The following is a 275,787-nucleotide window of genomic DNA, read 5'->3' on the forward strand; positions in this document are numbered from 1 at the left end:
CTATAAAATAATATCAAAAAAGTTTTTAATTCTGAAATTAAATACCTAAATATTTTATAATGAAAAAACAATAATGTTTAAATAAAATATCATTAAAAGAAATGAAAATTAGAAAACTAAGTGAAATCATTGTTTGTTATTTTAAAACGACCTTAAGTTCGATATCCTCTTTCCCAGTGCATCTTTGAGTGTGTTGCACTATGTTTAAGTGTGTGAGTTTTAAGGCGACACATACTAAAAGCCCGCTTCCGTTATCCCCGCCTGCACTCACACTCATGCACCCTCGCATACATATACACACACGTTATGCAATTATAACTTTTGTCGTTAGCAACTTTAAGCAACTTTAAACGTAAATTGCCGCCGTGAAGTAGCTTTTGGCGCACGCTCTCAAGCGCCGCCATTCACCCATACAGCCGCACTCTTACTAATACACACACGGAAAAGACACCCACACAGACGCAGGGTTATAGTTTGTTGTCGGCTTTGGAGCAAAGTGTGTGAAAGGTGTTTTATTGAATTAAGTGGGTTTAACGGGATTTCTATAATGCCAGCGACAGTCGACAGTCCTGCATATGTATTTATTGTAACTACAGTTGCTAGTTTTCAGCAGAGAACGGAAAATGCCTGTGAGTTTGCTAGTTGCTAGCTGCGGAAACTGTGGCACTTTCGGTTAAACTTTCCCAACGTAATGCATATTTTATTTAATTTTTTTCAAGAGTTGCCAAAACCGAAAAATGTGCAAATGATGATGATGATGAGGAGAGTGTGGGGGCCGAAAGTTGTAAATTGTTTGGCAACAGTCAAGTGGCAGGGAATAATTATGCAAATCAAGTTGGCAGCACAAAAGCCAAGGTGTTGCCAAATTCCGACAATAGATACGAGACTTATTAGCTAATCAGCCCAGTTAGTTGGACTTGGGTTAAGCCAACTTGACCGCAGCTACACTTCCGACCATAAACGTGTGGGCATTGCAGTTATAATTAATGGGAAATGTTTTTCTCGTTTTTTCCTTTCTAGGTTTTTCCTCAAAAGTCGAGCGTGCTGCATGCAAAAGCCATTGCCACTCGAAAGCCTGCTCCACTGCAGTTATTTCTCATGTTTCAGCCGCACTTGATTGCCTTCAACTTTTTTCACGATTTTCCCCGCGACATGCAAAGTCCGATGTTCGCATTAGGGCCAGTTACATTCGTCTGTCGTGTTTCTATTTTGTATTTAATTCGGGTACCGTAGTTCTTTCGTTTTTTTTTAAATATCTTTTAAATATTAATAAGCCATTTAACTGCCACAACACGTTGATGCATGGGGCTCAATTAGGCTGCAAATAGCTCGAAATTGTTTGCTTAATAAACGTCATTCATCAAATCGACACGTAGTTTTTTTCGTAGGGTTCGACAGCCAGCTAACACGCAAAGTTCGTGTCGATTTAACCCCAAGACCTCCGTCCGTTTTAACCCAATGCAGGTCAAGAGAAAAGGGGGCGTGGCCGCGGAGCCTTGACAGCTGGCCGTGTAAGTGAAACACTTTGGGGAAGTGGCAGTTAAGTGAATTAATATTGGTTTATTTCTTGCATAATTTTTATTTTTATTAATTTCTACGGCCATGATCGTGCATCAAAGGCAACCTAATTTGCCACATGCCGCGCATCTCTCGACATTTCCATTCAATATTCTCCTTTGTTTGCAGTGGCACTTAGCATCGCAATTGACGTCCCGTTTGCAGTGCACCCTTGCCGCCTTATATACATATATAAAAAACAATATAAATATTAATGCTATTTGCGTAACAATTCAATTCGGCCGAGAGGGTTCGGGAAACACTTGGCCGCTTCACACGAACTCGAATTCAGACAACGAGCCAACGGGATGTTGCATATTAATCACAGACACTGTTCGAGGTAGGAATGCCTTATATATCAGCCGCCATAAATTCACAGGCTAGGACACTGGGAGAAAATTTCTGTAACTCCAAAGAAACTAACATTGAATTTAATAACATTTAATCAGAAATAAAATAATAATAATAATAAAAAATATTTTAAAAAAAAAGTATAAAAATCCCTTAAAGCCTTCTTAAAAATATTAAATTTCCTATTCCGAATCCCAGTTTTTTCTCAGTGCATCAAGGCAGGAAAAGTGCGTTTGTCGCCCGGGAAGCCCGGAGTGCAGCTCACTGGGCGGCCCAACTGCCGAGGGTTGCACTCGTTTTAGGTTGTAAGCCGTTGGAAATACTTTAATCCACTTCACAGTGACACTGAAATTAAAACATACAATCGGGGCCGTAAACAACCCCGAAATTGCGGGCAAAACGAGAAGGAATCGCTGGCTGAATGGATGGATGGATGGGATGGGGGCCATTCAAATTGGCTGCTATCGCAATTATTCATACGGCGGCGACATTCATAAAATGTCCTCGCGATGCAGGCACAGGCAGTTCCCGTTAAGCCAGGCACACACAGACGCGCTCACCAATACACTGATGTACCGATACAGCTGCAAAAGGACTTCCCTGGACTGACGTCACTTTGACAGTTGAAACACAAATGCAATTATCACTTTATTTTAAACGATTTATGTGCAACACGGCTGAGTCACACACACACACACATACACAGGGGACATGCATCACACACACACTCACACAGGACGCAGGACATGTAGACATGACAACGACGACAGCGACAAACGGAAGCGGAAATGGCAACAAGCGCAGCCACCAAACGAACGGCCCGATGTCCGCCGCCTGGGGAATGCGGTCAGAAAAGGTGAGTGTGAGTGTGGGCACCGCCGTACAAATACCTGGGATAAAAATACAAAATAGTGGAAAATAGCGGACAACACACTGCGATCGATGTTTGGGGCTGGCAAGTTCCCTGCTTCGCGGTTTCTCACTTCAGCGGAATTTTAACTTAAAACTGTCAGTTGAAAAGGGGTTAAATTAAAACAAGAATATTAATTCAAACAACTCGCCAATTTGGAAAAAATTAAGTTAAGAACCTGTTGATTTGCACACAATTTTAGTTTAGCTCTTTGTCACATAATTATTAAAATAAACCAAAAGAAATTTAAGTAAAAAAGCAAGTAAAAAAGAATGTTAATATTTTAAACATTATAAAAGCTTATAAACTATAAGTACTGCTCAAAAAAGAGATTTTATCAATATTCATATAGCATTTTAAAATTATTTTTTGTTTGGAAATTCTATTGCCAGCATAATGGTAGATTTTATCAGAATCAATTCATCTTCAAACAATTCTAAAGAAAAACAAATTGTTTCTTTAGTGCTTATTCATGTGTAAAATCTAGAAATCCTTTTCCAAATAAAAGGAAGAAAATGAAAACTACGTAATATTCAAAGAGATACGAACGAGAGATATGCTTCTGCAATAAATAAAACCAAATTGCTAGATGCCTATTTCCTTGATTTTGGGAAAGGGAAAATCTACGCTCGGCTTGTCTAGAATTTCAACAGCCCATCAAGTGCAGAATTTCGACTTTAAAATTTCCCAGCATTAACAATGTCCATTTATATTCGAGCCATCCCTTGTGGTTTTGGCCAGTGAGTCGAGTCGAGTGTAATTTAGGACATGCATGTCCGACTTGACAAGCTTCTCTCTTCGACTCTTCCACTCTGCACTTGGTCACTTATATTCCTGCTTATCAATATTGTATTAGATCTGGACTGACGTACCGCTCGGCAATTGCAGCAGATTTCCATGAATGGCAGGCTGCTTTTTCGTTTAGTTTTTTTTTTCGATGCTGACTTATTGAAATTGACAGAAGGTTAATGGCGTTGAATGACGCTGAAATTGAGGCAGCAGCTCTGGCAATTTAACACCCGGCTGGGCAGTTGAAAAAGAGGGCGGGTAGCGGTAAGCGCAGGACGAAGGACGTAGGGGGCGGGGCAGGACCTTCGCCACATGACAGCGATTCGCAACAGCCGCTTAGAGTTGTGAGATGTGGGAGATGAGAGCGGGAGATTTGCGATAAAAAATGATTGCACATGCGAGCGTTTTGGCTCGAAATTGCAGCATTTGCGGCATGGAAATATATTTAGAGATATATATAGATAAATTGGAATTCGAGGAGGGGTGAGTTTGGCGGTGAGACAATCGGGCACCCTATGCCCTGGATTTGCACTTGCCGCTCGGCTTTGGATTTGGTTTTGCCTTTGGTTTTGGCGGGTTATCAGTGGCCCCGGCCATAAATCACTGTCAAGTGTCATTCGCCCTCGAAGCAGCAGCAGCAGCCGAGTATCCTTTATCCCAGCCGAGAAGGAAACTTTTCCACACACACCCACACCCACCCGCTATATATAGAAATATATAGAGAGCGGTATCAACTTACCACGAACATGTGCCCGAGGGGCAGGAAGGTGCAGCGCCGGAAGCTGCAGCAGCCACTCAAACGCTACCGAGGACATGGAAAATGCCTGGATATGGAATGGAAAAAAATCGAAAAAGTTGCTAATTAAAGTTTGTGTTTGCAGGGTGGGGCCATGAACTTCGCCCCCATGAACTTCCGGCCCCCAAGCGAAAGTGTTATCCCCCAATGTCATCTGCAATTGCACGAACTCCTTAAAATACACTTGAAAAGTTTTAACAAGGATTGAAGGAATTTTACTAAAATTAAATTAAGGGAATATTACTCAATTTTATTTTATATATTTGGGATTTGTTACTTGAATATAATTTGATTGATTAAATTTTCCATGTCGAATAATTTATTTATTTTATAAATTCTCTTTTTTGTTTAATTCTCTTCATAAATACAATTTATGTTTTTTTTTTAAATTTTTTTGAGAACAACCTCTGCATTTTGTTGACTTTAGAAACTTGATTTTGTGCATAAATTTCAGTTTCTGTGTACTTTTCCCCATTTGTTGGACGCAGCTTGCATTCGTCACGCATTGGTTGGCATTTCGCTGCGCTGTCAGTTGGCGAAAAACCACAGAGTTAGTTGACTTTCCCTACCCTCCGATGCCGATGCCATGGCTAATTTCCGCTATTGTTCATAATTTTTATTGCGCTTGTTGCGAATTAGTTTCGGTTTCGCGCGACGTCAGATCCCGATCCCTTATCAATGTTGCAATTTTTTGCAATTTAAAATTTGTTATAAATCGTCGCTGGTTTCGCACAAGGGTTGATCCTTAATGTTCCCTTTGCTCCCTTTTTGAGAGGCGTTGACAACGGCAACAACATGAAGAGCCTGCGATTACAGGACTGCGAACACGATTGCACTCCTGACTTCCTGAGGGTGGGTTTTTCAGTTGCATCAGGATGTTGTCGAGTGTGGGGGGTAAGTACATTTACCAGGCTCATAGCTATTAAATTGTGGGCAATTGACCGTCTCGAGGGGGCGTGGCCATCGTTTAGGGGCAGGTACCTGGGGCATGAAGATAATTGCGGAAGTTGCGGGCTGATCAGCACAACAAATTATTGGGTTCGATTGGAAGTTTTGTCAGTTGGCCGATTTAGAAACTCAGAAAACAAGAGGCAATTTGGTCTACAATAACAATCTAATACTGACTTACTAAATCATTTTTTCCCAATTAGTTTAGCAGAAATAAAAAAAATATTTAATATTGTGGAATTTATAAGCTTATTATGAATTTATAAACTTATGTAAGGGGAAGATTAATTAAAGGCAGTAAAGTTATGTTTATGATAACTCATAACTTAAAAGTCCACAACGTAGACCAACATCACAGATTCTGTTACCCACAACATTTAAATAAAATATAGCGAGCTCAGAAATTTTGATTCGAACACTTACAAAATGTTATTCGGAAATGTAGTATCTACATTAATATAGCGAATGTTCGAATGTTATTTGTTATGTTATGTTGAAGTCTTCCTGCTGTATTTCGGTCTCTGTAATGTAGATATAAGCTATGTTACGCCAAAGCCAGTTCCCCAATGAATGTTATTTAATTTTAAAAGTCTAGTAGTACTAGACGCTGTCTACATAAATATGGCAGATTTTAGGCTGGAATGTTAGATCTAGAAACTGAAATCTGTTATGCTAAAATCTTTCTGCTGTATTTCTAATGCGGATACACGGAGTCTGTGAGCTTAAAACGTATTTATCATCATTCAGCTGTGATAACAGTATTAGCATTTACAATTATTTTGGATTTTTGAAAGTATATAGAGCTGTTTTTATCGAAGGGCATTAATTAATATGGAACTTTCCAATCAATTAAAATCTGTAATATTTTTGATATTTACTGTAGTGTACTGTTATTTATATCAAACGATTTTTCCGAATGAATTCTTTCAATTCGCTTGTAATAAAAAAGGAATTATTTTAGTATGTTACGAATAAAATGAAATAAAAACCTAACACCAACAGTTAGCAGTTAACAGGTGTTAGAAACCAGACCAAAATAACAGAACAAAATAGAACCAGGACAAAACAAATAACACAGACATTCGAGGATTAAACAGACTTTTACAGCATACATTTACATTCCACCCCTTCTTGAAGACAACAATGTCTACTCACTTTTAACATTCGAATATAGACCAATATTCCGCAGACAGGTGAAAACATTAACAGAACGTCCTGCTCAAAGACGTCACAGGACAGTTTAACAGTTCACAGAAAATAAAATTCGCGAAGGACCTAGGGGTAGTTTCTGCTGTTGGGGTGATTTTCGAATATGTTAAGATTTAATGCGCATTATATTCGAATGTAGACTAATGTTCCCCAGACTGCTGAAAGCATTAACAGGATGTTCTGTTCACAAAGTCACAGAGCTGCTTTAACAGTTCACAGAAACTAACATTCGCAAAAACCCAGGGGTAGTTTCTGCTATTGGGGTGATTTTCGAATATGTTAAAAATTAAGTTGCCATGCCAGAACAGAATGTCTAAAGGGACTTCGAATTAACTCTCCTGCAATTTCTGCTCTGTAAACCTGCTAGTTGGAGGACTGATGTTTTACCAAAACAGGAAGGACCGCTGTTAAACCGTAACAGAACTGACTGCTTATGAATTTACAGAGGTTTCAGGTTTGTACGAAATGTTTTGAAGCCATTACAGCTGTTGGTAGTAAACAGAAATAAGGTCTTGTGTCTGTTGGGCTCATTGAGTTAACATAATTTTGAGTTTACTAACCTTTTGTTTGGAACTATGTTAGGAAGCAGATAACAGTTTAAAGAAAGAATAATTTTGATGATAACATTTTTAAAAATGTTTTTATAAAGTGGTTGTCGGAATTAAAAGGTGTCATCGCAAAATTCCAAACATTTTGATATATTCTTATTAACAAAATCATCGCCATGCGGTTAAGATTCCATAACCTACAATTTGTCACATTTATAAATCAAAGATAATAAAGATTAGTAGTTGAATAAAAAATTTATATTGTATTATTCACTAAAATTTTATAAAAACTTTAAATTCGATTAACGAGATCTAAGCCTTATCCTTAGCATACAGCTGTCTAGCCAGGACTATATTGAAATGCATCTGATTTTCCCCAAACACTTGCTGCCTCCGATCCAATTCAGTTCGTACCGGAACGCTCGTCACCTGAGCGATTTGAGCAGGTCGTGTCCTCGAAAGAGCGCTTCTCTTATCAGTGATAAGCCCGTCGTTATTCGGAGTTGTAGAGTGGTGAGTTTCGTTTCGGAGTTGAAAGTGGAACAGTGGCTCTCTCGCTTTCTCTCTCTCCGGCTGAGAGTGTCCTTTCGCTCTCTCGGCAGGACGAAAGCCGAAGTGTCCACCCGCGCACAAATCTAGGCAACAGAAGTTCGGAACTTCGGGAGACAGTTGCCGTGTGCGTGGTGGAAAGCCGCCTGAGACCCGAAGTCGGCCACGAACCGCCGACCTTATAGAGGGGTTCGTTGGGTGGGGTGGTGCAACGGCGGCGGCCACTGCTTCTGCCTTTCAGCTGGGAATTTATTTGCGCAAAAACGAAGCGGCTCAGTTTCGTGTTTGTTGTGCGCTCGTAAGGATGTGTCCGCTGGCGCTGCCGGACTTCGTGCGTTCGCGTCGCGTGTGTGCGCGTTTATCCTGACGCCTGAAAATATATCTCAGCCAAGGAGGCCAAAAGGGCCACGAAAAAGTGCTTCAAGCCAGGCCAGAAGAAAATATAGCCAGGCTAAAAAATATCTCGAGTGAATGCCAGAATAATCACACAAATGATACAAAAAAAAATCACAAATTACAAAAAATAAAAAATAAAATGAGGCAGTCGGTGTCAAGTTCGGTGTTAAGTTTTTATTTGTGTTCGTGTGCTTGGCGAGTACCAAGATCCCAAATACCAACGATCTCTCGAGGATAAACCAATAACTGCTAGAAGGTCTTGAGCTGCAGAAAATTGAAAATACAGCAAAAGGTGGTTATTCCTCTTGGTTATTTCATGTGTTTTTTTTTCTGCGTTTGACCCACAAGCATAACTAAACGATTTATAATCGAGGCAACACAAGGCAGCTAGGAAATAAAATTACAAACTCATACTGCAGATTATTTTGCATTTTCGGGGGGTTTTTCGGATTTATGCTGACCCACTTTGCAGAGCGTTTTCCCTTTCAATTTGAGTCTTGAAGCGAGTTGGCCAAGACATTCTGGCCAACTTATCCCTCGGCCATCTCAGTTAATTAGTTTAATTAGTGAGTGTCGTGTGCGGTTGGTTAGTCGGTTTGCTTCGGTTTGGTTTGGCTTGGTCTGTCCCAGAAATTGGTTTGGCATTTCGAGGCAAAATTAAGACCCTTTCGGAGCAAAGTTTTATTTTAAACTGCTGACCCAGGATCCGGTCATGCCCTGCCGCTAATAGCCGACATTATTGTTAGGACTTGGAGTTTGGGTTTGGAGGGTTTTTCCGGAGACGACCAAACAAAGGACTCGATCGACTTAGTGTATATGTGCCATTAAACAAACACACACCAAGCTGGAGAACCCTTTTTGCGCCATTTTTCTTAATTCCATGGACTGCCATTTGTTGGGGCAATAAAAGCCAGCCAGCGACTTGAGACATTTCGTCGGCAAAAAAGGAAAAAAAATGTATAAAAAATAAAACAACAATGGCTGGGAAAAACTTAAATAAATTTATTTGCTTTGCCACTAAATTTGCGCTGATTTCGGCAGCAGTGCTTCTACTACACTTTCGCATTATGTTTGCCCCACTCAAAAAATGTTTGTCAACAAAGGCAGCGAAGCGCAAAAATGGTTCTTGGACCTGGGAAACCAGAGAGTGGTGTTTGTGTGTGTGTCCCTAACCTTTTCGAGGAGAAGGAAGGATTTTTGGCTCGAGTGTTTGGCGGCACACGTTCAACTATTTTAGAATTTGCGGCACGTGCCCAAATTGCAAACATCAGCAAATAATAAAATAAATTCAGCCAGCACCCGGGCGTTGGAATCTAAACCGAATTAGTCGAGTGTCCCTTTTTGAGTTTTAGGTTTATAGTAATGCTTACAAGATGATTAGGCGTATGCGGTTGGCATGTGATAAATTCCGCCGAAGGACTCTTCGTGTAATAATTTCATTGTGGCAGCTCTGCGATTTATATTGTGCTTTCAAGGGGCGGCGCAACAATTGCAGTTGCACTTGCAACAAAGGCAACTTGTTGTTGGATGGCTGGCTGGTTTGCTTTCAACTCACCCCCTCCCTTCTTTTTGTAGCAAACACTTGAGCCACGCAGCCACTGCAGTTGCACTTAAGCTGCTGCTGCTGCAGTTGTTATTTCTATTTTTCTCTCTATTTTTCGCACACCCATTGTGAACTGTCTGGCATTATAATCTCCATCTATATGTGCCAGTACAAAAAAAGAAAAATAAATATATATATAGAGACAACTCCACCGCGATATTGTGCTCACTTGACACTTGTTTTTCCTGGGCCTTACCTATTTTTATGGCTTACACATACACTTTAAACTGGATCAATCTATAAGAAAGTGAAGTCCAATGCAAGGACATTCGCAACACCTCTGGCCGTGCTAATTAACCAAGTTCCAGCATTCGCATTCCCATTTAGCTGACTGCCTTGGCTTTTTCCTTTCATGTCAAAGCATTTAATTATATTCCTGCATTTACCCGCTCTAACTTGAGCTCCACTCTTTCACTTTTTTCACTGTTGGACTTTGCCTGATTTATTTATGCATTTACCTTTTGCGAGTTGCCCAGGGAGGAAGCTGCTGTCATGCTGCTGGTTCGTTGTCTTAATTCATTTTTTATTCCAACGTAAATAAGCTGTAAATTACAACTTCTGTTGCTGTTCCAGCTGATGTTGCTGTTGGTGTTTCTTTTGGTGTTGCTGCTGTCCCGTGCATATTTTGTATGATTCTACTCCACCGACAATTCCCGGGCTGCTGCTTGTTGCCCTGCCTCATGCTTTATGCCTCGTGCCTCATGGCAAATGCAGTGCCATATTTTTTCGCTCTTCACTGCCGCACTGTTTTTGCAGATACACAGGAAAAAATCTTCTTCACAGCTCATTACAAAAATGTCCAAAGAAATATTCAACTTTAAAATGTTCTTTAATTCACAATCAAAGTATTCTTAATGAAAATAATTTTTTGAAGCGAGCAAAGTGTAATTTTATTTACAACTTTTATTTATCAAACATTACAAATGGCTTAATATTTGAATATCCGTTCAGTATTTTAGTTAAAAGCAATTCTATGAGAAAATTAATTTCAGGCTGTTCCAAAATTAATTTTAATAAAGTGTGTTTGTAAAGTAAAAATAGTTAAATTTATAAAGTCTATTAAAATTGATACTTGATTAAACAAGTACGTATCATGTTGATAGATTTGTGTTCTACTATATTTTTTCTCTGTGCTGCAAGTCACATCTCCCGCTGCTTTCTGTTGGCAGCTCCTTCCATTTTGCTACTGTTTAATTTAAAGTTTGCCCCCGAATGGGGTGCCACTGCACTTGGAAGTGGTGTTGTCATAACTGCAAATCGGCTACTGACATCCAGCTACTTAACGCTCCTCACTGTTCTCCACTCGCTGTTTGGGGCATTCGGGCATGAAAGCGGCTCGGAACTGTCCACGGACCCAAAGGGGACTAATGGCCAAGAATGGACGCAAAAAGAACTGGCCAAGGAGGAGGAGGCGGGTCGAGTGCGTTTGGAATTATGTGGAAAATTGAGAAAATGTTGCTCAACTACAAACTACAAGTTGCGAGGCACTTTAATTGCCACCGGGCACATTGCGCCACTCTGCAATCCACAACCGGTCATTACGAACTGGATTTTGGGGTGGCAGAACGACCTCCGCCCCTCCTCTACTCGGTTTTTCTATTTTCCGGAGGTTTGGGAGGGTGAAACTTGTTGAGTGACGACCACTGACGGACTGCCACCGGAGATGAAAATGTTTTTCCAGGGGGCAATTGTCGTTAAGGTGCTTAGCGTAAGGCGTTGACTATTTGAGGTCGTCTAGCCGCGACTATTAATGGGCTTCTCGGGCCCATGTCTTCATTACGGGTCTAGTTTTTCGAGGAATTACACCGGCCTCACCGTTCCATGAGAACTAATAATAGCGATTAAGTGTGTATCAAGAACAGCAATACCATTCGAATTACATATTTGTTGAGGTAGTTGAACTTTTCTACTGACTTCAGAAATGTTTGTATTTATTCAGACTACTTTTACTTTGTTTTAGGATGAATAATAAAATATTTTTTTTACAAACACTGTTCCTTAAAAAAATTATATTTCTACTCTATTTTTAAAATTTAAATTGTGCTTATAGCTGTCCAAATATAAATATCATAAAATTGAATAAAATTGTAACAAATAAATGTGGAAAATAAAGAAGTGAATGTTTTAAAATAATTAAATTTATTACACAATTTTTGGAAAATATATTAAAAGCTATACCGCTTCAATCTTAACATCTCCTCTTTAATATTATAAATTTCCACTGAGGGCCCTGCATAAACTGAATTATTTTTTTAAACGCCTGATTCTTAAGCAAAGCCAATATTTATATTCAGAAAATATACAATTTTATAATATTGTTTTTCAAGGGAACTCAAACAAACTTACGTTAATGTTGTTTCCTGGCCACGGCCAAAACCAAACAACAACACCAACAACGCTGTTATGAAAAAGCTTATTTACACGAACCGAGTTTTTATGCACGAATATTCATACCGGCACACATTGTGTGGTGTCTGTGAAAAAGTCAACGTGTTTTTTCGCCCACGCGGAAAACCAAGGGTGTGTAATATGGAAAATAACTTCAATTACCAGCTGCGGCAGGTATAATATTTTGCCAGCACTCCTTTGATTTTTTCTGTGAATCAGTATATTGTTCAAAAAAAAAGGAAGGGAAATATTATCGGAAAAGAGCTCAAACCAGAGGTGTGTTGCAATGTGCGTTAAAAAATTAAAAAGTGCTTGTGTACTTGTTAAAGCAGAGAAATATACAGCAAAATGAGTATAACGCCTGAGGTTCAAAACGATTTGCCGTCTGCACTTCGCTCTGTTTTCATTGAAACTTGCCGTAAAAGTTACAAATTTGAACTTTAAATTTTAACGTCAACATGTAGGGGTCTCCAGAGGGGAGAGGGGGGTTTACAAAAAATAAACTTGCAGCCTGCAGCAAACACATTAAAACAAAGTTTTTAAAAGCAACCACAACATTTACGTCATGTGCAATGTGCGGCGGGTTGCGTTGTTCGTTGTCAGTGTTTGTTGTTGTTGTTGCTGTTGTTGTTGCACGAGCTGCTGCTGCCAAAGTTGAAAAGGGGCGCAAGTACGGGTAGAAGGGAGGGGGGCGTGGCAGCTTTAAGGCCAACTCTCTCGCAGTTTTTATAGTCGAAAGCCAAGTTGTTTGGGCCAACAGCAATCGCCATTTGCTGCCACATGTTGTAACTGTTGCCGCATTAAATGTGCAGCCCGCCTCCGGCGCATTTCACTTTTACTATGGAGCACCCCTCCCGATTTTACAGCCCACCCACCGAGTGTTGCACCACGCTCTACCCTTTTTGGCCACATTAGTTGACTGCACACCACCAGCAGAGATTTCACTCCATTTTATGCTGTCAGACTTCCGAGAGCGCCGCTGTTCTCGCTTGTTGTAAAAATGCCAAATTCATTTTCAGCATATAAACTTTAGCACACACACATAGCAGCACTAGCGGGCTTTATATTCCCCGCTGTTCGGGACTGACATCTTTAGTTAATTCCGCAGCCGCAGAAACTAAAACGAAAGGGATAGTGTCTGCGGAGATTTTAGGAGACCGTAAAAGTCGCTTAAATTGAAAATTGAAAAAACGCTGCTGCCATATGTACGCACACAATCTGATAGGAACCATAAGAAAACGCAGTTAAATCACTAGAAAAGTTTTAAATTTAAAAATCCAAAAGAAAAAAATATTATCTCTTTAGACTCCCTTAGAAATCAGGTCACTTAATACCCTTGGTATATAAAAAATATTAGTTTTTTAAAACGCCCTTAAAAATCAGGTCAAATTTCTAAAAAAAACCTTTGCAAATATAACCAAACTGATTGAAAGCAAAAATCAATCGCAGCCAAAGCAAATGTGATCCTACTTGCACAAAAAATTTAATTTTCATTTTTTCCCTCTCTTTCGTATTTGCAGTTCGTTCAAAATGATCACCTAAAGCCAAAATCGGTGCAAGCAAAAAAACTAAACTAAACCGAATCAAACTAGAATAACTAAAAAACGCATCGGCTCATAACGCAAACATAGTTTAATTGGCACTGGAAATAAACAAAAAATAAATGTAAATTGATTTCGGAAAGCCCAAGGGCAGAAAACTAAAAACCAAAACAAAACCTAACCAAACTCAACAAAATATAAAAAACGTAACGCAAACCACCGCAAAAATTGCTTTAGTAAAAAAAAAGAGTAAAGAAACCGGAAAAACATAAACGTATAAAAACCAACTCCCAAATCGCATCAAACAAAATGACGCTGCGCATATCGGCCGAATACGGAAATCATCGAGGGCTCATCATTCCTGGCTTTGTGCTGCTCCTGATTTTGGCCACCTTGCCTGCCTCGCGGGCAGGACGAATCTTCGGTAAGTCCTGGTTACAAAAATATGTACTTTATACTTTAAAGGGGATGCGAAGGATGCGATCAAAATTTCTATCAGTTGTTCTTGTTTGCGGCACTAATTAACGCGGGCAGTTTGCAGCTAATGGAATTTTTAATGCCGCAAAAGACGCAATTCTGGGGAGGAGGTCGTCCTGTTGGCATTACTTAACCCTCACCGCTACTTTCTTGGTTTCCTGTATTATTGGTTTCGGGTCAACGCAGCTCCATTGACACGGCAAATTGGGGGGAGGAGAAAAAGAGCTCATGTTCTTTTCGTATTAATTATAATTACAGAAGGTCGCCTTTTTATGCCAGCAGTCGACGTCGTTTACATTAATGAGGGACGTCAATGTCAAAAATAAACAAAGGCCTCTCACTCTGGCTTTTTGTATTGGAAATGCCAGCGACATTGTTGTCTTTTCCTTGGGTGTACATTTTTATTGCACGAGTGTGTGTGTGGTATGTGTGCGGTGTGTGTATGTTTGTCTGCATTGTTGATGTAATGAAAATAATTACATTTCTTGTACGTGGTTTGTAATACCCGGTTGGCAGAACGGGAAAAGTCACCAGATTTTTGGGACACATTCCGAACTAATTAACTGGCAAATAAATAAGTAAACATGGCAACAGTTTTGTACACATGGTGATAATTTACATTTAATTATGGCCGCATAACTAGTTCCCCGCAGAACTGACAAAATACAAGGAAAAAAGGAAAGGGTTGCTCTGCAACTTCCACTGGGCTCTCTAATTGCAGGCAGGTTTTGTCTGTCGTCTGTCCGACTTTTCCGGCTTTCCCTCCAGTGTGCCATTAGATTCGGTCACAGAATAGCAATAGTGGCAACAGCAAAAACAACAGCGAAAACAACGGCACTGGAGAGCAGTGAAAGCGGACACAATTCGCAGCTGCAGCAACTGGAAAACCAAAACTTTTGTTGACACACATTTTTTCACGGCCCCAAAAAGTGCGCTTCGGAAAATGTGCACGCAAATGAGCGCAGTTCGCTCGTCATCAAGAGCTGCAATAAAAAACGTTGGGAAAAACAGGCGCTAACATAAAAAGCCACCGCATAAACAAGTGATGGCGGTGGGTTGTGTTTTTTGGAAAATATTCCTGTATTTGGATCATCCTGTATTTTAAAAGGGTTAAAAGTTCTAACCAAAAAAAAATGTATTTAAAAGGATTTATGTCTTTTTATCAAAAACCTTTGCGAAGTGTATTTAACGTTTTTATGTTTCAAATAAAAAATATAGATATTCAAAGGCTGTTCGCATAATGAGGACAACAAAATATATTTTTCACAAAAAAAAAAAATAATAAAATATATTGTACCAATAAAATATGATATAAAGGCATTATTCATTAGAAAAATAAAAGAACATGTAATTACTCGAACCGTCATTGACTTTTGAAGCAAGAAATTATTAACACAATTTTTTTTTGTGTAAAAAATAGTTGTCTAAAATTTAAAAATATTTAAAATTATTTTTAAGCATCACTGGCTAACGAACACATAGCCAAAAATCAAGCCATCCCGATTACAGATTTCAGAGTGTGTGCGTGTGTGTGCATGGCATTAGGTTGCCAGTTGGCGGCGCTTTTTGTCAGGCATTTTAATGTCTGCCTTCAGCCGCAGCCGCAACAGAACAGCAATAAAACTGCAGGACACACGCACACACACATAGACACTGCCGGCAACCGCACACAATCACACATTCATATATAGATATATCCGTCCATGAAAGCGAAAAGTTTACGCGCTTGTTTGCTATAATTTCGATTGTTTTCACTGCAGCAGCAGTAGTGGCAGCAGAAGCAAAAGCAATAGCAACAACGATTGCACCAACCTGCCACACCCCTTTGGCCGCCCACCCACACACACACACACGCGTAGAGATTCCAACGCCTTTCAGTTTCCCAGGACAATTGTGCACCATTCTGCAGCAATTTTCGTTTTATTGATGTGCATTGCCGCCATTGCAGCGAAGTTTGATGCTGCAACTGCAACTGCAACGGCACACTGAAAATAAGCTGCATAAGTAGCACACACTTTTACTTTACTTTTGTTTGCGTTATGTACTTTCGGTTAAGTGCGAGAAATTTATGAAAAACTTTTGAAAATGTTTTCGCAATTAAAGTCCCCGCGACACAAAAACAAAGGCGGGCTTCGAACAAAACGGAGTGTACTTGGTCTACTTTTCCTCTACCATCTACCATCCACCATCTAACGCTTTTCCATAGAACTGGCTTAAGTGGGCGTGTAACTGCAGCTGCATGCAGCTAATTGTTGGCATAAACGATGCCACCCAGATTGTTTCAGATGCAAAAAGAAACAAAGGGGCCTTCCTGCTGAATGCTATCCTGTGCAGGGGAAAAATCACCCAAATTGCCCATCATCTGGGAAGTTTTTATCTCGCAACAGACAGACGACTTTGAAGTAACTAAAACATCAAACTTTAGAAAATTTACATTTTTATAAAAAATGACTTGATTTTAGGATGATATTAAAATAAAAATTGAAAGAAGTGCTTGAATTTCTTTATTGCCTCAACTTTTTAACAAATGGTCCGATTTGAAGCATTTCTTCAACATTTTAATAGGTTTTAAATAATACAACAAAATTGCATTTATAATTTCTTGTTATTGGAAATAAACTCAATAATAAAATAAAAAATTTAAAATTTATTTATAAAAACGTAAGTACTGGTAGTGAAGGAAATTTAATACTTATCTTCTTGATGTTTTTTCCCTTTAATATATAAAAATAAATAATTTTTTCTACAAGTGCTTGCCAAAGAGATCCACTCTCCCCATGAAGCATATGTGAAAAACTGTCGCTTGAATACAACATAAAGTTAATGGGTAACCAATAAAAACAATGGTGGCAGAACAGATCCCATGAATAAGTCAGACAACTGTTCCGCCATCTCGAGCATACGAATAGGTTGAATCGGCAATTTTTGCCATCAGGACTTATTTATTGGTTCTGCAAGGGAGACACGTGTGCTTGAGTTTTACCTGGCTTTTCCCCCTGGGGACCAGACACATTGTCTTTTGGCCATTTAGGAATAGTCAGGCATTAAGCGCAAATTGGTGAATTGAATGCTTGAATGGCGGCTGCCTTTTGTTTGCGGCTATTAGCCCGCCTAGAATGTCCTTTCTGCCGCCCCGGATCCTTTTCACACATCTGCAATTACATCGGCAAAGTGTATTGGGCGCACGTCGCAAATCGTTTCGCCTTTGTTTTTAAATTATTCATGTTATGGCTAAGAGCAAACAGCGATTTAGGACTCCCCCGATTCGAGGCACGCACTTTATATTCAGCTCATTACAACGACGCCAAAACCGTTGGCGACATTGTGGGGGAAAAATGCCGAGATTTTATTTAGTGTGGGCCTCGTCCTTGGCGGCTATCCTGTCTGGAGTAATTTCTTTATTAGATTCATTCGGGCCCTCTAGGAAATTCTCACTTGCCCGAGGCGAAAGCAAAAGCAAAGGCAAAAGCCAAGGGAAGCGGACGAGCAACAGAGGCTAAAAACAATTTTCTAAATTAGTTTTTGCTATCCCAGCTATCCTAGGCGAACGAAACTGCAAAATAGCAGAGGATATTATTTAAGAATTACATAGCGTAGCCGGGGGATAAAAGTTAGTTTTGCACATCCTTTAATACCTTTTAAAGCTTAAATTCAGGCTTTTACCCACCCCCTCGTATTTTTCAGTTGCACATAAATCAACAAAACCCACCCAAAACCGATGCCTTACGGTTATGAAATATTCAATAAAAAAATAAATAAAAACAGACGAAAATGTATGGCGATTGGGCATTTTTTTTTAATCTTTGGGAGGATTGGCGGGCGCGGCTTTATGACAACAAATTTTAATCATTATAAAATATACAGGAGCGTGGAAATTCACTGCTTGCCCAAAAAACACGTTCAATCAAAAAATGCATCGAATTTTCACCCGCTTCCATTATGCAATACAAACAGCCGCCAATGCCTGAACATATATATTTTTATTCTCCCATAGTATTTTATACACATTTTAATTAGTGTATAATTAAGTAAGGAAAAATGATCACGAAGCGTGTAATTCCAAAAATTGCTTTACGAATAAATAAAGTAACCACAGTAGTGACCCGATTTTAAATGCTGTCTCTTAAGTGTTGAAGTTTAAAGCTGGTTTAAAATTATTTACAAGGGGAGAGGGACTTTTAAGCTAGTGTAAAAAACCCTTGTTATATTTATTTTACGATGCAGAGCACATGATTTTTAGTAATTAAATTAAAGTTTATTTGACAATTTCATCAGCACTTCGCCTTTGGCAACCTTTCTTTTTTATTTACTACTTTTCAACTGGCAGCTCTCTATAAGTGTGCTAAAATAACTTACAGTTTGCTTTGCACATCGGCAAGCAAACAGAAATGGCAAATCCATTCGCATTGACAAACTAAAAGTGCAAACAAGAACTGCTTTGACATTTGTTTGGTTTGCCACAGCAACGAGTACATGGTAAATAATGCGGGATATTTGACTTTTCAAAAAAAAAAAAAAGGAAAAAGGGGGAAAAGGGGAAACCGAAAATAGAAAATAGTTCCCCGGACACGGACATGCCATGCATGTCATCAAAATATGCCAGATTCGGGGGCCTTTTCATAATTTATGCGGACAGGGCGCCCACAAAATAATACAATGCCCCGTATAGAGGATCCTTTGGATTTGGGAGGACAATGGCTGCTTTGTTGCCCGGTCGCCTGGCCATTGGCATTTTCAATTAATGGAAAAATGTCAGCGGGGCTTCCATGTGGCCCACAGCGAAAAATAATGGACAAAATTGCAGCGGAGCCTATGGAAAACGACACATGCATATCAATTAGCAGGTTGCTGGGCGAAGAGCCAGGTTCTACGAATCAAATTTGATTATTTGCCACGATTCATTGCAGGCGAAAAATCAGAATCAAAATCAGAAGAGAACCAATCAAGCGATCAGCGTACTTGAAATTCGATATTACGTATACGCCGAGTGGACTCGATTTCTGCTTGTTTGCCTCGCCATTTACTGAATCTACGGCTGGCCGGTCAACTATGCCAGGAAATTCAATTAAAATCAAAATGGCAAAGTCAGAATATGCAACTGAATATGCAAAAATCTATATATATGTATGTTTGAATGATTTGTAGCTAAAAAAAAAGAGAAGAAATTTGAATGAGAAATATATTGGCAAATAATAATGCAGTAAAAACCAATGAAAACTATTTCAGCAATGTGAAAATTAAAAAATCTCCTTTGCAAAAAATAAACCAAATCGTTGTCAGCTAGGCGAGGGAAACAAACTGCTTTGTTTTGCTTTATTCGTATAGTTTCACAGGCGAAAATTGCAAATAATATTTTACGCTTTTTACACAAATTTTCTACCACGCTGCCTTTTGTCGGTGTTGTTGCAGCCTTTATTTTGTCGGACTTTCTGTTCTCGGCAGTGTCGTCATCGTGACCAGCTTTGCATATCGAAATAATTCAGTTACAAGTTTAATTAAATTTTAGAAGCAGTGGCCAAAACACTATGTTTCAGCTGGTAAGGGATATTTTACGAGTAAAAGAATATTGTTATTAACAGCAAAAGGAAAAGCATTTTAAATATAAACACACACAATCTAAATATGACAGATTGCATCAGTCTAAGCCAGTTAAAAAAAAGAATTCTATTATTGGGCTGGACAAACGGAAATTAAATTTTCATTACAATTGTCCTGGGCAAAGAGACAATTAAGCCATTGGGAAATTATGAAATTTATGCAGGTCGTAAATCTTTAACAAAGTTTCGGGACATTTGCCGCTCGAAAAAGCAAATATAATTCCCTCAATGTGGGTCATTAAGCAATTTAATTGCATTTAATGTTTATTTAGGCAACATTTCCAATCGAACGGCAATGAGTTGTGTAAACAACAATAATTGATTAGACAATCAAAATTACATTTGTAAATATTGATGATTAAAAATGCAGTCAACCGGGCGAGGCATAGAAAAATGATAGAAAACTACCATTTATATTTAATTTACTTCTGGCTTTATTTCCATGCGACTTTAAGAGCAAAAAGCAAAGCTAACTAACAAAAGGGGCTACGATCTCCCTTTGTTATTCCTTGGGCCACCGTGCGCCCATTATAATCCCGGCTAAGCTGCAGCGATTATTGTCTAAAAAATTCATGTATTTCATTATTAGCCCGGTTGCCAACGGCCCAGCATTTCCGGCCAGCTCGTCCGTCCCACCTGCGGCTGTTCATTTGCTGTCATAATTTAATTTTTGCCACCAGTCCGGACTCTGCTCTCTGGACCAAAACTCACCGACAGAAGCCGAGAGACAGAAGGCAAGGGGACGGACGGGGCCGGGGCGGGGCGCACATCCTGTGATGATGTTGGGCTCGTCCTTTGGCTCCGGCTCCTCCTGCAGCATTGTCTGCAGAAAGTCAGCATAATCCACAGAGTCCCAGTCTCCGAAAATCCCAATGTGGTCGCCGCTGTGGCTCATTAATCCATGCAGCCGAATGGTGGCCCTCCCACATGCCTTGTTTTGGTTTTTGTCCTACTCCTGCTCACTCATACAACTACTAAATGCACTTGAAAAAATATATAATAAATGAAAAGTTTAGTTTTTCCACTATTTAACTTCAAGAAAAATAAAGACACAACGTTTTCTGGCTTGAAATACTAACAACTATTTTATTTGCTCGCCCAAAAATATTTATAAAAATTCTTTACTATTTTTTTAAAGTGTTTTTTACTCTACCATCTGCGTCACCCATAAATCAGCTGCCTGCGGGCAGTTCATCATCATCATCATTATCGTGGTCGCCGCCAAATGAGCGATTCCCCATCTGGACTCTGAAATTAGTTGCGTTGCGCGCATGAATGTCACCATTTCTGTCGCTCAATTTGCTACACAAATTATAAACACCAAATGGAAATTGTAATAAAAATGTGACAGAATCACGGACCGCGGTCGTATCCTGTCCAAGGATCCTTGCAATCGCCGCGGGGTCGCAAAAAAAAAATAGAAAGGGATGGGCGGGCAGCTTAAACTTTGCCGAAATTGAAATGCCGCTGGCTTATTTAAGCATTTATTTCGGCGACGGACGTCGAGGCGGAAAGTCAATAATGAATAAACTTCCCCCAAGCAGGCGAGGGCACAGCTTTAAGAGTCAGCGACTAACTGTAATGAAATTCGCATAAAAATCATTTCGCCACAGCCGGAAAAAAAACGTTGACCGACTTCAAGCTGGGAAAACAGGACAATGCACTCAAAAAAAAATTTTAGAAAATCGCCTATGGATTTGCTTTACTGGCGATTTTTTTCTATATTTCTGGAATATTTCTTGAATTTAATGAATTTTGATTAATTGGAAGAAAATTTTCTTTACCAGTAGAAAATTTTTTTATTTTAAAGAAAAAAATCGCCAGTGAAGCAAATCCATAGGCGATTTTCTAAAATTCAGGGCGATTCATTTTCTGAGTGTGGCAGCGAAATATATGTATATCAAAAATGAAGAAGTTTTGGTCCACTTAAAGTGGGCTTTAGAACGGAAAACATTTCACAAAACAATCGTAATGCATTAATTTAAAATAAAAGAATTTAAATTAACAAATTTTAATTCAAAAAAATAATTTTAGTTGATCAAAATAAGTATTCTGCATGCTTCTTTGGGCAATAAAAATATATAAATTTCCTGCCTTCACGACAAGCTTTATTATCCATTTTCCGATGAAAAAATCGTGTGTAATTTTTTCTCAGTGCAATCGTAAATCACGAGTAAATTGCACCAAATTCCAGTCGCTTTCCTTCCTGTGCAGCAGGCCAACTTTGGTGGCACCCAATTGCCATTGCAGCTGGTTGGCAAGTGGCCCAGACCTTGCGTTTTTGCAGACGGCTAACGGCTAAAGCTGCCTTGGCCAAGAGCAAGAGCAAGAGCAGTTCGTGATGTCGCGCCTATCACAACCAATTTACTAACGAAGCAGATAAATCCAATTTCTGGCCGACAGCAGCTTAGCTTTCTCGCTGCAGAAGCAGAGGCAGCAGCAGCAACAGCAATAACGGTCTTGAAAATACGGCAAATAATAAATAAAAAAGCACTTCCTTTTGCTGGGGACAATTTCCGCTTCCGGTTGACCGGCGTCTCGGAATATTAAGGGGGTGCTGTTTGGCTTATTAGGCTCATCGCCCGAGTTTATTAGGCTATTAAAGCGTTTAGCACTAGTCTTTGATTTTATTTTTTTGACGTAGCGGTGGCGGCGATGGCGGTTTCCTTTGAGGCGCCTTTGAGTTCGACTTTAAATTAATTAAATGAAAGTAATTACAAAGTGCGAGAAATGCCAAGGCAAAGGAAGCACTCTGGCAGATTGAAGTGCGGTTGCTGAGATGAATCAAACTCGACTTGAAAACACCTTTGGCAGGAAACTGCAGTCCGCAGCCAACAAAGAGAGCTGAGCAGAGCAGAGAAGTTGCATTTTTCACTCATAGAAATTTTTACCCTAAAGCGCCCTAAAAAACTGACTTTTCGCCCGTGGATTTAGAAAATCGCCCATAAATCGTATCCGCTGGCGATTCGCCCGTGTATTTAGAAAAATTTTCTAAAAAATCCCGATGGAAATTTGGTTTAATTTAGGGTGATTTTTCTTGAAATAAGAAATATTTTCCTTTTTTTAGGGTGATTTGCCCTAATTTTAAGGTGTATTTTTCTAAAATTAAGGGCGAATTTTCTGTTTTTAAAGGCAAATGCCCTAAAAAATTAGACAAATTAAAAAAATTCGAGTTTGAGCATGCTTAACTGAATTTGGGAAGCATGTATTTTTTAATCGTGTATATTCTGGGAACTGGGACTGCTTTAATTACACAAAACCGGCGGAGGACACCGTTTCATATTGTTGTATTGGTGTGTAGCTTATATGGGAGCTGCGCTAAGAGGGGGGCCCGATCTATACAGAACAGCCGTTAGAACTGAAAAATCATGTTTGTAAACGAATTAGGGAAATAAATATGAGGAGAAAAAACAACTTACTTTTTTTGGTCATTGCGAGAATCGAACCCACGACCTCTCGGTTTAGAGTCTAACGTCCTAACGCTGCACCACAGACCCATCGCGCAAGACGACGAACAAACTCTGCACATATCTTATTTTCTTGAGGTCTACGTTATAATATGACTAAAGGCAACTAAACCGTATAAAGTATGCTTTTAACTCAGAACTCCCATACGTTTTTAAGGTTTAAAGACTACTTTAATTTAAAATTCGGACGAAAAAATGTCCTCAGTATTATAATGTTTACAAAAAAAAAAACATAAAAATCAAGTTGAATCACACAGGGTTCGAACCCACAACCTTAGTCCTCATATAGCAAAGTTGAAAGCGCAAGTGATTAGACCGCTGGGCTACCGAATTTCACACTTTTGGAGTGATTTTTAAGGCAAATCGCCCTTGTATTTAGAAAAATTTTAGAAAAAAAATTAGGGCAATTCGCCGTTGGATTTAGAAAAGGTCAAAACGAAGCAAATCGAAAAAAACCGCCCTAAATATTAGAAAAATAGAAAAATTAACCCTAAAAATATTTTTTTATGGTCACCTGCCTTAAATTTATGGCAAATTTGTCGTGAAAATAGAAAATTTTTCTCAGTTCAAAGGCGAAAAATTTTTTAGGGCGATTTTCTAAAATGTAGAAAAATATTTTTATGAGTGTTTCATCAGCCACAGCCGCAGGGGGCTGGAAAATGCCAGGATAGGATCCAAGGAATCCGTTCTATTTGCAGTTCATTGCCGAGAATTTTAATCAATTGCAGCCGGCAGCTAGAAAGCTAGAAAGGCCAGCTCCTTGACCGGAGATCTCTCTCTTCTTCCCTCTAAAGACATTTTAATTTCTGCTACAGTCATTCATTATTGTTTGCCTTTGGATGGCCAGTGAGTTATTATGCAAGTTGCAAAACAATTTGATACTAAGTAAAAACAAAAAGGGCAGGCAGGAGTGCAAAAGGAGCAACACATGGCCTGGACATGGCACATTTATTTTTGGGCCGAGGATGGAAAGTTTTAGATTAAATTTCATCTAGAACTGAGGACTGTGCGTGCGAAGGCCAAGATGCACCAGCTGCAGTCTGACCCAAATTCCAGGCCAACTTCTCTTCTGCTTTTTACTCCCAGACCTTTTTCAAGCCGCACTCGATGGATAGATATAGATAGATGTGGAGTTTTTGAAAGCTTGCCAAGTGCATGGTTTTTATTTCACCGCTTTTAACCCAAGAAATTCTCAAGGGATATTTAAATTTTTCGTTACTTTTTATGTAAAGAATTTTTGGGAGTTCTTTTTTTCTAAAGGGATATTTACATTTTTCGTTATTTTTTATATAAAGAATTTTTGGGAGTTCTTTTATAATAAAATTAATGTTTTACAAAATATTTCTATCTAATTACCTTTTTTAAACTCTTTTTTTAATTTATTTGAATTTTTAAGTTTAATTTTTTAGTAAACTCTTAAATTTTCTTATTCGACTAAGCCACGAGTTCAGTGACCGCTTTTTAAGTTTTCCATCGGCTTGAAAATGAAACCGGCATCGAAATCGCCTCTGGGCACTGGCCTCGGCTTCCACTTCCATAATAATACAATTTTTATAATTTAATCAAGCTGAGAGCTGCATGGCATCATCGCCCGATGTGCAAATAAAAATAAGTGCGACAATAAAACAAAAGCCAAACAGAAGCGATGCCGTGAGTGGAGATTAACAATGGAGGCGTCGCAGTTTTTACGACCGCCGAGAATGAGGATGCGAATGCCAGGCATCATGGCATCGTGGCATCCAGGGCACGCATTTGTCATACACTTTTCGGGGCAATAAAAGGATCCCGGCGAAGGGTTCCCCGGCGGCGGAGAATTTTGCTTTTGTTTCCCGCTTTTACGGCCGTCGCCTGTCAAAGGGAATCCCTCGGATGCAGGATACAAATGTAGATACGCCCCGTGCGATGGGCTGTCTGTCAGGCGTTTTTAAAGCGCTCTTTTGAGCTTTGGCGGGTCATAAATCTATTAATTTTCATTTCGCAATTACCAGCGAACTGTCAGAAGGTCAGCTTGTGTGTGTGTGCTAATTACACGACAGCTCCCTCGATCAATCAAATTCCCGGGTATGTGTAGTAATATAACTGGGCCATGCGTATCCTGGTGATTAATTGCCCATGGATATGTACGAATTTATCATATAAATATTAAAGTAGAACTCACGATTTTTCAGGGAATACAAGGATACGTGGGCTCACGCAAACACAAAACCAATTCGACAGTTAGTCGGCTTAAATCCCCCCTTTATACATATATGTATGTGTATTTGTTTGTATCAAACATTTGATACCCATGAATATTTTAAAAGCATTTCGAAAATTGCTAACAAAACAGAAGCACAACACGAGCGGATATAAATGCAATACATTTGAATAAACAGGCTTACAAATACTTAAACAAATGCACATGTTACAATACGGATGGTTGGTTATCTCTAGTGTGTGCGTGTGTGTGTGGGCCTTGTCAACCACTTGTTATTTCCAGGATGAGAAGGATGTTCGTTGCTGTGCGTACAATTTATATCCGATTTTAATATTGAATTTCTGCTAAGTCAAAGCCAAATGAACTTTGTTGTTTGGCCGAGAGGAATTGGCAAAAGGGATTTTGCCAAAATAGGTTGCCAGGCAACTGCAACAAGGATTATCTGCCAGTGTAAGCTCGCAGTTAATGCACTTGGAGAAAATATCACAATCGTCCTTATAAAAATTTAAATGTATTTTTCAGGATTTATGATTTAATATAAGATTTAAAAATCGTATTAGCTTTCATTTTATTTAATTTATTCATTTTTCTCGGTGTTTCGCTGTTCCTGCCCTTGTCATCGCTGGGAAATCGCAATCGGATATGATTTATAAAACATTTATTCACATGCACGACAAAGGCCTAACAAGCTCAATCATTGTGCCTATTTACCAGCGATATATCTAAATCGGGCCGATAATGTTCACATGGGCGGGCCAGTCGCCAGTCGCGTTGCCAACGAAATTTGACTAATTAAAGCGGCATATGAATGGCAATGGGCGAATCGGATCGCAGTAGTGTGCCTTTCAAAGGAACGACTTGCTCACGTAATTGCCGGGGAAATCTAATCAGACTTTCTGATGTTCTTGCCATTAGAGGAGCACGTGTGTGTGTGGGTGTGTGTGTCGGGAAAACCCCTATCCTTTTCCCGGGAAAACTTCTCGCATGTTGTTCGGGGCCCACGCATGGCCCACAAATGGAAATGCATAAATCAAATTGTTAGAGATTGGTAACCAAGCACAGATAAACGCGTATTATTATGCCGTCAGTTGGTTCGAGGGACTGGGAAGTTCGAGGAACATTTCTGGCCTTAGCCGCTGATTCATGTTTCTTATCATCCATCAATCAATCGGCAGGGCGAGGATATTGTGCCATTATTAATAGTCCCAGCCTATAGATGGGATGTATTTAAGCAGCCCGACGAGCTGCCTGGCTTTTCCTGCTGCTGCTCCTCCTCGAAACTTGCGAAACAATTTATCGAGCGGAACACAAACACACAAATAAGTGGGTAAAATACACGTACTATATGCACAAGTGCATGTGCAGTAGGGTGATCGATAAAATATAATTTTTAAGCCTTACATGACAATTAAAGTATTAGTTAAATTGATACAAAATAAAAATTTATTAAGATTAAAAATCTGATTAATAAAAACAATACGTATTAAATCATAACATCAATAAAATATTATGATTTAAAAAGAATACAATATTTTTGAAATCAATATTTTTCTTAGGATTCCTTTTAATTATTCATTCATTTAATTAATTTTAATTAAAATATTTTCAAAGAATGGATTAAAGTAGACCTCAAGTCACCTGGTCACCCTATTAACTCTCGGCTGCATCATTTAAAATTTCGCAAACATCAGAGACCCACCCTAATGTACACAGATGCAAATTGATGTCGACAGGCAGCCCAAAAGGCGTTGTGTTGGCACAACTGGAAAAACTTTTCCCGGGCATCAGAATGCCGAGTGCCAGGCCCAGATTCTTTGGGATCGAGAGAGAGGGAATACAGAGAAGCGGAAAATGGGGAAACGGGTTGGAAACCTCACAGACAGGCCAACCAGCCAGCCAGCCAACCGGCCGACCAAGACCAAGTATTGTCCTCGTGGCCCGGCCACTTGGCGCATTCCAGACAAGTGAAAACTTGATAAACTGGGTCACTCCAAAAGGGGTGGCATGGGTGGTTTAGTGGGCCCCTGCTTATGCATGAAAATCAATCTAAATGCAGGCCACAAAGCTGTGCCAGCTTGGATTCCAATTAATGCATTAAGAGCTTACCGAAACGGCTGAGAAATGGAGTACCTAACCATTGGCTGGCCGTTAAATTGCGGATTAGGTGTGACTTGGGAATTTGAGTCGTGGGTGCCGGCGAATTTGACTGGAATCGGTCAACCGATTTCGCAGCCGCAGTCATTTGATATCACCCACAGAAGTCATTCAAGCATTCGGCACTTAAAAGGTTAATTGCTCTGGAAGTTGGCTTTAATAAAAATAGATTTTATTGGAATAGCTGCCATAAAAATTAAGAAATTCTTTAAAAAATAGCAATTAATATTTGTAATTATTACAGATTATACAACATTTTAAATGCAAACTGTTATGGCTCATTCATACATTTTTGTATGCTGAATATTTATACTTTTTCTGACATAAAAAATGATAAAAATTAATTTAAGTACGTTTCCTTCCTTGGTAAATATGAAAGTTATTAATTTTGTAAATATTAAAACCCCTACCTTTTTCCAAGTGCATCCTTGTTGGGGGTCATGCAAATGAACCTGTGCGAAACGTAGACCGAAATATAATACAGTTGGCACGTTGACCGCAATGCGTGGTCCCTACCCCCTCTCTTCATTATCCCCCCTTTCCCTTCCACCTACCGATATTCCTCATTTCCGGGTGGGCGTTTTGGCCAAGTCAAAGGCAGCTGGTGGCCCGCAGTAAACGTTGACCGCATGATTTGTATCTCAAATGGGCCACAAATGGCCACAGCACACACACACACACACAATCACATAGTGCTCATGGAATGGCCAGTGCAAACATTTATTGCTAATTGCCGAAAGGACATTTGCATAAACTTAACAAAACCCAAAGTTTTCCATGTAGGCAAACAAACAAACGACAACTTGACCACACACAAATGCACTGGCCACCAGGCATCTTTGAGAAAATGGGCGGTGTGTCGCCATGGGCGTGGCACGTGCAATTGGCCAGCCAATCGAGCCGACCACCTACTAACCAACCAACCACCCACCCAACCAACCAACCACCCACAACTATAAACATGATTCAATTTGCGAACAGCACAAACTTTAGCTGGGTCCCTCAATTACCAGTTTATAATTGATTTCCCCCAGCAGTTTTGCGAGCGAACGAACGCTTTTAAAACGTTTAAAATGGCCAAAATACTTTCGTTTACCGTTGTCGATCATTCGAAAGCCATTTGCCGTCAAATAAATGTTAGAGAATGTGAAGCATTTGGCTGCCGAATTGGTGAATTTAGTGAATTGGAAATAGCCTTTTGGATCCCCCACCCCTCCCCCTTTAGTAGCTCAGTCATTGCGTAATTATAGCCGAGTGCAGCGGCACTTGTGCATTTTATTGGCTTTAATTGCCGGCGTCACACGCGGCGTATGAGTAATGGCAATTTAGAGGCGCCTCGCACGAGCGTTTGCAATACACACTCCAACTATTTGTTATGCAATGAACGCTTGGCCTAAAAAGGTGATGAAGAGGAGTTGAATGATACTGCAGGAAGAAAAATAAATACCAATAGATATTTATAACATTTTTTTGAACTGAAAAAATAATATTCCCAATTTAAAGCAGCCATTTGTGTTATTAATAAATCGAAGTATTTAATATCTCATGTATATGACAAACTAAAACAAATTATTTTGACTTCAACTTACGTATATTTTTCTCAGTGTTTGGTTATAGGAGAAACTCCATCCAATGAATGTCCATTTGTCCTTTTATCGCACACGCACATAAATTGACCAAATTAATGCGAAAACTGAACACGCGCCGAGAATGGAATGGAATGGTATGAGATGGTTTATATGGAATGGATCGGAAGAGGCAAAGGTTCGCCCAGGCATGTGTTTTAATGAAGAGCTCGGCTCGCAGGCCCCTTATTCAGACTTTGACTTTGACTCTCTCTCGCCTAACGATGACATCAATGGAGGCTTTCTCCTGACAAAAGATTTGGCTAAGTGCCCTTATCAAAGTGACAACAGGCGCAACATCGTTTTTCCTTTCTGTCTTTCTTTTATTAAGCCCCACAGTGAGGATACAGTGGAAATGGGTGACGGGCGAAAGAGAATAGATTCTCATTTATGCAATTTAAAAATAGCTTTTATGTAAGAAATTGTATTATCTACCGAAAATAAAAAATAATTATTGCAAATAAATTTTCTATATTTCTAGAATTAGTTTTATTTTTTCTTTTCTTTTGAGGAACAAACCACTGTATCGTTTAATCGCATTTCCCATTGCTTTGTTCCCGTCTTTTCTGCCCGAAACCATGCAATTTCAATTCCCATTGGATTGTATCTTGCATTTCAGCACGCACTATGCATCCAGAGTTATTGATAAAACTTTCTGGGTTTCGTTGGCCACCACCCACAGCAATTATCAGGCCGGCAACAATTTGTTTATGTGGCAATAGGCCAACCGAAAAGCGAAGAACAAAAAACTATTAGCATAAAATGCAGTGCACACAAAACACAACACACACAAAATACGTAAACGTCCTTTAGAATTTTTCAGATAGTCAGTAGTCGTCGTCGGTGGGGAAACGACACGCTTTATAGCAATGTGTCTGCCCGAGTTGGCTTCACATAAAGAACAGGAAATTGTATTTTTATAGAGATGGAGAGATAAAGAGGGAAAGCGAGTCGGAGGGAAATGAAAATCTGTTTATGAAGTCATTGTGCCGCCAATGGGGATATCAAAACCACTGAAAACCAATGTTGCTCCTGCTGCAGTTGCAACGGCGACGGCAAGATTTTCCCGGCCTGTTTTAGCTGCTTTTATTTCCTAGCGAAATTCCTAGCACAGCTTTCTCCGGCTTCTATTTGCCATTTAAATGGAAAATTTCGAGTGGCATTTGCAAACAAAACGTGGCCGAAAACGCGGCGAAAAGTGGGTGAAAATAAGCCACGACGTCTGGCCGGAAAACTCGGGAAAATTACATCGGGGCGAAAAAGACGAGGGGACGGTGGATCTGCGGATCTGTGCCCTCTGCAATTTTTGCAATTACAAGCCGGCAATTTTCATTGTTATGGCCGTAATGAAAATGGCTGCAACCATTTTTGGCTTAGCCCGGGCATTTTATATTAATTAATATTAAACATAAGCAGCAAACTGCGGGGGGCGATGAAATGAAATTTGCATTTTGACGCTGCAATTTGATTGATGAAAAATGTAATTAGTTGGCTGACAAAGTGTGGGTGAGTGGCGAGTGTGTGTGTGTGTGTGAGTTTGTGGGGGAGAAAAGCAAACGCATAATTGCGAAAATTCCTCGCATAGCTGAATTTTGAGTTCCTAGTTTGTGAGCTCCATTTTCTGCGCTCCAAAAATTAATGACAAGTCCACCAGCAGCTGGCTGAGTGAACTGTCAGCATTTGTCTTGGCCACAAGTTGCCGCAATTCATTTGCAGAGTCGGAAGTTTCGAGCCACTGACCGCAGGAACTTCAGCAAGTCCCACCCAGACTCCCGGGCACTTAAAGTGCGGAATTTTCTACAGCTCTCATATTGACACTGAGTCCTGAGTCCGGTGGCAGGCAGTCTACTAAAAGGCGAGGCAAATAAAACTCCAGCTCTTTTTTGTGGTCATTTCATTATCGAGTTGCAGCTGCAATCAAACCGAATGCAACAAAATAGTTTAACACCCCGGCGCCTGAGTGAATTGCCACGGAAAAATGGGTAAAATGGGTACAATGCCACTCGGCTTGGCTTTGTCCTGTTTAATGCTGTTAGCAGGGAGCTGCAGCATTTGTTTACTTCAATGTCATTCAGGCTGACAGCCGAGAAGGATGGTGCACTGGGAAAAAAATGAGAAACTAAAGTACACACAAAAAAAATGTCGCGCTAATATCGATATGCGCATGGTAAATTTTCGGTATATCGAAATGTCCTCCTCGAAGATTATCTGACTTGAGTGGGAGGGAGAAATAGACATTCGAGGTGGTGCCTGCATATCAATTCAAAATTCCAAAAAGATTTTTTAAGTACTGCTTATGGTTCTTACTTTGAAATATTTTAAATAAATTTTTCTTTCCTATTTTTCTAACCGTGTATTGGCCAATCAGTTGACTTGGCTTCTTCTCTGCTAGAGAATAAACAAGCCAAAATCACAAAAAAACGACAGCGCGACGACAGACGCAAACATTTTTGGACTGCAAACTTTTTCACTTTTCGCCTCGTTTTGTATTTCGCGCTGGTTTATTTTTTATCGCCATTTCGCATTTCATTTTGATAAATGGCGGTACGCCCCCGCCCCGTTGGCCTTGTCGAGTGGGCGTGTCAGCCAAATGCCAGCCCATTAAGCCAACTTGGCTGCAGCTTGTTCAGCTTTGGCCGCCTCGGTTGTCGGCTGACCCAAATGATTTCGGTTCGAACAACTACTCCGGTCGGTCACTGCAATTTAATTACTGTTTATGCATAATGATCGTTAGTTTTGCCTAATTAAGCACCATTCGCCCGGCAACGATAACATTTTGCGAAACAACGAAACTATTTTTGGGGTCTCCATACCTTTCTACCTTTCTATTTCTGCCTGTCAGTTGTCGCCGGGGCAACACCTCAAATTGAAATGGAATGAAATGGAATTGCATTGGGTGGGACAATAAATTATGCAAATCAAGCAATTACCTGGCTGGCTTTGCATTTCGTACGTTTTTTGAGAGAGAGATAGAGAGAGAGTAGTGTTCGCCCTGGGTTCTCCATTAGTCGGACTTTGTCACCTGTCAGGCTGTTCGGACAGTGTGCAAAAACATTTACCAATTTGCATAAAATTTGTATGCTCATTTGCTAAATTCACAAATTAATTGCCGTCACACTTGCACACGTTGCGCATACGACGCGTGGCCGGGCAGTAAATTTACCACTGCCTAATGAGGCAGTGACCAAGCCAACCGCACATGGCAATAGTTATTGAAAGTTCGAGAGCGAAGCGATGCAATCGGTAACCAAACTTGGCTGCCGCCACTCGAGCATTAAATGTCGATCGAATCGCATCGCCTGCAATTGAAATTGCACAAGGAAAATTGGATAATAATTCAAATACAAGTACACACAAAAAAAACACGCGGCGATCAAATCGATCTTCCAAGCATATCGAATTGAGGTGCCCGCATTTGAAGTCAAAATTTAAAACAAAATAACATCAAATCGATAAGCGTTTCATATCAATTTTTTTTGTGTGTATTTAAGGACAAGAATATAAGTCCCCCCACCAAACTAATTACTATTAACCTGAATACAATTCAGACATAGAGTTACAATCTCTGGCATAAAATCTTTTAGATAGAAATTTATTTTAACCATAATAATTAGATATAAATATTTAGTCCACTATTTATGGCTAAAAAAGAATATATTTCATATCACTATAGTGGTTTTATAAGCAATTATCTATTATTCCTTGTTATTCATAGACTTTAAATTTAAACTGTTGTGGCTATGAGTATTTTGTTAGTAAACCAATTAGGCAAATTATGTAGTCGAGATGGTAATATAACACACAAGTTGTTGAGTTGTCCCCTTTGTGTGGGACAAGCTAAGGCTCAAGCTTAATCCGTTGCTAAGCTGCTGCTTAAATATAAAGTAAATGCCACCAATTAATTGGAGCAGCAATGATTTTAAGCTGACTGTCACCTGCTGGGCGTCCCATTCAAGAACCGCCTCGAAATGTAATTTCCTGAATTGCAGTTTTGAATACACAATTCGCCCAATTCAATGGGGCTGCTCCACGGCAGACGACGTGCTTATTGGAGTGACTGTGGAGTGACTATGGAGGACCTTCCCCAGGCACACACTCCCCGCTCAGAAAAGGACTCTGAATGCTCGAGTGGACAGGTAATGGAAGCTGTCAGAAACTGCGACATCACCGCTGTCAGTGGCTTGTTTTTTTATACTTCTTTTTTTTGCTATATTCCCTGGCAAACAAAGAGCGGAAAAAGGAAAATATGAAAATGCGTGGAAGAAAAGAAGAAACTTATTTGCCCAGCCGTATGCAAATTTATTCACTTGGACGCAAATAATACAATTTCAATGGCATTAATGAAAACAATTTTCATAAATGAATGAAACCAACAAAAAGCGGGAGACATTCAACGAGCCGCATCAAATTTGGCTGCATGCGAAAGTAGCTTAATATTTAAATGGTAGACACTTCTTTCTCGAATTTCATTTCCATTCGCAACTGTACTTGGTGTGCAGATATTAAGGTAATACATTCATCAAAATGATTTGATTCCATTTTGGCTTAATTATTTGAATAAGTAACCAAATATCTGTTTTATAATTCTTATTTAAAACTTGAATATTTTTTAATAATATATCAATTGTTTAATTTATTTATTAATAAATACGTCTTTGGCTATTATCATACAAATATCTTTGATTATATGTTATATATTATTATATGATATTTATTTGAAGGCATTCTCATAAAGCCAAATATAAATAATAAATAACAAAATTATTAGTTTATTCTAGTTCTAAAAGCAAATTATAATAATAAATTCAAAATAATTATCAAACAATACCTAAAATCAAAAGGCGAATCTAAATAAACATCACCTAAAAATTGATTTATTAAAAATGATTTGATAATAAAAAACAAAGCAAATATGGTTAGGCTAATTTTATTCTAATAATTTTGGAGATGTTATTTGATATAGAAAAATTCAATAAATAATGAATGCAGATATTTTTCCATGGGCTTTGAACTTTTCGTTTTGGGTAGTGGCCAGCGAGTTGAACACTTGAAATTTTTCAGTTTTCGACGCGGCGGCAAAGTTTGCAGACGAATATCGAACGGCAACCGGATTAGAAGTGGGTGGAAGTGGATGTGGAGAACTGCAGCTCATTGGGGCGTTTATGGACGCTTTGGCGTAATTTCTATTATTTTCCATGGCCGGCTGTGGCGCACTCAAAAAGCAAACAATTAAATGTCCAGACTGCGCCCGTGGGCATGCTGTGAACAGAACAAATTGAGGTCAGAACGGGTAAAAGCAGAGTTGGCAGGCAGGGAAAGGAAAACCCAAACAACAGTTAAAAGAAAATTGGCTACCACAAAATGAAGTCGAATGGGAGCTGGAGACCTCAAGGCTTTGGCTGTAGCTGTTGCTTTTGCTTTTGCTGTAGCTGAACCGAGAAGGAAGCTGGAAAAGCGGAAAACTGGGAGCTGGTCGCTGGTTGCTGGGATCTGGGACCTGGCCATGGCCACACGCCAAACACTTGTATTTTGGGGTCATAAAAGCAGGGGAAAATTGTGCTAATTAACCCTAAAAGAAAGCTTTTCCCAGGCGGGCGTGTGTGTGTGTATGTTCTACTCTGTATTTGCCCTCTTCTCTCCGCCATCAGCGAGTGCATTTAAAATTATTTTGCACATTATTGCCGCTCATTGTTTTTATAACCCAATTATTATACAACAAAGTGTGCGGCTGTGCTTAAAGGCCTGGCCTCGTCTGTTGGCAAATGCGAAAATAGCTTTTATTATTATGCTGGCGCTGTCAAGTGGCCATAACACGCATACGACACGTTGCCCCTGCACGAAAACAGACCAAATATGAGTAATTAGCCGTAAAAATACAAACAATATAATATTTAGCATGTGATTACAGGTTGCTATCGTTATGATAGCCATGCTACAACAATGAATCACAAACAATTTGCCGACTAACAACTTTTAATGTGTGTTGGCAGCAACAAAATAAAACCACACACGCACACACACACACACGACCACAGAGGCCCTTACGAAAATAAACAAGGGTCCTATGCAAAACCCAAAGCAAACGAAATTCCGGAAAAGAAACCGTACACCCGAGCAAAACACCTAAACAAACAGCACGTGGTCCTGGCTGCCCCTAATATTGTTTTTTCGACAGGGGCAAACTGAAACAGAAACTCTGGAGGTCTTTAATAATTTCGCTTGATAGTTCTTCGGCCCAAAAAAGAGAGAAAGCAAATATGTAAAAGTGCTTATGAAGGGAATTACTATCAAAAAGGCATTAGGCAGCCATATGCGGCAACGATAAATGCGAGCAACTAAATTTAAATTTAAACGGTTGCCAGGCACCACCGACAAAACAAGCGGAAAGGCAGTAACACTTGAGTACACATAAAAAAAAAAACAAACGTTTAATTATACATATTTAATTATATACATTTTATCTATAATTAAATACAGTTTCATTCAAATAATGGCTAAAAGGTATTTAGCCTGCAGGTTATTAGTTAACTAAATATATTTTAGGATCCTATTTACACGTTTACAAATAATTAAAAAACTAATAAAAATAAATAAGTAAAGTATATTTGTAATAAACAAATATATTTAGTATAGTTTTTCTCCGTGACTTCCATCGCAGGTAGATAGGTAAGACATACGTGTGCACTCACAGCGGATGTGCGTGTTTGGCAACTGACTGGCTGCCACCTCGCCACCCAACTTTCCAACTTCCTAATGCCGCAAAGTCATTTGGCGGCTTATGTTGCGCCTTTCGCAACCTACCGACAAACAAACAGTATTGAGTTAAGGTGAAAAATATGCAAAAGGCAAACAGTAGCGCCGAAAACAAAACCGAAAAACGGAAACGGAAGTGGGGGTAAAACCAAAAAAGAAAAGAAGGCGGGAAATCGCACGCACAACGCAACTTTCCACTGATCATTTATAATGCGTTTGCGTTGGCACAACACGGCGTATGGGTAACACGATTTTCCCCCAGAAGCCCATAAGTTGTATTTGGTGTTGGACGTATTTTGTATTTGGTGTTTGTTGTCACTGCTGCGTGCGTGGTTGCCATTAGCAGAGGCTCGTTTAACGCCTGGCCAGGTATCCTGCACCCCATGCCCCCCGATGTCCTGCAGACAGGTGAACGTCCGATTGTCGGGAGTTCTCAGAATTAAATAAGGAGAATGCCTGATTTTCATCAAACATTTTTCCAGCTAAATTCAATTAAATGAATACAATGTCTGTTAGAGCCTGTCTACATTGGTAATTTTATGGTATTTTTTTATCTATTCAGATAAAAATTCTAAAACATTTCTTAGAATGTTTATTTATTGCTGATTGGATTTGAGAGTTTAATACATTTATGAGTAACGATAAAAACTGCAAATGGTGTTAAAATTTGCCCAAAAATGAAGTTTCCTAATTTATTTGTTAAATTGCAAATTAAATTTTTTTTAATTTATTTATTTTCATATCAAATTTTGTTGATTATTATAAACAATTTTGATATATAAAAATGATCGAATTAATAAGCTAATTTAATCATATTAAAAAATGTCTAGAAACCTACTATTCCTCCCGGCTTCTCATCTTACTATCTCCTTAATTTATATTTTTCCTTGACTTTCTTCGCCTGCAGAGCTCATAAATAGACCCTCTCGCATTTCACCCATCCGAAACACCAACGCGTTCACGCTTTTCCTCGTCACTTCGCCGTCGCTTCGAGACGATGATAAATTAATTGGTTTTTTATTTATGACGCCAATGGATGCGGGGGGTATTGACACTCGACATCCCTGGCTTCTGAGTATTTTGCCAAATTGTCGCTGCTCGATGCTGTTGATGTGTGAAAGGCATCCAACAACCAACACCATCGTCCTTCGCTTTCTCCCGCATTCGATTCATTGCCCACTAATTGATTTACGCCCCAGACGCTGGCTGTCATCGATTGATTGGGAGCAATAAACTGGCTGACCTGGTCCAGTGTTCAGTGTTCAGGGCCAGATTAAAGACAGCCAGCCAGTGGCAGCTGCTGCCTCTGACAATTTATTAGCAAATGTAATGAGCAGAGTTTATTAGCCGACCGGCTCGTGTTTGCATCTAATTGAAATTTACATGAACACCGGACATTTGAGCATATCCTGCTGACCAATGCCCCCGTGTGCGTGTTTGTGTAGGCAGTGCAAACAATTGTCATCATTAAAATAACGGCCAGGATGCAAGGACACTGGCACACACAAACACACATGCACGCATTTCATGAGCACCGTTCTTGTGCAGCTGCCGAACAATAAATAAAGACAATTTGCAGCTGCAATTATTATGAGAACCGATAAGCCAGCTAAGCAGTTCAACATGTGCTTCACATGGGGGCCATAGAAGCAGGCGATATGCACATAAAGACCCCCATCTATGGACAAATCTGGGTCACAGTGTGCCCGGAAATGTTAAGCAGCTTCTAGAATGGTTTGACCAATAGCCACTTAAAAACACACGAAGAAAAAATCACAAAATAGTGAATAACTGAGATGTTTATAAGAAAAGCTATTTGTCTAGTGTGACCATGCATTTAAATTCAAGGTAAAAAATAGGACTAGTTTTAAAATATTTTTAAAAACATATTTCCGTTTTTTCTTTGGTTTCTGGAATTTTGCAAGTGACCGAATTTTCCGCCTGTGCACTTGCGCTTTCCCCATCAACTGATGGAACTGCAGCTTTAAGTTGTCACCATTGACAGCTAACTCGATTCGTATGAGCAAACAGGCTGCGTTCAACTTCAAAGTGCCTCGAATTAGTCGGCAGATGCACAATTATTTAAGGCCTGTCTGGGAGAAATGTTAAGTGCTCTGTGGTCCGAGATGAAGAACTTTGGATGCCAGAGTCGGGTGTGTCTCGGATTGCAGGCCAGAGAACTTGTGGCCTTTGCCTGTGGCCGACCAATTTCGAAAACCAATTTGGCCAAAACTAGGGAAATGCCTTTGAAAATACTGGCACAAGTAGAGTAGCATATATGACCATTCAGTGTCATTAGCCCGAAGCCAAAGCTGGGCACAAAAATTAGACTAATGAAAACAAATGGATATCTAGATTAATCCAATTCTGTCGCCTTATTTATAGACACAGAGGAAATAGAACCCCGAAAAAAGGCACTGTCACTGCGACCCACTTGTGGGGATTATTTTTACCAAGGCAAACCACTTCATTAGCAAAGCCACAAAAAGTGCACATCATCGTTTTGGAGGGGCCAAAAGCGAAATCAATACGAGAGCGGTGCCATTAGTAGAGCGATCATCTTTTTTTATTTTCTTTTTTATTCTCCGCCGTCACGCGAGCTCAGTGCCACATTTAATGATGAACTGCCGCCAGTTTTCACAACTCCGCCAGCTGAGCTTATAAACAAATAATCATGGCGCATTTTAATGAGCAAACCAAGCGCTTAATAGTTAATGTTTGTGGGGGAGGACCCGCTGTGCAGCAGCAACTATTGCCGTTGCCTCATCCTTCTGGCAGCTGCCACAGCACGCGCAGGCAAACAAACTCCAGATGAGTGGCAGACAAGAGGGCCGTTTGCATCTGAAGGCATTTAAGTTTTTGCATGCTCTGTAATTAAAATAATAAACACGCGCAAAATGCATTAGAAATTTTAGCCGAGAGCTTAGCAGCTACACCCATTTTCTCCCATCTAAAATCAGCGGCAATAACAACAGTAACTTTTGCCTGGCGGCTGAAAAGCTAGACAGCGGCTCACGTTGCGTATACGCAACGCTTGACAGTTGTTTGCTCTGCTAAAACGAGGAATCTCAACGAACCGCCTGCCTGTTGTCCTCATGTCCCGATGTCCCGTCTATTTGAGCAGCAAGAGCGTGCTATTTGTGTTGGCTGTTTCACTTAGAACGCGCTTGCAACCTGGCCTCAGGTGTACCGTTACCCGTGTGTCCCCTTTGACCCCTCTTTCGAATGGAGCAAAAACAGCAGCCACAATGCGACGAATGCTAGAATGGATGGATAGATGGGTGGGGTGGTTGCAATGGCCCATTGTGGTGGCATGCACCGCACACTTGACCTGCAAAAGCTGTTACAATGGCAAGTGCACAGGGAAAAACAGGAAATCATTACCTATTTTACTATAAGTATAATAAGTAACATATTAATTTGAGTTAAAACGAAGATATTTAATTATTCCCTACTCTGGAAATATAAAAATAATAGATGGTCACTCTCTGATTATTTGTCAGAATTTTATTTATGACCATGTAGCTAGCACAAAAACTAGGAACAAGTTTTTGTAAAAAAAAAAGTTTTTACATTGCAAGCTGGGTTCAATTTTGAACTAAAATAAAACTCAATTAATTAATTACACACCTAATCAATTACTTTATCACACTTTTCTCCCCGTGTAGAGGCCACAAAACCAGGCCAAGAGCTGAAAATGCGGGAGAAATCAAGCTTGAGGTGTCGTGCCTCTTGCTCTTCGATGTTTGTTTGTTACAATTCGCCACAAAATTCAATTCTCGCAAGTGCAGTGCGGGTGAAACTGGCATCTGCACTCCTTTTTAGGACCTCCATTCCCCCCTGCCATTTACCCTCTTCGCAATTTCAGCATTTAAATGTTTCCAAGTGCTTAGCAAAAATGTTGCTGCCAGGCCAAAAAACCCGAGGGCAACACAATGAGACACTTTTGCATTTCCGTCAGTCACACGCAAACGCACACATACAAAAACCAGTGCTTTTGCTAAACACTGTGACGAAACAAAATATAAAAAATTACAACAAGTGGGTGGTGGGTGGATGGGTAGTTGGGTGGAGTGGATGGAGGCGTGGCCGAGGTTGACTGAATGGTTAGCTGCCTGCTATGGGGCATTACATCTGTAGACGTCAACTATGTCAGCTAGCTGATGTTGCTGCTGCTGCTGCTGTAGATGTTGCTGCCGCAGATGTTGCTGCTGCAATGTGGAGGATGTTGCTGCTGCGGCGTTGAGTGCGTCTGTCGACGCTCGAGTGTATCAAACACAACGCAACATCAGCTGCATACTTTCGCAGCGAGTGTGTGGGTGCACTTAAGAGTCACTGTGTCAGTAAACAACTGACCCACTTCGTGATGAACAGGCCGCACCACCATCACCATCATCACCACCGCCGAATAGCAGCAACAACAGCAGCTGCACACTCTATTTATCATATTGCACGCTGCGTAGGACCCACAAAGCGTAGCATACTTTTTCGGGCAACAAAAAATAGCGAGATGAAGCCAGATTGAAAAACGAGGAATATAAATAAAAGTGCTGACAGGTTGGCTAATATGCAAATATCAAAGTTCTAAAATATACAAAATATTTATTAAAGCTATTTACAAAATTCTCTCGAATTATGTTCTCAATATTTTGTACTGTCAAGAACTTTAGTTTAGATTTCATAGATGCATTGTTTATTATTTTCAAGTCATTGATAAAATATTTTCATAAATCATTAATAAAGCCTGGAAAAAATAAAAGTTAAATTGAAAAAGTGTTATCCAAATAAATGTTTTTAATCGAAAAACATAGCCTTTTATTAGACAAAAGTTGCAGCACTGACGAATGATAGAGCGAGGGGGTTTCGAGATGGATGGAGTATGCGGCATTTAAATAGCGCAAAAATATCTATGAAAATATTTTTGCTGGCCAGACAAGCGGTTCCGGCGCCTCTGTGTTTGCATTGTTTTCATTATTTTCATTCGTGGCTAAATAAATACGTTTTCCATTATTTTCTCTCTGTGCGCCAGTGTGTGTGTGTGTGGGTTTTGGTAGTGGGTGGTAGGAAAATTTTGAATTTTCGCTTTTGCCAGATAACACGAAAAGTGGAAAGCCAGAGTAACTGCTCTGATCCTGAGCGAACATTTTCCTTTTGGCATTTTGGCAATTTGTCAGCGCTAATTTCACGTTGATTATCCTACACACAACGAACACATACGTATATATTTATATAGGATATACATATATATTTATTTGGGTGTATTGTGTGTGTTATATAATCATGACTGCTCCACTTTGGCTGTTTTCTTTGGTTTTGCTTTGGCAAGCATTTTGCCGCTGACAATTAAATGAAAGTAAGATAAATTGTCGCATTTGTTTACAGTTCAACTTGTCGTTTGTGTTTAATTTAAGCGAAATTTGTTGGGTGTGTTGGCTGTTATTTTGGCTGCTCAGCGGGAGAATCGGTTAAGGCAGAGGAATAGGATTCGGAATCCAAAACCGAATCGGGATCGGGCAATCGACAAGATATAGTGGTGCCGGGGCCAAACGGAGCTGCCAGTTAGCCGCCTTAATTTATTAGACAAGCCGGGTTCGCGGGATTCTCGGTATTCGCCTTGCCGCAAATATTTTGGCAAGGATGAATTCCCCCGAGTCGTGTAATTTGTTGTTCACTTTGCCCAATGCCAGTGGGCGGCTTCCCAAGGGGCGTGGCAATTGGCTAAATGTATTTGTGTGTGTGTGCGAGTTTCCTTCAAAGTTTTGATGCGAAAGTTTGGCTTTAGTTGCTAAGTGAAATTTGAGGTTTAAATAATGTTTTACCTATTTTAATATATACTCTTAAAGTCAAATAATATTATGCAAAAAAAATAAATAAATGAAGTAATAATATGTAAACTAAAAAGAGAAATAAATATATAAATACACTAATTTAAAATAGATTTTCAAACAAGTAGGAATCGCCTTTCAAGTCGCCATGCTTGGTTGGTTAGCCCGCATTTTGCGAATGCAAATACAAATGCATGCGGGCATCCATTAGCATAAACTTTAAGGACATCCGCAAACGCACAGTGACACGTGAACCGAAGCGCGGAAATATTTTTAATGTCCTGCGGCGGCAGCAAGCATATGGTGGTGCTGGCGAAGAAGAGAAGGTCCTCGAAGTTCGCGGAGCGTGGAAATCGCTGGGAAAGCCAGCGGGGCCAAGCTCTTTAATGACGACCGGGAGTTAAGTAATTTTCCTTGTATTTTCCGGCGGTGGCCGCACGCCAGCGCCTTTGGCTTAATGCGCTTGTACCTGTTCGCAGATCCTGTTTCTGTTTCAGTTTCTGATCCTGTTTCTGTTGCTGTTTCTCCGCACTTTACTCCAGCTGTTGCTCCTTCGGCGGCTGCCAATGGCCTTCGGTGTCATTTGACTCGCAATTACCACCCACCGCCGGTGGGGAGGTGGGTGAAAAACCACCCACTTGGAGGGCCGCCTCTAAGTGGCCCACTACCACTAGCACGACCACTTCCACTCCTTCGTTTTCTACTTGAGCACAATGTAAATTTGATTATCGCTCTGGCAAATATTTGTCAGCCACTCACCAAGTGGGTGGGGTGGGATTCTCATCCACAAATGGGGGCAGCTGGATTGGCTGCCAGCTTTGTTGCTGACATATTTATCTAGACGTTTGCCACTGACATTTTTGTTCACTGCCAGCCAAGCTTTTGCCCTTCATCGGCACTTGGAAAAAAACTAGGGTTCATTTAAAATTACTTTAATTACTGGACTTCACAAAAAACTGATATGTAAGGAATCTTTAATGGGACTGATAAAACGATTTTAAATGTTTTTAAAGTAGAAAATAATTACAAACAATCAATTAAAAAATTATCAAATTAATAATAATTTTTTTGGGCGTAATAATCATTGCAATAATAAAAATAATATGATAAAATTTTTTTTTTTTTTGGAAAATATAATAAACAAATTTGTTTTCCTGAGTATTAAAAAAATATGAATATAATTTGTCAACATTATAAAGCTTTTTAATATATTTTAAATTTTAAAATGTATAAATAAACCATACCAATTTTTATTTTACTGTGCGACAAACTCGACTTTTGTTTAGCTCGTCATGATTAATTAAAACTTGCTCCCTATTTTAGGATGTTGTTGTGGCATTTTGTTGTCCCCCTAGTATTTGTTGTTGTACTTCCTGCCGTTGTTGTTATTGTATTGGTGTTTGTTTTGTTGTACCGACTCAGTCCAGTGTGAACATGTTTCTTTTTTACCACGCAGCTTTTCAACAAATTACAGCAAGGCCTTTCTTGTCAATTGATGGTAGAAAGGGGGGAAGTGGGTGGAAAATGGGTGGCCGGCTAAAGGCTTTGGAAAAGTGGGCGGGTCAGGGCTATCGTATCCCAAAAGGAGGCGTGGCAGTGGCAAAGTTGCGGGCAACGGATTTTGGACTCATTAGGCTCGTTCACTGTTGGTGTGAAAATTCAGCAAATATGTATACAAGACTGTCGGATGTGTATTAATGTGTGTGTGTGGGGGCGTTTCCCTGTCTGTGTGTGTGTGTGAGTGGGCGGGTGTCTATGTGTAAACACAGGGCTTAATGAGAAAAGAACTTACTCTGCTGTTTGAGTTTGGTTCCTGGGTTTGGATTCCTCTGTTTCCGCTTTTTCACTGCTCTGTCGCTTTTTTTGTTTTCTGTGATGTCGGCGGGTTTTATTTAGTTTACACAGGTGAGGTGTTCGTATGTGTGTGTGGGAGGTGGTTCTGTATGCGTGTTTCAGGTGACAGACATGCAAACACAGCATTGTAATTTCTTTTCGATTTTTGCTCTCTCCTCACTGCGGTTTCAAATTAAAATCCAATTCATTTCCATTGCAAATAGCGCAGCGAAAGATAATATCCAAGATAAAACCTTCAACGGCTGAAAACCATTTCTCTTTAATCTTAAAATTATGGCGGGTTAAGAAATCCATTAAAGCTTACCGCCGGAAAAGCATAAAACAATCGTCGCCCCATAAAGAAAATAACTGGCAATTTAAATTAATTACGCTGAACTCGGCGTAAATCACAATTTTTTAGTTGCCACCACTAAACAAAAAAAAATTAAAAATTCAACGGAGTTTTATTCTGCGTAGATAAACTAGTTTATTGAAAACAATTACTAAACAATTGAAGCGTGGCTTCTGATGGAAAATCTAACAGAAAGCTTACGACAAAAATCATAGAAAAACAAGGATTATGGCACAATTCATAAAATTAATTATGCAGGATTTTTGCGTTTTTATTTGACTTTCGAATGCAAATAGATTACATTGAATATGGGATGGAAAATCAAGCACAAAGCTTCTGGGCAAGCAAAATAGAAAACAAAAGTTTCATGTTTTTCTATACATTTTTATACCCGTTACTCGTAGAGTAAAAGGGTATACTAGATTCGTGCAAAAGTATGTAACAGCCAGAAGGAAGCGTTTCCGACCCCATAAAGTATATATATTCTTGATCAGGGTCACTAGCCGAGTCGATCTAGCCATGTCCGTCTGTCCGTCTGTCCGTCTGTCTGTCTGTCCGTCTGTCCGTCTGTATGAACGCTGAGATCTCAGAAACTACAAAAGCTAGAAGGTTGAGATTTCCCACACATATTCTTTGGCTTCCTACGCAGCGCAAGTTTATTTTAGCCGAGCGCCACGCCCCCTCTAACGCCCACAATCGCCCACTAACGATTTTAAAATGGGTCCTGCGCCCACATCTTTAACGATTTCCGAGAAGTATAAATGCAATTTTGTTGTGTATATTTATACCTATCGAAATGTAGAAGACATTTTTCAAATCAGACCATTCATTAAAAAGTTATACGCAATCAAAAATTATATATCTATCTCCCTCGCACTCCCTTTAGCTGAGTTACGATTATTAGTCGGGACACCAACCCGACACAGCGTTCGCACTCCCTTTAGCTGAGTGACGGGTATTAGATAGTCGGGACAACAACCCGACTATAGCGTTCTCTCTTGTTTTAACTTCATTATTCAGATTTATTTCATAAGGTCAGCTTAAGTAAGCAGATTGATTTTAATTTTTCAGAAATGTTTGTGGCAAAAGAAGAATAAATTATACAGGAAATAAATATATATTTTTATCGCTTCTATTTTCTTTACAAACTCATATAGATCACGTTTAAAAGCGGGGCGTAAGAGGAAATAACGAGCAGCATCAACATTGCTAATTACTTTCTCATTATGCAGGCTATTTAGCTTTAATTACACTAAGCTCCAAGCCACGACACACACACACACAGGCAGACAGACAGCCTGACAGGATACCCTCAAACACACACACACACACATACACTTAAAAATGCAGGGACACATGGAGAGCTCTTCTAAACTAGCAAAAAAGCGCTCAACTGCTCGAAATTCGCCGGGCAAAAGTGGCAACAGCATTTGAGCCTTTCACTTTTCACCTGCCTCGGCTTACGGCCCTCGGCTTTGCCCGCTAGCAATTCCAATTTACAGCGCAAAATGTTCAGAATTTTCCATTTGAATTTTCGGGGCTGGGCTGGGAAAACAGGGAAAACCGGCGGCCGGGGGGAAAGCACGAAAGGGAAACGCTCTTGTGCGCCAAATTGCCGGCTCTCGGCAGCGGAAAATAAGGAATACGGCTGCAACACTGGGCGCGAAAAGTATGCAGCCATAATGAGGCGAGCTGGGGATATATCCAGTGTATTCTTTACGATCAATTTTCAGGCTTTCAATCCGGTTTCAGTTCGCTGGGGCTTGGTTAATTATATCAATTTAACAAAGAGGCCTGCAAGTGAGCTTTTCCGCACACACCTGGCTGCGGCGAACTCTTTAAACATCAAAATACACAGGGAAAAAAAAGTATTTTATTTGGATAATATGTTTAGAGTTGGTTCATCCTTAAAATATTTTGAAAATGTTTTTTTTTTTACCATTTAAAATGTTTTTTTAAATACAAAATGTTTTAATAAGGCAGGAACCGATTAAAAATATATGTTTTGAGCTAGGTTAAACAATGCAGTATTTATTTTAATTGTTTGAAAAGGTTTAAATGTAAAGTCAGGTCATTAAATAATTCCAATTGACCCAAAACGTTTAAATATTTATTAACATCTATTATTTTTAAATATATACTATGTAAATTTCCAATTGCCGAACAATTTTGTTTACTTTTTCGCCGTGGACGTGTGAGTTGCTCCCCTTTGGTTTATTTGCATTTTAATATGCCTCGTATTTTATGGGGCATTCATATTGTTGTAGGTAGGTATTTATAATATATTTTCCCTTAAGCCGCATTTGTGTAATGAAACGGAAGGGATTACCGCTGGCCGCCGACTGTCGGTTGCCCCGCAACCCGCAGACCTCAGTCCGCAGTCCTTGGGCCTTTTAGCCCCGCGAACCCCACCCACACATATCGGCCGAAAACCCACACACACTCACGTAACCCTTAACCCTCTCTCTTGGCCATCTTTTGGCCCGAAGTTTAACGAAATTGAAACACATTTGCCTGACAGTTGCCATCAGCTTGGCTTCAATTTGATGTCAGCATTATTGACTGATCCTTGGGGCCTTACCCTTAGCCAGGCAACCATCCAAAGGCTTCTCTGCCGTCTGGATCGCTCGTACATATGTTTACCCAAGGCTGAAACACTTCAAGTTGCCTAGTTAAAGTTAAGTGTTCGTGGGCGGGGGTTTGTACGGAGGGGCGTGGCCCTGCTCAATCATATTTCACATTCGCCACTTGTCAGCTTTTATCTCGTTTTCGTCATCCCAAGAAGTGCCCATCTTATTCCCGAGTCCTCACTCCCCTTCCTCCCCCGATGGTTGTCATAATTTCATTATTTGCTGCGTTCAGGCATAAAAAAAGGGATATTGTCTGGCTGCCTGTTGTGTGCGTGAGTGGGTGTATGAGTGTATGAGTGTATGGGTGGGCGGGTTGTCATGAGCACGATGATGCTCGCATGTCCTTTCCGTCGACGTCGGCACACGCATTTATTTCTCAGCTTCTGTGGCAGTCGGCGGCCATCGCAGGCTGACAGAAAATGTCTATACAAACAGCAGACAGGACGACAGACAGACGGATAGATGGGCAGTCGAACACAGATACGCATAAGCACGGCCAGAAAAGAACTACTTATGATTTTCTGAATTTCGAATTAAAATTCTACAGGGTCATAGAAGTGGTTAGCCACAAGGACCTACCTATTCTATCTACGATTAAAGATAAAGATATATATTAAAGGTCAATCCATAATTTATAAGAAAAGTCAAAATCTTGTTAAAATGAATATTATCTAGGTCAGGACTATAATATATTAAATATAATTATTTTGTATTTTAGGATTTGCCCGTATTTTTTTATCAATTTTACCCTTTTCCATTTTCCATTTTCCAATAAATGTTTGTACATTTTCTCAGACTGTATACGTTATTTCTGCAAGTGCACACATGCGTGGCACATCCTTTTTCAGCCAGTTGACTGACTGACGCGCCTGCCACGTGCCTCAAGTTATGAGAGTCGACGGCCAGGGCGAGCTGCTAGCCAAGTGTTGTCCACCGCCCGACCGAAACTTCAATTTTAATTGGATAATTACTCATCCAATCCGGGATTTAATCCCGCCTGAAATTGATGCACCGCACCGGGGGTTGGTTAATGTGGGAAAAAGGGGCAGGTTAACTGGGTGCATCCTTATTCAATGCTCCCTTTGAACCTGCCAAGTCTGCGGCTCAAGTGGCTGAATGGTATTCGCCCCCCTTTCGCTCGGCAAAAATGCATCGCAATGGTTTCCAAATAGATGCACTCCAAAGTGCAGGCCATAAAAGATTGCAACTTGTTGGTGCCACGCACAAAACCGCTTCCACAGACCATTCACCAAATGTACGAGATACACACGGATGACACCCGGAATGTGCAGCAAATTGAAAGCCAAATACGGTAAGGATGTTGCCAAAGGGTTTAAATGCCGACCGACTGCCAAATGGCTCTCCATTCACAAGTCCCTGGCATTAAATGTTCCCCCAAATCGATGCAAAGTGATTCTTCAACTGCATACGAGTAGTTTTGTCGAGCAGACAGTGTAGAAAAGAGGAATATTATAAGGCAGAGATACTTTGGTTGGAGTCACCCAAAGCGAGTTTAGCCATGTTGCACAACACAGGGGAGTGTTTTCACAGACAATTGACATGGCAACGGGTCAGAGGAGCTCACGAGATCCCAGAACAAACAATCAGACGCGGCTAAGTGCTGTAATATTTGTACTGTTTCTACACAGGGGGAAATTCCAAATTGTTTAATCAAGGTAAATAAATATTAAACTGCTTTGCCTAACATAGGGTTCTAGATTTAAGATACTATAGTATTTTTTTTTAATTTTTAGATATTAAATTTTATGTAAAAACGATATTACAGAATTATCGATTTACGTTTTTAAGCATATCGAATTGAAATGGCGCATGTCAAATACATATGGATACTTTATAATCAATTATAAATTTATATTAATTAAACAATTAAAATGTAAATATTAAAAAAAAAAGTTTATATTATTCCTAAGTAATTTTGCAGCTCTTAGCTGGGCTTAATTCACCTTTATTAATTATTTTCCGAACTTCTGATTTTTTAATGGTTTAACTGGGGATTAGAAAACCATTTTAATTATTTCGCAGTGCCTTGAATTCTGCGGTGGGAGGGGTAGGAAAATGTTTCCGCTGAAGCTGCGAGCAGCGAAGCATGAATCCAATATTTTCATCTTTCATGCGCTCGGGCGAGTTTTCCGCTAGGATTTCAAAGGCACGGATACGAATCCCTCGCCATGGCAGCCTGCGAATCCCAGTCGAAATCCCGCTGTCTGCTGCCCGTTCCGTTGATTAGAATCAACATAAATAAAATTAATTGTTGCCGGTCGAGTCGTCGTCGGGGGTTGCATTCAATTTGATTATTAGCTCAATCCAATCCAAAACGAACCGGAAACGAAAACGAAGGGTGGAACGATATTCTGGTCCGACTACTTATTTCGTTTTTGTCGTTGGCTAATTTTCCTGTGGTCGAAGGCGAAGTCCCTTGGGCACTCGCTTGAATGGCACAAAATAATTATAATTTATTTACAGCGCCCGTCTGTCTGTCTGTCTATCTCTGTGTCTGTCTGTATGAAAGTTTGAATGTCGCTCTGTTTGCTGCTTAATTGCCAACTTCTACTGCGAAAAACGGTTTCGGCGGCCGTCCTCAAAAAAGCCCCCGCCATAAATTGTGTGCAATTGTTTCCTGAACTCGGCGCCATTGCATCAGGAAATTAAACAGCGATTCGCCCTCTGTTTTTGACCGTCCAACTCATCTGCATGCGCCGAGCGAAATATGCAAAAATGCCTCACCAACCACAAGGACACTGAAGAAAAGCGGGAAAACTAAAGATTGCCTAAGCAAAAGTCCTAAAAATATAACTGTGGTATATATGACTTTAACAATTTATTGTAATGTGCTTAAAGTTTCCAAACCTTTACTTTTTTAAATGCATTTTTAGTTTAACTCAAGTTAACTATTTTCTTAAGCCAACATTCCCCTATCTTTTTTCCCAGTGCACCCATTTAAAGTCCTTAGGCTTTCATGTCGCAGTTCAAAATCATAAATTATCCAAAAACTGTACTTCGTATTATGCAAAATTTCCAGCGACAGAGTTGCAGACTGAAATTAAATTTCCCGAAAGAGGGACGCAGCACACAAGACAATGAATCGATAATTTATAAATACTCCGATGATCGTGGCTTAGTGAACAAAAGCAGCACTCATTTTGCAATACTCGTAATGACCGAGGGGCAAAGGGTCCGCAAATGCATAAAACCGAGCAATGAGCACTGAGCACCGAGAAAACCGAGAACCAAAGCCATTTGTGCTGGATGGAACTAGGGGGAACCCCACTCGGAATGCAGTCGTTGTGGCAACCAGTTGAGTTGCAACTGCCACTGCCAATGCCATGGCTAAATGGTGGGTTTTTGGCTTTGGCATTGGCAGTGCGAGAATCGGTTGGGTTTTCAGCATGATTTCTCAATTGATTGCAAGTGGCATTGGAGTTCTGGACTCGGAGTTCGAGTTGAAGCCATGTCATGCCTAATGCTTATTACCAACACTCGGACGCTTGGCAATTTATGCAGATGCAAATGCAGCTGCCAAAGCAGCTTACGTTGGATGCTTCTTGGCCAACTGCCCAGTGGGCAGTCGATTTGTTGTTTCTATAATTTTAATTGGAGCCCCCCGTCCAAAGAGTGAGAGAGAGCCAGGGCATTTTTGGCAATTTCCAAAACAAATATTGCTCGAAAGGATCTGCTCCGGCATGCATGAAGTAGTGCCCAAGCTCCTACTCGCACTCAGGTGACCAGCTGAAACCTTCGAAATAGTTTAGACCATGAAATTGCTTTCAACACTGGCAACTGACACACAGTGCATGGGGATATTCTATATGTATACTATATGGTATATGAGGGGGGGAACTGAAAGTACCAACTGTGAGCAGTGCTCCGTAAACATGTTATGTAATTAAAATGCCTTGCAGATATTTTGCCCAAACATTTTGCGGCTGCTTTTCGCTTTTGTGTGCCAAAAATATTCCTTTCCAAATAACTTGAGCTCCTCTTTTATGAGCAGCCGGGCCACTCTTGCTGGCAGCCCCAACTTTCTCAATGGAATGCCCCAAATTCTGGCAAGCTTTCACCACTTTTCCTTCTACTTGGTGCATGCAGCTCTCGTACATGGCGAAAAATTGCACTTTCTATGCAACATATATTTTCTAACAAAAAAAAACATGGCCTTAATTTAATCCTAATATTATCCATTTTAATCTATGAAAATCTCCATTATTAATTTACGAATTTAAGAGCCTAACAATAATTATTAAATCATAAAAATATATAATTGCATACTCTTTGTTTGAGAAAACAATGCCCGCAATTATTTTGCATATGATTTTATTACAAAAGCTGCTTTTAATCTCATTTATATTGAAAAGCGAATAATCGCCAATTACCCTTCATTCATCAGTAGTCCATAAAATATTTTCTCTTGAATAAATTCGGTAACGAGTATTTAAATAATAAAATTATTATACTAATCCTTTTGGATTACCTGTGTTGGCAGGAGCCCGTATATTTTTCATAAGTGACTGTTAAGTGACGTTAGTACTTAATGTTTTATTTATTTCTTGCAGACGTCACAAATCTGGACTACGTAAAGGTGAATGCCGAGGCGGGCAAGAACGTGACCATTCCGTGTCCAGGGGTCAACGAGCACTCGCTGGTGGACACGCTCGTGTGGAAAACGGCGTCGACGACAATCGCGCAGTTCGCCAATCGGATACCCCTGCTCCACAGTCCGAGGGTGAGTAAAAAAATATATTATGCACTGAATAAAATTCCCAGTAACTAAGAACTCAAGGAAAAATCAAACAAAAGTCGGTCAATATTTTTAATAATCACTATGGACGGCAGTCCATGTAGTGACGAAGCGCACCAGGAGAGTGTGCGAAGGCGACTACTATATATACACGAAGAAATGAAAATCTACTGTGATGGTCCGATCATAATGAATAATACACCTATCGAAAGGTATTGCGAAAACTAACAGGATTGCATACCAAGACTTTAAGAAAATCAATTGGCTTGGGAGAGAGAGCGGTGAAAGTGAAAAAGTGAAAATTTCGAAATTTGGAGCTGTTGGGGCCGGTGGGGATAAATGCCCCCTCGCAATGTTTTAGTTGTATTCCTTTTGAAAATACCCGTCGAATGAGGGGTCATTTGTCAAAATCCGACTCTCCGTTCAAAAGTTATAGCCAAAATAAGATTTTCTTCTTCTTCCCAAAATGAAAATTTAATTCTGTTTGTCCACTTGTCCACTTGTCCACTTGTCCAAAACATGTTTTTTAAGTTCTGAAAATTTGATATGACGTTCATCACATCGATATAAAAAACTTTTGTTCTACCACTTTTGGAAAAACCCGCTAGTTTAGCGGGAAAACAGCTATAAGTAGCTAAAATTCGGAAAGCCGTAACTTCTATACTACTAAAGCTACAGGCTTGTGCTGCATCTCGTTTGAAAGGTATTTTTAAATGCTATAAACGCCTTCTATATGCAATTTGTGTAAATGTAATACTTAAAAAAATATGAACAAAAGACAATTTTTTAAAACTTTTTTTTTAGCTTTTTTTTATTTTTTTCAAAAACGGCTCTAACGATTTTCTTTAAAACCTTAAACTGTATAGCCCTTGAGATTCCTTAAATTTTGGTATATAACACATTACTGTAAAAAGTCACGTTTAAAAGTTATTTTTATTCGAAAATAGCCACTTTTGCCAGCTCGAACAATTAACGCTCCCTGAGTATTGAATTTTGTGGGAGGGTATCCGAACTGTACTTTAGGGTCATGGAATCAGTAAATTTGCACTTAAGAGTTCCATATAGGAATCTTTTGTTCTACGACTTTTGGAAAAAGCCGCTACTTTAGCGGGAAAAAGCTAAAAATAGCTAAATTTCGTTAGTTTGTAAGTTCTACACTACTAAAGGTACAGACATGTACTATACCTCGTTTAAAAGGTATTTTGAAATACTTCAACGCCTTTTTAACTTAATTTGTTAAAATACAATAGTTTAAAAATTTTGATTGACCAATTTAAATTTAAATGTATATATTAGCTCCTATGAGAGCAAATGTAAACAAACAAAAACTTCTGATATCAAATAAAAACACCTCTTAACGAGGTAAAAAACTAGTGACGACCGCACCTTCAACATACAAAAGTTCTGATATCAACATTTGTGACGAAAAATTATTACACTCGTCATTAAATAGACTTTCTAATCTTTTCTCATTCGTCACGCTGCAATAGAAAATGCCTGTAAGGGGAAAAAGGCTGGAATAGTTTGCTAGGGCGGGCCGAATGAGAAAAGATTAGAAAGTCTATTTAATGACGAGTGTAATAATTTTTCGTCACAAATGTTGATATCAGAACTTTTGTATGTTGAAGGTGCGGTCGTCACTAGTTTTTTACCTCGTTAAGAGGTGTTTTTATTTGATATATGAATTGTGGAAGAATACAAATTAGTAATAAAATTTCCTTTAAATAAGTAAATCTAGTAAATAAACTATCAAATTAGGAAAAAGTCAAGCAAAAATTTAAATGTAATAATCAATTCAGAAGTAATGAACTTATTCATAAATTATCCTTTAAATATGTATGTATTCCAGGTAAATCCAAAAGTGAACTATTAACTTGAAAAAAAATCAATCATTTTATGCGATTATCAAATCGAATTTATGCATTCAATATTCAGGACTCACTCCCCTTCCTGCAATTTTCGCTCAAAAATGGCCCTCCAGTGTCATATCAGAATTCATTTCAACACTTAGGGACTTAGGCACTGCTCTCCCTTCCCACGAAAAGGCGTTCGTCCTTAATATATAGGGCCCCACTTCCTTGGGCGCAAAAACGAAGCTGTTAAAATAATTGATGGCCGGTTGCTGGGCGGCTGTTTGAACTTTACCATCCACCGTCGACAGCGGCGATGAGTACAAGAAAGTGCAGCGAAAGTCCCGACAACTAAGTGGCCATCAATGGTGGCAGGATCGGGGGGATCGGGGTCACCATCACCACCACCCGGGAGTGCAGTGCAGCCGGCGCGGCTAATATATTTTAAATGTTTGATAGTTGCACTAAAACAAAAGCGACATGGCGCAAAAAAATGTTCAAGTGGCTGCCAGATGGCAGAAAAATGGAGATAGAGGGCTAAAAAGGGGAGCCGAGCGGGCCAAAAGTGATTGCAATGGCCTTAAACGCACTCGGGGGGCCATTGAGGCGGCGCAAACAGAATGATGAAGTTGCCCCTTCGTTGGGAACAAGATGATGGAGAATCCTGAGATGTCTGCACTCTGAACAAAAATGTATAGGGGAAATACAGAGCAAAAATGCAGATTTAAATAGGATTTTCTTGAGGTAGTAGAAATGGATAAAATTTAAATCAAGGAAAGTATTTGGAGTGGTTTTTAATTTAAAATTTGCAATCAAAAGTAATAAATATTTATCCGTAGTAAAACAGTACTTTTTTGTTTTTTAATTTTTTATTAGAATTCTGGTGTTTATGTTAGTTTTGCCTTAAGTTATTAGGAGTACTGATCGGTTTAATTTTTCTCAGTGCATTAAGCAGCTTCTCCTTGAGCTGCAGGAGAGGGCTAGCCAGCTATGTGTTAAATGGCGGACTGGGACACTTGAGCTGCAGCCAAAGTTGGTCCCAATCCCCGTCTTCGGCGCTCGGTTCGCATTTCTTGGCCCGAAGTTGCCTGCAAGTGCGGCGGCTGCTCTGCTGCTTCTTGGCCCGGCTATTATGTGTATTAAAAGTTTTTCACCTTGGCACAGTAGCTGCTTCATTTTATTACAGCTGACACATGACCCCCCGCACACACACACAAACACACTCATACACCCGAGCATAAGACCCTGTTGAGCTATTAACTTTTGTTTTATGGCCGAGACTAGAAATGATTCATGTTTGCCCAAGCCAAGCGGACTAAGGAGATCCACTTGCCCGAAGGACGAGGGATTTGCCTCTACAAGTTTCTGTTGTTTCTTCAGCTTTTTTCCCCCTTCTTTTTTTGCTCTCCGGATTTTGTGGCCATGTAGGGCCAAAAGGGCGATGAATGTAATTAGAGTTTACTGGGGAGAATCGGATGGGAAATTAAAAATTCCACATGGTAAATTTGTGGAAAATATTTTTCGGGGCCTGTCTAATAATGCCTGTCGACCGAACAATTCGGCAGAATGCAATCGGCCGAAACACACACACATATGTGTAAGCTTTCATTTAGAAACTGAGGTTGTAATTTGAGGCCATGCATGTGGCAAAAGATACAAAAGTAAATAACCGGGTCAGGCATGCGAAGATAAACCAGATACACTCTTACTGCAGCCCCCCCAAAAGATAGATTGTTGGATGAATGCGGATGAAATAATTTAGTTTTGCCATTCGAAACAGACATAAATTCACCCGAAATATATTTGCAGTATCACAGTAATCTGTGATGAAAATCCTTATTAAATTTGGCCCAATTCTCTGAAAGGCAGGTATGTATGCGCCTGCCTCTCCATGGAAATGAAAATTATTTTCAGCTTCATGCAATTTCCAAATTTTCCGCAAATCAGAATAGAAAAACAAACAAATCTTGAATGAATTTACTGCCAATGCAACTTGGCTTTATGCTCAAGTTGGGAAAGACACATAGTTCAATTATGGCCAAGAGCCCGGCATTTGTGGGCAAAACAAATTTGCCTGATACAGGAAAAACTTTTAGGCTGGGTCGATGACAGAGTTCCTAAATTTTGTTTTTGTTGTGCCAGAGTATATGTACTCGCAGGCATGTAGTATGTGCTATATGTAAGACTTCCTCCTATTTAAAAGTTTTCCCTGCCGAAAGTGGAAACTCGTGTCGGTCGCCATGTTAAGGCTGTCAGGCCTTGAATATCTAGATTTTAATTTTCAGATCAGACAAACGGAGTTCTCTAATTAAGTTCCCTCATCTCATCTCGTTTGCAGATACAACTTTTATCGGACAACTTCGGCCTGCAGTTTTCGCCCTCGTTAGCAAGCGATACGTCGGAATATATATGCCTGGTTAACGATCGGCATATACCAGAGGCCATAGTCGATTTGCTGGTTCAGGGTGAGTTCAAGATTTTATCTATCACAATATTACTGCAGTTTCATCCCCTTGATACATTTATTTATTTTATAATTTCTCATTAAAGATTGCAATTTGTATTCCTGGCTTCCATTTCATTTAAATTATCACACTTTGCATTCATTCACTTGCTTTCTTAATGAAACGCTTAACTACTTTAATGATTTTTCCGGTTTACTTGGCCAACATCCGCTGGCCCCCCTTGAATTCCAGATTCCATTACCCGATATGTCTTCGTTCCTCTTTATTTCTGCATCGATTCCACACTCTTGTTTTCACTGTTGTCGCCCTCGCCTTGACATGATTTCCATTTGCATTCCACTGATAGCTGGCACTTTTCTCGTTTCTTCCCTGCAGATGTGCCCGATCCGCCGGAGCGACCATTGTTGATAAGTTTCACATCACGCTCGGTGAATTTATCCTGGGCGCACTCGCAGCATCCGCGGAATGCGCCCGTCACGCATTTTATTATTGAAACGCGGTAAGTGTTGCCACGGCGGGAACGAAGCACCAGAAGAGGTGCCAAATATCGATAAGAAAGGGCTAAGTTATGAATATATGGGAAAAGAATCAGCTTTATAAGAAGCATTTGAAATCCGAAAAAGTTATATGACAGAAGAGAAAATATTATTATAAAGAGTATACAATATTTAATATGGAAACATAAAAAATTTTGTTTTATTTTATTAAGGATTCTTGAGAAAAATAAACATTTTTTTCATTGCATACTTTTAGACACCTTTTAAAGTGATTTAAAATATACGAATTCCTAAACAAATTATTCTTACGAGCTTTAAAAAGGTTTTTGACTTAAAAAATTAATTATTTTTCAAATTAAAAAAACGAAGTACTTTAGGTACAATCTTAAACTAGTGAAACTAGCTAATTGACCAGCACTTTCTCACCAGTGTGGGATGTTTTAAGCTGATGAAGTGCCCGTGGGTGGGCACTTGGCCGGTTGGATGGATAAGTTGGATGGGTGGGTGTTCGAGTGGGTGGCGAAGGGCGCTGAAGAGCTGTCTGTGGCGATGATGGACGCGCGGCCATGATTGACACATGCAAAGGCGCTCTGCCAAAGGATGCAAACTGCGGCTGACCCCATTGCGCTAATGAATTAGCGAGCAAAGCGAAACGCTGGATGCACACCATCGCCATAATGCACCCATCAGCGTCATTGGGATGCTAAGCAGCTGGCCACGCCCACAGCCACGCCCACGCCTTTGACTTGAACCCGCCCATCGGATTTTCACGTCTGCAGGCTGGACGCATTCAATTAAATTTATGCGTTTACGGCTGGCTTAAATGTACAACTACGGTTGAAGTATTAGCACTGAAGATAGTCACTAGCTTTATTTTCTTATAAAACTCCAAATGGCTTTAATAAAAAAATAATACAAAATTTTAGTAATTAATATATTAATACATTTTGAAGCAGTGACTAACTAATCAGTTTTAATTATAAAATAATTGGGTTAAACCATTTTAATTTTAATTTCAGTGTTGAAAGGTGTTTCAAAATTATGAAACACATTATTTAATTATAGAATATATATTTTTTTTAAATATTTTAAAGTACCTACTATATTTTCCAAGATAGTTAATAGTTAAGTAAAATGATTGCTAAATTTTTGACTGCTACTGTAAATCTCGGACCGCAGGTCCAGTCCATTGGTTCGGCAGTACTTTAATTATTATGTAAAAGGATGACGACGACATGCATGACTACGGGGATACGCACTTCACTTGTGCTCCATTTAAATAGAAAAGAAAACACAGGCACGCGTATAAAGCCATATCTGTGCATCAGTGTGTGTGTGTGCAAAGGGGGTTTCCCCCGGTTTAAGTCGAGCACATATACACCCATAACATACACATACTCCTGGCATTGTGCGGCACTGGCTATTTTCCGAATAACTTGAACTCAATGCGGGGCATGAAATAAAAAGCGAGCGCCGCCAACGCGGTACAAAGGCCAAGCGAAAATGTCGGAAAAAAAATACCAAAAAGCGAAACTTTTTCAATAAATTTCCATCAACTGCAGTAGCGCCGGGGGAAAGAGGGCTGTGGCGGAGGCGGTGGCAGAGGGGGAAGGGGGGCGTGTCCTCGACAAGACACTGGGTTCCCAGCACAATCGATGACAGCCAACTGGAAAGCAGAGCCTGCGGTGCATTTATGCAAAATAAGAAATAACTGCACCCACACAAACACCGAAGGAAATGTGAACACGCGCCGCCGCCTGCCAAGTGTAACTACACTTGGAGAAACTTTGGGAAAAGTGCAGAGTTTTCCAAAATTAATTGCCAAACATAATTAAAATTTGGTAACTTTTTCTTATTAAAAGTCTTTATTTCCAAAGTCAATATTAAATCCTTAAGAACTTATAGCATTGTATCAATAATGTAGATTACTTAACCTAAAAAAATTTCTTACTTTTTGTTTTATGTATTGTTTTCGACGTTTCATAAACCATTTCTCCCAGTGTATGATCAGCTTATACGCAGCATAGCATACTTTTTTGGGTAACGCGTACACAAAATGAAGCTGCCCCGTTGCCATCTCATTCTCATTCTCCGGCGAGGTGGAGCTGCAGACTGCATTTTATGTAAATTCCCATCGACATGGGAGTGAGTCGAGTTCTTGATGCTGTCGAGGACCCCCTTATCGACTCCCCACCCTCCTCTCCCTTTATTTCACAACGCCTCTTATTTACATTTTCGCTTGATTCGGTTTATTTGCGCATATGCAAAGGGGGGATGGGCGGTTCAATATGCACATGGAGCTCCCATCGAAATTGAAAGACGCCAGAATCAACGAGATGATGACGACGATGATGATGATGGGGACATCCTTACGCTGGATTTGCCGGCTTGGCCCCATGCAATTGAAATGGGCTGAGGATGAGTTGTCCTGCCAAGCGTTAAGTCTATCCATAAATTGCTGCCCCTCAACTGTTGCACAGCCAGCAGGCAGGATAATGTCATCAGTTGGCGGATGTGTGTGCCTGCATATACACATACATAAATGCATTGATGTTTTGTATTTCGCATATTTCGTTGGCAAAACTTTCGGTCAACCGAAAACTGGGCCAAAACTCTGCGGTTTTCCACTCCACACACAACACATGACATGTTTATCAACTGCTGTGGATACTGTTTCTCGATTTCCATTCACCAAAAACCAAGCCCGAAATAAAAAAAATTGTCCATATCATTATGGGATGTCCGCTCATGATTCAGATATTTTCTTCTTTTTTTTTGGGCCACACATCTCACTCAGCTGTATTTTCCGTCGCTTGATTTTGTCCTATGTTTATTCAGTTTCTTTTTGCTGTGAGTACACGAATAAAATTAATTAAATCTTACGCTTATGAAAACATTTTCATTTGCTGGCTATTTTTTGTTTACTTTTCACATTATGTAAAATACGTTTAAAGGCATAATGAACTGGGGAAACATTAATAAAAACAGTTATAATTGGAAAAAGTGAGAAACAATATAGCTTAAAGTAATTTAAATGAAGAATGCTAATTGAAGTGTTAAAGAATTTTGTGAAGAATTTATATAGTTTATTTTTACAAATTCCTGAACAGCAAGATAGTTTATTTTTAGACCATTTTAACGATGTATTTCGGTATCCCAATAAAATGTACAGTTAACTGCCCAACTTTCTGCCAAAACTGTGGTTATAAATTGTGGTCTTTTTTTAACCAAGTTCCTGACTTATCTGCCGAGTGCTCCGACCACTATTTGTCCATTATCTTTAAGGACTCGTGCCGCAAGTAAATTGTCCTGTTTCAACAACTCGTGCATGAACCTTGGCCCATAGCCCTCGGTCGTATAGAAGCGATACCCATGGAAAGCAAACACAAACCCGCCCAGATGCATAAATAACTCATATTCATTTGCTTAATATGAAAAAAGTAAGCAAACATTTTTAAAGCAGCTTACTACCAGTGGGGAAAAACAACAAGAACGTCAGTGGAATAACAGCAAAAAGCATCCAATGCATGTCCGTGGAAAGGCCGCAAATTTATTTGCCATTGTGGTTACTTTGCCCACGCTGGCGGAGAATCTCTCCCTCGGCGTCTTTTTTGCCAACCGGGGTTTCGGGGTTTCAGGTCCAGGTCCAGAACATTTTTCATATGTTTTTCATTCGGGACAGATGATGGGAGGGCACCGCCTGCCATGCTTCATAAAGTCGCCAAACAATTTTTTACCGAATGCAACGTGTCCGCAGGCCCGATGCCCCCGATATTTCGATATATATATATATATATATGGACACTATATGTACCCACTAAATGCCCATTGCCAACGCAAACAGATGTGCCCCACTCAACGCGGAAGCTGCTCGCACGCATTTATTAATTTTAATCATTTTTTTGACACAATTTCCGATGGCCATTTTTTTCGTTTTCGGGCTCCTTTTATTGGTTGTCGCCATTCATGAAATGTTCAACATTTTTCATCGGCTCATATTTAAACAATTTTTAATCACACCATAAAAGCCGCACCGAATCGGTAAGCCCCATTAAAATCAAACTTTAGATGGTGGGACCGAAAATTTATGCAGGCCCCCGAAAAAGGAGAATGTGCCAAAAAATATGCTAAAATTATGTGAGTTTAAACCAAAATTTACTACACTTTGAAATGTGCCATGAAAAATGTTCATTGTGCGAGCGGCTGCGAGTAATTTATATGCGCAGCAACAACAATATCGGCGGAATATACATATAGGATTTTTCTTTTGGGTACGTATATAGGTGGTCGGGTGTATTTTTGTACGGCAGAAAGGCGCATAAATATTTTAGTGCCTATGCGCGGCACACATTTCACGAACGGATCCCAAAAGGACCCCGCCACCCCCACAAGTGTCATGCAAATCCGCATCCGTTTTATATAAATTTTCATAATGCATTTTATACCCATGGTTTATGTATATTGGAACCCCAGCCCCTCTGCTCTCAATCTGTCTGTCCCTTTTCCTCATTTGCCCTGGTATATTGCAGACGTAAAATATAGATTTCTGAGTTTATTTATATGAACATGCTGTTGTGTGCCGGCAATTGAGCTGGTAATTGCAATATAAATGCACAATAATGAAATGATTCGTTCAAATAATTTGGCCGAATCAAAATGTTTTGTTTGCTCGCGTCCCGTTTGCCCGATTAATTGTTCATTGAATTTTCCCTCTGAATGAGCCATCAGCATGCACTATACATTAATGAGGTCAATAAGTCTTTGAAAATTCAGGTAATTTAAAGATATGCGGAACAATGGTAACATAAGATACTTAAAATTGAGTATTCCTGACTCTTTAAAATTATTTACCTATTAAATAATTTGAAATAAAGGTTTTTATACGACGGCAAGATATTAATTATAGATGGTTGTCGTAGAAAAATGATCAGTAAAATAAAATATATTAATGTTGAGTAAGAAATATGCTTTAGCCTTGTTTAAATAAATTTACAAATTTGTATTATTAAGGTACTATAATTTCCCACAAAAAATACTAACTTACAACTTGTTTTCGTCTTTTTAGGGAGGGCGAGGACGGCATTTGGGAGCAGCTGGCCAGGATATACACAAAGACAAATGCGACGTCATATCAGGTGACCGGGCTGACGCCCTTCACCGTCTACAGCTTTCGCCTCCTGGCGGTCAACAAGCTGGGCATCAGTCCGCCGTCCAAGGAGTCCTACTATATAGTCACGCTGCGTGAGGGTAAGTCCTTTTCCCCCAGATCCTATTGTGTGCTTACACACTTTATTGGCGGCAGGATCATAAACTATTCGCGTAGGCGGTTCCACATAACATAACGTAATATATAGCGTATAGCGTATAGGGGCAAAATTACGCGACACATGACATAACAATTTTTACAATCGCATTAATTTTTCATTTCAATTCCAACGACTTGGGCTGACTTTTAAGTGCCGTCAATGAAAAGTTGTCACAGGCTCGCCCGGTTTTTCCCTACCACTTCCACTCACTCCCAGTTTCACCCGCAACTGCCAGCAATTACGGCCTCATAAAGCCGGAGTCTCCTCACGTTGTATACGTTTAATTATTTTTACGCTGACGGTAGGCCATCGCAGGATCGCCTAGGCCAGGTGTGTCGTCATTTTATGGTCCTCCTCGGCTCCTTCACCTGGGATTCACCTCCCGCATCGCATCCTGCTGTTCCGGCAATGACATTAACTGCGTCCGCTTGTAACCCAAAAGGAAACTACAATTGCGGTCACAATGAGAGTTAAGGATTTTAAAAATTAATTATCACTAACCAAATTATTATGAAAATTCGAATAAATTATGCAGCCGATGATATTTATACACATTTTTTTTGCGAATTAAAGTTTTGCGAATTAAGTTTATAATTATAAAAAAGGTAGAAAATATATACAACATCATATATGATAAGCTAGAATCAATTTATTTAAATAAAATAAATAAATATTTTTGAACATTTTTTTTCCCAATTATTTTTATAACAATTCTAATCCGAAAGTAACATATTTTGTTACCTCAACTGTTTCGTATAGGAACACTAACGTTTTAGAGGCCGCTTTCATTTCATTAACATGCGATGACAAAGCCGAGAACTTTACCTCCTGAAAGTTGAGGGAACTATAGTCGAAGTATGGTTTCAGCTAGATGCACTAATTTTGTGCCGAATGCCTCAGCTTCAGAGGCCCGTGTCATTTGGCTGACATTTCACCTGCTGCTGCTGCTGCTGTTGCTGCCACAGACAATGATTAATCGTACGGCGGTGCGTGTTCCACATATAGTATATGCGCCCCACATATGTATAAATGGACTCCAAAAAGTCACAAAACTTTCCGTAGGCTTTAAGAGCGCGAGACACATTAATCAAAGGCAAAGTAGCTGTAGCAGCGGCAACAGCGACAAGCTATTAGCAACACATTTGTCTTACGAACATTGGAAATGACTTTGCCGCTGCACAGAGAAAAAGTGCTACTAAGATTCTAAAAATATTGTATTTTTTGGCAAAAAGGAACATATTTTTATTAATTTAATTTTTATTTTTCCACAATTTGTTTTTGAAGAGTTTAGAATCCCTTTTAGAACTAATTTTCTTAGATTTTTCTCAGTGTAGGCTGCTCGGTTGGGTGTGAAATTCCATTTATGCCGCTCGCACAATGGAATGCGACCCAAGCTGCCGAAGCTGCAACACATGCGGTTACAAATTAGTCAATAGTGTGTTGCTGTGTCCTCGTCTTCAGAGCTCATTAAGGTCCTTTCGGCCCTCCTGGCGGGCTATGAATGCGTGTATGTGCCTATGTATGTGTGTGTGTCCTGCGGTCGCCGCCCGAGTTGCCAATTTGTATAAATTAAGCCTGCGGCATGCATAAATTAACCAGCGACATACATACCAGCTCTTTTCCTCCGCCCAGAAAAGTGGATTCTGGGCAAATTCCAAATCTAAGCAGCGGAAAAGCGAAAAGTTTTCAATTTTCAGAGCAAACTTTGGACGCGGCATCAATGTCAAGCCAAAAGACACAAAATATCTTTTAATTTATTTATAAATTCATTGAGGTATGCGAAGTATTTCGCCCTTCTTTTGGGGCTGGCAAAGTGCCAGCTCATCCTTAGCCGGGCACACCTGCTACACTCGGAAAAACACGGGAGAAAAAGCAACTTTAAAGTTAGAAAATTCAATATAATTTTCTTAAGATTTTTAATTAAATGTTTGGAATACAATATTATCCTATAACTCTCTTCTTAAAATAAATTTTTTATCAAACCTAGCATTAGTATTTTTTTTTCGAATCTGCCCTAGCAAAGTGTTATTTTCTGAGTGTATCAGCGCGACACACGCATCATTTAACCTGCGAGTAATTCTCGTAGACAAGGCCAAAAGGGGGTTCGGTTGCGAATAGAAAAGACGTCCAAAAACGTAGGCGCATAGACCCTGAAACCCACTCCAAAGGCCTAGCAAAAAAACAGGCCGTGGCACTTGCAACTTATGTTGCGTGACAGTGACAACTTGACAATGCCACAGACAACGTTCCGCTTTACATGACAGGTCAGAGAGTTTTCGGGTGAAACTTTTGCGCGGCGTTTTTAATTTCGAATTTTTGAGTTGCCCCGCCGGAACTTTTCTGCCAGCCAAAGTTTCTGGCCTAGCTCAGTCATTCCTTAACCGACTTAATCTCTCTTGCAGCTCCCACAGGCAAACCCATTCCGACAACGGCCCACAATACGTCCTCCACCTCGGTCTACATCTCGTGGAAGGCCCCTCCGCCGGATACCATACTGGGCGAGTTCCTCGGCTACCGCATCACATATCGACCACGCGATCGGGATCCCAACGATACCAAGGAAATCTACATACGCGACAACACCGTGGAGGTGAGTTGTGATTATTATACCATTCGCAGGTGTATTTAGTTGTACAGGCCAAAGATAATTGAATTTCACGATTTCTGACACTTTGCCGTGTTGCAAATGCAAGCCCGAGTTCGAAATGCAGTGAAAAAAATCTTATAAAAAACATATTACGATATTTTGATAAAAAGGTCAAGTTTAGACCAATTTACTATTTTTGTTTAAATAATTGGGAATTCAAAAATTCATTTTTAGGATATAAGAAAAGTTATTATTTTGAGTTTCTGTGATCTATTTGAAAATATATATATATTTTGTTAATTTCATATTTTTTTATTTTTTTTTTTATTTTTTAGTCTAAGTATTTATTTTGAGTGCTGGAAAAGAGAGCGTGTCCCGCCTGCAGCGTCATTCAATTTCGCTTTGGTTTCGCTTCGTGTCTGTCTGCCTTGCCACGTGCATATCATTTTCTTTGCCACAAAAACTCGAGGATTTCTATTCCGATTCCGAATGCCAGGGTTTCGGCTTAAATTTTGGTCGAAAAATTGCTGTGTGTGTGCTCTGGCGGGTGTTTCCACCTTGTCATTCGCCGGCTTAAAGTCACATCAGCGGCGTATTAAAAAGTAATTTACACCTGGCGACAAGCAAAACATTTCCCACACACCTGAATGGAAAGAACCGGGGGTTACAAGTGTTTTCCGTTGGCCACCTGTCAAGGTGTTACCATATCTCGTTTGGGGACCCCGCTATCAGTGGCAATTTGTTAACGATTAGTTCCCAGCTGGGGCCAGTTACTACTTGTCTAGGCCGAAACGAATCCAAACGAAACGGCAGTGGGTGTGTTTTTCCTTCTCCACGGGTTTCTCTATTGTGTGCGGATATAGTTGGGCACGCAAGTTGGCTAATGAACAAGGCAATCGGGGAAAGTCGATGAAGTGGGGGCGAAACCAGAACAAATAACTTGGGAATACCTTTCAATAAAAGAGAAGTTTGGCCCAAGCAAGCCAAACGCTTAATTTTAGTTTGGTAAATTAAATAGTAGCCATCTGTCAACTGGTTAAAGCGTTTGAGGGATCTTTATTACGACCTTCCATTTCATCTTGAAATAGAAAAACAAGCTTATAAAAAGTAATTGATATTATGGACAAAATAAAATAAATGGTAATAATGATGCAGTTTTAATAAAATTTATTGAGCATCTTAAAGTCGAACGACAGGTGAGGTTTGCTAAAAGTGCTTCAATTTTGCCTTTTTTCTACCTTCCGTCCAGATGCTCGACATTTTAACGATTTTCGGCTGCCATTTCCTGACTTCAGATAGATTTTAGTCCTCCCCCGGGCATAATTCGAACCGCCGGCCATTTTGGAGGCTCTTTGAGCCAAATACTAAAGCCGAACACTGGGAATGCATTTTCGAATTTGCAGCTGCATTCCGGATGCATTCGCCAGCTGGGAGAGGGGTTTCGGCTAAAATATGCAGAAATTATTAGCGATAATGCTCACGTACGACACTCAGCGCGACAGACTTTCCAAAAAAAAAAAACCTAAAAATAAAATAACAGTGGGTAGATAGAGATGGTTTCCAAAAATGGGAGGACGCTTGATTGCCACAAGCATGGCACGCTTTTGTGCTCGAGTGCATATTTTGTCCTTATCTAGACGCAGCTACCCGCCCCTGTCTACATGTCCTCTATTTTTCTCTCTTTTGCATGTCGCAGGCATGTTGAAATATTATCCTTCCAGGCAGAAACGTGCGACTTTAGTTAAACTTATTTTTTTCGCAGGCGTAAGGGCACCGAAAAAAATGTATATTTCTATATTCAAGAATAACATTTTTGATTTAATCAAAAATATTTTTTGTACAACTCAACTACTTTGAGACTAAAAAACTTTTCTTCTTCAAAGGTTTTTATATTTTTAAAATTTTATATAAAAATATATAGGGAAAAAAGAATTGAACAATTTATAATAAGAACTACAAGTCCACTATTATTTTTTCTAAATTTTTCAGCTAATTGAATTAAACTAAAATTTAACAATTTCCTTTTCGCAATGTGTACATGTTTTTTTTTGCTCAAGTCATTTTGGCGGACTTCAGGACATGGCTTTCTGTTATTCCCATATCGCAGCATCAGCATTCAGGAGCCTGCGGCTTTTGCCGACCTGCCACGCCCCCATTTCTCCCACCGCCTCCCTTGGCCAGCGGCATTCACATTGAGCTGTCACGTGTGAGGTGGAAAAGCGGAAAGGAGGGAGAGCGTTGGATTTTCCACAACGCTCGCCTGCAGGGCTAAATTTGCCAATTTTCTAATTAAAATTTCTGCGCCGTAAAGCATAAATTTCGCAACTTTCACGCAGATAAAAGCCGGCAAGTCGAGTCACCCGAAACCTCAAAGGAAGTTGGTAAAAAAAAAAACATGGAAGTGAAAAAGCGTAGTCCAAAACTGATATTGTTGATGAACGAGAAAAAAAAGGCGGAGTGTAGATAAAACAGCAAGTTCAGTTGGGGAAAATTGTGGAGTTTTTTGTTAAAGGCATTGGGATTTGTTTGACAGGCAAAATTTCCATCTGTTTGTAGTTTCAAATTTTTTTCGTCTGCAACCACCTAGTAGATCCTTTCTTTGTTGCCAGTTGGCACTAATTAACGTAAAAGGGGGGCGAGAATATCTAGATGCTTATCCCCCCTAGCTTCACACTTCGCAAAAGTTATGCAATATGGCGGGAAGTTGGGAACTTTATCAATTACATTATATCAATTACGTGGCCCGCCCTTGGGCAGTTCCAACTTTCATCTGACCATAAAAATAAAAGCAGTTGTAAATTTTCGGCCTCATTTACTGGCGACTAAATAAACTGAAATTATACGACCGCCCACCATATAGAAGCACTAAATCCAAGCGTTGCGTCTTTTGAACGCAGTTCTAACTACAGTCGAGGTTAAAATAATATAACTATTTTAACAATAATAAAATGATAAGGAAATATTTAAGTTCCTTACAATGATCAGTGATCCCCAAATATTGCTAGTTGCAAAAATTTATATTAATTTTTTAAGAACCGAAATAAAATGTTTATTGATTTGTCACAAATATATAATACCTTCAGAACCACAAGAGTCTGGCTAATTAAATATAGATTATTTGTTTAATATCCATTTAGAGTAACCTATTATTTTGACCGCATCTGTAAAAGGATGCCGGACGAGTAAGATAACACGCTTTTGGTGGAAATAACTGCGATTGTGGCTGGCGCCGTCTGAAAAGCCGAAAGCAGCCACTTAAGCTGTTGGCATGGCAGTCAATCCGCTGCTAAGCACAAGCCTAAAGTTCGCATAGTCGAAAACCCCTTGGTTTTGCGGTAGAACCGCAGACGAACACAGCTACACAGATACAGTTACACACACGCACACCAGCGAACCAGGCAAATTCAGGCAGGCAGCGCTCTAATGTATGCTACATAATTTGCCCAGGGCTGCTGACCATTTGCGAGTGTTTCGACTTCTCACATATATGTACGTAGTTGTGGTGCTTTAGGCACTGAACCACTCTAAGTCTGCGGCTTGTTTTATGGTTTTGGCACTGCTTTTGACCTTTGGTTAAAACCTTAATCAGCCGCTCGCGAAATTCATGGACAAAGCCAGCGGAACGGACTTACTTATGGCTCACAAGTCCTTGGCATACACGCATAAAAAATCACAAGGATATGCGGTTTTCCGCTTATGTGGGCTACTCGGGGATTTGTATTTAGAAAAATGTGTTCATTTACTTTTTAGTAAATATAATTTTTTTTTAAATAAACTCGTTTACATTTAATTTGATGTAAAATATATTTTTAAACAGATCCTTTTTTAAGATAAACAAGAAAGGAAGCTAGCTTCGGCCAGCCGAAGCTTATATACCCTTGCAGATAATTCCTATTAATTTACAAATCGCAAACATGTTAATTATACCCTTGAAGAGGGTATTATGATTTCAGTCAGAAGTTTGCAACGCAGTGAAGGAGACGTTTCGGACCCCATAAAGTATATATATTCTTGATCAGCATCACTAGACGAGTCGATCTAGCCATGTCCGCCTGTCCGTCCGTCTGTCTTTTGACTTTTGAGAAAGTTTCATCGCGATAGCTTCAAAACTGAGAGACTAGTTTGCGTAGAAACGGACGGACAGACGGACAGACGGACAGACGGACGGACAGACGGACATGGCTAGATCGACTCGTCTAGTGATGCTGATCAAGAATATATATACTTTATGGGGTCGGAAACGTCTCCTTCACTGCGTTGCAAACTTCTGACTGAAATCATAATACCCTCTGCAAGGGTATAAAAATTAAATAAGTATTTGTTACTTTTTTATATGTCAAAAAATATTATTTCCTGATTGATTATAAAATATTTTTTTAATCTCGAACGAAGTACACACAATAAAATCTTAAAAAAAAATGTAGATACATTTTTCTGAATTTGCAATCGCTTTTCTTCTTCGTTTTTGTCCTGTCTATGGATGTGTGTGCTGTGGCAATTAAGGCAAAGACTACTGCTCGTTGCCCAAGCAACTCAATTTCCTTTTGCACCGACATCGCGCACAGCAAATCAATTTTAAGTGCTGCAATTTTCATATTTGCCAACGGCAACGCACAAAAGTATGCAACGCGCAATTTCCGCTCCAAGCATGCACAATACTAAAGGGTGAGGGGGGAGAAGGATGGAATTGGGTGGTGCAGGGGGTGGTGATGGTGCTGCTGCGGAGAAGCACTTGCTGCAAGTGCTCCACTTTATTTTGTTATGCGCCTTCAACGGCCAACAAATGAAAAGTCCTTTGGTGTGTGTGTGCACAGCCAAAAAAAAAAACAACAAAATTCATCCTTAATTAAGAATGTTTTCATAAAAATCATATTACAAACTTTAAAATCGCTGCAGTAATATTGTTGTACACCGATTTGATCAAGTTGTTAGTAATCAAAAAGAAAATTAAGGGATATTTTGGATAGCCATATCAATTTAATTATACTTTTACAATTTTAATACTTCGAATTTTAATTTAATTTTACTTTAAATACTAAGGATAATTTATTTAAAATGTTTCCAATATTAATTATCTTTTTTTCTTCCTGCGTATTTTCTCTGAAATCTTACTAAAACTCCAAAAAATATTCCCTTTCTCTTGCAGAGCCATGAGATACAGAATCTACAGACATACACGCAGTACAAGGTGACGGTGCAGGTGTTCAATCCCGAGGGTCTGGGACCGGAGACCACCATTCTGGTGATGACCGACGAAGGAGGTGAGTGTACCACTCAGTCCCCGCTTTTGCTGGGCAAAATTCAATGCAAATTCCCCAGATTCCCCACATTATCAATGATGCATGCCGCATAGTGCTTGCCCCAGGGAATTCCGACTGTCAGGCATCCAAACGATGGCCACAAGTCAATAAGTCGATCGACCGAACTATTTTTCACATATCTCGGAACCGCAAAATTCCAAATATTACGGCTTATTGACATGCCAGACAAGTGACCAACACCCCCAAAAAACCCCTGAACTGCCAAAAAAGAAAGTTATATAGTATATCGCATATCATATGCAATACAAGATGCAGATGCAGCAGCGTCAGAAACAAATTCGCCTTTGTGTGCACTTTTAGTTTTTCCCTCAACTCCTCCTTTCGAATTTCCATGGATGCCAGCGAGGGCAAAAGCAAAGCAACTTTGAGATTCGCTCAACCACAAAATGCCTCCACCATGCAATGAAGCAAACAAATAAAAGTTTAACTCCGACCAGAGGCTAAGGAAAATATGTTGCAATTTTTCATATTTTTCTCACCCCTTCTCCTGCTTTATCGCTTTTCTCCCGGCATTTTCCATCCACAGCTTTTTCTCTCTCGGCAGCTCGAAATCTGCTGCAGACCGCAGTCGGTGTGTGCGAACTGTATTGAAATGGAAGAATACTCGCCCAAACAAATAGAAATACAAAATAAATATTGCTTACTTAAACTTTTGCCATATGCTGCTCAGTCAGCAACAAAAACTGCCCAGGCATGTCCTTTCTATTTCGGTCTTTTCCCCTTTTTCATACCCTTTACTTGTATGAATTTTTGGGGTATATCTTTGTATTTTCCGATTTAAAAGTAATTCAAAATTCTTTAGTCGGTCTTTAATAAATGTAAATAAATATATTATGTAGAGCTTTAAGGTTGAAATTTACAAATCAAATTTCTTAGTGGTTTAGAACTAGAGTCCTTAGTTTACAAAATAAATAGAAATTTAATTCAGTTTAAACAACTATGGAATTATAAAGAAAAGTAAATAGACTTTAGTTCCAATGATATTCTATTGATATTATCGCAATAATATTTTTTTTAAATATTTTGCCATATTATCTCAAAAAAACCAAAATGATTGCTTTCTAAGGGCTGATAAAATTAACGATAGTGGGGTATAAAATTGTTGCGATGCCTTTCCTTGCCGTATCCTTTTCTTTGTGCTACTCCATTGTTATATCCCCCGATTCCTTTGATTCCTGGACCGCCACGTGGACTTCCGCTGGCAGCGTCTCACTTGGTATCACCAGACGCCGCCGCCGCTGGCGGAAGTGTTGATGCCATAGACGCCGGCCGGCTGAAATCGGCGGAACGTAAATTATAAGCAGTTGGCCATAAATAAATCGGTGCCGGGGATAACGGATAAAAAATTCCAACGTGTGCGAATTTATCGGAGTGAGCCGAAGTTAGCCGGGGGATTGGAATGAAATAAAATGGAATGGGGGATTTAATTTCCTGCAGTCAGCGCAAATCTGTTTGCATAAGCGCCGAGCGCCGTCGAGATGTCTTGGCCAAATATTGCGCTCAGCTCGGGAAGTTTTTAAGGCTAAGGCGGCGCTAAGACTCGAAACTCTTTTGAAAGTTGCCCGAAGAGCTTAGCGGCATAATTAGCATAAAATTCAGCGGAAAATCCTTTGGCAGCGTGGAACGGGATTGGCCGGAAACGGAATAAAATCAGATTCGATAAAAACGAAAATACGATGGCACTCCCATCCCGTATGGATTTGTCGTCACTCTCCTCCCAAAAAGGTGGTTTGAGTATAAGCTGCTTTGAGAGAAAAACGAAAATATAACTCTGGATTTTTGCGACAGCTGGCATAACTCAGTAATTTCCGAATTTTTCACGTTCTTTTCCATTTTTGTTTGGCATGTTTTTGTTGGGATATTCCAGGACAAGGCAAAAGGTAACCTGGCAGGTGCAGACGGGCGAAGCTTTTTCTGGGGATTTGCAGCGGCTTAGGCAGCAACTTTGGCCAAGGCCAAGACCCAGCTGGCGCCTCCGCGTTCGAGCCTAATAGAATTTTGCCAATTTCGGGTGGGCGTGGCCGATGCGCGTGGCAGTTGATTAATTACCCCCGAATATTTGCCACAAAGCAGCCGCAAGTAGCAGGCAAAACCAAAGCAAAAATTTGTGCACTTAAAAAAAATTATTTTTGCGGTTAAAGAAAACGAAAGAAAAGCTTAATAATTATCTCACGATATAATTGTTTAAATAGGTATTTTAAAATATATATATAAGCATAAACTTATAATTCTGTAATGTAGGGTCTCATAAAAAACCGTTTTTAAACTTGGATTAATTGTCAAAAAAAATTGCCAACAAAATATTATTGATATATTACACAGTGCAACATGAAAAATGTAACCGCAATTCTGATTTCATGGGCGGAAAGAACTCATCGAAATAAGCTAAAACCCATTTGGGTTCCTCTGGCTTAGCTCGCGTTTACCTTTTATAGCGAGTTAAAGTTTTACATACAAAATTTATTTGTAACGGCCATATCTTCTGAACCGCTTAAAATGTCACTATCAAGTCTTCAGTGATTATGTAGCTATGAACCCAAGGAACTAAATTGACAAATGACTCTTGCGCACTTAGCACCTAGTGCACCTAGCGCGTTAAAAAACAAATTTGCCTAATTTTTCGATTTTTAACGCGCTAGGTCTACGTCTTCGCAAGAGTCATTTGTCAATTTAGTTCCTTGGGTTCATAGCTAAATAATCACTGAAGACTTGATAGTAAAATTTTAATCGGTTCACAAGATATGGCCGTTACAAATAAGTTTTGTATGTAAAACTTCTTTCCGCCAATGAAATCAGAATTGCGGTTACATTTTATAACCCTAAAAATGTTGCACAGTGTTATTATCATTATTATTAACTTATTTTAAAATTTTCTAAGGAAAATTTAGAAACCCCTTCTCTTGATAAATTTTCTTTAAAATTCTTCGACTGCAGATGAGTTGAATTTTCAAAAGCCGAGAGAAAGTAACCAAAGAACTCTGCAACACGACCACATGCGGTGAAAATTATGAAGCCTTGCAGTGCGGCTTAGCAGCGGGTCAGGGATCCATGAAATCCGGCAGTTCCTTTGGAGGAGGGCTGATTGTGTGTGTTATCCACCCAGATAATGTCCTCAGAAGGAACTCGACGATTGCAAAACAATTCTAGGGCTTCGCTGGCTTTGCCCTTCGAGTTTCACTCGCTCGACAGGCCGACGTCTTTGATTAGATATTTTCCACTTTCCTTCGGCCTTCCTGCCTTTGTTATTGCGTTTTAACTTCTGACATTGGCCCGGGCTTAGAGAGCCCCGAATAGTCTTGTCTTCTTCGCCTTTGCCGGCACGCACTTGGATTTCATTTGGCCAAGACTGGGGACCTGTGGCCAAGAATGGAGTCTCTTTTTCTTATTGTTTCGTTGTTGCAGACAGCTCAAGGGGCCCCAAACACTTGTCGCTTTCGAGACGGGAGGATAGACAGTCGGACAATCGTAATGGCTTTGTGCCCTGTTTCTTGATAACTTCGTTTCGTTCGTTTCATTTGTCCGTGTACATGGCAACACTTGATGGTCTTGGCAACTTTTGACTTTAACGCGTCCTGTTACCTCGAGGCTTGCTCCTTTGACACGGCCCTTTGCACCTGAAGCAGCCGGACAGCAGGAGGTTACGAGGTTCAGATCGCATGAAGTGAACTGGTTAAGACCTCTAAGACTTTGGAGCCACTGTAGCAGTATGCAATTTAATTTCTGCTTATACTTCTCGAGGGCGTCTGGCGGCTGGCTCTTTAAAATCAAATTTATAATTCAAATAACCAGCAGCAGCTTTTCGGAAAATGACTTTGAGCGCCATTTCTCTCTCGGCCAAAATGCACAATCAACGCAGCCAAAACAAACGCTCCATTAGACTCGTTGTTAGGGATAACTGATGCAGAAAAGCTTAAGCACTGTAAAAATATAAGGAAATCTTTATAAATCCCTTTAAATTAAATATTCTGAAAATACCTTTAAAACGTTTTTTTTTACATTCTTAAAAACGTTTTAATCTTTTCTTCAATATTATAAAAAATGTTGCTGGTATGTAATGTTAAAAGCCCTTAAAAGCAAAAACAATATATTTTGTAAATATATGCAAGATGAAATTCAAAATATTATATTTTTTTTAGGATTTTAAATAAAAGTTATCATAATTATAAATTTGGAAATTCTAAGTAGCAGTGCACTTTATCCTTGAAACCCCTCGTCCTAGCAATTTATCACCGCCCGTTTGTCAACGCCCTTGGGGGGAGGGGGCGTGGCACATGGCTGCATTTCGCTGCTGTTGCATTCAAGAAAATTAATAGACACACGCACAGATCCACCTGGTGGAATAAATACAAAAAAAAAATCGCACTTGCATTTTGAGGAAATGTTGCCACTCATTCCGAGTTGTAAACTAAAGTAAATGGAAAATGGGAAATCCATTTGTAGAGAGCGCGGACTGTCAAAAGCTTGTGGTCGTCTAACCAGAGTTCTGGATCCAGAATCCAGAATACACCGGCGACTAAGTTTTGCAGCAGGACCCTCAACTTGCAGCTACAAAATTAATTACCTTTGGCTACTTTCAACTAGCTGCGGTTCGGGTTCAGCCGTTTGCATGCACTGAAAATCCTCGTGGAAAAGCGGACCCGCCCCCCTCCCCCTTCGGGAAAACACCGCCCACCTCTAAAAGATGGTTCAGTGCATCCGCTGACTGCTTTTAAAGCGCCAGCCGCAGAGAACACGGAAAAAAGAACGCAAAAACACATACAGATAGTGCAGTATAACCCAAAACTCTGGGCACAAGTTTCCTTCGCAGAAAACTGCGGGCGGCTGGCTGGCGGAAGTGACAAGCTGCATTTTGGGGGGTGGGCTGCAAAGTGGGGTGGGCGAAAGCGCAGCAGAAACAACAACAACGAAAGCAGATAAAACACTAGGGAACAAACTTTCCTTGGCCACAATGAATAGTTAATACACTCGAAGGTGAAATGCGAAGGTCTAATTGAAAAGGGATTTTAGCAGAATTAGGGGTGCATTATGAAAAATAAAAACTAGCACAAGAAATAATCGATTTTTTCTTCGCTTTATGATTTTTTTAGGGCACAGTATTTAGTTAAATAGTATACGAATTTAAAAAAATTTTTAAAATATACTTTAAGTGCCATTGCATTTTTTCATTATTTTTCCCATAATATTGCAATGTTTATGACATGTGAATTTAGTTTATGATATAAAATTCTACATACAAGAAAATGAAAAATGTTTCCGACTGTTTTAAAGCAAAACAAAGCAAAAATATTTTCTAAAATGGTCAGATTAAACATATCTTGGTTTATATTATATTAATATTACTGTGATTAGTATACGTGTATTATTTTTCAACCATTCTTGGCTAAAGTCATACTAATTACCATTACTACCTGAGATATTTAAAAAAAATCACAGTATGCAAATCCGTAGGTTAACCCTTTGGAACCAACTTTCTTTTTTGAGGCAGGGTAGTAAGATGCCCGCAGCAAAAACAGCGGTAAGACAGTCGGGAGTATTGAAGAAAAGGGCGGGGAAAGTCGTGGAGGAAAGTAGCAGAAGGACGAACCAGCAGCAGGATAAGGTACAACGTGAAAAGTATGTTTTAATAAAAGCGGAAATGAAGCAGCGTTACCGTTATTTCCTGTTTGCGCACAGTTTTGTTTGCGGCAAAAAGTAAAAAATAAAAAAAATGAAGTAAAAAAAGTAGACGGAAAAGCGCACTAAGGCCAGCTGCATTTTCACTCCCTGCAAAACCAAAAATGATAAACCGCAAACCACTTAAAAAAGTTCCAGGCAACAGCAACGCAGGCAGCAAAAACTTTTCCTAAATAGACGAAATTAATGAGCAGCAACACGGGGGCGAAGGAAAAACCCTGCCGCCGGTTCAGATCAGGTTCTCAGGATGCTCAGGATACTCAAGGACTTGCAACGAGCAGGCTGAGTCACCGAAAGTCTACGAAGAGATTTACCAGATTTATCGATTCCGCTTTTGGACTTTGGTTAACTTATTAAATGTAAAGGACCTTGAGGGAGGAATATAAAAATTTAATTTTAATTATTTGCTACCTTAAACAAATAATTTATTTGTAATTTATAATGTAAAGAATTATCACAATTTATGATTATAATTTTTGCAGCCAACTTTAAAAACGACTTTATGTTTATCTTAATTCTCTGAACATCCTATTACTCTCAAAGACCTCAAAACTCATATCGATATTGGATTCCTGTTCTCAATCCCATTTTACCTTTGTGTTTTCCTTATCCTGCTCCACATCTCGGGCTCATAATATGCACACATATCATTCTTGGGACTGGGGCAGCTGGGGGTTTTCCTTTCCGAAAATCAGGCTAATAAAACATTTGCAAGCAATCAGAAAGTTTCAGCGCTTTCTGCGATGGATGTCATTGCATGTCTGGGCCGCTCCTCCTTCTACTCTACTACCACTTCTTCTTCCTTTGGCCGCTGGCAGACGAGCTGTAATGCAAAATGAAAGCCCAAAGACGCTTTACCCCAGTTTTCTCTGCCCGGTTTTCCGCCCGCTTTCCATTTTCAACGAGTTTTCGGGGCCCTCGAAGACCGGCAAGTCGCCTGCCAAAATGAAAACGAAATGAAATGTTCGGAAAGTTGTTGAAAATGGCATTCGGCGTTGACAAATAATTTCATATCATGTCTGCGCTCTCTTCTTTTTTTGCCAAAGGATACCCCATCCTGTCCCGCCTTTGATTTCCCTTCTTTCCGCTTTGTCTGTGGGATCAATTTCATTTGATTTTGAGCGCCTTTTGCGGGACATGAGACTATGCAGGCCATGAGTCTATTAAAAAGACCACCCAGGGTCTCAGTCTCAGCTCTTTTCTCAGTACGTTCGGCACTGGGAAAAATGTATTGTCTATAAGGCAAATGTTTATAAATTATAATTTATATTTTATTGGGATGGTTTACATTCTCGGGAGCTCAATAACTTTTTCTTAAACTTTTACTTTTGAATTACTTAAGTAAAATCACTGACTTATATCTAAACAAAAACTGTGTTAAAGGTTTTTGCAAATTAAATTTGTATGATATTTTATAAAAATAATATAAATTTTGGACTTCTGCGTAGGCTTTTTTATTCTCTGATTCTAAGTCTCATTAAAACTATACGGACATGATTTGACATCGGTTTGCAGTTCATAGAAAATCAGGCCCTTTATAGATCTTCATGAATCATGATATTTATTTCCCAGTTTTTTCTCTCACTGCATTCACCTGTGCTCTCCCTTTTCCTACGACTCATCCTTGGAAAGTTTTTTTTTTGACAAATTCCCTGCTCTCGTTGCGACACACGCTCAATCACTTTGGCCCGGGGCGGATTTTAAAGTCTTTAACTTTTCTTTTGACTTTTTGTATTTTGATCCTGTGAAGGGGAACAATCTTTTTTCCTGTTCGATTTCTTTTCACATTTTTCTTTTTTTTTTTGCCTGCTGTTCATAGTCAAAAGGATTGCAATAACAACAAGGGCAAACAGGACAGCCGGCAATCTTTTTGATGGCACCTCAGTATCGCAGTGTGTGTTCCTGTGTGTGTGTGTGGGCGGTTTGGTATCTGTGTTAGTGTGGGCGTGGCAGCACTCAGGCGTGCGTGTCTGTCACCGTTCATGTTACTCTACACTCAGAAAAAAAATCGCCCTGAATTTTAGAAAATCGCCATACTTTTTAAGCCAAAGGCAGCTCGCCTTGCCTTTTAGAAAAAATATTTCTAAAAATTAGAAAAAAATTTCTTAAATTTAGGGTTAGTTCTTGCAAAATTGAATAAGAAGAAGAAAAAAAAAATCGGGGAATCGGGAGTTATGCCGACTGGGTGGAGTCTGTCGGTGTGGGGTGTTGTTGTTGGGGTTCTCGTTTTTCAACTTATTTTTCTCTCCTCTATTTAAACACATGGATGACGTCACGATGCTTGTACACAAACACACTTTTAATCTTTAATTGTAACTGAAATAATAACTGAAATTATTATATTATTTATTAATGATAAACATAAAAATCAAATAACTTACTATCTTGAGGAAAACATTTTGGTCGCTCGCGGGATTCGAACCCCTTACCTCACAGTTTGCAGTCAAACACTCTACTAGCTGCGCCAGGGAAGCATCACGAGAGGCGCTGTACAAAGTACATTCTCATTCTGTTCTCTTGGGTTCTAGGTTTATACTCTTATTTATCCATTATGTGTGTGTTAGCTTACCTAAATCCTTATTTGTATTAAAGTATACATTTTAATGCGCAAAAAAAAAAAAAAAAAGACGCAAAAAATGTCCGCCTCGACGTGGGATCGAACACACGCTTCCGAATATAAGCGTAGAAAACAAATAATCCGCTCGCATTAGACCCCTAGGCTACCGATTGGGCCAATTTTCTAAAATGTAAGGCGATTTTTTCTTAGTTTGAAAGAAAAATTTCTGAATAACAGAAAATTTTTCTAAAAGTGGATAACAAGAGGAGTTGATCTAATCAGGGTAAGTTTTTCTTATTATTTAGAAAAATATTTCTGAAAAATAGAAATATTTTCTGAATTTCAAGGCGATTTTCAAAGTATGGCGATTTTCTAAAATTTAGGGCGATTTTTTTTCTGAGTGTACGCTAGTGTGTATGTGTGCGTTTTGGCCTGGGGGCTTTTGCCGCTTTTGGCTTCGGCAAAAGTGCAGAAAATTTGTGCAAGTTACGTGCTTGATTACATTTTTCCAAACTTTTTTTCCCTGCCATTTTCCTCCGTTCCATTTCGGCCATTGACGGGTGTTCGATAAGGTTAAGGTTCGCATAGTTTGGCTATCACATGTGCAAGCACTTGGCAAAAAATTATGTACTTTAAAATTGTAAATTAAAACTTATTATTACTCAAGGAAACTTAGAGAAAAAATAAGAAAGTTTATCTTAACTTTCCTTTCCTTACATTTAAAAAAACACATTTTTAATGTCAGCTAATTAAAAACTAATATTTAGTGATAATTTATCCATTAGTAACTTTTACTTTTAATTACACTTTCTTTATTTTTTAATTAAATTTCAAGATTTATTTTCGAAAAATATCTCTAAAGCACTATGTTTTCTTTCCGTGATCCCGTACTTCCCAATCCATTTTTCGAACCCAATCCAATGACATATCGATTAATGGATAATAGACCTGACACCTGGGCGTCGCACAATCACAATCACAATCGCACACTGAAAGCTTTTAACAAATTGTGGTCGTGTATAATCGGCTTAAATTAAACAAATCTAAGCAATTAAGTGCCTGGCAGCCTTAAATCCCCTAAAAACAAACGTAAAAGGCAGGAGCAAAGTCCGCAATCAGATGGCAAACAAAGTAATCAACCTAGGGCCAAGATTGCATGACATTTTGCCATGGATCGGCTTAAATCACATTTTCAAATTTCCGACAAAATGAGACAGACTGATGGACCGAAAAGCCTACGATAGATAGTTCGCTCGAAGGGAGAGCTGCATTCTCGAACTGAAGATGAAGAGTTTTTGCCTAATTGAAGGTTCTCTTATGATTAACTGACTTGGCCACCAGTTCGATTGGTTAATCAAGGCGGAAATGAGTTAAGTTGCTAGTTGGCATGTGGGAGGCGGATGTACCACAGGGCGTATGATCTATTTCGGCAACTGGCAACTTGTCTCTGTGTTTTGGCCACAGGACACACAACATGTTGCAGTCACGGCTGTCTCCTCATCCTCCTCCGTCTCCTGTTTCTCCTGCTCGTCCTTCTGTTCACTCTGTAAAATTAGTTTTGCACTTTGTACATTGTCAGTGGCATTCTTTACATTTCTTGTTTGCCCCCAGCCTGGTATCCCAGATCCCAGCTCCTCGGCCCTCGAATCCTCCTCCGTTGTGAACTTTCGGCAGCTCTAACTCAGTTAGCCTGCCCAGCTGCGGTCCATGTGTGTCTGTCTTTGTATCTGCGTCTGTGTCTGTGACTCCGTCCGTCGTCCATCGTCCTGCCGCCGCATCTGTGTGGGTGTGGGCCACTCAACTTCAGCCTGTCATGTTGCACATCGTCTCGGTCGGTGCACTGCAAAATATTAGCCCCTAAATCAACAATGTTTGTCACTCGCAAACAGAAAGCTGCAAATAAGAATTAGAAATGTTCCAAATCAAAAGAAAAGTTCTGCGAGTCGGGGGGATTCCATTAAACAAGTAATTAGAACAGATTTATTCTTTTCTGGTGATATTCCTTTCTTCTACAAAAAAAGCTTTCTAAATTAGATGTTTATCATTTATTCATTTGAAAATTAAATTAATTTTTCGGTTTGATATAAATGTAAATTAAAACAATTTTTCACATATTTTAAATATTGTCTAATTTATAAATTTTGAAATTATGTGGGATTTTTTAAAAAACTCTAGGACAAATCTCTTTTCTTAATGAAATTTTTTATCCAAAGGCAAACTCAAATTTAAATACAACCATTTTTTCCCGCAGTGCTTCCAGTCCAAGCTGCTCTGTATTAGTTTCCGCAGGCGACTTTCACGTGGTTAGTTTGCTGCCGCAGACAAAACTATGCACATTTAACGCTAAATGTGCCGGCTGCCACTCCCCATTTTCAAACCCCGCACCGCCCTCTTTCGTAAATCAGCTCTGGCCAAAGCTTTGAAATTTATTTAAATGCCCGAAAGCTCGTAATAAAAGAGACGTAGATTTATGCAGCCAGCTGGCAGATGGCAAGTGCCAAGTGAGGCTGAGACCGAGTGGCAAGTAGGCGAAACATTTTGGCCAGGCCTAAAGCTTAAGGCCTTCAGCCCTAAGCCCATGTGTGTCTGGCACTGATTGCCGGCAGATATATGTGTGTGTGTTTGTATATGTATATCAAACACACTCACACAATCACACATGTGTGTGCTTGCATTTTCATTTGCAGTTTTGGCCCACTCCCCACGCACTTAGCCAAATTGCAGTCGGCTTGGCTTCGCTGGCATTTGGCAAAATGTCTTCGCGCAGTCGCCATTGCGAAAAGCGTTAAAACCGCATTTGCAAACTAACACTAACACACTAGCACCGAGCACCACATATGCAGAATTTTCCCACTCTTACCACGAATTTTCCCCCATTTTCCCGTAGCAATATTCTTGGCTGCTGCAGCTTTTTGTGCGTTTTTAAAATGTAAATCCTCGGAAATTTTATGCACATTGTCGTTGTTGTTTTTGCTTTTGCTGTTGTTGTTGCTGTCCCTGTCTGGCTGGCTTATATAAAATTTTGTAAAATTGCATTTACACCACAAACACATTTGCATTTGAAATGCGGCCCCTTGTTGTTGTTGTTGCTGCTGATATTACAACTACAAGAGCACCGATTGCAGGACACCGGAAATGTCCAAGCCACAAGAAGAACAGTGGGTCCAAACATCAACAAAAAACTGGATTAGATCCTTTATATTTTTTTTTACGTTTTAAAAATGTAAAATTAATTTTTTAAGATTTATTTAGTAAAATGAATCAGCTTCTACTTGTTAATTACCTAAATTAAGTGTATTTTGGCTCCTCAAATGTTTGTCTGATTTTAGTTTTCAAGTACAACAGGCAAATAAAATGCAGTTTACAAATGTTTTTCCTTTACTTCCCACCGTTCATCTGCTCAGTTGGTAGTTTTACTCTCCTTTTTTTTTTGTGTGTGTGGATTTGTTTAGTTTGCTGCATTTTGTTGCAAATGCCTTGTTGCCTGGAAATCCTGTTTGGCCATATCCTTGGCACACAACATGTCGGGTTCCGCATCTGTAGGCGGCACATGGACAGGACTTTAAGGCCAGGACAGAACTCCCCTCGAATTTGCAGCCAAAGAGGCATTAATTGAATCAGAACGCTCATTTGTGGCAAAATTATATTGCCGCTTTTGATGTAGTTGAAGACAGAGAACAGGGAAAACCTTTGACACTCTCACAAAAGGGGAAAGGGGAAAGCGGGAAAACGGAAAGGGGCTTAGCAACCGACGACTGAGAACTGTGATTACAGCTTAGGACGCAATTTAATTATAAATAGCGCCAATTAATCAGGGCTTTCTGGCTTGTTCGCCGGCCTTAAGCCGACACAATGACAACCTGCAATAGCCCGCAATCCTGGCCATTGTCTTCACCTATTTCTCTGCGTATTTCCAGTCCTTCCAACCCAACCCCCCGGGGCAGTTATCCTGATTTGCAGCCATTGTAAGGACCACGCCCAGCGTTTTGCATAACTTAAGCTCTTGCCAACGGGTTGGCTTGTTCTTCTTACTCTTATTCGTATTCTTCTGCTGAAAAGCGTCTCCTTCTCGCTTTCCTGCGTTAATTTGATTTAAGCATTTATGGCATGCGGTCGCCCAGCGGAATCTGCTGGCCATAAGGTCAGACTTTCGCACTTTTGGGAGTGGCACTTTTGCGCAACATATTTGCAGGAATTTGGCACAAGCTGTGGTCCTCAAAAAAGCAAAGAAAAATCCTTGAACTTAGCTTTTAATATGAAAAAGTATGTATCACAATTAAATTATTTCAAACTTTTTATATAGTTTGAAAAATACGGTTGCACATTTTTAATAATTCTAATGATACATAAAATTCACTCTAATATATTAAAAACCATAAATTCCAGCGTTGAGTTATACATTTCCTATCTTCACGATTGTGAGCACCTTGTTTTGTGTTTAACCTACAAAAACCGAAAGCCGCTGTCAACTCTTTCGAAAAACAGCGTCAAAAAGAAAACATTTCGCTGGGAGCAAACATCAAACGACCTTCGCACATATTTCAAACCGAAAATTGCGACAGCAGGGTTAGTAGGGTGGAAACTGGGTTTCCGACCGCCAATATAGACGCAAAGTTTACATTTCTTTTTTTTTCGGGACCATGCGGGTTTCCTATGCGGTGGTTCCACCTACGTCGCGCCAAACGCATAAATTTTATTCAATTTCTGTCATTTCACGAAATGTATAAACACATCATGGCGCCCACAACGCGAGTGCCACGCCCCCAGGAACCGCACACCGCACCTGGGCCGAGCATCGAACCAATACCAGACTCGAACCGAAAACCAAACCAGACCAAAGACCAAACCGAACCAAACCAGAACAGAACAGGCCTCCCTGCCTGCATTGTACATTTGCGGTTCTGCGGGATTTTTTGGGCCCGGCATACAGCAGAGTTCAAGGTTTTAGGTCTCCAATAAAGAAAGTAATTTGGAAAGGTTTGAAGTAAAGAAATCAACTTATATTTTGTGTTTAGAAAAGAGGATAATTGGAAATACTTTAAAGAAAAGAATTTAATTTACCAAATAAATTTAATAAAAGTGTTTTTAATATTTTTTAAATTTCAACCCTAGCTTTTTAAACGTACATGTGTGTATGTGACCGTTTAACCTGAGCGTTACGTATACGCCGCGTGTGCCGCATGGCCAAAAAGCACGCGCCCCAAATATTATTTTCATTTTTCTGCCACTCGAGCAGCGGAAAAGTATTTTGCGCTTAAAGAAGCGCCAGGAAACGACAGCGGATGTGGCCCAAGGAATGCAAATAAAGCAGGAATAAAATAAGGAAAACAGAGTCTTGAGCCGGGCACAAAGGATATGACATAAGGAGCTGCTGCCTGTCGAAGCCACAGGACGACCCAGAGAACCCACAGGATCCAGTATCCAGAATCCCGGCAAAGAAGGAAACAAGGCAACGAGGGGGTTAAGGTGCGGGCCACTCGCTAGGAAGCCGGGCTAAGTAAATTTTCAAAACATTTTGCTCGTCGTTGCGCTTTTGTCGCATTAGCGTACGTGATAACGTCATGGAACAACGGCCCCAACAATAGCGGAAAAAAACAACCAGCTAAGGCAACCCATATGTAAGCTAAGATCTAAAACAGCCACACACACGCATATGTAAGATGTACACCGAAAAAAAAACATTATTCAAAATATAAACGGAAATGAAAGTCTTTAAAATATTCTAAAATATTTTTAATTAACTTAAAAACTTTACTACGAATGTTTTCATTATTTTTTTTAAACACATTGAAATATTACTATTTTTAATAGCCAAATAATAAATCCCTCAAATTTTTTTTAGTGATTGTTTGCATCTGCTTATTTTGCAGACTTTGCTCTATTTCTTTTAGTTTTTTTGGCCTTCTTTGCTGAACGTATTGAATTTATTTTTGTAGTAGCTATGGAACGCCTTCATGAATAAGCAGGCGAAAAAAAAACAAAAAGCACACCGAGGAGTCAAGAAATCCCGATATTATCGGCACAAACATAAACTTCAACGTAAAAGTTTTAAAGTTGGTGGAAAAAGAAATATTTTCGATTGCTGCGAGTGAAGCTAAAATGCTGCACAAATTTCAGCGAAATTTCCCCATAATTGATGGCTTTGGTTAAGCTGAAAACCCATCGATGCCCCACTTCGAGCCACTTGACTGAAGCATTAGAAGGAAAGTTTCCAAGCTGCGGGCGAATATATACTATATATGCACTACATATATCCTATATATATCGACAGTCAACGTTCCGCCACAAATCAATGTAAATGGCATGCATACATTACTCATACGCAGTGTGGGGTGCGACGACGAAGGAGTCGAAAACTTGCAGCTAATGATGCTTCAATTGCTGCTTCTTATGAGTTGCAAAACGTTGAATGAATGAGCGCCATTGCATTCAATGGCCCACAAGAGTGTGTGTTTTTTTTTGAGGGGTAAAGGGAGGAGTATAGAGGAGCTAAAGGATCCCAGGACCTTCAAGTGCAGCAGCAGTCTAAGTAAAAGCCAGCAGTCGGAAAAGTGGGTGGCATGATGTCGACGACGACGGCGACGTTGCTGATAATGATGCATGCGGCAAATCAATTTTGTTGTATTATGCCAAAAGTGTGCACAAGTGCATTTACGGGGGGAGGGGGCTAGGGGAGGAAAGCTTCTTTTGGGTTGCGAAAATGCGGTGGAGAAAATTGTGGGTGGTGGTGAGCAACATTAGCACTAAAGTTCCACCCAGACGCTCAGCTTTTATGTTGTGCCCTCTGCTCGCTGAATGATTTTCAGCTATTTTTTTGCGTATTTTGTTTGGTTTGCTGGCGGGGTTTTTGCTTTTGCTTTTCATGTGACACGCCCCCGCAGCTATGCCATTTTCGTGTCGTAATACTTTGGGGGCATGTGGCATGCTCCAAAGTCCCTCTTCTCCCCCGTTTTTTTTTCGCTTCATAGTCCTTAAGCGACGCCTCATTCAAGGATCTGCTCTATTGGATGTGTAACAAATGTTGCACTTTCTATACAGCCACAGTTTTTATCCGGCTGCCGAATTAGTTACATTGGCCGGGGGAAAAGAAAAAAATATATACCAGTTATGGGAAAAGAATGTTTGTTGATTCCTCGAAACAAATTAATAACATTTCACATTCGTTTGGGATTTATGGCTCTTTGGGTTACTAAGATCGATTGGCTGCTTACCCAATGACAATTTGCTTTCTAAAAATAAATAAATTACCAACTAATAGATATCAAATTTTTAACATTTTTACAAGTCGATTTAAACGATACTTGTTTCTCCACAAAATAAATTCTTTATTACATTTTTAACGACTACAGTTCCAATTATCCTTAAAGGAAATAAAAATCATGGAATTTGTTGAATTCATCAAAAATTCCATAGTACAGTATTTTATAATTGATATTTTAAATGGAAGCCATCCAAACAATTCAGTCGTAATTAAAACAAATTATCAGGGCCACACATTTTATATTAAAAGTGTTGTTATTTGTTTACATAAAAAAATACGAAATTATATTGACAAAACAAAAGTGCAAACAATTTGATTAACCTCCTCGCATAAGTGCAGACAAAATATGTAAAAGCACACAAACGAATAGCTAGATGAAAAATTAAATTGTTATTACCGACTGCTGAAAATGAAAAATGTGAAAATTGAATTGATGTCGTTCGATTTGGAGTTTCATGACCCTTAAACGACTTTATAATCGAAAATCAAACACACACACAAAAAACGAGGAAAGTATAAGAGCTTCGATTTTTAGCTTGTTCGATTTGGACATCGCCAAACTGTTACAACATTTTCATTTTAATCTTATTAAAATGTTACACGCTCCCTCTTAGGCAGCCAGCCTCCTTCCTTTTCACTCTATCACTCACTGGCTTGGGCACAATTTGGTATTGAAATAAGTTTTTAAATTAATTTTTTGTTAGCTAAAGTTGGCCAAACTGAACTGAATTGGACCCGGACTCTGCCCCTTCGCAGATTCCTTCCTCTTTACTTTTTTTCTTCTTTTTTTGGGAAGTATATTTTAAGGGAAATGGGCGTGTGAATGGACCAATTGTGTTCCGTATTGATTGAATCGAGGGGACAGTGCCTGCTGCCTGTGTGTATAAACAGCAATTGTTGGCTATTTGTTGCTGCAAAATTGAAAAACTTTTGCTTCTGGCCTGGCCTGCCTGCCGCTGATTGACAGAAATGTTACAGGCATAAAAAAAGAGGGAAAAAAATTGCAATTAAATTATAATTGTTGCCTGACTGCCTCATCGACCCGATTTATTTTTGGGGGGAACAAAAAACATACATTTGGCACACGCCCCCAAAAAGTATCTTACGGAAATTCCCAATGCCACAATTGCGTGTTTATTTATGAAAACGCTAGTAACGCGCACCCGTAGTGCAGCAGAAAATGCCAGGGAAAAGCCATTTTCCCAATTTCCACTCCCCCAGCGCTTGTCTGTTTGAGTTTCGTGTGCATTTCATTTGCCACATTGTTGAAGCGCTCTTAACTGAAACTCCCAACTTTTCTCCCTTTTTGCGCACTAGCGCATAAATCACATAAACAACGTTCTCTGATTTCTCGCATATGATATTTGTGATTTTCGTACAAGGAGATGGATGGATAACCAGTGCACTTGCTTTCCTGGAAAAAATTCAACAAAAAAACAAATATGGGGGGAAAAAAAGAACTATACAAACATCCAGCAAAACAAACTGAGTAAAACAAATAAAAGATCCCGGATACCGGAACCGAAACTCCTCCGTGATGAGCAATAAAAATCAGAATACAATGAGACGACAGCTGAGTTATTACATTGCCTTTTTGGCCATGATTTGTTATGATTTCTCCTGAGCGCTTGCAACATTGCAATGCATTTTATGCTGCCATTAAAATATCGTCTTTTCGGTTGCGTTTTTTTCCCGCATCCTAGTTTCACGCGTTTCCCTCGACGAATGCATCTTGATTTTTGCCGTTGATAAAGTTGCCAGGAAAATAATTTAGAACCCTCGACATGTCAGAACCCCGCACACACAAGTTAGTTTCGTGTAATCCGGGGGAGCTCATTGCTTATATCTCTCTGGCCATTTGCCATTTTTATTTCACTTGCCACACTTTTGCCTCCGCCCAGTGAGCTACATTTTTCAATTTACTTGGGGACACAAGACTCAGACCTAGACCCAGAAAGAGATACCAAAAAACCAAGCAGCCGGCAAAACTTCTGAGCTCCCTTCGACGTAAATTTACACATTTTTCTGCCACATTAAGCGGCCCAAACCGGGCTGGTTTCACTCCAATTGGGTTGAGTTGGGTCGTGTTTCTGGCGGGGAAATTCCCTAAAGTGCAATAAACATGCGCGCTACAGTCGCACACATTCGTATATCGGCACTTTCGATGGCCTACTTAAATTCAAAAAGTCAAAGAAGAGTGAAATTGGATCTGGCAATATTCATTCAAGCATCATTTAAAGCATTGAAATATGTCTTTTATTTAGCTCTATAAAACAAGTTTAAAACGGTCACAAAAAAAATCTTGAATGCATCTTTTAAAATCATATGGATTGCAATTTATTTTAATAAAATTTTGTCAGTCAATAGGAACAGTAAATAATTCAATTTATAAATGTCATATTAAGGCAATTTTTATATAGTCAAAGCTTGAGCTTTTAATGACTGCCAAATTGTTCAAATTGCTCTTATTTTTATAACAACGGAAAATAAATATATACGCATTTAAATTCAAATGCAGTCTTTTAAAAACTAAATAAATAAGACTTTTTGTCTGTGTGTGAGGTTAACAACATTTTTGTATCCTCAACTTGTGAGCACTTTAAAGGAAATGGAACAGAAATGTCCTGGCCCAATCGTCTAGCGAAAGTTTTTTATTTATTCTAGTTTCCTTCTATATAGGTTTATAAATATATATATATATATGCAACGAACGAACATACAGGCTTCGTCTTGTTAAACACTCGACGGTTAAGGGCTGCACAAATATTTATTGTGTCATTGATTTTGCCGCTAAGCCGTCGACGGGCTCCAGTTTATTCGACTTTCCTTCGGGTCCATGGCCTTTCCTTTTCCCTTTTCCGCTTTTCCGTATTTATCCAGAGAGAGCACTGCAGTCGGAAGGCAGTGAGAAAGTGGCGGGGCAAATATTAAATATCACCCGGCGAGGATAAGGAGCAACAAAAGAGAAAAGCCAGAAGGACTTGCCAGCTGATTGGATGTGAAATTTAATTTCACACAAGGCTATTGAATGGCATAATAATTTTTAAAAATATAATACATCTTTAGGGAAATTTATCAGTAAATTTATCTTTAAATCTGCAACCTTAACTGGAAATAAATTGCTGACTTTATTCAGTTGCACTTTCAGCATAGCTATCACTAAATTATTTGATTTAATTTTATTAAAATGGCAACACTTTTGGCTCGTTAATTAATTAAAATGTACATTCTCTTTTCTCTTCCACTTGCAGGTAAGTCGATGCGTACTGCAATTTATGCCCGGGTATGTCAATATATCAGCCAATAATTTGCGTATGACTTGTCAGTGGTTTAATTAAAATGAACTGCAGCATGAAGAGTGCACATATAACCGTACTATACTATTCTGTACTGATGGGGCAATGGCAATCAAATATAGAGAGTTTCACCGACCGGACAGCCAATGGCGTGTAAATAAAACTAATCCCGAGTTGAGCGACCGCATAAATCAGCCGCAGATCGAAATGGGTTGAAATGGAAATGAGAACGGGAAAGGGCAGTTTGATCCAGTCAGGCGAATGTAATTATAAATCATCGGTGCTCAGCCACACAAATGCAATATAAAAAGGTAGCTGCAGGCCTAATTGGCTTGCCACGAGTGAGAATACACAATATGCATCAATAATTCATGAAATTAAATAGCTTCCTTTGGTGGGCGAAACGGGATGGGGCACTTGATAGACTCAACTCTTCTGACAGGTTCATATCACGTCACTCATACGCCCCGTTTCCTGCAGCTGTCACATAAAAAGCAGGCGCGCACATATATATTTACACACGTATTTGTTTAGACGCACAGAACACAAACACTCACACATCCTGACGAGCTGACAACATCATAATAATAAATTAAAATATTAGCGCTTAATTAAAATTATCAATATACCCAGACCACAGAGTTTGAGGCACCCATCAGCGCGACATAACACATATCTGTAGGTATTTTTTGCCCAACCTCCAAAAATCCAAACTCATAACTCACTTCGCCTTCTGACAGCATTTGTCGTGTTTTGCGGCCGGGCTTAAAAATAATAAATATTTTCAGCTAAATCCATATTTATTTAATGGCATTCACGGGGCCGCACAATACAATTAATTAAGTGCGGGGCTTTATTGTTTATTTAACGTTTCGGCTTCGTCGGCTAGCCCACGGCCTTGTCTCATATGGGATTTTAAAACCGTGACAGGGGCTTTGGCCAGCGAAAATATTTGAAAACATTCCATTTCATTTGGGGCGGAAAGAGTGGTGCATAATTAAATATGAAAGTGAAGTTTGGCTGGCGAGCGAGCGGTGTTCAGGAATGTATGAAATTATTTAATGTATGTGCTTTAAACATAATATAAAAGTTTTTAGCAAATCAAAAAAAATATTTATAATTTCCAAAATAAAATTCCATTCTTAAAAAGAAAAAGGAAGATAGAGATATGCATGCAGCAAAGCTACAGCTTGCACTGCTTGAATTTCATAATTTGCGTATAACTTTTTAATAAATGATCGGATTTAAAAAATTACTTCTACGATTCGATAGGTATAAATAAACACGAAAACATTGCATTTATACTTTTTTGAAATCTTCAAGGATCCGGGCGTTAGTATACCCTTTTACTCTACGAGTGACGGGTATAAAAAGATGTCATGAATAAAATTCAAGTTTCAGAGATACTTAATCTCAAAGATTGAACTTCAGGAATTTTACAGCAGAACTTCCCTGGACATTTGCCAGCTCATTTTTCACCTTAGTTAACTAACTGCAAACAGGATTCGATTGCAGGACTCCGCCTGGCATATCCGTACGTGAATATAAATCAATCAAGCTCCGTGCAGTTGGGAGTTCAGCTCTCTGCCCCTCCCTCCCTCTCTCGATTCGCAGGACTAATCGCAATCCTGGCAACTGGATATGTGCAGAGGTGACGTTGTAATGAGTGCCGAGGATCGATTTCCGTTTGCAATAACTCAACTTCGAAATGTTAAACCCAATTTATAGCATTCTCGTCGTACCCCATACAAAAGTTACATTTATGTACCTTCGGCAACCTCCTGCACAAGTGTTTACAGTTATTAATCTGATTATATTTAACGTGCAGAGCCAGTGGCAGAAGGAGTTATCTACAAATACGGTATTTCCACGTTATCTGTGAGGGATTTTCCTTCCCTCCACTTTCCCATTTTCTCCCTCAACTGGCGCACATTTCACTCGAAACTTTTCAAGTGCCCATATAAGTAATGACATATCAGTCTGACGACGTCGACTGTTCTTTGGATGTGAGTGGGCGGTGGGCTGTGGGCGGGGTTGAAGGTTGAGAGTTCTCCGAGAAGCTGGCTTCTTGTCAGTCGTTTTGCCAATTGACAGCATGACAAGTGAGCAGCAGGAGAATTCCACTCGTACATACGGAAATATGTAAAGTTAAAACAACACGAAAAAATAAGAAAGAAAAAAAGAACACATCAGCCAGCCAGTGAGAGCCAAAAAATGTTTGCTATAAAAAGTTTTCAGCTGCGACAACTTTTGCTTAACTTTTGCCAGCAAAATGTGCAACTCTCGGTCTGTTCACATATCTGAATTTGTGTGTACTGCATGGAGAAAAATACATTCTAATTTCTAATATTTTAATATTGAGATCAAAAGAAAGCAATTGAAAATGTTGGTCCTTTATAATCACATAACATTTATTTATGTATTAAAGCTGAAGAAGGAAAGATAATGATATCCTTAGTTTACCATAAAAGCAAATTATAAGGAAACAGAAATCATAAAACAAATTTTTTGGTTTAGAATTTAAATCAATAAAGAATTTTAAAAACCTATATAAATTGAAGAGTTTTAAAATTGAAACAAGATCCCTTTTTTTCGTGTGCACACATATTTTAAATATAAAAAATTTGTGCTTTGTTTCGTCCTGCGTGTCCTGCTCAATCTTGCCAGCAAGATTTAATTAATCAATTATAACGATAGCAAACTTTTTTCGCCCAGCTGGGAACATGACAGCTGAAAAAGGAAGCCGGAAACCACAGATAAATCCAAATGTCACAAACTCTTTAACAATTTAAACTAAAAAGGCATAGACTATTTACGGTATGACATGCAATTTTCATTTTTCGGGGCGTGGCATTTTGCAAATTGATGCATTCCGAAAGCGAAGCTAGTGAAATGTAATAAATATGCAGGCGGCATTATTTATGTGACAGCTGTGATTGTGATTCTCATTTTTTTTGCGGATCTGGTCTCTAATACTCTGGGGCGGCATAAATCCAAATTAGAGACTGTTGCCAAACGCATTTATCAATTAATGGAAAGGGAGATTGAGAGCTTTGTGGTTTGGCCACAAAGGCTTTATTTAACTTACTTCGGTTGCTGGTTACTGGTTACTGACCAGGCTAAACCTTTTAGTTGATCAATCTCAACACGAAAACCTCTTGACAATTAATTGAAAAATGGTTGGCATGTTGGAAAACCTCAAAACTATTGAGAATGCATCTGTCTCTATCTCTCTCTTCTGTGTCCTTTGTGGTGTATTGCATAAAATATGCCAATGTTCTGGGATCTCCAAGGGGCTTCCAACAACGACAACGCATTCATCACCATTTGCTTAAAGTGACGCCTCAACACCCGCACATACACTGTGAAAAAAAACGGTGAAAGAGGAGAGAAGCAGAAACGAAGTGTATCACACGCAAAGCCCAGTGCAACTTGGATTCATCCGGAGTGAGCATTTTTTAACACTCATACGCCCCTTTGGCCATGCAGCTGCACACGCTCCGATATGCAATCCCCAGATCCCCCCTCTTCACCTCTTTTTCCCAACTTTCTCGCTGTATATATCCCTTCTATATTTTGTCATATTCCCTGTTGCAACTGGCATTGTTGTTGTCTTTTAAGGTTCATCAAAGCTTCAACATTGTTTGGTCACAGTTGTTGGCCAACATCTCGTCCCCTTTTTCCTTTTCCCATTTCCCCTTTTCCTCCAAACCCGTCGCCTGTTCGCTCTCGTTCGTCATACTTCCATAGCTGTCTTGTGAAATTTTTCCTGTGGGAGTTAAAATATGCACAAACTGATTCCCTTTGCCAGTTTCCCCTCTGTTCGGGTTGTTCGGTACACTCCTCTACTTCTTATGGCCCCTCTGCTCTTGCTGTTCGCCTGACTTTTTCGCTTTGGCCCGAGATGTTACGAAAAAACACTATAAAAAAATCTGAAAAAAATATAAAGTTCTAGAATATAACATTTTTTGTTATCCCCCACAGTATTTTAAAAGTAAACCATATTCTGAAATTAAAAAAAAAATTATTTTAAAATTATTTAAATTATTTTATTTGGCAATACTTTATAAATACAAGGTATGATTTATGGTTTCAAGTATTGTATTTGAACATTTCTGCATCATACATAAAAAACCTTGATTTTTGGAATTATGTGAAAGTTCCATTTTAGGGTTTCAAAATAGTCTTATTTTAAAAGCAATACTCATTTATTTATCGAGATTTTGAGCTTACCAACTTTCTTTCTAGAGGATTTTTAATAGGACCCCCAAAATAGAAGGACCCTATTTTTTCAGGTGTAGTTTTGCTGGCAGCTCTGTGCAACCGAGTAGTTATGCTCCAGTGCATGTGCAACTTGTCTGTTGTTTATGACGCCCTACGCTGCCACGCCCCCCTCATGCACCTCTCCGCCCCCCTTTCGGGCGTATGTAAGGTGGTATGCGTGTGTCATCATCATCATCAACATCATCATACGTCTCGGTTTCGTACTGAAATCGCAGGCATATCATCTACACATATATACACATGCAGCACAACAAATGAGACATAGCGAAGGGAAAGCGCAAAAGGATAAAGGATATAGGGTAGAAGAGGCAGAACTCAACACTTGGCTGGCTCACCAAATGGAAACCACTTTGGCTGCCTTTGCCACCTCGCAGATTTAAAACTTAACCTTTAATTTTCACCTTTTATCTGACCCAACTTTTAAACTCCAACTCCTTTTTATTTTCTTTCCTTTGCCAAGTACTTTTTATCTGCTTTTATGGCTTCTCCGTTGCCATAAAACTTGGCCACACCTGCTAATCAAGTTTGACTATATAATATGGGTTTACTTTTAAGCTTTTTCCTTATCCTGAACCCTTCCTTAAAAATTCTAGAAATTCGTTGAGGTTATTTCTTTAATAGAATCCAGTATAAAGATTTTAGGTATTTTTACTATGAGATAGATAACTATCGAAAAAACTGTGAGTAATTGAAACACATTTAGGTTTCTAATTAAATTAAACTGGATATGTGCGATCATCTTCATCTCCTGCATAATTTATCTTTGTCTGCTCATTTTGCGCTTTTACAAATCCAGAAAAAGCTAGAAAAGGCAGCCCAAAGAGAGCAGCAAATATTTTTCAATAAAATTGCATTTTTCTTTGGAATTTATTGAAGTTGCAGCAGTGCAGTGATGGAGGAGTAGGAGGTGGAGTAGTAACAGCTCCACACACATTTTGCTAAGATTGTTTACTGTGAGTAATGGCCCAGACAAATGGCAACCAACTCGACAGACTCGGTGCTCCTCGATTTAGGGCTGGTGATTCCATTGTGAGGACGTTGGCATGCAGATCATTGCAGCGACAGAAATATTATTATGCCAGCATTATGTTCACAATGTTGTCTGCCATTTAGTGAGCTCTTTCGACAACTCGGCACTTGGTACAGAAATGGCACTACCCCAACCCCCTCCCTCAAAACCCCTGGCAACAAAAGCCCAGAAGTCAGAACGATGTCGCATGTGAGTGTCGGTGAGCTGGCGGCTCCATAATGGATATCATAAATTTCACAGTCTGTCCCCGAGCTCTTGAATCTTGATGTGATGCCGCCTGCAATTGATATGTCTGTGTACACGGGTTGATCATCTGACAGCTGATGGAAAACCCAACGAACAGGTGGTCCAAAAATCCAGGCTCCTGTGGCCATGCGAACAAGCAAAATAATGTTTTTGGAGTGTTGTGTTGAAGAGATACAACTGGGATTTATACCTCTATGCAGGTTGAAATTATTCGAGATCTAAATGGAAATTAAAAAAAAACTTTTCTGTGTCCTTTTCGACTTGTTTTATTTCTTGTGTGTTTTAATATCTGAATAAGTAACTAGAATTATTTCATTTTAATTGTGATTTATTCTAGGAACACTTTCATTTACCTAAAAATACATTCTGAGACCAAAATGTAAATAGAAAAAATACTGAAGGCATTATAATGTCAGCTCTTTTATTTCATAACTCACACATTTATGAGCAGTAAACTTTTGGTTGTTATTACAAATCCCGCTGGGCGAGCATAAAATCCAGGGAAATCCATTAAAAATTACCCAAAAACTTGGACGACGTTTAAAAGCAATATTTTTCACTTATTTCGCCAGCACCGAGCGGATAATTTCCGCTGCTTTGTAACGCCAACCGGCAAATTGCGATGAGTGTGTGAGCATGAAATTAAATTCCGTGCAAACAACAATAACCCTTTGAGGCAGCTAGCAGCTCCAGCAGGAGCATCATTTTCATCGCCACACCAGCAATAACAGAAACATTTTCCGTGTGGCAGAGTGGAGACGAGGTGTGTGTGTGTTTTTTGGCCAAAAAGAGCCGCTGGCCAAAAAGGTACGGCAGCCAAATAAATTGAATCGAATTTAATGTCAAAAGTGCAGCATATAATTGGCTTAATGCTACGGGTGGCTGCCACACGGTGTCGCACGCAATACTACGATATAAACTGCAACTGTGCAGCACTAGCACTAACACAAATACCGAGTGCACTGTGAGAAATTATTAGTACTAGCTCCTTTAAAAAAAAATGATAAAATATGAGCTTTATATTTAAATAATTGTTTAACTAATACAATTAAAAATCTAAAGGAGCCAGAGAGTTTTTAGGAGTCAGAGAATCTCCGAAAGAGAGATTTCGGTAAAAACCAATTGCATATGCAATAATAAAAATTTACCATGCGCATATCGATTTGACCACGATTCTAAATATATTTATTCTAAATCCTAAAAAAGTCTTAAAGTTAAATACGTACATAAATATAAATTTATTTGACATTAGCAAGAAAATTGCTTACATTTTCGCGGTGCACACCTGCATTCGGTGACTCGACCCCTCTTTTGCGACGCCCCTCTCTCTTTTTCAGTTATTGCCTTTGTGCGTTTGGCGTTAAAAGCGCAAAATTCAATTTCGTTTTATTGTTCGTTAGTTAAACAACGGGGCACGAGGGTGCCAAGCAGAACTGGGCGTGGTAATTGCATTTCGCCCACCTGTGACGCTTGGTTACCATTCTGGCATAGCGGCCAGCAGCAGCAGAAGAAGCAGCAGCATCAGAGGAACTCGGGGCGTATGAGCAATGTTTATACGCAGGCGGCACCCACAAAGGATGTGTTCACAGCAGCAGCACTCAATGCCGCCCCCCGAAAACAAATCATAAAACAATAATTAACCCACTGCCCCGGGAACCTGAATCGAATAGTAGTGGCCAAAACCGCTCTGATTTCAGTTTACCAAAGGTCCCCGAAAGGCCAAAGGGAAGCTGTCAAAGAGTTGCTAACCAAACGACCCCCCGACTTGAGTTCTCCTGCATGAGACTGGCAACATAATTGACCCACTTAGCTGTGGGGCACAGGGATTCCGTTGGCTTTGTGGTCCTGCCAATGTCCATGTGATATGTCCTATTTCTCCCCCCTTTCACTTGACTTTGATATTGGCCATCCAAACCATGAACTCGTGCTTGGATTTGGATTGCAAGTTGCAATTGTTGGCCGTAAAGCCATCCGGAGAATGGGCTTTCAAATGGGCATTAGCACAAATCAGGATAATGCCAAGTAATTGGGTGTGTTAGTGAACAGGTTTCACTTTTCATGAAATGCTGAGTGAACACGGAAAATTATGAATCCTAATTAAATCTAAAGCCCAAAAAAACAAAAAAGGAAAATTAGCTAATTCTTCTTAATAAAATATAGAAATATTTACCTTATAAATCTTTCATTTTTATAAAAATTTCATATATTATTTCCTGTAACATTTCATTCCATGTTATATATGAGAATTTCTTGTTATCCCCACTTAGAAACTCCTTGAAAACCATTTATCGCTATTCAACTGAGTTCCATTTTTAGAATCACCCAGCGATAATGTATTCATGGATAAATGCGAATGGCAAACCTTACAATATAAATACTCGTACGTCCCCTGGCAACTTGTTTATCCCCGGGTTCCGCACAAAGATTTTCAATGACAGAGCTGCTGATGAAGAAGCTGGGTCTCCATTTAGCATTTATCGCCTTTCGGCGGGGGGGTGAATCTCTTATTCATATGCCATGTGCTCACCTTCTCGCAGCGCTTTGCACATAAATTTTCCAGCGTTTTTGTCAAAATTTCTTATCTCATAAGCATAAAATTAACAACCAACAAAAATGGCGACAAAATCAACGTAAGAAAGAGGGATTTGGGTACTGAGCGTTATTTAAAATCGACGCCTGCGGCGGAGCTATAAAAATTTGTGCGCGATAAAACGGAATTATGAGGGCGAAAAGGACGAGGATGACGACAACAAGGACAATGATGCGGGTGCGAGAGAGCGACACGTGTTCTTATTAATTTTAATGCATATTAAAAATCGCATCCCTTAGGGTGTCCCTTTAAAACGAGAGCGAAACGTATCAATAAAGACCCGAAAAAAGGTAACATTATGGGGCCCAAACCCATAAAACATCACAAACCACACAAGCAAAACAGAGGCATATATATACACATAAATATATATGCACATAATACACATACTTGTATTGTTAGGGACAGACTTCCCTGTAGTTCTCAAGGGGGCCGGTGGCACTTTCGGGGTAGAAAAGGGATCGACCACCCAGTGGTCCCTTAAGGGTCAATAGGTGGCGTGTGTATTTTTTACAAGAGCAAAAGAGTTATCGGAGAGTGAACACTTCTATGTGAACACTTCTATATGAGTTAAAAAAATTGTAAAATGAAATTTTTGACAAGTATATAATGATTTTAATAACGAATACAACTTTATTTTGTTTATATAAAAAACAAATTTAAAAAAAGTTAAAATAATAAAATAAAAACTTAATAATGACATAAAATAATATAATAAATGATAGAATTTTATTTCTTTTTATATTATTTATATTTAATAATGAGCAATTTAGCTGCAGGAATATTTTTAACAATAGCGGTGGTTCAGTAGCAAAACGTTTTCTTTCCTTCCATAACAAGCGGATTTTATTGGTGCTTAGATATATAAAATAAATATATAAGTACCTAATTTTATATACATAGAACTAAACAAAAATAATATTAGCGAATGTTTTTATTGCCATCGATTATACGATATCGGTAGTCGCAATATTAATCGTAACGGATTGCCATAACTACCCAACCCCGCTACCATCACTAACCCAACGTTTGCGCCAAATTTTGTAAACATTGTATTTAATTTGTCTTATTGTACATTTAAAGTGTTATATTTTGTTGTGATCTGAAGTGTCGTCAACAGGTGAGTAACACCATGAGTTGTGCAAGTGAAATACCTAATAATGTGTGATATTTAGCCATGAACAGCAACAGGCACATTCGTCGATTTGTTAAAGAGGAGAAGGAGAAATAGTGGTGCAAAGGACTCCTACGTAAGTCTTTTTAAAGGGCGCCTTATAAATATTTTTATGAAATTTTCTTCCTTTTTAGATTAAAGCCATGAGATCGTTGTTGCTGCCAGAAGGGGGTTTAAAAAACTTGCGAAGGGTTCTCACGGATGAGTTTGTTTTGGGATTTAATGTTAAAGGCCTTTCTGGAAAAAAAAGCCGTAAACTCCTTTACACATTTCTATGGTGCACTTCACGGTAGGTTATTTTTATAACTGTATTTTTTATAATACACTTAGTTTCTTGATTCAATTTCAATCTATTTACTTAGAATGCCATCTGTCTTTAATCCTATTTCTTTCTGTCTTTTTCTGCTTTTCACTTTTAAAACATGGTTTGATGTAAACAGGCTTGTATAACAAAATCTAAAAATATATATTTAAACCCATGCAGAGGGAATTATAATTTAGTCCAGAAGTTTGTTACGCAGTAAAGGAGACCTTTTCAAACCTATAAAGTAAATCCATTTAACCATGTCCGTCTGTCTGTCGGTTCAAGTTTCAAAAGCGTGAAATAAGTCTACATTTAACTGTTGGTTATTCTTATTTTATATTTATGCTTTTCTAGTCACAATTTTATTCCTGAAAGCTGCAAGGGTATTAAAACTTTGGCTTGCCGAAGTTAGTTTCTGTTCTCATTTTATTTTAAAACACTAAAATCTTATTTTTTTTAGATATTGTTTCAGAATCTGGTAATGCAGAAATATTGATTTCCAAGGCAATTCAATTGCAAAAGAAACGATTTTTTAAAATAAATTCAAATCAAATAATAACAACAATGAGGAACTCAACAAAAACGTGTCAGCAGAGGAATTTGTTCAATAAATATAAATTAAAAAAATAGAAAAATTGTCTACTTATAATACAATAAATTAATTTAACAAAAAGTATTTTTTCTTGGGAAGTTTCATAGCATTCAGCTTTTTTGGTATTGAAAACACCAACCCCATTTCATACCCCTTTTCGCCACAAAAGGGACCGATAGGTGGTCCCATTTAATACCCCTTTTCGCCACAAAAGGGACCGATAGGTGGTCCGATAGATGGTCCGATAGGTGGCCCCTTTTGTGGCGAAAAGGGGTATAATATGGGACCACCTATCGGTCCCTTTTGTGGCGAAAGGTAATGCAGAACTTCGCCATATGACCACCGCCTAGGACATGCCGTGGTAAAAGTGGATAGAAATTTACATTGCGGGTGGTATGAACGGGAGTTAGTCCCAAGCCCCCGGTGTATGGCGATTTCGCTAGTTCGGGACCAGTCCCGGCGAACTACAGGGTTATGTTTATTAGATTTTATAGCGCTCATCTCGGCTAAGCTCGATGGTCTTGCGGTTGTCTCGCTCGGCCCACAATTTTGTTTCTCTGCTAAAATATCTTAATAGAAAACAGATAATTCATAAAATATTTACTAAGTGGCTAGCACACACAAACACTAAGGTATGAAGGCCTTTAAATCAGTCGCAGGAAGGAGGCGAAAATGCCGAAGGCAATGTCTGCCCATGTAAAATGAGCCGAGTTGTAGCCACAGTTGTGGTTATGATTTTTATAACCACCATATCATGCCCTCTCTCGAAAGCTTTTAGCTAAGAACGGGTATGCTGAAATATTGAAAAATGCATTTAAATAAATGTTTAACAATAAAACATTAAAATAGTGTTCGGCTTGATACTTAAATAACAAGTTTTTAGGTTTTTTTTTAGATTCCAGATTAATTTTTAGAATACTAGGTTTAAAAATAATTAAAATACAAAAGTATTAAATAAATTATTAATATGACTTAATAGATTTATATACAAAAAATATCAAATAATTATATGAAAATGAAAAAATGGGTGTATAAGTTAATAGTTTATAAAAAATAAAACAATAAATCCTTCAATAAAAATACGATGATGAAAAAATGAAATAAAATCCTACAGTATTCCCTATTCGACTCCTTCACAGCCAAGGATTATTTCGTCTTGTTCTCACTGCTGCTCACACTTTACACTCTACAGATAAATAATGCACAAAAGTTGTTCATTTAACTTTGCTTGTTTGTTTCATTTCATTTGGTCTGCTGGCTCCGTTGTCTTGTTCGCCATTCGTTCCTTCTGGTTTTTGGTTTTGGACTCGGATTCGCTCTGCCATGTGCCGCGAATAAATCTCGGAGGACGGTAAAAAGGAGAAGAAGAATCGGGAGGTTGTAGATGGGATGGGAAAAAAAAGTTAAGAAAACTCATTCACATAATTTTCCAGTTTATTGTGAGCCGCTGCTGCCGCTGGCCCAATATACAAACTCACACACACACCTGGCCGAAAACGGAGTGCGGCATAAACCTGCTCTAATTACCAGGACCCAAAAACGGCGGAAAAAAAACCATAAAATATAAATAAAAATCATTCATTTTGTGCACGTTGCCAGGGCCTCGGGGGCAACACTCTCTCCTTGTGCCCTTGCCCAGTACATTTATCCTTAGGATCCGGATCCTTAGGCTCCACCGTGCGACTCCTTCTGTGCGTTAAATTTTTATAGCCTACACTTGGGCGCCCGACCAAGTTACTGCCACTTAATGAATTAACATTATTTTGATGGGTTTTATGCTTTTTTCATACTTTGGCAGCCATACTTTGCCACCCAACGGCAGCTGCGGTTGCCATTGGCTATTGGTCATGCCCGGCAACACCTCGCCACCTGGCTTTTAACTTTTTAATAAGCCACAAATAATAACAAAGCAAAAAAAACGAGAAGAAGAATATTATATTCGAGCATAAGCATAATTCAAATCATTTCATTAACATTTTTTTTTGGGCCGCGCATCCCTTTTTTACTGGCGGGACGAGGGAAATTGCTTTTTAAGTACTTAACTTCAATGCAAGCGGCAAAACTTTTGAAGCTGCAATAAAGCTAAAACACTGAGGTATGCTTATAAAGTTGAAAAATAAAATGTTTTTGTTTTTCTATTATATAGATTAATTCTTGTATAATTTTTGTATATAAAATAATTTGTCAAATATAATACTATTTATCTTGACCTACTTTCTTATATTTGGAATTTAATTCTAAAACTACAACACATTGCAACCAAATCAAAATTAAAGTACCTACTATTTTGAAAACATTTTCAAAAAAAAAAAACATACATTTTATTAAAATAAATTTTATTTTATTATTATTTATTTAATAAAACAATAAGATAATTTTTTTCATTACCTTGATCATGTTTAAGAGAAATGAAAAACTTGTGTTTTTTCCCTCAGTGATTCAAAATCAGGAAAAATGTGAAGTACAAGCGCCGAAGTGAAAGTTTTTATTAAATGCATAAAACGAGTCAAAGTCCTGGACTGCCAAAGGCTATATGCCACATACCTATATAGATCTGTATACATATACGCACAGGACTTAGATTTCTGTGTGTGTGAATTTTGGGTGTGGGCGTGTTTTGGCTGTGTGTGCGTGTAGGGCCATAAATCTAAGTGCTTTAACGCCTTTGGGGCGACTTGGCAACGCCTACTTTTGCGGCTGATGTAACTGCCAGTTACCAAAGTCTGCGTCTGTAAGTCTGTATGGGTGAGTGGGCGGATGTGTGTGTGTGTGCTGGTTACCCGCTACCGTTATAATGAGTTTTCAAGTGGTTCCCTGCATAGGCAGGTAATTTCATTCTAATGCCTAATGATGTATCTTCCGTGGGCGGAAACTTGCACAATGAAAACGGGGCGGTGAAGAGGAAAGAGCTGAATTTCCATCCAAACTAAGTGTGTTAGTTAAACGCATTTTAAGTGCAAAGTTATGATTCCGCATTTAAAACTATTTTATTACCTAGGGAACCTTTTAGTTGTGTTTTTTATTCATATAATATAAAATGATCAAATATTATATTTTTTTAAAGAAATTATAAATGAATTAGTTTTTTATAAAGATATGTAATGTAATATTTAATTATTACTATTATTTGGAATATGTAGGTTTTCAATAAAGGAAGAGACAGTGTATTATAATTAAATGTAAGCACATGGTGGTCATACAGTTATCTGAAAGGTAACAGCTACAAACTAATTACATTCGATAAACGCAATCTAAGCTATAAATACCAAAGATAATGGGCAATATTGGTTAATAACATGTTCTTGCCCACCGGCAGATATCTAAATAGGCTATTGAAGATAAGCATATTTTATTATTATATTATAATTGGGAGAATGCAATCTAGAGGTAATCGAATAAGACAGGGTGAATTCAAATTGCGCGCCAAAAGCGAGGAAATTTCTGTGATGCAATGTAAAATTTCCCCCTACTCGCTGAACCAACTGAGCGAGTTCGTGACACACCACAAGACACCCTCTCTTTTTTGCTCCACACGGAGAGAGGTCTCTTTCTCTGTCTCTCTCTCTCTGAGTCAAGCAGCTGCCATCATCAGTCGCCGTCGTCCGTCTCGTCGCTGTGGTTTTTATTCCGATTGTGGCCATGCAAAAAGAGGCAAATATCTAGGAAAATTAAACAAAATCCTTAGTGAAACGATCTAAAACTTGAGTTAAATAGTGTCTGAGCTGGGAACCAATAAAAAACAAGCCGAAAACTGTGAAAATCACATGGAAAACCAAGTGTTTAGCTGGTGGTTAGAAAAAACAAGACCAGGCTTCGCTCTGCGCAGCAGCCGCCTTTTTTCCGAACCAAAAACCTATGGGCAATCCATCAGATACTTTTGTATCTGGCCAGGAAATATACACTAAAAACCAGTGTTAAATCAAGCAAAAGCAGCCCAAAAAGAACGGCAGCCAAAAACAAACAATAAAACCATAATTTGTGTCACATAAAAAAAAGACTTGGAGAACTCAATAATATAATCTCATATGAATAAAAAAAAAAGTGTAGTTCCAAATTTTTAATGCTGCTGCTTCTTCTTCAGCTTCTTGTTTTTGTTGTTCCCTTTGTTCGCCTTTGTTGTTGTTGTTGGTGTTGCGAATAGCATTTTGTGTACCTTTCAAGAAATCAATAAAACAAAAAAAAAGAACTCACAACTCGCAGAAACGAGTATGTCTCTCTCTCTCTCTCAGAGAATTCTCTGAGACAACCTCTCTCTCTATATTTCTCTCTGTGTGTTTCGCTGTGTTTTGTTGACATTTTTACAATGAAGCTCAACTTGGAAAACCATTTCAGCAGGCAAATTATGTCAATAATTTAGCATATTGAGCAGATGCTGAAATAAAAAACCAAAACCACCGGATGGTGGGGAGAAAAACAAAGAAGAAGAACCCCCTCTGAAAAATTCAAAAATTATGAACTGCGCAAATTCGCTGACAGTTAAATGACACAATTCCGGCTCAAACTAATTTTTATACCCTTGCAGAGGGTATTATAATTTTGGTCAGAAGTTTGTAACGCAGTGAAGGAGACGTTTCCGACCCCATAAAGTATATATATTCTTGATCAGGATCAATAGGGGAGTCGATATAGCCATGTCCGTCTGTCCGTCTGTCCGTCTGTCCGTCTGTCCGTCTGACCGTCTGTCCGTCTGTCCGTCTGTCCGTCTGTCCGTCTGTATGTCTGTTTCAATACCGTTTGCGAGCTCAGTTTAAAAGCTAGCGCCTTGAAACTTTCACAGTCGTCCTAAAACATGTGTACGCAGATCAAGTTTGAAAGCCGACCCGATCGGACGTCTATATCCTATAGCTCCCATAGGAACAATCGGATATAGCTTTCACAAAATGAAGATATTTCGCTCAGTGTAAGAGCTATTGACATGAATCTTTCCAAATCTTATTTTTTTGTGCGTACCTTGATCAGGGTAAAAGCGCGTGCCGATCGGACGTCTATATCTTATAGCTCCCATAGGAACAATAGGGTGAAATCGGTCAAAATTTGACGTTTTTCAGGATATTTCGCGCAAAATATAAGCTATTCCCATGAAACTTTCCAAATCGTATTTTTTTGTGCGTACCTTCATTAGGGTAAACCCGCGTGCCGATCGGGCGTCTATATCCTATAGCTCCCATAGGAACAATAGGGTGAAAAATTTAAAAATTTTATTTTTTTTAATTATAAAATATTTTGTTGTTTATTAATTCATGTTGCTAGTCTAGTCAAGTTTTAATTCGTAAAATCTGCAAGGGTATTAAAACTTCGGCTTGCCGAAGTTAGCTTCCGTCCTCGTTTTTTTTGTTTTTTGGGGCTGGGTCGCACATTTTCTGCAGCGAATTCGTGCCCCCACATTTTCGCATCCGTATCCATACGTAGCACGTGCACTGCGACTCCGGCTCTATTGATTTTTCGCACATCCCACGGGCGCCCGTTTTCACATTTTCCGTTTCCATTTCCCGGTTCCGGATTCTTGGTGCTAGCTGCATATGCGCATGTTCATTTCAAGCATTTTCATCTATTTTCGCAATCCCAGTGCACTGACCTTAGCCCATGACTGTCAACATTTTCGGCCACACTGACGGAAAAAATGTAGCCTTAGAAAATACAAGGCTAATCTCTTGTAAAATAAACAGTTTAAAAGTTATTAAGGCTTACAAATAGCTTAATTATCACACAAAAGATCATAAACAATAGCAATAAATTGAATGTTAATAAAACATACAGAGCCAAAGATTTCCATTGAAAATGAACACTCCTATAAACTAATAAATATTATTAAAATAAAATATTTTAAAAAATTTTTAAAAATCTTATGTTTTGAAGTATTCAAAATAGGTGTGGCTTATATTTACTTTTAGAAATTTAAGAAAGCAAATAAATCAAAGGCTTAAAAAGTGGATAATTTAATGATATTAAATATTTAAATCTAAATTTCGATCAAACGTTTTTTTCCAAGTGCAATTTCCCGCCTTCCCAGCTACTTTTCACTCACTTGACTGCATTTAGGTACACATTTGTTTGGCTTACAAATTAACGCCATTCGAAGTGTTGGCTGGATAAACAAACAAGTGATTTTATTTCATAGCGTTCACAATGTGGGCCATTCATAAGAGGCGATTGGGGGCTCCGGTGGGTAAACAAACTGCTGGTACTCCTCCACTCCATGTTCCCCGCCAGCTGAATCCGAAACTGAATCCCAAACAGAAACAGATCCCCAAGTGGGGCAACTCCTCCTCGGATGTGGATGTAGATGTGGAAGTGGGTTATCAAAGAATCTCACGCTCATTACGAGGTGGGAGGAGTCCGGAGTTTGGATTTGATTGGGTTGCGGTAGTGGAATATTGCAGCACGCGAGTGCTTCTAGGAAAATGCAGGAAATACCTTTGCGGATTGGGGGAAATTGTTTCGAAATTATAGGACTAATAATAGATTAGAGGAAAAGCTGCAGCAGATTTTAGTTTTTCGATTTTCTTTTATTACCTAACAAAGATATTAGAAAAGCTACACACAATTGGTAACAAAATTCCATTGTTAAATTTTTTAACTTAGGAGGCAGACTGTTAATCCATAATAATATAATAATTCTTTAAAAAAAAGAGTTGAACAATTAAAATTAAAACCCACTTCTTTTCACAGGCAATCGGCTTAAGTTCATTTAGCCAACTAAAACCGTAGTAAGCCATACTTTGTTAGACTTAGGGTCTCCCCGATACCCTTATCCCACACAGTTCTTCCGGTTACCTGAGAAATTACTTCCACGTTCAGACAATTTTCACTTTTTATCAAAAACCCAAGACAGACAAATTGTCTATTATTTGAATATTTCTTTGTATCTACGGGCATTGAATAATGGATCTCATGCGGGGCCCCATGTCGTCACGAATATGTCAATATGTCCAGACTTTATGAACACACTAATACACAACACAACCCACTGAGAACCGAAGTCTGAAGAGGCGACTTCCCACTGGTTTTGGCCTGCAGTTGTCAGGCAATTTGCCTTCTGCCAATTGATTTTCCCCTTGCGACCCGTTGTATTTTTAGTGATTTTCAATTATCTGTCAGTTGTTGTCATAGACGGTTGGTTGGGTCAGCGGATAATGCTAATCAGAGTAGAATCGTAGAATCGTAGAGCCATAGAATCCGGGGAATCCGTGCTGTCCACTTAGGAGTCTTTGACCCGTTTGGCGTTATTAAGCACTTACTGGCCACAAATGGCCGACAATTGTCGCTTGATTGGCCAATTTCCATGGTCGGATCAGCGACTTTGGACGCGACTTCGACCCGTTTAACCATTTCATTTTATGGTTTCCCCTTTTTTTCTTCGTGTTCCCCCTTTTACCCGGAGCGAATTCAATAATCTTTTGTGTTTCTATTTTTATAAAGCCCTCTTACTTGTGGCACTCCAACGCCAGCACATCTGTATCTGGCTGGCACAGAGAAAAAGAGGAATATCCAATATCATTGTTTATATATAGGAAGGAATTAGTCAGACAACTCACAATAAAATAATTTACGTAAACAATAACTTATATAAAATAATTCAGATTTTTGAACAATGGATTCAAGGGAATGACAAGAATTCATTCTCCACGAACCTAAAGTAAAATTCAATAGAACAATATAATAAATCAAAATACCTTCATTTAAATTTTTAAAATATGTTGAATTCTCTTGATTTTCTTATAAATATTTTAAACAAAAATTGTACAGTATTAAATAAAGCTAAAGGTTAAATTGTCAAGAAAGGGTAATTCTGATTTTTCCTATTACAAAAAATGTTAAAAAATTAATTTTTTTTTTAAATTGCCGATATTTTTTAGTAAATTTTTCCTAGTGTAATGCTGAATGCTACACTCGAAGCTCCGGCTCGTTGGCTTACTTTTTGCATGCGGCAATTTGATGAGCTGCTAATTAGCAGCTGCGCCGACTGCGACTGCGATTGTGGCTGTGGTTGTGGTTAGCTGGCCAAACACGAGCAACAATAAAAACAACAACAACAGTTTACTATAGCAGATATAGTACGCTGCGGTTCAACCGACTCAGAGACCCCGAGAATATATAGCGTGCTGAGGCTAATTCTGAATGAATCAGCACGAGCTCCCTGTAATTTGCACTTTGTTCGTCTCTGAGTGCACTGCAATTGGAGAAGCAAAAGGGGAACAAAAACGGAAAAGTGATGGAATGTTTCACTTATCCGGTGTCGTTGGGTTTCCTCCGTGTATGGAAAAACTCAACTGGAAATTGTAGTGCTTAGGCAGCTTATGGATTGAGATCGATTAGCTGGGGATATGTTTAGGTCTGGAGATCGTTAGAGAGGAGTTAAGGTCTTTTTAGGATAAATTATAAATAATTATGGCTTACAGAATTTTAAGTGGTTCTGTCTATAAAGCTTTAGAATCTTTACAGAATTGCCTTGAAATATATATACCTATATAATATGGAATAAATTGTATTTTTTTGTTCTACATACATATATTAGGAATTGGAAAACCATTCTCTAAAATTGATGTTCACTTCCTTGACTATTTTTAGTTATCATTAATTTTTCGTTCAGTTCTTTCTATAGCGCATTCGTAGATCGCCTTTGGCATAATCTGTACGCCCAATCATTAATTTTACGCGATTTTTTGTTGGCTTTTCTGTCGGCCTCATCCACCTTAACCCCCTGGTAGCCCATAGGATCATCTTAACCCACAGATGGCGCACACATGTCGTCAGAAAGTCGTTTGTGGGCATTGCCAATTTGTTGGCAAGCTCTTCATACGTACATATATGGTATATATATGGGCATATAAATAAGTATATGCCCTGTAAGTGTGAGCACACTTATGGCAGAGAGTGTATTTTTAATGCGGCTGCATCTTCTTGGGCGGATGAACCCCATTGAACTCTTTTCGTTTTGAGGGATACGAAAACAATAAAGCGCAGAAAAGTGTGAAGAAAATGCGAAAAAAGCGGCAAAGAACACAGAGAGAGAAAGAGAACTGAAACAATGGCAGAGGAGTATTGAAAAAATGCAATAAATTATCATAAATAAAAGTAAAACAAAAAAAGCTTTTGCTTGATGGGGTTCAACACGGGTTCAGCTTTATTTTTTTTTTGGGTTGGCCCGCTTTGAGAAATGTGTTACACAAGGCAGCAACAACAACAACAAGAACGTCTTTTTACAACATGGGCTGGGTACAACAAAAAGTGAATCATCGCAGATAAACCGAACTTAGATGCCTTTCTGAGGTTGATTTTATAGAAAATTAAGTAATTTATATAATCTTTTAAAAGTTTAGCTAAACTTTCCATTGAACTCGGTATTATTAAAGAAAATGAATCAGCAATATAGTAAAAAACGCAGATAAAGCTAAGCGTTTTTTTAATTGTCAAAAAATTATGAAACAGATTTTTTATGACTGTTTTTGTATATAAGACCTCTCCAAGAATTCCCTTTTATTTTACAATTAAATTCCAATTTTTTGTGAATGTTTAGTGCCAAAATGGAAATTATTTAAACTAAATCAATTAAAAACTAAGCATAACATTTGAAAATAAAAAAGCACAAACTATAAAACAACGCACAAAAATGTTGTAAGCTAACGAAAAAACACTTACAAAAAATCAGGTCCTACTGAACAGTGGGACAAAAGCGCACAAAAAGTGAAAAACAAAATAATCATCGCACAAAACCGTGAAACCGCAAATCGACAAAAAAAAAACACATATTCAACGAATCAAGATGCCACGCCCCCAGCACCACGCCCTTCTGAGAGCAATGCTGAAGCTGTTGCTTTTTGCCAGCATTGCGGAGCACTGTGCCACCGCCCTGCCCACCAACTCCTCCAAGTCCCCATCCTCACCATCGCCCTTTACCGCTCCACCGTCGCCGCTGACCACCACTTCATCCTCGTCGCCGGTGGCCGTCAGCTCATCCAGCTCTTCCGATCGCAATCTGGCCGATCTAGTCAATCCGGAGGCCGAAACAACCGGATCCGGTTGGGAAACACTTGAGACTGAATTCAATCCGGACACAACTATTGTTGGCACCACCACCCAGAAACCGGCCAAGGAGCCACCGAGCACCGCGGCGACTTCCATTGAGCAGCAGGATCAGCCACCGGATGTGCCCGCCACCACGTTGGCCTTCGCAAATGCGTTTCCGGTTCCGGTGGCCGGTGAAATGGGGAACGGAAATGGCAATGGAGTGGGAGGCGGAAGCTACAGCGATGCCACGCCCCCCTATGCAGCGGTCGATGACAATTATGGTAAATAGTTATGCAATTTATACACGAACTGGGGGTAAAACTTCTAAAGATAAATTCTTGATGGTGGAGGTAAAAATAACCTGACACAAATTAAATTATTCTGGCTGTAGATCTCTAAAGTAAAATCGTAAATTCAAATTTGTTCAACAAACGGTCACTTTTATTTTTTGGCTGCATAGCAAGGTCACATTGCGCTTCTAAAATAATCATTATTACCTAAAATGTAAACATGATTATCTTCTTTTCATTTGTAATACAACTACATTCTTCATTTACAAAAGCGTGAGTCATTATTGAGAACGTGCTTGAACTAAATTATATTCTTCCCATGTGCTTCGACTTTAAATCATCATTAAGCTAGTCGGAGAAAACAAAGCCAAGAAAACTTGAGGTATCGAATCGAATTAGTATAACCCATACCCCTTTCCCTATCGTTTTAATAATTTAGGCAACAAAGAAATTGCCGGAGGCCTGCCACAAAAAAGAGCTCCGTTATCAACGACAAACCAAAACAAAAAGTTCGATGGGCTTTCGACAAGAATTGCCAATTATAGTTGCTCAACTAGGTTCATTGACACCGCACTTTTCCGAACTTTCTCAACCCCAGAACCTTAACCCCTGACCGCCCTTGTTTAACCCGCTTAGCCCCTTTGGCGAAGAAGAACTTGTAGTTACTCAGTTATTATCTGCTGAAGGAACAACAATAAAGTACACAGATAAATCCAACACAACAACAAAAACAGCAATTGCATACTTCAAGGCAATTAAGAGAGTTTTCATTTCCGGTTTAGCACGCAGCCCCTTTCCCGGTGGGCGGGGGCGGCGGAAAAGGGGGCGGAGCAACGTCAACAACTGCCTGCCTTCCTGTAATATGGCAAAATTCTCACGCAAAACTTTCAGCTTTGGCCAAATGAATTATTTAACATTGTTTTTGCTGGGGCAAATTTGTTTGCACAGAAAAAAAAATATATTCCAAGAAAATTAAGACTATAAATATTTTTTTTAAATATAATATGGATATTTTATTAATGCTAATAAATCATTTATTGTTTTTTATATAAATAGATAAATATCATATTTAAATTTAATCTAATAATATCAAAAATAAAATCCTATTTTTCTAATGGCATGCTTGTTTTACATGTTATTTTTTCTTTATGTATCAACTATTTCTTGCTGCTATTTTTATATACATTTTTTTGGGCTGGTTCATGAAATATGTCCGGGTGAATTGACAAGCAGCCGTCTGTCTGCTCGTTAAAACTTGGCCAGCGGGTGCCAAACAGCAACAATTCATTGGAAGTGAGCCATGTTTCACAAACCCCTACCAGAGTTTTCCTCGTTTTCCTCGCTTTTCAACACAACGGGACACGCGATGCGCACAGGACACAAAACAATTAACAACTTAACTTTTATGGCCCACAATTATTTGGTATTTTATTGTTAAGCTGCAGCCAACTATTTTTATGGGCATGTCATTAAATTGGAGCTGCTAGGTCTTAAATAGGTCTTAGGAAATTCGCCAGTGATGAATTTGCTAGCCACCCACAACCTTCGATTTTACCTAACCATTTGCGTGTTTTTTGAAGCCCAACAGACTGACAGTTGGCAAATTGCAGAGCCGTATCCTGAAAAAGGGGGCTAAAAGCCACCTGATTTGCTGACCACACGCTAAACTTGTATTAAGTTGCATTTTTAAGGCACGCCCTTTCAAATAAATAAGAAAATATGGGCCAAAGGAGTTACTTACCCAAACTGGCTCAAGGTTCTTTTTTTATGATTTATTGAGCCTTCGGGCGTAAATGATTGCATGCAGTGATAAATATTAAGTTACTATTCTTCCTAAAAAAAAAAACAATAGATAATAAAAATAAACCAAACAACATAAATTAAATAACCCAATTACAATTTTGATTTAAAGTGCGAATGTGTAAACACAGCCCACAGCTTTTAATTGTGAAAAAATAAGCTAACAGCCAATTAGCTTGTCCAGTCAAATAGATCAGTTGAAAATGTGTTGTGCCGGTCGAGCGAAAATTAAATAAATTTTATATAAATTGCCGGACAGAATCGTCATTTGAATGCTTCGCTGCTCGTCAGTAATTACTATTTCAGTCAAACGAATCCATTAGTTTTTTCTCAGAAAATACTGTTCAGAGAATATACATCACATATATAGCTGCATTCGTTATAGCAAACGATAAACGGGAATGGCTGGAAAATTTAAATAATTGAACTTTCGATCGGCTCAATCGACAAAGCAATCAATTGATAAGAAGTGTAAAGTTATTTCATGTTTGCTGTCATTACCGTCTCACTGAAGTTTTGTAAACTCATCTTTTGGCGAAGCAGTTTAATTAATAAACCTGCTGAATCAAGTTTTTCACAAATCATTTTTTTGGGACCTCCCTCCTGTGAGATTTCCACCGAGTCATTAGTTTAATTAATTGTTTGGCCCAACTTTCGTACAGCCAAGTGCCACGAGCAGAGGCTCCTGCTGCTTCTCTCATATTTCGTCGGATGTCGAGTTAATTTTTTGTAAATTCATTTTCACTTCCGAGGCGCAGCTGAGAGCTGTCACAATTTTTGGAGTAACACTTTCGGTCTCGTGGCCGTGATGAAAAGTGCAGTTCATCAAGTGTTGCCCGCCCACTTCTACCCACGAGCCATAATTTCGTGTGAAAAGGGGCATTTCACAAGTACTCAGCCCTTGAGCATTTTTCGAGAGGCATGAAATCGGAATTGGTAGTGGAAAAAGGGGGGCTGAGAGTACCCCAATTCACTCTCAAGTGAGTGTGCGAATAATATCTGTCAGATACTTGCAGTTTTCGGGCAGAATGTTGCCGGCATTTTGACAAACAACTGTTGACAAAGAATTTTGATAGTCAGAAGTGCAGAGAAAAATTCGGAATTAATGGTTAAGTGGAGAGGGAAATAATGGGAATGAATTGCAGTTGACATCGCAGAGAAACCATATTTTATTTTATTTTATTATTTTAAGTGTCTTTAAGAAAACTAAAACTATTACCAATTTTTGTATGAATTTTAAAATGTTTATAAAAACGAGTAGTTTTCGAAAAGAGACTTTTATAAAACTCCAAGCTTACTTTTAATTTCCTTTATTTGTTAGCTTTGATTGGCTAATATAAATAGTGTTTTGTGCGGTTTCGCTGGCTAAAACCGCAACGCCAACAATTTGAACTTAAATATTCCACTCGCAGCAGGAACTTTTAGCAAAGTGCTTGCCACACCCAGAGAAATGTGGGACTATTTTTTAGGTAACTTATGACCTAAAAAATTTAAATAGACTAAAATTTCAGATTTAGGTAATGGGTTACCTAAAAATATTAGCATGTGGACTATGTTCCTACTTTTTAGGTAAAGCTAAAGAGATTTTTATAGGCCATCGTAACCTTCAAATTGGTCCATAAGACCTAAAATTTAGGAATAATTTAAAGTCGATTATCACTCACAACTTAATACAAATATTGGTCCCTAATATTAATAAACAAATTATTCGGTTTTTTAAGTTTAATGTTAAACAATTTTTTAGACTTTTCTTAAAGCTAGTGATGGAAAAGTTTCAATATATAAAATCAATACCTACGTGGACTATTTTCCTACTTTTAAGGTAATAGTGCCCTATTCTAAAAATAGAATTCGCCTGAGCCCCTTGAAGCAGGCTTTGGTTTTGCCGCAGGGCCTTTAAGTAGTTCCGTAGACCAGAGGCTAGCCTATTGGACTCTCGCGCAGAAGACCCGGGATCGATTCCCACCGAGGACAAAATAAAGTGATTGTTTTTTCAGAAAGATAAAATATTTGCTTTTCCGAATAATACAATATAAGCAATTAAAATAATCAAATATGTTACTATCAATAGTAAAAATCCTAGCTTTTTTTTAAATACCTAATATTTAGGTAATTCTGACCTAAAAATCTAGTCCACTAGCCATTTTTTTAGGTAACCATTACCAGAAATAAATTCAAGACTGCGTACAAAATATAGTCCACATGGACAACATTTTAGGTAATGCATGGCCTTGGCGCGTTTTTCTGGCCATATTTCCTAAAATTTTAGGTAATTAGGCCCCTTTTTAGTCCATTTTGTTTTCTGGGTGCACATAAACTGGCCCCTGTCCATGATCTTTGGCCATATCCTTTATACACTCATAAAAATTAATTTCTAAATTTTGGAAATCTCGCCATTGAATCGGCCTACCTTTGAAAATAGAAAAAAAATTTCTTGTTATTAGAAAATTTGCGTTTGAATACAGAAAACCTTTCTTGATGGAAAAAATTCAAGAAAGAATTTTTCTTAAAAATAGAAAAATGAAAATCTCATATGTCTGTTTTGCCGTCGCAGCCAAAACATTTTTGTACGTATTTTAGGACAAAATCACCTTTGAATATATGAATGAAATGACCCTAGAATATAGGAAAGTAGCCATTGACTTCCTTCGGCTGCCGAATGTTAACGACAAGAAAAACGAAGTGGGACGAAGGCCTACCCGGCTACCGACTTCTCTGATCCCCCGAGCGTCAGTTGTGAAAAAAATTCGTGAGTGATGGACGTGATTTTCAAGCGGATAAGAGGTGAAGCCTTTTTCCAAATATTCAAAGGTATGTAAATATATAATTTTTTGTGTAGCGGGCGTACAATTGTATGTATGTAATTAAAGGATAAATTTCAAATCTCTTTACCAAGCGTATACCAATTCAGTTGAATTGTTTTTTAGCTAAGAGCTACGTACATACATACATTTGTATATAAATTTGTGGGTGTAGAGTTCTATAATAACTTTATCCTATTACTCGCATTTTATTTATTTTTCAGAGTGAAAGTACCTGCAGTTGCATCAGCCAAATAATTTGTTTGGCGAAGCTGTAATTTTGTTTTAAAACATTCTAAGGTAAGAAAAATATGTTGTATTTGTTTGACATACTTACGGCATACTTGCGGCTCACCCGATCTGAAACCCGATTTTCAACCCTTTCATATTCTGCTCCTCTCTCTCGCTCGCTTGACCTACGCGTCGCGAGTTCTCTCAGCTCCTTCTTAAAAATGACATGATCTGCCCTGCTTACATTCGGTCTCCCTTCGCGCAAAGGACTGTATGTAAATATATATGTATGTATGTACGTGTCTCATCCGTGCCTCTCTCTCTCTCTGAAATTCGATTTTCAACCCTTCATTTTCTACCTGTCTTGCTCCTCTCTCTCGGTCGTCTGACCAACGTGTTTGTATTTTGGCTATTATTAGCATTACATTATTTCAAAAAAGTTGTTTATCTAAAAACAAATCTATCAATGATTAATGATATATCCCAATAACTCTTTTTTTCTAGATGAGGAAAGGCGAAGAAAATGGATCACCTTAGGTCATATGAAGTTCAACAGACCTTGGGTAATAACAATGTTTTCTTGAGTCAAAAATGTGTTATTTAAAAATGTTTAAATGTTAAGTGTTAAATGTTTTAAATGTAAATAAATATAATATGCAAAAGAAAAAACCAAGTTACATTTTATTTTTAGGGTTTCAGTGTTAATATTAAACTTCCTTTCAAGAAATATTATTTCTTAAATCAAGAAATAAAATTTCTTGAAAGGAAATTTAAACAAGAAAGAATTTTTCTTGTTTAAAAAGTGGCTTTCTAAAAAACCCTTTCTTGTTTTAAGAAATTTAATTTCTTAAAACAAGAAACAAACCACCTTTGAAACAAGAATCGCCTTTCTTGTTTTAAGAAATATTTTTTCTTGTTTTTATGGTGGCTTTCTAAAAAACCCTTTCTTGTTTTAAGAAATATAATTTCTTAAAACAAGAAATATTTTTTCTGGTTTTAATGGTGCCTTTCAAAAAAACCATTTCTTGAAACAACGGTGAGGTCGCCTTTGGCAAAAATTCAAGAAAGAATTTTCTAGATTTTAAGGAAATTCTTCGATTTTTTTTTATGAGTGTATAGCCCCACTCAAAGTCCAAAGTCGGACATGTCGCAGGCGTAAGGTTTTCAAAGTTTCTAATACAAATTGGCACAACTTTCGGCTTGTCAACGGCAAACAGGCAGCAACTTTGCTGCGTACTCTCGTATTTTGACAAATGATTTGCGTCCCTGCAGAAAAGCCAAAAAAAAAAAAGGAAGAAGTAAATAAAAAAAGTCTTGACGAAAATAACTACGTAAAACCGAGAGGAGCTGTGAAAACTTTGATTTCGAACTTTATCCCAGATCCAGTGAAAACTTTCTCTCCATCGACCCATAGAAATTTCACAGGACACTGAGTTATGAACATGACTTGTCAAAAAATACATTAAAAGTGCAAAGTAGTGGAGCAGCTCAGTTCAGCTTGGTAGCGATGAAAACAATCATTTAGTAGCCAGCAAATTTGGCCCAACTGAAAAGCATAAATCATTGAACTTTTTGCCAGCCATTCTCCTCCTTCTATGCTTTTTGTGAAAAACAGCCATCAATCATTTAGCTGGCTTTGCTGCTGTCTTGATTTTAATTTGCAACATGGCTCAAACACACGCTCTCGAGGACTTTCAGGACTTTTGTTGCACAACCGAAAGGCGTGAATCGTGCTCAAGGCGCCTTTTGCACGTCTCAAAAATGATGATAAGCCAGCTGACTAGACTTCCCAAGGACTTTGGTTTCTCGTGGAAGAATAATGGTGGGAGTTGATTCACTTTGAATTGCGCTTTTCACGGCCTGTCACAGGGGTTTTTCCTCTGCGGTTTCCACTCCCTCGTGTGAGGGAAAAAACAGCCAGATATAAACACAAATATGTTGCATACCTATCGCCTGTACGATGTGCTGCCGCTAATTTATGAACTCCCTTAAGGACTTCAGATAATACAAAAAAATAAAGAACAAAAAATATAGAGAAAATTGTTGAAATGTTGTATGTGACTTTGGGATGCTCTTATATTTACTTACCTTAAAAAAATGATGGATACAAAAATAAAGCATGTATAAAGCAATATATTAATATTTTAAAGAAGAATTTAAAAATCAAACTTTTTTGCTATTTTTTTCTTTTAAATTGAACAAACAATTAATTTTTTAAATGTAGCTGTTTTATTTAACCCCCAACAAATTCCCCAAAAAGAATAATACCCTCTTTTAGTCAATGTAAACATTTTGATAGATGGCCTCCGTCACAGAGCTGAACAAAAAAAAAACGAAATCAAAATCAAGAACATAGATAAGCCCTTTTTTCTAGGAAAATTCTCTGCTTTTTATCGCTCAACCACGTGCCAACCCGCATTTAGACACGCCCACTCCAGCTAGGTCGGTGGGCGGTGGGCGTTGGGAGGTAGATAGAAAAATGTTGCCTCGGCGACAACTTCCGCCTAACTGCACTTCAACATGTCAATTTTTCTTGTCCCCTCCGACCAGATGGATGGATATGGATACAAAAAAAAAGGGAAAATCAACCCCCTGACCGAAACGCCTACGAAAAATGCTATTCGAGAGGAAAACTCACAGCTCAACTTGCATGTGTGTGTGGAATTTTTCCTCTTATTGCCAACACTCCAAGTCACTTGTCATGGAGGCCTTTTGTCTGCCAAAAAACCCCAACTCCCTAGCTGAGCGGCGCTTTAAATCATAAACACCTTGTTAGTGCAACAACTCGACACTTTGAACGTGACATTGATGCCTGTTTTTGTGCCGGTTTTCCAGTTTGCCGTTGAACGAGAACGAGAGCCCCCAAACCAAAAGCCCAAAACAGTTTCCGTGTCTCAAGGATCAAAAAACAAGGGAACTCCGGACCGGGAGGTTGGGTTTTCGATGTGGATGAGGATGTGGCCGTAGTGAGCCCGAGGTGATGGTGCTTCCATGTGCAACTTCCTGCCGATAACCTTTTGCACACATACACATGCTAACATACAAAAGCCGTCGCCATCGTTGGCCTTATCGCTCCGCTCTTGGCCATGGAGAGCAGGCAAATGCAGCCATCAGCAACAAAACACGGCTCCGGACCAGACACTCGCCCTTAATTAGCCATCATATTCCCGCAGAGGCAGGTTAAGGTTCGGCTTAAAGTTGTGGCAGCACACCCAGAAAAATGATGGACAACATTTTAGGTCATGCATAGCCTAAAACATTTTAAATGGACTAAAAGTTCCTTTTTAGGTCATGTACTGCCTAAAAATTGAAATTTTTGGTATATTTGCCCTACTATTTAGGTCCCGTATAGCCTAATATTTTAGGTCAGCGTGGGCCTTAAAATTAATGCCTTTTACCTAAATAAATTTGCACGGAACTCTGATACCGTTTTGGCAACGCTATAATTCCCAACCAGTTATAGCGCGGCTTGCATGGTAACCCACTTCGATCGTTGAATAAGACAGCGATTTCTCTGCTGAACAGTGAAGCCTCCTCGCTCCTTTTTGTGTGTTGGCATAATGACGACTTCTTGAAGACTAAGCCCGACATTGAACTCGAGTTAGCTATAAACTTTTCTGTATTTACTTTATAATATTATAAATTTTTCAGTACATATTTTTAGGCCAAAGAAGGCCTAAAATTTTGGATAGGGGTTTTCTCATATTTTTAGGCAGCCAATTGCCTAAAATCTAGGCCCATTTTAGGCCTTTAATGGACTAACATTTTAGGTCATGGTATCCTAAATTTTAGGCCATTCAAGGACTTAGCTCCAGTTTTAGGCCAATTTTACCTAAATTCTAGGCCATTTTTTGACATTTTAGGTCATTTTTTTTTCTGGGTGCAGTGGGCGATAAACCAGTGCAACATGAAAAACATAAATCTACTTATATTTTAAAACCAAAAAAACAAGAGAGAACGCTACAGTCGGGTACCTCGACTAACAGATACCCGTTACTCATGTAAAAGAAGTAAGAGGGAGATGGAGATGTGCGTGCGCAAAGAAACTGCTTCCATTATTTGCTTATAACTTTTTAATAAATGGTCCGATTGGAAAAATTTCTTCTACATTTCGATAGGTATTTATAAAGACAATTAAATTGCATTTACACTTTTCCGAAAACAATTTAAATAAGACTTGTATCAGTAAATTTTCCATATTACATAGTACTCTCGACTGCCAAAGCGTATTTCCCATTTTGGCTTTTTATTTTTCCCAGTGACAGTGACTTTTTCAAATTCTAACCCTTTAGGGCAACACACGAGCTCTCTGCCTTTGACCCAAACTAGACACATGTCAAAGGTTTCCAAACGTTGCAAATTAGTGAACATTAGAGTTCCGAATAAAAATGTGAAACAAAAGGATCATCGGTAGATTTCAACTGACAGGCCAAGTGGCAAAAGCACTTTGAAACAAATACATAATGGCCGTTTGTCCATTTGTCAGACTCAATGTGTGTGTGTGTGTTGGCCCATTTGAAGTGTGTCAGTTGTGTTTCTGCCCGTTGTTTGTGCATTTGACAGTGCTTTGAGTTTAAACAGAACCCGAGGCATTATGGCAAAATTCCAGTCCTAAGACTTGCTATTACGAAAATTACAGCAATTTAATCAAAATGTCTGTTCGAGTTGCGTAAATTATATGTCATTTGAAGTGAGTTCAATGGACTGGGTAGAGAAGTTTGGCGAAAAGGTAAATAATTATAGGAACTTGAAATGAAGATCGGAAATTTAAATAAAATAGCAATACCTATGAATTTGTTTAATTTGTTAATCAAGGTTTTATAAAAATTAATAATCTTCTTTCTTATAACGTTTTTATAAAGTTACTAAAATTTACTTCACTTTAAAGTCTATTTCGAACGTTTCTTCGCTATCAAAGTTCATAAAGGATCTCCTTTACACACGCTCACCCCCACATATGTGCATTCAAAATGGCCGCCACGTTACTTCCGCTAAGTGCCGGAGCCTTTTGGTCCATTCACTGTTTGCTCTTGGCCATCAAAGCTTTGGGGGACAAAACTTTTTAGCTTTTTTTTACATTTTCGCAGCTTGTTGTCGCTCCTACTGTATTTTTTTTTTCGTTTTCGGGCTTTATTTCGCATAATTTTTGCGCCTTTGTGCGAATTCTCGGGGCGGTGGAGCCTTTGACGCCTTTTGAAAGGCAGTCACCTGGGTTTTTTGCCTCTTTTTTCCCGCGTGTGTGTGTGTGTGTGTGTGTGAATTCTCTAATTGTTTGTTTGTTTGCTCGCTCACTCTTATTTACTTTCCGTCCGTCGCCTTTTGTTTAGTTTTTACGTCTGGCCAAATCCGTAAAGCAGCTCGTAAAGTTAAGCAACAACAATAAAGCACGAGGAGCAACAACTAAATAAGGCATATGGCCAACAACAATGGCGCCCCACTCTTAACTTGTTTTTATATATCTTCATGTTCGGGCTTAGTTTTTCCTGTTTTCTTGTGCTCCTTGCTCTTCAAGCCGTTTGTTGTTGTTATATATATACACTTTTTTTTTTATTTCGAGGCTCAGACAACTTAATGCTATTTGCTCCACACACACACATACAGAGAAACACACCTTGAGGTCCTCGAGCTTCTGCCTGCTTTTGTTTGGAGTTTTTAACAACTTAAGCACGTCGTCGGTATTGGTTTTTCCCAACCACCTTCATACTCCTTTCCACCGATTTTCCTCCAACTACATTTTCCTAGTTATATTTTTTCTACTTCCTGCCTTTGCCTTTGTGAAAATAATCACGCGCGCGCTTTGAGTGAGCACCCCCAGGTTTTCCCAGGCTCTTCCGGATTTTCCTTTGCTTTTTCACACTTGGTTACTTCCGGCGCGATGGCTGAGCAAATAGTGGGTAAAGGCGCATCTATTGTTTTCTTTTAATTTGCCCAGACATGTCAAATGTGGAGGCTCCTTTCTTTTCCTTAGTTATGAAGAAAGTCTAAGGAATCGGATTGGTTTCATGGATATATTGAGGCGTTTTATCATGGAATTGGTACTGAAAAAACTTATTTTATTACTAATTATGGATAAAATCTTTAAAAATACCTTTCCAATTACATTTCCGTAATTAATTAAAGTAAAGCAGCACAATATTTCTAGACATTGATTGATTTGCCTTATCAAAGCGATTTCTCCTCTTTCTCAATTATTTATGTTATATTTGTCCAATACAAACCAATCAGGAGCAGTAAGTGCCCACATAGTCACCTGTCGAGGAGGTGAGTTTGCCAGCTGTCTTTTGCGAGTGGCAAACCTATTAACTTTTCTCCCCTTTTTCCCATTTTCTTGTCCCTGCAAGGACATTTATCGCTGGTTTTTCCCTGTGTGAGTGTGTGTGTGTGTGTGTGGGGGGAGCACTTTGTTGCTTAATTGATTTTAATACAAGTACCCCGCTCCTTTTTCGCCATCGGTCCTCAAGTGAGTCGTTCGCTTTCATAGTTCGAGTTCGAGTCTATAAATTGGCTTTTTCCTTTCCCTTTTTGCAGATGCAGCAGCTGCCTGTCCATTTCCCATTTCCATTTCCGTTTGCAATTGCAGAGGGCACAGGCCAAGGATGAAGTACAAGAAGAAATTGGCGTAGAACGGGCCAGAGAAATGGGAGTGAAAGAAGTGGAAGAAGGGGGAAGGCAATGGCAAAGGCAAAGGCAAAGAAAGTAGAAATGCCATTTATTGAATTGTATAAATTTCTATACATTGACAGCGACTGTTTATTCTGCCCAGCCAACTGTTCATGTGTGGGTTTCTCCTTTTCTTACTGGTTTACACAGAGACAAAATATTATAAAATAAAATTAAATATTTTATTTAGGAAAATTAAAATTTTGTATCTACAAATATTTTCTATAATATAATTAGTTAGCGTTCTTTTCGATTTGTTCTAAAATATTTAAATTTTGAACCTACGTAAAATATATTGAATAAAATAAATTGTTGCATACTTTTACACACCTTCTTAAAAGATTTCAACATCATGTCAATTTCTGTGACATTCTCCTACATAATAAGCCGCATAAATATAATTCTTATTTAATTTGAAGACCACAATTTTTCTCTCTGTGCATAGGGGGACTCGGGGTATGTGTTTTGCTAAGCTTTATCGCATTTGCATGGCAAAAGTCTCGGGCGGTGGGGGTCAAGTGCCCGTTCCCGCCCTCGGGTCACTCATTTGTTCTTTTGATTGCTGAGCGTTTTTGCTCGTTGGCCGAGCTTTTGTTGTATTAGTAAAATAAATTACCATTTAGTGCTTTTTGCCACTTGCACACACACAAAGGCACAGGCCCCTGGACTGCACACACACACAGTCACACACACAACAACCCTTTGGCTGTCACACATGGTCGAGTGTTGTCCCTTGGCTTGCAAATGAAATTATTGCCAGGGCTTTTGCATCCGCTGGTTTGCTGGATTATAAGCCACCATCTGTGTGTTTCTGTGTGTGTGTGAGTGTGGGGAAGGGGGTTCTTCGGTATATGTGTGTGTGTGTTACCCCACTGGCAAGTGCAGGCCATAATAAATTGCTAGCAATCGCATTTCCGTTTCTTTATGCGCTTCGATTACGTTGCGCTTTACTTGCGCCAATTCTTTTCTTCTTTTCCCCCTCGTAATTGAATATATAATTTTTTGTTCCCTCTCCCGTACTCACACACACACAAACACACATGATTCGCCTGCCATTTGAATATAAATTGTTTTATCTGCTGCTGCAAAATATTCATTTCAATTTATTTTACTTTTCTTCATTCGATGCGATTGCTTCGCCTTCCTGCTCTTTTTACGATTTTATTTTTCTCTGTTCTTCTTTTTTTTTATTAAATAAATTATTTATTCATTGTCATTTGGCTTGCCATTTTCTATGTGCACACGCCGCTAAGTATGCAAACATTTTTTTGTTTACAAATTCAGGATTACTTTTGAAGGAAGTTATGGGTTCGGGAGACTTTTAATACATTAAACAGCTGCGACGACTTTGATAACTCAAGAGCTGGGAATCAACATTTAGATCTGTAAATTACATAAATCAAGGGTATATTGAGGAGTTTTTTGGAGATACCCTAAGTGAAATAAAACAAAAATACACTTTTAAAGGGAAATCCTTAATTTTTGTGTCTCATATTGAAAAAAAAAAATTATCTAAGAGTTCATTGCTACTTTTGTATCTTAAATATTATTCCATCTCAAAAACATCAAAGTGGGTATCTGATATTCCACAGCCTCACCATAAATAAATTCCAAGTCTCTTGTTTGCTTAACTTTGCGGCTCTAAGCCGAAGAGTATGCAACATGGTCTAAGAACATGAGCAAATTTAACTTTTGACTTTTACTTTTGTACTCATCCCCCCCGTTTTATTTACTTTTCTTTGCAGTGCCAAGCAAACCCCAGAATCTCACCATCCTGGATGTGTCGGCCAACAGCATCACAATGTCCTGGCATCCTCCGAAGAATCAAAATGGAGCCATCGCCGGTTATCATGTGTTCCACATCCACGACAATCAAACTGGCGTGGAAATTGTTAAGAACTCTCGCAATTCGGTGGAAACACTCATACACTTTGAGTTGCAGAATTTACGTAAGTATTCTTTAATCCTCGTTGAGGATTGGTATCTAATAGATTCCAAATATATATTTAAAGAAGCAAAATATATAAAAAAAACCTCAAAACCCCATTTAAAAATATTTCTTTATTAATGGACCGAACATAATAGGTTCTTCTACCACTCATAATTTATTCACTCTTAGGGTCAATAAATTTTCACAGTTCCCAAAGCCAAGCCGATCAAAGGCTTTTGAAGTTGTCCTCGTCGATTCGACCCCCGTCAACTTGAGAACTCGACATCAAACTGTCAACAGTCGAACGCCCACGTTGTGAAAAGCCGCGAATACTTTTCCTCCCACTCCACGGGAATGGAAAACCCCTTGAACCTGCCCCGAGGACCTATTATTACCTCTAATTGAGGCTCCAGTCAAATTGTTTGCCGGCTGCTTTGTAATTAAATAGTTTCAAGTGCTCGCTGCCACTCGCTTGCCACTTTCTGTTTGCCAACAACTTTTGACGCTTATAATTGTACACCCCAAAGTCGGCTAATTTACCTGATTAGGGCGTGAGGTGTGTCTCTTAGGCTAGAGAACACCATCTGCATCCGAAGAAGCTACTTGGTGATCCTTTTAGAAAACTGGTAGAGTTTTTGGAGGTTTTTAGGCGCTTCCCTCGAGTCATGCAATTAACTTGCTGCAAAGTTATGCGCCGCATTCCACATTCTCATGCACCCACATTGTTTAATTTAATTACACGACTCAGGATGCAGGATTCTGGGTCCTAGATGCAGGATGCAGGATGCACCTTCACCTGCAGCTACAGCAAACTTCTGCGAGGAATTTCCAAAGGAGCCTCCTTTTGCGGCATGCGGCATGCTGGCTTTATTTCTTTGGGCCGCCATGGCAACGTTTAATTATTTCCAAATTTAATCCAAGTAGATGTCAGCAGTTTCTCTTGTTAATTAAATCCAATTTAAGCTGACAACCCCGCTTGAGGCAGTCCTTTTTTTGTATTTTTTTTTATTCCTTTCACTTTGCATGAAAAATCAATTCATTGTTATTGTTGCCGCTGTCCCGTGCATTTTCGCTGAGTAAAATTTAATTATAAAGCCGAACAGAAACCGCCGTCCTGTTTTCTGTTCTTTTGGCTCCACTGAAATGCGGTGACGTTCCTCATAATGAGCGGGAAAAAGATGCCCGCCGCTCAATTTAAGGTGGCAAGGGGCGTGTCAGGTCCTTTATATATTCTCGGAAAAACAACTGACATTCGCTGGAAGTATTTACGACCAATAAAAGCCTCAACTGTCGCATCAAAACGTACTCAGCCGGAAAAAGGCAAATTAAAGGGTGACAAAATATGGAAGAGATAAAATATCGACTTTGCTTTAAATAGCTTTTACTAAACGTTTTAAGAAGTCTTATTTTAAATCCTTTAAATAAAATGAAATATTTAATATTTATTTTCAGGACCCTACACCGATTACCGTGTGATAGTAAAGGCATTTACCACCAAAAATGAGGGCGAACCCTCCGATCAGATTGCCCAAAGGACAGATGTTGGAGGTCCCAGTGCTCCGGCGATTGTGAACCTCACTTGCCACTCCCAGGAATCCATCACTATTCGCTGGCGAAGACCTTACGAGTTCTACAACACCATTGATTTCTATATAATCAAAACGCGATTGGCTGGACAGGATACGCATCGAGATATAAGGATTAATGCCTCGGCAAAGGAACTGGAAACTGCGGTGAGTTAGAATTATTTAATATTTATTAAAATAATATTTTTAACATGTTCTCAAGTATTTTATTTACTCTTACCACAATTATAAAGTCACTTGAAATATATTTTTAGTGTCTCAAAGTAATGTAATTAATTCTTATTTCCAAAAACTGAAACCCAATATTTATTTTTAAAATCAAAAAACAAGAACTAAATTGATTTATTCCCTTGGAGTCTGGCAGTAATATTTCATACGCAGGTTTTGGGGTAAAACGAGCAGTTTTCCGCGCTGTTAGCAAGCATTTTATTGGCCTGCCAAGTTGGCAACATGGTTGTCCGCCTTGTGATATGTCAATCGAGTCGGCTTATCGCGGCCATTTTGCACTGTCTAGGCCCCATAAAAAAACGAAAAGTTCTATGATAAACTGCCTAATACAGACAGATATGAATTCAGACGGCGTTACCAAAAAAATATGGAGCGGAAAAATAAAAATCCGGCAGTAATAATTGCATTTTTATGCAGCAAACAACAAACGGCATACAGAAGAGGAGTCCACCTGCCACGGCACCTGTAAATATTTTATAAAAATTTCTATACCGAAAAATCCACACACATGGGATGCATACTTTTCCGCTGCACCACAGGCACACGAAAAAAAAAAAGCCCGCCCACCTGCGAAAATAAATTAAATTTATGTTGTTTTTCCTGTCCGCCTTTGTGCCGCATCTTCCCTTTTTATTTAGCGCTCGAAATAGACGCAATACACAAAAAATGGCAAAAGTAAATAAATAAAAATAAAAGTTTGTCGTGGGGAATGCGGCGAGGCAAACAAATTTCACAACAATAAAATGTTATCATACACATAGCTGACTTTTTCCATATCTGAAAACTAGTTGGGTTCTTGTTGTGTCCTGTTTTATTTTTTATTTTTTCGCCTCTTTCCCTGTGAAACCCTCTATCTTTTTTTCTGGTTCCTCTGTCGCCTTCCTTTTGTTTTGACCAGTTGAAAATATTTTTGTAATTGAAATATTTTGCAGCGGCAAACAAGCTTTTTGTTAAACAACTAAACAACAGAAATGGCAATAATTTTACCTTTGTTTTTTCATTGTTAGTTTGCGTATATGAATGCCAAATATTTAGCTTTTTCATATGAAGGGGACAGAATTTAGCAAAAGTTAGATGGAAACTATATTAGAAAATTTCTCGGCTCTCAAATGTTTAGCTTAGATAAACTGCCGAACTAATAAAGTTAAACAAAGAGAAATCACAATAATTTATTTCGTTTTCGTTGTTTTAGAGAAACAAAGATCAAAGAGATGTGAAGAGAAGCTTTTGAAATGTATTTAAACAAATTTCTAAAAATTCATTTTTAGAAAACCAAAAAGGTCTCAGTTTTTTAAACCATTAAAGGATTTGAAATATTAATTCTTATATAATTTAGCTATATACAAATATGTATTTACCCAAACCCCTACTAATACTTGGTATTTTATCACTATTCCCTTGCAGATGATTCTACAAAATCTAACAACCAACTCCTACTACGAGGTCAAAGTGGCAGCGGCAACGTTCAGTGTCATAAATCCAAAGAAAATTGTGCTGGGCAAATTTTCGGAGTCAAGGATTGTAAGTAGCGCATAAAGATATCAAATGCAACCCACAAACAGACCAACACCTGCCACATGGCGGAAAAACTTGGCATTTTGTTTTGAGGCGGGCCAAAATGCAGGGCGGAGATATAAGGCAGGGGGCGTGGCACGCCGTAAAGTTGGCAGCCTCGCCGTTGTCAGTTTCCATATCAGATTACATGTCCAAAATGGAAGCAGGCTGCTCCTTTTGCGGGGAAGGTGTTCCAGAAAAGTTATTTAGTTGCAAAAATTCAGTCCTGTTTTTGGGGAAAATATTCTGAATATGTTAGTATACCAGCGAGCTACGCTTACATTTTTGATACGCCATTAACTTTTGTTTCTATGCATTCTCCGTCGAGTGGACTCCATTGCGTATGCGTAATGAGAGGCTTTACAAATTATAATTATTCAGTTTAGCAATGCAAACTAATTAACCAAGTTCAATATTAACTGTATTATTTCGCTTATGTAATAAATACCTTGCTATATAAATCAGCTTTCTGGGGCTTTACCGCAAAATGAAGTTATCGCTTAATATCATAAAGCTATCGCTAGTTGTCCTGGTCATTCTAGGAATTATATTCCCAATGTCTGACAATGTAAACGGCAACGGCAAATAAGAAAGTAAAGGACACCTCCAGAAACTAAAAACCTAAATTTTATTTGACATTTAGGCATTAAAAAAAATTAAAGCTCGACCGAATCCGACTCCAATTTGATTATTCCAGTTATGTAATAAATATTTTGCTATATAAATAAAGCCCGAGTGGGTTTTCCGTCATCAAAATGGAGTTACTGCTAAACATCAAGAAGCTGTCGCTAGTTGGCCTGGCCATTCTAGGCATTCAAATGGGTGCGACAGTAGATCCTATAACGGGAATTCTCGGCGGCAAATGAAAAAGTTTAGGAGGCGCCGGAGAAATCCTTTAAAATGTCTTACCAACATCTAGAATTTCAAAAAATAACGTAGGAATACCTAATTTTTCTTGTTTTGCATCCGGCGCTATCCATAATAAATTTATTGATCAGATGATGATTTTTCTATTCTATTATGTGGTAAACATTTATCACGATTCACTTTAAAAGATTGTTTATTAGCATGAATCGGGAGTCTACAGCTAGCTTTGAGTATTTAATTTCAGTTTCTTTGAAATACCTATTGTTTAAAGCCTTTATCTTATATAAAAAACCCATGGCAAATCTTAAAAGCATTTACATTTCACCAGAATTAATTTCTAATTTAATTATATTTACACTTAGTGTTATTTAAATTGAGTATTCTCTAAAAATACTATTGTTATCCGTATTTGTCCTAGATTTTTGTTGACATTAATTTATTAATTTATTCATTTATTAACTTTAAGAGCATTATTTTAAAGCTCATCCGAATCCAATTTGATTTTTCCAGTTATATAATCATTTTTTGGGGTATATAAATAAAGCCCGAGAGGTTTTTCCATCATCAAAATGGAGTTAGTGTTAAACATCAAGAAGCTATCGCTAGTTGTCCTGGTCATTTTAGGCATTGCAATGCCAATCAAACGCTATGAAAACGGGAACGGCAAATAAGAAAGTTAAGGACATCTCGAGAAACTCCTTCATAACAACATTTATAATGATATTTTAAATAAACCTTGCGCTATATTTTATATTATTGTTGTGATGAACATCTGTATTAACATTAAAACAGTGCCAAATTTACACGAATTCCTAAAGTCGCTATAATATCCAAATGGTAGATAAACTAAACTTTAGATTCTAAAGGAACCCTAAATGAGTTTACACAAGATTTAATCAGTACTTTTTAAAGCCCAAAATGCACCAGTTACATTAAGTGTTATTTGACTTTAGTTATCACTAACAATAATATTTTTCTCTGTAGTTGTCTGACACTTAGGCATGAAAAAAAAATTAAGGCTCGATCGAATCCAATTCCAATTTGATTATTCCAGTTATGTAATAAATAGTTGGCTATATAAATAAAGCCCAAGCGGGTTTTCCGTCATCAAAATGGAGTTACTGCTAAACATCAAGAAGCTGTCGCTAGTTGGCCTGGCCATTCTAGGCATTCAAATGGGTGCAACACCTGATCCTATAACGGGAATTCTCGGCGGCAAATGAAAAAGTTTAGGAGGCTCTGGAGAAATCCTTGTTTTGTATCCGGCGCTATCCATAATAAATTTATTGATCATGATGATTTTTCTATTCTATTATGTGGTAAACATTTATCACGATTCACTTTAAAAGAGTGTTTATTAGCATGAATCGGGAGTCTACAGCTAGCTTTGAGTATTTAATTTCAGTTTCTTTGAAATACCTATTGCTTAAAGCCTTTATTTTATATAAAAAACCCATGACAAATCTTAAAAGTATTTACAAATCACCAAAATTAATTTATAATATATATGTATTTGCACTCAGTGTTATTTAAATGGAGTATTCTCTTAAAATACAATATGTTTCTGTATTTGTCCTAGATTTTTGTTGACATTTAGGCATTCATTTATTAACTTTACGAGCATTATTTTAAAGCTCTACCGAATCCAATTTGATTATTCCAGTTATGTACTAATTATTTGGGTATATAAATAAAGCCCAAGCGGCTTTTCCATCATCAAAATGGTGTTACTGCTAAACATCAAGAAGCTGTCGCTAATTGGCCTGGCCATTCTAGGCATTCAAATGGGTGCAACAGAACGTATTCCAATATGGGTCGGCAAATAAAATGTGTAGGATACGCCGGAGAAATCCATTACAATGTCTTATCAAAATGGAAAAAGGCACATTTATAATAAATTTATTGATCATATTATAAGTTTTCTTTCTATTATGTAATGAACATTAATCACTTTAAAAGAGTTTTTATTAGCATGAAGCGGGTATCTACAGCTTTGAGTATTTAATTTCCGTTTCTTGGAAATATTAATTTTTAAAGCCTTTAGCTTATATAAAATACCCATGACAATTTTTTAAAAGCATTTGCAAATCAACCGATTTCATTTCCAACTTAATTATATTTATTCCAGTTATGTAATAAATAATTGGCTATGTAAATAAAGCCCGAGGAGTTTTTATATCATCAAAATGGAGTTACTGCTAAGCAACAAGAAGCTGTTGCTAGTTGGCCTGGCCATTCTAGGCATTGCAATGGATTCAACACGAGATCCTAAAACGGGATGGCTCGGCGGCAAATAACAAAGTTTAGGAGACGAAAAAGAAATCGTGTGCAATATAAAAGTAACATGGCAAATGGCATTTCAGAAATTAACGTAGGAATACGACACTTTTCTAGTTGTGTACTTGCCGCTATTTATAATAAATTTATTGATCATATTATGTTCAATGCAGATCTTAATAAAGTTAACCCAAGTTTTCTGGTCATTCTAGGTTGAAAAACGCATAAAAATACCACTGCAATTTTTATTCTGAATAAGGCTGACTAATTTCTAGAAGGCGACCATGAACTCTTTAAAATTGTTATAATATCTTTTCAAACAAACGCAGAGATACACAAAAATAACTTTGTTGTTTCATAAAATACAATCTAAAGGAACTTTGGCAAATTATTTTAGTGGTTCTGGTCAATCTATGTACAGGTTAATTTAAATGCCTAACGTCTGTTAACATTTTGACTTTTAGTAACTCTTATTTAAAGCAAGATTCAATAGCAAGATTTAAGGCAAGTTTAATATAAATAGTTAAACCTCTAGCTTTGATTTTTACTGTTTTTTTCCGTTACCCGATATTAAAGCCTCTATTCTTTTTAGAAGACCCTTAACAAATCTTACCACTGAAAATAAGGAAGTAATCGCTAATCGTCATGGTCATTCTATGATTACCAGTGCGGATACAAAATACTTGTATACTTGTATAGCTATAATTTCCAAGAAATTGCAGATTGACCGAAACCATTGCCAATACTATTATTCGCCTTATGTAATACATATATTTGGCTATATAAGTCAAGCCCCGGAGATTTCTTTATAAAAATGGAGTTACTGCGCAACATACTGAAGTTTTCGCTGCTTGTCCTGTTCATTCAAGGCGTACTAGGGCAAAAGAAGAGAACAAAAAAAATTAAATGGAAGAAAGCTACTGCAATCCCTCAAATAGGAAAATAATAACTATATATAATTCATATTTTCAATGATAAATATATCAAAAAGCGACTGAATACCGTTTCAATTGAATCATGGAATACGTTCTTACATACCATTAGATCAGTTTGGGGAGTTTCTGCGAAAAGTATAGGTAAACATTTGGGTATATAATAAGGCAATAAACAATTTTTCAAGTAAAGCTAAATATAGTGTCCACTGAAAATAATGAATTTACTGTTAGTTGTTCTTGTCCTTTCAGGCAAAAGAAAATAATTACAATTATCAGGGCATTGAAAGATCTGCAATATTTGCAAATCCATTGAAGCCGTCTTAAACTTCGTTACTTTCCTTATTCAATAGACTTTATGCTATATATGTTTGTTAAGGGATTTTTAATAAAAATATTGTTATAATTTAACTTAATCAAGTCAACAGTTGTGTTTTTAAGTTGCCCTTTTAGTAGATTTTCATTTAAATCAAATTTGGTTCGGATAAATTGTCTAATTCGATTATTTCACTTTTCCTAGAAATTGCAAATCGATTATTCGACATATCCAATAAATATTTTGTTATATATATCAAGACCAAAAGGTTTTTCCATTAAAATGGAGTTAACACAGAATATAGTGAAGTTATCCATAGTTGTGCTGGCGCTTGTTGTGACGCCAAATCATCACCTAAGGAACAGCAAATAAGGAAGTTAGGATTTTTTCCGGTGCACCTGCGTTTATTGACATTTACGAGCCAGCAGGACCCGGACCCAGAAACTCCTTCAACCTGTCATAACAACATCCTTAATGACATTCTCCACACAAACGCGGACACACACACGCCGCAAACTTTGTTGCATGCATAAAATATAATCCAAAGTTGTGGCAGAAATATAGCAATTTAGTTGACCTCAAGTTTTGTGGGCAAGGGGGAGGGGCAGGAAAAGGGGCGGAGGGGCGAACCGCAGCGACACGCCCTCATAAGTATGCAGCAATATTTTTTGTGGCTCTTGTTCTCTCCCTCGCTCATTCATAATTCATTGCCATTGTTGTTGCTACTGCTGTTGTTGCTGTTATTGTTGTTGTTGGACTGCCTGAATTTCAAGTGGCCTGGCCTGCACCTTTTGGCCACATTTACATGGCCCGCTGCCATTTTCCGCTCGGCGCACACAAATGTTTCCCCCCGGTTTTTCTTCGCCTCCCGCAAAAATGGCGCTCATTTAAATCCTTTTTTTTCGGATGGCAGCAGAAATCGTATGCAAAAAGCGGAAATAAACAAGCGCAAATAAAGAGTGCGCGAAAAACAAACAAAGAGAGCGAGAGGAAAAATCAACAAAAATAAAGCTCGAATATAATGATAACAGAAGCACACACATTTGTAAAGCATACATTTCATACATGTGTTACACGGAGAGAAACCAATATGCCAAATGTTGATAAGTCATTCAGTATACAAATATCGTCTTCTTTTCGTGATTCCCTGCAATTTCTCGCTGAATAAAAATGCCAACCGTAACGAATCTCAAATGAATTAGTTCTGTTATGCAATGCTTTTTTCACTATATAAACAACTTTCTGTTGTTCAAAGTGAACCTATCGATTGAACCAAAATGATGTTATTATTTGTCGCACTGGCCATTCTGTTTATCGTAGTGCCCGATCCCAAAGGTCATTATCCGAACAATAAATATTTCCCTTTTCCAAGGCCAACATCAGGATAGATTTATTTACGCTTAACAAATCGGAAAGGAATATTTATAACATAAATGTAAATATATCCAATATCTTAATATCAATGGCTTAAGGTTCAATAAATAAATTTCTCTTGAATCAATAATACATTTTAATTTACCTATTTAGAAAAAATATAAAAGAAAATCTAGTAACATTGAGTTTAAAACTCTTAGCGAATCAGAGTAAATAATAATTAAATTTAGTTGGTCTGTGGTGGTTTATAAGGAATTACTAGGTATATTATGCATTCATCAAATCCTCAACCCTTCCCTAAACTTTCTATTTTCTTTTTCCAAACAGATCCAACTGCAACCGAATTGCGAAAAACTTCAACCGCTGCTACGACAATCGCATAATGACTACAATTTGGCCGTTTTGGTGGGCATTATCTTCAGCTGTTTCGGCATCATCCTGATCATCATGGCCTTCTTCCTGTGGAGGTAAGTGGCGCTCTATGCCCCGATTTAGCTATATATCTGAAAATAAATATATATCAAGAAACAAGTGCTGATGTAGCAGCTGCTTTTCTTGAGACAGTCGCGTGCAGTTCCATAAATAAAACTGAGAAAAGTGTTGTCAAAGTGTTGAGTGCAAAGCGCTGTCCTCCCACTCCCTTCGATAGAATTTAAAAATAAACCAAAAACAAAGCAAGGCGATCCGTTGCAGCTATAGAAAATGGCTATTTTAGAATTTAAACTTTCAGTATTGAAATATATATAATTCTTGGAATTCATCCAGAGGAATTTAAATTGTTTGCGGTTATTAATATAATTTTCCACGTTTTTCCTTATTACATAAATCAACTGCGATGCGTAACAAACTTCATTAGAAGGCATACTTTACCAATTATGGTCTCCATTAATTCTACAGAATAAATAAAAATCCTTTCGCAGTGTCCACTCAAACCAATCCATAATTAAGGAATTAACTCGAGCATTTTCATCTCCTTTTTCTGAAAAAAAAAAACAAGAAAAGGAGAAACCAGATACCACAAACTTGAAAGAGGAGGTGGGCTATCCTCATATTCCCTGGAATTGTTAATTAAAATTCAAATCGCAAAAAAACAAGAGTCCGAAGCAAAGCCAAAGACAAAGACAAGCAAAACAATTTTAAGTTACTTAAAATCTTTATTAAATGTAAAAGTGGTTAACCCATTGCCCAGACCCCGGGAATCCTCCGTCTCCATATCCGGATTCGCGTTTGCCGGAGGCAACGGCAAACATTCAAGACGACAAAATGTGTTGGGGAAAATGAAAAGCGTTTTTATACCCAACTTCAATGGAAAGAATTTTGCATATTTTCTGTCGAAGCGATTTTTTATGCTGCCGCGAATATGCCAAATGAAAGTTACCCCAACCTCAATCCCAAACCACTCCCACTTTATTTTTACCCCTTCTCGGGTTCCCTAACAAATTAATGCCATTTTATTTATTTTTTACAAATACCCTGCGAGCCAAGCAGAACGCATAACAGCGTGAGGAGATGGAAAAGCAGAAGGTTGGAGTGTTGCCATCCCATTTTTCAAGTTACCCAAGTTTTAGAGCGGAAAAAATTATATTTTATTAAGCAAACAAAGGCGAATTTCTACAATTTCCTTTTCAATGCAAACAAATATAAAGTGAGGAGTGTGGGCTAAAAAGCAAGCCAGAACAAAAGTCAGGCGGAAAAAAAAATACGAGGAAAAACCAAGGGAATCAAGAAAAAATAAACGAAGGGTTTGCGTTTTATGCGAGGGCGAGAAAAAAATCTTCTCAATTCGCGGCTCTTGGCGAAATCATTTACATTTACTTTTGCATTTACAGAGCACTAATCAGCGTTTAGTGGCAGCCACTGGGGGCTTGAAAGGCGAAAAGTCAAGGGGGTGTGGAAATTATTTTAATAACTGCTGCGGCCTGTGGCAGGTTAACTAAGTCCTAACCACACACTACAAAACCGGCAACTTGTGCGCCAAGTAGAAATACTTTAGCAATTTCTTATGGCAACAATTTGCAGGCAACAGCGATAACCATCTTTCTAGCCTAACCTAACAGCTCTTTCTTTGAGTAGGGAAAATAGTTATGCGAATAACTTGCACGTCATAAGAGAAATTGTTGGGGTTTTTTGTCAAGGAGATTTTTCTTATTATTTTGGATATTTAATTTTTAAATATTTAGAGAGAAAATCGAATAAAATATTCAATTTAATGTTCATAAATAAATATGCTATAATTTAACAGTCAGAAATGAAAATTAATAAACTTAAGCTTCTGTTAGAAAGAAATTTAACAGATTTTATTATGCCAAAATAAAAATTCTTTTGCATTTTCTAGTATTATAATCCAATCTTCACAGTATTCACTTCGACTGAGTTCAATATAATTTTCCCTTTGCATTCCGACACCGAAATAGAAAAAGGGCGAATGAGAACACTTTTCCCCTCTATCTAGGGCTCACCGTACATACATACATATGTCGACTTGTGCGTTACTTTTTCATATCTGATGCAGTTGCGAACATTGTTTTTGTGTCGACGGCTTTATTTGCCAGCAAATGTGTGTGCTCGTGTCTGGTTTTTCGTATAGAACTTTTCCCTATGCCAAAAATAGAATAGCAGAGTCGGGGGCAAGAAATTGTTTTTGGGCAACGTATTGGTAACTTTTGCCAAAATGAAAAGAAGAAAATTCCATTTCACGACAACGATGGAAATAGTCAATGAGTGTGGGACCATTTCCCCCTCGGTTTTCCCAATTTTCCTCCCTTTACACAAACTTTATCAACGATATCAGTGAACCAAATACCAGCGTTATCAACTTCCCAAGGCTAACTGTCTCCCAATGCAACTTTTATTGCGGAAGTCGTCTGGCGTAATTAAACGATTAACCAATATGGGTTCTCTATAAGGCAGCCAAGTATTGAACAATGCGATTTTTAATTGATTAATTGATGAGCTAGCTTACCAGCAACAATAGTCGACTTAATTAAGTAAATACGGGTGGAGAAAACTGAAAAGGTTAAATCAATGTCATATGGAGATAAGATAAACGTCAGGATTATATAGTAATCTAACTGGAATTGTCACAGTTTTTATTGACTATCAGAAACTTTTTAAAATTGTACTAAATTTTAATGTTCTAGTAATAGCTCTGTCCCAAAACTTTTTATTAGCATTGCTACTACTTGTGAAGAACTTAGCACTGTCTTTCAAATTTTTTATTAGCATCTATTTATTATTTTGGGTCAAGTAAAATACATATTTTGAAGTCTTCTTAAACTCTATAAATTTGTATTTAATATTAGTTATCAACCAATACTAACTGTAGAAAAGAAGGCAGGGCAAACTGGCTTTCTACGACTGCTAGTAAAAACGTGCCAGTTGTTATCAAACAGCTGATGCAAAGCTCGAAAAGCTCGCTCTTTCTCTACAATACATATATCTCTCATTCGGGTTAAAGATCGGGGAACTGGGGAAAAGCTCTGGCATCGCGCCGATCGCTAATTGACAAGAGTTCAGTTGTCCAGAGCACGCGCGTTTATAAGCACGTATATTTAGAGATTTTCTGTGCCGCCGAGAGACCGACCAACAAAAAATACAATAAACATAAACCTTATCAATAAACAACGCGGAGAGAAATAGGCGATAAGTGGACGAGCGGCACCTGCTAGTCTTCGCCTTACATTCTGCATTGTATTGTGATTTCTTATTTTTTTAAAACGTCACAGCCTCATTAAAAATATATATTCGAGCGACGACTGTGTGCGTTCGTAGTTATTGCGTACTATTTTTGCTAGTGAACTGGCGACATTGCAATTGCCAATATGACGTAATTTGTGTAAATATGTAAGCAAAAATCGCGAATATACAAAAGAGAAACAGGCAATGCAATTCTAGCGAAGCGACACATTATGTCAGGCGGCAGGGAAAAACACTGCAGCAGCAGCCCCATGCTACCAGCAACATCACCAGCAATTGCAAGTGCAACAGCAACATCAGCGACGGCAGCAACACCAAGGTTGTTGCGCCGCAAATCGCAACGTGGAAATTGGTTTACGTAAGTTTTTCGCAGCTGCACCCCCGGGAAAACTAAAACGACAACGATCACTTCGCGCAACTGTCACGTGTTTGCCAAACAAAAATCATAAAGATATTAACAACCAAATGCCGGATTGCATATCAATATGGAAATCAACATCTAGCGGAAGTTGACAAATAAATTTGTAGATTTTTCGGTGCGTAATAGAGAGGAAAGAAAAACAAAAGTCTTCGATAAACAACAACTGAAATCAAGAAAAACATATGTAAATATATGTGCATACATAGACGAAAGGAATTTCTTATTTTCTAGTTGGTTTTTCCCCCAATTTAGGTATTTATTTACTTTTTTTCGGTCGACAGCAAAAGTAAACAAAGCCGAATCGCCATCTCCCGTTGATAAGAATTATTGAAATAATTATCAAAAAGTTCTCGATTCCCCAGCGAGTTTTGTTTATGCTGCGAAACTTCGTAGAGTAAACAAGAAGTGAATTCCGCGGAATTTTACATAGCGACAGATCAGTATCGCTTTCAACATGGGTTTAAAAAGCAAACGTTGAGAAATATACTTTTTATCAGTACTTTAAAGCCGTCATAGAGTTTTGAACTGAACATATGGTATCGTTCGTTGCTCGATAAGAAAGGCTTATATTTTGAATATTTTATAATTCAAATGAATAACTAAAAATAATTAAAATAAAATTAATATTTCTGCACTTAATAAAGCATTCTTAAAGAAGTAAAAAGTTATTTTAGATTTATTTGTTATACCCTATATTTAATTCCTTAATAATTCCTTTAATAGTTTTAATAAATAACCTCCTGTTTAAATCTAGAAATGCAAGAATTTTCACCGCAAGCCTTTAAGAAAATCGATTTCGTATCAATACAACGCCATTGGTTCCGATCAAGATTATTTCCGCAATATTTCTTTGCAAAGTGCAACGAGCCACAATGCGAAACAGAATGGAAAGTTGGCAGTACAGTCTGGACCACTCCGTTTCCATTATGTCCTGCACTTTCTCCCAAGGCTGCGAAATCTCGCAATGAAATCAGCCACTAGCTACTGCGAGTGCAAAACTTTTGCCTGGGAAGCTGCCAAGTTTTGCTGGTTAGTCGAGTGCACTTGTAGGCGAAACTTGGCGCAAAGTTCTGCGCGCTCCTTGTAATCGCTTAAGCCAATTACAAAAACTTAACCTCAATTTGTGTATAGAAATTGAACAGGCAATAATGCCCACCTTTTGTCATTATTGTCACTCATTTAAAGCAGCTTTGCGCAAATATTTGCACAGTCCTTTGGTAGAGAGTTTCCTGGCAAAAGGATTCTGATTTTGTCTGTCGCAAAATTCAAAATTACTTCCTATGCCTGGCTGAAACTGAATGCCATTAGCACAGTGACCACCACCCACTTCCTGTTATCTAACTACCTGGTTTTCAGCGTTTTCATTTTCGTTTTTCTCCTCTCCCTACGACCTGCTTATTTATGCATTTTGATTTTGTTAAAAGCTCTCGTCAGACGCCACGCCCACCTGACACCTTTCGCTGATTTTGCTCCAACTGATTGCAGCTGTTTTCTCATAATTTCCACAGTTCACAACTTTTGCAAAGAAAATTATTTTCTCTATGTTAAATAGAATTTGCACTCTTTTCAAAGTAGCCTGCCATTTGTAAGGAAAGTGGAAGGGAAAGGATACTTTTGTGACTGGTCAGTAGTTGCTGGCAACACCTAAGAGGATTGAGTTTAAAGAGGACGAGAGTTCAGTTTTCTTCAAATATATATAGGTTAATAAGGATAGTGAACTCTTGGACTGTTTGCCATTGAGAGTCTTGATGAATACTTGTCAATTTAATTAAAGAATTTTATATTGAGTAGTTGAAAGGGAGAGAAACTCAATAAAATATATTTAAAGAAGAAAACAGACGAGTGCCCAATGCAAGATAGTCGTGTGACCACAAGCGTGCTTTGTGATCTTACAAAAATAAATGTTAAAATCACTCTTAATTTTTAACACTCCTTCGTAACACTTGGTATCCCTATTAACTCTTTTCAGCAGAAAGTGCTTCCATGCGGCCTACTATTACTTGGATGATCCGCCGCACCACCCGAATGCCCCTCAAGTGGATTGGGAAGTTCCCGTGAAGATCGGCGATGAGATCCGTGCCGCTGTGCCCGTGAATGAGTTCTCCAAGCACGTGGCATCCCTGCATGCTGACGGGGACATTGGATTCAGTCGGGAGTACGAGGCCATCCAGAATGAGTGCATCAGCGACGATCTGCCATGTGAGCACTCGCAGCATCCCGAGAACAAACGCAAAAACCGATATCTCAATATCACGGCCTGTAAGTGCAAGTTGAATAAATCAAAATACCTCGAGTTAATAGGCTTGCTGCCTTTTTATGACATCTCACTTTTGTACTGTAGTTAAACTTTAATGGTTTTTATTTATTATTCAGTTAATTATGGTTTACTGACATTTAATTTATTTTCCTACAGATGATCACAGTCGCGTGCATTTGCATCCGACACCGGGACAAAAGAAGAATTTGGACTACATCAATGCGAATTTCATCGATGGCTACCAAAAGGGACATGCGTTTATTGGAACCCAGGGTCCTTTGCCCGATACCTTTGACTGTTTCTGGCGGATGATTTGGGAGCAGAGGGTGGCCATTATAGTGATGATCACCAATCTGGTGGAGCGCGGTAGGCGCAAGTGCGACATGTATTGGCCCAAGGACGGAGTCGAGACCTACGGAGTGATCCAGGTCAAACTAATCGAGGAGGAAGTCATGTCCACATACACTGTGCGCACTCTGCAGATTAAGCACTTGAAGGTGGGTTTTACTTATTTTCTTTTATTCTAATATTTTCTTAAATTAATTGGAATTTTCATTATAATACAGCTTAAGAAAAAGAAGCAGTGCAATACGGAGAAACTGGTCTATCAATATCACTATACCAACTGGCCCGATCATGGAACCCCCGATCATCCACTGCCTGTTCTGAACTTTGTCAAGAAATCCTCGGCTGCCAATCCCGCTGAGGCTGGTCCTATAGTTGTGCACTGCAGGTAAAATTAAACAATAAAATACAAATTTATAATTTTCCGCTGCATCGTTTACACTCATACTTTAACCAATAAATATCCTTAATTTCTTTTAGCGCTGGCGTTGGTCGCACTGGCACCTACATCGTCCTGGACGCCATGCTCAAGCAGATCCAGCAGAAATCGATTGTCAACGTCTTCGGCTTCCTGCGTCACATTCGAGCCCAGAGGAACTTCCTCGTTCAGACCGAGGAGCAGTATATATTCCTGCACGACGCTCTGGTCGAGGCTATTGCCTCGGGGGAGACAAATCTGATGGCCGAGCAGGTGGAGGAGCTGAGGAACTGCACTCCCTACTTGGAGCAGCAGTACAAGAACATCATCCAGTTCCAGCCAAAGGACATTCACATTGCCTCCGCCATGAAGCAGGTGAACTCGATCAAGAATCGCGGAGCCATCTTCCCCATCGAGGGCAGTCGGGTGCATTTGACACCCAAGCCGGGCGAGGATGGTAGCGATTATATCAACGCCTCCTGGCTGCACGGCTTCCGGAGGTTGAGGGACTTCATAGTCACCCAACATCCTATGGCGCACACGATAAAGGACTTCTGGCAGATGGTCTGGGACCACAATGCACAGACCGTCGTGCTGCTCTCATCTCTGGATGATATAGTGAGTAAAGGGTGCTTTAAAAAATCTATACAGATTTTAATTAACATTTTTCCCTTCAGAACTTTGCCCAGTTTTGGCCGGATGAGGCCACGCCCATCGAGAGCGATCACTATCGCGTCAAGTATCTGAACAAGACCAACAAGAGCGACTATGTGAGCCGGGACTTTGTCATCCAGTCGATACAGGACGACTACGAGCTTACGGTCAAAATGCTTCACTGTCCCAGTTGGCCGGAGATGTCCAATCCCAATAGCATCTACGACTTTATCGTCGATGTGCACGAACGTTGCAATGACTACCGCAATGGACCTATTGTCATTGTGGATAGGTGAGTTATAAATAAAATTTTAATTATAGAATTCATTAGTGAATTCTTTAGCTCTTCTGGGAAAATAATCACCTTCTCTAGAAATAGTTTAGAATTTTGTCACATTAGATTTTCTCTAAATGGGTTCTCTAGAATCCGATTTTTTTTATTAAAAGTTCACGAAGCTAGATAGAATTCCTAATCTACTCACTTCTCAAAAAACAAATTCTATACTTTTTTCAAATCTATTTCAAGATCGCTTAATATTGAAAAAACAACTTGAGATCACTTTTGTCTTGATTTCAAGAACAATTCTTCTTAAATAAAAAAGCGGAAGAAATTGTATATTTTAAATATTTTTGTTATTATTATTTTTATTGTCATTTTTTCTGAGTTGTACACTCCAGATTTAAAATATATATTTTAATAAAATTTTCGAAATGTTCCCTCTAGATATGGTGGCGCCCAGGCGTGCACCTTCTGTGCGATCTCGTCGCTGGCCATCGAGATGGAGTACTGCAGCACGGCCAATGTGTACCAGTACGCGAAGCTGTACCACAACAAGCGACCCGGGGTGTGGACATCCAGCGAGGATATTCGCGTCATCTACAACATACTTTCATTTTTGCCTGGCAATTTGAACCTGCTGAAGCGCACGGCGCTTCGGACTGAATTCGAGGATGTGACAACGGCCACGCCGGATCTCTATAGCAAAATATGCAGCAATGGTAATGTTCCACAGCATGTCATTCTGCAGCAGCAGCAGCTGCACATGCTGCAGTTGCAGCAGCAACACCTAGAGACACAGCAGCAGCAGCAGCAGCAGCTACAACAGCAACAGACAGCACTCCATGAGACAGTCAGCACACCAACAACCGATACTAATCCAAGCCTCTTGCCCATTCTGTCATTGTTACCGCCCACAGTCGCTCCACTGTCCTCCAATTCATCCACCAACACCACAACACCACCACCATCCCCACAGACCATCCAATTGCCATCGCCATCCGAACTGTCCCACCAGATTTTACCCACAGTCGCCAGTGCCACATCGCCGGTAGCACCGGCCACACCTGGAACATGCGCTACACCAACGACTCCAACGACACCAACAACAGTCCTACCTACAATACCTACAATACCACTCGCATCCCAGAACAGTTTAACCCTTACTAATGCCAATTTCCATACTGTTACTAATAACGCTGCTGAACTGATGGAACACCAACAACAACAAATGCTGGCCTTGATGCAACAACAAACGCAACTCCAACAACAATACAATACGCATCAATCGCATCACAACAACGTTGGTGATCTGCTGATGAACAACACGGATAATTCACCAACCACTTCACCAACGATCGTCAACAACAATATTAACAATAACAACAACGTCACAAATGCAGCAGCGACAGATGCTCAAAACTTAGATATTGTAGGCTAAACTAAAGATAAATTTACAGAGAGAAATTAAATCATTTTATAAATGTTTAAATATAAATATTTAACTTTAAATTTAAATTAAAACGGTACCCTTACGTATACATAGCGATGTATTTATTAACGTTTAAGTCGTTTAAGTGAGAACAAAGCGTCTAGCGCCTTGTCCATAAATTATTCATTTGCCGTGTAAGCTCATATTTTACTTTAATTTATTCCCCGCTCAGTTGTTCCCTTAAATACTATCTAAATTATTTTGTCTTTGTGTAATTTTTTATATCTTACCTTATTTCTAAGTTTTCATAATCTCCATTTTACCTACATTTAGTCACAAGGGAAAAGAAAAAGTCAAGAGCAGCAGTAAAGAACAAAAATAATCGCAAATCTAAAAGTGGAAACGTAGCAAAATGCACAAGTTGAACAAGTAGAATTAACTAAAAAACAAAAGAAAAAATATTTGTCTAATCATTTATATACGCTGATTACATATAAATAACGTTAATGCAGTTTAATTCTGCACACACTTGTGCCATGATTTTTTAAGCTCCTACAAACTCCTATTAAAGTAATAATTATTAGTTGAATTACCGAAGTAACCTAGTTGATTGAGCACTTTTTGCATTTCGAATCGATTCAGTGTCCGTCCTAGTATCTGTTATTGTTTTCTGTCTTCTTATCGATTTGTTCCAGTTAAATACACTAAAAGAAAAATACAAACTCAAGCAAAACTTAGCTACAAATTAATTGCGAATTTAGTAGACAAAGAAGTGAATTATTGGCAAATATTCCGAGTTACCAAGCACTTTACACGGAGCACTCATCACCCCACACATCACTGTAAATCCCAAAATAAAACTTAATAAGTCACAATTTCCGCACAAAGCACAAGAGCATCACGAAAAAAGCAAAACAAAAATTGTAAATAAAAGCTTTGGCCAGAAAACCAGACTCATTATTCTGAACGAGCTAAAAATACTGTAAAATAAGATCCACATTCTGAAAATGCTAAGAATATTGTAAAAACTAAAGTAAGCAAAGGCGACAACTAAGTGTAAATCTAATAGTAATCGCAAGCAAAGTATTATTAAAATATAAAATTCATGTGAAAAGTGAGATAAAATGATAAACCCCCATGGAAAACTCAAGTTTAAGTTTTGTTTTTCTCTTATCGATGCACAGGGTGTTACCATATTTGATATACCCCGAGTAACAGCGTAATATTAATCTGTACAGTTCTTAGAGTTAGCCTCGGATGTGGATAGGGATTAAACCTAAAGTTAGCACACTCTGAATTGCCATAACTATGTGTGTGAGTTGGCTGAGAAGATGTGTAGTTTGGAATTGTCCAGATTTAGTCAGATATATCTCAACCCCAGAAACACACAGCAAGTAGATCGCAAGTAATTTAGTGAATATTTTTACATTTTATATGTAAAGTATTAATGGAAAAAGAAAATGAAAAAAAAAACATAAGAAACGATAAACAAACATGTTTTAAAGACTGGTTTTTTGTACACTTTAACTTGAATAAGCATGTATACTGATTATGTAAATGAACGAATGTCAAAGGTCCTTCAGTTTCCTCTTAGATTTATCCCGTGTCGTCCACCCAATCGAATGTAGTCAGACTACTCGAGGATCTAGATGTGGCAGATGATTCCGATTTGGGTGGCAGCACCCTTCAATCTTGATCGTATCAAAGCGAGAGCATTTCAATCCAATCATTTGTCAGCTGATACCAAATAGGCGGCTCTACATATTAACCAACTAATGACCAATTTTTGTGAGATTATGTTTCTTAGGCACTAACCCGACTTAGGCTAAGACTACTTATACGCTAGAAAGGCTTGTAAATTTCTCATACTGACACCGGCAATGGTAACAAATGCTTCATCTGTAATATAACAACAAGAATCATATTAATTCGATACGATATTGAGAAACAAAACAAAACTATGCATTTTAACTGTTAAACACATAAATAGTAGCATGTACGATGAAACTATAGGTGGATATTTCTATATATACATTATGTACATAATGTTGTATGTGTGTGACCCACGTCACAGCCAAAGAAAAGCTTAATCGACATCATTGCAATGGAGCAATGACTACACAGAGTTCTACAGAAAAACCCCCAATTAAAAACTGCACACACTTTTCGAGCAAATGGAAACCTTTCCACGACTAAACTACCTTCACACATTAACTAAAGTAATTGAAAAACGATACAAAAAACCACAGATACAACAGATTATCTAATTGACGGTGTTATGCAATTTATAAATGTGATGAATGTCAAAGTTAAGCGTAAACAATTTAAAAAGTAAACCACACAAAAATCCAAAAAAAAAAAGAAGAGGAAATTAAAGAAAGATTCGTAAGAAAGAGCTGAATGTAGCGAGAACTTAAGTAAGCATGCCCACGATTTTAGAGCTAAGCAAATAGATGAAGATAAATACCCCAGAGGCAGACCATAGATTTTAAAGAACGAAGAATTCGCCACCCTTTAAGACCCAGAAAGTAGGGACTTTCCCGCAGCTTGTAGAGGCAATCGAAAGCAGGAGGATCCGATATCAAAGTCGGAAAGCGTCTCGCGATAAACAAAATTAATGATATATATATATAAAGATATGTATGTATATGTATGTACACCTAAGCTACTCGTAAGCCAATGAAAAGTTGAAATGGACTAAAGATAAATGGAACCGACAAAATTGAAAGCGTCAAAATAAAGAACATCAAATTGCAAACTTACCCTTAGCTGGGCGATCGTGTCTCCACAGTGAACTCCACATGCATCAGCCCGAAATGGCTGCGGGGCAGGACATCGGGTATCCAGGATAACAGGATTCCGTTGCCGGAATGGTCCTGTAAAGGGGGTTTATAATTTCCGATTAATTATAGGATTTTTATCTCTAGTTTCAACTAGAGCCCTGCGTAAATCATTCAAGTTTTATTTTATTATAGCATGCCATGAAATTTCTGATTTGTTTAATTCAGTTCTATGTGAAATAAATTGAATTTTTTTCTAATTCATTTCGAATTAAATGAATGAAACATTTTTATGAATTTTTTTAATTTACCAGATTTTTTTTGTGCTTCTTTTAAAAACAAAAAGTGAAAAATTTTTAACAAATCAATGTTAACTAATTAGTAAATATAATTCAGGCAGATTTAATCACAAAATTATGAGCTTTTTTCTTCAAAAGAAATTGTTGTTTAAATTATTACGGAATTCATGCCATTCATTCATTCAATTCAATTAAACTCAAAATTCGAATTAATTCTTTCATATAAAACAAAAGATTCAAAATAATTAATTGAATCCATTCATTCAGGGCTCTAGTTTCAACCCACCTTTGGAGCCGTTTCAAAGACTATTTTAACCATGTAAAGCCTGAGTCTGGGATAGACTACGCGCTTTTTTACTTGACCCGGAACATGGGCCTCGATAGCTGGACGCACATACGGCACAAAATGACCTTCTGCGTGACGCTCGAAGGCGCGATCCAATTGTAGCTCAATATTGGAGGTTGTAAATATGCGCTTTACGGTGTGAGGGCTCCCAAAATGCCAGGTGTACTTGTTGAGCCCTTTATATTTGCCCGATTCTATCACAGTAAATTTATCCAGGGGTCTTCGTTTGACTCCCGTGGTGAAGCTTTTGCAGAAGTGCGAAAAGGTGTCCTGCAGGGATATACAAAAAGGTGGTAAGTAGGATTTGAAAGACTATATCTCAACTTACCTTGTGCACATGAAAGTTTTGTTGAACCAAGCGCTTTGTTACAGCAGCACTGGGATTATCTAATGGCTCTAATCCCTCGTTGAGCAGCTCTATCACATGTTCCAGCCATGCTGAGTAGGATAATGCTGGTTGAACTGAAGGATCTACGCATAAAGTATCCTTAGCCGATGTCGCCGAAGCTGTTTTATTTACTATTAACTCCCTTTTGGCCGGCAAAGGGGGTTGCTTCACCGCTTTGACTTCCGTCACAATTTCCGAAAACTTTACAGGTGCCTTTTTCACTACCGATATGGTGGCCAATTCAATGGGCAGTTGATCGGTGACCACCGAGGGCGTGGCCTCGGTAAAAATGGGCGGCGCAGCCAGGATATTATAGGGTTCACTGATCAGCGGCAGTTCTATGTCCTCGCTGCAAATATCCAGCTGATCCGTGGGCTGAAATTGATCCATCAGTTCAATGTTGCAATCTGTTAGCTCAATGGGTTCGGCGTAGACATCGCAATTGGACAAGAGCTGCGAGTCATTAGCATAGTGGATGAGGGCATCGTTGGTATTCGAGGTGCTGTGACTAGAAGTGGCCGCCTGCATGTTGTCTAGGTTAAAGACGCCGTCGGAGAGATCCGGTAAAGGAAGCTGGGTTATAAATTACAGAATATGGTTAAATATTATATAAAAAGGAAGTATTTTAAGGGCTTAACTCACATCCAGCTGATCCCCGAAGACGAGTATGTCCACCTGGGGATCAAATTCATCCACCATGCTCAAACTGAGCCTCAAATCCTCGGTGGCCACGTCGCCCAGCGGCGTTTCCAGCTGCGAGGGCATCCAAAAGTTCTGCAAGCCACTGGTAAAATGGCCATAGACCCGTTTTCCCTGCGGGGAACTAAGGATCCCGGCCAAAACCAACAGCAAATGGTCGCAGATCTCGTCCTGCATCACCAAAGAATTATCTGGCTCCACAATGATCTTCAGTTTGCGGCAGGCGCAGGCGTAGGAGCCCTTCTTCTTGGCCAGCCCGTTGGCCAAAACGGTGACATGCAGTCGGGCGGCTGGAAAGGATTCGGAGCGTTCGCATTTCACGGCGAATGTGGAGTGATTCAAGCGCTGCACTCCCGGCAGATGCTCCTCCTCCTCGGCGTACTTGTAGAGCTGCCAGAGATGCTGCTTCTGCTCCTGGTTGATGTTCAGGTTCCACAGCACCTCCCGCGACACCCGGTACACCTGGGCCCGCGGGAACTCATTGCCCAGTTCCCGGCAAGCTTTCACATGCAGGCAATCGGAGGATTCACCGCCCGTCTTCTTGCACGACTCCACATAGCAATCGGCCTTGCTGGACACCACGGCGGCATCCGATTGCAGGGACAAGGTGACATCCTGGATGACCACAAAGTTGCGCGGCTGTTGCTCCTTCTCCTTGGTCCTCAGGGAGTAAACAGTGGAGCCGGGACGCAGGGAAATCAGCTGCACGGCATCCAGGACGTTCCTGCGCTGCGGACACTCGGCGTTCCGGCAAAACCGGGCACGATTTCCGTTAACGGCACCACAGTGAACACACTTGCGAACGCCGCGCATTATTCCTTACATTTCTTCAACTGGAAAACACTTGTTTTAGCGACTTGTTATTTTTTGCACACTTTTGCCGGCTTTTGTTTACGTTTTTTTGTTTGGATAGTGTGACCGTTCAATATGCCAATTATTTCAGGGATGGATAGCAACTCTTGGAATTGTTTAAATGGTATTTTCTTGGAAATGGTTTTACATTTTAATTTAAAAGTATTAAAAAAGCCTTTTGAAAAAATAAGAAAACAATTAATTAACAGTAATTATGTAATGTGAAAGATGAAAATTTGTTCTTTATTTTACACAAAATTTACATAACCCTTACTTCTCACTTTGGTTAGCTTGCTTTATATTTCAATCTGAAATTAACTGAATAAGTTTTTTGACAAAAAAAAAAAAAAATCAATTAATTAAATGGGAAATTTAGTAATAAGATGGCCTAAAGCCTAAGTAGCTATGGCTGCCCATTTATGTAGCTTTAGTTTTTAACTTTCAGCAAACAGTATGTAAATAAATAAGTAATAAGATAAAAATTAGCAATATTTTTTGAGTTTCTGCTATGAAATGTATTTTACTGTATTTTACACATACTTTCCATAAAACTTACTTTACATTTGGGTTATTCCAGTGCACATGTGTTTTTGTGTGATCGCCAGCCCTGGTTAACCCAGCTGATTATTATCGATAACTCTTTTAAATATTCCTATAAAAATTTGTTATTCCTATAATTTTTGGATATTTACCAGCGATTTCCGCTAAGATGACGCATCCTTTGGATGGCCAGCAGCGGGCCCGCAAATATCCCTTTGTAAATATGCGGATTTCGGACCACAGCATACTGGATACCATCGAGGGACGCCACAATTGCAGACTTTGCAATCGTTCGCGGAAGTTCTTCTGCTACAGTTGCTACATACCGGTTGGCGAATTGGAGGATTTATTACCTCGCCTCGCGTTGCCACTGCAAATAGACATTATCAAGCACAAAAAGGAGATAGATGGCAAAAGTTCGGCGGTTCATGCAGCTGTTTTGGCGCCGGAACACGTGAGGATTCATACTTTTCCGGATATCCCAGATTATCGGGAGGAAACGGGAGTGGTTCTAATATTTCCCAGTGCCACCGCCTTGACGGTTCCCCAGCTTTTCGAGCGAAATGTGCAGCTGCAGATTGGGGATAATTATGGTCTCCCAAAGGGTCATCATATGGGCACTATGCTGAGGAGGCGAATGGATGAGGTGGAGATAGAGGAGCACCCTAAAACCCCTAAAACCTGGACCCTGGATAACCTGCCCATCCGACGAGCTGTCTTCATAGACAGCACTTGGAACCAGAGTCGTGGGATCTACGCAGATGAAAGGATTCGAGGTCTAAGAACAGTGGTTCTGCAAAACAGACTCTCCCAATTTTGGCGACATCAGCGGGGAAGTCCGCGTTGGTATCTGGCCACCATCGAAGCCATCCACCAGTTTCTCCTGGAAGTGCACATCAATGCGTGGGGTCTGAACTCCGGATACAGAGGACTGGACAATCTGGAGATCACCGAGGGCTTCCATCAACTGGCGGCCCCTCTAAAGATAGACGCCTCTATCGAGGATGTGGATAGATTATCCCCATACAACGGACAATATGACAATCTCCTGTTTTTCTTCGCCAACATGTACGATCTCATCCACAAGTACTACGATCACAACGATCTAATATCCTACCGACGTCCCATTTAGTTTTAAAAGTGTATATTATAGATTGGAAAGTGAGAAATACACGTTACTGTTGGCTACGACTACTTCTTCTTCTTCTTGCCCTCGTCACCGGACTCGGAACTGGAGGATTTGGCATCCGTATCGATGGGTTTCTGCCATTTCAGGGCATTGCGGCGATACAAGGGCCACGGAGGAATGGTGATCTAAAAGGGGATTTTAGGGTTATAAATGAAGCAGTTTATGGAAATAGTAACTCACCAAAGAGGAGAGCACGAATCCGGCGCCCAGGATATAAACAGTTTGTGAGAACTGCTGCACAAATGCTCCGTAAATCAGGCCTACAACTCCGAAAAATGTGATGATGAAGCGGGACCAGCGCTCCGCCTTTCCCTGGCCAGCAAAGTCCTGCGATAAAAATGTTTTTTAACTGTCCAAGGACTAGGAATTCCTATAACCCACCATATGTGTCTGAATGTCCAGCATTTTGTGCGGTATTTCCTTTTTATCTTTTAGTTTTCACGTAAACAATTTTTTGCGGCACGTCAGCGTTTAGTGATGGGTAAAACGTTCGATGATTTTGTCGATTTGTTAGTATCGAAGTTTTGTCATCTCTAAATATTCTTATTGGATTTAGCCGAGTCACCCTAATGGCTTAGCTAATACACACACCTAAACTATTGTAACTGGCATTTCAAAAGTACCATCGCTAATAAATAAGGCGGGAAGTTTGAAATGAATAAGACTACAAATATTTTAAAACTTCTTTTATTCAATAAAACACCCGAATTAAAAATGAATCGTGATTTAATTAATCGTTCGTTGTTCATACAATTATTTGTACAATGTGTTTAAATGGCGGTTTGAACCGTGGACGAAATCGATGTGTGTCTACTAATAAATAAGTGGCGCTTCGTAAGGCTACGATTAAATAGATAAGGCGAATGTGCGGGGGGAATGTGTGTGTTCCGTTTCGTTTCTTTCGATTCCAATTAGATGTGGACAGGATCTTTCAGCTCCTTTAAACTCTGGCGGCTTTAGTGCGTCGTAGGTGGACGATATTGATCACGCAGATGATCAACCAGGCGCCCAAAGCTATCCAGGCGAAAACCAGGGTGAAGTACAGACATGCAGCGGTGTTGATGCGTCCATAGCGCCTTCGTTCGTAGGAAACACTCTCCACCAAATAGTCCATGAAATCGAAGACAGCCGCACACGACAGACGTTGCTTGATCACGGGCACTATATTGCCCACACCCTGAATTTCCTTCAGAAGCGATTCTCTGTACTGCTTGCAGGTCACCTCGAATCCATCGGTGAAAATGGCGGAGTAGATCAGTTGGTAGATGGCCATTATAACCGAGATTACGGTGGCAGGGAGCCCTTAAAAAAATATTATTATTATACAATTTTAGGGTTTTTTTTTAAGTACTTACAATAATAAGGAGAGAGACCATCTGGTGTAAGTTCAGACTCGGTGGTCACCACGATCATGTCGCCAGAACTAAAGGGAAAAATAGGAAAAACATAATTAATCATAAGACGGGTAAATATAAATATATATTTAAGTAGGTTACCCTTATTATTTCTTTTAAATTACCCCTAACCACTCTAAATTTTTTTAGTAAACTTCTCCAGCACTTAATTGTTTTATTGCATTACTCATCCGCAGCGTGGTCATCATTAGCATAAGGCCAAACTAGTGGCCCATGTTGGCGAGCAAGCCGATTAACCCCCACTTGACCCCCAGACACACTCGATCGGAATTGGAATTGAAATCGAAATTGGAACTCTTACCGCTGCCGGATGGTGGCCGTGCCCGCCTTGGGTTTGCCCCGCCCGATGCACATCCGATATCCGTGATAGACGCCCAGCACCACGGCAAAGAGGAGGGGCAGCAGGAGTCCGTAGGTGGCATAGTGACAGTAGGCGATGTTGCCGCCCTCGAAGCTGTTGTAAGTGCTCCTGCTATGGAGTACGCAGCCGCAATTTGTGTCCGGACAGGCATTCAGGACGTAGCGCCAGTGCGACCAGGCCACCGCCGACGTGATGCAGCAGACCAGCGACGATACGATCGCCATGGGGTACAGCCAGGAAAGTGCCCGTTCCGCTGAGTAAGACATCTTGGGGACTGGATCGGATTACCTGAAATAAATAATATATATTAGTTGCCATTTAAAGGTTTAAGTAATGATGATCATATCATAGTTTATCAATGAAATCCAAACTAATACATATATAAAGTTCGATCCCTAAATAACGGTCAGTAGCAAATTCCACCCAGAACGGATTGACATAAAAATCTAAAAAAATCACATTAATTACTAAAATATTTAGGAGCCGCGTAAGAGGTACAAATTATAACAAAAAACGACCCCAAAGTGCCGTAAAATTCGATTTGTTTTTTTTATATTATATATAAGAACTATCTAGAATAAAATAATTACAATAATAACACAAAATCTTAATAAAACTGATCTTAAAAATCTAAAATTATATTTAACCATAGAAATATGAAAATAATAATCCCATGCTGCATTTAGTAATTTCTCAAATACTCAGTAAATTGGGTTAGACCTAATTAATTGGGTACTTTTCAAGCCGTCTAATTCCACATAATTGTAATTACACCTAATTCGTTTACGACAATTGCTTAAGGGGAATTGTGGATGGTCAGGTTTTCTTTTTACATTTGCTTAAGAGGGGGAAGAACATTTATATTTGAATCTATTGTTCTGCCCGCCCAAATTACATTTTCGCAGATGCTCGTTAGTTTTGAACTACTTATTTCTAATCCTCTGATCATATTAGACTGACATATAAAAAACAAATTCCAATACAAATTTAGGAAAAAAGAAAATGTAAATTTTAATGATAAAAAGTAAGTAATAACGGCGTTAAATGCAAATTATTCCAAGACCTCTTCTTGAGGAAGATCCTACTTATAGAATAAAAAAAAAGGCAAGTATTTTATTGTAAGTAAAATTTATTTTAGACGTTAATTAACCAACTAAATTACTATAACTGTGCACTTGACATGAATGTGGAATTTTAACAATTTTATAACGGTGGTAATACTATATTATTGTCTCAGGACCCGGGCTTGATGACTTAATTTGTTTTGAAATGTTATTTATTTAAAACTTCACTTCGATAGGTATTACAACAACAACCACTCTTTGGGCGTCTCTCTTCAAACACACACACTCCCACAAAACAGGTTGCATCGCGCACTGTACCAAATATAAACAAACTTGATTCTTCCTTTAGTGCTTTTCGATTTCCAGTTGGTCTGATCACTTTTCGCCTACAAAAGCTGTTAATAGTTTATTAAACTGGCTGTAATATCACTTTTCTTACAGGATTTAAGAATAAACAACCAAACTCCACTGCTGACACATACACACGCACACAGGCGCACTGGAGGCACACCTACGTTTATCGATATCGCCGCGAGATATAGACAGTGGGGCTCAGGTGCAGCGAGCGGAGAGAGCAACTTATCGGTTGAGCGGTGAAAATTCTACTGACGGAAAAGGGGTTGTTATGGCAATATGGTTTTAGCTCACAAAGCGTTTAAAAACTGAGCATGATCAAAACAAGTGGGCCGCTGCAGAGAGTGCGAGATGGAACTAATAGTACGACATTTTTCAACCAATCTGGCAACGCCTAAACGTTCAAATTCAAATTTTATTTCCGTTATTCGTGATCCTACCCGTTACTCACTAAAGCACTCTTTTCCAATATAGTTATTTTAAATTCTTACAGATCTACTTAATATACGTTTTACATTTTATTAACGTCTGTCAACTAGGGCTAGCTTTAAGTGGAAAAACAAACATAAACATAATGCATACTCGAATGGATTTCAACACACATTTGAAAATTCCGCTTTATTTGCTACATCAGTAGAATTCGTAGGAACTGGGTAGCTATACATTTTCCGAATAACTTTAAAATTTTTGCAATCTAAACAAAATAGATACAAATTGAGAGCATATAAAACCGCGATTTCACGTGGAAAATCATCAGTTACTTGAAAACATTTTACAATGGCATCCCCAGTACTTTCTCTCCTCCTCATCGGAATCTTCTGTCTCGCCCTTTTCAACAAATCCGCGGCTGTATGTTGTCTCACCAAGGAGGAAGTGACCTTCAAAATTGCCAGGGGAGAATGCAAGGATGCGGGAGGATATGGAAACGATCCTGACAATTGCACAATCCTAATTTGCGGCGATGGATTGCACAATGTGGGAATGTTCTGCGGCCAAGGATCCTGCAACATTTTCGGCTGCAACTGTGATGGCGGATGTTTGGAAGGCGATTTTTCCAAGACCTTTGCAGAGAGATACGAGATCTACGGAGTCGAAATCATTAGGGTAAACAGGATGCTGTAGCAGCTTTGCTAAATAAAATTTGTTGCTTAAATTAAAATTATTTGATTAAAATACATGAATTGTTCAAATAAATAAATAGTCAAATGTTGGCAAGAACATCGTAAAATATTAGTAACATCGATTTTCTGTCTGAGAACTAGGATATAAGCTTGAGCGGTGAGAAATTGAGAGATTGATCAGACCAGGTGATCTGCTCCAAGATAGCCCGATGCACCAATCTTTTTTCCTAATCTGGCAACGCGTGATCTTTCGAATTTAAATTTTATTCCCGATAGTCGTGATCGTATCCGTTACAATTTAAACATTAAACTTTTTGATAAAATAAACTTTCCAATTCATTTACTTTATAATTTCGCCGTAGATCAATAAATACGAAGATCTGTTTTGAATTTTATAACATTGAGTAACCTAGATTGAATTAGTGCAGCGAATTGATAAGAGCTTAAACCTTATCACAATTTATTTTCGAATAGTTTTAGGTTTTTTTTTGCCATTTTCTAGTATCAGTTTTACATTTTTCATGCTAAAATGATATCTGTGTAAAATCACACAAATGTACCATGCGCATATTTATTTGATCTTAAAAGTTTTTTTGTGTGTAGTTTTCAGCACACATTAATGTTCCGCTATATTCGCTAGATCAGTTAACTTAGCTGGAACTGGGTAATTAATTTTAATTAATTTTTCCACATAAATTCAGTAATTTTTGCAACATAAACAAAATAGGTGACAATTGATGTAGTTTAAAGCTAAATGATTATCTCTTATCTCTAAACACAACGCATTTCAAATACTGTTTTAACACACATGAAAATTCCGCAATATTTGCTACATCAGTAAATTTTAATTCGATCTTGGAAGTTACTTATCAATTTTCCAAATAACTTGTTTTATTTTTGCAACCTTAACGAAATATGTGCCAGTTGAGAGCATATAAAATTGCGGCTGACCAGGGACTTATCATCAGTTCTACAACATCTTAGCCATGGCATCACCAGTAGTTTCTTTCCTCCTCATCGGGATTTGCTGTCTGGCCCTCGTGAACGAGTCGGCTGCTGAATGCTGCACCTCCTATGAGGAAGTGACTTTCAGGCTGGAAAATGGAAGCTGCGGGGATGTCGGAGGATCTGGGTACAATCCCCACAATTGCAAAATCACTATTTGCGCCGATGGTGTGGCAAAGCTGGGCGCTTATTGCGGCAAAGGACCGTGCAACATTTTTGGCTGCAACTGCGATAACGGATGTCTGGAAGGCGATTGGACCCAGAGCTTTCTAGAGAAAAATAGGAACTACGGAATCGAAATCCTCGAGGTTGTCAGGATCCCATTTTAATCCCACCTATTTACCAAATGCATATTAGTTTGTAAAATGCTGCAATTTTGTATAAATATTGAAGCGGCTTAAATAAATTGTTGAACCACTTTTTTGGCATATATATTTCCTCTTGGTCATTCATTTAAATTAAATGGCACCGAATTAATTTTACATAGAAAAGGTTTTAAAGAGGCTTGATTAAAGAACAAAGAAAAGTCACACACTAGACCTAGCATATATTACTTCTTATCAAGAGTATGAGAACTGAACAGCTATCAATTTTTCCTCAGCAGAATGTCAGCATATAAGTTGTTATTGCACCAGGAAAAATTCATCAGTCATCTGACTACAGCACTCATGGGATCACCAATTTCTCTACTCCTCATCGGGATCTGCTGCTTGACTTTGATTAGCGAGTCCAGGGCTGAATGTTGTGGCCTGGGTCTGCTGTTTAAATATAAGATGACCCATGGAAGATGCGAGGATGCCGGTGGATTTGGAGAGGACCCATTCCAATGCGATATATGGATTTGCGCCGATGGAAACCGAAAGAAGGGCACTTTTTGTGGCCAAGGATGGTGCAACATTTTCGGCTGCAACTGCGAGTGTATAAAGGGCGAGTGGACCAAAACCTTTAAGGAGATAAACAAGGAATACGGAATCGAAATTAATGAAATCATCAGAGTTCCAGTTGCCTCCTATGTTTTTTCGCATTTGTAAAAGTAACTAATTTCCGCCTGGCAAAATTATGTTGTGTTATTTATATTAAAGAGTCTTGATAAAATTTATAGAATGGTCCGATTTCAAAAACTTGTATGTTGATAATTAAATAACAAAACCCTTTAAATTTTTACAAAGTTTTATGCATGTCGGCCCTAAATAATTAAAATTTTATAAAAGGTGGGTAGAAAGTGAAAGTGCTCATGCCTAATGCAATGCATTTTCGATTCGTTTTGAAAATTCCAATAAAATGGCTTGATCAGTAAACTACGTTGGAACTGGGTAGTTATCAATTTTCCGAATAACTTTGGTAATTTTTGCAACCTAAGCCCAATAGGTGATAGTTGAAAGTATATAAAGTCGCCGCTCCCAGGAAGAAATCATCAGTTTTCTGAAATCGTCTAGCCATGGCATCACCAGTAGTTTCTTTCCTCCTAATCGGGATCTGCTGTCTGGCCTTCGTAAAGGAGTCCACTGCTGAATGCTGCACCTCCAAGGAGGAAGTGACTTTTAGGTTAGACAGGGGAGATTGCGAGGATGTGAGAGGATCCGGAGACAATCCCCTCAACTGCAAAAATTACGATTTGCGCCGATGGAGTCGCCCAGGTGGGAACATACTGTGGACGAGGTTCGTGCAACATTTTCGGCTGCAACTGCGATGGCGGATGTTTGGAAGGCGATTGGACCCACAGCTTTGTGCAGAGATACAGGGACTACGGTATAGAGATCCTCGAAGTTGTCAGGATCCCTTTTTAGTGCTTTACGTGCCTCCATTTAAAAATAGTTAAGATTTGTATGAACATTGAAGCGGTGTAAATAAATTGTTACTGTATTGTTTATTAATAATAGGTACTTGTAAAAAATGAAGAATTCGGTTGAAACAAACTTGCGTTATGGTTAAGGTTTCCGTCATTCCAGCATTTATACGGACAGAGAGACAGTCGGAATCGCCTGGATTCTTATCAAGAATATGCTTATGTACATTCATTTAATTTAAATGTAACCTAATTACTTATGGAATTGCTGTTTTTAATGAAGCTTCCAATTTATTTTTAATAAGCTTCTTATCAAGATGCTCGTTTCCTAGAACTGGCCAGCTTTCAATTTTTCCCCAGCGGTATAATAAGCATATAAGCTCGCATTGCCCCTAGAAGTAATCAGTCTGACGACAACACACATGGAATCAAAAATTTCTCTAGTCCTCATCGGAATCTGCTGCTTGGCGTTCTTTGGCGAATCCAGGGCAGAATTTTGCGGCATTGGTATGGTATTTAATTATAAATTGGCCCGCGGAAAATGTAGGGAGGCGGCTGGATTTGGAGAGGACCCAAGCCAATGAGATATCTGGATTTGCGCCAAAGGAAAGCTCAAGGAGCGCAAGGAAGCCCCCGAAAATTCTGATAGTAAATTAGGAAATTTATTTTTTTGAATTTAAAGCAGAGCTTAGCGTCAACGAGGAAGTCATGGAAAGGGAGCCTTTTTTTTATATACTGGTAAACAATTATATCAGCAGGCCAGAAATTGGGGTCTAGAAGTTTAATTTGGAAAATTGCACAAAATAGTTTTGGACTGAATGCCAAAAATAAAGGCATTTCATCCCTATGTGTAAAATGTAGAATGTAGAAAGATGTAAACAGAAAGCTTTAGATGAGTGCCAACAAACAGCTGTGTGCAAAAAAAAACGCGATAAGACCAATTCAGTTTAACACAAATAAATAAATTGCATTCAATCGGCGGGCTCAACCGAGTTGAGAATGAAAACTTTGGGAGCAGCAGTATGAGTTTTTAAAATGTAAAACAAATTTTAACTTAAATTGCCCTTTTCACAGAGTTTTACCCCTCCACTTATCAATATTTTTGGCTGTTGCGCTCTTGGTCTTTTAAATAAATTCTTTAAAAATACTTAGAGAATATACGTCCCTGTTCTAGTTTTCACTACCGAAAGATTCACACGGAATCGAATTTCTCAGACCTGTTCCAGGACTCACTTCCGAAAGAATTGCAAGGATTTAAATATCCCTCGTTGTTACCCTGTTAACTTCCGAAAAATTCACATGGGAACTTTCCGCCAAGCATTTGACAGGCGGACTTAAATCCGCTAGCATGAAATCAAATTCACTTCCCAGTGAAAACTGAAACAAGCCGGAAAGATTTCTTAGTATAATAAAATAATTCATTAATTTTATTTAAATTTTACTGAGTTAATAATACAAAGGCCTGAAATCTTTAAACACATTCTTATTTATAGAATAGTTTCCTAGAACAGGCCTTTCAGTCTTTCCTCAGCGGAATACCAGCATATACATAAGTTCACAATATAAAAACGAACAGCTATCAATTTTTCCTCAGCGGACTGACAGCATATAAATTGGCATTGCCTCAAGATAAATTTATCAGTCTCCACACGACAGCACTCATGGGATCACCAATTTTTCTACTCCTCATCGGGATCTGGTCCTTGTCGTTGATAAGCGAGTCCAGGGCTGAATGTTGTGGTCTTGGTGTGCTTTTCAAATATAAGATGTCGCATGGAAGATGTGAGGATGTGGGTGGAACTGGAGAAGACCCATACCAGTGCGATATCTGGATTTGCGCCGATGGAAAGCCTAAGACGGGCCGCCCTTATTGTGGTCGAGGATCGTGCAACATATTCGGCTGCAACTGCGATGGCGGTTGTATAAAGGGCGAGTTTACCAAAACCTTTATGGAGATACACAAGGATTATGGAATCGAAATTAATAAAATCATCAGAATTCCAGTTGTTTCATATGTTTTATCCCGTTTGTAAATCTAAGGATTAAATTGATTTCAGCCTGTCAAAAAATAAATTGTCTTATTTACACACCTATAATAAAAAGTACCAGTTTAATTTTAAAACTGTAAGACCCTCAAAAAATTAATAAGATTCCATTAATCAGCTAAAGGGCTATTACATTACTTCCTCAATTAAAAAAATTTGGGTATTGATAATTAAATAAAAAACCCCTTTTCTTTTTTACAAACTATACATATGCGTGTCGGCTCCTTAATAATTTTGGCTTATGCCTGATGCTATGCATTTTCGATTAGTTTCAAACATTCCACTAAATTGGCTTCTTCAGTAAACTTCATTGGAACTGGGGTATGTGAGATGTGAGAGATTCGGATAAAATCCCCACAGCAAAATTACTATTTGGATTCGCCAAGGTGGGAACATACTGTGGCCAAGGCTTGTGCAACACTTTCGGATGTTTAGAAGGCAATTGGATCCATATCTTTGTGCTGTTACTTTATTGTTAATTATAGATTTTTTAGTATAATAAAATAATTCATTTATTTTCTTAACATTTTTCAGATTTAATTATACATTAAACACCAGATCTAAAAGAATATTCTTATTTAAGAATCTTTTCCTGGAATAGGCCTTTTAGTTTTTCCTCAGCGGAATTTTTATCAATTTTTTTTCAGCAGAATGTCAGCATATAAGTTGGCATTGCCCCAAGAAAAATTAATCAGTCTCCTAACAGCAGTCATTAATGGGAATACCACTAATTGTGACAGGTCATTGAACCCTGAGCTGTGAGATGCGAATCCAGGATTACCGAACTGAAATCTATGAGGCTACCAAAATCGTGCCTTAAGTCCTTATCTATCAAGTGAAAATTATAGTTATTATTATAATTTTTTATTTTACCTATTACATCTGTTTCCCAATGATCGGCCACGCCCCTTTAGAGCTTCCCCTCTGTTGGCCGGACGCCATGGGAAAACATTTGCCATGTCTGCCGACTGCGCCAAATGACGCCTGCACTCGCTCTTTGTACAGAGATCGCCCCCCAATAACCCCTTCATATCCACATACCTATAAAGTACGACCAACTAGCCGAGTGGATTTTGGCATAAACCATTTTCCGCGGACGCCTGATTTTCTCAGTTGCCAGAGAGTTGTGGAGCCGTCAAGAACGCGGAAAATTTCGCCCATGTAATGCCGTAGAACCCATCGATTTTCGCCGGATTCTTGCAACCAATTTGCCAGTAATTTGCCATCGAGAAAGTGAAATCGCCAAGTATTTTCGACCCCCCACATTGTTGTGCAAAAGTTACGAAATTGCATTATATTTTCGGTGATTTTCGAGCGATGCATTTGCATCCCCAACAATTTGCGACCAGAACCAGGCGAATCGGACTATAAATAACCCAGGCAAAGGGTGAACAAAATTTTGATGTGTGCTCGCAAATCAAAAGATCACAAACGAAATGTTCACTACATTTTGCATAATTTGCCTGTGCCATTGTTGTAATTTCGCTATTTTAATCAACTGACTGCAATTCGAGGCAAGGCAACAAGTAATTAATTAATGGCTTTTGTTCTCGTGCTCGTTTACTTGTAGAGTGTGTCTAACAATTTTGTTTGAACAATTAATCAAATGGGTAATTATGTGCTTTTGTGTCGCTTTCACCCTAATTTGGATATTTAGAAAACGCTTGTTGCTTGATTTAGGCATTTTAGATTATTTTGTAATCTTATAGTTTTTTAAACAGATTAATCAAAAAAAGTTTATTCCAGCATTTTTTTTTTTGCTTTAAAATATAATCCTTTGACTGCTCGTAAACTTTTTAAGGTTTTTTTTTTAAATTTAAAATTGTATTTAGCCAAAAACTCGCAAAGAATCCAACGTGACGAATCGGGGAAGCCTCGTAGAAATTGCTTATCTCATGAATGAACGCTTGTGCTACTTATAGAATTCGCCTGTAAAATATTCCCTCAACGATACAAACCGGCGCCCGTCTGCATATTTCCTATAGATAATACTAGAACTACTCGGATCCAGAAAAACTATATATATTATACAACAAAAACACTGAACATTTTCCGGCCGAACCAATCAAAGAGTTAGAACAGTACCAACGATGGATAATTGGAATGTTTTGGCAGCGCAAACCTCATCGCAGGCCATCGGACTTCATGACTCGGGGGTGGTGAAGACGAGACTGGTAAGTGCTATGTAGAGATATAGTAAACAAAACAAACCCAGCCGACCGATCGCGTATATATAGAAGTCTTGGCAACAAACAACATGCGTTTCTACGTTTCTATATGCCTTAACTTGCACTGAGAAACAAATCGGTTTTCAAAAGCTCAAAAAAGTTAATTAGTTTTCATTTTTAAAAGGTTTTTAGAAATAAGATCATAACTTTTGTCCGTTCAGTGATAATATTAAAAGGGTGTAAGAAAATTTGGTTTGAAAAATATTACGCACTTTTAAGGACTATAAATTTAGCTAAATTTTAAAAAAAAATATTTCTTTGCATACTTTTAGACATATTTAAAGAGATTTCAAATTTCTAGGGATTCGGAGGTATCCCCAAAATACGAAATTAATTTTATGCCATTCGATCAATTGATGTTTTCAAAGTGCACCACCGGGTGGGTGGTTCGGTGGACGGGTGGTTCTGGGAGAGTGCGTGAGTGGTGCGGGGCCCGTGAACAGCTGATGCATCCGAGACAGATCTGCCACTGCTCTCGTTACTAGCGCTCGTCTAAAAATAGTGGGCTGGTTCTCTTGAGTCTATTGCCTGGCGGTTCTTTTGGAGATTCCGATGGCGACGTCGATGGGAATCCGTCTCGCAGTAGCGCGAAAGTAGCTCAGTCCGACGGATATTCAGCTAGCAGGCCAGACTACGCGTAGTTTCCTCCGATTTTACCTATATTTTATATAAGCAAGTGCTTTCGAATCAGCACTATATACTCGATTGGCCTGAAAAATGGATATTTCTACCGATATTTGGGGTCAGCTGGCCGTGGAGGCCTCGCAGGTTTACCTTTCCGATGGCACAGTTCGCAGTCCCTTCGCCGATACGGTACGAGTTTTAGATATTACTTTGGGACACCTCACTTAAGATGTACTAGAAACTAGGAGAGAATATTCCTCTGAGAAAAAGAGATTAACAAAAAATACACTCAAGCCAAAAATATATGAAATCTTTACATATATCGAACTTGATCAAAACATTCGGTCCAAAGTGAACTTAATAATTTAGGACAAACAATCAGTCATTTAATTAATTATTCTAAAAAATATATCCTCAGTTAATTAATTTTTAATTTAATTTCTTTATGTATAACTATACTACTTGACTTACCCACAGACCATCGAAAAGCTGCCCGACAAGGTTCTGCTGCACATCTTCTCTTATTTGTCGCACCGGGAGATCTGTCGCCTGGCCCGGATTTGTCGTCGCTGGCGCCAGATTGCCTATGACACTCGTCTCTGGAAAAATGTGTCCTTGCGACCGGAGGTCTCTGGATTGCATGTGGGCTCCCTGGAGATGCTGCTCCAGCTGATATCCGTGAGATTTGGTCCTACGCTGCGCTATATCGAACTACCCATCGAGCTGATCACGCACACGGTGCTCCACGAACTGTCTGCCAAGTGTCCGAATCTGACGCACATGCTGCTGGATTTCTCCACGGGTAAGTAATTCAGTTAAATCCATGATACATTTAAATATTTTTTATATTTTTATAGCCATGCAGCTGCACGATTTCAGCGAGATGCAGGCCTTTCCCACCAAGCTGCGGTACATGTGCGTCTGCCTATCCGAGGTGATCTTCATGGAGGGCTTCATGCGCAAAATCTACAACTTCATCAACGGTTTGGAGGTGCTCCACTTGATTGGCACCTATGAGAAGTGCGAGGAGGAGGAGGAGGAGATCTACGAGGTCATCAACGTTCATAAACTCAAGTCGGCCACGCCCAATTTACGGGTGATTAATCTGTACGGCATCAACTTCATCGACGACTCCCACATCGATGCCTTCAGCTCCAACTGCATCCAGCTGGAGTGTCTGGCTGTTAACTTCTGTAACAAGGTCACCGGCTCTACCTTGAAGACCCTGATCCAGAGATCCAAGCGCCTGACCTGCCTGCTGATGAACGGCACCAGCTTGAAGTCCGAATTCGTGATGCAGGCCGAGTGGGACAAGTGCGCCTTGCAGGAACTGGACATTACGGCCACGGATCTTTCGCCAGAGTGCCTGGTGGATATGCTAACCAGGATCCCCAGCTTGAAGTTCCTCTCCGCCGGACAGATCAATGGATTTAATGATAGCGTTCTCAAACAATGGATGGAATCGGGCACTACCAGGTGGGCTATTAATATTTTCTCCACTTGAAATACTACAATATTACTTTTTTAGATCCCTTATTTCCCTGGATCTGGACTCTTCGGACAATATCACGGATGAAGGTCTCCTTAAGTTTATTCAGCGTCAGGGCCACCAGTTGAGCGCCTGTTGCCTCTCCGGAATGCCCCACATCACAGATCAATTGTGGATGAGCATCCTTCCTTTGCTGGGCAACTGCAAGTAAGAGATTATATTAATTAAAAAATTACAAAATATTTTCATGGGTTTTCTTACTCTTTAGGATCATTGTCATGGGCACTGCTGAGAAACTGGGCGTTAATATCCATGTGGACCAGCTGATGGACACCATTGCGTCGAACTGTGGCAACTTGGAGCGCCTGGAATTGCGTTGGGATCCGGATAATCTGCGATTCTCCGACAAAAGCCAGAAGGCCATCGACATACTGCGTGTCAAGTGCCTCAAATTGCGATGCATGGTGCTCAGGTGGGTTTGGTTTCATATATACATTTTAAGTTTATATTAAAACAATTTTATTTCCAGCGATGGTCGGTACTATGAGACGGTTAAAGCCAACTTTGAGCGAGCCGATCGTATCACCGTGGTCCGTACTACCACCTGTTGTCGAGTTTCACCTTATCATCTGCTCCGTAACTACAATGATCTGATTTTTAACTGAGCAAATAATGTGGGTCTATACAATGCGTTTCAAAGCTGAAAGTTGAATATAAAAAGAGGCAATTAAAAAATAGATAAATTCAGTTAATACAGAATATCTCACAGTTTTGAAACGCAATATGATTGCTTACCGAAAGCCGATTACCCACATCTCTAGTCAAAAGTCAACACAACAATTGTTTCTGTGTGTGTTTCGCTTACATTAGACTGTTTTTAATGTTTTCTGTATTTTCCGCTTCTTTCGTTTAATTACATTAAATCTAAATAAACGTACATAGGTAATTTAAATAAAAAACAAAACAAGGATTTTCTTATTCAAGTTATTTTTACATTACAAAATTATACAACTCAATTAATTGTTTTGCTCTCATTTTTCATCTGTGTTGATTTCGTGTTTTGTTTTTAACTAGATTTACTTGGTAACTTGATTAAATCATTTTCAGACTTCACCACATAAAATGTTTATCGTTTTTTTTCTTCTTTTTTATCCGCTGATGGTATTTTTACACTGTTTTTATCCGCTGCAAACTTAGGGCTACATTTTTTTGTGTGTGTTTCAACATTTTTGGATCAACTTTTTACCGTAAACTTAACGTACATAGATCTCTGGTTCAATTATCGTCTCATTATCGTTCAGCGCGCTATTATATGCATGGTATATAATTTAATTAAGCATGGCTGCGTGTTTTATATATACGTAAATGTCTGTGCCTATGAGGATCGAAGGTGTGTGTTTGTTGTCGTGTGTTTTCTGTGTTCTAGGGAGTGTGTGTCTTTGTGTGATAGGAATAGATTGCTCTTCAAAGGAATAGAGAAGCCTTGGATCGCTACAAAGATTTGCAATTTTTACATAAGTACACTAACACACAGAACATTTCCAAGTAGTAAGATTTATAAGAAAAACAAGGTACGCCGAGCGCTCCCGTTCCGATCCGATCCTATTACTGCTGGTCCTGCGACATCCGGAACATGTGCGTCGTATTGCTGGCCGCCGCCGTGGCCACAGCAGCAGCAGAAGTTGCCGTCGGCGGAGGTGGTTGGGCGGATGCTGTGATGAAGCTGCTGTCACTGCTCCCGCTGGCGCTGATTCTTTGAGTAGCGTTGCTAGAGACATTGGACAGAGACCTCGCCTCTCCAACGGCCGCAGCTGATTCTACAATGGCCTCAGCTGCCTGGGCTCCGATCGTTGCTGCCGCATTGAAGGAGGTGCTGGCCGCCTCCGGAATCTCGACAGGAACCCGCTCAGGAGAGCGTCGCGGCGCACCAGCGTTGTTTCCGTCCTGGAAGATCAAGGGATCATTGTAAGTAACATGACAAGATTTCAACTAGCAATATAACTAAAAGAAATCTTCTAGTTTTGTACTCACGTCTCGTGGGTAAATACGAAGTGGCTGCTCAGCCTGGGCAACAGCCGCCGGTTCCGCTTCCTGTGCATTTTCCTCCGCCTTGTCCGTGTACATCATGATCTCGTGGCACAAGGGGCAACGATCCTGGACATAAAGCCACTTGCGCAGACAGACGCCATGGAAGAAGTGACGACACCGCGTGATCTTGGCAGAATACATTTCCTGAATGAAATAAAGGAAACGATTTAATTACATGCAATATAATTCGATTTTAAATGCAAGCAGAATACCCACCTGATAGCAAATGGCGCAGACATCGTCGAATGCCTGCAGTTGGGCAGGAGTTGCCTCTGGCAGGGCAGAGATCTTGTGGACAGCCGAACGCCGCTTCATGAAGACCGACCATCCCGCCCGGGCCTCGCACCAGATATTAAAGTAGGCATGGATGCACATCATAATCGCTCTGATGGCGCCGCCTGTAGCATTTTGGGCTATCAAGTTATATTTATCGGTACACAAAATCAACCAAATAAAAATATTACATGCACACACAGAACAGAAAAGCTGGACGCGGAACGAGGTGGATTCGGGATTCGGGACTCGAGATCCGGATCCGATGCACAAATGCCAATGAAAAGCGGCGATGGATTCGCTTACTCATGTGTTAATGTAACAGGGACGATGAACGCTGGACGCCGACTTACCCGATTCGAAGATTAGGATCCAAGCACCGTTGATGAACAGCAAGATGCCGAAGCAGAACTCGACCGAGTTGCCGAAAGCACGCACATAGTACAGGTAGTCGTCGAGCTTCTCCCAGAAGAACTGGCGGCGGGCGTCCAGCAGGAATAGCGTGTAGGTGGCCAGCGAAACGAGCACCTGCAGGAGAATATATAATTAGTAACATTCATTTTTTAAAATGGTGAAAGAATTTAAGAAATCGATTGAGAAAAATTCTTATTTAAATTAAAAGATTTTAAGCATTGATTGGGCGCTCCCTTGGTATTAAATGTTTTCTAAGAAAATTAGCATCGTCTTGCAGTATTTAATAAATAAATTATTGAACAATAATTGAACTAAAGCTGACATAAATCTGTAACTAGCAAAATAAGCATCGTCTTCAACTTCATCGCGTGTATAAAGCATGAGATTAGATTAAAGATTCAACATTTCAAAAAACTTTTGAGAAAAATAAAAATAATTGTTTAACGACGGCTCAACTTCTAAGAAATACATATTAAAGTAATTGGTTTCCAATAATTAAACTGCAATATTTATGCTGATAATGTAACTGATCTGGGCCTATAAATTCGAATTTCCGAAGAGGGAATTATCAGTTCTTTATCGACACCTAACCATAGGATCACAAAAAGTTTCTCTAATCCTCAATAAATTGATAAATTACGTACAAAAAACAAAATGAGACTATTTTCTAGGGAATGCTTCTACCAATTTGTACAACCTAATGTCTACCCACCTTGACGATCACTTCGACAGAGAAGGCGGTAACCGCCAGCAGCCAGGTGGAAATGGATCGCTGCGACCAGAGGTAGTAGAGCAGGGAGACGGGCATCACCACGAGGAAAGCGCAGACGGTGAGGGCGCGCACATGTCGTTTTCGCGAGGGATTCCGTGCCGCACTGAGCGACATCAAAATGGGCGAGACAATGTTGTGCAGGAAGTGCAGCAGAGCGGTCATCAGCAGGCAGAGGTTCCGGCACAACCGTATGAAGCGTTTGTCCGGCGACAGGGAGGTCAAACCCGTCTGCAGAGCCAGGATGTAGAAGAGCACGGCCGAGACGGTGCCCAGCGACTTCTCCTCGTCGTTGTCGTAGGTCAACAGGTACCACTGGAAGCCGCGTCCGATGTAGTGGCAAATCATCGAGATGACGCCCGTCATGCCCAAAACCGCCGTCAGGGTTTCACAGCCATCGACGAGCAGCTTCTGTGTGGCTGGCATTAGTTCCAGGGGCTCATCCGATTCCGTCGTGGCCAAGGCATAGCCGCCTTGAATGATTCTGTAAAGTTAAAGATATATCATTAGTCTATTATGTTTCTAGTGCAGTAAATCAAGTTAAAAACTGGTTCATGACCAAAGATTAATGGTCATGTTCCACTTGCACATTTACGATCTAGTTAAATGCAAAAATTAGAATGTTCCGCGTGCATGATTAACATAAATTATTGAGTCATTTCTGAAACGCACCTGATGGTCCAAAAAACCCTCAAAACGTTGGGCACATTTAGCCGCTGCCATTCGTTTTCTATGAGCGCCGACAGTCCGAAGTTGGACACAAAGTTCACGGCATACTGATAGCCGTTGTAGACCGTCCGACTGGCCTCCATGGCGCTGTGCAGCAGCGTGATTTTCGTGAGGATGATGGGCGTGAATCCGGCCACCACGGGCAGGTGTTGCACAACTTTCGGCGGCAGTGGCAGCATGGCCACCAGAATTGGACTAGCGAAGATGATGGGCATCGATTTCTGGAGCATCTCGAACCTCGGACCCAGATGGATGTAGGCGAACAGCATGCCCATGAACCACTGGGCCATCAGATGCGGCGCCAGCGACATGACCACCCCGCCCGAGTCGAGTAATCTCGTGGTGTTGAGAGACATCAGGTCCTCCAGTATGCTGGGACTCCGCTCCATCAGCGCCAGGGCACTCACATTGGACCAGTAGGACAGGAAGGTGAGGCCCAGCGAGGTGAGGAACATGTAGACCATCACCAGGTGGCGGGTCCATAGCATGAAGATGCAAGCGGCGGACAGGAAACCTGCGAAAACACGGAGATAATGAGTCAAGTATTTACGTTTCGGTGGCGTTCAAAGTGCGTCCGATAAGCGGCCCTTGGAATTTCAGATGGTTTCGTCAGCAGGTCGAAAACAATGAACTTCAAATGATTTAATTGACTGTGTTTACGTTTCGGTTTTTATGGGAACTTAGCTTGCGTTTTGTCACATGTTAAAGCTTACAATTTGCGCTTTTGAAAGGGAAAATATTCATTCATATATGATATGCAAGTGTATATAAAAATAGAAATAATGCAATTCATTCAATTCTATTCAATTCAATGATAAGCCTTATTAATATTTTGGTTAAAAACTGTCTGAAAATTTGGTATCTGACACTTTCACACTATCTGTTCTTATTTAATTTTTAGAACGCCAAAAATACTTTAAAATTGTGTGTAGTTAATAGTGACTTGGTTATTTTTGGGTGGGTTTAAGATAGCAGAACTTTATGCAATTGAGGTCGATTGAACACCTCTATAAAAAAGAAGAAATAGAAAGACTTTTAACAAACATTTGGGGAACTCTGATTACTAATCTCGGCTTAGAAATATGCAAAAATTTCTTGTAGATCAAAATATATATTTTGTACTATAGGAATTGATCAGGAACATCAAGATATTTGGGATTATACCAGAATTTACCATATAACTACGATAATTTGAGCCCGTTTTGAACGTTAACCACGTTTCTGTTACCATGACGTGTATGATGATATTCTAGGTGCCCTTGGAAAGGGAAAGTGACCCTCACTAACTCACCGAGTAGGCAGATGACGAACTTGACCGTGGTGATGCTGAGCACATCGGCCAGCGTCTGGTCCTGGGACAGTTCGTCCATCAGCGAGTTGAAGCCGGAGCTGAGCATTCCGTGGGTTTTAGCCGACTGGGAGGCGTTCTCGATGGTCTGTTCCAGGGCAGATTGAGCTGAGGCGGCGGAGGTCATTTGGGCGAGGCCATCACCGGAGCCGAGGCCAAAGAACTCTTTGATGCTGGCGAAGGGATCCTGGCTGATGGACGACTCTGGCGGGGATTCCGTGGGCGCAGCTGCACTGGAGCCTCCCTTATCCTTGTCCGGATAGAGTCGCGTGGGCAGTCCCATGCCGATCTTCAGGATCTCATCGATAACCATTATCGGCGGAACGCGCATCATCACGTCCACCAAGCCGAGAACCTTTGTCCTCACGGACATGGTTGTTTACTATGTCCCTTTTACCCAAGACTATGGGCTAGATCGGCTATAGTTTGCTGATCCCGCGTGACTCGGCACTTATCGCAAAAAACCAATCAAGCTCCAATCTGCATTTGTTGTGGATTTCGCCTTCGTCTTGGATTTCGCAAAAAAAAAAACTAAAAGTAAGGGGAGAATGACGATTTGGGTGTGTGAGTGTGTGTGTGGGTGCCCGTGTGTGTGTCTTTCAGCAGGTGCAAAATGTCCCGCTTGTGGGCCCTATAGAACCTAGTGTTTACAGGTAGGTTTCGTTTCGTTTCGGCAGGTTTGTCGCTTATCCTCCGTTTTCCGCACACAATTCGCCCTCGCTTTAAACTTTACACTTTTTCACAATTGGTTTTTGTTTTTCTCCTCTGCTTCTCCTCCTCCTTCTTCGACCCAGCTATCGATTGGCGCTGCTGCCTATCGACTGGCCGCCAGTGTTGGCCGACGCTGCTCGCTCGCTATCGCACGGCTATCGATAGTCCCGCTCAGCTGTTCGCTTGGCGCGCTTCCGGCGATTTTCAAATTCCGCTTGCAATCAAGGAGAGCGATGGTGCGTGTTTGTGCGTGTCGGAAGGGAGTACTGCAAATTTTAGATATTTTGATTTTAAAAGTAGTTTCGAAAGGGTCTGGCCTAGCCTTCTGAGCGATAGCAGCTCAGATTCGTGAGGGTTTTGTTTCGATTTACTGATTTGAATTGGATTATTGTTTAAGGGTTGTTAATAATGTAAATATTAAAACTGTGGCTAAAATGCTGATAAGGAGCTTTGAGATCTCCAAATCTTCACCAAATTACATTGTGTAGCAGACTTTTTAACATTGCATTGTGCATGGGACTTCCTATAAAACATATCAAACGAAAACAACTCTATTAACGTTTTGATATCAGCTTTTATGACTAATAATTATTTGGTTGAATGAGACAATTTTATAAAGTGTATTTTTTGTTGTCGTATATTTGGTGGCCTATTATAATTGGCGCTCTTGGGGCCTTTTACAATTGCACCTTTTGGGTCCTATTACATAGAGTGATACAAGTATAGTATATTAAAGTCTTAAAGATATTAAATATCAATAGTATATATTTATTTCCACAACGGATGGTATTTTTTAAAACAAATCAGTGCAGTCCCACTGGTGCTAGAAAAGCTTCGACTTTTAAAGCTTTGAGCTCAGCGGGCTTATTTATTTTTTTTACAATTATCAGTAATTTTGTTAACACGTTTTATCCGCGGTCTGAATAAATCAAAAAAAAATTTGTGTTATACCTCTGTTAATATAGCTGTGATTTTAGAAATATAATGATAACATAAAAGAAACTGATAGCACTAAAGTGGCGATACTAATTTGGGTAGATCGATCAATTTTCATCAAACTTTATAAACTTTAACTTTATTAACATGACCAACAGCAGCATACAGCTATTCGTTCCGAACGATTTCCAAGGTGAGTCATAGTCTCAAGACATTAAAACTAATACAACGGAGGCACATATCTGTATATTCTTCTTTGTTTATATTTGCACTCCCGATTATATTATGACACTGAAGTCGATGATAAAGAAGATATTCGCTGCAGTTGTGCTTTGAAAATTGATTCAATTGGTGGCGAATATGAGCACCACTACAATATTAAACTTAAACGATGATTGTTTGTACGAGATATTCAAACAGATCAAAAATAATTGCGAGCTGGACAATGCTTTAAAAAACAGACCTGCGAACTATTTGGATCTTATTAATTTCACAATTAGCTGTGGCAGATTCGTCGAAACTTTTTACGACTGGAACTTTTTTCTTCACAATAATCTTCGTATCGAGTTTGCCGATTTGGAAGCGGCCTATAAGATATCCATCGATTTGGCCGAGAGATTCGGTTCGTTGGAAAACGTTCTTAAAAGGGATAAGGAGAGATATTGGAAATGGTATTTCAATGCGATCAACAAGAATAAGCAATTGGGCCACTTGGTGATAGGCTATAATCCAACCCGATACTTTTCCGAACACTTTGATAGATTCCAGGACCTGATGAATGCTATTAGACACAATCGAACTCTATTTATATTTGAAATCTACATTAAAGGTGAGTTTGCTTTTATAAGAGTTGATTATTTGTTGCCATCTAACGACTTTGAACTTACAGAATACAGCTTCTTAAATGTACCGCCGCTTGGAGAATTGAGAGAGCTCTATCTCGATGTTCGAATGGATGCCGAAGATTTGGTGCAGCTGTGCCGCTCAAATCCATATTTAGAAACTCTCAGTTTCATGAACACCGAATTATATGGAAGGTTTTCGGATATTGTGCCATACTGTAAGAAATTGGAAAATCTAGAGTTAACAATGAAGACGGACATAGATGCATCGGACTATGCTGCATTAGCTAAATTGCCAGAACTGGAGAAATTAACACTTAGAGGAATCCCCCAGGAGGGAACTCTGGTAAAGTTGTTTCAAGGTCTTGAAGAAAAGATCCTTAAGAGATTAGATATTCCGGACACTTATCTCAGCGAACATGAGACGAAGGCGATATCAAAAATAGGGACTTTAACCCACATTTTTGGCCGTTTTAGTGACGAACAGAGCATTCCGGAATGGCACATTCTAAAAATCTTAAATCAGTCTATATATTTGGTCCGGGTCAAATAATTTCAATGGACCATTTGAAAGACCTGTTGAAGAAGTCTACGGTACACATTATCTGCTGTCATTTAAGTATCGGTTTAAATGAGAAACTAGGAAAACTAAAAGTGTCACTAGAAGAACACGATAATTTTGGGTTCGGTGACGAAGTTGTATTGACAACAAATCCCCAAGATTACGACACAGACTTGGATAATCGCATGATTCTGCTTGGCCAGCTGCAAAAGGTGGAAAGGCTTATGTTATCTAGGAAAATAAGTGTCACCACATTGGCAACTTTAGCAAGTACAAAACCAGAGCTTCTTCGTAATTTAGATATCCGTTATTGCCAAACATATAGCTCGAAACTTGTCAATATACTTGCTTCCATTCCATCCTTGCCGACCATTGCTTGTTTTCCTACACAAATGAAAATATAATCGCCACGAAGGTTCAGCAACTCAATGGGATGGCGGAGATTGGAAACCGAGTATATCGAATTGGATCTGAGCTGGGAGATATTTGTATAATCCACAAAAATGGTTCTGTGATACTGAAATTAGACCTTGTAAAGAAGTGGAGCGGTTATGGTATAACACTATGCAGCATCAAAAATTTACCTCGATGGATGCTATATTTTTGGATTCGTTACGAATTCCCAAGTTAAACTGCGTTTTCCAAAAAGTTCCCCGACGCAAGGATTCTTAGCAAAAGGACCTCAAAGTTCGAAAAATGGTGAAATTGGCCTACTTTCCAGTGCTCTCAGAGGCAAATTGATGCAAGGTTTGATTTGATGTTAAAGTTGTTTAAAAGATACACTCTTTATCTTTCAAACCCCATACTTAGAATATTTTAGGATTTTTTTTTAAGGCAGAAAAAAATTCCAAAAAACATAGTCAAAAAACTAAAAAACTTACAGCTGCGGTAAAAATAGTAGTAGTGTTGCCGCCCTGTGTTTTTAAAAGTTTTTTTGTTGTCACTTTTCTTATCCAATTAGTCTATTAGTACAATTATAATCAATACAATATTACCAGGAGAAGATAAATTACAACAACAAACCTTTAAAAACACAGGGCGGCAACACTACTACACCCAAAAAAAAAATGATCATAGAAAGTAAACTATTTCTACATTAAAAGTAAACTATTGAGTGTCAAAAATTTCTCGATACTCTGAGTATTAAACTAATGGACTTCGAAAGTATAAAAATGAAACTTTCGAAGTTGTCAAGTTTAAACTAACGAGTATACAGTTTATACTCACTCAGTGTACTGAAATTCAGGCTGCTAGTTTATTTTGTATACTATTTAGTATAATGCCAGTATAACTATTATACCCCCCGTATTAAAGAGACAAAATTTAAAAAATGTTGTTTTGTACTTTTCATATATTATAAAACATATTTTTTACATTTTTATAAATTACTGAAGGTAATTTTTAATTTAACGAATAATATATATACAATACATGTACAAAATATGTACGTATGTATGCATATTTGGGCAAATGCCGTTTTACCGCTTATGTCGCTGATCATCTCCAGAGTGAACGCCGTCCAGATGAATAACAAATCTTGGTCGAGGACGCTGATATTGAAGTTAACATTGCGCTGGCCGCGGTCAGAAAAAATGCAAGCCAATTGCAAGATCCTTAGTTTCCCGGCATCTGGAGCGCAATTCAAGGTGGTGTCAGTAAAAAGAAAAGAATTTACTCATTAGTTATGCACCAAGACACAATTTAAATTTACTTACATTTCAAATAAGCCCAAAATAAGCAAATATTAAAATTTTCACAAGAAATTTTCACAAACAAACCTTAAACAGACCGCAGCGTCGTTTACAAAATACACTAATGTCAAACCATTAAAATACTAACGCGTCAAATATCATTAAAAAGCGGTAACACTTTTTCTGTTCGAAATGTCCAGGTTCCAAACCAGAGCATCCTGGCTTCACACCAGGAACGAAAACCGAAAACTTCGGTATAGAAATTAAACTCAGGACATAAACTTAACACTATTTAGTCTTAACTTAACACTATTGAGTCTGCTCCTTACATTATTTAGTTTTGAATTAATACTGACAGTTTGATACTAGCTGTAGTATACTTTTAATACAACGCTCATTAACTATAAACTTTCGGATTTTTTTTTGGGTGTACTATTTTGACCGCAGCTGTATGCTTTTATGTTTTTTGACTATGTTTTCTAAAATTTGTTTCTCCTTTAATAAAAATCCTAAAATTATTCTAAGTATGGGGTTTGAAAGATAAAGGGTGTATCCTTTAAAAAACTTTAACATCGAATCAAACAATGCATCCGTTTGTCTCTGAGAGCTCTGGAAAGTTGTCCAATTTCAGCATTCTTCGAACTTTGAGGTCCTTTTGCTAAGAATCCTTGCGTCGGGGAACTTTTTGGAAAACGCAGTTTAACTTGGGAATTCGTAACGAATCCAAAAATATAGCATCCATCGAGGTAAATTTAAAAAGCACTAAAAATGCTGCACAGTGTAATCTTTCTACCTCTCGCCAATTTAAAAAATTTGACAAGCCTTTTGCTTAGGGGCCACATCGGGGATTCTTCTATGATGAAGTTTATAACCTTAATTGACAATCTTCAGGAATTACAAATTGAGTCCTTTGACCCCGAAGGTGTCATATATTTGCTTAGAATCCAAAGCCTTAAAGTCCTTAAATGCAGTTTTTACTGTTCCAAAAATATTGAATATCTGGTCGAGCTAAAAAACCTAGAGTCACTCACTATCACCGACCATCCGTTGGGATCTTTAAGAACGCTCTTAAAGGATCTTGCATCAAATAATAATCAAGTACTACGAGGACTCAATATTCACAGCAGCCTTACTTCTGAGGAAATTTTCGAACTTGCTGAAATAAAATCCTTAGAGAGTTTACAACTAGGAATACCCACTGAAAAGGCTTGGGAACAGTCACTCGGCGTCGAAAGTAGGGTAAAAAAATTCGATTTTGTGAGAAGTGTGACCAAGCTCATCAAGATACATCTAGTAATTTGGAACATAAGCTCTGTATAAAGTCTGTGCCTTTGAACCACAGTAAAGAGGCTATATGTGATACACCTTTAAATTTGGAACTTTTAGCCAATTTGCCCAAACTCACGGAACTAAAAATTCACTTTGATTATAAAGATCAAGTAGTTGATAAACTTGTAAATGCTCTAACCTTGCATTCTCGTCTAAAAATTACCGTTCTCTCACTTCGATCTCAAAAGTTGCAATTAATATCTCATTTCCAGGAATTGCATTCCCTTGATTTCGTTGTCCACCATTTAAAAGATGTTATTCACATTACTACTCTTAGGAATCTGGTAGAATTACAGATACATAATTCTCAAAAGAACTCAATGTGGGATATCCTCAAGGAACTTAAAATTCTATCGAGTCTTCGGAGTTTGTTTTTGATCGACACACAACTTGAATTTTTAGACGTTGTGGAGATAACGAAAATAAATTGGCTAACCAGACTAAAACTGGGACTTGCTGAAAAAGAGTTTATAACTATGCTCATCCAATTAAAAAATCTAGAAGATTTGGAAATCACATCGTGTCACTACGCGACGCTGAATGAATTCAACTTTTGTTTTGCATTTCTTGAATCGTGCAAAAGACTTGTATCGATTTCTCTTCATAGGTATTATTACTTGTTAACAGAAGACTTTATAAATTCTTTCTTGGAGAGACTTAAGATGTTTAGAGATCCAACAATTCATCCGCCATTTAAATTGCGTGGGGTGCGGAAAGACTTTATTCAGAATGAAGTAAGTTTATTAATTCAACTCGAAAAACTTTTTTGAGTTTCGTATTTATTATATTTTAGGTGGAGGAATACGATGATGAATATCTTCACTTGGAATTCGGAAGGACAACAAAATTTAATGATCTCTACATTAAGAAGGACGGTTACCAGCATGCATTTTCCCTTTTTAAACGAAAGCGTTTGACAAGATCTTAATTTAATTTTAATTTTCAATTGTTATCTGATTAAAATAAATAAAATTTATAATTTATAATAAGCAATTATTACATTTTTAAAAATCCAGTAAAAAAGGGATATTTTTATTAACAGCGATTTTTTAACAGAGCTGTTAAATAACGCTTGGTGAACAGGGCTGGTTATTGGTTATCGATAACTGGTTAATAAGTTGGCGCGCTGTCTGAAAAATTAAAGTTTAAACAAAGTCAAGATGGTTAGGTTGGTTTTTATATGATATTTGGGATAGGAAAAGGAGACGAATTCGATTTGGCTACCACTTGGGAATTAATATATTAAAGATGTATAATTTTTTGGCATAATAATAAGGTAAGATAATCCAACTCGCAGAGCTTTTTTTTACGCTTTTTTAAACTAATTTAAAAGTTTTAAAAAAAAATTGATTTTTTAATTCAGTAGAAAAGTGGCGGGGTTTTTTTTTATATAGTTAAAAAGTACATAAGCATTAAATAAATATGTAAATTAAATTATGTAATGGGCTGCCTTGTGCGATTGTTAATTGACTTTCCTTCAGATAATATTTCCTTTTCTCATATTTCTTGAAATGCCCGCAGCTCCTAGTTTTGAAAACAATTCCAGCTTATACATTTCCTACATTCTTTCTAATGTGCCCAATTCTAATCCGTATCCGTAGGCCCTCGAAGTCATTTACGTGAATTTCCTCAATTGTTCGGTCATTAACTTTTGCCATTTGGGACCTTAATTGTTGTTCTTTCTTGTTTGTGGCACAAAACCCCTGGAAAATGCCCCCAAACCTTCTCTTATGCAAATGCAATGCAGTCGGCATTTCGGTTTCGTTTTGGTTTCGTCCCCAACGCAACGCTCGTAATTATGCGCAATTGTTTAGCGTTTAGCTCAGAAAGTTCAACTAACATAATTGATTTTTCATGCCGCGCCACAAGAATTTAAAACAAACTGCACAGGTCATAACAAACAGCCGGTTCCTAAGTCGAAGAATGCATGTTTGTCGATTTTTTCTAGCCAAGAGTATTGAGGGTACTATAGTTTAGGTTAAAGGTTAATTTTAAAAAATTTGAATTTTACCTGAAATTATTTTCGAATGAAATGTGATTTTTTGGAATTCTTTATTTTACGATATTTTAAGTAAATATATTTTAATTTTAACCATTTATTTAATTTTAATTTATTTTTAAAGTTTTCTTTATTTATTTAAATAATTGTTATTATAATAATTAATAATAATTTTAAAGTTTTTTCAATTAAAGTTTGTTTTTTAAATGGTTAACGTTTTTAAAATAACAAAAATGTAACTGGTTAAATATCAGGGTGTCTAAAGTTCACATTTTGCTACCAAATCTTTTGGGCCCAGCTAATTTGCATAGTTTTCACGAGTTTTGGGCCTGCTATTCGTGTTGCCTATTTGAAGGGGCAGCAAATTGCACAAATTACGCTCGAAGGCGACTTTAACTTTTTTCTATGTTTATACAAGGACAGGCGAACAGTTGACACTCCCAGAGGCAATGGGGTCCCAATATGGGCCTCATATATTTAATGTAATCAGTGTAATTGTCATGGCGATGAGCCGGGGGAATCGGGATCTGGACACCAGGTCCTCGATATATGGAGCCCAATACGATCCAATCCCAAACCGATACGATCCTCTCTCTTTGCGGGTCTCACGCATGGCAATTGTATAATTTATCGCTCCAGTTCTAATCGGCAAAGTGTCGATGGTCTCGGTCTCCATGTCGCAAAAGCCCCGCACCTTGCCTCGATTTTCCCCACTTTTTCAACGGCTCCAATCGCAGTTTCATTTTCCCCGTCTATGTGTGATTTCATTACACTTGCAGCTACACAACGAATATAACTTTGATTTGATGGTTAGTCTATTAATAAAAACTGATTTTCAAAAATTAATCAAATGAATAAAATTCAGGTGACATCAATACAAAATATATGCGGAATAAGAGATAAATTGTTTTTAGTTAATAAGGTTTTGAACTTATATAAAACCTAGAGACTTTTCTCTGTGTATCCCAATGACCAGGAACAGGACCTATATGAGATCCAAGTGCAGTGCGTTCCCAGCATGATTACCACTCGCAGATAATATATAGAAATAGACAGCTGGAAACCTGCTGGGACGCCAAATGAATTAGCTGCCGTTAAAACTGCCGATGGGGCTCTCTAGAGATCCTGAGTTCCGAATAAAGTATACCTGTTGAAATTGTTTTCTCTCCCGTCTGGTAAAAAACAGTTTCGAAATATTTTACGAATTTATATATTAACATCTGTCCATAGGATCAGATAATTCAATATAATACTTAGATTTGCTCTCATGCTTAGCTTAAATCAATGCACCCATTATATTTTTTTAAAGGGTATTTAAAATAGGCGAAAGGAAACTTCATTTTAAAGATAAAATCGCATAGTCTAACGTTTAGTACCAACTAAAATCACTGTAATAAAGTTGTTAGTATTATCAAATAATTACGTGCATTAAAGAAAATAAATTATTCTTAGATTTTGGTTCACACCAGTTTGCTTTCGTTTAATCACACGCAAATTGGGGGTTTTCCCCATATTATCTTTTCTTCACTGAAGTTAAATTGTAATCCAACGTTTATAGCAAAGTTCCACATATTCATTTTTCAAGAATCAAAATAATTTTTATATTTTCGGCTACCGTTTAATGTTCTTTCCAACTCAACGCATATGTCACCGGATTATCTTTGGATTATACCCACTTCCTTAGCTTTTTCCCCTTCATTTAATTGGATGCCACTTGCTGCAAAGGGATCCCATCAGTATTTTGAGTTTGTCATAATTGCCCCTCTGCCGAACCTTTCTCGTTTGTTATATTGAAATGGCTTTTGGGCAAAATCCAGTTGGTGGGAGCGGTAGCAGCAGCGGCGGCAGGCAGTCCCCAAAAACCGACGGCCCAATTATCTTTTGCATTCGGCGAATAATTAGGAGCTTGATTGACATGCGGATAAGGAGACATACACTTGGAATGCCATAGCAAATTATCGAACGGCTACCGTGCTGCTCCTGATCCACAAAAATCAAAGGCCGTAACGACAGCGACAGGAGGATGGAAGTTGGAAGCTGGAGGTTGGGTAACTCCAGAGGAGTTGGGGAGGATCGGGATGCCGTCGAGAGGACGACAACGACGCCTTCCATTTATTGGCTGATGCTGATGCCGAAGCTGATGATGCTGCGCCTTTGTCTGCACATAGAGTGGTAATCTGATGCTGGGACGATACAGAAGCCACTCCAAAACAATGACCAGACGGCCGGACCAGGCCATCCAGGTTGGATGGAAACCCGTTTGTGGCATCGCAGCAATTACAATATGTTTAACTACGTCAGCGCCTTATCTGCGGCCCCAAGGACCTGCACTGGGAGAGAAGTAGTTCAGTTTTAAAAAAGAGATCTTCATAAATAATTAAAAGGGTATTATTTATTTCTATTTGCTAATAAAAAGGATATTTTCTGTGATACATATACAATTTCTCTTTCTAAGAAAAAATGTATTTTAATAATTTTAAGGGATCTATGATAAATATATACAAATTTGTAGTTTAATATTCACTGATTAATAAACTTTATTCTGATATACTTTTTCTTTAAAATATATAATAACATCTTAAAAATTATGATTTTTTATGAAAAATTATTCCTTGAGTATGAACACTTAATATAATAATAAATATTTTAGTAATACATTAAAAATCTCCCATTTTTCTATGTGTACACCTGGACATTTTGGGACCCGCTCCCCCTGCCATCCAGAATTTTCCCCCGACCATGTCAGCGATTAATCCAGCCGACTGGCTGCCCCATCAAACCGCTTGTTAGCCTGGATTCGGGCTCGGAATGGACTTGGGAGCCGCCTCATCATCGATTGTGTTATATCGATGGCGTTGCCGGCTTTGGCCACCGCTTTTGGGACTCGAACTGGCCCGGAATCTCATTTGCGATTAAGTTCTTATGGCCACTGTGCGCATTTCGTGGAAAGTTGGCCAGCAGATCTTTATTGTTCGATTGGTTTATTTATAATAATTAGGTGCGCTGTCCCAGCGACTTTGTTTTGCCTGCACGAGAAGAGCTCCTTTACTGGCTTGCATTTTATTTTATTTGTATTTATTTTCCTCGGCTTATCGACCGGTGGCTGGCCCATAAATTCTTTAAGCTCGCACCTTTTTATTGTGCGCACTCACACACGCCGCTGCTGCCGCTGCTATTTTCTGGTGGCTTTGGCTTCCTTCTGCGCAGATTGCAATCGGCGGCTGCGCATGCGCGAGGACCACAGAAAATGCAGGAAAAAAAGAGTCAGTAAAATACAGAAAACCGCCGAGAAATACAGCAACAGAACCTGCACCACCGGGTGGAGCGCGTTCCTTTGGTAAATTGCTCACATTAGCAGGTTGTACGACTTATTAAGTAAGCACAATTTGCGTGGCCGCCGCCCAAAAAAAAAAGAAAGAAGAAAAACAGAAGAAACAAGGAGCATCGGATACTGGATGCTGGAAATAATGGGCAGCCGTTAAAGGTGGCGACCAGGAGCCGCCTATCCCGACAAGTGATTGTTTTATAATTGCAATCGCAATTGCAGCTTGCAGTTTGCAGTTCGATCCGCTAAATTGGCCCCGAGGTGTATCGTATTGTATCGCACTGCATCGCATCGCTTCGTATCGCATCCTATCCTCTGTTGTTGTGGGCTGGTCGGCGAAATTGGCAATCCATTTGAATGAATAATTGCTCAATTACGAGTAGAGCCACCGTCGAAGCGCCTAACGAGTCACACTTGCTGGGCGGAAAATTGTTTTCGAAATTTGTCTGGCTGCGGTCAGCATGGGTGCAGGTAAAACTTAATTGGAGCGGGCTCAAAAAAATCGTCGGTTAAACTGGAGGCATTATTCTGATACGAGTAAGTAAACACGGGAGACTTTTTATTTTATTTTTGTGGGTTCCCAACATATGCTGTGCAAAAAGAGGAAAAAACTCAAGAATTAGACTTTTAAAATCAAGTATTATATATGTTTCAGCTTACAAGAGGTGCAATTTGATTTATTTTCAAATAAAATAACATCTGCTATAAGTAAATAAATAAACCATAATTATAGTATTTTTAAATTTTTTTATTATTAGATTATACATTATTTTTATATTTTTCTGTAGTTAGGAATATAATTTAAATAAATAAATATAATCGGTCATATTTATAAGAACAAATTTAAAGATTTCAGAAACCCGACAATAATGTTAACATGTTTATCTAAAATTGAATAAGGTAACTGAGGTAATATCACACTATTTCATATTGCCAAACTACTAATTAAATCTGATTGCGAGGTATTCGAACTATAAATTGAGCAACTTTTCTTCGCCGAATCGAAGATAGGGGCATATTTGAATTGAATTTTTATGTGCACACACTTCTCGGACGACAAGAGGCAGCGCAGCAAATTAAATACGAAATATTTGCGGATCGGGCGATTTAAGCACCCAGATTAGCCAAAGTCAGAAAAGCGCGACAAAAATGGCGCTAAGCCCGCGGAGAGACAATAAGAGACATAAGATATAGTCGCGGTGGCTGCCGGGCATTAGGGTGAAATCGAGAAATGAAACTGGACCAGTTTAAGCGGAAGCCACCGATGGTTTGTGATGAGGATGGAGCTCTCAGCTCTGGAGTTCGATCTCGAATCCGTGGAGCTGCATCTTGGATCTGCGACTTCGGCTGAGGCCGCTGTCTGCGGGCACGTAAGAAATTTCATACTAATTGGCATAAATACCAAGTGTTGGGGAGAGAGACGTTGCTCGCTTTGGCCCGGCGACACTGACAGACTGACGAACTGACAAACTGACGGACTGACATTGAGCCGGAGTAAAAAAATATATACAGTCGAACTTCAGCAAGACGAACCATTCCAAGAAAATCAAATCGAGAAAGAAATTAATTCATAAACTGTAAATAACTATAAAATGTTTTAAAAGTGCAGATTGGTCACCACTTTGCAAATTATTAAAATCGTAAATATAGATCGCATTAAAATGTACTGTAAATTAAATAAATTTTAAAAATAGTATTATGTATCTTAAGAAATTTCTTGGGTAAGCCAATTTTAAAAAGGTCTTAGAATTGGAATTCTAACATTTTAGAAGAAAATTTTTTTTGAAATTATCACAAATATTCTAAGCTAAAATGCAATAATTTTGTTTAAGATATTTTGGGTTACAAAAATTATTTTTATAGATGTTTTACTGTACATAAAAACAAAGACCGAGGGGCAAACGCTTGTCGATGAGATCTTCACCTTGGCAATCATTAATCGTCTGCCAGCGACATAATATCGATGATGGAGCTGTGTCTTCAGCGTCTCTCGTCTAAGCCAGTTTTATTTCTTTTCTTTGCTTTGGTTTTATTTTGTATTTTGTATTTCTTTCGATCGCTCCGCTAGTTGGCCGCGTGCAATGCTGGAATGCTCATCGAACCAATTGAAATTGCTGTGACAACAATAAAAATTCAACTTTGGGGCCTCTTTTTGCTGCGATGTTGCTGCCGTGCAGTGGATGTTGCTGCGGGGCAGCAACAGCAACAGTTGCTGCTGCCATTGCCCATTGGCATTGCCATTGCCATTGCTGTTGCCGTTGTCGTCGACGTTTTCCCGTCTGGTTGACTGACTGACAATTAGACGTTGCTAAAATGTTGACTGATCAAGCGATTTGTAGCTGTAAATTCATCTCTATTTCGCTCTGCAGAGAGATTTCATGTCTGCTGTTTGGGAATGCTGCTCGTTTTTCTTTTTTGTTATCTCTTTCCAACCTCCCAAACTCCCCCCAACACTCTTTTTTATTGCCTTTGTCTGGTGGTGTTCATTGGTTCATTGGTTGTCCTGTCTGGCGGCTACTTGTCGCTGTTAAAATCCAATTAATCGAACAATTTACTTTGGTGCGTTTAGCGATGGTGTTGCTATTGCCCGTTTATCTGGGCACGGGCTTGGATGAGGGATATGTTAGTGGGCTTGGGCTTGGGATCGAAATGGATATCCACATTCGCTGAATAACTTAGAGGAATTTGCACTTTGAATATGAATTATAATTTGGATTTTTTAAATTATAGAACTAGAATTTAGAGATTGCCATGGATTAAATATTAATATTGATTACAATAATTGAATAGAACAATAATGAAATAAACAAGTACAATATATATAGAACATATTCTTTTTACATATTAAATAAAAAAAAATATATTATAGTTAATATTTCTACTTTTCAATTTTTAAGATTAAATAATGGATTGAATAATTCCAAGTAAGGAACCCAGTTTAAATTGACATACTAAATCACTAACATGTGTTCACATTTATTAGTTAATTATGCCGTATTGCATACGATATCTTTCTAGTGAGTCCTATTATTTTCACGACCTAACCCTTTCCATTCTGCTAACGATCTGTAAGTGTTAAGACATAAATTACGAACCGCCTGGAACATGACAGCGCTACAAAATGTGGACTCTTTCGACCCGGCCCCCAAAACAAATGGCCGGCCACCCCTTTGGCTGGCATCCAAGCATGATTAGTGTCAATTTTTGTCACTTTAATAGCCTCGTTTATGCGCCTCGAGCCCTTAAGCCCCAAAGACGTTCGTTCGAATGCATTAAAAAAGGAAGTGTGCCCTATAAAATAGGCCAAAAAAGGCCGCACAACTGCAGCGCGACGTTTTCATTAATAGACGCTCGAATATCAAAGTGAAAAACTTCAGAGTCGAGCCGCTACGCCCGCCCCATTAAACCACAAAATTTATTGCGCCAACTAAAACGAAATCTCGGCGTATCTGACAACCAAAAAAGGGAACGGGGAATAAGTGAAGTTGGAACTGCAGTTCGGGTATCGGTCTCCATGGATCCGTATCCCAATCCGCGATCCTTAAACACCCGGGCGAACAACTTAATTCAAGTGTTGTCACTTTGTCGTTATCCACAAAATGCTGAAAACGCTGCTCATTAATTTTCAAGTGTAACTTTTATTAGGCATTTAAATGCGTGTGAGCATCAGGCCAATGGCAACATGCCATTATGCCGCATCCCATAAATTCGTCGGGCGTTGCATCTTTTTATGCCACTTCATTTGGCTTTGGCCACATGTTGCAGTCGCCCCAGCCAGCGTGTCGCACATACTTGAGATTGCATTAGTCCGTTTACACCCCCCGAAAAAAACAAATATATATATGTGAGTGGGGGAAAATCTCAGGAGGGGAAAACTCTGGACGGGAGGAACACTTCAGGGGAGCGGAGAGTGATCAATGCCGCCTCATCTGCCCGTTCACAACCCATTGCATTAATAATCCATAACGCCGCAATCGGGGGGAATAGAGATGAGCCTTGGACTGAAATGATTATAAAATATGTTAAATAAATATGTGGAATAAATAAAGATGTACTATATATTTGTACAATAATTTTATATAAACTGGTAATAAAATTGTAATCTTAGAAACATTTAGAAATGTTAAGTCTTATATTGTTAAGTGGATTAAAATTAAAATAAACTTTATAGAATTTTTTTTTGTTTTAGAAAAATTTTCATTTAAGTTTGTATGTGCTTTTCAAGACCTTTGTTTAGGATAGTAAATAGAATATTTATTTTTATTTTAAATATTAATGTATTTTACAATTAATCTAGACCATCTCTAGTTGCCACCCACGGAAGGAAAGCATCTGAACTATCCAGGCCTAATGTCGATAAATCAAGACTCCGAGTGGATGGAAGCAAACGAGATGAGACACCTTCCACTTCACTTCGAAACATGGAGAGAGAGTCCCTACTCGAAAATCGGGTAAAATATTGTCGCTGCTAATGCTGTTAATGAAACAACGTAATTATGTATTAGGAGGGGACGCACGGATATATAGAGCACCCTACTTAGGGGAAACTCCGGGTCGCGAAGCACATTAATTATCCGCCGGCAAGCGGAAAAGTGAAAGTGCGGTCGAAAAGAAAATAATACAAGCCAATAGCAAACAACCGAAAAACAAAGACAAATACAAATGTTCGGGGTAAGTGATGTGAATGTGACATTATGTATTAAAAGGATTTTGTGTGTTTAACATAATAACCACAACAAGCGGTTCAAAGAAACCGACTTGAATATATTTTTTAAAGGGTGTGGAAAAATACAGTATTTATTTCCATTAAGTGAAAGCTAAAAAACTTAAAAAGTTCATAAAAAGTAATTGCAAATATGGTACTGCTTCGATTCCACTTAACATAATAATAAACTTTTATAAAATATAATAAATTTAAATTGTCGTTCATTCAAGCAATACCTACTGTAAGAAACCCCAAGATGAAGCTGTTGATCGAATTATTCGCAAATTAAGCAGAACAGTTAGTTGAAAACAGCAGGCGGTCGCCACGCCCCCAAAACAGGGCGGAGGTGTTATGGTTGAACTCATCTGAACTCGAGCGAAAAGTCGACGAGCGGAGCATTCCGTCTGTTTTGTTTTTGTCCCGCGGCGTTTGTCATGCGCTTAGATAACATTGTCATTAATCGTTCGTAATTAATTATCGGCTCTGGTCGGGGCTTTATTTTAAAGTAGTTATTATTATAACGAACTGTCAACACCTACTTATACAGCGTTGTGGAGCTGCTGCCCCTCCCCTTCGCTCTTCCAGCCTCCTTCCTGGTTAAAGTTGGCAGTCTGGCTATTTTATAGCATAATCTGATTGTTTATTTTTAATATTATATCATTTTTTTTTAATAAAATTTATTTAGTTTTTTTAATGCTTTAAAATGGTGCTATTAAAATTGATAAAAAATATTGGAGTACATTTGCATTTGTGAAGTTTTTAAATGTTAAACCTCAAAAAATTATATCAAAATATTATAACACGTTTTTTATAAAAATCTACTTTAATACTTAGTACTACCCTTATTTTATGTGGTGTTAGCTACTTTTTGAAATCAATTGTTTTATTTTTAATCCCAAACTGACATCACTGGCTCCCCAACTCCCATTTGGGTGGTCGGACACTCTGACTGACGGTGGCCCGCCTCGAAAAGTTGAAAACTCGTTTGTCCCGCTCTCCGAATCTCCCGGCATGTGTAAATGTATGTTAATTTGCCGATCGTTAAATACGAAAATTTGTTGGTTTTATTGTCAGTTGGGCTTTGGCTCTTTGTCTTTTGCATCTTTAATTGGTTAACCATATGGTTTCGATCTGATTTGTTAGCGTTAACCTGTAACTTGGCTTCGGCTTCTTGTGTGGGGTTGTTAAATTAGCGTTTATCGGACGGACATTAAGGCTTAATTGCGGCTTATCGTTGGCTGTAGCAAGTTGGGGGATTGAAAAACAAGAAAATACCAAACAATAGAAACTGAGTTGATTTTGGTTCTGGGCTTACACTTTTTGTGTCATGAAAGTGGTAATAGTAAACATCAAATGCGCAACATTGTTGCAGAAAAGCATTAACTTGGTCAACACTTGGCATTGGTTTTTGGGTTTTCCTCCCCCCATTTGAAGGAAACATTGGCACAATTGGAATTTAATGGAGTCAATTTGGTGCTTGGTGATGCATAAACTGGCCAAAACCAATGGATTGGTGTGAGTTCTGTTGAATGCAAAGAGATCCAGAAGTCACAATGAAAACGGAATGCCAGAGATGCTACTGCACGGAAAAAAAGTCTGTAATATCCTTGCTAAATAATATTAAAATAGAAATTTCTAAACATTTAAAATAATATTAAAAATTTTAATTTATAAATCCAGCAATGATAGTTGTAACTTCTTAAAATATACTTTCTTAAAACTCAAAAGGTTAAAGGCGCTTCGTCAACTTGAACGGGATAAGATAGACCATTTTGGGATGTCATTGTATCGAATTAAATGTTTTTTTTCAGTGTGATATGGCTGAATGTTGCTCCTGTTGCTGATGTTGCTCCTGCGGATGTTGCTGCTGCTGGCCGCTAACAATGCAGATCAAGAGATGAGCGCGTCCATTTCGGTCTGCGGATCGGCCATTGTTCCATTTGGCATGTTGTTTTAGGAGTTCGCTAAAAAGACAAATGTGGTGTGCGGATGCGGGGGAGTGGGTTGAGTTGAGTTGAGTTTCAGTTTCGGTTGGTAAGCCAGCCAGCCAGCCAGCGCGTGTTAGTTCCACTCGTTAAGGATTTACGAGCAATTTTTATCACTTTGAGGATCGCTGACAAATCCGGCAACAACAGCAGCAGTCCAGCAGCAACATCAGCAGCAGCAACAATGCAATGCAACATGCGCATAATAATGGCAAGTTGTCCGGCACACACAGATATATAGTACATATGGCCCATACAGTGGATATTTGCTATATGCTATGAGCCATGAGACAGGAAGCGCACTCGGCTGTCTCATCGTTGTCGCTGATGTGGCCAAAAGTGGCCAATAAAACCCCAGCGACGATGCCACCAAACAGTTGCTGCAATGCAATTGTTGCTGCTGCTGCAACGATGCTGTTGCAGCAGGCAGAAGTTGCGGCAACGATGACGACGAATTATAGCAAAGTAATCGCAGTGGACCTCTGCAGTTGCCACTGCGGCCTTTGTCCATTTTTATCATACCCTTACAAAGGATATTTCAAAAATAACTAACATAAATAAAAACTACAAAGTAAATAAAGAAAAATAAAATATCCCTAAATTAATAACAATAATTCAAGCAAGGATACTGGAATTTAAGATAACAATTTTACAGTTTTTCATAAAGGTTAGTTAAATAAAAGGTTTTTAAAATCCTCTTTGATTTTTATCAATGAAAACTTAAACTTAAATATTGATTACTTTATAACCGTACTATTAACGTAATTAATATATTTAATTTAATATTTAATCAACAAGGGTATTCCAAATTTTCATTCCATTCCTTTCTTATTTTCCTTTACTTATTTATTTCGCATCTTTCTTTTCTTTTCCATTTTTTTTTTCCATTTTCCTTGGTCAATATCGTTGGCGGCTTTTGGCGTTGATTTCCCTTCCAATTTATGTGACATATTGATTTTAAATTGATGATAGTCTATTTTGCGTTGGCCAGCCATCCGGAGAAGGGAACAAAGCCGAACGAATCCAATTTATTTTAGCCATTTTAAATTGGCATTTTTGCCGGGTACGCAGTGTTTGCTGCATTTGGCCAATGCGTTCGAGCCGGGCTTATATGACTTCATCAGCGGTTTATTGTCGAGGCAGACGAGCTGGCTGGTTGGCTGGTTTGGCTTTCTGCGCTTCTGGCCTTCTGGCTGGGAAAATGCGACTGGGCAGAATTCCCTGCTCCTGCTCCATTCATAGGTGCGCATTTAAATGCAAATTTAATTCAATTAATGATGCATCAAATGCAGCCAATGCCTAATTGCCATGCGATGATCGTCGTCAGTGACTGTTGGCTGTTGCCTGTCTGCCGTCTCCTGTTTTTATTTTTATTTTTTCTATTGCCCATCCTGAAGGATTCTCTGGCAGTCTGCAGAGACAGAAACAGAAACAGCAGCTGCCGTTTGACAATATTGATGATTTAGTAGTTGCTGCCGTTTTGTTGTCGTGCCTGTGGCACCATAGGCGTAATTAGACAAGCATTGTGCAAAAGCGTTAATTAAAAACCGCAAAAAGACACAGTGCCAGTTGCCATTTTTCCACCGAGCATTGACTGCCAGCTGCGCCAGCGCCATGACTCCAATCTCACACTTGGAAATATATATCCACAAGTCATTAAACTCTAGAAGTTTAGTATTAATTTGGAATAGATTACGCAGAAAGTCACACTAAAACCAAAGATTTATTATCCAATTAGATGATTTTATGAGAAAGAATTAAATATTATATTATGACTCGAATCCTTTGGAACTAATATTTTATTTAAATGATTTGTTATGTCTGCTTCATTAAAAGCATTTAAAAAAAGTTCTTTAAAGGTCATTATATTTTATATTAATATTATATATTTTTGGGTATTTATTGGGTTTGTAATATGTACAATATCTTTAATTTATTATTTACTAAGTTTTTTGAAAAATATGTTAATTTTTCTTTTCTGCTAAAATCTTGAATGGTTTCCTATTTATATAAATACACATTTCATTTTCTCAGTGTCGATTCCGTAATGAGCTCGAGCATCGATTGCGTAAGTTCTCCGCGGATTCATCTGCTCCCTGTCCCAAGACCAAAGTCCCAAGACCCGAGTTGCATGTCCCCAGGTCCTCGAGTCCCATTAAATACCCAAGTACTCAACAGCGGGTTGGCGCTGCTGCAATCAGCTAATAATTTCCTTTTAAATGATCTCGCTACGAAACTTCGATGCTGCATGAATGGAGGCTCCATCTTCATGCGTATTTATGAGCCCAGCGATTCCTGTTCGCTGTCCGCCCAGCATTACTTAGGCTTTTCGATTGATTTTGACGCCAAGCGGTGGCGTTAAGGGGAGCTAAATGGGATTTTGAAGAGCATATTGGAAGTACCTATTTATCTTTAAGAGGGGTCGGGGCTGAGGTGTAAACGTGTATCGTAAATTCTTAATCGCCTCTTTTATAATATGACTGAAAAGGCCATAAATATTAAAGGCAAAATTGGTATAAAAGTAAAGCGAAAACGTTATAAATATATTTTTAAAAAGCTAAGAGATAACTTTTAAAATATAACAACCATTTTATAATATTGTGAGTAAAAAGTTAAGAACAAGAATCACTAAAAAATTTTGAAATGTATTCAAACTTTCGTTGATAAGAGTGTCAGACATTGGCTGTCTCAACTAAAATCGGAAATTACATAAGTAAGTTTTCACATTTTCACGTAGCAACTAAATAGCAGATAAATTAAGATCCCTTGAATTTCGTCAGGATGATAAGCTCTTTGATTTTATCCAAGAATGCTGGCAAGCTGTTGCTATCCCAAGCCTCGGGGATCCAATCCCAGTGGCTTCGTGGTCAGAAGACCATGCCGGTGTACGATTACCGCTGTCAGAATCCCCCTAAGTGGGGTTATTCGGCCTTTGGGAGGGATCAGAAGACCTGGGGCGAGTGGACGTGTGCCAGGTTGGATGACCTGTTGAACTGGGGCCGCAAGGGATCGCTGTGGCCCATGACATTTGGCCTGGCCTGCTGCGCCGTTGAGATGATGCACATCGCAGCCCCACGATATGATATGGATCGTTTCGGAGTGGTTTTCCGGGCCTCTCCCCGCCAGTCGGACGTCCTGATTGTGGCCGGAACTTTGACCAACAAAATGGCGCCGGCATTTCGGAAGGTCTATGACCAGATGCCCGAACCACGCTGGGTCATTTCCATGGGCAGTTGCGCCAACGGCGGTGGTTACTATCATTATTCCTATTCGGTGGTTCGCGGCTGCGATCGGATTGTCCCGGTGGATATATACGTGCCCGGATGTCCGCCCACCGCTGAGGCCTTAATGTATGGCATTCTGCAGCTGCAGAAGAAGGTCAAGCGCATGAGGACCTTACAGATGTGGTACCGGAAGTAGGGGACTGCTTTATAAGGAGTTAAGTGAATAAAATATCAAAGAACCGCTTTACCGATAAGCTAACATAGTTTTATTTAACCCTTTTAATTGGGGGAATATATCTTCATTGGTTATAAAAATTCTACTTTTGCTGATTATGTAAAAATTTAAAATTTTTTATTCTTTTAGGGTGGTGCAATCCGTAACTAAAGTAAGGCTCTGAAAGGTTAAAATTGATCCTACCCAAAGCCGATCTGCTTAGCCCAAAACAAAGTCAAAGAGTTAAGCGCATCAGTTCCAGCAACTCCAGAAAATCCTTAGTTCAAAAAGTCGCTTAGTCAGCGAAACAGGGCTCGTGCTCACCTGCACTTGAAAGATTTTAAAGGATCGCTTTCAGGTCCCGAAAAGGATCTCCGGAGAGAGTCGTGCAGACAATGTCCAGAGACAATAAACACTTCTGGCGGCACTCACTCTCAAGTGTCGATGAAATATGAAGGGTTCTTGAGACATATGAAAGGATTTCGTTGTCTCTAATTTTTCAAACAAAAACCAAAAATCCTTTTTGCGAATCTGCCGACACCGAGCACTTCAACTTGGTATTGGTGGGAACATCATTAAATCCTCGCTCGAGTGCGGTGAGTGCATTAAATTGTGGGACAACTATCGCATTAGTGTAATCCCTGTGCGACACACCCACAAAACTGGGAGATCTTTTATTTTGTGGGCTGAATGGGAAACTCTCGAGACTCAGAAAGACATGAATGAAGGACCTCCTCATTCATTGAGCCCCGGAGAAAGGGACCTGCACACTCGAAAAATGCAGACAAAAGCGCAGCAGGCAGCCCGCTGATCCTCGGGGATCCTGGGAATCCGAACGTGACTCGGACAATTCCAGCGAATAAGAATGGCTGCGTGGAAAAATTAACTTGTCTCAATCGCACAGCAATAAAAATTAATAACAAAGCCACTGGCAACATGTTTGCCTCCATTGTGCAGGCATTAAATAAATTTAACAGCTCAATGACTTGTCGAAAGGTGCAGGGAGAATCCGAAGACTCCAGGAGTATCGGAATCAGTGGAGCGTTCGCGACCAGGCAACCATATCTTAATTAGCAGACCACGGCCTACATTAACCTTAATTTTTGCTCTTTTTTATTTTACTGATTTCTGCTTAATTGCGGCGCCGAGGCGCCAAGGAAAAAGCTTCGCAATTACACACAGAACATATTGCTTGCCCTTGCTGGATTTTTACAAAAATATTAATAAGTTTTAGTAATTAATATATTGGGAAATAAATGTTCATAAATTTCATAAGAATATTGAATAACTGAAAATCAACTTTGAACTAAAATTAATTATGGTTTCAAAAATATAGTTCTTAACCAAAGAAGTATGGATAGAAATCGAATGTTACTAAACTGTTTCACCATACAAACCGACTACATTATGATTATTTAGATAACAATTTGAATAATATTTTCAGTGCACTTTCAGTGGCTTCTTAGCTGCGATTTTTAGTGGAGTGTCCAGCGGCGCATGCTCAGGATTTGCACTTGAGTGAAAATCTGGTAATCTGGGGCCGGGGCTACGACCACCGAGGTGGGTCCTACCTGCAGATCCGCAGCTCGTCAGCGATTGTAACCCCCTTTTCTGGCCCGAGGGTTTCGGGCAAGGGCAATGTTCCACGGGTCATAAATTATGTCAGGCAATTTTGGGCCGAAATGCCCAACGAATTGTGTGTGTTTAACACCTAATCGCCCGTAATGCTCTATAACCGATTGTGAGGTCCTCCAAAAAACTGACTCACCGCCAAAATGGGCCCAACATAAAGACCCAAAAAGCAACATATAGTTTTCATTCATTCATTCCCTCAGTCGGCCGCTCATTCATTCATGGCCTCATAATGAAATTGTTGGATATGTCTGCCTAAGTTCTTTCTTATTTTATTCCAGCATTGTGCTCCGGCGGAGATTTATGTTCATGAATGTAAATGCCTTCTTCAAATCTTTTTTATTGGCATTATGCGGAATTGATTTGTTGCCTCGTTGGACTCTTTCATAAAATTATTATCACACCTTGAGTTGGGAATTCAGACCTGAATCTGATCTGCTTTCTTCTGGGGAGAATTATTAAGCTGATTTTAATTGCGTTCCGTGCGTTTGGCTGCTTTGATCGCGTATCGTAAATCTAATTTAGTGTTCTTTGGAATACGTATACAAAACGAAATTTAGACGTTTTCTAATTATGCAACGAATGATCATCTTCTTCCTCTTCTTCTTCTGAGTGGGGCGATGTTTTGTGTGTTGTTTTCGATCGGATTTGATTGAAATTTATCGCCAATGCATTGACTTCAGATCCGTAATCTCTTCTCTAGGGCGTTGTCCATGAATTTGTGTGTTGGCCTGGTCCGCGATGGCTTACATAAATATCTTGGCCCTGACTCTGTGTTGGCCGCCAATTTCAGTCTCAAGTTATGGGAAGTCGTCAGCGCGCTAAGCCGTTATGGATACTTTACAAAGCCATAACGATAGGATCTTGATATTATTTTCTCTGTGCTTGTCTCGCTTCCCCGGCGATCATTTGTAAAATAAAAGTGAAAATTTGTTATTTGTTGCACTCGGTTTGTCGCTGTTTCCAGCGATAAGAATCTTGATTTATATTAGAGTGTGCTTTATATAAGATCGGTATATAAAAAACTAATATAATAATAATCTGAAAACTTTTACCTTTACAGGTTCAATGTCACAATGGAATTAGTCTTATTATTTTCTTTGTAATTGTTTAATATTCATTAATCATTTAATTATCATTTAATACTTTTTATATACAAGTAAAATCATAAATTTCTGTAGTAATAAATAATGTTGTAAACGTTTAAAGAAATTGCTTAACTTAAAGTTGACTAATGACTAATATTTTTAGCCCCTTTATGAGTTCGGTTTTAACGATTTTACTTGTTCGTAATGATCCTTTTGACCATCATCATCATCAGTGTGTTGGCCCAAATTAGTCGCCAAGCTGCCAAAACGTTTAGTACGCCGCTCTCACCAGAGAGTTTCAGTTTCTTTCCCCGCCAATTGTCCATTTGTCATGCGGACAATAAGGTTGACATACATTCGGCCAAGTCCTTTGTTTTTGCGAGTCCCAAAGCCCAACTCCAACCAAACCGACTTTAGGTTCATTTTCGGGGGAAACAAGACTCAGATCCGCTGCCCGGCTGAATTGCGCAATAAAACAAGAGTCGCCAAGGAATTGAGGAGGAGAATCCATCATTAATAAGCCCTAAAGTGGCTGCCCGATGGCCGCTCCAGGCGGGCAATAAAAACAATGGCCAAAATGGGCAATGAGCGGCCAACGCACAGCAGCAGCAAAACGTGCACTTGTTGATCTTGTTGTAGTTGATAATTCACTGAAAAAAAATACTTAAATTCGTTAAAAAAAAAGAATTATAACTATAACTTGGATCTATTTGCACGTATTTATTGCTATCATTTTAATCGAAAGGTGGGTAATAAATATGAATTTAAATTTTTATGTCATCAATAATACTTTATCACACTTGTTAGTTTTACGACTATTAAATCGATAAACAATTTAAATACCACATTAAATTATTAAATTATACTTAGCTTGTAAAATTAAATATAATGCATTATTAATTTCTATATAATTAATCTAATTTAAATAGGGAGCAATTACCGATTTCATTCATTATTTTTTTTCCGTGAAACTCCGTTGCTGTTGCAGCTTGCAAACAAGCGAGCAGCAGAGCAGCAAAAAGCTGCAACAGGAGGCAAAATCGAAGGAGGAAAAAGCCAAACCGCTTTAGGCCATTTAAGGCAACGCAATTAATTATTTTTTAACTGTTTTGTCATTTCGGAATGCAGCAAGCAGCCATCGTTGGCCATCGATTGGTACTGGTAATGGTATTGGTATTGGTCCTCCTCCTTCTGGCTCTCAGCTTTCAGCTCTTAGCCTTTTTTCCCCGGTTTCCTTTGGGCCTTCCTGCTGTTTTTAAAGGACTTTGACATGGCCGCATCACTGCTGTGAGCAGCTTTCGCTCGTTTGATCGCTTGATCGGTTGATCGATTGATTGCTGCAGCCTGCAACCTGCAACGTGCAACCTGCGATGGGGCAAAAAAATGCGCCGAGATTGTAAAACGCGTCTGTAACAAGCCGTTGCGTTAATTTGCCGCTGCCGATTGGCTACCGAAATAAAAAATAAAATAAAATAAGTGCCATGGCAGACAGAGGCAGACATCTCAGATCTCAACGAAAATAGAAAGTTTTCGTTTTTCTTTATATATATTTTTAGGTAGTCTTTTTTGATCTGAGGCGAGTTGAATAAAAAATATGCAAAATACTGAGTATATATAACAAATTAAATATTAAACAACCAGTTGGCTGGGGCCTGTGCGCTGTGCTCGTGGCCGGGCAATAAAGACAATAAAAATTCATACATTTTTCAAGCAACCTCGAACAAGTTGTTGGCCGCCTGGCCGGGCTTATTTGCTTTGTCTGTTTTGATTATAAAAAGCATTCAGCTTTAATTTGTCAATTTCTTAATTGGCGTTTCGTACGTTCCACATGGCAATAGCCGTCTCTCTCGGCATATCTTTTGTTGTCTCTCTCGCTCACCTCGAAGACCCCCACACACACAGTTGCTAACCAACGACACACAGTGATAGAAGAATTTTAACAAGCTTCGGTGTTTTGGAATTTCGTACGTGAAGAATCCAAAAATGTTTTACGCAATTAAAGAATCTGATAAAATGTCTACAAGCGAGGATGCCAGGAAAAAAAGAGAGAAGAGCGACCCCGATCCACCCGATTTCGCCAGACTTCAGCGCATATCGATCACTTGTCCGTCGGTAAATATGACAAATTTCGAGGAACCACCAGCACCATCAGCACATTGGTGAAAAAAAACCGAGGCAAAATCAGAAGCGAATGCACATCAATATCAGATGTCGTGTATCTGGGCTGCATCTGTATCTGTATCTCGGTTTTGTTGTGGCACAAACCAATTAAGCCGAGATTAATTGGCCATGTCAAGTGGCGTAATCGAGCGCGAACACAGGTTTGACATTTCATAATTATTTCAACTGCCGAGCAGCCGAGACTCAGACGCTCTATAGAGTATACCAATCTGGTCCCGTCTCTCATGATCGATCAATTTGTATCTGTATCTTTTTGTTTTTCTGTCTTTCCAGCGGGTGAGTGAGTGCGCGCGAGATGGCTTTTGATAGATAGATAGATACTTTCGTACCTACGGATTTTGTTTTGTATAATTGTTTGTTTTGATATGTTGATTTCAGGCGATAGCCGCATGGGGCCACTTTGGATTATTGATATTTTTATGTAATTATGCTGTCAGGTGGGTTCGTTCAAAGTTTTCTGGAAATGCCACAGAGATTTTACTCCGATTGTAGTTCGTTTGGGGGCACACAAATGTTAATGGATTTGCCAGCTAATTATTTTTTATCCTACAATCACGGTTTTAATTCAGCTTGGGAACTAAATTTAGTACTTGTGTATCTGGTTTCTATGTATTTCTAATTGTGCGGTTGAATTATGCTAAACTGTGAAAATAAATCAGCAGGCACGATTAAGTATTTTATTTATTGATCTTTAAGTATTTTGTTGTATTTTCAATTAAGTTTTAATAAAAGTACTCCTATTCTGTTTCTGTTATTTTGAGTGTCTACTTAATTATAGTAATCTATTAGACTTCTGGGCATCTCCTCATGAACCTGTTGATCTTTAAGCTTACTCCACTTCGACGATCAGAACTTTCCATCTTTTAGCCAACTTCAGCATACTTTAGCAAACCCTGTTGATCTTCCACCTCTGAAACGATCATCAATCTGTGAAGATCTATAGCATGCAGAATTGTCTTTGACTTTTTATTGTCGCATTTGATCTGATCGCCTCGGAACCACTTTGTTACCAGGGTTCAAACTTTCTCTGGGCCACTCCGCACCCAGTTTTATCACCTATCGGCCATCGCTCATCCCATCCAATACAATCCTATCCTATCCACACCCACTTGAGTACTCGGGGCACCATTCCAAGTCCCTCCTGCTCATTTTGCCGCTAATTTGACAACAATTTACTGTAATCACAATCGATTCGTGTTTGCCAATTTTTTAATTGTTTTCAATCCTCTTTTCTTTGGCCAGCCCCAAGGCCCAAAGGCAACTCCCGTCCTCACCAGACACACGATCGAGTAATTTACGATGGCCTCATGGTGATTGGGTTCGCCGGCACAGCGCATGACACCCAAACCGAAACCCAAGCCAAAACCCAAAACTCAGCAAGGAGAAAAGACCTAAACCCTATACTGGAGCCAAGCAAAAACCCATACCGAGCTAAACAAACGAACTCCATTAGCAGATCTTTACTGGGTCTCTCTGTGGTTAGTTCGTGCGAACTTCTAGGAATTATGTTGTTCCAATTAAAATAAAAATTAAAATAAAAGAAGACAAAACAAAAGGCAGCCCACAGTCGACACTTGGGCCCCCTTTTCCTGTCGTTGTATCGATTTGTGAAATGGTCGTCGATGGGTTTGCTCTCGCCCAGACACTGGAAAAAAAATGTGTGTAAAGTGCGGGGAATATGTATTTTTAATGAGAACAAAACAAGTCTTAAATATGAAGTAAATTTTTGGGATATGCAAAAACAAATAAATATTTGAGAAGCAGTTCAAAAACCTTAAAATATATTAGGCATAAGGAAAATTAAATATTATTTTTAAAACTATTTTAGATCTTTTATATCAAAAGAATATTAATATAATTTAGGTATTGAAAATATTTATCTTATCTTATATTATTATTTATCTTATTATTTGTTAATGCCAGATTTAATTATGAAATCATTACAACAGACACAAGTTTTTCCCCAGTGCATTGAGGGAGGTGAGGTGTGGAAAGTGTACTGGCGCTGGCTGATTTCCATTTAACCTGCTGCACCGGGGACACAAGGACCGAGAGACCGAGGACCCAAAGACTGGGGACTGCAGCTGCACCTCGTGGATGCGGCTTGATTTCTTCGCGCACGATACGAATCGTGGTTGCCTTAAAACGACTTTAATATGTAAATTCGATTTCGGAAGCCAAAGTAATTAATACTAGAATGCAGCCCCGATCCAGAGGCAGACTGAATTTAAAATTAATCCAAACAAACGGATAAGAGGGACCCAAAGGCAGCAAAAATGTTAATTTGCCTCGTCTTTCGTCTTTAGTTTTCTTCTGCTGCCCCAGGAAGCTACATTCTTACGATCGGAGGTGAGAATATTTCTCAACATTGCGTCGATTATGCCGGATATTTATGTGCTGACCGAAGGGATTTCTTCTGGCCCTTCTTCTTGGGGCCATTCAAATAAAAATTATGCTTGACATATTGGTATAAGTTTTGCTTTTAATTATGAATGGCATTCTCTATGGGCTATCGTGTGGGTTCCCTGGCTCCGTGGGCCCTGCTGTGAAATCAGAGCTCTTCTTGGGTTCCAGTTTTTTGAGATAAAGATAAAGATCTCCTCTCGAGGAGAGAGAGAAAAACACACACATACGAATAATGAAACTCATTGATGTAGGTAAATTATCGCTCTGTTCTTAACGTCGTGTTTTCGTGTTTTTTAATTGGACTTTGGGAATTTAGTGAAAAATGCTAATTAGTTAAAGGGTTTCTTTCGTCTTTGTCGTTTTGGGCTCGTTGGGATTGCATTTCATTGATAATATAGGAAACTCTACGAGTGGATTCCCCAAGATTTACGTTGATGTCTCTCGACTCTTTTGACTCCCCTTCAACCATTTCTCTAGTATCTATAAAATTAGATTAGCAGTTAATTGGTTAATGTGCAGCCAGCAACGTTTGTTAATTGATTCTCGGAAAACCCAACGAGGAAATCGGGAAAGGGTCTAAAAGAACAGAATCTGGGTTTAATTAACAACTATTTAGGTGCTGAAGCTACCGACTCTCGCCTGTTGCGTGTTTTCCCTGATTTGGTAACATTTGTGATTTTGATATATTGGATTGTAATCATTCTCCGATACTCCAATTTTTTTAAGGCTTTCATATGCGTGCACAGTAGCCGAAAGTTTTTTATTTGGCCTTTGGTTCCAGAGAACTTTCGGCTTTTGTCCCACTAATTGGTTTTATGGGTTCGCCTTTGGGGGCTGTCACTCTTCGCCGGTCATTTGTCGTTCGATATCGCTTTTGTAGCCAGGCCAGGCAAAGATTTTAAGATTGCGTAAGCTTGTTTTTTTTTTTGGCCATTAAAATAGCTTATAATTTTATGCGAGGTCTGGCATTGTTTGATTTCGATTTCCATTCCACTTGGCATATTGTTATCAACGAAATATTTTGATCTGGCTGATAAGGTGGATCACGGAACTCGTAAAGCGTTTTGTCTAAACTATGGATAAGACCGTCGTTATAAAAGACCTCCGTCAATTGGGTCAATCCACCCCACACACACAGCATCGATAAATTCCCCAACAAAACGCCATTGCCACTTGGCTGAGGCAGAAACTCTGGGCCCAGATGCAACATATATACATATACCACCAAATCTACTTGCCACTTTCAACGTCATCAGCATATGGGCGGCTGTTCGAGATCCGAACATGTTGTAGGTTGTCTTGTCGTTGCCTTGTAACCCGATAGTTTTGTAGTTTTGTGGTAGCGCACTCATAAATTTTGCCCCACCGTCGCACACCTCGCAGTCGCATCTCAGGTGTTAAGCGGGCCGGGATGTGGATACTCTATATAAACAATTTGGTTATACGTAACTGCACAATAACTTGATAATTTTACGTGATAAAAATATTTCATTAATTGACACTTATCAAAGGTTTTTACCGATTTGTAATGACTCCTATTATATTTACAACTCATTATCAACTAAAATTTAGTTTAAGGCTAAAGAGTTTTTTGTTTTAATAAATTAGGAAATATTCAAGACACTTCAACATTTTGTAAGCAGGAAGGCCATAATTATGCCAATTTATTAAGCGATTACAACTCTTTTTACGACTCTGGTTATAAAAAGAAATGTATTGTTTTTAACACGGGTATAAAATAAATCAAAAATATTTAAAAATTTTTTTATGGATTGTAAAAGCAAAAGCAGGAACACATGTTTTTAATTAATATATATAATTAATACTTAAAAAAAAGTTAGGATCTGTAAAAAAAATAATCTCTCATGAAATGTATATAGAAGAGCATTTTCAATTCGTATTAATATTAAACCTTAGATTTCCCCTATTATTTGTTGTGTTTGTTATTTATAACTATTAGTCTCTAAGTTAAAAAGTCGATTTTGGCTTTTACAGTTTCGCTGCTCACTTGCTAGTCGCTGTATTTGTTGCTTTTATTGTCGGCTGCTCGCTGTTTTTGTTGCTGCCGGACTTGGCATTATTTATTGCACGAAAGTCATTCCTTTTAATAGTCATGCAAATTAATTTTTGCTCATTTGTACAACAATAAAAATGTTAACTAATTAATTTTGATTGAAATTTGCATGCAAAACGCGAAAATCAATTTGCACGCGTCGCGTCGTATTGTTTTTTTTCACCCCCCTCGAGATCTTGGGGCTTTGATAAGTGGCGGGAGTTGGGAATTTAAAAATTTAATATTCAATGGGTATAAATAAATTTAGACTAAGCACAAGCGACACGCCAATGGGCAACTAGTTCAGATTGAAAAGCGAAAGTCTCCGATGATTTTTGGGGATGATAATGATTTTGTATGGGGGAGCTTAGGGGGCGATTCTTCCACGGAGGGTGGCCAAAAATCACAGTATTATTCCGTGAACAAAGGCTGCAAATACCCAATTAGCGGAGGCATAATAAGCATTTCGGCAAAACGGAAGTCATGTTAATTAATTTCGACTATAAAATCCGAGCTGGCAAAGTTTCGAGGCGACACCGATAGCAATCTTGCGAGGAAGCCGAGAAAACAAATGGAATTCCGAAATATTAACGATAGAGGACCCGTCCTCCTCCAAAGTATCGTGTATCTTTTATCCTCTCCTTTTGCTGACTGTGCCCAATTATAAGCTAAAGACATTGAAATTCGCTTTATCGCGAAATTCGTTTGACCGAATGCGAGGAAGCCGCTGCCAAAAGGGAATGCGAACATATCTGCCGCGTATTGTATTTATATATATACATATATCTCAAATTAGCAAACATTTTATATCTGTCAGCTACTGTTCTCCCTAATTAATAACAAGATGCCTTTTTAATTCCATTTCGTGCGTTTTGCGCGCCGTTGCTCGTTTTAATTGCCCTCGAGATTGCCTCAAGGAGCGGTTCGAGATCTCTTTAGTTTAGTTCGGTTCGGGGTCGTTACCAAAGGGGGAGAGATATACCATCTACCATTTGCCATTTACCATCAAAAGGAACCAGAACCATCCTGAACCGAGCTGAGCTGAGCTGAACGGATGGACTGGGAGGCGCCTGCGTGCTATGATGCACTTAATCGCTGCTGCTCGTAATTATGGCTAATTCCTTCCGTTTATCTACAAAGAATGGGTTCTATGAAATTATTATTATTAATTTATGGGCTGCAGCGGCCGAGAATTTGGTATTAATGTGGCAGTGTAAACAAATTATGGCCATGGCCATGGTTGGCTGCATCCTGTTCAAAGTGGTTGAAATGGGATGTTAAGAGCTTTGGACTGTGCGGTTTTTTTTAACACGTTTGACCAATTAAAAATTAATTGATCTAATAAGTAGGAAGAGGTATTTTTTTTTCATATTTCTATGTGTGGAATTTTTAATCTTTGTTTAATAATAATTACATTTATGGTTCAGCAAATAATTAATATTTCATTAACCTTGTTTATTTGATAAAGGCTACATTTGTTGTAAAAGTAAGGCTAACTGTGTAATTCTGTAATTTAAGTTTAGTTTAGTTTATATTATTTTACAATTTTTTTTTATTTTATGCATAAACAAATTAAGTTTATTTAACACCAAAAACAAGACAATATTAAATCGAAACATTTATTTGGTTTAAATACAACTTCTAATACAAAAAAAAAATATATTTGGCCTTGTTGCTTTTCTTCTTTTAATAATATCGAAAAGTGATAAGTTAATTTGTAGTTTGATCTGCGAAAAACTTGTAGTTTATGGTTGCGACTCAAAAGTTCCACTCCCTTTGCTCACATTTAATACACTGTTAAAAAAAAGGGACACAAAACAACACTGCGACATTCAGGAGCTGCAACAAAGTTGCAACTTTTAGCCAGTCACCCATTGTGAACATAGATAAACACTCCAATCGTATGACACTAAAGCGACGCAAATGAGATCGAATGGTCAGGGTGCGAACATGTAACTGCCGTCGGCTGAATCGGGGCAGTAACTTGGCCAACCGAATGGCCAGAACGGTGTGGAGAACCCATTCGTACCTCACTGACCATAAATCCACCGGGCCCAGACATTTTAGTCAACATTTTCGAGCGGCTCCCTCCCGAGTTGAGTTTGGTGCCCCTTCCCATCTCGCCACCAGAAAAAAAAAGAGGGGAACCTGTTTTTGGCCAACAAGTTTTAACCACGAAAACTCGTTTCGATCGCAATGGTAACCGCCCACAGAAAGCCAAACGGAGGAGGAGCTTTGCCCAAGATGGTGACTGGGCAGAAAAATGGTGGCCAAAGCTAAATAGCGATCGAATTTATGGAATTATTTCATTGTTCTAGGAATTTGAATGCCCTGCTGAAAATGGCCAAAATGGCAGCGGATTTTGATAAACGATCTTCGCGAAAAGGAACAGAGGGTTGGGATACATATATGTATGTGAATATGGTCCGAATGTTTATTGGATGACTCGGGGCAATCAAGGGATCGTCGGCGGATAAGGATGTCGAATAAGGGGGCGTGGCAGCGGGACCCCATTTGATGGCTTCATTATGCGCAGTCGGCCAAGTCGGAAAGTTGGCGTTTCTCCTTACAAATTGACTGACTTAATATTTTTGCCAATTAAGTTGCGCTATCCCACGAAAAAGGCTGCCATAATTGGTTTGGCAGCATAAAAATCACATGAATTGTTGACTCGCTGCATACATTTCCGCTCCACGGCAATTAAGCGTATGTGCCGAATGTATCCTTCGGATACAGAAATACAGAAAAGATACACCTGGTCCACTCCGCTCCACTCGAGATGATCGGTGCAAGTGCAGGTAAATTGACTGCCGGTTCCACTCTGCGTCTTGTCATTAAATGCTTGAACAAAATTATCTTGTTAAAATTACAAATAACACGAACATGAAGTAATAAAAACGTACGGAATGAATAATGTGCGCCACGTTAAATCGCTGCTGACTGACGACGATCTGAGGATCACAAAACCAGTCTTTGGTCTTCGGACTCCAGTCTTCGGTCTTTTGGTCTTCCAGTCTTCAGCCTTCTCAACCGCAGGCATCCTTCCATCCATCCATCCATCTGCACTGCGGTTTGCTCAGCATTCTTATAACTTTATTTTATGTGTCGATTTTTAGTGCTCGCTGCGCGGTTGCAGTTTCGTGAACTTTCCAAGTTAATTGGTTAGCGATTTGAGAGCGCTTGTAACGACTGCAAAAAAGACGTTGATTTTTTCCCCATTCGCCATGTGAACTGTGAGTGAGTGCCTGAGATTGGTCACATAGTTTGGCCCGGAGCACTCGAAGTCTGCATCCGATGGGTTGCCGGAGGAATTTTCCAGGAATTTTCGTAGTTCCGCAACGCTGATGGAAAAGCCGGCTTAGTTTTGGAATAAGGATGATTAAGGATGAAGTCTATTAATCCAATTAATTATTTATAAATTAAAGAATTTTTTAAAGAAAATAATTATAATATTAAAAGAGAAACTTTCGTTTATTAGTTCAAATTATATCATTAATCGCTTTAAAAAAATTCGAAAATTGCAACAAAAAATTAAGTTGTTTATAATTATAAAAAAACTCATTCTAATGAAAAATCTTCATTTTTTCACTAAAATTTACAAGAATATTTCCAATCAAGTTTTCCAATGCAGATTTAGCACTAAAAATGGCATGAATATCCGCATAAACATCCTTAAGGTGTAAACGAGTAACTCTTACTGCCAATTTAAGAGCAGTTATAACCGCATTAAAATTTAATGATATAACTAAAAATCATAGAAGTCGTGAGAAAAGAGGGTTATTTAATTTGACAGAGAGTTTGCCGTGTGTCTAAAGTAGTATGGCGTTTTAATAAACAGCTCCACGCAATTTGCTCAATCGCACTCCCCGAAACGAGACGGTACTCGTACTATCACCTTTCCCCCCTCTGCAAAAGCACTATCTCTGCAGATCCGGGTCTGGGCTAATACTTAAAGTTCCGTTACAGATTTTATGCTCTTCACGTAGCGCACTTAAAAACTTCCCCATCGTTGAAATGTCGAAAAGTCGGGCCCATCCTCGGGTATTTTACCAGGTACGTTGCCCTTCTTTCACTTTTGCCTCGATGGGCCGGCGGGCTACCTTTTAGTGCATAGTTAAAACTGCTTTATGTCTTAATTAAAGTTTATAGCCCAAGGCGTCAAAAGAGAGTCAATGCGCATTGGCTGTTGGCCAACTCAGCCGCCGCCCGTTGGGCTGCTGGCCAAGATCATCGACAAGCGGGCCCAAATAAGTTTTCCTTCTGGTCGACTCTCTGCACTCCAAAATATAATTTTTGGGTCTACTAAAAAATAAAACAAAAAAATAAAAAATGTAATGTAGATTAATTAATTAATTAATATAAACCAATATAAAAGGGTCCATATAAAAAACCGCTGGTTGCAAAAATCACCTATATTTTATAAATTTAAAAAATATGAAAATTAAAACAAATAAGATAGGGTAACTTATGCACTAAAGTTTTAAAAGAAAAATGGTTTAGAAAAGTTCGTTGAATTATTAAATTATGTTTAATTGTTTAAATTACAGTGTAAGAATTCAAATGGCTTGCTAGTTCCTTTTAAATCAATAAGCAGAAATTATAAAAGAAAGTTATCAGTTAATAATTAATAATTATATTCGACTTATTACATATTATTTGTTGCAGTGTGTTTTCCATCTGCAGACCGAGAGCACCTTGGCATGTGTAAGTGTTGGGCATGTACAAATCGCTTGATTGGCTTGCACTTAATTGCCAATGGCTTGCAACTCCCACTTGAGTTGGCTCTCGGATCAGCCATGCTGGTTTTTGCTTTTGGCCCCAAGTTTTCTGGGCTTTGTTTTTAGTGCTCGACGAGGTCGTGTCCGCGGCTGCTGCAGCTCCTGCTAATAGGCAATTAAGCTTCAAGTGCTACCTGCCATTTTGTTGCTGTGCCAAAGGTGTTTTTGTTCCGCGGCCATGGCTAACTAAGCCTGGCTAATGCCTGTCTCTAAAAACGTCAAGGGGTTTAAGTTCAATGTAAGTCATTAGCCAGGGAAATAGTTGACGGGGTTCGTCAGCATATCGGTGGGAGAAGGCGAACTTCAAGAAATAAATCCCACCAGATCTTGAAATGCATAAAACATAAATGTATATTATATACCATATGTACTATATTACAAATACATGTTTAAATTAAAAATATTACTAATGTAATGAACGCACTGAATAGAGAAAAACAATAAATTTTACTAAAATATAGGTGCTGCACTTCATTGAAAGTTTCAGGATATTATGATGAACTCCTCAAAATTCTACATATTTCTAATATGCTTACAATTCTTCAGCAGTTCATTATCGATAAAATCAGTGCATCACACATAACCATTTTAATTTTTTAATGGTAGCTATTTCCCAGATAGTAACTGGTTAAATATATTATACATAGCCACCTTTTAAGAACCCGTCATCATCTTGTTAATGATGCAATTATTTTATGTTATTTGTCAATTACTCTCCCAAAGCGGCACTCGAAATTCCAGAAGTCCGGATCTTCCTGGACGAGGCGTCTATAGGCTTTGGAGGAATGGAACCTCCACCTACCGATGCCCAACCATTCCCTCTCGTTACGCAATTAAGCAAACTTCCGCTGGACGACGAATGTCGCCGCTTCCGAGGCAGCTTTCTTCATATTTTGAATGCCTGGCGACGCTTTAATTGCGTATACGCCGCCTGTAACGGTCGTTGGGCAAAACGTCTTAATTAACTCGTCTCCGCCCAGCTTTCCTCGCTTTTTCCCCCGCCTTTTTTCGTTTTTATAGCGCCTCTCGCTGCAATTATTATGATTACTTATTATTGCGGCCTTTCATTTCATTCCGTTTCGTTTCGGTTTGTTTGCCGGTCGGCTTTATTTTTTCGAGTCTCGCAGTCGGCAATTTAATGGCCGCGCAGCCAATTGCAAATATTTTCCAAATTGCATTTCATAATTTCGCTTTTTTCGGCCGGCCAAGTTATTTTCCAGCCAACTGGACTTCCTTTCAAAAGCCAGCCGATGGTTTAGTTTATTGTCGCAAATTAAGAGGCTAAGTAGGAGGAGGAAAACCCCTCCTCATGCGGCTGCAAATTGGCAGGTTGAGCCTCCAATGCCGCTGGGATCTTGAGTTCGCCGGTTCTCTGTTATTTCGGCCAATAAAATTACAAGATCGTATTAAAGTTATCCCTAAAAGCATATAATTTTAGCAGCCTCAAGTGCCGCTTATTGGTCGCGCGATGACTTTTAAATTTGATTTTGCACTCAAAAAATTAAAAATAAATACTGGTATATTTAGTTTATTTTCAGAATAATATTTAAATTTTGTTAGGAAGCGACTTAATTTTATAAGGTGTACAATTCCATTTGTTTATTTTAAAAATAGTTTATTTTCTGAACTTCGAAGCTAAAAGTATACTTGTTTTAGAAATATAAATAATTAGATCCCCAAGAAATATTTTAATAAATAAATAAAGTTCGCAAACGGAGGATCCCTAAGTAAATTGAATAAATAAATACAAACTAAAATTATTTTTGAAGTCTTATGTATGAAGTCTTATGGATTTTTGAAAATATCTTTTACTCAGTTAGTTAAAGTGGATATGCTACTTTCTAAAAAATAACTCAGTTCCAAGTCAATTATCTTTTTTTCCAAATGTATTTTCGCCTTATCAACCGCGTTCATAAATCCATATGCAGACCGAAAATTGGTGGTAAAAAATTCCATCAATATGCAAAATTTTTCAATTAAAATTGGCCAGTCAAATGGCAGTTGCAGCACAAAGGGCCAAAAGATAACTTCGCCATATGCACAATAAGGATATCTCGCAAAAAAGGATGAGGAGCATCGGCGGCAGAAGGAGAAGAACGCACAGCAATCGACGGCAATTTATGTGCAGTCAGCGCCATTTTCACTTCATTGTATCGCGACCAACGGCAGACAGCAAAAAATTAATAAAAAGCCAAGTAAAAAATGGAGCAACAATAAAACCGAAATGGCATCGCACACGGCCAAACAAAAACCTGCAAAAAATCATCATGAAGAAGGTGTAAGGCATTGTGGAGCGTCAACGGCAACAACGACTGACAGGAAATTAGTTTCCATTTTTTGATGAATGCTTCGACAGGATTGCTCCGCTGATGGCGTTCCCTTTTCCTTTTATTCCCGTTTTCCCCTCCCTCTTCCTGTCGGGATGCTTTGGGGATGCTGAGTGAACCGCTGGGGATGCCAATGGTTGCCAGGATCGTCAGCCAGCGCATAAATTGCCAGCAAACAAAACGTGACAACCGCTAGCCACGCTTCAGTCTGACAACAAAAACAGAAAAACAGCAAGAGCAGCACAAACACGGCTAAAAAATATGTGAAGGCAATGCTGCAACTTCCTTTCGTTCATTCATTCAACAATAAAATATTAACAGCGGCTACATAAAATAACAACTGAAGGGACTTGTGCTGGATGTGAAGCACCTGAGATACCGCTTTTTTATCATTCAAAATGAATAATATTGAATAAATACAAAAAGAATTTTTGGAATTTTAAATTTGAGATCCCATACTTTTAAAACTTTTAGGAGACACTTTTTAAAACAAAGAACTTGTTTAAAATTTAAATAAATTGAACTGCAAAAATCTACAAAAGGTATTATGTTTCTGGACCTATTACAAAAAAAAACAATAATTAAACATTAAAAATTATTTCAATAAAATATAAAATTTATGTATATTAAAAATCTTAATCTTAATGTTAAAATACATAAAAATATTTTTTTCTAAATACATATTGGATCATAGTCCCGACACCCCTTCGAAAGTATACATCCACGTAAACGGAGCAAAGTCCTTTCAGGGACAGCCAACTGACACTATCACAAACATCAATTGGCAGCTCCATATAGAAATATATTAAATATATATTTATAATCGCCCTTTGGGGAGCAGTTAGTTCTATAGTTTCCTGGAAGTGTTGTCGAAGCTTTTCAAAAAACATAAAGCCTCACAGCTTGTCATTTATGAATGTGTGTGCCCATCATGGGGCATAAATTGCACCATGTGTTGCCCAGAGAGGAGAAAAACAAATTAACAAATTAAAGAAGCGGGTGTCATAAAATCATGGACTGGGTCCATTAAATTACTCGAATTTCATGTCACAAAGCCATGATTTATTTGCTGCCTGGTCGAGGCATTTAAATACGCTTTTGATTTACAAATAACAAATAAATGTTGTGATGAGTGGGATCTTTGGAATGCCGCCGGCCGCGGCAGCTGGTAGACCCAAACATGGAGCTTGGATCTTGGCTCTTGGGTCTCCTCCTCATATTTGGTCACGCTCGTAAAACCCCAACTAAGCGTCGAGAGCCACCAAATATCTCGAACGCTGATTAAAACATCTCCAGTCCTCCTCCTCCCATTCCCATGAAGATATCCACGTCCACTTAATAGCCCATTAAGCCGTTCGCCAGCTGTAAATTTCGGGATGTGGATGTCTTGCTCTTCGGCTGCCTAGCGGGCGGCATTAACATCTAGCGAGAAACAATAAATCCTTATTAAATGCCCAGCGAGCCCGGCCGAACTATTAACTGATTTTCTTTTGAATATTTCCCTCGCAGTGCATAAATCAATTTAACAGCCGAGCACCATCACAAAAGGCAACTCTTCCACGGATTTGTGACATTTTAATTACTGCTTACGATTTTTGATTTACCGTCGATTATGATCTAACACAATTCCACATGATGAATACGTTATAAAATTGTTAATTGTGGTGCGATTGGTAACACGATGGAGTTAATGGTTAATTGGTTCTTATGATTTTTTGTATTTATTTTATGGGCAGAGCTGAGCAAAACTATGTTTATTAGATTTTAAAATAATAAATTAATTCTATTGCTTTTTTATAATTAAAATCTTTGAATTTAAATTGTTCTTTGATTAATCACGCGATCGAACTTCAGTAGTAAAGTTTTAACATTTGTCATTTAATTGTAAAGCAAGTCACGATTTTTAAAACCAAAAATTTAAATAAATATCACAATAAAAACATCTTAAAGTTCTTGATTTTGTACTGTAAGACAAGTCATGATTTTTTGTTATTCCTGATACAGAGAATTAAGCTGTTAAAAGATTGTATTCTAATTGGGACTGGATCACTAACACGATCTAATTGCCATTGAAAGAACTCCATTTGTTAATTAAATGTTAAGCAAGTCATGATTGGTGGTTCGTGGAAAACCTTTCTTGATCTTTAATTGTATTAAAAAGTCTGAACCGAGTTGTAACTTTATTCTAATGTTTTATTTAATCAGTAACGCCATCGATCTCTAATCAAGTCAACTTTATTTGTTAATTAATTTTAAAATCGAAACATGATCACTTGTGGTCTTTTCTTCTAATTGAGACCGTTAGGAATAATAATTGGTTGGGAAACTCAAATGTATGCCACGATTGCGAACAGTTTAGCTTCATTAGGCTGAGCCAAAACCGTTAGTGATTGATTTGTTGGCAGTTTGCTTCCAAGATAGTTAGTTCTTGGGCTGCAGCTTGTAAACAAATTCATTTCTTAATTATGCTGCCGAGGCAGTAATTATGCCACGATCAGTAACACGATCAAAGGTTAGACCATTGCCTGTTAGCCATGTTAGTTGCAATCACTAAATACACTAAATACTTGCCCACAGCCCGCTGATCGTGAAAATCAAAACAACATAATCATAAAATGCGCACACTAAACGTGGCGTTCTTCTTGTCCCTGTTGTTGTTTTAGGTTGTTTTTCTTTTCTTTTTTCTTTTTTCTTTTTTTTTTTTGCCTTTTCTGTTCATTGGTCTCTGCGTTCAAATGGCACTTGGCCCAAAGCGTCGACTCTGGCAGGAGATAAGATCGGCCGAAACCGCGAGGATCGCCTTAGCCGGCTGCCGTCTAGCTGCGCTTTTATTATCTGCAGGATCGCTCGCTGGGCATGCAAATTTCCGATGGCAGCCCAGGATCCAGCTCTTTTGGCCAAGAGCTCCCAGATCCCAGCTTCCAGCTCCCAACTCTTTTGGCCAACGCATGCCGTAAATCACCACTTTGGCTACAGCAACAAGAGCTGCAACAAATTTACAACAACTATGCCGTGCCGCGGTTGCACGATCAAAAACTAAAAAAAAAAGAGCCATGAAAAATATAGGCAAAATAAAAACAAAAAGCGAAGAGCAGGAAAAAATTGCTTCCAGCTTTTTCGGCCTGGCCCAAAGTCATGAATCAGTTTTTCATAGAGCGCTCCTTTTGTTCCCCGCAAGCCAGCAGGCCAGGCGATAACTTCATTTTGTGGCTTAATATGCTTGTTGAGGGCCAGGTAAGTAGTTGTTGGCAAAAGCGTGAACTCTCCAACACCTTGAGCATTTTGTGTTGACACAAAACTGAGCCCGAGCCCAGGCTTTCCCTTTACCATCGAAGTGGAAGACCAGCGACTATGATAATAATTTTTCCAGGAGGCATTTTAGGTTGCCTGCTGTTGCCACTGCTACTGCTGATGCTTTTGCTGTCGATTAAGCGACGCGACAATTTTCCATAGCTGCAGATCGTCCTCTATGCTTAGTAAGGGCACTGAAAAAAATACATATACAAACAATTTAACAAGTTTGAAACATAAGAACTGCCCTTTGCTTTCTAGCATTGGTCCTTCGAGCCGGATACCTTTTGTAGATGGTCCTTCGAGCCGGATTTTAATTTTTCCTTTTGAACGTATGTAAAGGCACTCCCTCCACGAACATTGGTCCTTTAAGCCGGATAACTCCCATTTTTCAGGTTTATATATTTTCTTTAGCAAACTTTTAGTGACTTTGACTTCAGTGTGGACCGATCCGTTGCCTGCAGCCACCCACTCGCGTTTTGGGTGCTGAGTGTTTTACAGCCTCCGGCACTTGCCTTCTTTTCTCGGCCCAAAAGGGGCTCGGCGCGGCTCCCTCGATGGCCCCCGGCCTCCTCGACTGCCCCCGGGATCGCCGGAGAACGGAGTCGTGAGCTCGGGGCACGATTTTCCATAGCACATGCTGCGTTCTGGTCGCGGAACGTGGCCGCTTGTTGGCTTGTTGTCTTTGTTAGTGGTAGCAGTTAGTTGACTGCACTTACCACTAAGTTAAGATGTTTTTGTCTCCGCAGTCTGTCTGGCCGAGGTGTATGCGCAATTATCGTGGACAGGCGAGTCCCAGGCCCGCGGATCGGGATTGGGATCGGGATCCAGCAGCCAGAGCGACTCCATCGGAGCTTGGAGCTGGAATTCTGCTGCTTAGTTTTTCTTTTTATTGATTTATGATTTGTTTAACACAAAGGCGCATTACAATGCCCCGAGTGGGCTTTTACGAAGAATTTCCTGTCCCGTCCTGACTGTCCAACCAGTCATAAGCCCGGTCGGTCCGTTGGTCGGCCGGGCCATGCATTTAAAATTGTCTTTACCAAATTTGATGGCAGCCTTAAACTTCATGCCACATTTGGGCCGCAACAATAGTTGCAATCACGGAGCCGGTCCTCTGGCACTTTCAACACTCATAAACCAGGCTTAACTTAACATGAATGCAGCTCGGGTATCAAAATATTTTATATGCACTCGCTGGCTCTTTTCCATTTCCTCGTTTTCTGTCCCCCTATTGTGTTGTGCAAAGGAGGGGATTTGGCCTTTTGCATTTTGCATTTAGCATTAAGTATTTTGCGAGGCTGCCTGGTGCTTTTTGATTGGAAGGCCCAAAAGCGGCGTGGAGGAGGGCCAAATGGGATGCTTTTATGCGGCCAATTTATTTAGTAATGCTGCAAAAATTAGACAACTGAATTAATTTTCACAGCGACAAAAAGCTTGAAATATTGCCGGCCAGAGATTACAGTCGAGTGAATTGTTTGGCACTTCCCTACTTCGGGATTCGTTAGCAAAGACTTAAGGTCTGGTACTAGATAGACGGAAAAAGCTGAATATGAAGCATAACATATACTAATTTAAGAATAGATATCTTTTGAATTTTGTAAAATAAATTAATAAAGTAATTAAAAATTATTAATCATTAAAACACTAAAAATATTATTCTTTAAGTAGATTATGGGGAAAATATTTTCTGTTTTATTGCTAGGCGTTTATTAATTAATACCACATGGGTCAAAATAACCTAATACAAAGTTCCAGCGAATTCAGTTAATTTTCTTTCAGTGCTTAGATTCTGCTTCTGTACATGAGACTGACTCCAATTGAATAGCCAACCCAGCGATGGCCTGACGAATTGCATTCAAATTGAACTTTCGGCATTTGTAATGCCCAAATGCTGGGCCCTCATCCGACAATCGGCAGAGTCGAAAGCCAGATCATTAAGCCTGTCAATTTCCCACTTCAAAGTGCGCTGCTGAAGAAGTTCTATTGACATAAGCCCCTGCCACAGTTGCACCTTCGAGGGTCCCAAATCCCATGGACCGTCCCCCCGTGACAGAAATCCCCGAAAAGTGCCAACTAAGCATGAATTGTGATAAGTCAAATTGTAAACAAATCAACGATCGCCTGGTGGCTCTGGCTCCAAACTGTCTGGCATATTAGCCATATACCCCATACCTTATACCATATATACCTTCTAGGGCCGATGACTTGGCCCAGACGCGATGTCTGGCGGGTTCGATTGCATTGTTGATTGATTTATTGAAGCGCGGATCGGAGGCTGGGAAATTGTAATGATGAAAAATTAACTCTCGTCAATGGGGAGATGGAAATTGTGAGGACTGCTCTCATGATGCTGATTCAATTGAAGGGTTTTCAATGCGTTGCCAAGACGGTGAAAAGGCTTTTCCGATGATCTGTCGGATCGCTAACAATTATTTATTGCTTTGCCTATCATTTGCCCCCGCCCTTTTCTTATTTGTATTTCAGTTAGCCAGATTCTGATCGCACTTTCTTCGTCAAAGGCCAATCATCGTTCATTGAATTCGATGGGAAAGCAACTGCTTTGACAATCGCCGCCCCCAAGAGCGTTAATAATTCCCGAACTGATTAGGCATTCATACCGCCAAATGATTAATAACAATAGCGGCCAAACATTGTTAACCCCAGGTTAATTTACGCTTTAATCAATTGGGTTCATTTACACCAGTTCGTGAGCCGAACTTCAGGCTGAGCCCCCGGGCAGCGATCATTTGTTCTGATCGATCCATCGATCCAGCGATCCATCGATTTATGTACAGTCGGTGGATCGTCTTGAAGTTTCGGAGTCAAAACACTTGAGATAATTGCAAATTGAATTATTGCTGAAAATATATTGAAAATTACTATATTTTGTGCTACAACACATTCAAATTGATGACTTGATTGATCGTCCTGCCTCGATGTCTTGATTAAAGGAGCGCCGCTTTTGCTTTTCCTCGGCCCCCCGCTGATTGCTGCCGTCTCTTTCTCCCCGCAGCTATCTGTCTCTCTTTCGCTGAGCGGCGCTCGCTGAAATTAAGTTAAACAAATTTTATAACACCTTTGCTCCGGCACACTCGCCACTTACTTGGCCGCTCGATTGGAATGCAATCATTTTGTGATTTTTTCGCTTCTCCTTTACAAATGATGATGATGCCGATGACGAGGATCGGGTAAACGTACGTATATAGATGCGGAATCGGGTGGATCGGGGGAACTACCTCGTAGATTACTCGCGCACTTAACCTCACTCACTTATAACAATAAACTAAATTGCAGTTGGCCAACAAAGTATGTAGTATCTTGTAGTTACATCTATGTAGTTGTTAACGTAGCCCCCACTTTTATATTCCCCCTCGATTTTACTGCGTATGGAGCGAGTGAACAATGAATGCTGTGATTAAGTTGAACGATCGCTGGAAAGATCACAAAACATAGCACCGATCGTTTCGATCATGGGGCGGTAAAGGAGGTTAGTTATAAAAGAGGATTAATCAGAGGGTTTCTTTAAAAAAATTAGTTGTTATCTCTCCTCTGAACCACTTTATATTTTACAATTTATAGATATCTTTAGATACAGCTAGCTATAGATACTTTTATTATATAAAATTTCCAATGTTTATTTATTTATTAATTATTTTTAATATTATTATTAGTTTTCTTTAATAAAAAAAATATCAAAGTCTCTCTAAAATCACTTGAAATACTTTATAATCAACCCTCGCCGTCGCAGCGCACGTCCCCATTTAATGATCGGCAATTTCAAAAACACCTCCAATGCAGCTAACAACGATGCCTCAGATACCCCAGAAAAGGGCCGGACGAAGGGGTTTGGGTTGGAAAAGGAGGCTGCGACACCCCCGCTGATCGCTGATCGGTGATCCACTGCACTGGGCTGCCCAGTAGGATATTTATCGTGAATTGAGTAGTTAAATTACTCAATTTTGATGCCGAGTGCTGAGTGGAGGCTGCCTGAGGCGAACGGACAGCCCAGTTAGTTATCAGTTCTGAGATGTGTACAAATCTCAGGGCCAACAGGCCAGATACACTACTCAATTACACTGGTTTACAGAGAAAATACAACAGAAATTGGTGGGGACTAATTTATTATGTTGTTAGCTACTTAAAGCATTTGATTATAATTTTTGACAATTATTGATCAAATACCAAAAAGAAAAAAGCAGATCACAGTTCCTATTTTTACTAAAAATCCAGATACAGTTTTCCAACCAACATATTTGGTGATTTGGCGGAAACAATGGAAATAATAGTCCAAATATAGAATGAATAAATTTCAAAATTTTTTTTTAATTATTAAATTTTTTTCCAAAAAATTAAAAAAAATTTTTTTAAATTGGTCAAAGTTTAAAAATTTTAAAGTCAGATGGAAAGTGACAGATCAATTTATTAGTTTCTTAGCTGTTCGCAGCAGTACGTGCTTTCAGTTTTGGACCTCTTTTAACTAACTTACAGCAAAATATCACAATTAAATATCCTATTTTTACCAACAACTATCAAAATTTACAAATGACCTTTATTAAAAAAAACACGTTATTTATTTTCAGAGAAATTTTGTTATGTAGTGTACCCTTTCGCCACCTTTTGGTCCGTGGTTAAGATCTAAGATCGGTGGAAGATGCACAAATGCAGCTGACCATAGCCCATATATATATGCAGATCACGTGGCGATCATCGCTCCTAATAGGACGAGGAAAAGAGACGGGAAGTGGCAATTAGTGCGCTCTCTTTCTGACCGACTGACGTAGAATCGGGTCGCCTGCACTTTAATTAAAAGACGATAAATTTGCCAATCTCAATGCACAGGAACTGGCCTTGTTCGAGCTGCGGCGAAACTCCTTCTGACAGGCCAACTTCTGCGGGGAGCGAACGTGCAGTGATATTTATTTATTGTTTGTACCCAAAGTGGCAACACAAAAGCCAAGGTGTTAATTTGTTGTTGGCCCAGCCAGCCCAGATAATGCACACAGAGAAATGAGGGGCTCATAGTTTAGTGGATAAAGAAATTAATTTTAAAGTCTGTAAAAAGAAAAAAGTCTCCATCTATATAAACAAAAGTTTTATATTGGCTCTCAGTAAAGTAAATTCCACATTTTTTGAACTTGTTTATTTCTTCAGGATACTCTTTAGTTTATTTCTTAAAGTGTGGTCCTTCGAATTGGAACTGCAGCCTGCCACAAGTCGCAGCTTCCATTCATGCCTTCTTTTTGGCCTTTTCATTGACGCTAACGAACATTTTTGTCCGATTTAATCCCATTTCATGGTGATCCTGCACAATTGCCGGCCGCGTTTGCGCCTCGCAATGGGCCGGGGTGGACAGGGACTCAGGGAACTGGTGGGAGGGAGTCTGAGCCAAAAGCCCGGCTAAAAACCCGGCCAAAAGCCGAGAGCCAAAGGCCCAAAGGCTGGACCAGAACCGCTGGCAAGGGCAATTTATTTGGCGCGCATGCAGACGACGACAACAAATTCGAGTGCCAAATGATGCCAAGCTGGTTTCCTCGGCTTTTCAGGTCTTCTGGCCTTCTGCCTTCCGCCGGCTGCTGGCTTCCAGTTTAGGTTGACGTGATTTATTGGCCCACTGCCACTACCTGAGGGCGTTTTGTCGCAAATTAGTTGCATTCGGCTTCTGTTAATTTAGCAACTGCTAGTGCCTCAACTTCAGCAAAATGCAACGCAAATTGCGATAATTTATCGAAGGCTGGCCGCGCAAAGTTAAACAGAAATTACGGCTTTTTGACAGTCCTCCGGAGATGCTCCTTTGAAAAATATTTTTAAAAATCCACGCTCAACAAATCAACGCCTCGAATTGCGAAATTTATGCGCTCCTCGCTTAACCTCGATGAGCAGCAGGGGCCACCTTCAGTTTAATATTTTATTAATTTGACATATCAACTCGATTGTGGCTAATTGCGCTAAACGAGCCTGGCCAAGCTCACCTTGAAGGTGTGGCTTTGACTTCGGACACGAGCTTAAGCTAATTATGTGAATGAACAGGAAACTTTGTATAAGGTGAAGAATATTGATTGGACACAGGGGGAACTGATGAAGGAGGATGGGTCACACAGGGATTACAGTGGAACCGATTTGACCAGGAAATTAAAACACAGATTGATCGAATTTAAAAATAAAATTATTTAAAAAGGAATTTATGCAGGGGAAATAACTTATCGAAGTCTAAATTTTATAAATACCTTGCAATTAATTGTGAACCCTGAAACTCCTGGCACTTTCACACACTTTTCAAGGGGTTGGTTCAACACCGCATAACATCGAAGTTATTTACTTAATCCGCCTGACTTCCTCATTAATCACCCTCTGCCGATGTGGTTTTTCCCGGGGGGAACTGGCTTCACCCATTGTTGGCCATTTATCTCCGGCCTGTTTGCGGTTTACTTTTAATTTCAAATACTGTACGTCTATTAGCAGGCCATTAAGGATGGCGGGAGATGCATCCAGCACATGTCAGTTATATCGGGGCATCAGCCAATGTCAGTCAGTTATGTAGAACGTGTGACATCCAATCGCCATTGTTTTCCCCTATATGTACGTACGTTTGTACACGGTATATACCCCTCATCTGTTTCCATAACCACTCCACCATCCATTCGATTATTTGCTCAGGCATCCTCTTGTGTCTTAATTATGTCAGCAGGCAATCGTGTGTTAATAATCGTATATTTATAATCGTATTAGCTGAAAAGGGAAAAAAAGTGCACAAAGCACTGAAAGAAAGAGCAGCAGATATATATGGATAAGGAATAATGGTGGGAAGAGAGAGCAAATTTGTTCAATGGGTCGATCATAATGAAAATCCTGCCATTCATCGGCACTTTAGAATCAATTCATAATGACAACGTTCTCATTTTCACTCGTATACTTGTGCTCGAATTGTTAAAAAATAAAAGGTTGACAATTGATTCTGAACGGGTCATAATATTAATTTGTAATGGTAACTGCCTTGGAATTATAAAGAAAATGGAAGATATTCAAAAGGCAGATGTAAGGATTCAGAAAAGGTTTGTACTCGGTGTTTCAATCGGAGGCTGAAGAGGAAAAATGTAAAAGCAATTTGATTTATGTCCTTCATAACTTATTTTCTTATAGCATACTTTTATGTGTTGTAATATACTTTTAATATTACAATTGTTACAATACCTAAGCTGTGTGGAAAGAAACATCAACAAATAAAATTTTAATATTAAGCAGGAATTAGAATATAAATAGTTTAAATGTTTTTTTTTTATTTTGAAAAATCGATCTATTTTCTTTAAATTGAACTTATTACCGAGTACTTAAGATACGCAAAACTAAACTAAAAACATTTTAAAGTGACAGCACCTTGCTGTTTGGCTCCTTTTTCCGGTAAGTGTCATTCGATCATATTCATGAGGAGTTCTATCCTAACACTCCGATCCACTTTAAGGATCTCCCGCCGCGTGCATAAATCACAACAAAATCATTGGGTTTCCTCTTAAAAAACGAGGCGTCAAAACTCCAGGAAAATATCTGACACCGAATCGAAAAGGATGTTCGGTAGCGGCATAGTAGCTTTCATGTGCGTTATCCTTTGTGTCATTCGATGCCAACTGTTTGTTCAATCATATTTACAAGCAGTTCAGGTCCATGCTTTCTGGGTCATTAAGTCCCATTTCATAAACTGAAATATACAGTCTTTTTTGTAGAGTCCCTCGTCTAATTGTCCTCGAATGGCTCGGGGTACGGTGCCATGTGAAAGTGAAATCACGCGCTAACAATTGAAAGGATTCATTAATAAACTGTCTAATAGCATATCCAAATCTCGAGTGCCTGCAGCCGCCGCATGTCCTTTTCTATACATTTATATGGCTCCTTGTTAACCCTCTGAAAGTGATTCCCCTAAAACGATGCGATGCGCGGCGTAAAATGTTTTACGCTTCGTTGCATTGAAATTCATTTGAAAACGATTTTTCTTTCAGGCCACTTACACAAAGCCCAAACACACAGATACGGACAGAAGTGAAGTTAATTTATTAGACGTTTTGTACGCATTAAATGGCAGAAGGACATCATCATCATTGGATCGGAGTCGGGGCATCGGAGCATCGAGCATCGGGCATCGGAGTCTATTAAATTCGTGTTCTGCCCTTTTGTCTGGCTCGAGTGCTCGAGTGCCTGCTCATCTGCTGCTCCTGGGGTTGTTATTTGTTTGTCTGCTGTCTCTTTGGGTGACTCCGACTTCGAATCAGGATCAGGATAGCCGCAGGATCAAACTAAACCTGCACTGGACAAAATTAGGTAAAATATTTTAAATATCTAGATGGTTTGTAAGTTTTTTCTTGAATCTAAAATGGATTTAAGTGAAAACTGCGATTCAACTTATTGACTCTAAATTAAACTTATTTCTCGGAATCATTTACTTTTCTTGATTCTAGCACAAATTCAACTTCTCGAAATTGATTAGTGAATATTATTGAATATTCAAAAATATTTGTTTGTTATACCCTTGTAGAGGGTATTATAATTTCAGTCAGATGTTTGCAACGCAGTGAAGGAGACGTTTCCGACCACATAAAGTATATATATTCTTGATCAGCACCAATAGCCGAGTCTATCTAGCCATGTCCGTCTGTCCGTCTGTCCGTCTGTCCGTCTGTCCGTCTGTCCGTTTCTATGCGAACTAGTCTCTCAGTTTTAAAGCTATCGCGATGAAACTTTCCCGAAAGTCTTCTTTCTATTGCAGGTAGTACATATGTCGGAGCGAGCCGGATCGGACCACTATATCTTAAGGCTCCCATAGGAATATTCAAACATATATAAGAAAATTCTTGTTAATTTGTAGGAAGTAGGCGTTTTAATTCTTGACTACTTAAAAACAAAATTCAAAAATAGGAACACTGAATCTGGAATCCCTGGAACTGCACCGAGTGAGTATTACTTTATCTGCAAGGGTATATAAGCTTCGGCTGGCCGAAGGTAGCTTCCTTTCTTGTTTTTAATGTAAAAATTTTACACAGAAAGAAGGCAACTTTAATTAAATTACAAACAAAAAAAGAGTTAAAATTTTCTTTTATAATAAACCATATTATTTTTTATTTTACACATTATTTCTTTAAGTGCAGATGTGGATATCACACTGCGGCTGCCGCTTTTTACCGCTGCCATGCATCTTTGTCGCCTTTAATTTCTCGTTAATTGTGAAAATATTTATACTCATTTGTGCATTTTGCACCTTTTGCCGGATCCCTGCCGAAAAATCCTCCCCTAGCCGAAGCTAATTTAACACTCGGGGGTTGGTCCGAGGATCTGGGTTGGCTCGACTTGATTGCCCAAAACAATTCCAACATAAAAGTCATTAGGGGTTAACTAAAGTGGCGATGAATTTACGAAAATTTCTATGTGATTTATAATGGACTCCTCGGACGGGTAATGAATTCCATTTAAATTAACATTGAAATTTATTTGAGTACTTGAACTGAGGGCAAGTAGCCAGCTTGACTTTGCATCTTTTCGCCATTTCCCATCTCATCTGTCGCATCTTGGAGATTGTCTAGCTGAGATAAACCAGAATGCTGGTCGAGCCTCCAAGGAAAGCGAGAATTATGGTTAATGAATAGGAAGACAATGGAGCAATTGAAAACTTGTAGTTAATTGAATTTCGCCCATTATTTGTGGGAAAACAATTCGAAGGATAACGATAAGAAAAAGGAAATGGGGTACGGGTTATAAATTATTACTTATAATTTCAGTATTTTGACTATTCAGTATTTTTAATTGAATATTTTTATTATTATTTTATATTTTTAGCTGTTTTTGTGTTTTTCCATGAATATTAAAATTAGTACGAAGTCAATGAATTTAATGTGCTTTTGTGGGTTTTTCGTTATATTTCCATGAAGTAAGAAATTCGTTTTAAATACAAATATTAATGCGAATCTAAAGATTTTAATTGGAAATGCTGACAAATATGACCTGAAATTTTCATTGCATTGACCTATTGATAAGCTCATAAATGTATTATTCCGCGAAATTAAATATTGAATTTATTTTTTCAAATAATTGGGCCATTGAAATGAGATAATCAGTAGTGAATAATCATTGGGAATTACCAATAGATTTACTTAACTTAAAATTTATAATAATTAAATTTTTAATAACTAGGGTGATTAACTGTTAATATTCCGAGTGATCATGGGATATTCCCGAAGTGTCAGTTCTGGAAGCTATAGCTTCTGCTGACACGCCCGACATGCGATGATTTATTGACGCGGTCAAAACATGTGTTGGAAGTGACAGCTACTTGCGGCATCTGTAACGCCGCCGGCGCTGACGCCTCCAATTCCCAACTCATCCTATAGCATACATATATCCCATTATATTCAGATCCAGTATCCTGGGCTCAAGAAACGCCGCGTGTGTTCGCCGCATTTTCACGGGAATTGTGTTGTTGCGGTTGCGCCCAACTTGTCTGCCACTAACGATCCCTAGCAGCGGCAATCAGTCTGATCTGATCTCAACCGATCCGATCTCGTATTTCCGCCCTCGTGTGGGAATTTCCGCGCCTCGTAATTGGATCAGGTTCAGGCTCAAGCTGAGCCACCATCGCTCCATAATTATCAATTATTTTCAAACAATTAATAAACATTTATAATAATTTACAATTTACTATGCTCTTCAAGCGGAAACAGCTGAAAAACTAGGAAAATGTTTCCTTTCAACGCAGACAAATGCGGCTTCAGTCATTTAAGATGCGTAAATTAGGGCTTAATTTTTGCAAAAAATATCTAGATTATTTATATATAAAGGAAACGTTTAGCAAAAAATTCCGAGAAATTTAATTCAAACTTAAATCACACTTATTAAAACATAAAAATATCAAAGAATTGTGATTGTATTTATATATAGTTAATAACCTACACATTTTTACTCAATTTTATTTAGGGACTTCTAGATATCAACAGCTGTAGACCAATTTAACTTCCTTCCCCCTCCTAATTAAAGGCATACATTATTAAACTGCAATATCGCAACATGGTTGAATATACATAAATTCAGCATATAGTAGTTTCTTCCCATGCGGGGTCCGAGTTCCGACTGAGATTTTAATCGCCCGTCGTCAGCTGCCCGCTGGGATATTTTGGGTGTTCCTGGATGTTCGGCACGCACAGTTAGCCGCAAACAATGGCGATGGCGAAATTTGAATGCCGAAACTATGGCCATGTCAGGCGGCCATTTTGCGTTGAAAGGATAACAATAATAATACCCTCAATCGGAGCTGCCCGCCTGACTGGATGTTAATAGTGTCACTCTGGCAATTGACCAGCATGAATGTGCCCAGTCGAGTCGAGTGTGATTATGCGTTATGTGATTCCCCTGCCGAGACAATCGCCGCCATTAATGCAATTGCCGAAATGTCATTTGCATGCCGGACCTTCCCAGCCATTTAGCCGGCACTCTCACAATAACAATAAATTTGATGAAAATTGCATTTCATAGGCATTTCATGCCTTGTGTGTCAGTAGTTTAATTAAATTGCCTCTGTTTCCCAGCAGAAAATGTCACGATGGGAAATAGTTGATTAAAGATTGATGAACACAAAAAGAGCGAGAGCTGTTTTCAATTCAGGGAAGGATGGAAAATAAATCTCCTTTTTAAATTGCATTTTTAATGCTAGGGGAATAGTATTGATTCTTATAGGTCTAATAAACTGAGTTTGGAAAATGGATTTATTTAATTTATATATTTTATGTATTTAAATACAATTTATATTTGAGTATCTTTCTGTCGAACGGAGCAATTTCTTTAATAAATTGTTAACCCAAACCTTTTACTCATTAGACACCGCCGAAACTCTTTCAGTTGGCGTGAAAAATATGAGAGATATTAATGAGCCGTACCTTGGAAGGATAACTCCCCTCGAGGCCCTGTATTTTGCCCCATCCTTCGAGTGAAATGCGATCCACAAAGAAAGCGACCGTGGCGGAATGTGCGACAAGTGTCCACCTCTGGCGCCAGTTATTATGGTTTTGTGCCGACGAGAGCACGCTTCGCGGAGAAAGTCGTCTGGGAGGCACAATATTTACCACTCGAGAACCTTTCTCTAATCGGACTAACTACCGTTTAATGTTTGGCCAAGGGTGTGGCTACGCCCCTCTCATGTCCAGCTGCTTCTTACAAGAAAAATCGTCCATACATACATATATTAAGTCTCATATTTTCGGATGCTTGAGTAATTTTTCTCATATTCAATAATTACAGTGCCGCTCTGAACTTGGCGCCATAACTCAGGAAATTAGACAGGCAATTTCAATTTTGGGAACCCGAAACTCGAACCAAATCGAATCCCACTGAAATCGAAAGTTATCAGCGCTAATTGTCAGAGACCAAGTCTATAAATCTTCTCTTAGCTGGCAGACAGAGTTTTCCCCATTTAGGAGTTGCTTATTTTTCGGTAAGGGTTAGGGTTATCTCCCTGCCACATAATTACACGTCTTTTGTGCCAGTGAATCGGGCGGAGATAAGCATTTGGGGCTAGTCAAGCGTTATGCCTGCCGATTAGATGAAGAGACGACAGCCTCAATTACATCTGAAGAAGGGGATGTTTGGACCCAAGACTCACGAGTTTGTGGCGATAAGACTGGAATTGCTGTCAGCGATGTTATCCTTTTTTATGCTCAATTACAAGCGCTATGTTTTAATTTGGTCTGATAGTGAATAGTGGGTCCCGCGGGCCTAATGGAAAACAGTTGATAATTTTCATAGCTTATTAAATTAGTCGAGTGCCTGATTTGAGGGGTTTGTTGAACTCACGAAGAAACTAGGAAATGATAAGGTGTAGGGAGATGGAGTGGTACAAAGAGTAAACAAAAGATTTGATTTTTTCAGTATATGAGTTTAAATATGGAAAATAATAAAAATCTTTTTTAAAACTAATTTAACTATTTTTTAAAATTAAAGTAAATGATTTCTTATATGACTTGCTTGTAAAATATCGTTTTGCCTTGCCAAAAATATATAGAAACGCCTAATTGCTGGCCAATGTCTGAAATATTTTCCCTATATATTGGCTTTGGTTTTGGGCTGGGTCCGAAGTGATCTGCAATTGCCTTGGTAGACAATGTCGGCTCATTGTTTTTGCTGCACCTTTTGCTGCAGCGGCAAAAGCAGCAAAATCAGCCGCATTGTCTGGCATCTTGGCCCGGACTTTCGGCCATTGTTCCTATCAGTGGCCGGGCATTGTTGGCCGTTGCGAAATACAAAACAAAAACGGGCCAGAAGAAACAGACACAATTTTACACCTCTTTTGTGAGGCGGCCGTGTTTCGATTGTATTTTAAATAGGTTCAAGTGAAGCGCATCTAATTGCCAGCGGAGTGCCAAGTGTGTTTTGGCCTTAACGCCTTCGGGCCATTGCCGTTCGATTTTCGGTTTTTCTGCTTTTCTGTTTCTCTGTTTTTCCCGGAAATCAAAAAGGTGCTGGAGTCCGGTCGGTGGTGATATATGAAGCGTGTCAACGGCATCTTTAGTGGTTTTTAATTTGGAAATTGTTTTGGTCACTCCCCAGAAAGTGCAAAAATCGAAGGGGCGTTTGCCCTTGCGTTTGTCCAACAACTGTCGAGAATTTATTCCCTTTAAAATGTGTTGCACAATTCGGCGGCGTTTTGGACCCATTGTGTCAATTGCTTGTTGGCACTTTTAAATTCCAGCCATCGGACGACCCGCATAAAAGTCCTGGCCAACAATCGGCAATTAAAGCATATGTTCGGGAGATACTTTTGGATCTCTTCTCATTACCGAGATGTTTATCTTTGTTTATCTGCTATCTGTTTCGCCTGGAAACTGTGAAAAATCCCTCTCGATACATACACTTTGTGCGGGAGTCCAATCTGCACCCTCATTATTTTTGGCTTTATGACGAGCTACAAGCCAATTATGTTGGGATTTTCGAGCCGAGTATCTGGGCATCTGTCATTAATCGATTGGCAACGGGGAAATAAAACTGAAATCGCCATAATTGGCAAACAAAGTCGTCAGCTGTCGTCGCTGCAATCTGCATATGAAATCGACTTCAGACGAGTCATGTCCAGCTGGCAAATGTATCCGTATCTTTTTGGCCAAACTATCCAATCCGAACGTGTGTGTGGTCAGCTCACGTGTCAAGGAACAGGCAAAAGATGCCCAAAAATGATTTAATAATGAACTCGTCGGGGACAATGGTTGTAGATCCGACTATGAAGTGCGATTCCCCCTAAGCGCTGCTCCCTTGACATCCAATCTCTGCTGACAGGCCAATTGTTTGATTGTTTCGTTTCGCCAGAATTTCAAAAAAAAGGAAGAGAAGAGGCCTATATGCAAAAGATACACACTCGAACACTTGAGCTCTTTCAGGCGTTTGATGGGTGTCAAAAAGGCAGCGTTTTCCTACAAGAGGATTAGCCGGATTTGGGCCTTTGTTCGGGAAAAGATCAGCCAATTTGAAAGTCAAAGTGCAACGGCATTATGCGCTTATGGGCCATACAAGTTGCACTTTTTGATTGATCCCCTCAAATTCTCCCTTCTCTATTTGCCAGCTGCCTGAGTTCTACTTTGTATTGTTCGGAAATGAGAGAAGAGCGTAATTAAAAGATATTTTTTGGTCGATTCGTCCTCTTGCTGAAAGCCAAAACAAATCCGATTTCCCAGTGGTTATAATCGCACATGAATTAGCTGTGGGAGAATATTATTTCGTATTTTTTAACCCCTGGCTATTGACGAAAAATCAATTGTTTACTTGACGTTTTTAAAAAGGTATTTTGGTCACTTGTTTTGAAGGTAAATAGGGAGAATTCATAGAATATTTATATTCCATTGATTACCAAAATTATTATTTAATTTATTTATCAAAAGATAAAGATTGTAGGATTAATCTTCACATAGAGTGAGTAAAAATGTTTTTTCTGCTACCTACAACACCTTTGTTTATACTCCTCATTAAAAGAAGGATTTTATTTCACTCCTTCGATTTGGAGTTATCATATCAAGGACCATATCATATATCAAGGACCCTCGCCCATTTGTATCCCACTTACTGCTACCAACTGACTCTGGCTTTATTAATTAGCGGGCCATAAAGCCGAAACCAAGTAGCTCACAAATTTCAATCAGCCAGAGGCGAAGGAAAGGGGATCGTAAAGCGGGGACTGCTGCAGTGGGTTAACCTTAACCTTAACCCTAGAGTCGGCATTGTTCCTCTCCTCGCCCCGGCTATTGATATAGTAAATTTCCAAAGAAATCTTAGAGATACGCGTTGGTTGATAAGCGTGCGGCAGCATTTAGTGGCAGATGCAACTGCGCTTTATTGTGTCGCCTGGGTTTCATCGGTTTGGGTTTGGTTTTCGGTTTGGGTTCGTGTCCGGAGCTGAGTTTTCTCTAGGATTGCTCCACACACACTCGCCGTGTTCATTAGCCGCCATAATTTATATGAGCCAACATATTTATTGAATGTTTTGGCAGTCGTTTTAACGGCTAGCTCGAGGCCCGGGGCTTGTGTCCAACCATTTGGCTGGGCCCAGCTGCCAGCTAGTGAGTGTCTTAAAAATGCAGTCGGAAAAAATCAAATTTTATATGATTACTTATTCTAGATTACTATTTACAAAATACGATTTTAAAAATCTTTAATTTTTAATCGATTTTTTAGAGTTTTTCGCATACAGATTTAAGGAACTCCTAAGATGTTGAGCAACTTGCTTGTGATGATTACTGATATATATAAATAAAGAATCTTTTAACATGACTGATATATTAAATTTTTAATAGAATTATTATTACTTTTTAGTAATTAACTTACTAACTACTATTTAGCAAAATCAATTATCTACAGCCCTTGAGATATTTTTTTCGAGTGCAGTGAGCGAGTGCCATAAAGTTGGGACAGACCAGCGACAGTTGCCACGAGGTCTGGAGTTTGTTTCTGGTATTCTGGCTTTCTGGCACCTGGGCATTAGGAGCATAGGAGTACCAAGGTGTGGTGCCTCGGAGTCTGAGAGTTTCGCTTTTGGGCTAAGCTCACAGCATGCAATTATTTTTTTGGTACGAGTGTGAGTATAATAAACCTGCCAATAGTGTGCAGAAAGTGTCCTGCGGTTCCAGTACCGCCTCCTGCCTTCTTTATCCGTTCAAGTGCGCACTTGAGATTCGAGGCAGGGTATCCAGCTGTCCGAAGATTCTGCAGGGACAGGGACACCCTACCTGCCAACGGTACTCGAGACGCTGTGGGTGATGCAAAGTGATGGATGAGCCGAAACGCTGGGCGAACTGCAGGATTCAAGTGCTTGTGGTGTGTCCTTTTGTTTGAGTTAACATTATTCTTCACTTTAAATACCAATTAATAACTGCAGCTGAAGCTGGAAACTGAAACTGGAACTGGAACACACAAGTGGACCGGGCCAGGCCAAGTGCAAATATCGCTCGATCAGCCCATCTCTTAGCTCTGTCCTTACACTAGAAAAATAAACTGGTTCAGGTTGGTCATTAAAATTGGGAATCTAATGACGGACTGAAGTTCATATTAAAATCATTTTTTGCATTGTTTTAGAGTTACAACAAATGGCAATCATTTTCTAAACTAACAATAACTTTTGTGAAGATTTAAAGAAATTATTTTGTTGGCTAATTTTGGCATTTTTTATAAGGGGTTGTTACATCACGTTTATTTTCAAAAATGTGAAAATTTTTTAAAATTTTATATTTAAATGCAAGTTGGCTGAAAATTGTATAAGTGAGTTCAACATGGTACCATATTTAATGTTTGGGCTTTTATTGGCTAAATTATGGCAAAAATACTGATTTATTTTGAGAGAATTTTAGGATTAGGATTTTTAACAAAAAAATATAAATAGTAAGTTCATTCCAAAAAACAAAATGTATTATTTTTATCAATTTTGAATATTAATTAATATTTTCGAGTGTAATTACCTCTCTTTCCTTTTCGATCTGGCGTGAATGCGTCATAATCTTGCCACTTGAAAATGATCGCAAATATTTGTAGAGCAACCGCTGACGACGACGTTGTTGGTCGGTTGGTCGCAGTTTGAGTTTGAGTCGACGACAACAACTTGAAACAATTAATGTGGCATTTGTGTTCCGCCGCATGACTTTCGGCTTCTGCGCTCAGATCCGCACCTCGGCAAACAAATGCTAATGGGTATGACAATTCAGCCGCCGCCACCGCCACCGCCGCCACTTACTCAATTACTTTGCCAAACATGGAAAAGTCGGCGGACCTGGACACATCACATATTACCCATTACCCATAAGCCATCACCCATCACCCATCGTCCAGCATTCGGAGTATTTATGATTTGTTTGCTCATCGGCTGGGACGTTCCAACTACCAAGCGTCAACATTTGCCATGCAAATAAGCCAGTCCGCTGGCCCCGAGAAAAAGATATAGTAGAGGTCCGGCTTTGTCAGGTGTCCACTGGTCACAGTCGGCACTTCTCTCTTCGAACACTGCAGTGAGTATATATGTATAGCATTCGTATTCGTATTCGAATACCCCCTATTCAGAAGCTGGCTACATCTATTATGACTTCAAAGCGGCAACGCGCGCCAATTGTTGTGGCAGGTTTTCTATAAACTTTGACTCACATTTGCCAATTAACTGCGACACTTTGAGTGTGTGTGCCATGGCACCAGCTACCGGGCTCTATAAATAAACTCTATCTAAATGGGGAGGAAAATCGGAAGGAGTTGGTCTGAATCACAGATGCACTAACTCAGAAGGGGACTGTAATATTGATTATAATAATACTGGTCGTGCTTTTATCATATCTGAAAGATCATCATTTCATTTCTAAGGGATCCTTCAAAAATAATCCTAAGAAATATCAGTAACCTGTGTAAATGATGTAAGAAAGTATTAAATTGATAATTTGTGGGATTACATATTGTAATTAATTGTTTAATTTCGAATTTATTTTATTTTTTTATTTTTTCAATTTTACTTTAAGCAGATAGAAGTAATTGTGACTTATAATTCTATAGATTTTTCTTGAGCAACTATTTTTTTTCATAATGTTTTTTTAGTTATTTTGGGGGAATAAATCCTTTTGCCAGGAAACTTTTCCCAGAAAGGGTATCAAAAACGCGCCGCGCGCGCATTCAAATCGCATCAATGGACCTTCGAGCCACGAGAACAATTGAGCAGCTTCAGCTCCGGTGTCCAGTGTCCAGTTTCAGCTTTCAGTTAGGATCGCAGGCCGGCCAAGAGAATCGACTTCAGTTGGCCTGGCCCACAGATACAAATGGCAGAGGAAGGCTGAAACGCTGGCGGCTGTGTGCGATGTCAATTAGCAGCTACGGAATGACACTTTATGTGCGTCGCGCGAGAAGCTTCAGCTTTTGCTTGGACTTGGAATCGGAATTGGCTACTGGCCGGCAGAATCGGAATCCTTGTGCAAAGTGCAATCAGTGCAAAGCAGAAAGCCAACGAAAGCCAGCGACCATGAACGGCCAACGCAGTTGACAAACAAATGTGCCGGGCCAAGGAGCCAGAGATCTAAGGCAAACAAACAATTGATATGGCCCAGACGGGCTCTGTGACTTGGAACCTGGAACCTGTACAGGAAGAGAAATTGGATTTATTTTTATTACTTTTGTGGCAATTAAATACATTTATTTTCTTGCTATTTTTTTTTAACTTGCCCTTAGAAAATACTTATAAATAAATATACCTAGCTCAGTAGTTAGAAAACGCGGGTCTTATGTCAACAAAAATGTATTCATAAATTAATTAAATTAAATAAATAATGAAATAAATTATTTTAATTACCCCACTTATCGAGAATATTCGTATTTTTTGTTTCCTTGCTTTCTTCCAGTGTAAAACTTGGTCGTAAAGAACAGTAAGAGCGTTTGTCCATCCAGAGTTTGGGAGCTTCTGAAGGCGAGCACAGGGATATGGATATGCGAGCGGGCTCGTATCGCCGCAAAGTGACTTGTAAACATTTTAGCAACTTTTCAACTTCAACTTCAAGTTGAGGCCGGGCCTAATGAACTGCACTGTCCGTTTGCCGGGACATGGGATCGTGTGATTGTCAGTGCAGTTTGCAATCGCGTCTGCAAATTGACAAGATAAATACATTTAGCTAATTTGATTTTAGCTGCCCGAGTTTCGGATTTCTCCGATTTGGCCCGGCAGCTTGCGTTTGTCTTAAAGGAAGCTGGGAATTTGTACGCATAAAGCGCAATTAAGTTGTAATTAAGCGGCACAAAGACAGGCCGACAAGTCGGCCATTTATGGAGCGCCGAGCTGTCGTCGTCTTCGTGGTCCTCCCACGCGAAAAACAATCAAAATTCATTAGCCAAGCGACGACAAATAAAGCCAAGGGCCCAAAGAGTCAGGGGTGACTGGGCACATCAACATCCACAAAACCCCTGGGATGCGATGTGAGTAAATATATGCGCAGGGAGGCGGAGGAATATGGTGGCACATAAAAGGCGACAGAACCGCACATCCTGCGCCAGGAAGCAGCCGGCTGAAATTACAAAAGTCAACCCCCAAAAGGCAGAAAGCCATAAAAACGCTTGAAAAGCGTATGCTCTCCATGGCCCCAACCTTCCAGGGAAACCAACTCAGCATCCCCGTGATGCTGGAGGCCAGAAACCGAAACCAAAACCAAGCCCGAAGGCTTTTGAAAAATTGCAAATTGAATTAAGCCAAAGTTAAATGGCTAAATGACTCGAGCCAAGTATCCTCCCAGCCATCTTTTTCCAACCAGCAGCCACCAGCTCAGTGGGTATTTGGTTTGCCTGTCGGGTGGAAAATGTGGGCGGAGTGGGTGGCTTTTTGGGGGGTTGCGGTTTGGCGCACGATAGTAGCTAATATGCTGCAAAGGATAAGGCGCACAGGGAGAGGCAGGACACCATGGGCATGCGAGGATGCTGAAAATCAATAGAATAAACCGGAATTTATTTTGAAACATATTTTAAGCGGATTACCAAATGTTTTTGAGGGTCTCAAAGATTTTACTGAGAGTGAATAAAATGTTGGGATCAACATCAACAGTAAATACTATTTCGATGTTTACAAATTTATAAAGTCTTTCAAAATATTTAACAAATATTTACTTTATTAATGGTTTACATTAGCAAAGTAATTTAAATAAATTTTACGATTCTTCAAAAATATATCTATAAAATATTATATAATATATTATTAAATATATCTTTAATAGTCATCGGTTCATTGAATTCCTTGTAATAAATCCGTATTTCTTATAAAATCCACACAAAAGTCAGTGCCTTTCCACTGTATCCGTCCTAAAGAAAACGCGTAGCCCACACAGCCCAGAAAAGCCAACATGGCACCATCTCGATCCCAGGCCCAACGGCAAGGCTTCTGGGCCCGGTCGGGATTGGAGTGTTAGTGCTAGTGTTATTTACCAGGCTAAATTATTAAACGATTGTTAAACGAGCGGATAAAGGATGAGCGTGAATGATGATGATGATGCTCATGCTGGCCGGGTGGAGGAAAAAAGGAAAATGGCAGGGGAGAGGATGGCTGACAAGAGGGTGTAAAGTCCTGGCACCGGCAAAAATTCTGGGGGTAGGGATAAAGCAGGAGGCTGCTGCCTTGTTAGCTTGCCAGCTGAAGGGGAAATTTGATATTAGGTAAATTTATTTGATTTACATTTTTATGGGCCAAACGTTTGGCGCTCGGGGTGGGTGGATAATTCCGAGCTGGGTGGAATTTTCCCTGTTGTTTGCCAACGTCGTTGTCGTCGACGTCCTGCGCTTATCTCACATAATGCCGGCAATGAAGATAAGAACCTGTCTAGGGTGGGAATAATACGGTGCACATCGCTCCAAAGAGAATAAATAGAGTAAATACAAAATGAATTAATAAAAATGGCAGCAAAAAATAATAATCATAAACGAGCTAGCGACGCACGACCAGCTTTTTTGTTGGATTGTACAGAGGGAAAAATCTATATTGGTTTTAAATGATTAACACATGTATGACCAAGATGTTTAATATTTAAAATATATACTGTCATCTTAAAATAAAATAAAGTAATATTAAATCATTATATCGTAGATGAGGTAAAAGTAGAATAATAATCTTATGAGTCCAATCAAGGAATAAGTTTATTGGATAGTCTTTTCTACGTTATAACAGCGTTAAAGGTAATGAATCTATTTTTTTAATACGTGTGAAAGATAAATACTATTTAGTAATGAAAAAAACTCCGCAAATATAACCGAGGGTAATTATTTTTTGCCTGTGCAATTATTTTCTATAAGCAAAGTGGGTGAAATAAAAAAGAGAAGGACAGTGCTGTCAATCAACCACCCAGCGATCGAATCCGAAAACCACCTAGTCCACCCAATCCACCCACCCACCGAAGGCAATCAGTGCCAAATCAGAACTTTATTTATTTGCTTGTTGTTTGCCAAACATTTACGCCATCAGCAAAACGACACCCGAGAGCTCGTTAAATGCTCAGCCATGCGGATGTAATTCAATAAACGAGCGTTGTGCGCCATCATCAACACCCCATCGTTTAGCAGTGTGTGTGTGTGTGTAGATTGAGGGAAAAGTATGGGTGTGTATCTGTGTGAGGCAGCCGCAATTGCCACAACAGCCGCTGTGACTAAATGACTGACTGACAACCGCAGGGTTTTTTTCTCGATTTTCTGGGGGATGGTTTATTTACTCGCCAAACAACCCCTCGAAAAGCATCCCGTATATCCCTATCCCCATGTTCCACCATTCGCATCTCGTCGTCCTCGGCAATAACGTTTATTGAGCAGAGTTTCGCAACAGCCTCGTCCTTGGTCCTTCGGAAATTTCTGAACTGTCAACATGTCAACTGTTTGTTGGTCGGCAAGGTGGCCCCCGGTTCGGGGGTGGGTGGCTTTTTCGCTCTTTCGTTTTTCGGCCTGTTTAAGCGATTTAACGCATCGCAAGGATAATGAAATTTTGATTATGCGCCGCTTGGCTGGTTGTCCTGGCACTGTGCCGCCCTCTGTTGGGCGGACTGGTTGCTGGGTCTCTATGAAATTAGCGTCATTTAGACACTCAGAAAATGAATCGCCCTGAATTTTAGAAAATCGCCTATGGATTTGCTTCACTGGCGATTTTTTTCTTTAAAATAAAAAAATTTTTTACTGGTAAAGAAAATTTTCTTCCAATTAATCAAAATTCATTAAATTCAAGAAATATTCCAGAAATATAGAAAAAAATCGCCAGTAAAGCAAATCCATAGGCGATTTTCTAAAATTTTTTTTTGAGTGGAGGTCCTTTGAAATCTGGGGATGGGATTAAGTTTGGCGAGTTGCTAATTATCGTTGTGAAAGGATGGCGCCGTATCTGCAACTCATTCAAATTTATTCAATTAAAAGTGTTCTTTAAAATGTAATTTATTTAGTTGATGGTAGTTTGATGAGTAGTTTTAAATAAATAAATTAATTAAACAGACTAAACAATGAAACACTGGCGTAAATTAAATATATCAATTAATATTCCACTTCGTTTCCAGCTGGTATAATAATCAATTTGCTGACTGGGTAATTGCTCACTCTCGGATACAAACAATTATGCAATTCAATTCAGAATTAATTGCACAATAAAACACAAAATTCTCATTTAATTGCCGGACAAAAAAGCACACGAAGCCATAGCGTCAGCCCACATAAATATGCAACACCCACATACACACCCACTCAATCATGGCTAACTATACCCATTCCCTTCTACTCGACCGTAGCTTCTAAAATCAAACTGGAATCGGTCGGCGGGAAATATAAATTCGAAAAATTATGAAAAACTATCAAAACATTTACATACAAGGGGGAACGAGAAGAAAAACGGTTTGCTCTCTTGCGATCCACGCATATTGTGGTGCCTAACTGGCTTTTACCTAGCCAAGTCTATCGATTTGGATTTAAAAACTAATTTTTCAATTTTACTTTATATGTAAATTTTTAATATTGCACAAAAAAAATGTTTTGTATAAATATTTTTATAGATTTTACAATTCGTTTTGTTTAAAATAAGTTTAATATTAAAATTTCTGTTTTAGGATACTTTATAAGAAAATATAAAAATTATAAATAAATTGAAATTCGAATTCTAATATTTTAGATTTTTAAACAAATTTTGAATACTAGTTTTAGCTAGTTTTTAAAAACCATTGCTGTCATCACTGCACGCAACCAAATCGGCGGCCATTTATCAATTGACCAACTTGGCCGAAGCGTGGACTTTTGTTGGTGCTTTTGTTATTGGCCGACTTGCTGCTGCTTTGCCGGTTTCGTTTCATCTTGACTGGATGGTCGACGGGGGGAATCGAAGTGGGCTGGAGCTCGCTTATGATGTTTATTGAAAAATTAATTTGCGCCTCGTTTTTGTATTTCTTTTTTCGGCTCTCATTTGCGTATTTCAAAGCGCAATGAATAATGATGGTGGTTAAGTAGAGGAAAATAAAAGAAACGCTCGACGTGCTTGGCCTGAGAAATTAATATTTGTAATTGGCTATAATTGTTTATGCCAACGGCACAAAGTCTAGAAAATGAGACGAAGACAATGATATTAATGAGCAGAGGGGCAGCGGCAGCGCACATCACATTTAGCTGCCATTTCGAAATGTTTCATTGAAAAGAAAGCTGAATTGTTGGGTCCCATAATGAAGTGCTCAAGTTTGGGAAGTAGGAAAATGTTTTAATGAAGGGGCGTTGGAAAAGTGGTAAGAGATATATCAAGTGTTAATTGAATGGCTGGAAAATGTGTGAAGATTATAAATGGGTTTACTGCCGGGGTTTTCTTTTAAGTGAAATTAAAAATAATTGTAGAAAAATATTTAGTGACATGATAAAATTATTATATAACATGGTATCTTTAACTTAAAATATCTTATTCATTTTTTCTATTTTATTAGAAACTAAAAACAAGAAATTCACTAATTATAGAGTTCCGGTGCTTAAAATAACGAAAACGAGTCTCGTTTAAAATCGCTTGCAACTAATTAAGGGAACCACACAGCCATTCGTCAACTGTTCTAATTGAGCTCTTTATTTTCCCCCCACTGGCAATTGCCATTAAAATCCTTTCACCAACTTGCCGCCCCGAAAAGCCGAGGAAAACCCCGCCCACCCACACAATCCACTTTGCCATTTCCCCAACTTGGTCCTTCGAGCAGCGGAAAACAAAGGAGCAGCTGAACAATGGCTGGCAAAAGTTTTCAAGCCAACAATTTCACATAATAATCCTTAAAATGAGTTTAATTTGTAGAGCGAAAATTATAAACAGAGCGGGAAGGCAAGAGGGTTTACGTTTGCGTTTTCGTTTCTTTTATGCAATTTATATTCCTTGGTTCATTTTCGGGGCTTATGGGCGAATGGTAAAATTCCATATAATCCTGCATATTTCACATTTATATGTATGTGATTGATTTGCCCGGGCTCCAGGGATGCTCGATTTATGGGCCCCGATCCGATTTTTATGGCTTATCTTTCGAGGTGGAGCGAAAAGGAAGAAAAAACATAATTTCCTGACCGAGATTGCAGCTTTGCGATAATGCTGCCCTGGCTCCTGTCGTTTGACGATTGTTTGGTCCTGATAAGGATGGGATTATTATTTATTATATTGTTTAGACCCGCTAAGGACATGTAGGAGTACCAATTAAAATCACAAGCCCCTTTCGGGCGTACACATACATATACGGTATATATAAAGCTCAAAAAATCACGCCAATTTGGCCAAATGAAGTCGTAATGGAGGGTGTGGGAGGGGGCGAAAACCCCGAAGAAAAGCCAGAAAACCAAAGTGGAAATGGACAAGCGTTTGCCGCCGCTGCTTGTTATAAAATGCTAATACGCGCAGCAGCTCGAAAAAAAAGTGGAAAAACGCTTTGAAGATTGAATTATTCAATAATAATTAGGCGAGCGACAGGGATGGTTATACGTATGGTTCAGGGGCTGCCATATACCATCTCTTTCCGAAAGAGTCTTCGAAAACTCACCACACCGGAGCGAGAGCGAAAAGAAGGCGGTGCGAAAGTCAGAAAAGTGGAGAAATACGAAACTCACACAGAAAAAAAAGAGCGAGAAGGCAGGCATGGAAACCAATAAAAATGGTGTCGTATGCGGGGCTCTCAACCGAAAGATAGAGGGAGAGGCCAGCTCTATACAGCCGGTTTTCCACCACCAATCTCTCGGCTTCGGTGTTAGTGAGTATCTGTGTTTCCCAGGGCAGCGGTGCATCCGAAATTGCGACTATAGTTTCAGTCGCAGAACAGACGTGATCTCAAGAGGACGTGTCTCTCTCTCTGGAAGACTAGCCCAACTCTCAGAAAAAAAACCCAAAACGCCGCGAGTGACAGTGTGTGTGTGTTTTTAAAAGCGTGTGATGAACGAGCGCATTAATTAAAAGATAATCAAAACAAATTAACAGCAGGCCATGTCTCAATAAAACAATTAACTGGCGGTTCCAAAGCAAAGTATTAAAAGTAACGCAAGAGTTTTCCAAAACTATCGAACAAGGCTTTATGTTAAAGCTCAGCCCGGCGAGCATGACAGTTACAGGTCTGCGCCAGACGATGACCAGCCCCACGGTGCCGCCAAGCAGCAACACACCCGCGGGCAACATCAGCAGCAGCAACAGCAACAACAGCAGCAGCAACAGCAGCAGCAATATGAGCGGCAGCAACATGGCCAGCAGCAACGCGATCACCAACCTGAGTCCCAATCACCCGGCTGGCCTGAGTGCCCTGGCCAGTCCCACCTCGCCGTCGGCATTGCTGCTCGCGCACCAGCAACATCTGCTGCAGCAGCACCAGCAACACCAGCAGCAGCAGCAACAGCAGCAGCAACAAGCGGCCCTCCAGCTGGCCGCAGTGCATCCGCCGGCCCATCACCTGCACAAGACCACCTCCCGACTGAGCAACTTTAGCGTGGCCTCCCTGCTGGCGGATACCAGGCCCCGGACGCCACCGAATCAGGCGGGCGATGGACCGCAAAACCTCACCAGTTCGGCGGCGACATCGCCCATTTCCCAAGCCAGCAGCACACCGCCTCCGCCGCCGTCGGTGGCCACGTCGGTTGCCCAAGTTCCCGCCAATACCTTCCACCCGGCCGCCGTGGCGCACCACGCCCACTTGCTGCAGGCCGCCCACGCGGCGGCGGCGGCACATGCCCAGCACCAGGCGATGGCCGCCCAGCTGCGTCATCAGCAGCAGCAAGCCGATGCCCGGGCCAACTCGCCACCCGCCTCCACGACATCCACGCCCAGCTCCACACCCTTGGGATCCTCGGGTCAGGGATCCCAGGGAAACGTAGCCTCCACGCCCGCCAAAAACGAACGCCATTCGCCGCTGGGCAGTCACACGGACTCCGAGCTGGAGTACGATGAGGAGATGCTGCAGGATCATGACCCGGATCACGACGAGGAGGAGGACTCCATTGTGGATATCGAGGACATGAACGCCGACGATTCGCCGCGATCGACGCCCGATGGTTTGGATGGCAGTGGCAAGTCAATGGAGTCGCCACACGGTCCTCCGCCGGGTTCGCACGGCATGCCCACGACGATACTTTCTCCGGCGGCCCTGGCCTCCGGTCATGTGCCCATCCGCCCAACGCCCTTCAGCGCCCTGGCCGCCGCGGCGGTGGCCTGGACGGGAATGGGCGCCGGAGTTCCGTGGCCGGGAGCCAGACAAATGGCGCCCTTCGGACCCCCGGGAATGTTTCCGGGCGCAGGATTTGGTGGTGGTAAGTGTCGCTACTTTGTAATTCACCCCGGGGTTTAGTAGGGTTTTTTGTGAGCTTGTTTCGGGGTTCTTGTAGTTCCTTTGGAGGAAATGATAAACCTTATCTGCTACATGTGCTTAAGTGCTGTTTAAAACGAATATTTTAAAACGCTTTGAAGGGAGATTGAATAGTGCTTCTTGAGATTAAAACATTTAGTAAAATATTAAGAGAGGGAAATACAAATCTAAAATCATTAACAAAAGAAATATAATTTAAATTTTGTGAAAGAAAATATTTAATTTATTTACTTATTTATTTTTACTTTCCACCTTGCCATAAATATTTAGCTTAACCCCTGAACAATAGAAATTCGTAAATTTCGCTACAGAGCAAATTACCCATTAGCAAACAACCAGAGGAGATACATATTCAAAAACGATTTATTTAATGGAGGAATTCGCTCAGTACTCCCTTTACGTTTACGCCACCCCCATTGTTTTATGTCCCATTCGCGGTGGCAACTTTATCTACACCATTTTGTGTCGCATTTTAATTCAATTAACTGCTGCCCCTCGCCTTAATTGGCATCGATGGTGATGATTCTCCTCCCGACGAGCATGAACTGCGGGTGCTCCATCATGGCCACCTCGTCGTCATCATCATCACAATCATCATCATCGCAATGAAATGAAAATGAAATGATCGTGACTGCAGCCTGTAGTCAAAGTGCGTGGCAATTATAGCGGGGCCTTAAATAAAACAATGAAATATGCCTGATTGCCGGGGTCCCATTATTCGATGATGATGATTGTGATAGTCGCGTCGCGTCGGTTTTGATTTGACTCAATTGGCCACGTCTGATTATTCATTGCACTCGGTGGCTACCGCCGTTTTTCGGTGTTTTCCGGTCTGACAGCCAGCCCCCTTTTCCAACGTCCGAAAATCTAATAATAAACGCATAAAAACCGGACTGTCTAACCGACTGGCCAGACTAATTGAAGCGAGTCTGGCTCGGTTTAACTGGGCGATCTCTATCTGCATGCACAGTTCACACTTTGCCTGCATTTCCTGGACAAAAAGCTAGAAAAAGCCAGGGAAACCCAGGGAAAACACTCGCTAAGTCACACTTTGATGCCGGACTGACATGTGAACTTTACTCGGCCATCGCGAACTTTGCGTTTCCGCTTTTTAAAGTTGCTCAAACACTCCAAAAAAAAGGGCGGTGCAAAAAAGTGTAAATTTGCTTTTTATATGCAGTCCAGTCACTATTGTTGCAGTTTTTGTTGATTTGCGGTTGTGTGTGTTTTTATTTGCCCGTACAAGGCATTGTTTTATAAAGTTGTCGGAGGGCCATAAAAAAAGAGCTTCAAAAGGGTGTCGCCTTAGGGAATTTGGGTCTGCAAGTGGGTTATGGATTTTTATTTTCTGATAACTAAAGGATATTACATAATATTTGCGAAGCCCAAATGAAGAGCGGTTTTTCTTAATTTCTTGATAAAATGGTTTCTAATATTCCAAAATTAATTTTAAATTATTATCAAAAAGTCCTAATAAATCAATTTTAATGTGGACCATCAATTCCCTGCCCTTCGTCAGCCACTTGAGCTATCTTTTGTCCCCCTCTCTATAAAGAGGCCATGCAGACAGCCCGAGATGAATAAACTATTCCAAACATTTGCCGCTTATTTTGTCATTTGGCTGTCAACTGCTGCATGTGTATAAAATACAGCCGAACAACTTCATTTCGTTTCGTTTCATTTGGCAGCTGTTTTTTTCCTCTGCCTCTCGGTTTCAGTTTGAGTTTGAGTTTCTGGTTCCTGTATTCGGCGTGTCTCATTAGCGCAGCAGGTTGCTGTCTTTTGTGGACTGATGTGGATGATCCCCTGCTTTTCAGGGGCCTTCTGTAACTTCAGTGACCTGTGCCGCTATCTTTTGCGGCATTATGTCAAGTGTTAGGTACTTAGTGCCTCAGCGACTGCAGATAGAGGTTGTGTATCTCGACTACCGTTTGTCGGCTCCTTCATGGCCTATTAAATTAAATACCTCTACCTCCGATTAGACCAAGGGAACACACACAGACTGAAGAAGGTTGTATGTTTTTATTTTTATTTTTTTGCCTGCCCGTTTGATTAACATTTTCGTGCTGCAATATGCGGAATTCCCTTTTGTGCCTTCATAATTTAACTAATTGCAAGCGCAGCCAAGTCACGTATGGTGCACATGCCACCCATTTTTTGCCCCCTTAACCCTCTCTGCACCCCCTTTAACCCCTCCTTGGCCAACCACCACGCATTGCAGCTGCAATTCTTGGCAGCCATTATAGAAATTAATTTTCAAGCTGAACAAACGAGCAACAACTTGGGAGTCATTGCATAAATACATAGAAGCGGGCACACACACAACTTCTTCGTTGGCCAGAGAGAGAGTGGGAAAGAGTGCGAAAGAGAGGGCGAGAAAACCTGGCCAAAACGGTGGGTGTGGCATGTCAGCAACGCCCACCCAAAACACGCAATTTTCAACAGGCCCGGCAGCAATTTAAACGTTGACAGACGGCTGCTGGCTGGCAAAAGGCGAGAAGAGGGTTAAGGAAGACCAGTGGCAGCTGGATTGGTGGGGCATCAGGGGGTTAAGGGGGCTAAGGGGACCGTTTGCATGCGTTTTAACACCATTTGCAAGGCTCCAAGCCGAGAGAGTCAAAAGCTAAAATAATATTTGCATTCTGCACGCCATCTAACGTGCATAAGCTGTACTAAATACACACATGCAACACATGGACATGGGTTAAGGGGGGCTCCCGGTTTCCATGGGGTTAAGGGGCTCTGAGCCGGGGGGCGTGTGGCGGCGCAGACATTTTGATGTATGTTTTGGTAAATAAAATTTATTTGCATTAAATTACCAAGCCAGACAAAGCGGAGGTGATGGTGATGGGGATGTTGATGGGTTAAGAGTTGGGGGTGTTAAGGAGGGGGTATATTTCTGTGTGTGTGTGCGGTTGAGAAAACATTTGCTAAATATTTGTAGACAATTGGTAGTTCAACTAATTTGAGCTGCTCGCTGTTGGATGTTGCTGCTGTGCCCGCTGATGTTGCTGCTGTTTCTGCTGCTGCTGTTGCTGTTGCTGCTGTGCACCTGAGTAATTAAATAGCATTTGGAACCTGTCATAAGAGGCAGCCCAACCTACGGGCTATCTGAACACTCTTATCTTGCCCAGAGGCAGCGAACTTCATTGCAAAACAGTCTAAATAGATATATGGCCAGCACGCAATGTGCCAAGATTTGCAAAAAGAGGCTAGCAGTGGGCAGTGCAGGTGCACTAAGGAAAAAAACCTAGTTGCTATAAAGGGTTAATTTATTATTATTCGGAATTTAATTATTATTGCAAGATATTAATATTTTTTATTATCTCTTGCATAAGTCTAGAATTTTTCTCTTGTTATTCCTTGTTCTAGAATTTCTTCTTCCTTTTTTACCACAATTTTCCTATGTCAAATCCCCATTTAAATCCCCAGTGTACGCTTATCTTAAGCAACTGGTTATTAACACGCTCTCTGGCTAATTAATTGACTCGTTTAACCGGTGTTAGGGCACCGGGAAAAGTTAGCAATTTAGATTCCCTGCTCGCAGGTCCTTCCATCCATTCCGCTTAATTCGCGGCCTAATCATTCATTTAGCCGCTAAGCACCTATTTGGTGCTAATTAAAATCCCTCATTATGAAATCGGCCTGAGGTCCCAAAGCGGTTGCCGTTGTGACCGTAAGCGTGTAATTGCATTAGCCATCCGGCCAGCGATCTGCCCATTTGTTTTCCACATCCACATCCAATCCTCGAGCCCAATCCTCGTACTCCGTTCGATCGTACACCATATTGCTCAACGGTTTTCACTGCAAAAACGCTGCTCCGATCGCTGCATGGATGGTGCTATGCGAAAACGCTTTAATGAAGAATTAATTGCCAGCAATTTGCACCGCAAATCAATCGAGCGTTGTCACCGTCGGCTATATAAAGCGATTGCTTTGGATATTTGGTATTGCTGTTGCTCCAAACGATACGCGTAAATTTCACAATTGCTTGTTGCCTGTCTCATTTAGCTGCTGTTGTTGCTGTTGCTGCTCGATGGTCTTATACGATGTCGCGTCTACAATACACCGGAGAACTCAAATTAATTGAAAATCCATTACAAACATAGGCTAAATGTCACAATTGGCGTTTGTGGCATGTATTTGCGCTGGCAATGGCGATGCTGGCGACGTATTGCCCCAGCAGCAGCACCACGGCAGCAGCAACATCGCAGCAGCAACATCGCTTGAGCAGTAGCAACAGCAACAATGCCTATAAAAGAGCAAAAAGGCGAAAACAAGTCTCGCACTCTGGTTTCAACGTGCGTCTCTCTCACTCCCCTTGAGTCTTCAGTTTCAGCTTTTCCGCAGGTTTTGCAACAGGCCAAAGGCATTCGGTGGGCGGGGCAGCGTGGGGGGCGGAAAATCCAGCTCACTTGCAATGGAAACCCCATTCCAACAATTTAGCGAGAAATGAGCAATTAATTTTGAAATAAATGTAAAGCAAACTGAGACGAAAAGAAGGCGAGATTGGAGCAAAAATAAATAAAGGTAGTCGAAGTCGAGGGAAATTATTAAATGGTTACGTAAAATAATTTAAATAGTTGACAAATATTAAAAATATTACAGTAAATTTAAAACCATAAAGTATTTAAAGACTTGTAAACTTACAACCCAGTTGCGACCATAAATTGCATATAAATATTAAAGCCATGTGGAGTATAAATATTATTGTAAGGGAAAGATCGTAAAAGCCAAAAGACCAACCTGCGACAAAAGCGAAAAAGGGCTGTAAAAGTTTGGCCGCCTCGTTTATATGCTAATTTGGCAACTAATTTATGGTCAATACAACAAGAGCGACAACAAAATACCAAACAAGACAAGACAAAACAAAATCAAAACTTCACACGGAATGCAGGGCGAATGAGATGAAAAATATATTTAAATACATATTTATAGAGGCCGCGTCGGAGTCGCCGAGTCTGTAACAAATTTTCTGAATGCAGCGCAGCATCTTCATTATAAAGTCCGAAGCTGGGGCAACTGGGGAATGGGGATCATCTGATTCTGGTGGCTTTATCGGGAGTGTTCACATTTCGTTTCACCTTGTTAGGGGCTTTTACGACCTGCAGGCTGCAGCCCAGAAACAGAAACAGAAACCGAGGCTCACAAATAAGTGAAATTATATGCATATCGGCCATATCGATAAGGCCGGAGCATTAACATAACTTCAACATGTCACACTAATTACTTAATGAGCCAGTCAGCCCGTTCGAGTTCCAGGCCTGATTATTAGTTTTGATTCCATCGCGAGTTGGATTTTTATGGTCTTATGGCAGCCAGAGCGACAGTTATTTGTTTATCGAAAATATAACATAATAAAATGCGTGTGAACACATCAAGTTTTTAGGACTTGGGAGCTTGTACAAAAATAGGAAGTTAAACGGGAACCAGTGAAAATAATGATGCACTTTCTGGAACAAGTTATCTAAAATGTATTCTTCTGATACATTTTATTGGTGGCTCTTCGCGATCTTTGAGATCTGCCCTTCTGTTTTCTGTTATTGTTGTTTAATGCATCGTTTGCCATATGCAGAGCATAAAAAGCAATTACAAAAGCATGCAACTTGGCCACGTTTGTCACTCGGCAATTTCAATTTGTGCAATTATGCGTAAAATTAAAGCGTTGCATATCATTTGCATTTGTCTTTATTTTGACTCGACTGCTCTGTCTCTGGTTTTTTGCCTTAAAACAAAATGCCCAATAAATTACGCGTGCCTGGGAGGAAGATTTCAGGGGATTTCATGCACTCAGAAAATGAATCGCCCTGAATTTTAGAAAATCGCCTATGGATTTGCTTCACTGGCGATTTTTTTCTTTAAAATAAAAAAATTTTCTACTGGTAAAGAAAATTTTCTTCCAATTAATCAAAATTCATTAAATTCAAGAAATATTCCAGAAATATAGAAAAAAATCGCCAGTAAAGCAAATCCATAGGCGATTTTCTAAAATTTTTTTTTGAGTGTGGGATTTCAGGGGATACGGGGGCCTTAAAGATCTGACCCGGACTGACTGCATCTTTAAAATGCCATTTGCATCTTTGTGGTTTTGGCGCAGCCCCGATGGCAAGCTCATTACTTTCATTAACAACACTCCCGGCATGCAACTCGCAACTTGCAACTTGCAACAGCTGCTGCTCGAACCCCCCTTTTCCACGGATCGGCCTTCTTTATAAGGCCTGCACGTTTCTTTTTGCTTTGTTTCTCTCTTTTTTTCGTCTCTTACTTCTTTGTGTGCCTTTGTTTGCCAAAACAAAATGCCCAAATTAAAATTGTTTTGCCGTGGAGAGAATCGAACTGAGATATTGCCGGTGGGGCAGCGGTGGGGAAAAAGGAAAAGCTGGAGGAGGGGATTCACTCGGAGAATGCATTTCCCGTCGCTACTGCTGCTGCTTTGTCTGACAAATAGTTTAGACAGCAAATTTATTGGCCACTTAAAGGAGTAATTACCGTATATTGTTGCCGCTGCCGCTTTTAGCCAAATTGACAAGGCCAAGGACAGCGGCGGTTGACAGCACATTTCATTCAGCGAGCGGCTGGATTTTGCATGCTTAATGGTACAGTAGAAGTACCTTAATGCAGAATGCCAGCAATTAAAGTTCCCCATTTATATATTTTATCAACAAAATAAATTAGAATTTAAATAATATTGAGTTGAGGATTCTCATTTTACTTACTTAGCATTCTAGAATAGATGTCTCTATTTAACGGACAAGTCATTTGGCGGACAAAATATTTTACTTAATCAAATCAAAATTCACAAATCATTTACACATTAGGATATAATATTGAAATTAGAAAAGCACTTTTAGACAGGATTATCTTTTGAAGGAGTAATATTTTTTTTTGAGGAGGAAGACATTGTCCGCTCAAGGGAATTTTCACTATACAATCCTTATACAATCCTTATCCCCCTGCCAAGACAACCAGTGAAACCGTCGACTAATCAAGACTTTTCCTATCTATTTTCCAGATGCCAACGAACCGCCACGGATCAAGTGCAACTTACGGAAACACAAGCCCAACCGGAAGCCCCGCACTCCCTTCACCACACAGCAACTGCTCTCGCTGGAGAAGAAGTTCCGGGAGAAGCAGTACCTGAGCATCGCCGAGCGGGCCGAGTTCTCCTCCTCCCTGCGGCTGACGGAGACGCAGGTGAAGATCTGGTTCCAGAACCGCAGGGCCAAGGCCAAGCGCCTCCAGGAGGCCGAGATCGAGAAGATCAAGATGGCGGCATTGGGAAGGGGAGCGCCGGGCGCCCAGTGGGCCATGGCCGGGTACTTCCACCCCAGCCTGATGCACCTGGGATAAGTGGCGGCCCGGTTGGTGGGCCATCAAGATCGCCATGATCGGGTGCGCCACCAACGCCCCATGAGCCATAGTCCCCAGAACCATCATCATCATCCTGGTAACCAAATAGCCGCTGTCGCCGGTCCTCGAGCGGAAACCCCCAAAATTTTGCTGTGATGTTAGCGCATTTTACGTTACGATACTTCCAAATGTTGTTTCAAATGCACACCCTGTACATAACTATAAGAAAACAAAAGAAGCACACCCGATCTAACCAATCGAACTTTGTATATAGCGAGAGCAAAAGCAAGCAGAAAAATGTTTCCTAATTGTACATAAATCTAGCATGTAAACCCAATCAATTTAAAACTGAGAACAAAATCCTTCGTTCGCTCGTTTGTTTCGTTTAATCAATTGACAAATGGATTGAACGTAATTTATTTGCACAACTCAAGTCAATAAGCGTAAAAACAACATTAACTAAATTCATATTTGATTGTATTGTATTTTGCAACGTATGTAAGTCAGTCTAGCTAATGGATCGATCGTGTATTTAAAAAATACTTCTAAGCATCTAAACTAAACTAATCTAATGCTATAACTATGCCGTTAAAAGTACTTTATGATAATACCACAGACCTATACATATAGTTCATACATGCATAATATATTATGAATACCATATAGCGTTAATCCTCTGTAGTTGTTTAATCATAAATCATAAAAACAAAAATGTGAAAAAAATAATACAAGATCATGCGAAAAAAGCAGAAGAAAAACCATACAAAAATCATAGAAAAAAAATATATAATTATACAAAAAAATTATACAATTCGTTTTATTTAATTTATTTGTGGCAAAACATTTTCAAGAGAAAACTAATCACAGATTTATTTTTTAATTGATAATTTCCCATGAGATTTCTTCGGGAAATGGTAAGTAGTTTCCAATTTCAAGGCATAATATTTTGGAAATTTAATATATAGCTTTTTGTAATCATTTTAAATATTTCACAGAAATTACTAACTTGTTTTCACAGTTAAAAAGTATCTCATTGTATAGACGTTCTCTTCTCTAGAAAGTCAGTCAAGCATTATTTTGCTCTGATTAATAAGTAAAGTGTTATTTTCAACGAAACGATTGCGTAAGTACGATTGGCAGCCATATGTTGTAATACATTGCTATTGCAAAACCATCACAAATCGGGAATGGGGTTAGAAAAACTGAAAATAGCGAACGCAGCGAATTGATTAGGGAGAATTTGCTAGGAAATATTAGCAGGTTACGAAACGGGTAGCATCCGATATTGGCGTATAATTGGGCCAATAACGTTCCTACTGTCGCACTCTATGAAAACTAATATAATGAATTCAGACGATGGTCATGGACACTTAGCAATTTCAGCGTTACTCATTATTGACTTTTGAGAATCCAGTACTACCCATAATTCCAGCTGTATCATCATCTCGGGGGCGATCGTGTCGGATTGAGGCTTTAACGGAGAAGCGATGGAGCATCCTTATCGGCTGGCAATTAATATTTAATTAATCAGGCATTCGGTTGCTGAGGCAACTCGGCTGGCCCACATGGCGTATACGCATCGCTGGCAACTCGCTCTCCATTTAAATCTACATACACACATGCAAAGGTTAGACTAGCAATCAGCAATCAGGCGAATTAAGATTGCATTTGAGTGATTATCAAATTGTTTGCATTATAATTTTTATTCTGCGCGATTTGTCGAGTGTCAGGCGGGGTTCAATAACGAATTTATTTTTTTCTTTATTTCTTGTTGACAGTTGGCCGAGCGTCAATGGCAATATAAAACTGCCTCTGGCGTTCGCTGCTTCTTATCGCTTGGAATTAAAACCCAATTAATTTAATTACAAATGGAAATAACACGCCGTCGGCGGAGCAGCGAGCAACACGTCAAATAATTTAGCTATTTTGATTTATTTACGAATGGCAAACAAGTGTTGGTGCTCCACGCAAATGTCTGTGTAGAGGTATTAGTGCGTGTGTGCTCAATAAATAAATTAAAATATTATTTGCCAGTTTATGGCTGATAAGAAATGAAAATTTCCGAGAGCTCTGGGCTGTCTAATGTGAATAAATATTGGTTTAAATGTTTTTTGCTGCGGGTTTTTCCTCTGTCGATGGCACTGTGATACGTTAATCGCTGTCATATATTTATGTTAAAAAAGAAATAGCCTAAAAAAAGTTATAAAAGAAGTTCAAATATTCTCTTGTGTTATCAATGTAAGCAACTAATTTATTTTAACGAATTATCTGTTTATCAGTAACAAAATTGTAAATTTAGAAAGGGGAATCAAATTAAAATTCTTAAAAATTTAAGTTTACAGAACTAACTTGTATTTTAATTTCCAAATTAAGCATTTCCCTGCTTGTATAATTGCCGCAATTGATCCATCCCAACATCACCTGTTTGCCATTCACACAATTTGAATATAATTTGTTAACAATTAAAAGGCAATCGTGTGATGTTTTATGGGTTAGCAATAAAACAATTAAATTAATTTTGCATTTATTATTCATCAAGTATTGATAAATGTGTTCGCCAATGATGGCGAATTCTCCACGGCAGCCGCCTGTTTTTATCTCGGATGTCAAATCGATTGTCGCCGCAATTAATTACGCGTATATAATTACAATGCCTGCCTACGCTGACGCCAACGTCTGACGCCCAGTCCCCAATCCCCAAGAATGGGATTTCAATTCGAATAGGGCGATCGTGGAGTCGGTGGATCGCTGGATGGGTCTCCGAGTGACTGAGACTGCTGACTGGTGACTGGGGAGCGGGGGCCCCTCGTCCGTTTATTAATTAGGCCCGGCTACGCCTTCAGGTAGCCGCAGGTGGCGCTGCATGCAAAACGCACCGCGCCGGAAAGTGCAATGCGTTAATCAAAACGTAATCAAATCATTTGGCAAGCGGCAAACAGCCTGAAACAGAAACCGAAAAGAGACCAAAACCAAGACTGAAAAGGCACAGAGAGAAAATCTTACCAACAAATATTGAAATGTATTTTTTAAGTAATTAAAACTGTGAATAAAATATAAATAATCTTTTTTTTTTATTTCTTGTAATTTAAAATGTATTTAAATATACAATTTTTTTTAATTGCATGCATTTTCTATAGTTTTATAACATAGTTTTATGCATATTTTATATTATTCATATATTTTTTTACAATTAGTTTCTTAAAATACTTTTTTATTTATTAACAGTATCTTCTCAATTAATTAATATTTTCTCCAGTGTGGTCAGCATCAGGAAAATGAGCTGCATCGGCAGCACAATCACAGCCTGGTCACATTGGTAGCCTGCTGCGATTTTGGCCGAGTCCGGCAATTAAGCTTTATATCGGGCCTAATGGACCGAGCGCCGCCTGCGCTGATTGCGGGCATTTGTTTGGCGTCCTCGTCTCTTTCTCTTTCTGTTTCTGTTTCTCTTTCTGTCTTTATGTCCCACTGCTCAGTACCCAATCAAACGTATATATGTCTGTATATACTTATATTGGGGACCCCCCGCCCCCAACCGAAATCACAGCTTGATATTAACGCCCAACTGTGAGGCGGCGCATTTACAATGATAATATTTGTGTTCAAAGTTATCAATGGGCCAGCCGCCAACGGACTCAGAATGGGAATCGATCGAACATTTGGGCGGAGGGGCAGGGAGGACCCAATTGAGGCAGAGCAGTTAAGATCTGCTTACAACTTGATTTCAGTTGTTTTCTGCTTAATTGATTAACTACAGATTAAGCTTGATTAACTACAGACAAATGTTAGAGCGCGTATGCGTTGTGTATACACAGAGGAAAAGCATTGCACAATTTAAATTATATTAATTAAAAAAATATTAAAAGGTATTCATAAATACTACGAATATTTGGGATTTTTTAACTCCCACACAAATAAAGGAAATCATGGTAATCTTTTAATTTAAAGTTTCAGATAAATGACAAATTTTGTAAAAATAATTTTAGATCGCATAACACTTATCGTACAATAAAAACTTAATTCGAAGAAAAACAAGCCATTTAAGTATCACCCTCTGGGAGTGCAAAGCCAAGCATAACATTTTTTAATTAACACCCACACACGGACACATGCAAATGAGCTCATTATGGGCTGATTATGCAAGATATACTGGGTACTGGAGTAGTGGAAAAACTCCCCCAACTCCCGGTCAGATTGTAGTTTTTCCAGACCAACACCAACATCTCCATCAACAGACTCAGCAAGTTCAACAAACGAAGATTGCCCATACATACATATGTATTTATTCACAGAAGATTCATTCATAAAGTCAAGCGAATTGGAAATCCGTTTGCTTAACCCGCTTTTTGTCTGGCGAAAATATAAAGTCGAAAAGACTCCTCCGCAGACAGCATGGCGATCCATTAACTCGAATGGGAGAGCACTCACAATTACCGCGAATAAATTGAGGTAATTAGGTAATAAAAATAATGTTTTCACCTCGTTATGCGAGGCAGCAGCTGTTTTCCGTAATTCTCGGAATCGTTGCAACCACCTGATGGAGAGAAAATATACCAAAGTGCAAGTGCTCCAGTCATCAGTATGTAATCATCAGACTTCGGCACATCTGGAGCAGATAGGGAGGCAATTATTCGACTGATAGGAAAATCAATAAAAGTATGTGGAAAATTTTAAGTGGGTAGAAAATTAAATATTTTTATTAACTACACGTTGGGGATATTAAAAAAATAAAACTATTCTTAACACAATAAAAATCTGTTAAATTATTTTCACTATACTTTTTTGATATTAGATTATTTTGATGTCGTCAAAATAAAACATTTTTTTATTTTGAAACATAAAATTATATTTTTTAACAATTTTAAAAAGAGCATTTCAAAATTCTCTTGTTTATTTTCAGCGATTCCTCCGACAAACAGTGTCTCGAAAAAAACCCGCCATTTCCCTCAACTTCGTTTATGCAAATGATTCATTTTCCACCGAATTCCCTTGCCGTCAATTACATTTTTTGTGCGCCTCTCTCCACTTTGTTCGCACTTCGAGGCAGCCAAAGGGGAAATAAAAACAATTTCATATCCATTTACTTTTCACTTAGGCCGAAATTTTCCTTTTTGGGGTTACTGACTTTGGGTCAGGTGAGTTAGTTACATTTTGTGGCTTTTATGGCTTGGCCCAAGCACTCTTAATTGGTAATTACAATTTGAATTTCATAGTGGGTGAATAATGGAAAATATTCGTAATAATTTTCCTCGGTTATGGTACTTAAATGTCGGGTCAAAAGATCAGAGATCAACGGCTGCTCCCACACAAGGCTATCGAGGTATTAATTTTTTGGTCAACTGCAGGCATTCCAGGAATTGAGTTGTGGGGAATGCAATTAAACAAAATAGCGTGAGATACGCGGCCGATAAACCTGGAGGACCAGGAGCCAAGAAACATTGTCGTGTCTGAAACCTAATTTCCAAGTTTAGAATTCTGCGAAAACGCTCCAAGAACTCAACTCCACCAGCAGCACCACTCCACTCTCCACTCAGGGACTTTACGTTTTTGAATACTCAATTAAATTTCCTCGCCCGCTGCTGTTGCTGTTCCTTTTGCCCCTCCTCGGTTTCAGTTCAGTTTCGCACTATTTTCAATTGAATTAAATGCAGTGCTGCCTCTTGCATTTTCATGCGAACAATTTCAAGGAATCGCGCATATCAAGCGCGTCGTCGTCTACGTCGGCACGCTCCGTTTGGGCGCACAATTAATTTGCGCCCCAAAAACCGAACGCACGTACTCTCGATGGGTTCGTACCAGTATCTGTATCTGCGAGATACATTAGCGAAAGTGTAGGTCGCCGCTAGCAGATACAATTTAATTTCAAATGCCCTTACCATCGCCAAGACTTGCTGATCTGCAGGATCTCAGAGTGCCAGCCATTTATTTCATGAATGCTACTCAAGTAAAATTTATTTTAAATTTATTTATTTACAAATATGTTTTTACAGGTAGTTTTCATTCATTTAAATAAATGTATAAGATATTGTCGTTCTCAAACATGAAAGTAAAAACTAAAAATGGTTTTGTGAGTCCTAAAATATATGAGGATAAAGAGCTTATTTTTAATATATGTATTTTTTAAAGCTTTATTATCATTTGTTGTGAAATTATTTTATTAAATTTGGTTTTCATTAAAAATACTTTTTATAATATTTTTAGGGTATTTTATTCTTCTATTTGATGTTGACCACTTGGCATTGCCATGGCTTTTAATTCATGCGCCCGGATTGTGTGCGACAGAGACGCCAACAAAATGCAAAATTTGTCTGAAGATTTTAATCGTCGGCATGCGCGCCCAAAACGGCCCCAAAACAGCCGGCTAAAAACCAGCCAAGATCCGTCGCAGCAGGCTCTTCAGTTCCCATTGATTCGAGCCGGGTCAGAAATGTTTTCCAGGCTGCTGGAGTCCCGGGAAAACAGTCAGAGATAGAGTGAAAAAGAGGGAGAGAGCGAGTGAGAGAGAGGTCTAGAAAGGGGCGGCGGTGGGAAATGTGGGTGGAGCGGAGACAGAGCCACTTCTATATGGCCACATCTATAGCCTCATCCACATCTACATCCACATCCAGAGTTAAGGCCAGAGCATGTAATGTTTGTCCGTTTCTCTTGTGCCATGGTTGTTGTTCCTGTTTCTGTTTTTGTTGTTCCCGTCGTAGTTGTTGTTGTTGTCGTTGTCGTTGTTGTTGTTGCAACAAGACAATTTACTTTTGTGCGAAATTAAGTGGCATCTGCAGCATGGCATTCCACTTGACTCCACCGCCAGAAGTACACTTAGAGAAATGTATTAATGATCTTTGGTAATCGAGTTTAAAAATAATGAGTTGTTACCCAAATATAATACAAAATTTTTTACAAATAATTTTAAAAAGTTTAGACTGAAATTTATTCAATCAATATAAATAGTGAAAGATTTTAAAACCTTGTTTCCACTAAGATATATCTCTAGATAATGTATGCATGCAGTAATGGAAGTAATTGCACTTTTCTGTACAAATTTCAATTATTTTCGAAATTTTTTTTTTTAATTCTATTTTATTAGGTTAATAAAAGCACATATCTTTTTCTCATAGTGTGATCCATGGCAGTCACTCCCGCAGACTCATAGCTGTAGCCCCTGCATTCCCATTCTGATTCCCATTCTGCATCAGCATCTTTGTGTCGCCCCCTCCCCCCATCCCCGCCCATGGCCTTCTGACGTCTGTCTCGCTCTTTGTGTGTGCGGACTTCTCGCTCTTGTGGGCAATAACTAATTACATTCGCAATTATTTCATGTTTTGGCCAATTTAGTGGGACAAATTTATCTGCGCGGTGTCATCTACTTAGAATTGATGGCTTGCCATATGAAGCTGTTTGCTCTTCGTCGTCGTCGTCTTGGTGCATATTGTTGCTATTACTGGTTACGGGGGATATACACATAGATATAGATATGGGGGCTATGATGGTGGTGCTACCGATTCTGGTGGTGCCATTAGGCGCCCAAGGGAACCACTGAATGACGTTGATTGTTGTTTGGCAAATGGAAAAAGGCGATCCACTGTCCGCCGGATTGCCACCACGGCTGCTCTAATGCCAAATGCAATTATTAAGCAAATTAGCAGGCATTTAGATATTCCAAGCAGATTGCCCCACAACGAGGGGCGCCATTGATGGGCTCCATTTCTCATTCATCAATCCGAGTTCGAGTCGGGTGGAAGGGGAGTGGCAGGGGCGTGCCGAAAAGGGGGGCCACTGCTCAGTTGATTAAGCTTGATTGCTTCCGGGAGATAGGAATAGCAAGTAATTCTATAACAACGGGATCCACAGACAGGATGCTGTGTAATGAATATCCTAAGGCAGGTGGTAATTTACTTTCCGCATAATTAATTCAGATTTATTTTAGTTATTTTCTAAAGGATTTTTATTGGCTAATACCAAGTTTTTGGCACTACAAGTGTTTTACTTACTTTAAAAACCCAGATTACCTTACCATAATGATCCTTTCTAATGATTGATAATAAATTAAATTATTACCCGTAAGATTTTCTTTTTAGTTTGTAAATTTTTTTAAAAAAAATCCTGAAACATTTGATTCTGGCTGTGATATTTCTCAAAAATCGGAGAGCAAACCCAAGTGTAAGTTGACATTCCAAAGACAGTCGGAAATGACAGTTTTTTCAATTCAATTTTTCAATTTCTTCCATTGGATTTGCCCCCAAACAGATAAATCGTTTGCATATTTTTTCCGTTTGTTTGCTTTTCTCATTTGAAAACGGTAAAGGTTTTTTTCATTTGTCTTTCCCCATTTTTTTGTTGGTTTCTGAAGAGTTACATTTATTGCTTTACACTTCCAATTATAACTCAGAAATCCATGGCAAGTGGAGACAATAAAATTCACCAACACGTAGATTTATGCCCACGCACACACACAGATACACTGTAAAAAAGGAGTAAAACAAAGCAAAAAAAGATGATAAAACACTTGCAAACAAATATATAAACTGGCAGACAATTCACCTTAATTCAAGTAGAAACGATTTAACTCCCACGGCTGCACTGCCATTATATTGTTGCTTTTATTTTATATGAACTTAATTTCGCTCAACTCAACCACACACACACACACATAGAGGCACAAAGTGCTTTACACCACAACCCCTTGGTGGAAAAAAGTAACGGTAAACGCAGCCATTTATTACATTTCCACAGGCGAGGGGGGATCAGAAAGAGAGAGAGCATCAGTGTGCGAGCGAGAAGGGTCAGTCCGGCCAAAAGGATATGACGTTTTGCTTTCCTCCTCGGCAAGTGAGTGGAAATTTGTTTCATTATAATTATTTTCCACAATTGGACATATTAGTATGGTCGACGCCGGCAGAGGCAGCGACTGCAGCAGAGGCAGCGCCGCCATTTTTGCAATTTTCCCGTGCAAATAAACGCAGCCAAGTGTTAAGAAAACTGCCGAGCGACAAAACAGGACAAAGTGGAAGTGGATGAGAGTGCCGTCTCTTTCTGGCCACTTCTCCATCCCTCTCTCTTTTCAGCTTGCGCACACTCAACACACCTGCAAAAGTCTTCCTCAGTCCGTGGTGAATTCTCGCATCCCCACCGCCGAATTCTGGGGGTAGTTTTTTATTGATTTTAGTTTATATACTACTACCCCAACTTTCTTATATGCCACATGCCATCTACATAGCCATCTCTTTCGCTCTCTCGTACGTGCCTGGAATGACAAAACATAAAGTTATAATAATTTTTCTTTCCGCTTAATTGTGTTCGGGTTTTCGGAATTGGTAGGAATGGGGGAGAAATGTCAGACAGATAGTCCGTGTAAGGACATTTTGACTGCTATTGCCCCCTCTTCTCTTTCCCTCATGCTCTCTCTTTCTTTCGGGCTGCCACCCCCTGGTGCCGTCTCTTTCTGGCCAACACAAATTGACCTGGCGTTGGCACTTTTAATTTGATGCTTTTATGTATTGAGCACAAAAGGAGACCCCGATGAGACCCAGCTTCCCAGTTTTCTATATAGTATCTGTCTATATACCATCTATATGGCCATGTACAGATAGTTGGCTTTCGCCGAGAGGGTGGTTGGAAAAGCTCCTTCTTGTGCGTGTGGACGTAGGAAATACAGCAATTAGAGCCATATTAACCGTAATTAAATTTAATTGTTTAATTAAGCGCGAAAAGTGAGGAAGACATTTTGTGAATCTCCAACCCCCCCGGCCAGTTATTATATACCATATAGACCCGATTGTGGGTCCAGTCTGGGTCCTGAATTCAGTGGGTGGTGGGTGGTTCTGAGGCTTGGTGGCTCGGTGGTTTAGGTGGCTTCTGGACTCTGTGCGTGCGAAAGGGGATTGCGTGTTTTGGCCCCCTCTGATTACATTGTCGCCCCCGCTCCGCCCGTTTCTCTCGTTTTGTCTGGGTGTTGGAGTAACAAATAGCCATGTGATTTGATGCGACGGCTCTGATAGTCGGCCAATTAAGCATTCAAACGTAAATTTTTGCACAGTTCGCATTAATTAGTGGGACGCTGGAGAGGGGATTTGAGTGGCGTCTGAGGAGGGGGCTCAATTTTTGGCTACAATTAATTTGAGCTTTAAGAGAATCCAGTGAATACTCGCGAGTATCGAACCATTTAAATTAATATAAAAGAAACAAAAATAAAATTAATCAAAAATGTAAAAAGACATTAGGAAACATTCCAAAATATTTAATGAAATCTATTTAACATGAGAGATTTCTAATCGATAACATTTATGTCTCTATCCTTTCCAATCGATTTGAATGGTCTCATAATAAAGATATTAGTATTTCTAGCTGATCAGCTCATTTGCTTTAGTTACCATATCGCAACCACATCTACACTCAAAAAATTATTTTTCTTAAATATAGAAAAAAAAAATTTTTCTGTGTTTAAGAAAAAATGTTCTATAAAGAGAACAAATTTTCTAATCTTCAGAAAAATTTTCTAATCCCCATAAAAATTCTCTATTGAACGATTTTTTTTAGAAATTTTTTTCTCAAATACAGAAAAATCCATTTTTTTCTAAATTATAAGGTTTATTTTTCTAATTTTCCTTTCTTTATTTGGGGGTGAAAATCGCCATTGGTTTTAGAAAAAAAAAGACTAAACTTTTCTAAAAATAAAAAAAAATCGCCATTAGCATTAGACAAATTTTTACATAATAGAAATATTGCTTTTCTAAAAAACTGAAATTTTTTTTAAAACATATTTCTTAAATGTAGACATATAAATATAAAACATAGAAAATTTTTCTAATTCCCATGTTTATAGGGCTTTTTATTTCTTAAACATACGTGGTATTTTTTTTTTTAAGAACTTCTTCTCAAATTCTTATTATTCCGGGTAAATTTTTCTTATTTTAAAAGAAATATATTTTCCTTTCTAAAATTCAGAAATTTGTCACACATATTACATTTTAAGAAGTGGGTTTATTTCTACATATGTACATATGTATATGTACATATGTATGTAAATGTAATCTAAGTTTTGTAAAGGAACACCTTTATAAAATCGAAATGTAAAAATAAACTTGATTTCCCCTTATTGCCCTTTTAATCTCATCCTAACAAGCGTTACATCTTTCGGCTGTTCTTCCCGACTTGTTTTCGAAGCAAAAAAAGTAGGCGAAAAAGAAGATAAATTCGTTTCGTTTTCCATCTGCGTCCCTCTTGTGCATATCATTCGCTCTGTGCATAACTGTTGTTTTCAGTTGCCTCTGTGCGCGTCCGTTTTCCTTTTCGCGCGTGATGAACTAATTGCTTAGCACTATCACATTTAGTTTTTCTGAAGTGTTCGATCTGTGCAGACGATGGATAACCTGCTAACAACTTTGAAAGGCGAAGCCTTCGGAAAAATATTTCAAGGTATGTACATATGTATGTATGTAACTAAAATTTATAATTCTTTTAAAACGGGGAACATAAAATTTAACTGTTTATATACATATGTAAATATATTTTTCTTTCAAGATCTACATGTTTCAGAGTCGTGTCTTCGTGTCATGACTTGGGAACAACTCAGTTCTATTATCCCTAAGGAACTGGCCGGCCCAGCAATCATTTTTTTCCACGGGTTAAAAACTTGGCAAAATGCAGTAAGTTAAACAATAAAGGGTTAACCAGAGAACTTACATACATGCATAGATACATACATACATACATACATACATATGTATGTGTGACTTTTTTCTCTTTCCGTTAGTTTTCTTGCCTTGTTCTCTGTCTAGCATTTATCTATTTTCCCATTGCACCACTTGGTCACATTAAAATTCGATGGACGCGGCAAATGAACGACGCAGAAACGCTAGAGAGTTGAGTTCTTATATTTAAAACCTATTCCAATTTGTGTTTGTGTGTTTGAAATTAAATAAGGTAACAAAATATGTTTGTACATATGTATGTATGTATGCACATAAGTGTAAAGAGAATTTCGTAATCTTCGGCCACGTTATAATAAAACATTTATTTCGCTGCCAAGTGTATTATTTTGTTGTGGTAAAACTGATTGCAAAATAAATGTATCCAGTGCATTTGTGAAAATGTCTTCTAAACTGAGATTTTAGTTCAAGACACAAACGAAACACAAAATTTGTTCATTTAAATGTCAACATACATATATGTGTGTATGTAAATCAGCGGTGCCGTAAAGTAGTACATGCCGATATGTTTGTGTGTGTGTGTCGATCGCTGGCTTTAGCAGGCCATCCACAGTCTAATTTGTTCGGCGAACATGTTCACGTTCGTCGTTGGTGGTAGTGTTCGCGTTCAAATTTCATATAAATTTGTTCGACGGTTTGTTTAACAAAGATAGAAACGATTCTATCTTGCCTGTTCGTCTAACAAATTCGACTGTGGATGGCCTGCTTTCAAATCGGCAAATGAATAAAGGTGGATGCCTTGTGTCTACTTGCAGTCAGTCACAAAAGTATTCGTTGCGAGGTGGTTCATAAACAAACTAAGTTTTTTTTTAACATTAAAGTAACCAATTAATTCTTTTATTAATTTTTTCAGTTTCAACACATTCAAAATATCTAAAATAAAATAACAGGATAATAATTTCTCAAAAAATTATTAAAAGAATTAATTGGCTACTTTAATGTTAAAAAAAAACTTAATTTGTTTATGAACCACCTCGCAACGAATACTTTTGTGACTGTCTGTATATGTACTTCCATGTTCATAAATATAAACATTTGGAAAACGCAATTTTAAATCTTTCCTAATATTTTTTCAAGGGGAAATTACAAACATCGACAGGAAATCATAGAGAGGTAAAATATATGAAAATAACGGAAAAAAAGTGTATTAAAGCAAATTAAATAATTTCAGATTGATTTACCACAAATTCTAGCAAAAAACGAAAAAGCCACTTTAATTTTTAAATTTTTTGCCAAAGAAAATCGTTTGGACTCAAAATATCGAAAATTATTAAGTAACATTATTTCGGAATACATGGTAATAAATGATATTTTACCAAAGCAGCCCGTACTAGATAAAGTTGCTTTTGATATTACAACATTGTTCGATTGTGAAATAAAGGTTTGCCAAATCAAAAAAAAAAAATATAAAATAAATTTAAAATAATAAAATCAATTGATTGCAGGAAACTTATTTTATAAAAATAAAAGGAAAAAAACCGGGTGGACTGCTTTACAGCAATTGGTACAATTTTCAAACAAAATTTAAGGAGTCATCTATTCGCAAAAATAAGGAAAACATCCCACCTAGCCAAGTACTAACTTTAGGTAAATTTTATTTTATTTAATTTATTTATTTATTTATCTTTTTATTTATATTTTTATTTTCATTTCTATTTATTTTTTCTATTTTTATTTTACTTTCATTTATAATTTTTTTTTCATTTCTATTTTCATTTTTATTTCTGTTTTTTATTTTTATTTTCATTTCTTTTTTTATTTATATTTTTATTTTCATTTCTATTTTATTTTTATTTCTATTTCTATTTTCATTTATATTTTTATTTCACTGTTTTCTTTTTGGTTTTGCTTCTATTCAAGCTGATGAAGTCGCAGTCGATTTGGATTGGCTTAAATACAATATTGAGCCGAGGGAAGTTGTACTCGAAAAATGGTCTAATACATATCAATGGAGGTTTGATCTTTTAAAAACAAACATTTCATTAGAAAATGTTTTTGAAGATTTCCCCATTTTAAAACAGTCATTTGGGTATCAATTGGTAAGTCTCTTAGCCTTCAGCTCATTTCCAATATGTAATTTTTAAATTTCGTTGCAGATCGAAGCTGATTTTCAAAAAGCGTATGAAGGCAGCAGCCATTATTTTGACCAATGGGACACTTTTAAAACCCGTTTTGTATCAGCAGCTCTTTTGAAAATTAAGGATAAGCAAAGCCTTAATATTTTAAAGTCGTTTAATGAACAGTTGGAAGGTAATATATCTTTTAAAGTTTAATATTAAATGTAATTTGGCTTTACTTTGAAAACCATACAAACATATTTCGCAAAATTTATTTTTTCACATATTTGACTTGTTTGAAACTTTGGTAGTTCCCATAATTATTTTTTATTTATTTTGTTTTAACAATTCCTTTTTTTTTCAACAGAAACTCAAAATCTTTTGGTACTACTGCTGATGCATGCTGTTTTGCCTCCAACGGCAAGGATAAAAAGGAGTGACAAATTAAAAAGGCTTACAGTAGAGGACTCCAGGATCGCATTTGTTATTTGGAGACCCACTGTTGGTGAAATAGAAACCTATTTAAAAGAGATTATAGAATTAAGATACCTAAGTAAGACTACTTTGCAACCCATTATTTGTCTAAAAGGTTCAAGCCCTTACGACATTACAGAGTATTACTTGTATGTCTCAAGTGTATTTTATAAGTTTGATAATATTCTTAATTGTTTGGACGTATGTTTTAAGTGTTTCTTTGTTTTAAATTTAAAATATCCGGTTGAGTGCTCGTTGTTCTGGACATTCATTCAGAAATTTTTTTACAACATTCATTTAACAACAGATTTAAAAAGCAGATCGTTGTCCGAGTTATTGAAAGAACTTCAACCAAACAACATTAATCTTTTAAAAAATGATGTTGATATGCAAACTTTGTAAAAGTCGTAGTTTTGACGATATAAATATTTTCATTTCTCATATTAAAGAGTTACATACGTATGACCCGTACATACAACTTCCTTGTGGATACTCTGATTGTTCTAACGTTTTTTCCAGTTTTAAACATTTCAAGAGTCATATGCTAACAAAAAATGAACATCAATCTGAATATTTTAATGAAGTCGTTCAATCGGAAAATGATATTTTAACGTATCCAGAAAGAGACAATATAATATTTCAGCATGAATTGCCTCAAGCAAAAGAAAGTATTCCGATGGACATAGAAGAAGAAAACTTATATCAACATTCATTCGCATTTAATTTAAATTTAGGTTCACAGTTAAATTTTCCCCGCAGTGAAGTTTATAAGATTCAGAAACAAGTAGAACTAAACATAACAACTCCAATACATAAAGAAATCAAATGTATTTTAGAAAACACTTCAACCTTAAGTGAAATTAAAGAACGGCTAGTAAATTTGTCTACTTTTTGTGAACATCCTTTTAAAAACGTTGAAAACGAATATAAAACCATTAAAAATCTTGAAAAGTTAAATTTATATAGGGAGCCTCAGATTATCACAATTAACAGCGAAATTGCCCCACTAAGAGTAAAAAACAAAATGACTTTAGGAGATAAAAAAAATAAAGGGGTCATATTACCTTTAGAGTTTCAGTTAAAATCTTTCTTCGAGCTTCCAAATGTTTTTAAAAGTTGTATGAAAAATCTTAATTTCTATGAAGCTCAAACAAAAATTACAAATTTTACAAACGGACTTTTGTGGAAAAAAATTAAGTCAAACAATAAAGACAAACAATATAAAATTCCATATTTTTTATACACTGACGATTTTGAAATAAATAATCCTTTAGGACCACATCGCAGTCCGCTTACAGGAGTGTATCTTTCCTTTCCGTCAGTACCTCTGGAATACAATACTATTTTTACAGCAGCTATTTACAAATCAGAAGACGTTAAAAGACTAGGCAATTCTAAATGTTTTTTTAAATTTATAGAAGTGCTAAAGAAATTTGAAGATAGAGGTGTTCACATAAAAGTAGATGGCGAGGAATATACAGTTTATTTAATCCTTGGTTTAATACTAGGCGATAACTTAGGGTTGAACGGTATTTTAGGATTCACCACTTCATTTGTTTCAAATTTTTTTTGTAGGTTTTGCAAAATATCAAAGCAAGATAGCTATGTCTCATTTAATGTATGTACTCAAAGCTTAAGAAATGAAGAAAATTATAAAAATGACTTAAGCCTCTCAGATCTCTCTATGACGGGAATAAAATCAGATTGTCTCTTTAATCAACTTCAAAATTTCTCCGTAACATCTAATTATGCTGTAGACATTTTGCATGACTTATTTGAAGGCGTGCTGAGATATGATATTTGTCATATTATTATGTATTATATTAAACAAAAAATATTTGACTTGGAATTCTTGAACATAAGAAAAACAGATTTTGATTATGGAGAAGCTGAGATAGGAAACATATGTCCAGCCTTTCAATTAAATTTATTAAAAAAATTCAATATCAAAGCAACTGCTCGTGAGCTATTGACCTTCATAACATTCTTTCCGCTAATGATTTCCGATAAAATTCCCAAGAACGATAGTGTTTGGCAATTTGTTAAAAATTTACTTAAATTAATTGACTTAGTAACTTTATCAGACTATTCTAAAGACGATATAAAAACTTTACAATCAGTAATACTTGCTCATAACCGAGACTACCAGATTTTATTTGAAGACAATTTAAAACCAAAACATCATTTTTTAAACCATTACCCCAAAATAGTTGAGCAATCGGGTCCATTAAAATACTTGTGGACATTTCCGTTTGAAGCTAAACACAAGTCTCTGAAATCGTATTGCCAAAACACTATGTCCAGAAGAAATATTTTATTATCCCTTTCTATGAAAATTAGTTTTCAGTTTGCTAAGAAGTTACAAAACTCAAAAACTAATGAGTTAGTACTAAGCAAAACAAAGTGCTTTGTAAGTAACTCTTTGTTTTACACAGAAATTTCAAAACTTATACCATATTCTCAACAAATTTGTTGTTATTCCTTTGTCAAGCTACGAAATGTGTTATACAAAAAAACATTTATATTATACTCATTTGAACCTTTTTTTAAATCTTTTGAGATTAAAGAAGTAATGTTGGTGGAAAATGAGATAACTTTTTTGTGCGTTGAAATTGAAACTATTTTTTGCGAGCATACAACCTGCTTCATGAAAACTGGATATTTAAATTATAAATTAATTAGGTTATCAGACATATGTCACCCACCCGCACAATTTCATTTACTTAACAACAACAGCTATATTAAGCCAAAATTTTATTTTTAATTATATTTTGTTTTGATATTATGTTTAAAACGTAAACTATAAAGTGTGTTGAAATGCTAGAAAAGTGACCTCGAGTCCGATAAAGTGTTCAATAAAACATTTAAATAAAAAAAAACATTTCTAGTTTTTATATATTTAGTTGTGGGTTTATTTAAACAAATTTTAAAAAAAATTACAGCCTTTTTAGGAACATATTATTAAAAATGCAGGCATCGTTTTCTAAAACAAAATACATATTTTTCTAGATTTATGGAAAATGTTTTTCTTTCTGGGAAACAATTTTCTTAATTTCGAATTTTTTTTCCTTTAAATAAGGAAAAGTTTTTTAAAAAACATAAAACTTTTTCTTTGGGTTTAGAAAATATGTTTCTATATTAAAAAAAACGGTATTTCTATTTCTTAGAAAACCTTTATTTCTAATTGTAAGACATAACTTTTTTACTTTCTAGTAAAAAATTTCTCAATCCCAGATGTTTTTTTTTTATTTTTTAGAATAAAACGCCTTTGATTTTAAAAACCTACTTTCTTTAATATAGACAAAATTGCCAGTAAAGCAAATCCATAGGCGATTTTCTAAAACCAAAGGCGATTCTAGGCGTTTTTTTTTTTGAGTGTATTACCATCTCAAGATAAATGAGTAAAAACAAAAGGACCCACCAGAAATTCCAGAGCATCTGTCCTTGATCTAATGAACATATCTAGTGGTTCCCATCTCGTTTCTGGCTAAAGAGGGCACCCACATCTATTAATTACAGAGGCCCAAAACAGCAGCTCTTGGGACATCAGTCATTTCTGGGACTCTCGACCAACTTGCAATAATGTCGTGGAAAATTAGCATCAATCAAATGCAGGTGCAGACGGCCAACACAAAAATGAGCAAGCCTCAAATCCAAAACGGAATCCAAATCCAAATCCGAGTCCAAATCGAAATCTCAGTGACAGCCAACAGATGTCAAGTGGCCCGCATGAATAAGTATGAATACGGGGGGGATCGGTGGATGGTTGGTCACAAATGTCAACCGCAATGCTGACATCTTAATAATGATGAATTAATGGGCAAACAGGCCGCCTGACAATGCCAACAACTCACAGTGTTTAATAATCTTTCTATTAGTGGGATGGAAAATCGGTTTTCCATTTTCCGTTTCCATTTCCAGCTGTGGGAAACGTCCGATCATCTATGGTACTTGGGCATTGATTGAGAGCACTGGCATCAATTACCATGGCCAATCCAAAGACTCCACTTCGATTCTGCGGAGCTGCCAACAAATTCCGAAATATCACTTAATTTTTCACATGTTGCTGCCGATGCAGCAAAGCCGAAAAAAATACAGAAAAAAGAGTAAAGTAAAAACGGCAAAGGCAAACGACATTCCATGGCTGCATAAATCATCCGCCATCCCAATCCAAAGTGAGCATGTCAAAGGTGCAGCAAGGATTTGAATGCGCCTTCGGGAGAGAGGAAAATATGAAGCCATTGTTGATGCCGCATTTCCATATAAAATCGAAGCCAATAGAGCGACAAAGATATAGACTGAGGGTCTTCAAAGGGGAGTTCGAGGGGTGCGGTTTCGGTTTGGGCCGGGTTTATTATGCATGCGGTTAATGTAGTCATCGCTGCTCTGCTCTGGCCTGACTGGCCGGACATATGCAAAAAAGCCGAGCCAAGCAAATAAGAAACCCATCAGAATTTCTCACTCCGGCCAGGCGCTACGACAAATAAATATTTTAACTCACAATAACAAAAGGCACGACGAAGAGGATCCGGACAACCTTTGGGGACAATTGGGAGCGGACGAGATGCCGATATTGCTGGGACAGCGATGACCGAAAAGAAACGAGGGCTGACCGATCATTTGTAAAAAATTAACTTACAAAATTTAGAGTAATATTTATTTTCATCTTATTTTCTTACCTTAGAAATTAAAAATATTTTGCAAAATATTTTTACTCATTATATTAAAGTATATAAATGTTCCAATCGATTTATATGTACTTAAAAAGATTTATATTATTTATGTGAAGAATGGGAAGAAAAAATAATGAAAAGATCCTTCCCAACAAATAATTTTAAGAAAAAAAGAATTTTTTAATATTTTCTATCCCAACTCTCATTTAGAATTTAAAGAGTTTCCTTTTACTTACTTTCGCATTGACCGTTGGATATTCCCATGCCTTTCAAGAGAGGTAATTTTCGATCCACCCTCGCTTTCTGCTCATAGAACACGAGATGAACAATCTTTTCAGTGTAATGCCGCTGCTGCAGGGCAAAAGCCGCCGAATCTGGCCATCATTTGTTTAAATATGCGCCTGCAGCAATCCGCCAACAGCAGAAGAACAACAACAGCAACAACAACAAGTAACAGCCATCGACAACAACATCCAAAGTTGCACGTTTAACAATTCAATTTATTTGCAACATCAAAATTTAACGAACATGAAATTGCGAGAATTTTAAGATTTTCAGCAGAAACAAACGAGCGACACGATCCTGCGGCCTCTCGAATGTCTCAGTTCGGTTCAGTTCACTTCACTTCGGTTTTAGCCGGGCTTATAGCATGGGTTTTAGCCTGGCTTGTCCAATCGCAATCCCAATCCCCACCCCCAGGGGCCCCTTAACCCCCTTAGAAACCCTCCCTCCCTCCATCGACGACTGTGTGTTTGCTCTGGGTTTTGTTTGTCGCGCGCTTTTGTTCTTTTGTGTCTTTGTCGTGGGGTTTGCTTAGCTGGTTTGTGCGCCTCGGCTCAGACCCACATAGCCACGGATCCACAGTTCCCCAAAGTTCCACGGTGCAAAGAGTCAACAATTTAGCATTCAAAGAAATATTTTAAATTAAAATTTCTGAAATTTTCGTCAATAAGCAGCCCGGAAAACAATGCAAGCCGGGTTTGTAGCCAAAGGCAAAAAAATAAAAGCCAGAGAAACCATGAATAAATGGTCCAGCGATCTGATCTGACCATCGAGATTCTGATTCTCGTTTGGCTCTTTTTTAAATACTTGCACATAAATATTTGTAGTCTGTGATTTATAGGCGGTATTTTGCGAATATCGGGATGGTCCACATATAAATTGGTCAAGTGAGTGAATTAATGTGGGCGAGCATAAATGAAATTGCACGAGAAAACTGACTTACCATATTTTAAATGTGTAGGAAATTGTAATTATTTATAATAAAATATTTTGTAGCTTAAAACTAAATAGATTTATTAAAAATAAATTGTTATATTTTGAAAAGGAATCTAGTAAAAATACTAATTTATTGTATTGTATTGTATTTATTTATTATGGGAATGAACTTTTTATAATATCTAAGTGATAAATAAAAATTAATAAATCCTCCCTTTCCAAAACTCTTTTTCCCTTTTGTCCCACGCTCTTTTTATTAGATTTGCCATAATAACTAACGCCTTGCAGGCATTTATATTTATTGGACTTGCTCCTTTTGGAGATGACAGGCTCATCACATCGCATCAGATTCAATATTTACCTTTCTCATCATGAGTCTGGCCTTACAGGAGGATTTCAGGATTCCCGATTTTTTGTTTTGTTTGGCTAATAGGCTAATCACACATCGGGCAAAAAGCAAAGAGCTCGCTCGCACAGAACAACAAACAGGAGTCGCAGGATCAACCCCTAAGTGATTGTGATGTGAAAGTCAACAGTCCTAAGCCGCTTACCGCTTGTTCCACTGACAGGGAGCAGGCGCAGGACTCTCAGGACCCGGGACTCGGATACCAGGACTCTCAGGATTACAGTAACTTTTTCGTAATTGCTTGTAGCCGGCACTGCATTGTTGCCACTGGCGATTTCTTTGCGGCACGCGGCCAAAATATATTAACAAAACTCGTGAGAGTGCGGGAAAAGTTGGGCATAGTTCAGAAGATTTAACATCGGAGATGGGGCAACGGGATGGATGCCATGCGATTCTCAGCTGAAATTGCATATTTGATTTGGCTGAAAATTGTCAGCGCATCGATTTGCATATTTGCATGTTGTCGCAAATGTTGTCCTGTCTTCTTCGACTCGTTCGTTTTCGTTGCGTTGTCGTTGTCGCCGTTGTTGTGTTGTCGTTGTTGCTCCAACACTTGTCAAAAAGTGTAGGAACAATTTAATTTTAAATAGATATATGGAAGCTAAAATTTACTAATACATAAGAAGAAGTCCGAAACCAAAAATTATACTTATCATATTCAAAAAATTTTCTATTTTTCTTCTATTTTTATTACTTTTTAATAAATGATTTTTTAAGCGATTAAAATTGCTTAGACTTGAACGAAAAAGTTATACAAATTCATAATTAGTTCTCAAATAAAATCTTTAAACATTGTTCATAATTTATTTATTTGTTTGTTTTTTGTTGTACATGTTTTTCCGAGTGCTTGGATGTCTTTGGCTCCTTGAATCAACTCGCTCGTCTCCTCTCGGCTTGCAAATTGAAATGTCAAGCCTCCTGCTTGATCGCTTTATGACAAGCAGCCCGGCTGGATGGTTGGATTCGGATTTGGATGGCTGGATGGTGACTGATATATCTGCATAAGAGCCTCGTTGTCGTTGTCAACGCATCGTGCACTAAATTAACATTTTTTCCAGGCGCTTGTCAGCCATCCAATCTTATTCCAAATGCAAATCTCCGCGCGGGAACCTGTTGGCAGTTGCCAGGATATTTCCACGCACCCGAATGTCTTGCCGGCTTTTTATGGCGGCACATTATTCCAGTGGCAGTAGGAAGGAGCAAGAAAGCTGCAAGAAAGGCAGCCTGCCAGGACATAGTTTGCGCCATCGCATAAAGCTGATCCTTTTTCATTGCCACGCCATCATTTACATGGGAAAATCTTGACGTACTTTTTATGATTCACCCGCACATAGACATAAATTTCAAGTGCCGGGCACAGCATGAAAAATGGCAAATTAATGTAAATCGCAGTGGCGACACAAAACTCTCATAGGCCGAAACTAGAGACGTGCCTAGAAGGGTTGCCAAAAAGTGGGGAAAATTAAAAAATATGACTTTAATAGAATTACCAATTATTTCTTTTTCAAATTTTATTAATTCTGAAATATGTATTTTTTTTAAATTTATTTATTTAAAAGAAAATTTAAATAGAGAGCACTTTATTTGTAAAAACATTTTTAAATATATTTAGAGCGAAAGAAATTATAATATCAAATCAATTTTATTTATTCTAATTTTTGCACAAGCCACCAGTTTCCTAAGTTAACTTGTAATGCCCAGTTCCCCCGTTATAGTTGTAAAAGTCGAATTTTTTATCTGCTTTGCATACCAAAGTTCTCCCTTTTTTCAGCTCCACCACTGGCTGTGCGGAAAGTCAGCCATTTTATGAGCTTCACGACGAAATTGACACTTGAAGTGTGTGAAAACGCCTACAAAACAGTTGCAGCATCAACATCTACTTCAGATTCCTCGTTCTTCCCTTTTTTGGGGGTGGAAATAAAGCTCTGAAATGGGGAATAGGGTGTTTGCTTTGAGCTTTCAATATGTTTCGAACACTTTTGCAATAATGTTGTCGTTGTAGCCTGGAAGCGATAAACAAACCGACAGCAACAACAACAACAAGGACCAACCAAGGACCTCGCCACAAGAATCCTGAGGCAAAAACTTTGTCCTTATATGTGCAGCATTTTGTTGCTCGAATTGCGGTCGTTGCGGCTGTGTGTGGGAGCTTCCTCCCCCTTTTTGCTGATATGTTATGTAAACGGAAAATGACAAACGAATTAGTTATTGACAACAACAGGAAACAAAAAGTTTCGCCTGCGTTGTGCGAAATTTCCGTTTACTATTGCAAAAAGTGAATATCGAATTTTGATATTGAGGTTGTCCGCACGGCACATTTGACGGGGCTATCCAACGTTTGCTAATGAGATCGGATGAGGGTGCTGGGTGCTCGCCAAAGTTTTCCATGTTTCACTCTTGTCAAGGGGCTGCGAATCGTTTGACACTTTTGTCAATATCGTAGCAAATTGTGGCATCGGTAAAGTTGCTAAACAAGGTATAATATTGTGGTTATGAGGATGGAAAGATAGTACATCTTTTAGTTTACGAGTGTCCGAAAAGTTATTATTCCTTATTAAAGATGTTGTAGGAAATTTAATAGATCAGAAATCTTAATTAAAATAAAAATACATTTTTCATTATTTAGGAAAATATAAGGTAGCAATTAATCACTAAAAAAGACCCTAAAAAGGTTTACAATGTTCTCCTTCATTAACCCTTTCATCTTACGTATTTCGAGACCAATCGACAATCTCAATTTCGCATTATTCTCATTAGACCCTTTGGCACTTTTGTAGTGACCGGTTCGCACTCCTCCTGCTAAATATATATAGAACCCCTAAATAATCACCAGCGTCACTCCCCCTCCAAAATTCTATAGGAAGTTCGTCAATCCTCAGTCACGTGTCAGCAGTCAGTCAAGGTCCAGCGATATCTGGGAAAAAAGGCGAAATACTGGAATTCCGAGCCGAGCCCAAGGAGCTTCTGATCATTCATCAAGCTGAATGTCAATGGGACACGTTTTTTCACGTGCCTTTTGACAAAGGACACGACAAGGCGATTGCAGCAGCTATCGGAATCAAAATCGAAATCAGAGCCAGCAAAAAATTAAGCCTCTTAATGCCTGGGTGCTACCACCAAAGGCCCTTAATTGTATTAGGTCGCATTTGACATTTATTGTGAGAAGCGAAGATATTGGGCTAGTTGTTTGCCGTTTGCCCGATCAAATGATTGATTGTCTAGCGAGGATGATGAGGTTGCGCATACGCCCCAGGGGCACATGAATCACAACCTCAAGATTATTTTGTTTTATTGTGTTCATACATGATAAACATATTCTTTAAAACTGAAAATTCACAAAAAATCCATGAGAGGAAGAGTTTTGACTTTAATTTATTTCTGTTAATTTTATAAAAATTATAACAACTTTTAAAGTCTAGAGTTAATTAAAAAATTGCTCTTTTATGATTTTTTATTAAAATTTTTTATTTAAAAGCTATTCGCTTTTGAAAACCAATTTATAGATATGATAGTTTTTCTAATATTAAAATTGCCTCCTTAACTTTTTGTCCATCCGATTTAAGGTATTCTACATGGAAAACCTCCCAATTTATGATCAAATTCTGTGTGTTTTCCTCTCTGCACACATAGACACTCCTTAGGCGCTGGGCAATGACTGAATAAACACGGAGACTAAAGGAAACCGCCAACTAATCCGCAGGAAGCGTCCTGCATCAGGAGACATCAAAGCGGGTGGAACCCGCATCTTGTTACCCGGCCAACGCCTAATTAAATATTGACAAGTCAATTTGAGTTAAACGATTTGTGAGCAGCTGGCAAAGGAGCTCATACAAACACACTGTATTAAACTCCAATCCCGATGGAAATGGGATGTCCTATGTCCTGACTTCCAGCCGGCGGCAATGATTTGGCCATTTGCCCAAAGGCAAACAAAGCTGCGATTGGCTTGCTGATTGGATTTGATTTCATTTTAATCGATTTGCATGCCAAACGACGTTTTGATGGAAAAGCCAAGCTTTTCACATGCAAATTTCCCGGGCAAACAAACATCACGTTCCGATTGATTCGCTCGGCATTTTGGGGTGGCATTTGATTGTCATGCGATTTTTATTCCTTCAGCGTTACTATTTTGCATTTCGGCAGCAGGTATTTGAATTTGATTTGATAAATTTTTATGCTGATTGAAAAACGTTGGCCAAATGTGTCCCCAGGTGGCTGTAGCTGTAAGTAGAGTAGCCTGTAACCCGGATTTAAATGGGATCTCGTTGCCATTATATTATTTTCCAAGGTGGCCCATTACACGCATCCGTGCAGTTAATAATGTGAGCCTGGGAATGCTGAAAGACCGATATCGAGTCTCAAATCCCCAGCAGACTCCATCGATGGCTAACAATCTTGGCCTGATGAATGCATTCTGTGCATGCTGCCATCAAATTGGCATAGTCCACCTCCGAAATCCCCTCTTTTTTTCTGTGGCGTCCCACAAATTGCCATGCGCCTCGCCTGATGTCTTCATAACCCGCGCTCAGAGAGAGCGAAAGAGAGGGGTATGCCAGCGATGAAAGAGACGGGGCTAAAGCCAACTTGGCTAACTGGCTGCTCCTCGGCTCCTCCAATCCCTCTGGTTTTCTTATTTTTGTTTTTTTTTTTTGGCCCGACCATATACAGCTCGCTCAATTCGATTACGTTTTCGTTAAATGTAAAATTTATACGCCCCACGTCAATTGTGACAGTTCACTCACTCACGGACATCACCACAGAGATATAGACGACCGATCGGGGACTAGAGGGACCGGGGGTCCCAGAGTTGGCCACGGAGCCAAAGCCACTCGTTCAATGGCCAAAAACAGGCCATGGAAACTGGCCAACGAAATTGCGAATATACGAGTACCGACACATACAGTGGGCAGTGGGCTTCGGGAAAATATCCAGTTTCCTGAGGCAAGATGTTATAAAATTTAATACAGTAAATTTGTAAATTAAATCTCATAACATAAAATCTAAAAGATTTCTTAATAATGCGTTCGACATTAAGTGTTATGTTCTTAGTAAACTAAGTCTTAATTATACTAATTCTTAGAAAAATATATTTTTAAGATCTTCATTGAAAATAAAAAGCATTTAACATAAATTTGATTGATATGGCTTTTAAGCTAAATAATAAATCAGCAAATTCTTAGAAAAATCTATTCAATTTGGAATGTACCAACACTTCCTTTTAAAAATATTGAGATTTAGTTTAAAATCAAAATCATAAAAAGATATTTAGAAAAAAAAGTTGAACGGAATTAACTCGAAAGAAATGTAACTTTAAAGAAGAATATTTAAAGTATTTTTCAGTTGAACTATGATTTTTATTAATTTTAAACGTAAATATATATTTAGGGGACGAATTTTAATGAAAATAAACGTAAAAAATTTGGTTTATTAGTAACAATTTTTAAACATATAATTTTGTCCATGTCTTGGCAATGACTACTGTAACTGGGCCAGGTATTTGCCCTGCTGCCATGGCATTCATTCAGCCAAACTTCTGGTCTAGGCCCTCGTCGACCCTCTTCCGCGCCAGTGTGCAATTTCGCATGCGAGAGGAAATTGAATTGAAATGCACAAAAAAGGAGCTCGTTATGTGCGTTCTGCAGGTCTGACAGGCGCCGTTGCCATCCGCCAGGTTTAAAAGTCAATTGCAGAAATTAGCGTGCCTCGCGTAGAATCGGGCATTACGAAGAACCCTTTTCGATAAGCGATGCGATTCCATGCGATGCTCGTGCGAAGCTGTAAAAGTATCAAATTACACTTCCGGCGGAAACAGCGTCGTCGCCTGGGAAGCGACATGGCTGTCATTGTCGTCCCTGCGGCACTTTTATTTTGTTATCGGACATCCTAGCCAGGTTTCGATTTCTGTAAAATTTTTAAGCATCATTCCAGCCCCGTTCTCCCTTCCCCCTGCTGCCTGTGGTTCTTGGCCATAATCCGCTTGTGACAGCAGAAGAAGGAAAGCCCGGCCATGTGATAAGCCCGTGATGCATTGTCCGACGACCAACCACTAAATGACTATAAAGTAGCAACTTCCGCGACTGTTGCGCAAAATCATTCAATTTCCGTTTGGCCACACGACCCATGAATATATCCTTGTTCTCCTCGCCCGTCCTTTTGTGATATAGCATATATTTACAGCAACAGTTGCAAGAATATGACCTAAAGTGATGAATCTTCTATTAAATTATTTTAATATTATCCTGAGTTGCATGAATATTTTAGTTGCTTTAAGTTATTTAATATTTTATGCAAAAAACGATTTAGTGGTATTTTAGCTTATTAGAAATAAAGAGTTATATTTTTTTATATTTATGACACTTTTTTCTGTAATATGGATTATAAAATAATAAATAGATTTATCTTTTATTTTAACCTTAATAACACATTTTAAATACAAATTTAAAAGACATAAAAAACACAACTTTCACTGTTTTAATTAATTTATTTTTTACATTAATCAATTTTTTTCATTAATTTTCAACATATTAAATTCGTATTACACTAAAATCTTAACCGCTGCTGTACACAAATTTAGGTGTGTGCTACACTCATAGAAATTTTTACCCTAAATCGCCCTAAAAAACTGACTTTTCGCCCGTGGATTTAGAAAATCGCCCATAAATCGTATCCGCTGGCGATTCGCCCGTGTATTTAGAAAAATTTTCTAAAAAATCCCGATGGAAATTTGGTTTAATTTAGGGTGATTTTTCTTGAAATAAGAAATATTTTCCTGTTTTTAGGGTGATTTGCCCTAATTTTAAGGTGTATTTTTCTAAAATTAAGGGCGAATTTTCTGTTTTTATAGGCGAATGCCCTAAAAAATTAGACAAATTAAAAAAAAAACGTGTTTGAGCATGCTTAACTGAATTTGGGAAGCATGTTTTTTTTTTATCGTCTATATTCTGGGAACTGGGACTGCTTTAATTAAACAACACCGGCGGAGGACACCGTTTCATATTATTGTATTGGTGTGTAGCTTATATGGGAGCCGCGTTAAGAGGGGGGCCCGATCTATACAGCACAGCCGTTAGAACTGAAAAATCATGTTTGTAAATGAATTAGGGAAATAAATATGAGGAGAAAAAACAACTTACTTTTTTTGGTCATTGCGAGAATCGAACCCACGACCTCTCGGTTTAGAGTCTAACGTCCTACCGCTGCACCACAGACCCCTCGCGCAAGACGACGAACAAACTCTGCACACATCTTATTTTCTTGAGGTCTACGTTATAATATGACTAAAGGCAACTAAACCGTATATTTTTTTTCCTGACGACTGTGACAATTAGTCCCGTTTTCTTGCCCGCAAACACAAAGTATGCTTTTAACTCAGAACTCCCATACGTTTTTAAGGTTTAAAGACTACTTTAATTTAAAATTCGGACGAAAAAATGTCCTCAGTATTATAATGTTTACAAAAAAAAAAAAAAACATAAAAATCAAGTTGAATCACACAGGGTTCGAACCCACAACCCCACGACCTTAGTCCTCATATAGCAAAGTTGAAAGCGCAAGTGATTAGACCGCTGGGCTACCGAATTTCACACTTTTGGAGTGATTTTTAAGGCGAATCGCCCTTGTATTTAGAAAAATTTTAGAAAAAAAATTAGGGCAATTCGCCGTTGGATTTAGAAAAGGTCAAAACGAAGCAAATCGAAATAAATCGCCCTAAATATTAGAAAAATAGAAAAATTAACCCTAAAAATATTTTTTTATGGTCACCTGCCTTAAATTTATGGCAAATTTGTCGTAAAAATAGAAAATTTTTCTCAGTTCAAAGGCGAAAAATTTTTTAGGGCGATTTTCTAAAATGTAGAAAATTATTTTTATGAGTGTACTGTGCGCATCATAATCGAGGGTGTGATTTGTCCTTTTTCTGCGTTTGTCGCCCGCCTTTTGCCAGCCATCCTTATGAAACATCACCGCAATTTAGTTGACTCTGCGAACCCGAAACGAGACCACCCTGCGAAAAATTTGAATAATTTTTATTACGTGGCGCGTTATGAATTTTTGATGAGCCCCTGCAGCCCACTGATGCCGCTGTTGTTGTTGTTGCTTGTCCTCGCTGGGCGTGTGGCCAGTTATCCTTCACTAAGCCAAGTGACAGTGCCACAATTTATTAGATTCTCAGCCTCCGCCTTCGTCTGGGCCTTCCTTGGGGTCTCCCCACCCAAAAACGTTGCCATTTTTTCTCAGTTTTGTTCCATATCATCAGCGTCTGCGCTGCAAGTTTCCGGTGTAAAAGTGGGCGGCAGAGGAAAAGTGGGCGGGCCAACTGGCCTTCGACCAGGGTGAAACTGGGCGTGCTGTGTAATAAAAGCAAATAAAATATTCTTTAATATGCGACACTCGCCGCAGTCTGCTCCCTGTCATCCTGTTTTCCCATTTTCCCCTCCCCTCGGTGTGTGTGTGTGTGCGAAATTTGCATATATATTGCTTGACAAGCATTAATGTATGTAATCCCATAATTATACCCGTTACTCGTAGAGTAAAAGGGTATATTAGATTCGTGCAAAAGTATGTAACAGGTAGAAGGAAGCGTTTCCGACCCCATAAAGTATATATATTCTTGATCAGGGTCACTAGCCGAGTCGATCTAGCCATGTCCGTCTGTCCGTCTGTCTGTCCGTCTGTCTGTCTGTCTGTCTGTCTGTCTGTCTGTCTGTCTGTCTGTCTGTATGAACGCTGAGATCTCGGAAACTATAAAAGCTAGAAGATTGACATTTTGCATGCAGATTCTAGGAGTTCCTACGCAGCGCAAGTTTGTTTCAAAAGGGTGCCACGCCCCCTCTAACGCCCACAATCGCTAATATACGATTTTAAAAATTTCAATATTTTGGAAAAGTAAAAATACAGTGTTATTGTGTTTAAAAATACCTATCGAAATGTAGAAGAAATTTTTTAAATCGGACCATTCGTTAAAAAGTTACGGCGGATCAAAGTTTTTCTCCATCTCCTTCGCACTCCCTTTAGCTGAGTAACGGGTATCTGATAGTCGGGGCACCCGACTATAGCGTTCTCTCTTGTTTTTTAATTAAATCAAATTGTTTCGCTCTCGTTTAAGGCTCGTGGGATAGTAGAAGCGATATATTATGGGTCTTTCACAGGTCAACTGAGTTCTCGAGAAGAATTAATTAAAAAATTAAGCAATGATTTAATAACAGATATTTCATTAGGCGCTGGAATTTTTGTATGACTGATCTATTTAATTACTTAAATTTAAGATAGTATTCAGAACTTTGTACTACGATGATATTTCGAGATCCTCAGGGATGATCAAAGCATCCGTACAATATTTTCCCAAAGTAATTCTAAGCAAAGTGTTTAAAAATAAGCAACTTACCAACGCCCACACAATAGTTCTAAAATGTTTGTGGTATAATTTTCCCAAACCTCAGACGTCCCGATATTATTAAATTCAGAACCAATTTAGGTGCTGTCACAAAGCGACAGTTACCCAGTTGGCATCAATCATAATCAGGGGCCAGTGACTAAATGCAACTAAACTGGAATTATTTGGGCTGCGTTGTCCGAATGTAACCATTTCGGTGCAACTCCCTTCCCTCTGGTCTTCCGCCTTTCGAAACGATTAAGTGATTTCGTGCGCAGTGCATGATAATTGGATTAATATGCGTCGACAGCCAGCAGAACAGAGCATTGAAGTCGGTTAAGCAGGAGGATGAGGTTGAGGATGAGGACGTGGCAGAAATCGGAGAAGCGAGGGTGGTTTGTGGGTTCTTGGGATTTGGTCCGGAGACTCGTTCGGCGGGCAAATTACGAAGGCATCCAAGGAAGCTCTTCCTATGCAGAACATTCGAGTTGGCTTTTTTCTAGCTGAAATTTAACACGGTTTAAAAATAAGAAGGAGGAACTTCTCTGTATATTTAATGTTTAAACTAAATAAAAGGCATCGTTCATAATTATAGAACTAATCATTAAACTAAAGCTAATTCAGAAAATAAGAAAAATATTGGATATTTTTTAAGAATAATAAACGGTACAATATTATTTTTAATAAATTAACAACGGTTTCCTTTTGGCACTTTTTAAAGCGTATTCTCTTCTTAAAAACACATAATAGTTGATTTTAATTTTTGTAAATTACTTTAAGTTTTTTTTTAAATTATATTATTTATGAATTATTTGATCAATTTTTTTTCGCTTAAATCCACGTTTGGCTACTTTCTAGAGTTTTTAATACACAACACTGCCTCCTCACTCCACCCTTTTTGGGCTAAATGCTCTCGTTATCAAAATTACATATATCATAGCGCACTGTGCCGAGGGGTGGAACGAATGGGATAAACAGAGAACTGCCGCCTTTTTCTGGCTACGGGTGGTTAACACCCCCCTTATAAGGGGTGCAAGTCAAATCAATTTCAAAGCAAACATATTCTCAGTGCCGTAATTGGAAAAGTCGGGGATTAAGCGATAAAGTTGTATTCTTAAATTGATAAGCAGAGAGTTGGGGATTGCGAAGTGGGGGTAAGGAATTACGACCAGTACTTTGGTATTTAACCCTTGGCTTTTATTCGTTGAAGCCAGCTTTAAAAAAAAAGAGCCAGCCAGCGGAGGGCCAAACAATTTGTCAGGCGAATCCGGCTGATTGGTAAATAGGCCCTTGGTTAAACAACTGTTGGCCACTTAGCGTTTCATTACCAAACGCTGCCGCTGCACAAACAAATTTAACCGTTTCGATCGTTTTTTTTCGGGTTTTCTGGTTTCAGAAGCCGCTTCCGAAGTGCTTTGTCTTCAAGGCGGTGCGATCAAAAAAGGGGAAAAAATTAAAGAAAATAAAAGGAAAACAGTAGAAGACTGTTTGACAAGCCAATGGAGCTAAGTGCGATGGTGGCTTTGATCTCCGAGTGGGCTGCCTAATTTATAAAATAAATCATATGTGAATTAGCGATCAACGGTGGGTAACTCGTTTGCGTTTGCGTTCAACGTCGATTTCCTTTTGATTAATTTATTTGCTAAACTTCGCTCCACTGCAGCCCATTATGGCCGCGTTGTTGTTCTCGGCGATCGGTAAACGATTTTCACACCTCACCAACGGGTTTTCCTTCTGGCTTTCTGGCCATTTGGCCAGCTGATTAGTGGATCGGGCTTTTGAACTAACCGCCGCTATTTATTACCTCTCAGGCACTTGTTGTCTAATTGCCAAAGCCACCCGCAATGGCACGTCTCCATTTCGTTGGGAGATGACGATGATGAGGTTGCACTGGGGGAAAAAATAGTTGTTATAAAGGAAACTACATTTTTTTATGAGTTCATATTCCTAAAAAAAATATTCAGAGATTCTTATCCCCATTAGATTTTTCTACATAACTTCCATATTTCTTTTCAATTTTTATCAGAGTAACTTATAAATATTTACAGAACGTATCAATAAAATAATTCATTAATAGTTATGCATAAAAAATAAATATAAATATTTAAAAATGTTCATTATTATCCAATTTAAGCAATCTAAATTGTTAAAATATTTATGACTAACGGAAAAATTTATTTTCCTTATTTAAAACTAAAATTCTTCTCAGTACATTTCTAGTAATGTCGCGTTCTCCTTTTCTGTGGCATTGGCCAATATGTGGCACTGGGTGAAATCATTGGCATCGTCCGGCGAAAGGAAAGTTTCTCTTCGCGCCTCGATGTTAATTTCGGGCCGCCTTTGAAGCCGATCGACAGATCAACAGATCGCCTGGCTGAAGCTGGAGTTTCTTCTCCGTTTTCGATTTTATTATGATTTTGTTATGATCGTGATCATGATCTAATGATTTGTTGTCGCACATTTTTCGGCCTCGCCAACGACAGCCAAACAAAAAAGGTCCAATCCGCGCTCCGATAATGATCTGGCGCAATAAAATTGAAATGCGTCTGTTAATCGCTCCGAGATACATAATAATTTTGTGCTCCAAGCAGCCACAATGGCCACGATAACGAATAACGAATAAGTTCTGTCGACAGGCCGCCGCATATCGATCACTTTCTGGATTTCGGATTTCAGGGGGACTCGGATTCGTACGGATACGCAAAAATCACAGCGGCAGTTCGAATGCAAAAAATTGTTTCCTTAAGTCGACTTGGGAACACGCTAGATTAGCCTGATAAGTAATATTTATTATAAATACCCAAAATAGTATCAGGAAAAATAATAGTTGGTATTCAAATCTCTAAATAATTTATTTACCTCTAAAAAGCGTAATATTCAGTATTTATAAATGACTAAAATCATTTTATATTAGTTATTTGCAGGACAGATTAGTCAGTTTCATGACGATTATTTGACTTTATAGGTTTTTATAACTCTAATTAAATACAGGAATATGGCTTTCGCTAGAACTATAAAGTTGATACAATGAAAAGGGAAACATTTTTTCACTATTTCTTGTCAATTATGTTTAAATTTATAAAAATATTAAGAAACAGCATAAATTACTCGATCAATTACGTGTTGTTTGTACTATCACCATCCAGATTACGATTGCAGCCACCCGTTTCCACGTGCTTTCGCGATTAAAATACACATTGTATAGTATCTGTAGTTGAGTGTCTGTGGAATTGCGCGAGATAAGACGGCCTAGTTCAATGTCCCGCCAGATTGTAGGGCATTGGGCGTAATAAATCTTGGGCTTTTTCGGCCGCGGGCTCTGGGCCAACTCGAATTCAAATGGCCATTGTTTTGGCCAAAGGGCCGACGACAAATTCGGAGAGCAGACTTTTCGGCCTGACTCCTGATAAAAATCGGCGGGCGCAAGCTGCGATTACTGATCTTCTGATCTCCGATCGACAATATTTATGGCTCCGGGTGCAGCCAGAAAAATGTCTTAGCTAGAAATTAGAGCAATTAGCTTTGAACCGCGGCTGCCACATAAAATGAGAAACTCAAAAATTCCGTATAAAAAAGAAGGAAACTAATCAATTGAAAT

At 38.9% G+C, this 275,787-nt stretch overlaps 13 protein-coding genes and 3 long non-coding RNA genes across 36 annotated transcripts; 12 read left to right on the forward strand and 4 right to left on the reverse strand.

Annotated features, from left to right (window-relative positions):
* Nucleotides 1-8,099: 8,099 nt before the first annotated feature.
* Nucleotides 8,100-143,400, forward strand: Ptp99A (Protein tyrosine phosphatase 99A). Of its 9 annotated transcripts, none has more exons than XM_017153241.3 (19): nt 8,100-8,345; nt 13,565-14,009; nt 51,067-51,236; nt 55,440-55,566; nt 55,942-56,065; nt 61,129-61,310; nt 63,772-63,959; nt 69,103-69,217; nt 121,820-122,023; nt 123,457-123,737; nt 125,223-125,339; nt 131,466-131,605; nt 137,225-137,514; nt 137,669-138,009; nt 138,079-138,245; nt 138,338-138,893; nt 138,953-139,221; nt 139,654-139,928; nt 140,610-143,400. In XM_017153241.3, exons 2-19 carry the CDS (start codon nt 13,895-13,897, stop codon nt 140,645-140,647), a joined length of 3,699 nt encoding a protein of 1,232 aa, XP_017008730.1. In that variant the 5' UTR covers nt 8,100-8,345; nt 13,565-13,894; the 3' UTR covers nt 140,648-143,400. The 9 variants fall into 9 exon arrangements, with proteins under 9 accessions (XP_017008730.1, XP_017008727.2, XP_070072312.1 ...); XM_017153238.3 differs by having other exon boundaries at nt 8,108-8,345; nt 140,127-143,400; XM_070216211.1 differs by having other exon boundaries at nt 8,108-8,345; nt 137,228-137,514; nt 139,654-143,400.
* Nucleotides 58,890-146,073, reverse strand: LOC108065310 (uncharacterized protein C2orf42). Of its 2 annotated transcripts, none has more exons than XM_017153244.3 (5): nt 145,094-146,073; nt 144,392-145,024; nt 144,004-144,333; nt 143,402-143,514; nt 58,890-58,911 (listed from the first exon to the last, which is right to left on the reverse strand). In XM_017153244.3, the coding sequence occupies exons 1-4, from the start codon at nt 145,961-145,963 to the stop codon at nt 143,404-143,406; spliced, it is 1,944 nt and encodes a 647-aa protein (XP_017008733.2). In that variant the 5' UTR covers nt 145,964-146,073; the 3' UTR covers nt 58,890-58,911; nt 143,402-143,403. The 2 variants fall into 2 exon arrangements, with proteins under 2 accessions (XP_017008733.2, XP_070072315.1); XM_070216214.1 differs by lacking the exon at nt 58,890-58,911 and adding an exon at nt 142,397-142,537 and having other exon boundaries at nt 145,094-146,072.
* On the forward strand, nt 97,075-98,365 carry LOC108061125 (uncharacterized). Its single transcript, XR_001770126.3, has 4 exons — nt 97,075-97,334; nt 97,390-97,464; nt 97,523-97,677; nt 98,153-98,365. It is a non-coding gene; the product is annotated as an uncharacterized lncRNA (long non-coding RNA).
* Nucleotides 110,496-114,180, forward strand: LOC138913257 (uncharacterized). 2 transcript variants are annotated; one of them, XR_011418909.1, is made up of 4 exons: nt 110,496-110,853; nt 112,937-113,193; nt 113,408-113,483; nt 113,919-114,180. It is a non-coding gene; the product is annotated as an uncharacterized lncRNA (long non-coding RNA). The 2 variants fall into 2 exon arrangements; XR_011418908.1 differs by lacking the exon at nt 110,496-110,853 and having other exon boundaries at nt 111,841-113,193.
* A 573-nt stretch (nt 146,074-146,646) lies between the features above and the next one.
* On the forward strand, nt 146,647-147,856 carry LOC108065238 (tRNA-uridine aminocarboxypropyltransferase 1). The gene has a single exon (XM_017153164.3). It carries the CDS (start codon nt 146,712-146,714, stop codon nt 147,672-147,674), a length of 963 nt encoding a protein of 320 aa, XP_017008653.2. The 5' UTR covers nt 146,647-146,711; the 3' UTR covers nt 147,675-147,856.
* Spase12 (Signal peptidase complex subunit Spase12) lies at nt 147,670-148,243 on the reverse strand. Its single transcript, XM_017153165.3, has 3 exons — nt 148,113-148,243; nt 147,912-148,058; nt 147,670-147,856 (listed from the first exon to the last, which is right to left on the reverse strand). The coding sequence occupies exons 1-3, from the start codon at nt 148,134-148,136 to the stop codon at nt 147,734-147,736; spliced, it is 294 nt and encodes a 97-aa protein (XP_017008654.1). The 5' UTR covers nt 148,137-148,243; the 3' UTR covers nt 147,670-147,733.
* A 196-nt stretch (nt 148,244-148,439) lies between these two features.
* On the reverse strand, nt 148,440-151,151 carry LOC108065245 (uncharacterized). Of its 3 annotated transcripts, none has more exons than XM_044395666.2 (4): nt 151,011-151,151; nt 149,448-149,795; nt 149,087-149,154; nt 148,440-149,033 (listed from the first exon to the last, which is right to left on the reverse strand). In XM_044395666.2, the coding sequence occupies exons 2-4, from the start codon at nt 149,771-149,773 to the stop codon at nt 148,672-148,674; spliced, it is 756 nt and encodes a 251-aa protein (XP_044251601.1). In that variant the 5' UTR covers nt 149,774-149,795; nt 151,011-151,151; the 3' UTR covers nt 148,440-148,671. The 3 variants fall into 3 exon arrangements, with proteins under 3 accessions (XP_044251601.1, XP_070072833.1, XP_070072834.1); XM_070216732.1 differs by having other exon boundaries at nt 150,905-151,147; XM_070216733.1 differs by having other exon boundaries at nt 151,087-151,143.
* Nucleotides 151,152-153,032: 1,881 nt separating this feature from the next.
* On the forward strand, nt 153,033-153,380 carry LOC108065222 (protein Diedel-like). Its single transcript, XM_017153147.2, has one exon. The coding sequence runs from the start codon at nt 153,033-153,035 to the stop codon at nt 153,378-153,380; it is 348 nt and encodes a 115-aa protein (XP_017008636.2).
* Nucleotides 153,381-154,489: 1,109 nt separating this feature from the next.
* On the forward strand, nt 154,490-154,838 carry LOC123003364 (protein Diedel-like). The gene is given in 2 exon segments (XM_044395717.1): nt 154,490-154,633; nt 154,635-154,838. Coding segments are annotated over 2 exon segments (348 nt in total).
* A 3,176-nt stretch (nt 154,839-158,014) lies between these two features.
* Nucleotides 158,015-162,193, forward strand: FipoQ (F-box/LRR-repeat protein FipoQ). Of its 2 annotated transcripts, XM_017153314.3 has the most exons (7): nt 158,015-158,128; nt 158,805-159,056; nt 160,212-160,536; nt 160,592-161,210; nt 161,263-161,430; nt 161,492-161,695; nt 161,753-162,193. In XM_017153314.3, the coding sequence occupies exons 2-7, from the start codon at nt 158,973-158,975 to the stop codon at nt 161,886-161,888; spliced, it is 1,536 nt and encodes a 511-aa protein (XP_017008803.1). In that variant the 5' UTR covers nt 158,015-158,128; nt 158,805-158,972; the 3' UTR covers nt 161,889-162,193. The 2 variants fall into 2 exon arrangements, with proteins under 2 accessions (XP_017008803.1, XP_017008802.1); XM_017153313.3 differs by lacking the exons at nt 158,015-158,128; nt 158,805-159,056 and adding an exon at nt 159,714-159,923.
* Nucleotides 162,194-162,711: 518 nt separating this feature from the next.
* Trc8 (TRC8 ring finger protein) lies at nt 162,712-167,880 on the reverse strand. 2 transcript variants are annotated; one of them, XM_017153311.3, is made up of 7 exons: nt 166,788-167,880; nt 165,440-166,010; nt 164,711-165,251; nt 163,938-164,112; nt 163,528-163,724; nt 163,255-163,455; nt 162,712-163,167 (listed from the first exon to the last, which is right to left on the reverse strand). In XM_017153311.3, exons 1-7 carry the CDS (start codon nt 167,215-167,217, stop codon nt 162,829-162,831), a joined length of 2,454 nt encoding a protein of 817 aa, XP_017008800.2. In that variant the 5' UTR covers nt 167,218-167,880; the 3' UTR covers nt 162,712-162,828. The 2 variants fall into 2 exon arrangements, with proteins under 2 accessions (XP_017008800.2, XP_017008801.2); XM_017153312.3 differs by having other exon boundaries at nt 163,528-163,709; nt 166,788-167,879.
* A 509-nt stretch (nt 167,881-168,389) lies between these two features.
* Nucleotides 168,390-173,908, forward strand: LOC138913334 (uncharacterized). Of its 2 annotated transcripts, none has more exons than XM_070216672.1 (5): nt 168,390-168,589; nt 168,650-168,684; nt 168,789-169,320; nt 169,381-173,649; nt 173,709-173,908. In XM_070216672.1, the coding sequence occupies exons 3-4, from the start codon at nt 168,852-168,854 to the stop codon at nt 169,884-169,886; spliced, it is 975 nt and encodes a 324-aa protein (XP_070072773.1). In that variant the 5' UTR covers nt 168,390-168,589; nt 168,650-168,684; nt 168,789-168,851; the 3' UTR covers nt 169,887-173,649; nt 173,709-173,908. The 2 variants fall into 2 exon arrangements, with proteins under 2 accessions (XP_070072773.1, XP_070072774.1); XM_070216673.1 differs by having other exon boundaries at nt 168,410-168,472; nt 168,653-168,684.
* Nucleotides 173,909-187,540: 13,632 nt separating this feature from the next.
* ND-20L (NADH dehydrogenase (ubiquinone) 20 kDa subunit-like) lies at nt 187,541-188,407 on the forward strand. The gene is made up of 2 exons (XM_070216837.1): nt 187,541-187,642; nt 187,710-188,407. The coding sequence occupies exon 2, from the start codon at nt 187,711-187,713 to the stop codon at nt 188,347-188,349; it is 639 nt and encodes a 212-aa protein (XP_070072938.1). The 5' UTR covers nt 187,541-187,642; nt 187,710; the 3' UTR covers nt 188,350-188,407.
* Nucleotides 188,408-216,895: 28,488 nt separating this feature from the next.
* On the forward strand, nt 216,896-220,768 carry LOC138913645 (uncharacterized). The gene is made up of 3 exons (XR_011419455.1): nt 216,896-217,062; nt 219,974-220,586; nt 220,639-220,768. It is a non-coding gene; the product is annotated as an uncharacterized lncRNA (long non-coding RNA).
* A 12,423-nt stretch (nt 220,769-233,191) lies between these two features.
* Dr (muscle segmentation homeobox protein Drop) lies at nt 233,192-243,072 on the forward strand. The gene is made up of 3 exons (XM_017153397.3): nt 233,192-233,346; nt 233,399-234,886; nt 241,955-243,072. Exons 2-3 carry the CDS (start codon nt 233,665-233,667, stop codon nt 242,290-242,292), a joined length of 1,560 nt encoding a protein of 519 aa, XP_017008886.2. The 5' UTR covers nt 233,192-233,346; nt 233,399-233,664; the 3' UTR covers nt 242,293-243,072.
* Nucleotides 243,073-253,628: 10,556 nt separating this feature from the next.
* LOC123003357 (uncharacterized) lies at nt 253,629-256,993 on the forward strand. 6 transcript variants are annotated; one of them, XM_070217203.1, is made up of 8 exons: nt 253,629-253,698; nt 253,804-253,928; nt 255,069-255,104; nt 255,163-255,372; nt 255,437-255,578; nt 255,852-256,030; nt 256,088-256,241; nt 256,416-256,993. In XM_070217203.1, the coding sequence occupies exons 1-8, from the start codon at nt 253,644-253,646 to the stop codon at nt 256,922-256,924; spliced, it is 1,410 nt and encodes a 469-aa protein (XP_070073304.1). In that variant the 5' UTR covers nt 253,629-253,643; the 3' UTR covers nt 256,925-256,993. The 6 variants fall into 6 exon arrangements, 1 of the variants encoding a protein (XP_070073304.1); XR_011419189.1 differs by lacking the exon at nt 253,804-253,928 and having other exon boundaries at nt 253,682-253,698; XR_011419187.1 differs by lacking the exons at nt 253,629-253,698; nt 253,804-253,928 and adding an exon at nt 254,079-254,205.
* The last annotated feature ends 18,794 nt before the right edge of the window (nt 256,994-275,787 follow it).

Source organism: Drosophila takahashii, chromosome 3R (genome assembly GCF_030179915.1).
Source record: "Drosophila takahashii strain IR98-3 E-12201 chromosome 3R, DtakHiC1v2, whole genome shotgun sequence".
Taxonomy (NCBI): Eukaryota; Metazoa; Arthropoda; class Insecta; order Diptera; family Drosophilidae; genus Drosophila; species Drosophila takahashii.

Excerpts from the sequence above, each read along its gene's own strand:
- Ptp99A (XM_017153237.3), top strand. The coding sequence starts at position 13,895 with ATGACGCTGCGCATATCGGCCGAATACGGAAATCATCGAGGGCTCATC. Across the intron at positions 63,960-69,102 it reads TACGCGACAACACCGTGGAG|AGCCATGAGATACAGAATCT; the intron begins GTGAGTTGTGAT and ends TTTCTCTTGCAG. Across the intron at positions 125,340-131,465 it reads AATTTTCGGAGTCAAGGATT|ATCCAACTGCAACCGAATTG; the intron begins GTAAGTAGCGCA and ends TTTTCCAAACAG.
- LOC108065310 (XM_017153244.3), bottom strand. The coding sequence starts at position 145,963 with ATGCGCGGCGTTCGCAAGTGTGTTCACTGTGGTGCCGTTAACGGAAAT. Across the intron at positions 144,334-144,391 it reads AAAACTTTCATGTGCACAAG|GACACCTTTTCGCACTTCTG; the intron begins GTAAGTTGAGAT and ends ATATCCCTGCAG. Across the intron at positions 143,515-144,003 it reads TCTTTGAAACGGCTCCAAAG|GACCATTCCGGCAACGGAAT; the intron begins GTGGGTTGAAAC and ends CCCCCTTTACAG.
- LOC108065238 (XM_017153164.3), top strand. The coding sequence starts at position 146,712 with ATGACGCATCCTTTGGATGGCCAGCAGCGGGCCCGCAAATATCCCTTT.
- Spase12 (XM_017153165.3), bottom strand. The coding sequence starts at position 148,136 with ATGCTGGACATTCAGACACATATG. Across the intron at positions 148,059-148,112 it reads TGGACATTCAGACACATATG|GACTTTGCTGGCCAGGGAAA; the intron begins GTGGGTTATAGG and ends TTTTTATCGCAG. Across the intron at positions 147,857-147,911 it reads GATTCGTGCTCTCCTCTTTG|ATCACCATTCCTCCGTGGCC; the intron begins GTGAGTTACTAT and ends ATCCCCTTTTAG.
- LOC108065245 (XM_044395666.2), bottom strand. The coding sequence starts at position 149,773 with ATGTCTTACTCAGCGGAACGGGCACTTTCCTGGCTGTACCCCATGGCG. Across the intron at positions 149,155-149,447 it reads ACGGCCACCATCCGGCAGCG|TTCTGGCGACATGATCGTGG; the intron begins GTAAGAGTTCCA and ends TTTTCCCTTTAG. Across the intron at positions 149,034-149,086 it reads TGGTCTCTCTCCTTATTATT|GGCTCCCTGCCACCGTAATC; the intron begins GTAAGTACTTAA and ends TATTTTTTTAAG.
- LOC108065222 (XM_017153147.2), top strand. The coding sequence starts at position 153,033 with ATGGCATCACCAGTAGTTTCTTTCCTCCTCATCGGGATTTGCTGTCTG.
- FipoQ (XM_017153313.3), top strand. The coding sequence starts at position 159,828 with ATGGATATTTCTACCGATATTTGGGGTCAGCTGGCCGTGGAGGCCTCG. Across the intron at positions 159,924-160,211 it reads GCAGTCCCTTCGCCGATACG|ACCATCGAAAAGCTGCCCGA; the intron begins GTACGAGTTTTA and ends ACTTACCCACAG. Across the intron at positions 161,696-161,752 it reads TTGCGATGCATGGTGCTCAG|CGATGGTCGGTACTATGAGA; the intron begins GTGGGTTTGGTT and ends TTTTATTTCCAG.
- Trc8 (XM_017153311.3), bottom strand. The coding sequence starts at position 167,217 with ATGTCCGTGAGGACAAAGGTTCTCGGCTTGGTGGACGTGATGATGCGC. Across the intron at positions 163,456-163,527 it reads TCTGCGCCATTTGCTATCAG|GAAATGTATTCTGCCAAGAT; the intron begins GTGGGTATTCTG and ends TATTTCATTCAG. Across the intron at positions 163,168-163,254 it reads TTCGTATTTACCCACGAGAC|GACGGAAACAACGCTGGTGC; the intron begins GTGAGTACAAAA and ends TTGATCTTCCAG.
- LOC138913334 (XM_070216672.1), top strand. The coding sequence starts at position 168,852 with ATGAGCACCACTACAATATTAAACTTAAACGATGATTGTTTGTACGAG. Across the intron at positions 169,321-169,380 it reads ATTTGAAATCTACATTAAAG|AATACAGCTTCTTAAATGTA; the intron begins GTGAGTTTGCTT and ends TTGAACTTACAG.
- ND-20L (XM_070216837.1), top strand. The coding sequence starts at position 187,711 with ATGATAAGCTCTTTGATTTTATCCAAGAATGCTGGCAAGCTGTTGCTA.
- Dr (XM_017153397.3), top strand. The coding sequence starts at position 233,665 with ATGTTAAAGCTCAGCCCGGCGAGCATGACAGTTACAGGTCTGCGCCAG. Across the intron at positions 234,887-241,954 it reads GGGCGCAGGATTTGGTGGTG|ATGCCAACGAACCGCCACGG; the intron begins GTAAGTGTCGCT and ends TCTATTTTCCAG.
- LOC123003357 (XM_070217203.1), top strand. The coding sequence starts at position 253,644 with ATGGATAACCTGCTAACAACTTTGAAAGGCGAAGCCTTCGGAAAAATA. Across the intron at positions 255,579-255,851 it reads TAGCCAAGTACTAACTTTAG|CTGATGAAGTCGCAGTCGAT; the intron begins GTAAATTTTATT and ends CTTCTATTCAAG. Across the intron at positions 256,031-256,087 it reads AGTCATTTGGGTATCAATTG|ATCGAAGCTGATTTTCAAAA; the intron begins GTAAGTCTCTTA and ends ATTTCGTTGCAG.